At 36.4% G+C, this 288,358-nt stretch overlaps 1 long non-coding RNA gene and 1 pseudogene across 2 annotated transcripts; both read left to right on the top strand.

Moving 5' to 3' along the window:
- Nucleotides 1-154,236: 154,236 nt before the first annotated feature.
- Nucleotides 154,237-155,059, top strand: LOC140498503 (mitochondrial enolase superfamily member 1 pseudogene; annotated as a pseudogene).
- Nucleotides 155,060-171,041: 15,982 nt separating this feature from the next.
- On the top strand, nt 171,042-281,048 carry LOC140501582 (uncharacterized). 2 transcript variants are annotated; one of them, XR_011966253.1, is made up of 3 exons: nt 171,042-171,127; nt 187,613-187,683; nt 280,966-281,048. It is a non-coding gene; the product is annotated as an uncharacterized lncRNA (long non-coding RNA). The 2 variants fall into 2 exon arrangements; XR_011966252.1 differs by lacking the exon at nt 280,966-281,048 and adding an exon at nt 200,574-200,853.
- Nucleotides 281,049-288,358: the final 7,310 nt, after the last annotated feature.

Genomic DNA, 288,358 nt, shown 5'->3' with positions numbered 1-288,358 from the left:
ATTCTAATAATTGCGTTAACTTTCTCTTCGTTGGTGGTGAATTCTTCCTTTTCATTTTTGATACTGGTAATTTAGTTTTCTTTCTTTAACAAATGCTTTATCTATTTTGTTTCTTTTGCATAAAAAAACAGCTCCTAGTTTTATTTATTAGTTAAAGGGTCTTCCTATTTTCAATTAAATTATTTTGTCCTTTGATTTTCAGCATTTCCAATTTGATGTTTAATTAGGGATTTTTAGTTATCTGCCCAATAAACTGATCTACTCTTTCTTTGTTTTATTGATTTAAGCATTTAAGATACTGCTTTTGCTACATCCCATCAGTTTTGATGTTTTTTCTCATTATTGTCATTCTCTTTAATGAAATCATTTGTTGTTTCTCTGATTTATTTTTGAGTTCCTCATTCTTTAGGTTTAAATTATTTAGTTTCTGATTTTTTATCCGCTTCCATGGCCCTTTAATGAATGTAGAATGTAGAATGTAGAATGTATTCTATTATGATCTTAAAATGATGCAATTAATATTTCTGTTTTTATGCATTTGATTGTGAAGTTTTATGACCTAAGACATGGTCATTATATTATAGTAGCCATGTAGCACTAAGAAAAAGATATATTCCTTTGTATTCCCATTCAGTTTTCTCCATGGATCTATCATCTAAATTTTCTAAAACTCTATTCACTTCTTTCACTTATTTCTTCTTTAATTAGATTTATCTAGTTCTGAGAAGGGCAAGTTGAGGTCCCCTACTAGTATAGTTTTTTATAGTTTAACTTCTAAAATCTGGATGCTGTACCACTTGATGCATATATGTTTAACATTAATTTTACTTCATTGTCTATGGTAGCTTTTAGCAAGATGTAATTTATTTCCTTATCTCTCTTAATTAGGTCCATTTTTATTTTTGCTTTGTCTAAGATCATTATTGCCGTCCCTGATTTTTTTTACTTCAGCTGTAATGTCATAGATTCTGTTCCAGCCCCTACCTTTATGCTAGGTGTCTCTCTGCTTCAGATTTGTTTCTTGTAAAAACAATGATAAGATTATGGATTTTAATACCATCTAATATCTGCTTCTGTTTTATTTGTTGGTTCATCCCATTCACAATTATGATTACTAGCTGTATATTTCCCTCCACACTATTTTTCTCATTTATCCTTCTCTCTCTCTTCTTTCATTCTGTCCTTCCTTGTAAATTTTTTTTGTTACTGTTTCTTCTGACTACTGTCTCCCCCAAAAGGCCTTCCTTTCTATCAGCTACCACCCTACTCCCCACCCCTTCTTTTATCCTTCTCCCTTTGTATGTCCTTTAAGGGTAATATAGAATTTTATATTTAACTTTCTGTGTGTGCTATTTCTTTTTTGAGCCAATTTAGATAAGAGTAAGATTCAAGTGTTGCCCATAACCCCTCACACCCCATTTTTCCTAGCACTGTAATAAGCCTTTTGTGTCTTTTCATGTAAGATAACATCCCAATCTACATCTCCTTTCCCTCTTCTCCCAGTACATTCCTCTTTCTCATCCCTTAATTTTGTTGTTATTTTTTATACCATCCTGTAACAGTCAACTTATATCCATGCCATCTTTTTATGTATGCTGCCCTGATAGTGATAAAGTTCTTATGAGTTGACAGTGTCATTTTCCCAAATAGGAATGTAAACAGTTTAATCTTGTTACATTCCCTATGGCTTTTTTTTGCCTGTTTACCTTTTTATGTTCCTTTTGAGTCCATTTGAAAATCATATTTCAGCTATGGCCTTTTCATCAGAAATGCTTGAAAGTGCTCTATTCCATTGAATATACATTTTTCCTCTGAAGGATTATACTCAGTTTCATTGAGCAGGTAATTCTTTGTTGTCATCCTTGATCCTTTGTCTTCTGGAATATCATCCAAGCCTTGTGATCTATTAATGTAGAAGCTGCTAAAATGTTGTGTAATAGTTGTGTAATAGTATGACTCCACATTAATTAAATTGTTTCTGTCTTATTGCTTGCAGTATTTCTTCTTGACCTGGTTGCTTTAACATGTGTCAGTTTTCATTTTGTGATCTCTTTCAGCAGAAGAACAGTGGATTCTTTCAGTATCTCTTTTACTCTATGATTCTAGGAAATTAGGGCAGTTTTTCTTGATAATCTTTTTGAATTCTAATCTTCAGGGTTTTTTTGGGTCATGGCTTTCAAGTAGTCCAATAACTATGAAATGATCTCTCCTGAATCAATTTTCCAGGTTAGTTGGTTTTTTTCCAATGAGATATATCACATTTTCTTAAATTTTCCATTCTTTTGATTTTGTTTTATTGTTCCTTAACGTTTCATAAAGTCACTCATTTCCACTTGCCCAATTTTAATTTTTAAGGAGTTATTTCTTTCAGTGAGTTTTTGAAACTCTTTTTCCATTTGGCCTATTCTATTTTTTAATGATTTGTTTTCTTCCTTGAATTTTTCTATAATTATTTTATCTATTTTTTTCTGTTTCCTGTAGGAAGCACTTTATATAATTTTTTAAAAATGATTCTCTTGCATCACCCTCCCTCCCTCCCTTCCTTATTCTCTGGCTATTTGCAAAAGTATTTGTCATATATTCCTAGAAGATGGTTTATATATGATGGTTTGTTTTTTAGTTGTTTCAATCATGTCCTATTCTTCATAACTCCATTTGGGGGTTTTCTTGGCAAAGAAACTGGAGTGCTTTGCCATATCTTTTTCTAGTTCATTTTTACAGATGGGGAGACTGAGGCAAACAGTATTAAGTGACTTGCCCAGGGTCACATAGCTGGTAAACATGTGAGGGCAGATTTGAACTCAGGTCTTCCTTACTCCTGGTCTGGTGCTCTATCCACTGTGCAAACCAGAGTGATGTTTTACCTCACAATTATTTTTCCTGTATAATGTGCAGAATCCTCCAAAGAAGACTGTGTACTGTGAGGTGTGGGCAGGGCATGAAGTGGTTAAAGGGAGGAGTCATGTTTACTTTGGACTAAGTGTAGCTTGTTTCAGAATTGAGGCAGCTAAGTGGTGCAGTGGATAGAGCACCAGTGCAGGAGTCAGGAGGACCTGAGTTCAAATCTCACCTTAGACACTTGACCCTCACTAGCTGTGTGACCTTGGGCAAGTCACTTAACCCCAATTGCCTCATTCTGGGTCATCTCCAGTCATCCTGATGAATATCTGGTCATTGAATTCAGATGGCTCTGGAGGAAAAGTGAGACTGGTGACCTGTACAGCCAGCCCTTCCTCACTCCAAACAAAGTCAAGTACAAGTTATGTCATTATTTCTCTGATGGCATGGTCTTCTTTGGCAATGAAGGATGAACACGCACATGTTTCAGAGTTACAATAAATATTCATGGCTCCAGAGAAAAAGCAATTAGAAGGCAACTAACCTATTTTGAAGAGGTTGGAGGTCCCTGGGTATGGAACATTACATATATTATCAGACAGTTTTATGTATTGATCTGTTTTGAAGGATTTTTTTCTCTTGTTCTTCTTACCCCTTCTCATCCCTTGCTCTTTTTGAGGTGGAAGGGAAAGTAATGCTGTGAAGAATTCAAGCAATGCAAGACAAAAGATATAAACACAATTTATTTTAAGTAATTGCTGAAATTTGTATAGTATTTTATAGCTCAATAATATTTTAAATACACTAGCTCGTAAAATGCAAGTTTGTGAGGATTAAATGAGAAAGCCTATATAAAGTTCTTTGCAAACATTAAAATGTTATATAAATTCTAGTTGTTATTATTATCTTACTTAAAGAGCACAACAAAACTCAAGTGGGGTATGGATGCTATACTATTATTGCTCCTATTTTAAAAATGATGAAAGTGAAGCTTGGGAAATAACTAAGCCACCCACATTCAAAAGTTATTACCAAAGAACTGGAACTAGTCTTTTTTCACTTCTTCCTTCCTTCCTTCCTCCCTCTCTCCCTCCCTGCCTTCATTCCTTCCTTTCTTCCTTTGTTCCCTCACTTTTTCTTTTTCTTCCATCTGTCTCTTAATTTAAGTCCTGCCTCTACCACAAATAGACTGTGCAACCCTGAGTAGCTCATTTAACATCCCAGTGTCTGCAGTCATGGTGCTATCTGTATTTGTAGAGAAGTTCATGACCAGAAATTCCCTATGTCAATAAAATCATAGGTTTGGGTAACAGAAGAGAGGGATGAAACATACACATGCACAGATAGAGACTTTGGACAGGTTCTACAGATAGACATAGGGCTATGTCCATTGTTAAATGTAGACCATTAATTTAGTTCACATTTGGGAAATCTGGTGATTTTTTTCAGGTCCTAAACTACTTGTTGTTTAAAAATCTGTCTTTTTAATGCCGATACTCTTCTCATGATGATATATGACTGTGAGTCATGTTACATCATAATACCAAGTGAATCATAATTCCCAGCAACACAAATGACACTGGGGAAAAATTGTGATGGGAATAAGTAGGCTGCAACAATAATAACTTATGTGGCAAAAGTGATGTGAATTGTATTATCAAGGGCATACATAAATAGAAAAGGGGTCAAAATGGTCATATAATGAAAGAGAATAAACAGATGTAGAACCTCAGTGTTTTATTGGTGCCCATTGATCCATAACAAATGAGAGGAAGACCTGTAGTTTATTGGATGTCTCCTCTTTGAAGGTTTTATAGAAAGACATGAGCACGAATTACAGAGACTCAGAGGCAAAGAGGGTTTACTCTCTGTACACCTAGAGAAAACATCTACCCAAACAAAATCCATACTGCATGAACAATAAACCACTGAGGCTGATCATTCGGGAACTTAGTTTTATGTTGCAATGAATAACTTATATGAGCTAATCCAAAACTTGTTTTTACTGCTGTGAATCCACTTTAATGACTTCAAGATAATAAAGCATGAATAGAAAGCAGTTCTTGCAAACTAGTCCAGCTATGTAATCTTAATTTTAGATTAGCAAAACCAACAGGTTTTTTTTTTAATGTTAGCTCTACATCTATAATTAACATTATGACAATTTTCCTCCCCCTTAACATATATGCTTTAGTCCTCACTATCCTTCTTTTCCTTCCTGTCCCCCATACCCACTTAAAGGTCCTGCATCTGATTTCCCAAAAAGATCTTCTGCAGAAAATAAGATATGTGCTGAGTGTCAAAGGAATCCAGAGAAGCCACTAGATCAAGAGGTGAAGGTGAGGGGGAAGAAAGGTCTGGCTGTGGTGGAGTAAATAAAATTGTAGAATGGGTAAGAGTGTTACATGAGGAGGACAGTGGTGATGAATTGCAGAATACAAGGAGGGGTATAAAATGTAAGATTTTCTTATACTGGAGAGTTAGGAAGGGTTAAAGCTGTGAAGGGATTTAAAACTCAACACAAAATTTTCTACTTTATCTTTTTAGGAAATATGGAGCTACTGGAGTCTGCTAAATGACTGGATGTGACATGAGACAATTATTTTTTTTTAGGTTATATAACTATGTTGCTGAATGGAGGATGGACTAGAGTTTGGAGAGACTTGAAGCAAGGAGATCAACCAAAAAGTTTTGCAGTTGTGTAGGAATGAGATGATGAAAGACTGAACTAGGGTAGTAGAATTGGAAATAGAGAAGAAGGAATGTAGTAGAAGCAATCTTGTGAAGCTAGAAATGACTAATTTTGGTATCACAATGGCTATATGGTATGAATAATAACTCAAAGTTGACAACAAGTGTCTAAGACTGGGTAACTGGGAAAATGGTGGTTGTCTTAATAGTAATAGGGAAATAAGCAGAGCCAAGATAGTGGAGTAGATGCCTGGATCTGCTCAAGCTTTTTCCCAAAGCCCTTAAAATACCTGTAAAAACATAACTTGAAACAAATTCTAGAGCAGCAGAATCCACGGAAAGAAACAGATTTACAACCCAAGGCATCCTGGAAGGCTGACAGGAGGGGTCTATTGCACTAGGCTTGGAGCAGAGTGCAACCGAGCATGGGTCTTGCTGGTGCAGATGGGACTGGAGCAGGCTTCACGGTGCTGAATCATAACAACTGCTACAGTTTCCAGATTTCTCACCTCACAAGCACCAAAGACAGCTTCAAATGTCAGTGAGAAAGCTCTCATCTTGGTAAGAGTGGAACTTAGTCTGGGCACAGCCCCAGTGGAGCCACAGCAACAGTGGGCAACTTCTGGAGCTCTTGACCTACAGATGCTGGGGGAATCAAGCAGGTGATCTGGGTCTTTGTCCTGAGTAGCAGTCCTAGGGTGAGGAGTACTGGCATGATAGAACTGGTGACAGCTTTGGAGAGGGAATCTTACTCACAATTCCAGGGCAGAAAAGAGTGTTTATGGTTGCTCACAGACCAGGGTGCAGGCCAGGAGAGGAGTAAACACCTGTCTCTTGATTATGACACTTTGCAGAAACTGGGAATGTCTAGGTACCTGGAGATATCTCAGAGAATAGCTGCATAAAACCTCTGAAGCCTGGGGTAGTATACTCTCCATTTGACGAAGGATTCAAAAGTCAAGTCTGGGAAAATGCTCCTAAAAGGGAAAAACAAGACTATAGAAGGATAATTTCTTGGTGAAAAGATATTTTCTTCCATCCTTTCAGAGGAAGAAGATCAAAGCATACAACTAGAAGAAGACAGAAAGGTCAAAGATCTACCTCCAAAGCCTCCAAAAAATTATCTCAGGCCATGGAAGGGCTCAGAAAGGATTTTGAAAATCAAGTAAGAGTAGTGGAAGAAAATTGGGAAGAGAAATGAGAGTGATGCAAGAAAATCATGAAAAATGAGTCAGCTTGCTAATGGAGACCCCAAAAAATGCTGAAGAAAATAACATCTTTAAAAATAGACTAAACCAAAAAGAAAAAGAGGTCCAAAAAACCTATGAGGAAAAGAATGCCTTAAAAATCAGAATTGGCTAAATGGAAAAGGAGTTCCGAAAGCTTACTGAAGGAAATAGTTCTTTAAAAATTACAGTGGAACAAATGAAAGCTAATGACTTTAAGAGAAATCAACAAATTATAAAACAGAACCAAAAGAATGAAATATATGGAAGAAAATGTGAACTATCTCATTGTGCAATAACTGACCTGGAAAATAGATCCAGGAGAGATAATGTTAAAATTATTGGTCTACCTGAAAGTCATCATCAAAAAAAGACCTATATATCATCTTCCAAAAAATTATCAAGGAAAACTCCCTTGATATTCTAGAACTAGAAGGCAAAAGAGAAATGGAAAGAATCTCCTCCTGAAAGAGACTCAAGAGGAAAACTCCTAGGAATATAGTAGTCAAATTCCAGAGTTCTCAGGTCAAGGAGAAAATGTCACAAGCAGCTAGAAAGATATAAGTGTTGTGGAAATATTATTAGGTAAACACAGGATTTAGCAGCTTCTACACTAAGGGATCAAAGCACTTGGAATATGATGCTCCAGAGGTCAAAGGAAGCAGGATTAAAACCAAGAGTCACCTATCCAGCAAAATTGAATATAATACTTCAGGGGAAAAGAATGGAATTTTGATGACATAGAGGATTTCCAAACATTCTTGTTGAAAAGACCAGAGCTGAATAGAAAATTTGACTTTCAACTACAAGAATCAAGAGAAACATGAAAAGGTAAACTATAAAGAGATAAGGAACTCACTAAAGTTGAACTATTTATATTCCTACATGGAAAGATGCTATTTGTAACTCATGAGACCTTTCTCAGTTTTAGGGGAGTTAGAGGGAAAATATATACATACATATATATGTTTATATAAATATATATGTACACACATATATATAGGCATATGTATATATGTGTATGCATATGTGTAGGTGTGTATGTATATAGGTATATGCATATGTGTGTATATTATATATGTGTATGTGTAGGCATGTATATTTGTGCATGTGTATACATATATACATACACGTATACATATATATGCATATAATACATGCATACACACACACACACACACATATATATATATATATATGAAAGGAGAATAACTAAAAAATAAAATTTATTATTGAGTGGAATGTACTAGGAGAAAGAGAAAGGGAGAGGTAGAATGTAGCAAATCATCTCACAGAAAATAGGCAAGAAGGAGTTTTTACAATGGAGGGGAAGAGGGAGATGATGAAAGGGAGTAAGTGAACCTTGCTTTCATGGGATTTGGCTTAAGGAGAGAATAGCACACACTCAATTGGGTATGGAAATCTATTTTACCCTGCAGGAAGACAGGGGAAATGGGATAGGAGACGGAAGACAATAGAAGGGGCAGCAGATGGGAGGGAAGGGGCAATCAGAAACAAACACTATTGTGAGCAGGACCAGTCAAGAGAGAGAATGGAATAAATGGAGGGCAGGACAGGACAAAGTGAAATGTGATTAGTCTTTTGCAACATGACGGTTATGGAGGTGTTTTGCATGGCTACACATATATCAAATTCCTTGCTTTCTCAATGATGGTGAGTGGGGAGGGAGGAAGGGAGAGAATGTGAAACTCAAAGTTTTAAAAATGAATGTTAAAAGTTATTTTTGCATGCAACTGGTAAATAAGATGTACAGGCAATGGGGTATAGAAATCTATTTTGCCCAGCAGGAAAATAGAAGGTAGGGGAATGGAAAGGGGGAATGATAGAAGGGAGGACAGACTGGGGGAAGGGGTGAATGGGGTATACACTGTTCTGGGTTGGGGGGTGGGGAGAGATGGGGAAAAATTTAGAATGCAAATTATTATGGAGGTGAATGTTGAAAACTGAAAGATAAGTGATATATTAAAATAAATTTTAAAAATAGTAATAGGAAAATTCACAAGTTGGGGCAGGGCACAGGGATTGTAGGTGAAAGTAAGGAGTTTTATATTGTTCAAAATGTTGCACTTGATATTTCTACAGAATATCTAGTTTGAGTTGTCTTAGAAATAGTTGGTCATATGAGATGAGATAAAAAAAGTGATTAGGACTGGATAAATTCATCAATCAGGGGTATAGAATTGATAATTGAACACATAGGATCCAATGAAATTACCAAGTGAGATTGCACAGAAGGAAAAAGAGAAGGCAGCCCAGGATATAGCCTTGGGGAGCACTCAACATTGGCTTGATCTGGAGGTTGATTCAGCAAAGGAGATTAAGGAGTCATCAAACAGTAGAGAAACCACAAAGAACAGTGTCAAGAAATCTTAAAGAAAAGAACATCAAATAATGGAGTCGTGACCAACCTTGGAGAGGCTGAAAAAGGATATAAATAGATAACAGACCTCTATATTGGATTATTAAGAATCATGGGTAATTTTGGATAAATCAGATGAATTTTTTCTTGATTTTATTCAAGTTAACAGTTAAGGAAAAAAATTAGATGTTTTCTTTTTTAAAAAAAGTCAGTTGTTATCTCTCTTTCATGAAGGGTAAGGTGCGGAGAGGTAACAAATATTGAGTCTGATCAAAATGATTTCACTGTTAGTTTTATGACTAAACCAGAAATATATTGGAATTAGAAACAGGCCTTAGCATTTTAAATACATTCCCTTATATGATCCCTTTGCCCAATTGTTAAGATCATCTGGAATAATCTCGATTTTTTTTGTAATTTATTTTAAAAAAAATAATTAATTTATTTTTAGTTTTCACCATTCACTCTCATAACATTTTGAGTTCCAAATATTCCCCCCATCCTTCCAATCCCCTTAACCCAAGATGGCATGTGACCTGATGTAAGTTTTGCATATACATTCATAGTAAACATATTTTCACATTAGTCATGCTGTAAAAAAAGAATTAGAACCAATGGGAGAAACCATGAGAAAGAAGAAACAAAAAAGAGAGAGAGCAAATAGTTTATTTCCATCTGCATTCAGACTCTATAGTCCTTTTTTCTGGATGTAAATAGCATTTTCCAGCATGAGTCTTTTGGAATTGTCTTAGTTCTTTGCACTGCTATGCAGAGATAAGTCTGTCAAAGTCAGTAATCACACAGTGTTGTGATTACTTTGTAAAACATTTTTTTCTGGTTCTACTCACTTTACTCAGTAAATCTTTCCAGGTTTTTCTGGTCTGCCTGCTCATCATTTCTTATGAAACAATAGTATTCCATGACATTCATATATCACAATTTGTTCAGCCACTCCCCAATTAATGGGTATCTCCTCAATTTCCAATTCTTGGTCACCACAAAAGAGTGGCTATAAATATTTTCATAGATGTGGGTTTTTTTTCCCTGTTTTTATGATCTCTTTGGGATATAGACCTAGAAATGATATTGCTGGATCAAAGAGTATGCACAGTTTTATAGCCCTTCTCTCATAGTTACAAATTGCTCTCCATCATGGCTGGGTAAGTTCACAACTCCACCAGCAGTGCATTAGTGTTCCAATTTTTGCACATCTCCAACATTTATCATTTTTGTACCTTTATTTTGCTAGCCAGTGTGATAGATGTGATGTGGTACCTCAGAATTGTTTACATTTGTATTTCTCTAATCAATAGTGATTTAGAGTATTGTTTCTTGTGACTATAGACAGCTTTAAATTCTTCCTCTGAAAATGTCTTATTCATATTCTTTGACCTTTTATCAACTGGAGAATGACTTGCATTCTTATCAATTAGACTCAGTTCTCTATATATTTTAGAAATGAAACCTGGGGGGGGGGGGGGAGGAGAAGCCAAGATGGCAGAATAGAAAGATGTATATACTCTAAGCCACAGAACAACAGAGTGAAAGAGATTTCCAGCCAAAGGTAACCTAGGAGGCCAACCGGAAAGGTCTATCTCACTGGATGCTAAGCAGAGCAGAGCCAAGCCCTGGCCATGTGGTATGGGGAGTAACAGGACCAGCATAAGCCTCTAAGGCAGAATCCCCAGCAGGGAGGGTCCCAGATTCCTCAACCCACAAGCGACAAAGAAATTTTCAAAGGTCAGTGTGGGAGGGCTTTCCCAGCTGGGAGAGAGGGGAACAGTACATTGGGCCCAGGCTACTGGAGCAGCCTGGGTCCATTGTCCAAGCAACTCAGCTTAAAATCTCTGGGGGAATTGAGAAGCTGATCTGAATCTGTCAGAGGAAGTCAAAGTCTCTGCCTCCAGTACCTCCAAAATAAATATGAAATTGGCTCAGCTCATAGAAGAGCTTGAAAAGTGAGTCAGCAGTTTGTTAAAGGAGAACCAAAAAATACTGAGGAAAATAACACCTTTAGAAAGAGGTCCAAAAAGCCAACGAGGAGAAGAGGTCTTTAAAAAGCAGAACTAGCCAAATGGAAAAGGAGGTTCAAAAGCTCACTGAACAAAATAGTTCTTTAAAAATGAGAGTGGAGTTCAGGGAAGCTAATCACTATACAATAAACCAAGAAGTTACAAAACAAAACCAAAAGATTGAAAAAAAATAGAAGATAATGTGAAATATCTTATTGGAAAAACAACTGCCATGAAAAATAGATCCAGGAGAGAGAATTTAAAAATTGTGGGACTACCTGAAAGCCATGATCAAGAAAAGAACCTAGACATTATATTTCATGAAATTATCAAGGAAAATTGCCCTGATGTTCTAGAGCCAGAGGGCAAAATAAATATTGAAAGAATCCACCAATCACCTCCTGAAAGAGATCCAAAAAGAGAAACTCCTAGGAATACTATGGCCAAATTTCAGAGTTCCCAGGTCAAGGAGTAAATACTGCAAGCAGCAAGAAAGAAACAATTTGAGTATTGTGGAAATACAATCAGGATAACACAGGATCTGGCAGCTTCAACATTAAGGGGTCGAAGGACTTAGAATAGGATATTCCAGAAGTCAAAGGAATTGGGATTAATACCAAGAATCACCTACCCAGCAAAACTGAGTATAATACTTCAAGGGAAAAAATGGTCATTCAATGATACAGAGGACTTTCAAGCATTCATGGTGAAAGGACCAGAAGTGAATAGAAAATTTGACTTTCAAACACAAGGATCAAGAGAAGCATGAAAAGTTAAACAGGAAAGAGAAATCATAAAGGACTTTCTAAAGCTGAACTGTTTACATTCCTACATGAAAAGATAATATTTGTAACTCTTGAGACTTTCCTCAGTATTTGGGTAGGTAGAGGGATTACACACACACACACACACACACACACACACACACACACACACAGAGAACAGGTTGAGTTGAATCAGAAGAGATGATATCCATAAAAAAATAAAATTAAATTAAGGGGTGAGAGAAAAAAAAACTATTGGGAGGAGAAAGAGAGAAATGGAATGTGGCAGACTATCACTCATAAAAGAGATAAGAAAAATCCTTTTCAATGGAAGAGAAAAGGGAGGAGGTGAGAGGGGAAAAATGAAGCTTACTCTCTTCACCTATGGCTTAAGGAGGGAATAATATGCTCACTAAATTTGGTATGAAAATCTATCTTACACTACAGGAAAATAGGGGAGAAGGGGACAAGTGGGGTGAGGGGAATGATAGAAGGGAAGGCAAATGGGAGAAGGGAGTAACTAGAAGTAAACACTTTTAGAAAGATACAAGGTCAAATGAAAGTATAGAAAAAAGGGAGGGACAGGGTAGAATGGAGGACAATATAGTTAGTCTTTCATGACATGACTATTATGGAAGTCTTTTGCAAAATGACATATATATATATATATATATATATATATATATATATATATATATATATATATATATATATATATATATATATATATATATATATATATATATATATATATACATATCCTGTATTGAATTGTTTGTCTTCTCAGTGGGGATGGGTGGGGAGGGATGGAGGGAGAGAAGTTGGAATTCAAAGTATTAGGAATGAATGTCGAGATTTGTTATTGTGTATAACTGGGAAATAAGAAATACAGGTAATGAGGTATAGAAATTTATCTTGCCCTACAGGAAAAGAGATAAGATGGAGATGATGGGAGGATTGGGTGTGATAGAAGGGAGGGGACTCTGAGGGAAGGGGTAATCAGAATGCAAGATGTTATGGGGTCAGGGGAGAGGAGAGATGGGGAGAAAAATTGGAACTCAAAATTTTGTGGAAGTAAATGTTGAAATCTAAAAATAAATAAATAAAAGTATTAAAAAAAAAAAGAAATGAGACCTTTATCAGAGACACTAGTTATAAAAATTGTTTCCCAATTTTCTACTTCCCTTCTAATTTTGATTGCATTGACTTATCACAAAAACCTTTCAATTTAATGTAATCAAAATGATTACTTTTGCATTTTCTAATTTTCTCTGTCTCTTATTTGGTCATAAAATTCTTCTGTTCTCCATAAATCTGACTTGTAAACCATTCTCTGCTCTCCTAGTTTGCACCCATTTTGACTATATCTTGGAATATACTATAAGATGTTGGTTTATGTCTATCTACCATACCATTTTCCAGTTTTCTCAATAATGGGTTCCTATTGCAGAAGCAAGAGCCTTTGGGTTTATCAAACAGTAGATTATATTCACTGACTACTGTGTCTTTTGTACCTAACTTATTCCACTGATTCACCATTCTAATTCTTAGCCAGTACCAAGTAGTTTTAATGATCGTTGCTTTATAATACAATTTAAGTTCATAATCTCATTTTTTAAAAGTTTTTGTTTTCCTCTTTCATACAGGCTAGAAATTTAGCAGTCCCAAGCCCAATCTCAATGATGATTAGCATGAAAACTTTGATCTGTTCCATTTTTGACCTGGGCCTTCTTCCTCCCCCTCTTCAACTCTACCTTTGCCTCCTGGTTCCCTGCCCCTAAGGATTTATCATATTTGTTTGAAACTTAGTTTGGACATCTAGTCATATTTAACAATGCAACTAAGAAGCCTTGATCTCAAGTAATCTGTCAGCCTCAGACTCCTCCAGTAGGAGTGTGCCACTTTACCAGGCATCTCCCAGTTTTCATATAGTAATCAGAGTCCTTCAGTTCATTCAGTTGACTGATAAAAAATCAATCCTAGGACTACAATTTGAAATCTAAAAGTTGAGGCTATTAATATTGTCATATAAATTCAATAGATATTATTGCCAATAGATACTCCTATCTTTGAGGGAAAAAATGTAATTTTGTTGACCATGTATGTTGCTGGAATATTCTTTCTTCCTTTGATTTGAATAACTTCCCTCTCCCAATTTTACTTCTTTATATCAAACTAATATATTCTGACATCCTTTCTAAATTCATAATCCATCATGTCCCCTAAATATAACTGCTATTTAAATCTATGCTTGGGGTCCAAACTCTTTTCACTCTATATTGTACCCACTTGATGATTTCATAAGCTTCTACAGGTTCAATTTTTACTTGTGTGAAGATGACTTCTAAATCTTTTTACCAATCTATGTGAATCCTAGTATCTAATTACCAACTGTCTGATATATATATATATACACCTACCTGGATTTTCCATTGGCATCTTAATTCCAAAAGAATATAATATTTTCCTTTTAAACTTACCCCTCTTGCCAAATTCTCAGTCTGTTTTAAGAGAACCAGTATACTTTAAGTCAAATAATTACATAACTTTCAAGGTATCTTTGACTTTTTTCCTCTCACTTTCTATTGATGTTACTTTCTTAACTTCTCTATATCCTCTTCCACCTAATCAATAAAGCAAATAAAAAGCCTTTATTCAGATCTTACAATGTGGGCAGATACTATAGTAGGTGCTAGGGATACAAAGTCAAAACAATTCAACTCTTTTCCTCACAAAACTTACATTCTGCTGGAGACATACAGCTTGTTCAAAGATGAGTAAAATAAGATATGCAATAATGAAGAGATAACAAATAGAAGAATCAGGAAAAACTTCAAGAAGGTGAAACCTCCTTCAGTGGTACTTAAACTGTGGGTCACAAACCCATAGTGTCATATAACTAAATGCTTGGGTTGCAGAAAATTTGGCAACAGAAAAGGTTTTTGAAAGTGCAATGACCAAAAATTAATTCAAAATCAAATGTGTAATGAATCTGAGGTGTTTCTGGAACCTCTTGCCCAAGAGTACTGCAGCTTTGATTCTGAACACAGCATTGATGATTATAAAAGCAAAATATCAGCTAACTCTGAAAAACATTGAAGTTGCTCTACATCCTGCAGTATCAAATATTCTGCCAAGATTTAATTCTATGTAAAAAATAAATAAGTTCATCTATCTTATTAGTATGCAAATTTGTTTTTGTCTTTAATAAACGTTAAAATTATATGTATACCAAAGAATTGTTTTAAAATAAATTTCTTTATGATTTATTATCCCTAAATGTTTGATTTGTATACCTATTTTATATACTTATATATCCAGGGTTGTATAAAAATTTCTCGGGGGAAAAGGAATCACAAGTGAAAAATTTAAGAAGTCCTGATCTAGATCTTGAAGAAAGCTAAAAATTTGAACAGAAGGAGCTAAGGAAAAGCTTGCTAACTGTGGGGCTCAGAAAGGTTCAAAGAACAGAGGAGGGAGATTGAATTTTATCATTTGGGACATAGTAAGTACAGTTATCCCTTCCATATCATCGGGGTTAGACACCCAGCACCTCCACAATCTGGAAAATCCACAGTTTTTTTACCCTCCCTTCATACCAGAGAAGAAGTCTTAATTGTTATGATATTAAAAAATAAAATATGTTGATATTATACAATACTATACATATATTTTATGCATTTCTGAGTTTCTAATTTTTTTGTGTGTCATCTATTGACCTTTGCATGTTGTCTGCAGCTTCTGCAAAACTCTCCCTAAAATTCCCATTTAATTTTTTATGCCGACCTATGATATATCAAAACTATGATGGAGAAAGTCTTGGTGTAGAAAGGATAGCTATAATTCAAATGGGAATGTCAAATGTATGAGAAGAAGTAATATATAATCAGCCAGGAAAAACAGGCTGTAGTCAGACTGTGAAGGGTTTTAAATATCATACCAAGGAGCTTGTATTTTTTCTGCAGGCTGTTGAGAGCCACTGAAGTCTCATGACCAGAAGGGTGATATGACCATTCATTTGCCCTAGGACTATTAATTTGTTCCATTTTTTTCTTTTTTTTTTATTTAACTTTTAACATTTATTTTCACAAAGTTTTGGGTTACAAATTTTCTCCCCTTTTCTCCCCTCCCCCCCCCCAAAACCCAAGCATTCTAATTGCCCCTGTGACCAATCTGCTCTCTCTTCTATCCTCCCTCTCTGCCCTTGTCTCCGTCTTCTCTTTTGTCCTGGAGGGCCAGATAGCTTTCTTTACCCCTCAACCTGTATTTCTTATTTCCTAGTGGTAAGAACATTACAGTTGATCCTAACACTTTGAGTTCCAACTTCTTTAGCTCCCTCCCTCTCCACCTCTTCCCTTTGGAGGACAAGCAATTCAATATAGGCCAAATCTGTGTAGTTTTGCAAATGATTTCCATACTAGTTGTGTTGTATAGGACTAACTATATTTCTCTCCATCCTATCCTGTCCCCCATTACTTCTATTCTCTTATGATCCTTTCCCTCCCCATGAGTGTCGACCTCGTATTGCATTCTCCTCCCAATGCCCTCCCCTCTATCCTCCCCCCCACCCTGCTTGTGCCCTTGTCCCCCACTCTCCTGTATTGTGAGATAGGTTTTCCTATCAAAATGAGTGTGCATTTTATTCTTTCCTTTAGTGGAATGTGATGAGAGTAGACCTCATGATTTTCTCTCGCCTCCCCTCTTTATCCCTCCACTAATAAGTCTTTTGCTTGCCTCTTTTATGAGAGATAATTTGCCCCATTCAATTTCTCCCTTTCTCCTCCCAATATTTCTCTCTCACTGCTTGATTTCATTTTTTTTTTTTGAGATATGATCCCATCCTCTTCAATTCACTCTGTGCACTCTGTCTCTATGTATGTGTGCGTGTGTGCATGTGTGTGTATGTGTACTCCCACCCAGTACCCAGATACTGAAATGTTTCAAGAGTTACAAATATTGTCTTTCCATGTAGGAATGTAAACAGTTCAACTTTAGTAAGTCCCTTATGACTTCTCTTTGCTGTTCACCTTTTCATGGTTCTCTTCATTCTTGTGTTTGAAAGTCAAATTTTCTTTTCAGCTCTAGTCTTTTCATCAAGAAAACCTGAAAATCCTCCATTTCATTGAAAGACCATTTTTTCTCCTGAAGTATTATACTCAGTTTTGCTGGGTAGGTGATTCTTGGTTTTAGTCCTAGTTCCTTTGACTTCTGGAATATCCTATTCCATTCCCTTCGATCCCTTAATGTAGAAGGTGCTAGATCTTGTGTTATCCTGATTGTATTTCCACAGTACTTGAATTGTTTCTTTCTAGCTGCTTGCAATATTTTCTCTTTCACCTGGGAATTCTGGAATTTGGCCACAATGTTCCTAGGAGTTTCTCTTTTTGGATCTCTTTCAGGTGGTGTTCTGTGGATTCCTTGAATATTTATTTTGCCCTCTGGTTCTAGAATCTCAGGGCAGTTTTCCTTGATAATTTCATGGAAGATGATGTCTAGGCTCTTCTTTTGATCATGGTTTTCAGGTAGTCCCAAAATTTTTACATTGTCTCTCCTGAATCTATTTTCCAGATCAGTTGCTTTTCCAATAAGATATTTCACATTATCTTCCATTTTTCCAATCTTCTCGCTATGTTCTGTGATATCTGTCTTTCTCATAAAGTCCTTAGCGTCCATCTGTGCCATTCTAGTTTTGAAAGAACTATTTTCTTCAGTGAGCGTTTGAATCTCCTTTTCCATTTGGCTAATTCTGCTTTTGAAAGCATTCTTTTCCTCATCGGCTTTTTGAACCTCTTTTACCAGTTGAGTTAGGCTAGTTTTCAAGGTGTTAATTTCTTCAACATTTTTTTGGTTCTCCTTTAGCAGGGAGCTGATCTGCTTTTCATGCTTCTCTTTCATCCCTCTCATTTCTCTTCCCAGTTTTTCCTCCACCTCTCTAACTTGATTTTCAAAATTCTTTTTGAGCTCTTCCATGGCCTGAGCCCATTGGGTGGGCTGGGACACAGAATCCTTGATTTCTGTGTCTTTGTCTGATGGTAAGCATTGTTCTTCCTCATCAGAAAGGAAGGGAGGAAATGCCTGTTCTCCAAGAAAGTAGCCATCAATAGTTTTATTTCTTTTCCCTTTTCTGGGCATTCTCCCCAGCCAGTGACTTGACCTCTGAATATTCTGCTCACACCCACCTAGCCTCCTGGTCCTCTCAGTCAGCGTTTGGGGACTGGGATTCAAATGCTGCTTCCCGCCTTAGGGCTTTTGGCGGGGGCAGGGCTGCTATTCAGTGTGAGAATTAAGTTCAGGTGGTCAGGTGGGGCAGGGCCGCCTCTCAGGCTCAGTTCCCTCAGGGGGTTTATGTACAGACCTTCCACAATGGATCCAGGCTCCCGCCCGCTTGGGGAGCCCCTGTCTGCCGCCGCCTCTCAGCTTCTATCTCCCGGGGGGGCCCGAGCCATGGGGGCACCCCACTCCCCTCTCAACCTGCCAAAGAGACTCTCTCACTGACCCCCGTCACCTGTGGGTGGAGGGGCTTGTGCCGCCGCTGGAGATCCCGTCCCTGAAGACTGCTCGGATCTGTACCTCTCGGAGCTGCGGCCGCCGCAGGTCTGGGCTGGGCTCCGCGTCTGCAGCGCGAGGGACCTTTTGCGAGAGGTTTGCAGGTCCCTCTGTGGGTGGAGGGACCCGTGTGGCCGCTGGAGATCCTGTCCCCGAAGCCCGCTCGGATCTTTTCCTCACGGTGTTGTGGCTGCTGCAGGGCTGCACTCAGCTCCCAGTCCCGGCGCCCAGTCCGCAGCGCGAAGGACCCCCCGTGAGAGGTTTGCAGGTCTCTCCGGAACAGAAATCTCCCTCGCTCCAATATTCTGTGGCCTCTGGGTGCAGAATTCACCGTGAGTTGGTCCCCTCTAGCCGTTCTGTGGGTTGTGAGTTCGGAGCTATGTGTATGTGCGTCTTTCTACTCCGCCATCTTGGCTCCGCCCCCCTAGGACTATTAATTTGATAGCTGGGTAGAAGCTAGATTGAAGAGGAGACAAGCTTGAGATAGGGAGACCAATGAGGAGATATTTGGAATGGTCTAGAAAGTATGAGTGTGACTAAAGTACCAGTAGAGAGATGGGGATAGATGGGAGAGATTCTGTGGAGGTAGAATTGACTAGATTTGGCAATTGTTGAATGATGGGTGAAATGAGTTATTACTCTAAGACTGCCCATTGAAAGAATCTATTTGGTTTTAAGGATGAAGGATATTTGAACATATTTATATATCATAAGGAAGGAGCCTGTGATGAACAAGATGTTTAAAAATCAAGGAGAGGGGATGATTGAGGAGACAAGCCCCTTGAGGAAACATCAGGGGACGGAATCAGGGGCACAAATGGATGGAATGGCATTGGGAAGGAAAAGGACTACCTTATCTCCTGACATTGGAACAGAGGAGAGAATGGAGAATGATGCTGAGGTCATTTAAAATTTGGAATTGGAGATAAGTGGGGGTTTTTGATGGATGGCATTCAGATTTTTCAGTGAAGCTACCATTGTAATTCAAGTCTTCATCACCTGTCAAATGAACTACTGTAAAAACCTCTAACTAGTCTTACTGTGCCAATTCGTACTCCGTACAACTGCCAAAATTATCTTCCATATTATTCCCTGGCTCCATATTGTTTAGTCTGATAGTATAAAATACATAAAATAGAAGCTTCTCAGCTTGGCATGTAAGACCTTACACAATCAGACTCCAATCTCCTTTTTCAATCTTAGCTCATATTATTCCCCCTCCTGTATTCCACATTCCTGTCAAACTGAACAGCCTGCTATTTTCTGTGTTCCGTATTTGACCTCCTACATTTGCATTTGCACCTGCTTTGTCCACACCTGGAATGCTCCCTCTACTCATTTTTGCCTTCCGTAATATCTACTGTCTAGTAAGGTTTAGCCCAGGTGTCATTTCCTCTATAAAATCTGCACTTAACCTCTCGGATTTTTAAATGATCTCTCCTTCTTCAATTTACTTTATCTGCTGCACAGCTTCTCCACCCCGAGTAAGCTCCTTAAGCATATAACTTATTTCATTTTTGCCTTTGCAAGTGGGCCTAGTATCTTGTACATAGTAAATGCTTCAAAAAAATTTGTTGGATTAAATGAACATTTACTTATTTGTCTGACAATGTCTTTCTGTATGAATCTATATACGTGCTCAATGGATCCTTCTCATTAATAGTTCCCTGTTAATAAATCTTTTTAAAATCATTATACTGATACATATCTAATGTGTTTCATATATTATCCCATGTGACATGAATAATGTTCTTGCTGATTTGTCCCAATTGTTTTCTCCTCTCTCATTTGTTTAGGAGTACTGCTTTCAGGCACTGGTGACTTGATTGTCTGGCAAATTATAACAGGAGAACCAGGAATGGGGGGGGGGGGCAATTTGTGACAATTATTCTGTCCATTGGTTTGTCACAGGGAAAAAGTAAGAATGACTCTAAGTTTAAGATTTTCATTATTAATGTGTTTTTAAATTCAATCCCATTGAATGAACACTTATTAATGAGCTGGATGTTAAGGATACAAAACAAAATAAAACACCAGTATCTGCCCTCAAAAAATTTATATTCTACTGATTCCTAGAGTGAGAGAGTATGCTTTCTGTAGAATTCAGGAAGCCAGAAGGTAAGCTGAGTGACCAAGTCCTAAGGGGATGTCAGAGACAGAATAGCTCCCAGAGGAGAGACTCCTATATACCTCTGTTAAAATCAATGTTCCTATCACTTGGCTACTTTCTTCTTTCAAAAAAAGTGTAACACAAAGGAATAGTTGTAAGAGTTTTGTTTGGATATAGCTTTCCCTTTTAGTGGATTTACTGGATCCTTGTTTTTCTTTGGAAACACTCATCAAAGCATTTAATATTGCACACAATACTTTGGTTCAGGAGACTGGTAAACCTGAATGTCCTGGGTCTACAGTAAGCACTAAAGAAATGCTAATGGTGATGGTTGCTACAAAATGACAGTTGCTTGCTATCCTTCCTATACCTGTGGTTCTTAAAGATGACCATCCATACACCTGGATCTCTTTCCTGATTCGTGGTTTCTTACTACTTGTACTTACTTTAAGTCCTTAGCCCAGTTAAATGGCACGATGACTAGATTATCAGGGCCTAGGGTCAGGAATAATACTCTGAAGACAGTTTATATCTGGCCTCAGACATTTACTAGCTCTGTGACCTTGGGTAAGCCTCAGTTTCCTCATCCATAAAATGATCTGGAGAAGGAAAGGGCAAATCACTTCAGTGCCTTTGTGAAGAAAACCCCAAAATGGGGGTCATGAAAAGTCAGACAGAACTGTGATGACTGATCAACAAGTTTAGCCCATACTCAGCTCTTTAGAGTGTAACCAACTACAGTACTTTTCCTTTATTTGTGGTAGAGATGGAAATTTGGAGTCAATAACCTTAAAAAATGTGAGCCAATGACTATCTAGTCATCAGAAAAGGAATTTTATGGTGTTATTACTCTGCTTTTACATCAGAGCCATTTACTTATTGTTTAAACTGAGTGGCAAACTTTATTGGGCTACCCTAAACAGAGCTGTCACAAAGAGCATTTGTTAAGCACATGAACAAAACTGAAAGGGCTTCCTTGTATATCCTATGATGGGGTTAACTGAAGAGCAGTGTGTTAGGAACGAGGAAAAGTGAATAATTTCTCAAGATAAAGAGGAAAGCATGGCTGTATTAAGGCATATAGCAATGACTTATGTTACAGCCTGGTCCTATGTTTGGAAGAAAAGGGCTAAGTACCATGTTTAAATGGCATGTAATTGTCCATTATATACAATTCATAATGTTTTTGTTTCCTATTTAATTTGCCTGAGTTCAATTGTCAAACTTAATGTACAACAACAGCCTCTCTGAGTAAGTGCCCTGAAGCTACAACCCTCAGTCAAGGGAAGTGAATGCAATTTGGAGACTTTAGGCCAACATTCCCAGAGCCACAGAAATCACCTCCGTTACAGGAGTTTTCAACCATTATTTTAGTTGGAAATGAAATCAAGCTGTCTGAAAAAGGTGCTTTTCCAAACCACACCATCTTAATGGCAAGAAGGAAAATTGATCCTCCAAATTGAATTGCTTTGACAGAAAGGTAGACATACAATCACAATATCAGCACACATTCAGAAGTGACTAAATGAGTGCCTACTGATCTCCTTCACCCCTTCGCCCCACGACCGAGAGTACTGTGAAATGTGTTTTTAAATAGTATTGAATTAAAATTTGAATAATTAATTTCTTTTTTTTTTTTTTTGGCAACAACCTTCTAATTAACTAACATCAATCTGCAACAAAATATCAGTTTGGAATAATGATTCTAGAAGCAAATAGTCTAAGTTTATCGATAATAATGTTGAAGAAATATCCAATGCTTATATTAATTATGCAAAAGCAAAGAAAGAAGAATATAGCAAAGGTGGGACAATAATATATGGATAGACAACACTTTAGAAGAAAAGACCATTATTTTATTAAAGTAAAAGCTAAATATAGGCCAGCAGTGTAACGTGATAGCCCAAAACAATTAACATAAATTTCAACTTTAATGCAAATTTAAATTTAAAATCATTTCATGGCACTCTGTACTAGTGTCATCCCACATTCATAGACTTTTGCTCAATTATGGGTGCCACATTTTAGCACAGGATGAATTATGTCAAGGGAAGGTAACAAGGATGATGAAGACTGGATCTATGAGTACTGAGTGAAGTAGGACCTGGAGAACGGAAGCTTCAGGGGGGATTTTGATAGCTCTTTTCAAATTTTACAAGTATTGTCGTTCAGAAAAGAGATTTGACTTGTTCTGCCTGGCTCTAGATTAGAAGCAATTGGTAGAAACTGCCAAGAGGCAGGTTTCAGCTTGAAATGAGAATGAGTGTTCTAATACTTCCTCCTGGGGCCTCCTGGCTGTACTTTTGACTTTCTGAAATCTAATACCTTGCCTCAGCTGCAGTCTTACCTTGGAAGCTCCCTCAGCACCTGGGACCTCCTCATTCTGGAATAACCATCTTTCCCAGAGGCCTTCTCAACCTGGAACTTTTCCTCTCCCAGACTTTCTTCCTTAGGCCTTTGGTGAGTTCTTCCTGAGGCCTCCATGGTGAAGAGGATCCCAGGCCAATCAACCATCACTCTCCCTGAGCTGACTCTCTGCAATCCCCCTCATCTTTTTTTTTTCTTTCTTACTTTGTTTTGCTTCTGAGACCTTACTTGAGTATTTTGTGGATAAATTCCTTCCTCAAAGTCCAAATTAAATCTAGTTGTCTGATATTACTGTTGCCACCCCATTCCCTCACTCTCCACCTTTACCCCTGATATCCATTAATCTTTTGAATTTTTCATTGTCTTTATATTCTCCCTTTTGGGAACATAGCCAAGAGTAGACACAAAAGCTTTTAAGGCAACTTTTCTGGAAAATGTTCACAGAAGTAGCTAGGTCTTTTAATTTTCCTCATTGAAAGGGTCTTTGAGACTGTTCCACTACAAGTCTTAGTCAGGAGTTCCAGTTCTGGGTCTACCATTGTCTATTTAGTTAACTTGAGTAAATCATGTCATATTTATGGGCCTCAGCTCCCTTATTTTTGCCTAGGTGGTTTCTGATGTCACATGTGGCCCCAGCCTTCTAAAATTCTAAGGGAATATATATCTCTAGTAAGTGAGATAAGGTGATTTAACCTAGATTAACTAAATTATTACCCTTTTATTTTAAATAAATACCCAGACTTCTCCAAGCTATATACCCTATTGTATATTCCTTCTATAAGATTGACTTTTCATAATCTGGAAAAAATAACTACACTTTTTTTTTGCTATTTAAAAATTAGTTCACCTTGGAGTATAATGGGATTTTCCCCTGAATCACCTATTTTAACTTTATAGCTTCACCTCATAGACTGGAAGACCCCCAAAGAGTTTCCTGTTACAAACACTGTCAAAAAAGACTTTTAGCTATTGTATAATTTTATTTTAATAATCAAGTTCAATTTAGTTTTCAATCTCACTATTGGTGAGCTTCTAAAAGTGTTAACAGGTACAAAGGTATAGGTCACTTAGTGAATCTTCATTCTGCCAGCATTTTAGACAAACATACCTGATTAAGAGATGAGGCATTCCTTACTCATTTAGTCTAGACAGCTTTGTTAAGTCTGGTGTCAATGTGTACATCTGGAATTTCCATCTGTTTCATGGCAAATTTATAGATTTCCTTCTGAGAGTGAGAAATGTACTTTTTAAAGCCTATAGTATAGATCTGCATGGGAAGGTTGATGGAATATTCCCTAATCATCACCATGTTGATGGATGAGCAGTCTTTTTATTTCTTTCCAGCTTTCTCTGAGGCATCCATATTACTAGTTTCTAGGAAGGATACTTTCAATTATCTAGTAGTATTAACCTGGGAACTAGGGCATGTTTCATTTTTATCATTGTTTCCCTTATGTCTAGCTTCGTGCTTGACACATTCAGAGGTTCTCGAGTGCTATAAAGTATATGTGTGTGTATGTATATATGTATATGTATATTTTTATTTTATTCAATTTAAAATATTATTCTGATAAAGGATTTGTAAGTTTCATCCAACTGCACAAGGGCTCCAAAAAAAAAATAGGTTAAGGACTGAGATAAAATATACATGCTTAATAAATATTTATGTTATCTGAATTACTTTCACATATTTACATCGCTAGATATAGAAACTAGATACAAAAAAATGAGACCCATAGTTTGAATTTTACTGCTTGTTAGTGTTTGTTTCAACACATGGAACTTTAGGTTTTCCTGAAAAGATTCACATGAACTGATGCTGAGTGAAGGGAGCAGAACCAGGAGAACATTGTGTAATTACCAACTATAATAGTCTTAGCTCTTTTCAGCAATACAAAGATCCAAGACAATTACAAAAGACTCATGATGGAAAATGCTATCTGCATAAGGAACAGAACTAGAGAGCCTGAATGCAAGTCAAAGCATACTATTTTCACTTTTGTTTTTCATTTTTCTTCCTCATAGGTTTTCCCTATCATTCCAGTTCTCTTTTACAACATGACTAATGTGGAAATACGATTAATATGATTGTACATGTATAACCTATATCAGATTGCTTGTTGTCAGAGAGGAGCAAAAAGAGGGAGAAAGAAAAATGTGGAACTCCTAATCTTATAAACATGAATGATGAGAACTATCTTTAAATGTAATTGAAAAAATACTATTAAGTATTAATACTATGAAGTATGGGGAAAAAAGAACTCCAGGTTTTAGTTTACTGGTTCTTAAACCAGAGTTTCTTTTATGTAGAGCATCAGCCACAGAAACTTTGGGGAAACTGTGCTTTTGAGAGAAACATCTGGAAGGGGCCAGAAGGAAATCACAAACTTAGGCTGTTGACCTCAAGAGAAGCTGAATCTAGATTTCCCTTTAACAATGAAGGCCTTCAACTCTTTTAATTAAATCAGCTTATCAAGTGTAGTTTGCAAAGTTCACACAGCACTAATTAGATTAAAGATTAAAGGCAGCCCTAAAACTAAGCCATAACTCAGATTCCCTTAACTAAAAAGAAATTAGGGTAAGCGTAATAAAAAGCAGGCAGTGAGCCCACACTGTTTCAGTGTTTCATCCTCATTTATTTGTGTCCCACATCAAAAATTCATGAGGTAACTATTTTCTTCAAGCAGACAGTTTTGCTTGGATGCTCACAGCATAGTGACATGAGCAGCTAGTATGCTAGTTGTTATGCAAAATCTATCATAGATCAGATCACTAGTATTCCATAATTAAGGCAGTGCTTAGGATTAAAAGGAAACCTTGTCTCTCCACCCCACCCCAGCTCTCTATGCCTTTATATGTTTGTTTTAAAGTCACCAAATGATCTCTAAAGTGCCTATCTGCTCTGTCTTACAATATACTATGTTCTCTTTAGAGATTTGTTTTGTATACTATCTCCTCTAACCTTTCCTCCAATTTTAGCATGCCAACAAAGCCAATATAAATTAAGAAACTACCTGGAAACTAATTGACTAATTTCAATATCTATGACATTCTCTGCTTGGCCAACTCCAGTACTGAAGAGTGCCACCTAATGTTGCTTGACCATTTTAGCAACAGTCCAGAGCAAGCTTATGTCCCATACTACTCTGGGTTAACATGTTTGATACATGATGAAGCTGGCTATAACAATAATTCCACTTTAATCAAGGAAAGCCACTCATACTCTCCTATTGTATTAGCAGTCAAGAGAACACCAAGATAAATATATAGACTGTAATTATATAGAAATTTTTAAGGTTCAAGAATCAATTTCCTCACTCTAACAATGTGAAGTTGGTAATACAGCTATTTTCTCCATTTTATAGAGATTAAACTGAATCTCTGAATGGTTAAGTGACATGCTTATGATCTCATGGCTAGTAAAGTGACATTTAAATCCCAGACTCCTGATTAATTCTAGTGCTTTCCCTATGATCCCATTCTGCCCCATCTCTTTCAGTATTTCCCTGTTTTGTAGGATTGTTTTTAAACCAATTTGTGTATAGGGAGCTAACTGTAGCCTTATTGTTATAATGCTGAGGGCTACATGTCTTGTTAGCCCAAGAATTTTAGTCATTTAGATGTATTAGAACTTTTGTGACCTTTAGACGGAGAAGACCTGTCAGAAAATTCAGATTCTGTTAAAGTGTGCTTCAAATTATGAATGTTTTTTGTGGAAAATGTGTCATTACCCATAAAAGATGAAGCGTATCCCTGTATAAATTCTGACTGTTTGGAATACTTCCATACTTCTTTAACTTTTTAGTGGATGATCAATCTTGTTCATATGGTTACTCCCTCTAATATCACAAACCACATCTCACCATTAGAATTTTAAGGCTAGTTTCAGAAGTTTGAAATATGATAGAAGTTTGAGAAAAAAACATTTGCCATTTCTGTGATAGAGGAATAGATCATTTGATTAATTTTATTTAGAAAGATCATATTTTGACCAGTTCAGTCAAGGTAGCCTTTTGAATGGCCTAAAACAACAAGTACTGATGTGAGCTAGGGAAGAAGTAATTGAGACAGGACAATTTGTAACTGGTTAAGTTAAGAAAAAAAATTATGTCAGTCTTTGTGGGGAAGAACATCTCTGAGCTAGAAATAAGCTAATGATAACCTCAGTTTGGAGTAAAACAGTATTACTAATCACATATTATTTGTCAGATTCTATTTTTATTCTCAACAATAATGGTGATACAGAATTTGACTGAGACCTTCATGTTGAAAAAAGCATAATACTTCTATATAGTAATATAGTGAAACCAAAAATACACAGACATGACTGGAAAGGCATTATATAATTTCAGAAACTTCTGCATATTGAATCTCGGCCAAGTATGCCTTCAGTCTAACAAACATATTGAATGAGAGAATCAGAACATGGAGAGATTTTTACAGTATATCATACTATATTAGATCTATCTAATAAAGGGAAATTTAATAGTTATAACTAAAAAGTCCTAAATTTGGTTTCGAAGTTCAATTTCACCTGGTCATAAGATGAGAGGCTTAACTAAGTAACAGTTTTTGTAAAAAAAAAAAAATTCAGCTTTCAGACCCATTAAAAGAGAAAATGTTAAGTGAAATCCTCATTGTACTCTACTTTGGTTATACCAGATCTATTTTGTTCAGTTCTCAATAGGACATTTTAGGAAAGATATTAAAAAAATGGAGTGTTTGAAAGGGCAATCAAAATGGTGAGGTGATTAGATAGCATGCCAAAAGGGTTAATTAAAAGAATTAACCATTAGCCTGATAAAGAGAAACTCATGTTATGATAGAGACTTTATATCTATTTTAAAATATTTGAAATACTGTGAAATAGAAGAATTAGCTTTGTTCTACTTGGCACCAGAAAGCAGAATGAGCAGAAGTTGAAATGGAGATATAACAACCATGATGGTGGCAGCAACAACAACAGAAAAAACCTCTCTACAGTTTAAAAGAATTCATAAAAATATGTAATGAGCTTCCATAGGAAATAGCAGGGCTGACTGAGTACTTTTTGGAGACATTGTTGAGCAAATGTGGTGCAAATGAACATTAGACTAGACTGTCTCTGAAGTCCTGCCAAAATCTTAGCTTCTATAATTTGTGATTTTTGTTTTGAAAACCAATCTAGTTAAAATATACTTATCAAAAAAGACTGGTAACTAAGTATTCAATTATTTTGATCACATACCCTCAAAGTATTAATGTTGTATATCTCTTTTTTTCACTGCTAAAGTTCTAGAGGGGGCTGAGTACTTCTTACTTCCACCTCTTCTTCTCCTTTTTACTTCTCACTATCTGTCAATGTGGTTTTTGACTTCCCTCCTCATCCCTGTCCACCAACCACCAAAAGGTTAGCACTAACATCTTACCTTCCTGTTCTTCTGCATTGTTGTTTTGTTTTTGTTTTTATTTTTTTTCAGTCCAATGTTGCTTGAACTCTTCTGTGGGATACTCACTCCACAAATGTTATTAGTTAGTGAGTGCTCCTACTATTTGTGGTCCTCCAGCATCCAGTCTGTCAGCTTGTTTTTGGCCGTCTCTGAGGAAAAGTGGGAAGGGAATATGCATTTATATAGTGCCAGCTACATGTTACACACTGTGCTAAATGCTATACAAATATTTTCTCATTTGATCCACAAACGAACCCTGTGAAACAGGTAATATTATTCTCCTCATTTTGCAGTTGAGGAAACTGAAACAAGCAGAGCTTAAGTTCATAGTCCTACATCTAATGATTGAGATTGGTTTTGAACTCAGAACTTTCAGACTCAAGGGTGAGTCCTATATTGCACCACCTCACTGCCTAAAATTAACTGGTATTGCTTAGCTGTGTACAGGACAACTCACCCATTAGAAAATAACCTTTTAGGGGAAAGGAACTGTTTTGTTTTGTATCTTATGATTAACAGTGCCTTGAATATATGAATTAATGTTTTTAACTGAGTTAAAGTGATCAACCTCCCCCCCACCCCTGCCAAATTATTCTCAATTCTATGCAACCTCTTTTTATTGCCATAGTGAAAATAACAAAGTGGTAGAAAGGAGGGGCAAAATGTTGTTTTATATACTGTTGGCCAGCATTTATCTGTTAGTACTTTCTGCTCAGGAATTAAAGATTATCAACTGCTCAAATCGCACATGTAGACATGTTGGCTTCTTCCTAGAATCTTTCTCTTCCCTCCTTAAAGTGTATGTGGAACCACATATCCTCTCTCTTGAATTTGAAATACAGGAGGCCATCCTCTCACAAGTTTTCCCCAACTATATCCTTCATCCAACATAGGACATTGAGTCAAAAATCAGCAGAAATGATGAGAGTTATCATGATGGACTTAGAAGGCAGGTTGCTCAGCAAACTGCTAATCACAGTCCACAGCCATATTGCCATTCTCTACCTAAATTAGTCAAATTAATCAAAATCTATAAAGAAATTGCAGCTAAATAAGCAGTGGCAACTGTTTTGAATGTGAGAAATAGTGTAAAGTGGATTGCAAATGAGTGCATGGTTAAAAGAGGAAGAAGACTGGCCAGAAAGAACAATTATAAATGTTTCTATAAGGTCTTATCTGCGGTTCCCTGAAGAATTAAAATATCTCTAGATTATCAATAATTGCTCTATGGAGAATTCTTGGGACCAGAATTGGAGTATCAATGTGGTCTTGTTGGATACCAGATTTCAGCCAAGCTTTCAGAGACTTCTCTGTAAATTCAAATCAATTGAGATGACAGTAGTTTTCCAATATGAGATGTTGGAGTTAAATGGAGCTGGTAGTGGGGTGTGTGTGATTTAAGTAAGGTACTGTTACATTTGACATAATTCTCCCCCTTCACAATTTTAGTTCTTTCTTTGCTTCTGGTCTTAAATAGCAAGGATAACAACTTCAATTGCGATAAAGTTGAAGTCAATTCCAAGACCTGAGCTGTAATGCTGATCGTATAACTTATGACCCATGAGACTGGAAAAGTCATTTCATCTCTCTGAGATCCTGCTTCCTCATTTGCCGTGGAAGGGAGCTGGAGGAGATGACCTCTGAGGTGCCATGAAACTCTAGGTCATTGATCCTATAACTTGAGAATGATATGTATACCGATCAAAGTCTCTGACTTAAAAAACAGGCAATACAAGAAGGGAAAGTTATGCCAGTATCTGTCATTCTAACATGCTCTTCCTCCCTGGTGATTTAAGAAAACTTTTAGATATTGTAATAGGATCAGTTTATTTTGTGTTTGCCATTTTTGAGTTTTGTGCTAGATATCCTACAGCATTCTGGATAAATGACTTTCATTGATGTTATAGTTAAATGAATCAGGATGACAAAACCCAGAGGTAAGACCACTTTGTCTGGGGGATGCCTTAAAACTCCCAATATTTTTGGCTTATGCATAGACAGTTTCTATGAAGGAGAGAGATGAGCCAGTACTGGCAAATTATTTCTCACTGAACAGCTAATGTTGCTAAATTTAGGTTTTTGCTTGCATGGAAGTATAGTTCAGACAAGTTGACGATCAGAATAGTCAATAAAACTCAGCATTCACTTTATGACATCTACCCTCGAGGGTGTACTTTGAAAGAGCTAATTCAAATAAAACTCCTTCCAAACTCAGAAGCATATCGAAAGGATAAAGTATTCTTTAAATAGTTGAATGCACCTCCTGCTCCCAAGCACAATAGTTTGTATGTCCAAAAGCATGTGGAGGATTTAAACTTTGTAACTGCTGAAATATGTATAGCCTGTTCTTAGAGCAGAAAAAAATCCCTGTTGTTAGTGGTGATGGGAGGCTTCTCTCATTTTGTAAGGCAGCTGCATATTCAAAATGTTTTTTTTTTTCTCCACTGCTATTACTCTTAGTTTACAATAGCAACGATACAGTGTAATTGCATGAGCAAATACTCCACCTAAAAGTGATACCATTCTAAATGCATAAGATGATTGGTAGTGTCCCTTTTTTTCCTGCTACCCATCTTCAGAGGCAATGAGATACAGTAGAATGAGCAACAGATTTTGAGTCATGGCACCCAGGTTCAAATCCTGCATCTGACACTTTACTATCTGTGTTAGGCAAGTCATTGAATCTCTGTAGGCCTCAATTTCCTCCTTTATATAAAAATAGAGTTGGACATGATAACCTCTACATTCCTTTTGGTATCTAAATCCCGTGATCCTATAATATTTTAATCTGGGGTTTGATCAATCTTGGAGACATTTGAGATTGTTCTGGTGTGGAAAGACAGTGCGCTATTTTGAAAAAAGACCTGGATCTTGGTTTAAATCCTGCCTAAGAATCTTATTTTCTGTGTAACCTAGAAGAATCTGATTAATTTCTGAGTTTCACTTTCTTTATCCATAAAATGGGGATGATGATGATAATAATGCTTGTACTGATGACCTCCCAGAGCTGTTTTGAGAAAAGGGGTATACAGTTGAGTTATTGATCTATAATCTGAACTCTATAGCCATGCACTCATCTCTGTGGTTAACAGCTGCTGTCATAATCTTTTCTCTTGTGTCAGAAGATTTTTCCTCACCCCTAGCAATGACCTCAACATCTTCTCTCACCAACTTGTTTTTGCATGACAGAAAATTCTCTATGTTCAAAATTTTAAATATAAACTTAATACCCAACCATATTTATGTGAAAATTTTTCATATTTATGTGAAAAAATAGGTTGTTTCCAGGCATTAGATAATATTGAGTAAGTTAAAGGATTTGAATTTAATTTGATGAACTCTGAGATTATTTTACTTTTAAATTTCTATGATTCTATTATCAATGACCAGATGAAAAGAAGATCTCAAGGTTTCTCTTACTGAGCTCTAGATTGTATAAGGATGTAGGCATCTTGGTGGTTTAGTAAAGACAGCAGCTAGAAATGATACTGGATCAGGAGATAGGAAACCCCACTAGTAAGGCACAGTGTTCCTAACTATATCCACAGAGGAAAGAAAGCAGACCATGGCAATACAGAGTTATGCCAGTTGAGTTTAGAGATAAAACAGTTTAGAAGGCTTTGTGGGATCATTTTGAAAGATCTAAGTGTGAATTTTATAATTTGGAAACTGTGAATTGCTATGGGATATTTGAGAATCATGGAATATTAATTTATTGTTGTCTTTCGTAGGATAAATGTTTACTGATTTTTTTCTCTTAATAAAATTTCCATCTGATAGTTTACGAACAATATGTTTTCAGATTGGCAACTTGGTGCTGGCAGAGATAGTTGTTTCCCTAGGGGAGACATTTTAATATGTTTTAATAGTAGGAGTGGGGAGAGCAAGGGACTGAGTCAATTCCTGTCTCATCTATCCTTTCTCCAATCTATACTGCACATAGATGTCAAAGTGATATTAGAACTGTTCTGATCATGTTAAGCCCCTGTTCACCAAACTACAGTGGCTCCCTATTGCTTCTAGGAACAAACTTTTTTGGCATTTAAAGCCCTTGCAGTGTGACTATAGCCTGCCTTTTCAGACTTGTTACATGTTTCTTTCATGAATTCCATAATCCAGGAAACTGATCTACTTTATATTGTCACATATACAACATTCTCTCTCTACATTCATACATTTATAAAGGCTATCTCCTCATGCCTGGACTTTAGCTTTTTTTCCTTCAATTTCACTTTCTTTAGTCTCTAGCCTCCTTTAGAGGTAAGCTCAAGTGATACATCTTATATGAGGCCTTTTCTGATTTCTCCAGAAACTTTTCTCCCCTTTCTCCCCAAGCCACTCCTTAGAACTTCATATTTACTTTTTATTCCTTATTTATATAAATATTTGCTTTTTTATCTTTCTATTTTACGTATGTGTACATGTTTTTCCTTCTAGAATATAATCTGCTAAAATGTAATTTCCTGAATAGTAACAACTCAGGCTTTTATAGAATTTTAAGATTTGCAAAGTTATATATATATATATTTCACCCTCACAACAACACTGTGAAGTAGTGGCTATTATTATTCCTAGTTTACCACTGAGGCTCCGGAGGCTGAGAGGTTAAGTGATATGCTGATCATACAGCTACACAGTATCTGAAGCAGAATTTTAACTGAGGTTTTGCTGACTCCAAGTCCACTACCAAGCTGAAGTGGTACCACCTACTCCAGGAGAACTTTGCTGGTCCTCCCTGCTGCTAGTGCCATCCTTTCTAAGGTTGCCTTATATCTACTCTGTATTTATCTTATATGTTTTAATTTGCAGATTGTTTTTACTGGTTAGAATAAGCTCTCTGAAGGTAGGGACTGTTTTTGTTTATTCTTTGTATCCCCAGCACTTAGTATATACCCAGCAAATAGTAAGTGCTTAATAAATTTTAATTAGTTAATTTTTTGATTGAGTAATTAATACCAATGTCATTTCTGACACAAGGGTTATAATTATATCTCATTACTTCCTTACATAAATATAATAGTCTACTTATTTTTCCCCTAAACACACAAGGCACACATTCCAACCTCCCATGTTCCCTTCTCCCTTAGAATTCCTGCCCATCCTCTTTTTGTCTATACATATTGACTCTCTACCCTACAATGACCTTTCCTTTTTATGATTTCCTATAACACTTCAATTAATCAAATATTTATTAAATGCATAGTGCGTGAAAACATCTGTGTAAAAGTGCTAAATGGAAGACAAAGTTTAATCCGAGCCCCTATTCTTGGGAAGATTGTAGTGTATTAGGAGGACTGAAGATATACACAGACAATTTAGTTATTCAACTTATGTGGATCTGTATTCTCATCAATGGGGATATTTCCTCCAACAAATGTTGCAGATTACAACTTTTCCCTGACTGCCCATCATGCATAACTCTTGCGCAGACCTTCCTGTTATATATGATAAATGAGGTATTAACACAGCAGTCTGTGAAGACTGAGTGAGAAAAAGTCCCCACTGGATATAAAGTTCAGAAAAAAGAATCAGGTAAGCAGTAGCACATCACTTGGTCTTCAAGGATGGATAAGACTTAAGAAGAGGAGAGGAAAAACATTCTGGATATAAGGAATAGTTTGAGTAAATCCATGGAGTGGACAAGTATATAAGTAGTTCAGTGGTACATACCCACTAGGGATCAGAGATATACACTCTCCCAAGGGATATAGACACTCTGAGTTGTGGTTTAAAGCACATGCAGCTTCAAGGAGGAGGATTTCTGTCAGAAGAAAAAAAACCCAACTGTAGATTCAAATGGGAATTGTGAGCTATGCTACTGCAAGGAATAGCCCAAGAGCCTATCTGAGCCACCTGTCCAACAGAGGAACTGAGCCAAAAGGACGGCAGTGTGAGGATATCATGAGTAGAGGAGGAATATTAAAGCCCTACAGTACTGGGCTGTGAGTTACCTGTGTCATATGTACTCCCTATGGTGTACTTCATCACAGATATATACCAAGTTGTCCAAATTCTTTGCATGACACTTTATATTTGTAGGATAGTGTGCATCCCAGGTTTATGGGGGAAGTGTTTCATACCTATTTGATCTTAGGCAATGTCTTTTCTTTGAACTAATTCAGGCTATTTGTCATTAAAACAAAACTCACCACTTGGGAATTGTTTTAGGAGTATGGATACACAGAGTACCCTAGCATCTGTGAGAATTCTCCCTCCTGGAAATACTGCTTGAAAGCCTTTGAGACCTGAACTGAGTTGGCAGGTCAGAGGAAGTTCAAGGCAAAATTTGAATAAGGGAAAAAGAAATATCCAGGCAAAGTACTTTCAGAATACTTGAGGAAGGAGAGATTAATTTCAGAATCGAGGAACGGTACCTTGACCATAGAGACAATCAACCATGCAACAATTATTTATTAAACACTTCCTTAATAGTAGACACTGTACTAGGTGTTGATGACTGAAAGATAAAAATGAACCAATTGCTTTTCTCAAAGGAGCTTCATTCTATCAGGGGAAACAGCCCATTCACATATAATAGAAACATAGTATATGCAAACCAAAACTTTTTTTTTTGTGGAGGAACATGAGAAGATATGGAAGGAAAGGAAGGTCAAACGCTTGAATTTACACTGAGGTCCAAATAGATTTGGGAATTGTAAAAGACAGAGATGAAGAAAGACTGGAGAAGAGCCTGCACAAAGACACAGAATAAGAAGATGAAATGTTGCATATTCAGAACAATACATAGACTAGTGTGTCTAATAAATATTTGTTGATTATGAATCTGTCTCTCCTCATAAGCTAAACTGAAACAGATAAGGAATCCCATAAACAAAAGTCAGGGTTATAGCCAACTCAATTATACATGTGTAGCTAATCTACAACAAATGTTGGACCTTCCACTGATAACTAGTACATGTCCAGCCTGGCTAACATTCTTCTCAGTTTGATTTGTGCTGAGAGAGAAATGTACAAATTTTAATATGAGCCTCATTACAATATGTTATTTATCTATTCCTTTGTAATAATAACATCAATCATAACGATAACTAGCATTTACATAATACGTTAAGATTTGCAAATTACATTACAAATATTATCTCATTTTATCTTTGTAAACCAACCATGGGAAGTAGGTGTCAGCAACTTTTATAAAGGATTGTAGGAAGTAAGCAAAATTGGAATCTATGAAATTGAAATTGATAGGAATTTCTTTTCTGTTGGATTTCATTGTTGAAAACTGTGAAAATGCTGTCTTTGGGGGCTTTTGGCCACATCTTTATATACATCATAAAATCATGAAGTTCAGAGCTAGAAGGGTTTTACTTATTCTCTAGGGCAACTGTTTCATTTTCCAGATGGTGAAACTGAATCCCACTGTTGTGAAATGACTTGCCCAAAAGGTTGTAGGTAGTAAGCAGTAGAGATACAATTTAACCCTTATTTTCTGATGCCAAATGCACTACTCTTCACCAGCTTGACTTTCAATTTATGGCATAGGCACAGTGTGACAAGTAATACAGTCAGGTTCCAGTGTATTTAAAACCCAGGTTGTAGCTATGCTATGTCTGAAGTTATGTGACGTAGTTAGGCTCCAACTTAAGTTCCCAAAAAGTCATAGGGGAAGGGGAAATAACTCAATTGGATCATAGATCCAGAGATAAAAGGGACCTTAGGGGTGATCTAGATGAACCCTGTCATTGCACACATGAGGAACTGAGGCTTTGGAAGGTTAAGAGTCATTCCCACGATCACACAAGTAGGAAACATCAGAGAATGGCTTTGAACCCAAGTTCTCTGACTCCCCTGTACCATAGAAGGGGAGTGAAAGGGTTGCAGAGAGAAGCCTGTTTTAAAAGAAATAGAGATAGCAGGCAGGCAGAAAGAATAAATTTATATTCAGAAGACATTAACAGGTACTCTTGCCTTGTCTTAAGTCTTTCATTCACTTATGACACCCATGAGTCAATGTTACCCTTGTCAGCAGGAAAAAAAATGGTGCCTCAATTAGAAAAAGGTATCTGAGGAGACCCCATGGGGCCTGACACAAACTAGTCTTTCAGATGTAAGACACTAGAATCCAATTCAAAGTTTCTTTAGGAAACCCCATGATGAAATTTTTTGGCAACGTGGTGATGTCTAAGAATTTAGTTCCAGTCTGCTGGCAGAAGGCTGTCTCTCACAGTTTGCCAACCCCTGCATGGTGTAAACACGCCATGAATCATTTCTTGATTTTCTCTTGGCATCAGCTGCTTAGCTCAGGTCCCCGTCCAACTTTCATACAGTAGGCTGACCTCCATCCAAAATACTTTCTCTATACCTTTTTAAAATCCCATAAAACATGGCCATGGCATTTATGGGAATGAGGACTGCCAAATTACATGCAGTTAAAGGAGCAGGAACAGTTATTCATAAAAGTCTCAACATCTGAATGGCAGGATTATGTTTGATGTCAAAAGGGTAAATAGGGATTCTTGTCAGTATTAACATGCAGACATAAATACTATGTTCAACACAAACAACAGTACTAACTGGTCCCAGAAAGAAGAAAAAAATCTAAGTAGTAACTGTTTGTTTTCATTGTCATGGTCAGGACTCTTATGTTTCACAAATGCGTTTTCAGTTCCATGGGGGATTTCATATATTAACCAATAATATGCGTCAATTAGTAATAATTCCTTTCACGCAGCATACTGCACTTGATTCAAGAAGCAATGTCCTGCGGCTGACTCAGGATGCAAAGAATAGCCTGTTTTTCTTTGCACTATGGTGTGGATCACAGCTATAAAAAAGCTATTGCTGTCAAAAGCTGTCAAAGGAAAAACTTGAGTAATTCTAGAAGGATGATTTATGCAGTATTTTATGTTGAATGAGATATTTTAAACTATACTGGAGCATATACGCTAAGGTATTAATCTACAGCTAGCAAAGGAGGGAATAGGTAGTGTAATAAATCTTTTCCCTCTCTCCTTTACATTGTATCAACATGCAGTGTCATTGAATAGTACAGCAATTTGATAGATAATTGCAGCTCTTAATAAAATAATAAAAGATTTTTGCTTCAGATTCTGTGATATGTTAGGTCAAAATGTTACTTATATAGATGTGATCATAGGGAAGAGCTTACATGTGAAGGTCAGGGCAATAGTTTACTCCACTGGGTGCCCTATTTTTTTCATCCTTTGAGGCAACATGTTGTAGTAGCTAGAAAGATGCTCTAAAAGTCGGAAAAAGCCTGGATTTAAGCACATCCCTTGATGCATGCTAACCAGGTTCCTTGGATAATTCATGTAACCTATCAGCACCCCAGACAAGTCTCTAAGACTATAAATTGCAGAACTGTTGCCAATCTGCTTTGTATTTCCTCACTGAGAGTTCCCCAGACCAGTGAAATCACAATTTTAAACACCTACCACCCTACCACCCTGCAGAGACAGAGAGACAGACAGAGACAGATAGTGTGAGAGAGAGACAGAGAGAGACACACAGAAAGAGGGAGAGAGAAAGCTTTTACTTCCTCAGAGTTTCATTAACTACTGGTGGAACATCTGCAAGTTACTCATATTGGTCATTCAAGCAAAAAGCTAAGAAGATTCATAAGCCCTTTTATTTACTCATGAAGACACTTAAGCTTTCCTGAGATCAGTGTTCAGAGAATTATGCCACTCCATCCTACATTCTGCAAAGGTTTCATGTTGGTAAAATTAAGACTCTTTTCTTTTGCTAATTGTATTTCCTCTTGAACTTCCAAGGAGAAACAATTCCAAGAGGATTATAGAGAGAATCAGGGAAGAGAATGGATAATGATGGATTCCTCTCTTGTGTGTCTATACTTAGAAGGTAGGCTATCTATCATCTACAGCCTGAATTCTCTAGTAGGGCTTTATACATGTGTTAATACTGAAACAATGGCCCCAGACTAAGGACCCCCTGAATACTAACAGGAATATGAGTTATAACCACAAGAAAATAGTACCACCACTAATAATGGGCCCACCACATTTTATATGGATAACAGAAAATGCTCCAGATCTTTTCATTTTTGTCAGCATTTTAAAAATAGCCTTCAATTTTCCTGTACTCTAATGATTTTATTTTCATTGAATTGGAATATATGGTCTCACAGAGGAGGGCACAATGTTGCCCAGTTATACAGACATAATACTGAATCTGAATTTTCTGATGAGTGACTATGTGTCCTTATAACTATACTGAGAGGCCTCCAAGAGGAAAGTTTATCTATCAACTCTTCACATTCCTCAACAGAAGTCAAATGCCAGGGCTTAATCCTGGCATAGAAATGACCCTAGGTTTTCATAGGATATGCTGGTAGAGATCAAGGTCTGGAAGGTTTTACAAAGTTGGAAAGATATCTCACAGAATCAGAGAATTTGAGAGTAGGAAGGGCTTATAAATCCACACAATTTACGCAAGTGGATCCCCATTATAACATAACTGATAAACAGTTGTCTAGCTAATGCTTGAACGGAGGAGAAACTTGTTACCTCTCAAAGCAAAGCATTCTTTTTTTTCAAGAACTGTTAGATTTTTCCTTTCATCAAGTCTACATTTGGCTTTTTGCAACTGCAACCACTGTTTCCAGTTCTTCCCTCTGGAGCCAAATAGAGGGAAAAAAACACATCTAACTTTCCTTTCCCACCCTATCCACACTATAGACCTTCAGATCTTGAAAACAGACAATATGTTCCCCCAAGTCTTTTTTCTAGTCTAACTATATCCATTTTCTGCAGTTGATGCTCATAAGTCATGAACCAATCCTCATTGCCCTCCAGGAGATACTCTCTGGTTTATTAATGCCCTTCTTAAAGTGTGATATTTAGAACTGAATACCAGAGATTTGACCAGGTCATAGAGTAAAGATGCTATCATCACCCTACTCTTTGTAGCCATGCTACTCTTAATGCAACCTAAGTTGGTAATTTTTTTTGGCTGACATAGCTGACATCATACTGCCAACTCATATTGAGTTTGTAGTCCCCAAATCACAGGTCCCTTTCAGAACTTCTGCTATATATCCATGCTTGTCTCATCTTATATTTGTGAAGCTGATTTTTTGGTGCTAAGGTTGGTCTTTTGGATACTAATCTCATCTTATTAGATGTAGACCAATTATCTGTCAAGACAATTGCCTGTCAAGATCCTTTTAGTTCCTGAATTTTTCATCCAGTCAACTACCTCTTTCAGGTGTATAACATCTGTAAATTCAATGGGCTTACCATATATGCCTTTATCCAAGATATTGATAAAATATAAAACAGGATAGGGCTAAGGGTAGATTCCTGGAGTAGCAGAGATCTCCTGTCACATCGACACTAAACCATTAACAACTCCTCTTTGCAACTGACTGTTCCATAAGATCTAGATCTGAATCTAATTGCATTACTATCCAAAAGGTATCTTCCAGTCTTTCCCACTTTGCCTCATTAAAGGGGCCACTCCTTAACTACTTCTTAAACACGCCTATTCACTGAATGGGCATTATCTCACCCTAAGAGAGTATCTAATAGGCTTTGGCCTAAAGAGGCCAAGGTGTCCAGTTGCATTCTGGGCCATCTCCAGTCATCCTGATGAATATCTGGTTACTGGATTCAGATGGCTCTGGAGGAGAAGTGAGGCTGGTGACCTGCACAGCCCTCCCTCACTCAAAACAAAGTCAAGTGCAAATCATGTCGTCTTTTCCCTGATGGCATGGTCTTCTTTGGCAGCAAAGGAAGAACATAACAACAGCAACAAGAATACTATGAGACACTTCAATAAAAGCTTTGCTACAATTGAAGTAAATTATTTCTGCAACATTCTACCTGTCTACTAGCTTAAAAAAGACTGGCATGACTTGCTTGTTCTTAATGTAACCGTTCTGTTTCCATGCTTCCCTTTCTAGATATTCACTAACTATTTCTTTGCTGCTGTTTTCTAGAATTTTCAGAAGAATCAAAATCAAGTTTCCTGGCTTATAATCTGTTGACTGTTCTTTTTTCTTTGGAAAATATTTACATCCTTCTCTAAGTTAGAGGGAGCTCTCCTGTTTTCCATGTTTTTCAAACATTACTAACAGAGGCTCTTCAAACACATCTTCTAGTTCTTTCATCATCTGGGCCAGATACCTTGAATTCATTAAGGGGAAAACAAGATGCTCTTACTGTATTCTTTCCCACCTTTCTCAACTCCAAGTTATTCAATTTTGTTCCCTTTGTTCTAAATCTGCGAAACAGCTTAGATGGGTTGAGAGCAACTGTTTACTTGAAGCAGTAACCAGGTAATGACAATCTTTGACAACAGCAACTTATGAAACTAACCGCCAAGCTAAGGCAAGTAGGGGTTGCCATCTGTGTTAGTATAGGAAGAACCCACAGTGATGAAATTAAGGCTCTTTTGAACACTAAAGTATATATGTTAATGATAAGAAAAGAAGCCATTTTGCACACTGAATTTGCTTTGTTAAGATGGCTTCAATTTTATAACCACAGTAAGTCCAAAAGCTGGGATATTATTCCAATTGACATCCAAATAAAGAGAATTTAGAGCAGTCAATGGAGTCAGAATGACAGAAACTTGAAGAATTTGAAATCTTTTTCCCAATGGCCAAGTATATCTCTACTCCCCTAGCTCTAATTTTGCTACTCCAATATAGAGTGAATTTCCAGTATGGAACAAGAAACTCATCCAACATATGGCCTTTTAAAAATCTATTATGACTGGCATGTAATGTGCTCTTTGAATTAATGAGGGCTTTAAAAAACATCGGATGGCTTTCGCTGTCTTCTCTTTAACCAGTCAAACATATTTCAAAATCAGTCAAAACTAAATTTGCTTTGTTTTAGCACTTTCTTTTTGGACAAGTCAAACCCATAAATTTAGACAATGCACCACATGAAATAATAATGGGCTGTTTTTGCAGTTGGTGGGTTAGCAACATGATCCAACCCAGTGGCCTCTAAAAGTCAAAATATAGGAAAGGAACCATTTTAAATTTGAGAATTTACCAGAATATTGGTTGGTATGTATTGTAATAGGACACATGATTTAAAACCCATTTCCCCAGCCTAGAAGTTTAGAGTAAGATGTTCCTGTTTCTCTTCCTGGACATGAAATGTGTTTGTACAAGGAAGGTAGCATGGTATAGTAGAAAGAAGGAGGCTTGTACTTGGAATCAGGAGTTCTAGATTCAAGTTGTCGTTCCAACACACCATCTGGGGCATCTGGGGCTTAATCTTTCTGAGTCTCAGTTTTATCATCATGGAAGTCACAATGATATGCATGCTATCTTACAAGATTCCTTAGAGAGAAAAATGATTTTTTTTTTTACTGGAAAGGTAAAAGGTTTACATAAAGGTTAATTTGGAGAACTTGTGGCAAGAGTATCATCTGATGAACATATTATTAGAAAAGCAAGTGGGTAGGTCTCACAGTTAGAGAAAGAATAAGTGATGGATAGCCTGGGTGCTCCATTGCTACATGCATGAGGGCTAAAGAAACTCTTCAGTATTCTGACTGCCACTGAGCTAAGTCTTTGAAGCCTATATTGAAATTCCTTGATCTGTTTTTAATTTGGTTACATGAAACTTTTCTTGATCCCTGTTCCCTGCCCCTCCCAACAGGTAGGAAGTTCCCTCCCTAAAACATCATATATTTATTTTGTATTTATTCTGTTTATATTTACATGTGTAATGGTGATTACTCCAGTCTCAATTCACTGAAGGCCAGGTGTGCTATATTTAATACTTCCTCTATGGTTTTCTAGCAATCTTACAGAAGTTAGAGGGTCTTCTCTCTGTCATTAGCTCCCCTCCCCCTTTTACTGTGTTTCAGCAATTTGGGAGGTCCAATCACTCCTGTTTCATTTAACTATTTAATTAAATGAATGGAAGTTTATTTTAAAGGTATAATAAGAACAAATATATACAATTTCTCCCTTAGTCTCCAAGGAGGGGCATTAGGTTCACTGGTTAACTCAGTTCCTATATAGTGTAAAGCCTACTAATTTCCAAGTCCAAAGTCTTACCCTGCACTTGTATCCTGGGAAATTGACTTCTCAGAGATTTCCCGCTGAGTTGGTTACAACATTTGTCCTGTAATTCTGAGCTTCAAAATCTTTACGGCTTAAGGTCACATGTTCAGAATTAAAAAGGACAAAATAATAATCAAAATAATACTAAAACTTTAAGCCTATTTCTCAGGGCTTCAGGGTCTAAAGGGAGGGGATGGTGGCCCTTCCCTACCCACCTTAGTCTATGAAGAGCCCATGCTATGAGTGAATAAGACTTTCAACTCTGGATATGACTTGAAAGAGAGCAAGTATGTACCAGTAAAATTCAGCTCTCTCCATGTGACTTGAAGGGAGTCAAGAATAGATGCATCTTCTTCAATAGCAATGGGCTTAGAGGATCAGGTTCCATCAACTTGATAGTTCTGAAACAGCCTACTTTGGCCTATGCAGCCACTGGAAAAGTTTCTGTCTTCTACTGATAAGTCTAAGCAATATGCCTTCTCCCAGAAACATGTCCCTGGAATCTCCCACATGGGACTACTCATCATAGAAAGTTTGAGCATGTTGCCAAGCCCTATTATATATGAGTACATGTTGTCTCCTCTGATTGAATGCAAATTTCTTGAGAACAGGGATTGTTTCATTTTGTTGTTGTTGTTGTTGTAACTTCAGTGTCTGGCATGTAGTAGGTGCTTAATAAATGTATGGTTACTGATTGCCTAACAAACAAGTTTGTTAAATTTATTACAGAAAGAAGTATCAAAGTAATTGATGAAAGAATTGGATGAAATTTCAGTCATCATCTAGGTCAACTTTCTCATTTTGCACATTATGAAAGTGAAATCTTGAAACTTCCCCAAGCAGGCATTGCTAATAAGTAGCAGAAGGAGGATTTTTTGACTAGATTTAGTATACTTTCCACTACAACAAACTGATGAAAACTGTTTTTCCCCACATTTGAAGCTTTTTGAAATGATAATTATATTGTCAGAGAAAGATTCAAGATTCCAGAATTCTACACCCGAAACCTGGAATTTAATACACACTTATAATGAGTATGTTTCTTCCTGTGCCGAATTTGCCTCCAGCAGAGGCAATGAGATGGTGTAGTATATAGACTAGTAGGCCTGGAGCCAGGGAGACCTGAGTTTAAATTGACATCATATATTTACTAGCTGTGTGACCCTGGGCAAATCACTTAACCTCCATCTGCCTCATTTTCCTCAACTGTAAAATGAGGATAATAATAGCACCTACCTCACAGGGTTATTGTGAGTCTCAAATTCATAAAGATCATAGCACAGTAGTAAGATATTTCTCCTTCCCTCCCTCCTTTCCTTTTTTTCAATCATTCCTTCCTTCCTTCTTTCTTTGCCTCTTGATTACCTTACTATCTAATAAATGCAAAGTCCCAAGGCAATAGGGTTAGCATTTACCATTTGACAAAAAGCACTAGGAAAATTGGACAGAAATATGGAAGATATTAGATTTAGTTCAATACCTCACACCTGATTTAGAGATAAGTGACCTAGATATAAAATTTCACATCATAAACAAAATAGAAAATCTCTGGCTAGGAGAAAAGTTCATGACCAAACAAGAAAGAGAGAGCATCACAACAGATACAACTGATGATTTCAGTTATATAAAATTAAGAATCTTTGCAGAATAAATCCAATAAAGTTAAAATTAAAAAGAAAATGATAAACTGGGTAAAAATTGAAGAATATTCTCTGAGAAGGTATCATTTCCAAGATATTTAAGAAACCATTTTCAATCTAAAAACAAAAGGGACATTTGCCTGTTGATAAATGGCCTATGAATATGAACATATTGTTCTCAGGGGAAGAAACTTGGACTACCTATAGCCATAAGAAAAAATGCTCAAATCACTACTAATTTAAAAATGCAAAGCACACCAATCATTAGATTCTGCCTCACACTCAAAGTGACAAAGATGAAAAAGAAAAAAGTTATAAAAATTTTAGGTGCCTTGGGTGAATAGGCACATTAATAAAAACTAGAAATGGCTACAACTATTCTAGAAAACAAATTGGAATTATACATAAGAAGTTACTAGGCAGTGTGTGCCCTTTGACTTAACTATACCAATTCTAGTTATATGACCAAAAGAGATAAAAGAAATAGGAAAAGGTCCTTTAATAATAATGATAAATGGTAGTAGTTATTTTCATGATAGTAAAATACTGGGAAAAAATGATTGATAAAAAAAAAATTGATAAATGACTGAACAACATAGTCTTATCCCACAGGGAAGTAGGAGGGAAAGAGGATAAAAGGAAGAGGGGATGATAAAATGAAGGGCAGATGAAGAAAGGCAGTAGTGAGAGGAGAAACAGATTTTAGAGGAGTGATGGAATTAGGAGACAAAGGATTAAAAAACAGAGAATAGGATGGAGGGAAATGTATATTTGGTAATCATAAGTATGAATGTGAATGGAATGAACTCACATAAAATGGAAGTGGATAGTAGAATAGATTAGAATCCGTAATCTAATGATATTTGCAGGAAACACACTTGAAACAAAGAAACACACAAAGAGTTAAAAAAGAGACTGCAGCAGTATCTATTATGCTTTAGCTGAAACGCAGAGGTAGCAATCGTGATTTCATACAAAGCATAAACAAAAATAAACATAATTAAAAGAAATAAATAGGAAAAACAACATCTTGCTAAAAGGCACCACAGGCAATGAAGTAAGATCAATATTTTTCATATATACACCAAATGACACAGCATCGAAATTCCTAAAGGAAAAGTTAAATGATTTACTAGAGGAAATACAATAAAAAATATACTAATGGGAAACCCGACTTTCCCCTTTGGGAGTTAATTAAACTAAAACATAATATAACTGAGAAAAAAGTTAAGGAGATGAATATAATCTTAGAAAATTTAGATATGATAGATCTCTGTTGAAAACTGAATGGAAATAGAAAGAAGTATACCTTTTTTTTTCAGCTGTAAATGCCACTTTCACAAAAATTGACCATGTATCAGGGCATTAAAAACCTCAAAACCAAATGCAGGAAAGCAAAAATATTGAATGTAACCTTTTCACACCCTAATAAGTACATAATAGATATTTGATAAAAATTTATATTCAATAAAAGGATAAGGAAGCATTCATTGAAAATCAATCTTAATGAATAGGTTAAAACATAAATCACACAACATAACAAATAATTTCATTAAAGAGAATGAGGACAAGACAACATAATAAATTTATGGGTTGCAGCAAAAAGCAGTACTTAGGAGAAAATTCATATCTTTAAGTGGATATATTAATAAAAGAGAGAAACAATAGATTAGTGAATGAAAAAAATAACTAGAAAATAATAACAAATTAAAAATCTCTAACATAATACCAAATGGAAGTCTTGAAAATCAAAGGAGAGATTAATAAAACTGGAAGTTAAAAAATGAACTAACAAATGAAATTATGATTTGATTTTATGACTAAAACAGTAAACAGATAAAACATTGATTAATTTTATTTTAAAAAAAGAAACAAGAAAACCAAATGACCAGTATCAAAAATGAAAAGGGTTAATGAACCATAACTGAAGATGAATTTAAGGCAATTTATTGGAATTGTTTTCATCAATTACATGCCAGTAAATCTGACAATATAATTAAAATACATAAATATTTACAAAAAGATAAACTTCCCAGATTAATAGAAGCAACAATAGAATACTTAAATTGCCTCATCTTAGAAAAAGTTCATCAATGAGCTACCTAAGAAAAAAATCCAAAGACCAGGTGGATTCACAAATGAATTCTGCCAAACATTTAAGGAATATTTAATTTCATTACTGTATAAACTATTTGAAAAACATAGTCAAAGAAGGAATCCTATTAAATCCTTTGTATGACACAAATGTGGTGCTGATATTTAAACCAGGAAGAGCTAAAACAGAATGAAAACTATTGACCATTCACTCTCTTATTGTTACTATGTAAAAACAAGGTAAAGGTAACTTGGTTTCTATGAAGAAAATGCTTGCTAGGTCTGAGTTCAGCAAATTTCTTTTTCAGTTATCTATTGGCATAACCAAATTTTTTTTTTTGTTATTGACAATTCTCTCTTTCGTATCTCTGTCCACTACTGTAGATCATAGTCCCTCTATTTCATAATAGAAAATTCTTTGGAAGTTTAGTGAGTCACTAAGAGGCTAAATGACTTACGCAGGAGTGCACACATAAATTGTATTTGTGGTATTTGAACTCAGGCTCTCCTGATTCTAATCCCAAGCTCATCCACGTTGACCATACACATATCTCCATAATATTTAATAATTGCATTATGGCATCCACCATTTTCAGAATAGTTTTATTACAAGTAAACTTTGCTTTTCATGATTGTACGTTTTAACTGTAATATCCTAATTTGAACAAAATATATTCAGAACATCAGACAATGCCATTAATGAAGACATTGTGAGGATTCACCTATGTGCTTGTCAGGACTGTCAGCTATTGCCAGACTCAACCCAACTGTACTGTGTCACAGGTCAAAGTGAGGAAAGGGTTAAATAGAAAAGAATGAAACGTATCTGGTAGGCCCAGAAATAATACTTTGTTCAGGTCTTCTTTTATCCTCGTCTGAAGAAATTTTACATATTCTCCTTGACTCTGATATGCATTTCACATTGAGAATGGGAAAAAATGCTTTTTGTCAATTTACTTATATTCAAAACTCAAGAAGCTTGATACTTTCCTGTTAATGTGATTGCTATGTGGAAATTACTTATGCACAAACAAATAAGCAGTGGCTTGACTTTTTGTTCGTTGAGTTAAATTACCTATATAAACTCAGCCAAAAGAAAAATAGCTAACATTTATATGGTTTTCCAACTGTATTCTATTTGTAGTTCATTAGAATAAACTGTTTAGTTTAAATAACATGTATTTTTAATTTGTTTATTCTGTATGCCTCTATCTTCATCATCATCACCTATACATTTAGCTATTATCTATCTATCCATTCATGAAGTATCTATATCATCTACATATGTATGTATGTATATATCTATGTATGTGTGTGTATGTTTCTATTGTCTATCCTATTGATGGCTAAAATTTTCATTTGAGACTGACTCATATCCTCCTGAAATATGTTAATTCCTGTGAGAAGTATTCTAAACTTTGGCCACATGACAACATTTAATTCTGATTAACAGCCCTGGGAATCATTAGCATCAACCACTGAATTAATTAATTATAACCTCCATTATGTAACCAGAAAACTGAGTACAACTCCAGGTTCTTTATATCCTAAATCATTGGGAACCCTATTGTAGGAAATCCTTTATATCCTAAATCATTGGGAAACCCTATTTCTTCACAAGTGAAGAAAAAGTAATCAAGAGGTCGTATGCCATATTGATCTGAGTACTGTATTGACCACCCCTGAAAATAGGCAATATCATTAAAATAAGATCTTAGGAGAAAATTAGCAATGCAGTAAAAAATAATTTTGATGACAGCCATTAAGTTGCCTGAGTTACATATGTCCCATGTCACCGACCATTCTCTAGGGATGGGAAACGAGTGGAAATTCAGCTGATGCAATTCACATGAAAATGACAAGATAGGATCTGAAGACTCAATAGGGAGATAAAGCATGACTTGGAACTGATACCAACCCATATTAACATTAGCCAAAAAAATACTGACGTGAAAAATTGATTGAAATCCAAAACTAACATTGTGTAGGCCTCCATAGTTATTCAGTGCCTCTCAACAAACTTGGTCTCTTCTCTTGCCTCCAGTTTTCCACTGTCGGACACAGTGCTTGCTCCACACTAATTAAATTGCATTCTGTTCATCTGCCCAATGCAGAAATTATCCCCCTCTACATAACTTCTACTTCTTGTTACCCTTTAATGGTACTAAAGAAGTGCCTTCTTTCCTATGTTCTACAGAGTTACCAAGCACAGCATAATGCCCACATTGATACTTTGATGATTGGATCTTTGATTTCATTTCCTCCGGTGCTCCTCCTCACAACCTCTCTCATACCTTCTTGGCCATGTCCTGCTAAAAAATTTCCACAGAGAATTCACTCAATATGTTGCAGCCCTTTTGCTAAATGAGAGCTGGGCTAGAAAGACTCCAATGTACCCTTTAGCACTCATCCTAAGAACAGCCATGCAGTTCTTTTAGTATTTGAGGACATAATATTTGAGGGATAGCACTCAAGTTATTCATTTATTGCTCTTCTTTTTTGCTCTAATACCAGCTTAATTCCTCTTCCTGTCATTCTTGATAAAGTTTTACACTTTGCACAAGGAAGTCACCAGTGGTAGAGCAGTACTACCTACTTATGCCTTTTCATTACCCTTTATATTTCTTCTTTATAAAAAATCTACAATCACCTTATTTCATATTTGAAGCTATATCAGGCCAATATGCTAACATGTGATACATTCTTAGTGAGAATACCTATTGAAGCAGATGGTGGTATGAGACTTAAGACAAAAACTTAGCAATTTCTGATCATAATCAAAGTAGTTAGATGGCACAGTGGATAGAGCACTGGCTTAGGATAGGAAGACATGAGTTCAAGTCTTTTATCTTTCTAAATATATAATCCTGGGCAAGACAGTTATCCTCTCTGTTTCTTTGTTTCCTTATCTGTAAAATGAAGTGGTTGTACTTGCTAGCTTCCATGGTTCCTTTTGGCTCTAAAGCTATGATTCTGTAATCCAGCCCAATAAAATGGTTTCCTATGAAACAGTGTAGCCATGCACGTAGGGTACTTATTAAGTATTATGGAGCAATAACTGACATTTACAGGTATTTTTCTATGATCAGGATAGCAACTACTGTTGAAAAATGGAAAATCCTTGGATATGTGTGTATATGTTTATGTGTGTGTTTGCATGTTTTTGCTGAAATATAGAAAATATATAGAAATATAGAAAGGCCACAGAAAATAAAATAAAATTTAAAAATGAACCCATATTTTGAGCCTCAGGCATCTGAAGCACACAGAAATTCTTTCCTATGTTCAGATGTGTGTTAGAACACTAGTGGGAAAAGACTATTTTAATAGTAAAAAAATGAAAAAAAACTAATGAATCAAATTTCATCAAAATCTACAATAACTAAGAAAGCATCAAGAAACTTGTATTAAGGCACGGAGTCATAACTAAAGAAATGTAGAAAGTCCAAGCAAATTTGTTCTTGGTAATGTAAAGGTAATAAGGTTCTTGGTAATGCTGCAGTATATCAAAAAGGAAATGCATATTCACATTCAGTTTTGACATCATATGTCACTATTGAATAGCTATTAAATTTTATACTAGTAAAGTACAATCTCACAGATTTACAGTAAAAAACTCACTCCTCCTAATGTTTTTTAAATTGAGGAAATGGGTTATAAACTTTTGGTAAATGCTTACATAAGAAATTTCCTGAGTCCCTACCATATATGGTATTTATAAGGTATCCCCTGCCTCTCTGTTAGGGTTTAAAATGCCCTCGTGGGCTGTTTAGTTAATACATAGGACTGCCAACCACAGGTAAGCAATGTTTGGAATTGTTCACAGGGCTCAACAGCACTCCCTAATTCTAGAAGACAGGCAGGGGAGACATGATAGATATATCACGGGGCAATAGGGGGTTGAGATTTCTTCTTTAAGTCACCTTAATTTTCAATTTACTTAGAAACAAATAGGACTTCAAGAAAGGACTTACTGGTTATCAGTAAAGTCAAATATGTACTGGGATGAAAAATTCCACCCTTGAAAGAGGTCAGTGATTCTCTTTCCCTAGATATTTCATTGCCCAGAGGATATACTGCAGAACAGGGAAAAAAGAAGCATTAGTCAATAGCTTTGAAGAAACACAGAGTTTTAGAATACATATGTGTCATATGATATATACTTTTAACTTATAAGAATTTGATTTATATGCTTTTGCTCTGAATGATGGCTCCCATGAACAATGGTCCAGAAGCATAGACATTTTATCCTTTCTTGATTTCCTACTTCTTTCCCTCTTATGTTCCTACTACGCAGGCCTTTCACAAATGTTGCTCGAACTATCTGACTCTCACTCATCTAAATTCCTCTTTCTTAAGAATATTGTCACCCAGCCTTGATCTCTTGGCATACGCACATCTCTGGCCACCCCTGGAGAGAGGCTACAGCTTACCCCTGTTGGAGCAAGGACAATGTGGGCATCCTTGATGTCATAACCTTGGTTTGAACCCTTTGGGATGTGTGAAAATATCCAGCCTGAACACTTGAGAATGAAATCCTCATAGAGATAGAGTGGAGTGGATGCTTCCTTTTTAGGGCAAGCACATAAAGGTTAAGATGCTGCCATTTATTTTAAATAGTAGCAGTGAAAATAAAGTCATACCTTCAGTTTGATCTCTAGTTAAGCTCTTCATACTCTATGAAGAAGCAGTTAGAGCACTGAGTGTAGAGTCAAGAAGGACTGAGTTCAAATCCAACCTCAAGCTATCACTAGCTATGTGGTCTTGGGAAAATCACTTAACTTTTGTCTATATCAGTTTCCTCAATTATAAAATGGGGAATATAATAGCACCTTCTTCTCGTAGTTGCTGTGAGGATCAAATGAGATAATATTTGTAAAGTACCTGATACATAGTAGATACTTTAAAAATGCATATTTCCTTTTCTTTCTGATCATTTAGCAATTGTGTTATGGGGGAAAATTTTTTTCCCTTTAACTAGGTTTTATCTGAACAACAGAGTAATGACATTTCTCGCTACAGTGGTAAATAAATTAATATTTATGGGTGGAAGATATGAATCCTAAACACTGGTTTGGTGGAATAAAAGACTTTTGCCCTCTACATGTTGCTTCCACATGCAACGGAAGGGCAACAAATTTCTGTTGGGAAGGAACTGAAAATTAGCAAATTTAATAGATTTTCAAGGTTACTTTGAACTATACATGATTTGTACTTTATTAGTTGACTTTGAATCCAACCTTTACATAAAGTGCTAATACATGGGATGCTGAATTTGTGTTTTGGTTGACACTGTTGTCTTATGTAATCCTGACAATCACAGTCTTTAAAATCTTTGTAGAACTTGAAAATCTTCTAGTAAAACCTCCTCATTTTTCTTGATGAAGAAACTGAGATGGTACGAAGGTTAACTGGAACTGGAACTATAACTGTTCTTAAGTTTTTCCCATCTTCAAAATGGAGATGCTCACTCCTTTAGTAGTGTCATTTATACATGGGATTTAGTTGGAGCTAATTGAATTTGTACAACTCTACAGGTAGAAAGTACCTGAGAGATTATATAACCCAGACTTTTCCCACTACAAATGGAAAGATAAATGCAATAGAACAAGTAACCTAATTTAGTGGTTACTGGGAGAAAAAAAAAAAAGCTCTTGACATAGCCCCATGGTCACAATTCTCAAAGGTTTTGAATCCCTTGAAAATGCCTAGAATATTACTAAGAGGTAGTGAACGAATTTCCTTTTTATGTATTATGGGGATAATAATCACTATACTACCTGTCTCATAAGGGATCAAAGTTTTATAAATATAAACTATTTTTATATAACTAGGAGTCATAAAAACCATGAACTTCTCAACTACGTAGGACTATTAACATCATAAATCCTAACACTTTCATTTTGCAGATGAAAAACTGAATCTGGCAAGTTTAAGAGACGTTGCTAAGGTCAAAGAATCAGTAGTATGAAAGTGACTAAAGCCTACCTCTCCTGATATCCAGGGAGGTTTTCTTCTTATCATACTGTGGTGCCAGCCTCTCATTAACTGTCACTATTAGAAATGATTTCTTAATTTTGGGGATGTAGTCTGCTCATTAGCATCTTCTGATTTGAGATTTATTATTTTTGGTCCTGAAGAATGCTAAATATTCCTTTTAGGAAAAAACAAATCCAGCCTTAGACATTTCAAAAATAGAAACAACTTTTAGGCAATCCTGTATGGAAAGCAAGAGGGCTTGGCTGACATGGTGAGGTATGTCTGTTGCCTAAGGTTACTGTGTCTAGTACTGTTAACCTAAAACACACCTGGGCCTGCAAAATTCCTGACAATTCATTTCTTCTCTGGGAGAAGTTGCTATTGTTTATACTGAATTCCAGAGACTGCCTGGACTTAGCAGCCTGCTGTAAAATACTGCTTGTAAACATAACATAGCCCTCATGGATGAGTGTTGGAGAATAGAAAAAGAATCCTTGTTATAAGGAACTAGTCATAATCAAAATTGTTATTATTTGTGGTAGCCGGGTTAGAGGAGTAAGGGTGTGACTTGGCCTGTGGCATGGCTATGTAATCCACCGTGTTATAATGGGTTTCTACTGTCTGGAAATACTTTAGGATGGCAGTCCCTAGAACGTAGAACATCATCCACTTAGCACAATTTATTCTGGATAATTTAATTTCCGGAATTACTAGGGGAGAAAGAAAATCAGATTTTAATTTCTCTCTACAGGGTTTTGGGGCAACTGCCATATTTGGGTTGGCAAAGGTGAGTAGATGCCTGACAGACTTGGTGAAGTTCAGAAAGCCTTTGGGTAAAAACAAGCAAACCAGTCCCTTCTTCTCCTATAGCTTTTTTTTATTATAAATAATCCAGTGTTCCTTTGAGAAGTATTCCAATTTTTCTGAGAGATTTTGCAAACAATGCACATTTTTTCCAGTAGAGAATCAGTCTGAGAGTACAAATAGCATAACATTAGATCAGCTTTGGTCACAGCCTCTGTCTACAAAATAAAATGCATGCTGGGCAGGTGGAAAAAAAAATACTCATTTCAATCCAGTCATCTAATGGGTGGTAAAAATATGTGGAGTCTATTAAATATGCTACAACCATTTACAAGATTGAAATTAATGAGCCAGTAGTTAAGTAGTTGTTCCTAACCCTGGCCAAGGATTAAATAACCTTAATCCAATTGTAACAGTCTATTTCTTCTTCAGAGTTTGTGGGGATGAAGCAATGTGTACCTTAATGGCAAAACATGCTTTTGGTGTAAGTCATTTATATTGCTAAGTTCAATATAAGATGTGGCATGCTATAATACAGATTTGGCCTTGGAGTCAGAATGAGCCTAGTTTTAACTCCTATCTCTGCTTGGGTGATCCTGGGCAAGTCGCAGGCAAGTGACACAACACTCTCAGTGTTTTGGCCAACTTTATAAGACTTAGAGTTACAGAGAATGTACAGACTTGTATTGCCATTCTAATGAAATTATAGATCTGATTTAAGAGAATGTTACACACATAGAAATGCATTCAATATCTAGAATTTACCTTACTAACAATGACTACATTTTAAAGGAATAAAAGAATGTGGCCTTGGGCTATCCACATAGCTCCTCTGGGACTAGGTTTCCTTATATGTAAAATATCTCTCAGAGGCTAGACAAAAATGACTTTGTATTTCCTTTTTATTTTTAATTGGGGAGGAAACACCATGAACAGTATAGTTAGTTCATGTTTGTCTTTGTATTCCTGGAACCTTGTGCAATTTCTGGCACATAGTAGGTACTTAATAAATGCTTGTTGAAAATGACTAGAATGAGGTTAAGAAGGGGAGTGGTAGATTGGGGATGGAGCTTTGCATCAAATATTACTTATAAAAATCTGATATGCAAGATATATAGGAAACTATTTCTTACACACACACACACACACACACACACACACACACACAAACTCACCACCAAAAGCTTTTCTAATAGATAAGTTGTCAAAGAATATGAACAGTTCTCAAAAGAATTTCAAACTACTGCTAGCAATATGAACAAATGCTCCAAATCACTAATGATATGAGAAATTCAACTAAAAGTGACTCTCAGATTTAATTTCAGTCCTCACAAAATGTCAAAGAAAACAGAAGATGAATAGATTAGAGGCTTTGTGGAAATAAAGGCAAACTAATGTGCTATTGGTGAAGCTGCAAAGAGATCTAAGAATTCTTGAGAGGAATATTGAATTAAGCTAATAAAGTCATTAAAATTTTCATGCTTTTAAACCCAGAGATCTCATATGTAATATGTTAAACATATGCCCTAAGGAGATCAAATATAGAAAGTTTAAGAATATAACAAAATATTTATGGCAGAACTTTGCACAGGTAAAACACTGGAAATAGTGCAGATGCTCATCAAGTGGGGAATTCCTAAATAAATTGTGAATTTGAATATATATATATATATATATATATATATATATATATAAATATAATGGAACATATTATCCCTGTAATATGTGTCTTAAAGTACATTTGTATAAGACTCTCACCATTGGCGGAGATTGATTTCTCAATATTTCATACCTTTGTGAGGGATGGAGTTGTGTAAAAGCTTAGAAGAAGAGAGATCCTTATCTTCTGGTTTCCAATTTCGAGAAAGAAGACATCAAATTCTAGACTCACTTTAGGTCTATGAAAAGCAAAGATTACTCTAGGGAGAAGACAACTTAAAGAGATGACAGAACAATCACATCCCTATTCCGAACTTATACATTGGAAACTTTGGAGAATTTTCCCTTGAGTGAGATCTAAAATACTCTCTGTTGAACTGAGTTGTCACTCCCAATGGGAGAGCTCATTTACTCTGTATTGTGTGATGTGTTCTCCTGTATATACCTTTTCCTGATTTCTGTTTTGCTATCAACTAGGATAAACAAGTTTCTTTGCTGCCCTCTATGGCTGTTCATTGTGGAACTGGATTTTGGTAGGGAGTTAAGCCTTGTTTATATGTCCCACTGTATACACACACATACACACACACACACAGACACACACACACATATCCCATTAAGGGACAGCAATCAGAAGTATAGTATGAACCTAAAATTTATTTCTTCTAGAATAATAATACTTTAGGGATCAGGTTAATCTAATCCTATTCTTTCTCTGAAGAAAGCTGAGTGACCAACTTCTGGCCCAAAATTCCTCCATCCCCTCCTGGCAGAAATCAATGTCTCCTTTGGAGAACAGTGGGAGGAGGACACTACTGATCTCATCATGAATATATCACAGAATGGAAAGAACATTGGTAGCAACAAGAAAAGTTGAAACAGGACTTTACTTGTTTATCATAACCAAGCTTGTCCCCCAAAAAGAAATGTGAAATTGACTCTATTTTCTTTTTCTAAAAAAGATTGAGGATGATAGTGGTAGAACTCAAAATATATTGTTGAACTTGACTGATATATTCTTTAGATTTTGATGAACTTTCCCTCCTTTTGATATGGCTTTCTGCATAGAGAAGGAGAATATATAGAGAAATTAAAGCAATGTAAAAGCAGGAGATATCAATAAAAATAAAATAATTACCCCCCCAAAATTTCTTGCTGGTTAATTATTCAATCAGAGGTGTTATATGTGTGTATGTATGAATATACCTAGAACTATGATTTGTTTGTTGTGAAATCTTCCTCCACCAATGCAGAGAAGCAACATATCTGTAACTTATAGCTTTTGAAGGCTTTGAGAGGTGAAGGGGCTATACCATGGTTACCCAGCTAGTATGTGTCATAATTACAACTTAAAGAAAAACCTTCCTAACTCCAAGGTCAAGCTTCTGGCTATTATACCTTACTGGTTCTCAGTATATATCCCCTCTCTATAGAGCAGGCAGGAAGGTACAATGGTAAAAGTGCTACAATCGAAGTCATAGGATCTGGGTTCAAATCCCGGTTCTGATAGTTACTACCTCTGTGTCATCAAGAAAATAATTAGGTATCTCTGGGCCTCAGTTTTCTCATCTATAAAGTGAGGCAATTTGAACTAGATGATCTCTTAGATTCCTTTGAGTTCTGAATCTGAGATCTCTGAAACATCCGAGACCAACCAATCAACCATAGAACTCATAAAATTAAGTTCAATTGAGCTAAAGTTTTTCAAGTACCTGCTATGTATTGGACCCTGTGAGAGGTACTGGGAATACAGAGATGGAAAAAGAGCCAAGTTCCTTCTTCTCAAGGACCTCATGATGGATATGACAAATCTCCAAATTAGAATGAGCTGTGACTGGGGGAGAACAAGCACTTATTATGTATCTGCAATGTGACAGGCACCATGCTAAGTGCTTTATAAATATTTTATCATTTGTTCCTCCTAAAAACCTTGTGACATAGGTAGTATTTTGATGACCAATTTGCAGCTGAAGAATCTGAGGTAGACAGAGTGAAGTAATTTCATTTTCAGCTAGTAAGTATCTGAGGTTAGATTTGAACTCAGGTTTTCTTGACTTCTCATCCAGCATTCTATTGATTGTGCCACTTAGATTCCTGAGCTCAAGAGACAAATTTAATAAGGAAAAAAGAGAGTTGCAAATAAATTACTGTGAGAGAACCTAGAATTTGTTTTGGTTCAACTCCTTCATTTTAACATTGAGGAAAGTGGTACAGAGAGGCAAATGGCATGTTTGGGCTCACTCAGCAAGTTATTGTCATATCCATGTTTCAGATAACGTAGAATAAAGCAAACAAATACAAAGACAGTCCACCATAATATCCATGAAAGATCCTAATTCAGTAAAAATCATATTTGCCCTCAGAGGTATGTGATGACATCTATCTATCTATCTATCTATCTATCTATCTATCTATCTATCTATCTATCTATCTATCTATCTATCTATCTACCTATCTATCTATCTGTCTGTCTATCTATCTATCCATCCATCTATCCAACCATCTATCTATCTATCATCTATATACCTACCTGATGTGTGTATAGGGGCCTTACACACACACACACACACACACACACACACACACACAAATTATAAAGCCAGAGAGGTAAAGTAATATTTATTTGTTTAAACTCCTTTAATAGATTTTTTTGCATGAAATATTTCTGTGCTTGAAACAGCTCTGCTTCATAATTGACTGATAAACTATTCTTTCCATAGAAGCGTACTTCAAAAATTAAAGGACATTTCTAAAATACAAGTTAAGCCTTAAACTATTTCTCATTCAGTTTACATTACAGATAATTTATACGTAAATTATTAACATAATATATTATTACTAAAATATTACTTAATATATTTAAGAGAAAGAGGTACAAAATGAGAGAGATTAGTTGGTCCTCTAAAAACAGACTCTCTGTGTATATATATATATATATATATATGCATACATAAACACACATATAAAATTTCTTCTAGAATCTTCACAAATTAATTTAACAATGTATCAATTTAACAGCTCAACAATGTTGCCTACAGCTAAATTATTATACCCAATCTTGCACTAAAAATATTCTAAATATGTCCTTCATGACAATGACAGCATTGTTTGTAATAACTTTTACTTTCAGATTGTGAAATTCATTTGGAAATACTTTTATTCCTCCCCCCTCCTAAATTTAGAGTAGGGAAAGTTTCCTGAATGTATTATCATCCATAGAAAATGTGTCAAATCATACACAGTAAAAACTCATCCAGATCTCTCCAAATTTGATAGGAAAAGGGAAGCATAAGTTGGAATGATAATGTCTGAAGTATTATTTTAATAATTTAAAATTTAATAAATTTAAAATTTAATAAAATTTGATAAATTTTAAAGGCATTTTTATCCATTTCATGAAAATTCTAGGTACAAACTAATTGCCATATTGCCAAATAAACATCCTAGTAGAGTATTCAAATGAACTTGTGACCTCAGCCATACAAGTACCCCCCCAGTGGTAGAGATTGGAATCCATTCATTCTATTTTATCCTGTGCAACTCTTGTCCATAGCTCCCTGCTACTCCTTCACTTGAAATTTTCTTCTACATTAATTGATATTAAGCAAATATCAATATACCCTGCATGTAAACTGTCTATTTTCTATCACTCTCAAACAGTAAATCTGCTTTCAGAGGGCTAATCTAGCTAAGTAAAGAGAGATTCATCTTTGTCTGATTACCTGACTGGTGATGAATCTCTTAATTATGGTAACCAATGGGAAAAAAATTACTTAAAAAAACATTTCTTCTTGAGTATGTTAAATATTCCTCCTTCAGTCTTATTTATTTTACTAAAATGCATTTCAAATGCTTTTCCATGAATAATTACAAGTTAATATATTTCAACATACCAAAACTCAAGTGGTAAAGTCATAAAATCTGAATTACTGTGGATCTCAGTTAATGAAAGTTATGCATTACGGCTGAGGCCTTAATAATGAGGCTAATGCCTGAATCAGAGAAAGTAATTAACATATACGTGAATCAAAGTTTCCCACCCTCCAGTTTTATTATGAAGGATAATAACTTGTTAGCTCAAGTAAGACATCTTTATTATGTGTCATTATGTGAAATATTTACTAAGCTTAGTCTCTACTGCCAAAATGTATGATGTGTGAAATTCAAAAATATTGCTAAAATTTAACTTAATTTATTCTTTCCTAGCAGACATTAAGGACTAATGAAGGTAAAGAACCTTAGTTTCAGCAATTATTGAGATCTGGCAATACATTTCCTTATCACTCCTTGCCTAGACTATTGCAATAACCTCCTGATTGTTAGCCTGAGGAACTTGTATTTTATCCTAGGATTGCCAAACAGGGAACCATGGAAGGGTTTTGAACAAAAGAGTGACATGGTCAGATCTATGTGGAGGACCAATAGAGAGGACTGAGGATGGTAATAGGGACGCCAATTAGAAATCTATGATAATAGTTTGAGAGATGATTAAGTCTTTAATTAGGGTAGTGACCATGTGACAGGAGAGATGGAAATGGACAAAAAAAAGATGTGGTAGAGTTACAGTAAATAAGTCTGATTAGGTAACTGATTAGATATGACATCAGGGAGAAAAAAAAGAATAATCAAGGATCTCCTCAAGGTTGCTAGTATGGTTGACTAGAAGGGTGATAGTGCTCTCAAAAGAGCAAAGAGGATTTAGAGAAAGGCTATGTAGCTTCAGATCTGGAATAAGGGAAATTAAAAGGCTCCATTTTGAACATATTCAGTTTTAAATATTTATGGGACACCCATAGAGAGTAATGTGGGATTAGATTTTATAACAGAGACTAGGGCTGGATATAGATGGGGGAAGCATCTACTTAAAGGTAATAATTCATCCTGTGGGAACAGATAATCCTACCAAGGGAGTATAGACAGAGGAGGAAAGGGGGATCAGGATAAAACTTTGAATTATTACCATACTAAAGGGGTGGAAAATGACTTATGGTGATGAAAAGGAAATTGAGAAGTCATTATATAGGCTGAAAGAGAAGCAAAAAAGTTTAGTGGTATGGATGTCAAAGGAAGAGAAAGTATTCAGGAGTAATGTGTGGTGTACAATATAAACAGCTGTAAAGAGGTCAAGAAATATAACAACCAAGAGGAGGTAATCAGACTGAGCAGTTAAAGAATATTGCAAACCTGAAAGAAAGCAGTTTCAATAATGGGATTGAAAGCTAGACTGCTAAAGGTTGAGAAGTGAGCAGGAGGTTAAAAAGTGGATGCTATGAGTGTATAGAGTATATATGACATTAAGTATTTTAATTATGAAATTTTTACCCTCTTGTTCACTTCAGAGTAAGGGTTATTAAATTGGAGTATGATGGACCTAATATCCATGGATAGATTTCAGTGGGTTCATGATCCTGAAAAGGAAAAATAAATCATCTTTATTTCAATACAATTAGTTTTCTTTGAAGTCTTAGGGATTTCATTTTTTACACTTAAAACATTATCCAGAGAAAATTTCCATGGGCTTCGATGCACTTCCAAAGAGAGCCTTGATACCTAAAAAATGTTTATAAAGCCTTGTCTTAGAGGTACAAAACCAATATAGCTAGCCTATGACAAGGTAGGACCAAGAGATTCATTAAGAAAAAAAGTATGTATTTCCACCCTATTTACAAAAATACTTGTGTCTACTATATTCTGTAGTATTATATTCTTAGTTATCTTGAGGAGTGACTGAATAAATTACATATAATGGGATTCTACTGTATGGTGAGAAATAAGGAAGGGGATGATTTTAGAGAAAATGTATAGGATGAAATGGTGGGGAGACCTGTATAATCTGATGCAGAGTGAAGTGAACAGACCCAGGAGAACAATTTGTATATTAACAGTAATATTGTAAAAAGAAACAATTTTCAAATACTTATGGACTCTAATTGACAAAACGACCAACACAAATTCCAGAGGACTCATGACAAAACATCCTACCCACCTCCTGATAGAGTGGTAATAGATTCAGAGTACAGACTGAGACATTATTTGACATGGACAATGTAGAAATTTGTTTTGTTTGACTATACATGGATGTAATGGATTTAGATTTTCTTACTTAATTGAGGTGGGATGAGATATGAGAGGGAGAGAAAACTAGGTTTTTTTAAATTAAAATATAATTTTTAAAATAAAAAAAATTATTTTCTCAATTCATCAAAGTAATTTTTAATTGATTTTTATTTCTTTCTGAGCTAGAAATGTCCTTGAAAATCCAAGGGAAAAACTTGAGTGATACTATTTGCTGTACCTTAGCACCTGAAGGAAAGTGAGTGCCATAGATTAGACACTTGGATAATATTTTATTATAACCTGACTAAACAGATTATAATCATCTGCAAAGATGAATTATGCAGAAAACCTTGTGGAAATATGTATGGACTGGGGCAGGGCAGAGCAAGCGGAATCAGTAGAATGATATACATTGTAACACCGAAAATCTAATGTAAAACAGCACTGAAAAACATTAAAACCCTAATCGATATGACTTTGGAGGACTGATGATGGAGCATCTTTCTTTCCTCAAAGCCTCAAGGTGGTGGATTATTGGTATAGTATGAGGCATTCATTTTCAGATCTAGTCAATGTGTTGGTTTGTTTTGATTAACTGTGCTCATTTGTTACAAGGGAATGTTGTACTAGGGGTGGTGGAACTCACTGTAAAGTTATATTGGTATGAAACAGGGGGAAAAACATCAGTTCTTAAAAGGGCTTATGCTTTCTTTTCCTCATTAAATACATCTTTCAGTCTGCTAAGAGTCCTATTATCCATTGTCATGCAAGTTACCTAACTAAAAAGAGCACTGGTCTTTAAGAATTTTTAGAGAAAAAATTTAACAGTGCTTATGAGTCGAGGATTATGTTTTAGAGAAAGCAATGCTAGTAGGGTAACTTAGAAATCTAAGATGTCTTCCCACCACTTGGGTTTTTATGTGCTTTCTGTCTTTGAGCCTTAATCAAATATCTCTGTGATAGGTAACACCTTAAACACTAGCAGGTACCTAGTGGATAAGAAGTTAAGAGCAAGAGATACAAAATAGATATCCTGCATGCTAGGGAGGAGAGTTCAGCAGTATTCAATGGAGTTGGGGTTGAAGAAAAAAGGGCTAAAGGTCAGTTACTTCCTTGTTTTTATCAGAGCAAAAAACTCAGAAGTCAAGTATATTGGTTGACTCCATAGTAGGGCTTTCTCATTCTCTACAACATCTGTTTAAACCAAAACCAAGTGAAAAGACCAGAATTAAAGCCTGGAAAACATAAAACTCATTGGTACTTGTATTATAGGAAAAGGCCATTAAAAATCAAGACTGACTTTTTTTTCTGATTTGGGCCTGAATACTAACTGAAAGAAGTATAATCTCTTTGTGGTATCATCTATAAAGAACCTCTATAAGACAAATACTTCCCAAGTCCTCTAGCCCAGGGCTCCTTAAAATTTTTCCACCTTGGACCCCTTCAGCACTTCTTAAACTGTGGGTCAAGACCCCAGCGCTGCAGTCTAGCCAACCCACATTCATTAGTTTTCCTGTCTCCCTTTAAAGTCAAATTTACTCAGAATTATTATGATTCAAGTTAAATAATCAGAATTATCTAATCTTTTTGATATGGTTATTTCCTCCATGATGCAGATCACAACTTACCAATTCTTACCCATCCCAAGAAATTCAAGTTCTCCCATAAGTTTGCCACAAATTGTTTAGCCAGCACACTGGGTAGCTTCTTTTTTCTTGATAACATGATTACAGTGTGTCCAATAGTTATTCTTTGCTCTCACCCTGTGACCAGCAATTGCCTTGATTTGTACCTACATTTCTTTGATATACTTTCAATTTTCAGCTAGTTATTCTTATTTAATTGAAGTTAATGTTGTCTTAGTAGACAATAGTCCATACTCCCCCTCCTCTCTTTTCTCCTTGGGCTAATTGGGATCCTCAACCTGTTAGTTTCATAGATTAGCTACCAGTATTAGCTGTCAGGTTTTAATTGAAGAACTGCTTCATTATGGTGCTGTATTGTCAGTCACTGCTTTAGAATATACAAAATGGTGACTGTTGTATTTTTCACCTAGAGAATTGTTCCTTGAAGGCAGGAACGGATTCTTCATTTGTGTTTGTGCATGTGTATGTGTATTCATATCTCTAACACCCGAACTGGCATGGGTTGGATGTTGAATAAACTGATGAATTAAGTTCATTATTTTTGAATTAGTAGATTTCATTCCAGACCTGCTAATACTCTTCTAAAATGCATTAACTTCACTCCTTTATAAACTTACTTTTACAACTTTAAAATGTACTTTTACAATGGCTAAAAGCATATAGTTGTCAACTTTTAAATGCTAAATGATGAGTGCAGTAGTATCAGAAGTAGACTGAATCCAAACTGTGTTGAACAATAGAAAACAAGAGCTACACCTTCCATGGAGGAATGATTTGGAAACCAACATATCACAGAGCACAGCAGCCTTCATCCAAAGTTACTAATCTAGGAAATGTAAAACCAGACTGAATTAAAGCATTATTCTGCTATGTAGAGAGGCCTTAGTAAATCTTTCTCCAACAGTGTTTCAAACTAATCGGATAGTGACCACAGTAAAAAGCCTGGAGAATTCAAGGAGATATTATATCATGTAGAAAACTGTACAAACAAACAAGACATGTTGAGGTGTGTGCTTATGTATATGCATATATGGAACTTAGATGACTCAGTGAAAAGAGTGCTGGGCCTGGAGTCAGGAAGACCTGAATTAAAATCCGGCCTCAGACTCTTATTAGCTGTGTTACCTTGGGCAAGTCACTTACCCAATGTTTGCCTAAATCTACTGAAAAAGGAAATGGTAAACCACTCCAGTATCTTTGGCAAGGAAAACCCATAGAGAGGATGGTACATGGGATCATGAAGAGTTACATATGACTGAACAATTGAACAGCAAATAAGCATACACATACATGGCTATACAACTAAATAAACACGAAATGCTAAAAAAATAACATGAAATGCATGCAGGAAATCAAATAACAATAGTTCTATAGCTGAAAGGTATAACAGAGGTCATTTATTCCAATTCTCTAATTTTCTGTGTGAGACAGTTGAAGCTCAGAGATTTGCTAAACCCAGAGGAGCAGGAAGAAAGACAGACCTGGGGGAGTTCACTTCAGGTTCCAAATTTAGCTCTTTATGTTCTGCTATTTTCATACTGTATTTTGTTAGTAAACCCAGACAATTGAATAAAAACAAAATTTAAAAAGCATATTAGTAATGGCAAAACCTGTTTTACATCTTTCCTGTGCACCAATAGAATAGATTATTAATAGGCATGCTTTTCTCTTGTCTCTTCCCCTTGTAATCCATTTTTACATACCACCACATGGTTGTTCTTTCTCATGCAAGAAAATATATGATTACTTCACTACTACACTACTCAAAAACAAACAAATAATACTACCCTTCAATGGCTTCCTATTGCCAACAGATAAAATAGAAAATGCTATAAAATTATCCCAAATTGTCCAATCAGCCTTATTTCAACTTATTTCTGTTTACTTGCTCTTTGATTTAGGCAAATTGGATTAACTGTTGTCCCTCAAGCAAGGCTTGTGATCACTGCCTGTTGACACACTATCTGTTATTCAAAGACTAGCAAAATGACCCCCCCTAAATATGCTTCAGCCTTTGTTGATTGACCTTCCCTAAGATGGAAGAGATTGATTTGTCTCTTATTGGACATTATAGCATTTTGTACTTCTCTTAGCATTTGCCAGTGTTTATTTTCTCTGTGAATATCTTATCTCTCTCTACTGGGTTAAAATCAAATGAGATATCTAAATGTTTGGAAGACTGTAAAGAACCACATAAATATTGATTATTTTATTAGCATCATGAGGATTTGGCTAATACAATTTAGTAGAAAAAAATTCTTTAGACTTAGAGTCAATAGATTGGGTCTGAATCCTGATTCTGTACTATATTTATTCTGGGAACAGAGGCAAAACCATTGAAGCCTTCTGGACTTCAGTTTCCTTACCTGCAAAAGGACTACTTGCACTACTCACTGGCCAGTGGTGAGGAGAATACTTTGTTAAACTTTTAAAAGTCCTTAAACTTTTAAGCAGGATGATTTTTCTTTGCCTATTTGTCATCACTGGAACCAAGAACAATATATTTTATATACTAACTGCTTAATAAGTGTTTATTGAATGAATGAAGCAGTGAGAAAGCAAGCAAGTAAGGAAGGAAGGATAGAACGAAGGAAAGGAACGAGGAAAGGAGGGAGTCAGGAAGGACAGAGAAAGGAAAGAAGAGAGAGACCTTAAAGGATTAGCTGACTCTACACATACATAAAACTAGTAGGTGTCTAAATATTAATTTAGATGTTACCAAAGATCATTCCATCATAAAATGCCTCACCCATTGGTCTCCAGATACTATCAACTAAACCACCTAACTTGGCAATCTTGTCCCATCTTTCACAATGATAATGTGATTTAAAAAAGCAAAACAAAATGTCCCATCTCCTGCAAAGCTTTGCATTTCACTGGGATGGTACCTTGAGATACCCTCTATCTTCATGTGGAAGAAAGAATAAATGTGTTCTGCTCAATCCCAGAGGGAAAAAAAAGAACAAGATATGAAATTCTCAGGTACTTGTTCAAGGAAAAATAAAATACAATCGGTGACACTAAGATGGTGGAGTAAAAGCAGGGACTTGCTTGAGCTCTCCCCCAAACTCTCCAAATACTTGTAAAAAATTTCTCTAAACAAATTCTAGAGCTACAGAACCCACAGAATGACAAGAGTAAAGCAAATCTCCAGCCAAAGACAACCTGGAAGGTCGACAGGAAGGCTATATTGCACTAGGTTGGGAGGGAAGAATAGTCTGCCACGCTGGCACAGATGGGTTAGAGCAGGGCTCAGGGGACTGAATCACTGGCAACTGTGGTGGTTTCCAGAATTCTCAACCCACAAATGCCAAAGACAGCATAGAAGTTCAGTGGGAAAATTCTTTGGGACCTGGATGAAAGAGGATTATGGTCCTGCTGAAGACCAACTGGGGTTCTGGCCCCAGTCCCAGGTCTGAGGAGGTGGTGGTGGTGGCAGCAGCAGATGCATCTGCTTTTGGAGCTCTGGTTCCACAGAGAGTGAGAGATCTAGTGCTGATACAAAACCCCTGAAACCTAGGACAGTACACCCACCTCCACCCCCACCTCCACTAGAAGAAGAGTCCTACCTTGACAAAGAGTTAAAAAGTCAAGTATTTGGCTGGGAAGATGATCAGACAGCATAAAAAAAACCTCAGACTATAGAATCTTACTTTGTTGACAAAGAAGATCAAAACATACAACCAGAAGAAGACAACAAAGTCAAAGTTCCTACATCAAAAGCTCCAAGAAAAATACAAATTTTTCTCAGGCCATGGAAGAGCTCAAAAAGGATTTTGAAAATCAAATAAAAGAAGTAGAAGAAAAATTGAGAAAAGAGAATGATGCAAGGAAATCAAGAAAAATGAGTCAAAACCTTTCTAAAGGAAAAGCCCCAAAATACTGAAGAAAATAACACCTTAAAAATAGATTAACCTAAATGGCAAAAGAAGTTTAAAATGTCAATGAGGAGAAGAATCCTTTAACAAGCAGAACTGAGCAAATGAAAAAGGAGATCCAAGAGCTCACTGAAAAAAAAATAATTCCTTCAAAATTAGAATGGAGTAAATGACTTTATGAGAAATCAAGAAATTATAAAACAGAACCAAAAAAATGAAAAAAATAGAAGACTGTGAAATATCTCACTGGACAAAAGCAACTGACCTGGAAAATAGTTCCAGGACTGATAATCTAAAAATTATTGGACTACCTGAAAGCCTTGATCAAAAAATAGAGCCTGGACATCATCTTCTGAGAAATTATCAAGGAAAACTGCCCTGATATTCTGGAACCAGAGGGTAAAATAGAAATTGAAAGAATCCACTGATCACCCCCTGAAAGAGATCCCAAAAGAAAAACTCCTAGGAATATTGTAGCCAAATTTGAGAGTTGCCAAAGAGACAATATTGTAAGCAGCCAGAATGAAACAATTCAAGTATTGTGGAAATACAATCAGGATAACACAAGATCTAGCAGTTTTTACATTAAGGAATTGAAGGACCTGGAATATGATATTCTGGGGGTTAAAGGAGCGAGGATTAAAACCAAGAATCACCTACCCAGCAAAACTGAGTATAATCCTTCAGGGGGAAAAATGGATATTCAATGAAATAGAGGACTTTCAAACATTCTTGCTGAAGAAACCAAAGTTGAATTGAAATTTTAACTTTCAAATACAAGAATCAAGAGAAGCATGAAAAAGTAAACAGGAAAGAGAAATCATAAGGGACTTACTGAAGTTGAACTGTTTCTGTTTATATTCCTAGATGGAAAAAAGATATTTGTCACTCATGAGACCTTTGTCAGTATTTTGGAGGAGAGAGAGAGAGAGAGAGAGAGAGAGAGAGAGAGAGAGAGAGAGAGAAGGTAGAGAGTACAGGGTGAGTTGAATATGAAGGGATATTAAAAAATAAAATTAGTGGGTGAAAGAGGAATGTATTGGGAGGAGAAAGGGAGAGATAGAATGGGGTAAATTATCTCACTTAAAAGGGGCAAGAAAAAGGGTTCACAATGGAGGGCAAGAAAGGAGGTGAGAGGAAATGAGTGAACCTTACTCTCACTGGATTTGGCTTAAGGAAAGAATTATATACACACTCAGTTGGGTATCTTACCCTATAGGAAAGGGGGAAGGTGATAAAGTGGGGAGGATGATAGAAGGGAGAGCAGATTGGGGGAGGGGGTATTCAGAAGCAAGCACTTTGGAAAGGAACAGGGGCAAAGGAGAATAATAGAATAAGTGGAGGGTGAGATAGGATGTAGGGAAATATAGTTAGTCTTTCACAATATGACTGTTGTGGAAGTGCTTTCCATAATTACATATGTACAAACAATGTTGAATTGCTTGCCTTCTCCAGGAGGGTGGGTGGGGAAGGAAAAAAGGAGAGAATTTGGAGTTTTATACACAAATGTTAAAAATTATTTTACATGCAACTGGGAAATAAGATATTCAGGCAATGGAGTATAGAAATCTATCTTGCCCTAGAAGAAAGTAAGGGGGAGGGGATAAGGAGAGTGTGGTGATAGAAGGGAGGGCAGACTAGGGAAAGGAATAATCAAAATGCTTGCCATCTTGGGGTAGGGGGCGGTGACAGATGGGGAGAAAATTTGGAACTCAAAATCTTGTGGAAATGAATATTGAAAACTAAAAATAAATAAATTAATAATAATAAATACAATCATTTGAGCTTTCCAAATGTAGAATGGGTTGCAGAAGTAGCACATTCTCCTTCGCTAGAGGTTTGCAAGCAAAGACTGGATGACCAGATACTAAGTCAGTTGCAGAAGGGATCATTTTACAGGTATGGATTATTGGAGATAACTTCAGAATTTTATTCAACTTCAGCTCTATAATTCTACATATGTTGCTACTTATCATGATAGTAGAGATCAGTAAAAAGCCCTGAAGAAATTGGGGAATGGCTACATTTTGAGAGTGGGGCTACATTTTGAGAGCAAAGTATGAATGGTTAGGTAGTTATAATAGAAAGACCTAAACAAACAGGGATCAAAATAAGGGAAATCAGTAGGAAGTGGAAGCAATATTGCAAAGTGGAAACAGGATCATGAAATACAAATGCTTACCGCACAATTTTGTCTAAAATTAGCTTTGTTGTTCACTCAGGTCTTTTTGTGACCTCATTTGATATTTTTCTGGTAAAGATAAATGGCTTGCCATTCCTTCTCCAGCTTTTTTTACAGGTGAAGAATATAGGCAAACAGGGTAAAGTGGCTTAATCAGGGGCACATAGCTCGTAAGTGTCTGAGGCTAGATTTGAACTCAGGTCCTCCTGAATCCACTGGTACTCTATCACTGTGCCACCTAGCTGTCCCAAGATTATCTTAGGCCACTGCATATGACTGCATATCTGACTCTTACTTTTCTACTATTTTTCTGGAATAAAAATATTTAGCCCCAATAATATAGTAACATTATTCAATATTGTGTTACAAGATTCAAATACTAGGGTGAAACTTGGATTGTAAACTTCAGACGGGCAAAGATTGTTTGTAATTCATCTTTTTTATCACCCTCAGTTGTTAACATCTTATATTGTATGTAGAAATATCTAAAAAACATGTCAGGTTGAACTGCAAGAGGATCAATTAAATTCCATTGAGCCTAGAAATGGATTTAAAGCATGTACTGGAAAGGACGGAGAAGGAAGAAGGGAGAAATCATTGGCAGAGCTGACCCCTGTGGCATTTGTTGTACTGAAGGAGAAGCCCTGTCTTCATTGTTCAATTGAGTTTGGAGAGAGAAAAAGTGATCTGGCCACCTTAATCCTGGCTGTTCTCTAAGCAGTACTGGATTTTTTTTCCTTTTCAAGAGGCCACTGTAACCTGTCCAGTATTGGGCAGAATGGTACAATGCAGCTTTGTCCTGTGTCAGCTTCTTTTGGGGTCATTTATAAACCTCACAGGATGTCCAGAGCCCAGGGAAAATGTCTTAAATCACCCACAATTTTTCTGGCAGCCAAAACCACATTCTGTACCTGTCATTCACCTTCTAGAAACCCACAAAGAAGAAGATTGAAAAGCTGTGTGAAACATGCCACATGTTTAAACTTACCATCACTAAATGCTTTTACAATGGCTGTTGGCACAAGCCCTTGTTTCCAGCCTAAGGAATAAAGCCTGTCTGCTTATGTGTCTGTATCAGATTAAAAGTTACATTTACCCTTCTAAACATCATTTGATTTGACTGACATTTTCAGAGGATTCCTTCAAAAGCAAGAAAACCAGTAGCTCAGAAGACTTTATAATCCAGCAACTGATTGCTTATTCAAATACTAGTGGTGAACAAACCAACTTGTTAAATGTTTCCCTGACAGACTTGTTAAGATACAGCAGACTTAGGAGAACTTCAGCATAACCAGAAAGTGATGTCTAGAAAAATAAAATATTGTGTGGTAGTTTGGAAACAAAGGATATGGGCAAAAAAATGAGAGGTGAAAGGATGTGGAGATTCACAATTTTGGAAATTATTTAATAGCAGGCCAATAAATATAGATCAAGGAAGTTAATGTGATTATTGGTGGACATCTTAAGGTCCACTGAGCCTCAGTAAATAAAGTGCCTAGAAAAATGTTTATTATCAGTGTTTATGGGTATATTCCTCAGATAATAGATTTTAAAACTGGTTGAGACCTCTGAGGTTTTCTAATCCAACTACTTCTCTTTAAAGATGATAAAACAGACTTAGGGAGGCTTCAAATTGTTTCATGTCACAAAAATAAAGAGAGGAAGACACAGGATTCAAATTCAAATCTTTTGACTTCAAATAGGGTTTTCTTGTTCATGTACCATACTACCTCCCCTAAGAAATACAGCAGTTCATAGCTGTTTTGCCTTGGAATTTTGACAGGTTTAGAATTTCATTTTCCATCACGTGATCGGTCTGTTACAGCTCCATTTTTATTATTTATATGTATTTTTCAACTGACAATTATATTTAAGGGACTATTTCAATTTTAGTATAAGTTTTTTTATAATCAATTTGATTACTTTCCTATGAGAATCTATGTAATGCAAGATAATGATGAAGGTATTCTAATATTGGAGTCTTAGAGTCTTCCTAATTACACAAATAATTCTTACAAATAGAAGCACATTGCTATATGCACTTTACAAGGATAAAGATAGCCCACAGCAGTGAAGAACAGTTAATAAATGTGTTGAGTTTATTTGCTTATTGTGAAAGAAGTGGCAAAACTATATCTCAAAGTCATCTGACTATTTCCTTTGCAACACACTGACTAAAGAAGGCGAGAGAAATGAGGACAACAGGCTGATAAAGAAAGGGAATAGGGAGTGACAAATTAGTGCTTCATTTTTTTCCACAAATATTTGTTTAAATCTTTCCTCTTTGTTATTTCCATTTGAAAATACTGAATAATGAAGATGGGATCTCGGAGTGAAATATGACTTATGAAATTCAAATATAATTGTGATTTAAGTAATTTTTCATTACTAGGGACCTGAAATCAATCTATCACTTCATAACTAAACCAAAAATTAGTTTAAGGAATTTACAAAAACTGAGTCATTATTTAAATTTCTTTCTGTAGACATTTGATGCTGGCCTTTAACTAAAATATATAATAAGTCAGAAGTATTTATTAATTTTTTTCAATTAAATAAATATTTTTCCAACATCCATTATGCACATACAGTGGGACAGTCAGGTGGCACAATGGATAGAATGGTAGGCCTAGAGTCAGGAAGACCTGAATTCAGATTTGTTCTCAGACACTTAGCTTTATGACCCTGGACAAGCCTTGGCTGTCTCACTTTCCTCATCTGTAAAATGAGCTGTAGAAGGAAATGACAAATGAATCCAGTATCTTTGTCAAAAAAAGCCAAAATGGGTTCACAAAGAGTTGGACAAGCTGAAATACCTCAACAACAGCAATAACTTGCATGTACGAGGTGCTAGGGACACATACACATAAATGAAAAGGATTCCCTGCCTTGGAAAACTTTTAAAAATAATTACAAAATGGTTCTATATTATAAAACAATTGGCCACAAGGCATCTGTCTTCCCAGACTTCCTAAATATCTTCCTAAATATCAGATGGTGAACATAAGATGCAAATTTTGTGCCTATCTTGTTTATGATTGGATCTTTAGCTGTAATCTGGTCTTAACTACTCTTAGCAGTCATTTCTCATGTCTTCATTGTACCTGGTGATTGCATGAGGGATTCTTTCAGGATTGAAGTATGATAGGGTTTATCAGTAAAGGAGTTCAGGAAGCAATAAGTCTGTAGGAGAAGCAAAGAAGAGGGTGAGACTTTGTGGCACATGGGTATATGGGTTTGACCCCATACTTTACACAGTTTTCATTGACTTTAAGTGGAAAAGAGTTACATTTTGGATTTTCCTCCCAAACCAATGGAGCAATAGTTCAGTTGAGTGGAAAGGTAGCAAAAAGAGATTAAGGAAGGTTCCTGTATTGTTAGAGAGCTCTAAAGGAAAGGTGCCATAGAGTAGATGGAGGAGAAGTGGAGGAGGAACAAAACAGATTGACTTTGAGACACGAGCACATCATGAAACATAGCCATGGTGAAATCAAGCTGTGCTAATTACAGCAATTCCCTGTCCCTTTATTTCTTTAGAATATATGCCAAAAAAGTCACTGAAGGCTCATAAATTTGTCAAATCCCTTCTCTGTTCTTTTTCATCTTCTACTCACTGTGAAGACATATGGTGGTAGAAGAGAAAATTTATTCTACGGAGGTGAATTCTGCATCTTGGTATTCGATAATCCTTTCTAGTCTTTTTGCCATGCTACCCTTAACAGAGTGTCTTGTGTTTCAATAAATTACAATTCACTAATCATGAACTGCTGAGTGCTTTGAATCACGGGTAATGAATGAGAAGGGAAGAGTTGAAAAATAGAAAATATTTCATTTTAGTAGAAAAGAAATTTCCTATGTTGGTAATTTTGAGTATATTCTAGATCATACCTTTAGATGTCTATAGCACCTGGGTTAAGTAAACTTGAAATAGAGCAAGCTGATGGAAGAGAACTGTTTAGTTACAGTACACCCTGGTGAGAAGGGATGGAGATTGCAGCCATGGGGAAAAGCCTCCTCACAGGTATAGACTATCCCGTGCTGTATCCATGGAGTTGATGGTTCAATAGTAGTGCCACCTGTCAGCCAAATTATGTATTGTAACTCTCAACTAATTAGCATTAGTTTATTGACCTAACACCCAAAAATTCCATCTCTCCTCAGTTCAACTCTTTGAAAAGCTGTCTAGACTTTCTGCTTCAGTTTTTCTCATCTGACTTTCTCCTAAACCCTCTGAATCTGGCTTCTCACTTTATCATTCAACTGATAATGTTCTTTTGAAAGTTACCAGTAATTCTCCACTGATACATTGTGTGGTCTCTTCTCAAAACTCTTCCTACTTAATATCTCTATAACAAAGGAGATTTAACAACCTTGTATTCTTAGACAATCTTTCCCTCATAGACTTCCATGGCACTGCTTTCCCAACATTCTCCTACTTGTCTTAACACTTGTTCTCAGTCTTCTTTTGCTGTCAGTTTTACATCTCACTAATACTAATGGCAAGTGTCCTCCAAGCCTTTGTTTTGGATCCTCTTTTCTTTTCTCTCTATAATATAGTCCATATTCTAATACTTGAGAATTTACCACCTGCCATGAGTTCAGTCATCTCTAGGCAGATGATTCCCCAAACTGTATATCCATTCCTAGTCTCTTTCCTGAACTCCAATCCCAAGTTACCAACTGCTTATTGGACACTGCAATATCCTATAGGCATATCACATTCAACATGTCTAAAACAGTGTTTATTATCTTCCCTCTTAAGCTTATCCCTCTCTTGAGCTTTCCTATTATTGCAGAGAGCATCACGTTCCTTCCTGCTACCCAAGAACACAACCACAGTGTTATCATTTATTCTTCTTACTCACCCCATGTAGCCACTAAGTGGCTAAACCACATCACTTCTTTTCTCGTTATATCTCTACTCACACAACCACCACTTCATTTCAGGCCCTTATCACCTGTCAACTGAACTACTGCTTTAACCTCCTAATTGCTCCTGTGGACAGAAGTCTTTTTTTCCACTCAGATCAGTCATCCCCAAAGCCCCTGAATTGATTTCCTAAAGCATAGGTCTGACCATGCTGCATTACAACTCAATAAACTCCACCGGTTTCCTGCTGCCTCAAGAATCAATTATAAACTCATTTGACATTTCAATCTCTTCACATTCTGTTTCTTTCTAATTTCCTTATGTATCACCCCTTTCTACATACTCCATTCAGCTACATTAGATTTTTGGCTATTCGACATACATGAAACTCCCTCTCTTATCCTCTATCTTGGTCCTACTTGTCTATACGTTAGCTATATCCCAGTGGTTTCCCTCTTCATGTCTGCTTCTTAAAATTTGAAGTTTTCTTTAAAGACTCATAAGCCACATTCTATGTAAGGTACTTCTTACTTTTTCCAGGGACTAATGATGTTTGCTTCCTTTATGATCATCCTCCATTTATTCTATATTAATCTTGTACCTATTTTTTAATACTCATGTGCATACTGGTTCCACCATTTGAATGCCCCATCTTTTCTAGGACAAGGTCTGTTTTTGCTTTTTCTTTGTATCATCAGCACTTAGCACACTGCCTGACACATGTAATCATTTAATAAATGTTGATTGGTTGACTGATTTCCAAAGGTCAGGCGTATAATAATTGGCATAGCCAGATTTTCAACAAAGGTCTTTTGAGTCTGGATCACTCCTATATATTATTGGACATCTTCACTGGCTGTCCTTGATGACTGAAAAACTCTCCTTCCCCATCTCTGCCTCCTGTCTCTCTTAGTTTCCTTCACATCCCAGTTAAAATTCCATCTTTTACAAAAATATTTTCCCAGTCTTCCTTAATGCTAATGACTTCCTTTTTTCCATTTGTCGATTATCTCCAAATATTTGCATACATATATGTATACATGTATATATGTGTATATACATATAGTTTGGACATAGTTGTTTTTATGTTGTTTCCCCATTAGACTGTGAGCTCTTTGAGAACAAGGACTGTCTTGTACCTTTCTTTGTATCCTTAGTGATTAGCACAGTGCCATGCACATAGTAGGGACATCATAAATACTTATTGATCGGCTCACTAACTTGGCTACCATAAAGTATCATAAAACTTTTTTCAGTCACTCCTCTCAAATTCTTCATCAGGATTCTTTGCCCACACCCAATTTCATTTTCCTCACATGATTTTAATTAATATACACTATAATTCCTTTTTATATTCCCTCACTTTGCGTTGTTTCAGAAAGGTCTTTCCAGATTTTTTTCTGTAGCCAATTACCACTCCCAGTAAGCTTAAATAGATTTTAGAAAGACTTTTTTGTTGTTGTTGTTTAGTAAGATATTATAATAAAAACAAGCAGTACACCCTGGGAAAATTGTCTTGGCACATGAGGTAAACCAGGTTGAAGGTAACTGATGTGCCTCAAATCAGTCGGTATGGAGATGTTTACGCCAAGCATATGAAGACTGCCCAGGAAGAACGGGTAAATGAGAATGGTTTGTTCTAGCATCCATGAAGACAGCTGAAGCAGGCACTGTGGAACACTTAGAGCTCACTGAGACATCAAAGACACCAAGATCATCCACTGCATCCCTGGCCATCAGTAGTTGTCTTGATTTTTGTCTTGCCACTATACTTGCATGACTCTGGAAGAGAGTGTTTGTGGATTTTGTGCAACCCTGTGTAATGTTAATGGTAGTTAAAATATCTTCTAGGCCTATTAATGGGGGTCAGGTGGAGCCCATTAAGGGAAGCTTGATTAGGGGAGGCTTGTTTTGTAGGAAGATTCATACCTTCTGTTAGTTGCTAATGAGGCACTGGGCCAAGAGGGTCTAGCCCTTTGGAAGAAGGTTTGTGTGTCAGATGAGACTCTGGGCAATGACTAAGGAGCACTGCTTCACATTTTGAAAACCCAGTTTTTTGTGCTTCTCTCTCTGTATGTGTGTATGTAATGGTCAGATAGTGGGATCTGTCTGTTGATCTGTGATGTGTGTATTGCTTATGGTCAGACATTTAGGAGCCCTGTCTGTTGATCTTTATTTTTCTGTTAGTATATGTGAGTAAATAAGACTGTTGACCCCCCTCAAAAGTTGCTTTGCTTTTAGAAAAGCAGATCTAAGGAACTGTGCTAGCAGGACATCTTGTATGTCTCAGGGTGCTTGCTGCTACACTCTGCCTCACTTAAATCCAATTCATATGAATGTCAATGACCCCATGATGTTATCAATCTTTTTCAAAAATGAAAAAAGCGAAAAACACAATAAGAACAGAAGGAAGCACACACCATAAACATTCTTCCCTTGCTGTCGTTGCCATCTCCCTTCCCCTAATTTAGCTGTCAATCTGGAAAGACTGAAAAGATGAATTCAAATTTAAACATTCTTGACCAATAATTTGAATTGGGAACATAGTGTGCTTCCTTAATCAAAAGGAAGAGACCAATAATTTAACAAACCACTTGCATAACGGTAAGAATGAAATGAGAAATTCTATATTCCCCAAGACCTTAGAATTATACATATAGATTGATTATTGCACTATTTGTATGGAAACTGCCTTTCTTAAAGAATTCTTTTAAAAAATAAAGTTTGTATTATGAACTTAACACTACATATAAATACAAGCAGCTAAGTGTGCTTAGTAAATTTAGGTTAGTAAGCTTAGCAAACTCAGAGCAGAGCCTGAGTTGTGAACTTGAGTTGGCCAGAAGGGGAATCAAGAAAAATGATCTATATAGTCCTCCCTAAATTTCTAGAGGAGGCAGTCACCAGTCTTCTTGCCACTGGACTCCAGTGCTCCTGGAGGACAGAGTGAGGCTGATGACTTTTCAAAGCCCTGTCTCACTTAAATCCAATGCACTTGCAAGTGAAGACATCACCCTCCTGATGTGATTGGTTCTCTTTGAGAATGAAGGATAAATTACAACAAATTTTTAGATGTCTTGCATCCTATAGCACAGAAAGGCTTGCATTTTCTTGGTCAAAAGCTAACTCCTTCTCAAGTCACCTCTGAGGCACAAGACAGCCATCTTATATGATTCAACTATGTGGCATATCAGGCTGTAGAAGATTGTGTTGAAATCTTGATCCTGAACTTTCTAAAAACCCACTTTCAGCAATGGACCACACTCATGCTCTGTCTAGACTAATTCCTCATACTTAGCATATTTTCATGTCCTCCGTCTCATCAGGTCTGGGATTCTGAATCCCTGGCTGCTGAAAAACAACCTATCCTCTTCAAAGGCTACTCTCAAATTCCCATCTTATTCCCTGTCCCAAATACCCCCCTTCAGCTCTGTTCATCACTTGCACTGTTTCCTCTGGAATAACATCTATAATTAATGAAATTCCAAATGTCTTATATCATATTCTCTCCCATTTTTTCTATCCTTTAGCACTGATACCTGACTTCCTTGTAATGACACTGCATTTCTGGTTATCCTTTACAATATTGGATCTATTCACTTATATTCCCTTCCCATTGATTGATTTCAGTGGAGGAGTCAGAATCCTCTCACACATATGGCCACTTCCTGATTTTTCCACTATCACTGTAAATGTAGCAGCTTCTCATTCTTTGAAGTACATTCATTCCAAATTGATCACTCATTTCATATGCTCGTAACTGTTATCTATTAATTTTTAGCACATTCTTTCTCCTTTCTTGGTGAATTTAATACCTGGCTCAGTCTTCCTCTCCACCCTAACTCTAGCCTTCATTTTAGGAGATTTCAACATATGTGTTGATGCTCCTAAAAAATACCTTAATTTCTGATTTACTCAATCCATGACACTCTGATGACTCCAATACCCTCTTCTCTTTTTGCTCTATGTACTCTTAGTTGGTGAGCTCATCAGCTCCCATGGATTGAATTATTTTCTCTAAAAAAGACTCATATATATATATATATATTTCACTTCAGTTACATATAGGTAATTTCATTCTCTTAGTATTGCTACCACTAAGTGTTCTACTTTCATATTGGATAACTTTTGAGTTCCCTTTATCAGATCATACTCTTCTGTTTTTCCATATCTTTCTATGCCTCACATTGGGCATATCTATCATTTGTCCTCATTGAAACCTCCAATCCCTCCATTCCTCAATACTTATCTTAGGTCATTCCTTCTCTGACTGTACTCCTTTTCTACACTTCAGTGTCTTGTTCTCCTGTCCTATGTTGACTACTATTTGCTGGACTCCAAGACTAGATCACTCACACTTTCTCCCTCTATTCTTGCTCGTGTTGTTGAACAGAATTGGAGAAAACCATAAAACCATTTGGATTTACTACAAATTTATGTTTTGTAATTTTTTAAAATATAAGTTTTTGTTGATATTCTTTTTTAAAAATATATTGTCAGACTTATCCCTAGTACCTTCCTTCTCCTCCTCCCAAAAAGTGATCCTGTATCAACAAAACTGATTGACACGTTGAAAAAGTCCAAAAACATGCAATGTGTAATGCTTGTGAACCTGCCACCTCCCCAAAGGGGCAGATTGGGGGTGTTTTCTCATAGCTTTTCCTTTGAGTCATACTTGATTCGTATAACTTTGTTATAATCATTTTTGATCTTTTTGATACGTTGTTGTTCTTTCCATTGACATTGTTCTAGTTACTGTTTTCTTGGCTCTGCTTACCTCACTTTTCATCAATTTCCATGTTTTCCTGTGTTCATCTCATACATCTTTCCTTTTAGTGCAGTAATATTCCATTACATTCATGTACCAATAGCCATTCTCCCATTGATGAACATTTACTTTGTTACCAATTCTTCAGTATCACACACACACACACACACACACACACACACACACACACACACACACACACACACACACACCATGGTACTATAAATATTTTGGTGTATGTGGGGACATTCTTCTTATTGATGGTTTCTTTGGAATATAAGCCCAGTGATGGAATCTCTATTTCAAAGAACATGGACATTTTATTAACTTTATTTGCATAATTCCTGATTGTTTTCCCAAATGATCATACCATTTCTCAGCTCCACCAGTAATTTTTAATGTGCTTATAATTTTACAATCCTTCCAACATTAGCTATTTCCATTTTTTGTTGTTTTTGCCAATTTGCAGAATGTCTGGGGGTATTAAAAATAAATGATCTCTTTAGATCTATTTTTTCTTAAATTAAAATGTTTGAAACACTTTTTTTTATCATTGCATGTTTATCTTTTTCCCCCATTCATAGTTAAACTCAGATTTGTAATGTTCCCTAATGTATTTTGACTTTATTGCTTTGAAGAACATATTCCTGCTGAATTTTCTTGTGGGTGTCAGATATTCTGTATTTGAATTTCCATTCTTATGTATTTGAATATCTTTCTCCTGATTGCTTGTAGAATTTGTTGCTGAATTGATTACTAAATTTGACCACTATATGTCTTGGAGTTCACATCCTTGGGTTTTGGTTATTATTATTTTTAGAGATGATCTCTGAAGTTTTTAAATTGGTATTTCATATTTTATGTTATATAAGATCTCTTATTACTTCCTGAATTATGATTTTAAGAATTTTATTCTATTGTATTTTAGGAGAGCTATGATTCTTTGCTTGTCTCTGTGCATCTTGTCTTTGAGATAAGTATGTTTTGTTTGATAAACGCAATGACCCCATCTTCTGGGATAAGAACTCACTGTTCGACAAAAATTGCTGGGAAAACTGTATAACAGTGTGGCAGAAAGGAGGCATAGACCAATGCCTGACACCATACACAAGAAGAGAGTCCAAATGGGCACATTATCTAGGTATAAAGATTGATACTATAAACAAATTAGTGGAGCAAGGAATAGTATATTTATCAAATTTATAGAAAAGGGAAGAGTTTTTGACTAAAGAAGAGATAGAAAGTATTACAAAGTGCAAAGTGGATAATTTTGATTACATTAAACTGAAAAGTTTTTGCACAACCAAACCCAATACAACCAAGATTAGGAGGGAAGCAGAAAACTGGGAAAGAATTTTTGTAACTAGTGTCTGTGATAAAGGCCTCATTTCTAATATATATAGAGAACTGAGTCAAATGTACAAGAATACAAGTCATTCCCCAATTGATAAATGGTCAAAGGATATGAACAGGCAGTTTTCAGAAGAAGAAATTAAAGATATCTATAATCATATGAAAGAATGCTCTAAATCACTATTGATTAGAGAAATGCAAATCAAAACAACTCTGAGATACCACATCACAACTATCAGATTGGCCAACATGGCAGAACAGTAAGATGATAAATGTTGGAGAAGATATGGGAGAGTTGGAACACAAATTCATTGTTGGTAGATCTGTGATCTGATCCAACCATTGTGGAGAGCAATTTGAAACTATGCCCAAAGAGCTACAAAAATGTGCATACCTTTTGACCCAGTAATACTACTTCTAGTACTGTATCCCCAAGAGATCATAAAAATGGGAAAGGGTCTCACATGTACAAGAATATTTATAGCAGCACTCTTTGTGGTGGTCAAAAACTGAAAATCAAGGGGATGTTCATCAACTGGGAAATGGTTGAATAAATTATGGTATATGAATGTAATGGAATACTATTGTGCTATATAAGAAATGATAAACAGGAAGACTTCAGAGAGGCCTGGAAAGACTTATTTGATCTGATGCTGGGTGAAAGCAGCAGAATCAGGAGAACTTTGTACACAGCAACAACCACAGTGTGCGAGGAATTTTTCTGGTAGACTTAGAAATTTATGGCAATGCAAGGAACTAAAAAATTCCCAATGGTCTTTTAAGGCAAAATGCCTTCCACATCCACAGAAAGAATTATGGAATTCAACTGCAGAAGGCAGCCGATCATCTTCTTTTGTATTATGTTTTGCTTTGTTGTATGATTTCTCCCTTTTGTTTTAATTCTTCTATGCAACATGACTATGGTGAAAATGTATTTAATAAGGATGTATGTGTAGAACCTATATAATATTGTATGTCATCTCGAGAAGAGAGGGGGGAGGTAGGAGGGAAGGAGGGGGAGGGAGGGAAAAAAAATCTAAGTTTTATGGTATTGGTTGTAGAACAGTGAAAACAAAAAAAAATAATAAAAAAAATAAAAAGAGATGAGCATATTTTGCTTGGATGATAAGGATATTTTCCTTTATCGTTATTTTTTTGCCTCTCTTCTTCCCTTCCCTTTCACTTCTCTATAATCGCATTCCCAATCTTTTGTTCTCTCTGGTTTCTTTGGTGAGATTTGCAACTGGAGATTACAAGTTTTCTATTCTGCTCAGCATTTTTCCTTTTCAAATCTTAAATTCTGCTCTTATAATTTAATTTCTTATTTTTAAATCACTTAGGAACAATGGGTTGGGTTCCATTTTCTCTTAAAATTCCACAGGGTCCTCTGTCTCAAGTGTTGGATCATTTCTCAGTGGCACTGGAGAGAGGGAGCAGGGAATTAACGTGTATAGCTGGATTTCATTTAGATACTGTGTCAGATCATTTGGTCTGCTAAGTGTGGCTTATCTGCTTATTGTGTGGGAGGTCAGGGAGGGTTGCTCAATTATCTCAGTGTAGAGGTCATTTCATGTTTTGTTTGTTTGCCTTTTCACCTTCTTTTGGATTCCCAGTGTCCTAAATCATGGAGACAGCAGAAGTTGCTTTATCTTTGGGGCATAATTTCTGTTCTGGAAAAATTTGAAAGGTTAGAATAAGGAGTTGGAGTTGGAGAAAATGTTCAGTCACCAACTTTGTTGATTTTGTGACCTAGAAGTTTCTGCACTTACTAATTTCAATTCATTTTAGGACTATCCCTTCCTAATTGATTCCTTATTCCAATCATCATGGTAGATGTTTCATACCTTTATTTCTCCATTCTCTTATATATCCCCTTCTCTCTACTCACTTGATTACCACATTAGTTCAATAATTCATCACCTCTCATTTGGATTATTGCAATAGCCTCCTAATTGGTCTCCTGGATACATCTGTCTCCAGCTCAATCCATCATCCACTAAACTCCCAAAGTGAATTTCCTAAAATGAAGTTCTGATCATCCCATCCCCCTAGTATATTACTTTGACTCTCTATAAATTTTAGGATGAAATATAAACTTTTCTGTTTGACATTTGAATTTCTTTACGAGCTAGTCTCTATTTTTCTAGTCTCTTAACACATTCCTTACCTTGCATGCACTCTATGATACAGCCATAGTGCACTTCTTACTTAACCTTATTCTATCTCTGATCTCCTTGCCTTTGAACTCACTTCTGAATCCCTAGTTTTCTTTAAGAATCATCTCAAATGCTGCCTCCTGCAGGAGGCTTTACCTAGTCCCCACAACTGTTACTACTTTCTCCTCTAAAGCTGACTGCTTTCCCCTCTAATACTATCAGTATTTATTTTGTACACATGGATTTATGTATAGTTTCTCCAATTACAATGTAAGTTAATTTGCACTGCAACTTTTTTTTTTTTTATCATTTCCTCGGTGCTTAGCAAGGTACCTAATAAATAGTAAATGCTTGAGAAATTTTTGTTGATTGATTAATTGAATGGAATTGATTTTTTTTCCATTTGAGAATTAAGGTTACTGTAAAAAATTCATTTCCTGTTATACTTAAGATATCAAGTTTTAATCTGTCATGTTGTACATTTTCCCAAATTTTTATTTCCATTTTATTATTTTGTTGAAATTTTTATTTTAGTGAAGTCAAGCATTTCTAGCTTCCCTGCCCAAATTCTTTCTATTTGTTGGACAACCTTTTTCTTCCCTTCATAATCAGCAAGAATGTTTCATTCCATTTTCTTCCTTTTCTATAGATTTCCCCTCTTCCTCTCATATTTGGCTATCATATAGTTTGAATTCATTTGGGGATTTCATATAAAATATAGATCCAACTTTCTTCCCTGTTAAATTTTCAAATATTTTCCCCAAGCATATTTATTAAATTATATGGTCTTTTTTAGAAGTTTTATTTCTAAATTTTATATATATATATATATATATATATATATATACACAGTCTTTTTGTACATCAGGTAACCATTATTATAATATCTTGGTGAAAATTACAAGGAAGAACTGAGTTTTTTTTTATTTTATCTACATTTTTGCTCATGGATAAATACACAAATTTATCATGGTACCAACTTAAAATATAGAAAACAAATATATTTTATAGACTCATTATCATTTTGGTTGGTTTAAATTCAAGCAGAGTTTATTCTATAAGAGATCACAAAATGCTATATTGACAGAAAAATTATCAGGGTGATTACTCCTGGAACCCTTAAAAAAGGCAACTGGAATAAATATTTCTTAGTCTACATCTTAATTTCATGAACTTCTGCTGATAGGTACCATGCTATACTCAAAAGAACTTTGGACTTGGAGTAAGGAAGACTGGTTTTAAATTGTGACTCTAAAGATACCAATTGTGTGACCTTGAACAAGACACTCTCTAGAACTCATTTTCTATATCTGAAAAAAAAATGCGAACAAACCTAGAGAATAATGACACAATAACAATGATAGCAACAATAACATGGCTCTGTACAGTTTACAAAATGCATTTTGGGGCAATTCTTTGATAGTACAGGGTAGATATCAAAGATCCCATTCTTAAGTTGTAATGCACTATGCCTTGGTATATAAATGTAATTCAAGAAACATTTATTAAGACTCTATTTTATACAACTTTTGTGCTAGGCAGAAAAATAAGGAGGCTATAAAGAAAAATAAGAAACTAAGGTGTGATCTATTGACTATGATTTTTGCAAAAAAATTTTCACTATGCACTATTTTATCTTTTTGTTGCAATAACTTTTTAAATTGATTCCACATTTGGCATTCAGTTCACAAGATTTTGATACATGGTGGTTGTTATTATTATTCCATTTTTCAAAAGTTCTTAAAATTAAATCTTATTTTCCAATTAACCAGAATTCATCTTTTCCCCTCCCCATTTCCTCTCCCTCAATGGAAAAGGAAAGAAAACAAATGTATTACAAGAAATAAGTGTAGTTAAACACAATAAGTTCCAGCACTAATGGCTAATTCACGCTTTGAATCAATGGCTTCTCTATGAGAAGGTGGATTGCATATTTTATCATTAACCCAATGGAAATCTTGGTCGATCGTTGTGTTAAGCAAAGTTCTTAGGTCTTACAGTCTTTTTTGTCTGTACAGTTAATATCATTATTCTTTTGGATGTGTTCACTCTACTCTGCATCAGCTCATAAAAGTATTCTGATGTTTCTCTGAAACCATTCCCTCTGTAATTTCTTATCACATGATAGTATTCTATCAGATTCATACAATAACTTGTTCTGTTGCCCTTTAGTTGATGGGTATTCCATCAGTCTTTGCCACTCTAAAAAACCTGACAATTATTTATGTAGTTTACAATTTGTAGAGATAGAAGAGCAGTGGATAGAGTGCTGGAGCTGAAGTCACGAAGAGCTGAGTTTGAATCTAGCTTACGACATTCATTAGTTGTTTGACGCTAGACAAGTAATATAACCTGTTTGCCTCAGTTGCCTTAGCTATTAAAAGAACATGATAATACTTCCTATCTCACAGAATGTTGTGAGATCAAATGAGACAATATTTGTAAAAGCATTTAGGACAGTGCCTGGCACATGCCAGGCACTATATAAATGCATATCTCCTCTTCGGGCCTCAGTTATCTTGACTTTTAAAATGAGGACAATAATATTTCTCCAACATAGCTCCAAATATTGTTGTAATGAAAATACTTTGCAAATCTAAAATCTCTGAAGAAATGTGTCTCTCTTACATTGGTATCAAAGTTTTGGCAGGAGTTGGAGGGGTGGGTTTCTGGTAACTGTCACAAACTCAAGGTATATTTAAAGCATTCTTGACTTTAACTTCACATCACTAAAGTGACACATATTTTTGACCCCAGAACTTAATGCTTTAAAATATCAATCACACACCCAGTTTCAAAACTATGTAGACTTGGGAGCTCAAGTGGTTGAATAGCTGTAAAGTGATGTCAAGTTAAAGAGCTAATGGCCTCCACCCATTACATTCCTCTTTCAGCCTTCTAACTTAACTTACAGGTAGCATGCCAGAAGATTTAGTAAGTAATATCTAATAGAAATTCACTTACAACTGATGAAAGTATAACCAGCATAGGAAGATTTTTGTTTTAATTTTTTTATAAACCTCTTTCATATAGGTACTTGCACATGTTATCAAATATATATTCATTTATAGAGTTGGCTTTGCCTTCTAATACAGGTCTTTAGATTCTGTTCCTGCCTTCATGTCATTTTATTCAACAAATATTTACTAAGTTTGTCCTGTAAACTGAGAATTATTGTAGGACCCAAAATGAGATAGACACTCATTCTAAGACATTCCATTTTCTCTTGTGGGACTTTATAATCCAGTAAGTATGAATCACACACACACACACACACACACACACACACAAACACACGCACACATAAATATTAAGGGACATGTTAAGTATATAAAAGAAGTTTTAAAAAATGTTCTGTGAGGTTCATGGAGATGTTTCAAATAACTTGGGGGATGAGAGATGGCTTTCTAAAAAGGAGGCCATTTGAATTAGACTCTGAATGATAGATATTAAAGAAGAAAGGAAAGGAGAGGGCATTCCAGGAGAAGGCAATTGCATCATTAAGGACACTGAAACAAGAAATAGAAAGTGTGTCTGGAGATCCACAAGTAGTCCAGATTAGCTTGATGTAGAACATGAATAGGGTGAATCTAGAAAGGTAGAGTTACACCCGACTGTAGAGTCAGGTAAAGTAATGTGAACATTGTTCTGTAGTTAGTAGAAAATAGTTGAAGGATTTTTTCAAAAGTAGGTTTATTACCAGATCTATTCTTAAATGAATAGCTAGCAGTTGTCCATATTGGTCTTGTCCCTCATCCATACGTCTCATAAATTCAGTTATTATCTTTATGCATAAAATCTCCAGATTTACATATTCAGCCTTCTCTTTTGACCTCTGGTCCTAAGTCTCTATCTGTTTTACTTCTCTGCCCAGATGTCCTGTAGGCATCTCAAAGTCAACATGTCCAAAACAGAACTTGCCTTCCCCCAAAAGCCCATTTCTTCTCCTAATTTCTCTCTTTATGTGCATTGTAATCTGATTTTTCTATTCAATCATTTCTGGAAGCTGGATATTATTACTGATTCTCCACTCTCACGCATGCCCTTCTCCCAAGTCAAAAAACTGTCAAATCATGTTGATCTGACCTCCTCAGCTTTCTCCCATTCCCTTCTATATAACATTTGGAATATAACACATATTTTTTGTTGCCAGGGAAACAAACAAACAAAATAAGCTTTTGCAAAGCTATATTGAGAGCAGATACAAGAGGGATAGCACCTTTGATTAGAGTGGATTGGATGATGATAACTGATGACAGAAAGAACACAAAACTCTTATTTTTATTTCACTTTTGTTTCCTTTGCAAAGGTAAGTGATCTTTGCTCTGGAAATGATAAAGAAAATATGACTAATAGGGAGCTGATAACCAAGATAAGTAAGAAGATGGTAAGAGAGCACCTAGCTGCGCTTGATATTAATCAAGTCATCTGGCTCTGATGAATTACATCCTTAGGTAATGAAAATACTGATAGATATGATTAATGACCCACTATAGCTAATATTTAAAAGATCATGAATATAGGAAACCTTACAAGGGACTGAAGATGGAATTTTTTTTTAATTTTTAAAAAAGGATAGAGAACGATATGTAAAATATAGCACACTGAATTTGACTTCAATTCATGTGAAAATTCTAAAATAAATCATTAAAGAAATGACTTGACTTCTTCAAATCTAGAAAATGAAATGATTAAAAGGAGCTTTCATGGTTTCAAGATCAGGCTATGCCAGATTAACTTTACTTCATTTTGAACAAAATTATTGAACTAGTAGATAAAGAGAAAAGTGAACGGAAAGGTAATAAAAACCTAAAATGGGACAACTAGTTGGCACAGTGGATAATGCTGGGCCTGGCATCAGGAAGACTCATCTTTCTGAGTATAAATCTAGCTTCCAGCACTTACAAGCTGTGTGACCCTGGGTAAGTCACTTAACCTGGTTTGTTTCAGTTTCCTTATCTATAAAATGAGCTGGGGAAGGAAATGGAAGATCACTCCACTATCTTTGCCAAAAAAACCCCTAAGTGGCAAAACTGAAAAACTACCCAACTACAACAGAAACCTGAATACAAAGGTAATAGTTTCACTATTCTCTCATCATACCATACCTGCAATTTGAGCTCATTTCTGGGCATCACAATTCAAGAAGGCCATTAATAAGTTAGAAGGTTTTTAATGATGGGAAACCAGGAAGGAGAAAGGCCTTGAGCATATGCCATAAAAAATCTTGTTAATGGAACTGGGGGGTGTTTTGCTCTGGACAAAAGAAGATTTGGGAATGGGAGAGGGGAAAAAAATAGTTTCCTTTAAGTATTTGAAGGGCTGTCTTATAAATGAGGGATTAGAGTTGTTCTCCTGGACTGAAGAGGAAAGTACTAAGAACAATGGGTAAAGCCATGAAAAGACAAATTTAGGACTATTCATGAGGAAGATCTAAATAATAAAGGCCGCCCCAAAATGAGATGGGCTTCCTCTATGGATGGTAAGTTAAAGGTCTTCAAACAGAGTCTGGATGACCATTTGTCATGCATAAGGATTCATTGCCTGTGTGGATTGGACTAGATGGTCACCAAGATCCTTCCTGACTCAAATTCTATGATTTTGTGATTCCAAAACTACCACCTGAACTCAAGCCCTCATCACTTCTCATCTGGACTATTGCAATAATGACATAATTAGGTTCTTTGTCTCCAGGCTCTATTTGATTTTCTACACAGCTGCCTAATTGATGTTTCAAAAAGGCAGTTCTGACCATGCCCTTCCTCTGCTCAAGAAACTTTCAAGGCTCCTAATTTCCTTTAAGACAAAGTAGAAATTTTAGTCTTTAGCACTTTAAAGCCCTTTTATAATCTGTCTTAAACCTGCCATTTCAAACCTATTACATATTACTTTCCAAATACAATCTACACTCTAGCTTGTTTGCTTTACACAGTTAATAAATTGTGATTGACTCACTATTCCCTATATATGACATTCTATATCCCAACTCTGTGACTTTGTACCAACTGTTTTCCATGTCTGGGGTGTGCTCCAACTTTCACTTCTTCCTATTAGAAATTTTAACTACCTGAAGTATCATCTCCTTATAGAGGATTTTCTTAATTCTCACAATTGTTAGTGTCATCACAGCCCTTCTAATGCCATGTATTTATTTTTAATATAGTCCATATTTACTTATCACTGAACATGTATCTTGTTAGTAGAATGCAATTTTCTTGACAAAATAAATGAGTTAATTTTTTAAAAAATGATCACTAACTTAATATGTGACAAGCATTTGGCCAAGGGCTGGGATACGATTAGAGAAACTGAGAGAGTCTCTGCTCTCCAGGAAATCATACTGCTGTCAGGAAAGAGAACATATATAAATCAACTCATCACTGCGTCAAGGTCAAAAGGGTTTGGTGTTGATAGACGAGAGAACAGTGCTAGGGCATGGTAAGGGCAAAATGCAAGGGCAGATGACAATAAGTCCCAGAGGGCTTTAGGATTTAGTGTTGGGGCAGATGGTATAAGCCAATGGTTCTCCAAGGATAGTTTCAATTTCTTTTTGTGTTCTCAGTGCCACAAGCAGTACCTGGCCTATAGTAGGTTCTTTTATTGATTGACTAATTATAATGGAGAAAGAATAAAAGCATGGAGACCTTTTAGGAGAATAGTGCAGGAAAGTGCTAATGAGGGGCTGTACTTGGTTGGTAATAATAGGAATAAAGAGAAGAGGTAGCTAAAAACCTTAATAGGGAAAGAAAATGAGTAGGCTATTGTTACAGATGGGAGAAGTTTCTCATCAAAGAATCAAAGACTGTACAGAAAAGTTTTGGTCTTGGCAGTCAGATTAAATGATGTTAGGGAAGGTAAGGAAATAAACATTTATATCGTACCTATTATGTGCCAGTGATAAGCACTTTGTGAATAATATCTCCTTTGATCCTCACAGACAACCCTGTGGTTATCCTGATGGTACAACTGACATAAATGTTCAGAAAAAAAAAAACAAACAAGGAAGATAAGTTTGGATTGATATGAGTTTGAAGATATAATAGAAAAATCAAGTTGAGCTGTCCTGAAGACAACTAAAATATGGGTCTGAAACTAAGATTAGAGAATAGTTTTGGAGACTAAAGTGTGTAATTCCTCCATATTAGAGGACCATTGATCATAATTTGGAGAGAATACCTGTTTAAAGAGGTTAAAAGAAAGATGAGAAGAAAGAGAAAAGAAGGTGGCGTGAAAACCTGGGAAGTGAATTGGACATCTCCACTTGGATATGAAATCCTTACTGTTAGAAAACTTGCATATAATTATATATTTATTGAGCACCTACTTATTGAGTTTGCTACATGGTAGAAATAATAGAAATCTTAGTATAAAATGAATATTGAGCCAGCAAGGAAAATACTTAAAATCACTTCAGATATTATTTTCTATAAATATGTTAAAGGAATGTGAATATTGTATTTGTCTCTAGAATTCCAATGTATAAGCTTATTAGAATTATGTCATTGTTTTGGCTTGTATGCCTGTTTCTCAGAATCCTTACTCCTTTATGTTTTGGCATAGCTTTGAATTTAGTTGTATCAGGAATTAAGGTTAAAAAGTGCTAGTAGAAATTTTCCAAACACTGCTTGTTAAGGTTAATGAGGTTAAAACCTGAAATACACACACACACACATATACACACACACACACATAAACACACACATATATATCATTATGCTCACCAAAAGATAGAAATCAATATTTCTTTGATATTCAAAGTACAGTTTGTTGTGTGGAGAAAAAGACAGGAACTTTGAAGTCTGTGACTTAATAAAGGTAATATATTTTAAATTTCTTTTAAAAAATAGACAAAGGAAGTGTCTTTCCATCTTTTCTGTCAAGGAAAATTATCTTCAATAAAACAAAAAGAGTTGAAACTAAAAGAAGATAATAAAATAGGAAGAAAGTATCTACATAATTGAAATGCTTTCGTATCTCCTGAACAAGACAAATTACATTCCCAAAGTGCTAAAAGTATCTGAAGATATTATTATGGAATCATTGTTGAGCATCTTTAAGAAATCATAAATAATAAAACATTTTAAAAAAGGAATAGTTATGGCAAATTTTCAGGGAAAAAATATATAACAATCTTTTCCACTAGAAAAAAATCCAAAATTAAATAGATTGTTTGTGAGCATCCAGAAAAGAATACAATGATCACTGAGAGCCAATTTAGGTTCACTCTGACCAATTAATACTAAAATAACTATTTTGCCATTTTATTAGTTAAATAGATTAATAAAGAAGAAGAATGTCAGAGATATATGGGATCATACTTATTTTGGTAAGGAATATGACATGGCTCTCATGATATCCTATGAAAATGTGAACTAACCTAGAACTCATAGATAGATATACAATTGCATGCAAGAAATGTTGATTTATACATTAATATTAATATAGAGGGAAGTCTCTAGGGATACCTCACTGGATTCTGCTCTAAAACATGTCATATTAAATATTTTTTCAGTGATTTGGATGAAATCAAGTCAAAAAGGATTAATTAAATGCACACTATGTGCCAAGGGTGTTTATCATGTTTTAAAAGGCCATGAGGCTGATGTGGACAGCACTTCAGTAAAGGCATCAGGTATTTATTAGGGAACTAATACAGGCCTAGCACTCTGCTAAAGTGCCTTACAAATATTATTTTATTTAATATTTACTATGACCCTCTGAGGTAGGTAAAATTATCATCTTCATTTTGTAGATGAGAAAATTGAGGCCAATAGGGATTTAGTGATTTGCTCAGGGTCATGCAATTAGCAAGTGTCTGAGGCCAGATGTGAACTCAAGTCTTCTTGACTCCAGGTTCTATCCACTCTCTCTCTATTATGCCACCAGAGGTGTCTATTACTGAAAATGATATTGCATCTAGAACATCAGGACAAAACCAAAAGGTGGAAATTTAACACAGAAAAATGTAAATGCATGAATTTCTTTAAAAGAAATCATTTGCACAACTTTATTCAGACATGACTTTATAGGAGCTTACGTAAAAAAGACTGGGGTACTTTATTTGGTAATAAAATAAACTAGACCATTGGTGTCTTGCAGCTGGTAACAAAAGTTAACACAATCTTAGGTTGCACTGTTATAAATATAGTATCCATGTCATGGGAGGAAAAAGTCCCATTGCACTCCATGCTGACCAGGCCATGTCTGGAGTATAGCATTTCAATGCTCAGGACTACATGTTTAAAACAACTTTGAAAAAATGGAGTTTGTTGGAGAAATTAGATGTTTAGTCTGGTTGGCTGGCTAGCTGAATGAATGAGTGGATGAATGAATGAATAAAAAAGCATTTATTATGCACTTACTATGCTCAGAGTTCTATGAATTCTGTGGAAACAGAAAAGACTAAAGAGGTCATTATATTACCTACAAGTATTTGAAGTTCTGTCCTGTGGAAGAGGGATTAGATGATGTTGTTCCAAAAGACAGAATGTGGACAACTTTTCAAATGTGAGAGGGGGCAGCTTTTGACTCAGTATAATGAAAAATTTTCTAAAGACTGGAACTGTCCAACAATTGAGTACTGCCTCATGTGGCAACGAACTTGCCATTGCTGGAATTAGTCATATAGAAAGTAGACAAGCATCTAACTGAGATACTGGAGAAGGGATTCCTGCAGTGGGTGGGAGGCTGGACTACATGAACCTCTAACATCCCTTCCAACTCCAAGATTCTACAATTCTATGATCAGAGTTGGCAGACTTTAAAAAACAGTCAGCATCAGCACTCCAAGCAGTCCAGAAGAAAGCACGAATTTGACTTGGGAAATGACAGATTCCTAAATCAGGTTGCTGTTGTGTTTCTCTGGTTTTTTATTTAAAACTGACCTGTGCCAGGGATTGGTCACCATCTTGTATGTTGATGTTTTAAATTTATATTTGTTATTGGGTTTGTAAAAAAAAAAAATCAACAAAAAACTAGCAAACTATAATGAGCTCTCAATCATATTTTAATGAGGGGAATTCTCTGACATTATGGCTTTTATTTTCTTTCCTTATGCTTCTACTTATTTCCTATGGCAATACTTTTCACTGTTGAAGTAATGCTTGTTTCAATTCCAGCTTTCAGAACTAGGATAATAATATGGGTTTTGAAACCCATTGAAAATGTCCAAATAATTAACTGAGGACTTCCCTTTATTATTAGAACTTTATTTTTTTAATTTTTTCCACAAGAAAGGAAAACACATGTTCCTGAACAACAAAAAAGAACGCTAATGAAAGGAAAGACGTAAATCCATGAAAACTGAAGATGCAATAGAAATCCTATGACATTGAGCTCATTCTCTCCATCTCATTATGAAATGAGATAATAGTTATGGAAACACTTTGATGAGTATAAAGTGCTTATCAAAGATTAATGATAAGGACCATGATGATGATTTTCATCATTATAATCTCATCTGCCCTCCACCCTGAGTAATAGATTCATGTAAACTCAAGCTGAGAGTATATCCAGTATCCAAAGTGAGCACAGAAAAAAAGGATGCCCTTATGGCTGAGCCAGTTACTATTGCCTTAATGTATCAGGAGATATGGCCTTACCCTTCAAACCAGGGCCTCATCTTTACATTCTGCAACTATTTAGGCCCCAACATTTTATTTTCATAGCCATTCTAATCTAATGGATAGGAGTAGATGGCCATGTGTTCTGTGGCTTTCATGAAGTAAGTCACACAAATGAACATTATTGAGATAGAGTGGTATTGGGATCATTTCTGTGCAATGGGTGACAATTAAGAGGAAGTAACAATCCACAGGGGCTATAACAGCACCTAATTCACTTCCAGTTTAGGGGAGCAATCCACATCTGAACAATAAGCTGTAAGTACGTGTGAGACGTATTATTACACATAGGCTCATTTCCTTACTTGAAACAGTCTAACCACATTTTTATAGAGCTAAATGCAAAGGGGAGAAACTAAACAGCCCTTGTTTCAGGAATGGGAACACAGTGTAGGATATTTGACAGCACACTTACTTGAGGGTATGAGCCATGAGGTCTTAAAACATCAAGAAAACCTCTTAAAGAAGTTTCCAATTACATGAATTTTTGGTACAGGTTTATGGGTACTAGGGGAGCATAGCTTAGTACTGAAGCAACTGCAATGATGGTAAACATGTCCAGCCCAAGGAAATGGAAAAAATTGAAAAAATATTAATCATTTGTGATAGGAACTTGTTCTTTTATTCAAACCTCATTGGAACTAAAGTGGAAGACAAAGGGAAGAATTACAGGTGAGAACACTTTATTACATCCATTTAATATGGAAAAAAGTAATGAAGATACATAAAAAAATCATCAAGAACTCTTAGAGCCTAAACAAATGCATTTATTTGGATAATTGTGACATTACAAGTAGAACAGTAGGTTGAAAAAAAGGAAATTGTGACTCTATTATTTAAACCACATAATAATTATTGATAAAAAATTCATTTTATTGTTCCTCATGTTTTGAATATATGTAATATCTGAACCACAGCATACAACTTGGGAACTCATCTAAGAGGAAAACTATATATGGTGGTCATTCTGAAGCATAGGCTGGCAGGAGTGGTCAGAATGAGTCAGGACATATTCCTCAACCTGTTCTCATAACTCATTCAGGTTGCATTTTTAGAGCTCATCCAGGATAACTGATCTTTTTTGTTTGAGACTTCAGTTTTATTTGTTTGTTTGTTTTTGCAACAGATGTTGGCAAGATTAAAAGACATTGCAAACAGGAAAAAAGAAGCTTAGAGCAGAAAAGCTGTGGAAAAGTAAGATCCTCCTCAAGGTTGTTTATTGGAGGAGAGGGAGAGAAATGCATATGGACAGAATTTATGTAAATATATGGAATCTTTAAAGGAATGTAAGGAACAGAATGATGATACAGAAGTAATCTCTTCAAGAAAGAAGAAATATGCTGCTGTATAGAGTGGATTGCCTGATACAGTGGAATCTCCCTTGGTCTGAAGGGAGAAATCTAGAACTGGAGATGCAGGTCAGGACTCTGGTATAATTTTCAGTCAATTTTTTTTACCTGTAAGACACTCAGGAATTCCTTTTCTCCCTTGACTAAGTTAAAATAAATTCTTTGATAAGATTGCCTAAGTTTTGGCAATCTCCTTGTGGCACAGTGGATATTGCCTTGGACTTGAAGTCAGGAAGGCCAACCTCAGGAGTTTACTAGTAATGTGACCCTGGGCAAGTTACTTAACCTATATCTACTTCAGATAATAAGAGCATCTACTTCTTATAGCTGTTGTGAGAATAAACTATATCTTCCTCCTCTGTGAGGGCAAGCAAAGTAGGATCTTTTGCTGTTTTTGCTTCTACAAAGAAGTTGGTTGGTTGTTGCCCTTCATTTTCGAAGAGGACCAAAATGACATCACCATAACAAAGTGAAGTTTCAATGTGTCGCACTTGGCTGATCAGACCAATACAATCTCAGAACGCTCTGCCACAGGTTGGGCACAGATAGTCCGTGTGAATATTTGAGGTGGATACTCCAAATTTGTGCATCCTATATTTATTTTGTGCTTTCTCAGTTCTGCTTTGTTCATACAGCACAGTACCCTTTCTGATGTGGGCACACCATGCTGAGCAGTCCTGTACCAGTGTCTCCCATGTTGCACAGTCAAATACAAAGTTCTTGAGAGAGACCTGGAGAGTGTCTTTGTATTGCTTCTTCTGAACACCATGTAATTGCCTACTCCATGTGAGTTCTCCATAAAATAGTCTTTTTGGCAAGTGTACATTTTGCATTCTGACAATGTGGCCAGTTCATCGAAGATGCACTCTCTGAAGGATAGTTTGAATGCTTGCCAGTTCAACTCAAGCAGTCCTGCCAGGTGATCCTCAGAATCTTCTAAGATAGTTCAAATGAAAGTGATTCAGTTTCCTGGCATGTCGCTGGTAGACTGTCCTTGTTTCACAGGCATACAATGAGGTCTGCACAATGGCTCTGCAGACCTTCAGTTTGATAGTCTGTCTAATACCTCTTCTCTCCCAAACTTTTCTTTGGAACCTCACCAACACTGAACTAGCTCTGGCAACGCATTCCTGAACTTCATTGTCTATGTGTACATCCCTGGAAAGTACACTACCAAGGTAAATGAACTTATCCACAGGATTCAAAACTTTTCCATTTGTTGTAACCACTGGTTCCATGTATGGATGGTGTAGTGGTGGCTGATGGAGCACCTGTGCTTTCTTAGTGTTAATTGTTAGGCCAAAATTAACACTGGCAGCAGAGACTTGATTCATACTTTGTTACATCTCAGCTTCAGAGGCCGCACTGAGTGCACAATCATGTGCAAATAGAAAATCATGCACCAACACTCCTTCCACTTTGATCTTGGCTTGTAGCCTTTTCAAATTGAAGAACTGACATCAGTACAGTAGTTGACCTTGATGCTGTGTTCATCTTCATTGAAAGCATTTGACAACATGGCTTAAAACATCATGCTAAAAACCATGGGAGCAAGCACACAGCCCTGTTTCACTCCACTGGTGACTGGGAAGGCATGAGAGCATTGTCCACTATTCAGAGCCTGGGCAAACATGCCATCATGAAATTGACATTGTGAACTTCTCTGGGCGCCTAAATTTTGACACAAATTTTCATAAGCTCTCATGAATAACAGTGTCAAAGACCTTGGTCAGATCTACAAAGATTGTGCACAGACCTCTATTCTGTTCCTGGCATTTCTCCTGGAGCTGTCAGGCAGCAAACACTCTATCAACTGTTCTTCAGCCTTTTCTGAAGTCACACTGGCCCTCAGGTAGATGACCATCTTCCCGATGATCAGCCTATTAAGGAGGACTCTAGAAAGAATTTTGCCAGCAATGACTAAGACAGAGACCCTCCCCCTCCCCCCGCTGTTATTGTCGCAGGACAATCTATTCCCTTCACTTTTATAGAGATAAACAATGCGGGCATTGGAGTCCTAGGGAGGAATGGAGTAGGAAAAAGCAACAGCAATGGCGATTTCCTGCTGAAGGTGTGTGCATTGCATGACCTTCTTATCACCAACACTCTTTTCCATTTACCTAAATGCAATAAATCTTCATGGATGCACCCTCACAGCAAACATTGGCATGTAATAGACTATGTGATTGTAAGGAGAAGAGACCAAGAAGATGTGAGAGTGACAAAGGCAATATGCAATGCAGAGTGCTAGACTGATCACAGGTTTATCCTTTCCAAGCTAAATATTCACAGTCATCAAAAGTGCCACCCCAAAAGCAAAATGACTACCATAAGAATTAACATCAACAAATTAGAACTCTTCTCTACGGGGGAAACAGTTTGTTTCTAACTTGGAGGGAAAGTTGAGTCAATACATAGTTGGCAAGAGTGGAACAGAAAAGAAGTGGGGCAGCATTCAGAGATTTGCTGTACACCACTGCATTTGGTCATCTGGATCAAAATACTCACAAATACCGAGACTGGTTTGATGAAAATGATGGGGAAGTTCAGAAACTGCTAAATGAAAAACAAGAACTCCACAGAATATACCAGCAGGATAGTTCCTCTACCTCTAAGAAGGCAGCATTTAATTGCATCAAAAGTAAAGTACAAGCAAAGCTTAGAGAGATGCAGAATTCCTGGCTCAATGAGAAGGCAAATGAAATTCAGTTTTATGCTGATAGTAACAATTCAAAGCACTTTTATGATTCCCTGAAAGCTATTTATGGACTAAAAACCTATGGTGCATCACAGCTACTCAGTGTTGATGGAGCCACATTGATTAGTGATAAGGACATGATCCTAGAGAGATGGGCTGAACACTTCCGTAGCATTCTCAACAGATCATCATCAATCAATGCTGAGGTCCTTGACCATTTACCTCAGGTTCAAGTCAATCCCTCCTTAGCTGAACTTCTAACTGAAGAAGAGGTTTTGAGGACCATTAGCTTCCTTTCATGTGGCAAAGCACCTGGTGCTATTTCTATTCCAGTTGAGATTTACAAGGTAGGGGGACCACTGCTCATACAAAAACTGACTGAAATTTTTCAGGTTGTGAGAGGAAGTTGTCCCCCAAGAGTTCAAGGATGCCTCCATTGTCCTTCTCTATGCCAAGAAGTATAATGCCTCTTAATAATGTGATTAAGGAGAACCTTTCCCACCCATTGTTGGTTCTGAAAAGATTTGGGGAAGACCCATACCTTTTGTTGATGAGGCACTAGTTTTCTCCAGGAATGTGATGTTCTCTAGCTCTAAAAAGTGTATAAAGACTCTGAGGTGTGGTTTTACTTTGGGGCTTAGTTTTTGGAAGAAGATTTGTGTGCCTGATGAAACTCTGGGAAGCCACTAAGCAGCCCCCTGGCTTTGAAAATCCAGATGTTGGTACTTCCCTCTCTGGTAACTATGGTCAGACAGATGGAACTGTCTGTTGAATTGTGATCTATGTGTTGCTTACTGTTGGACAGTTTGGAAGCACTATCTTCTGATTTAGATCGCTTTGTTTTTTCTCTGAATTTCAGGGTTCTGACTTTTTTCCCTAAACTAAGTGAATGATATATGTGCTTGATTAAAGTGATTGTTAACCCCTCAAATGTTGCTTTTCATTTTAGAGCAGCAGATCAAAGAATCTGGGATAACAGGCTCCCCCGTGTATGTTGGGGTGCTTACTGTTACATCTTCCTAATCATCATGACCAAAATCACCACCACAATAAAGATTACTGATTCATTACAAGTTTATAATCACTTGGATTTGACCTTTGAAAAGAAATAACTGAAAATAACCAGAGAAAAGATAAAAAAGAAGTTGATTTTGACTTACGTACAATTCTGTCCCATGATTCCTCTAGGGAATCATGTCTACCAGGGATTTGAATTCAATAATGGCAGGAGTTCTTGCTGGACCCAAAAAGAATTCTTAAGCCAAGCCAATGGCAACAAAAAAAAAATTAGTCAAAGTGAAGTGTCAATGACAGAAGTTTTTGAACTAAGCCCATTCAACTCAGAGGAGAAAGTTCTAGAGCAACTTTGAATCCTTGGACCAAGAGAAAAATGGAGATTTAGAGCAACAAGAAATAAAATGACAATGTCAAGTGAATTAGACCTTGGTCTTCATTGGCATGGGAAATTGTATGGTCTTGGGAAGAGAATTTTACTAGATGACAGGTTAGGTCTCTGAAGATAAGGGAGGGCACCTTAAGATGTGTAAATTCATTGAGTCTCCAGCTATCATGGATTCTTTACCTCCTCATTTAGTGGGTTGAGGGAAAACAGGTGGTACTGGATAATACATGAAAACATCAAGGAGAGTATTACAACTCTTTAGGATTTTATAGAAGACAGGGAAAGATGGGACTTGCCACAGTTACCTTGACTACTTATGGGTTTCATAAGAATCCCTTTATATTACTTAATGAATGCAATAAAGTGCACCTTATATTACATATTATAGCATTGTGAGGCTTTGAATGGGAGCTGAAAGACTGCATAGGTATGTGATTGTTTTATAGAGACCTATACAAAAGCCTAATCTGATGCTACCAGGGCGACACCTGGGTGAATTAGTACATAAGCTAAAGAGATAATTACTTCGAAAATCCATAAGAACAAAGTCAGTCTTTGTAACACTGAAGCTTCAGTACTGGTAAATGGGTTATAACACTATTTCTCAGTTCTCAATTGTGGCATAGATAGCTTTATTTTCTTCATAGCATTTACCCTAATTATATGTAAACATAGTTTTCAACATTCGTTGTTGTAAAATTTTGAGTTCCAGTTTTTTCTCTGTTCAAGACAGCAAGTAATCTGATATAGATTATATATAGTCATGTTGTGAAAGAAGAATCAGAACAAAAGGGGAAAACTATGAGAAAGAAAGAGCAAAAAAAGTGAAAATAACATGCTTCAGTCTAGACTCAGACTACATAGTTCTTTCTCTGAATGCGGTTAGCATTTTCCATCAGTGATCTTTCAGAATTATCTTAGATCATTGTATTGCTCAGAAGAACTAATTCTACCATAGTTGAGCATCACACAATTTTGCTGTCACTGTGTATAATGTTCTTGTTGTTCTGCTCACTTCACTCTACATTAGTTCATGTAAGTTTTTCTAGGTTTTTCTGAAATCTGTCTGCTCATCATTTCTTATAACACAATAGTGTTCCATGACATTCATAGACCATAACTCTTTAGACATTCCTCAACTGGTGAGCATTGCCTCAGCTTCAAATTCTTGGCCACCATAAAAGAGCTGCTAGAAATATTTTTGTACATGTGGAACCTATTCCCATTTTTATGATTTCTTTGGGATACAGACCTAGTAGTAGTATTGTTGGGTAAAAGAACATGCACGTTTCTATGAGCCTTTTGGCATCATTTCAAGTTGTTCTCTATAATGGTTGGATCAGTTCACAACTCTGCCCACAATGCCTTAGTGTTCCAATTTTCTCACATCTCCAACGTTGATTTTACTTTTCTATCATATTAACCAATTGGAAGTGGTACTGCAGAATCATTTTAATTTGAATATCTCTATTCAATAGTGATTTAGAACATTTTTTCACAAGACTATAGATACTTTTACTTAATCTAAAAACTGCCTGTTCATATCCTTTGGCCATTCATTAATTGGGGAATGACTTATAGTCCCATAAATTTGATTCAGTTCTCTATATATTTCTGAAATGAGGCCTTTATCAGAAACACTTGCTGTAAAGATTTTTTCCCCAGATTTCTGCTTTCCTTTCAATCTTGGATGCATTGGTTTTGCTTATTGTAATGGTAATTTAAATGGGAAGATCTTTCTCATTCATTAATAGGCCCAGGTGACCTGCCTGGGTCACATGGAAGTCTAGTCACATGGAACATGTGGTGGGAGGAGCTTGCTGAAAGAGTGGAACAGGAAGAGGTGGAGCAAGAGCAGAACTGAGAGGAAATTGGTGAAAATAGTCAGAGCTAGGAAGGATGCAGGTAAGCAGGCAAGTGTGAGTGAAAGAGTTTGTGATTTTGTTTAAGGGAGCTGGCTTGTGAGAGGCCTACTAGGGAAAAGGCTTGGGGATGGTGTTGTTCTCTACATTGTTATTGTGTATAGCTTTTTGTTACTATGATGGATTTGGCTTTCTGGTATCTTAATGTTTTGGTTCCGTCTTCCATGTGGAGAGTCTGATGTATTTCACAAGTTAGAATTGCACCAGTATATTCATGGCCATCATAGGTGCTGTGAATATCATGTTGGCGCTATGTTTATGCAAAACCTTTTCAATTTAATGTAATCAGAATTATCCATTGTGCATTTCATATTATTCTCTGTCTCTTCTTTGGTCATATATTCTTCCCTTCTCCATAGATCTGATAAGTAAACTATCTCTTGCTTTCCTAATTTGCTTATGGTATCATCTCTTTTGTGTACCCATTTCAACCTTATCTTGGTATTGAGTATGAGATGATAGTCCATGCCTCATTTCTGTCATACTATTTTCCAGTTTTTTCAACAGTTTTTGTCAAATAGGGAGTCCTTATCCCAGAAGCTGGAGTCTTTGACTTTATCAAACACTAGATTACTATAGTCATTGACTTTTCTATCTTGTGTATCTAACTTATTCTACTGATATACCACTCTGTTTCTTAGTCAGTACTAAATAGTTTTGATGATTATCACTTTATAATGCAGTTTGAGATCTGATATGGCTAGACCAACCTTCATTTACATTTCTTTTCATTAATTCCCTTGATTTTCTTGTCTTTTTTTTCTTCCAGATAAATTTTGTTATTCCTTTTTTTATCTCTATAAAATAAGATTTGGTAGTTTAATTGGTATAGCACTGAATAGGCAAATTGATTTGGATTGAATTGCCATTTTTTATTCTATTTGTTTGGCCTGCCCATGAGCAATTAATATTTTTCCATTTGTTTATATTTAACTATTTTTGTGAAAAGGGTTTTGTGATTGTGATTTTAGAGTTCCTAGGTTTGTCTTGGCAGGAAGAACTGAAATATTTTATATTATCTATTTTAAATGTAATTTCTCTATTACTCACTGCTGGGTTTTATTGGTGATATGTAGAAATGCTGATGATTCGTGTGGTTTTATTTTATATCCTTCAACTGTGCTAAAGCTGTTTACCATTTTAAGAAGTTTTTTAGCTGATTCTCTAAGCATACCATCATATCACCTGGAAAGAGTGATAGTTTTGTTTCCTCATTGCCCATTCTAATTCCATCAATTTCTTTTTCTTCTCTAATTATTACTGAAGCTAACATTTCTACTAAAATATTGAGTAATAGTGGTGATAATGGAAAAACTGGTTTCACCACTTTTCTTATTGGGAATGCTTCTAACTTACAACCATTACAGATAATGCTTACTGATGGTTTTAGGTAGACACTGCTTATCATTTTAAGAACAATTCCATTCATTCCTGTGTTCTCTAGGGTTGTTGATAGGAACGACTGCTATATTTTGTCAAAGGCCTTTTCTGTACCTATTGAGATAATCATGATTTCTGTTAATTTTTGTTATTTATATGGTCAATTATGCTGATTTTTTCCCTAATATTTAACCACCCATGCATTCCTAATATAAATCCCACCTGGTCATAGTGTAGTTTCCTTGTGATAAATTGCTATAATCTCTTTGCTAATATTTTATTTAACATTTTTGTATTAATATTCATCAGGGAAATTAGTCTTTAATTTTCTCTCTCTGTTTTGGTTCTTTGTTGTTTAGATGTCAGTACCACATTCATATCCTAAAAGTAATTTGATAGGACCCCTGCTTGCCTGTTTTCTCAAGTATTTTGTAGAGTATTGTGATTATTTTTTCTTTAAATGTTTAGTAAAATTACCTGTAAATCCATCTGTGCCTGGAGATTTATTTTAGGGACTTCATTGATGGCTTATTAAATTTCTTTTTTCTAAAATGGAGTTATTTATTTTGCTTCCTCTTTTATTAATCTGGGTAATTTACATTTTTTTTTATAAATACTCATCCATTTCACTTAGATTGCCAGATTTCTGGCATACAGTTTGGCAAAATAGCTTTTAATTATTGTTTAAATTTCCTCTTCATTGTTGGTGAATTCAGCATTTCCATTTTGAAACTTGTAGTTTTAGTTTTCTTCTTTTTTTAAAATCAAATTAACCAAAAGTTTATTTATTTTGTTGGTTATTTTTTTTTGCAAAACCAACTCTAGACTTGTTAGTTCAATAGATTTCTTACTTTCAATCCTATTAATCTCTTCTTTGATTTTCAGAATTTCTAATTTGATATTTAATTGTGAATTTTTTATTTGTTCTTTTTCTACCATTTTTAAGTTGTATGTCACATTCATTGATCTCTATTTTGTTCTATTTTTTTTCTATTCTGTTCACGTAAGCAGTTAGAAATATGAAATTTCCTCTAAAAACTGCTTTGGCTGCATTCCATAAGCTTTGGGTACGTTCTCTAATTATTGTTTTCTTTGATGAAATTATTGATGTTCCTATTATTTGTTGTTTGATCCATTCATTCTTTAGGATTAAATTATTTCATTTCTAATTAGTTTTTAGCATGTTTTCCTTGGCCCTTTATTACACATAATTTTTATTGCACCATAACCTGAAAAGGATGCATTCAATATTTCTGCCTTTCTTCATTTGATTGTGATGTTTTTATGTCTTAATACATGGTCAATTATTGTGTAAGTGCCATGTACTGCTAAGAAAAGATATACTCCTTTCTATTCCTATTCAGTTTTCTCCAGAGGTATATCATATCTAACTTTTCTAAAATTCTCTCAACACCTTCACTATTTTTTGTTTATTTTGTGGTTAGATTTATTTAGTTCCAAGAGAGAAGGTTGAGGTCCCCCACTATTATAGTTTTGCTGTATAATATATTTCTTCCAGTAACTTACTTTACTTCTCTAAGAATTTAGATGCTACATCAGTTGGTGCATATATGTTTAATACCAATATTACTTCATTGTCTGTGGTACCTTTTAGCAAGATGTAATTTCCCTCCTTATCTTTTAAAATTAGATCTGTGTTTTGCTTTTGCTTTACCTGAGATCAGAACTGTTAGCACTCCTTTTTTTTTTTTTTTGGTTTTCTTTTATTTATCTATCTATCTATCTATCTATCTATCTATCTATCTATCTATCTATCTATTTATTTATTTATTTAACTTTTAACATTCATTTTCACAAAATTTTGGGTTCCAAATTTTCTCCCCTTTTGTCCCCTCCCCTCACCCCAAAACACTGCACGTTCTAAATACCCCTGTCTGCCAATCTGCCGTCTCTTCTATCATTCCTCTCTGCCCTTGTCTCCATCCTATACCCCTTTACCTGTATTTCTTATTTCCTAGTGGCAAGAACAGTACTCGACAGCTGTTCCTAAAACTTTGAGTTCCAACTTCTTTACCTCCCTCCCTCCCCAGCCCTTCCCTTTGGAGGGCAAGCAATTCAATATAGGCCAAATCTGTGTAGTTTTGCAAATGACTTCCATAATAGTTGTGTTGTATAAGACTAACTATATTTCCCTCCATCCTATCCTGTCCCCCATTACTTCTATTCTCTCTTTTGATCCTGTCCCTCCCCATGAGTGTTGACCTCAAATTGCTCCCTCCTCCCCATGCCCTCCCTTCCATCATCTCCCCAACCCTGCTTATCCCCTTCTCCCCCACTTTCCTGTATTGTAAGACAGGTTTTCATACCAAAATGAGTGTGCATTTTATTCTTTCCTTTAGTGGAATGTGATGAGAGTAAACTTCATGTTTTTCTCTCACCTCCCCTCTTTATCCCTCCACTAATAAGTCTTTTGCTTGCCTCTTTTATGAGAGATAATTTGCCGCATTCCATTTCTCCCTTTCTCCTCCCAATATATTTCTCTCTCACTGCTTGATTTCATTTTTTTAAAGATATGATCCCATCCTCTTCAATTCACTCTGTGCACTCTGTCTCTATGTGTGTGTGCGTGTGCGTGTGCATGTGTGCGTGTGTAATCCCACCCAGTACCCAGATACTGAATAGTTTCAAGAGTTACAAATATTGTCTTTCCATGTAGGAATGTAAACAGTTCAACTTTAGTAAATTCCCTTATGACTTCTCTTTGCTGTTTACCTTTTCATGCTCCTCTTCATTCTTGTGTTTGAAAGTCAAATTTTCTTTTCAGCTCTGCTCTTTTCATCAAGAATGCTGGTAAGTCCTCTATTTCATTGAAAGACCATTTTTTCCCCTGAAGTATTATACTCAGTTTTGCTAGGTAGGTGATTCTTGGTTTTAGTCCTAGTTCCTTTGACTTCTGGAATATCCTATTCCACGCCCTTCGATCCCTTAATGTAGAAGTTGCTAGATCTTGTGTTATTCTGATTGTATTTCCACAATACTTGAATTGTTTCTTTCTAGCTGCTTGCAATATTTTCTCCTTCACCTGGGAACTCTGGAATTTGGCCACAATGTTTCTAGGAGTTTCTCTTTTTGGATCTCTTTCATGCGGTGTTCTGCGGATTCCTTGAATACTTATTTTGCCCTCTGGTTCTAGAATCTCAGGGCAGTTTTCCTTGATAATTTCATGAAAGATGATGTCTAGGCTCTTTTTTTGATCATAGCTTTCAGGTAGGCCCATAATTTTTAAATTGTCTCTCCTGGATCTATTCTCCAGGTCAGTTGTTTTTCCAATGAGATATTTCACATTATCTTCCATTTTTTCATTCTTTTGCTTTTGTTTTGTGATTTCTTGGTTTCTCATAAAGTCATTAGCCTCCATTTGTTCCATTCTAATTTTGAAAGAACTATTTTCTTCAGTGAGCTTTTGAATCTCCTTTTCCATTTGGCTAATTCTGCTTTTGAAAGCATTCTTCTCCTCATTGGCTTTTTGAACCTCTTTTGCCAATTGAGTTAGCCTATTTTTCAAGGGGTTATTTTCTTCAGCATTTTTTGGGGTCTCCTTTAGCAGGGTGTTTACTTGTTTTTGATGCTTTGCTTGCATGTCACTCATTTCTCTTCCCAGTTTTTCCTTCACCTCTCTAACTCGATTTTCAAAATCCTTTTTGAGCTCTTCCATGGCCTGAGCCCATTGGATATTTAATCTGGGTGTTTGGGATACAGAAGCCTTGACTTCTATGTCTTTCCCTGATGGTAAGCATTATTCTTCCTCATCAGAGAGGAAGGGAGGAAATGCCTGTTCAGCAAGAAAGTAACCTTCTATAGTCTTATTTTTTTTCCCTTTTCTAGGCATTTTCCCAGCCAGTGACTTGTCTTCTGAGTGTCCTCTCCACCCCCACCTCACCTCCAGATCAGCCCAGCCAGCACTTGGGGTCTGAGATTCAAATGCTGCTTCCCAGCCTCAGGGCTTTGGGCGTGGGCAGGGCTGCTATTCAGTGTGAGATTAAGTTCAGGTGCTCAGGTGGGGGCAGGGCCGCCTCTCGGGCTCAGTTCCCTCAGGGGGTTTATGCAGAAACCTTCAACAATGGATCCAGGCTCCTGCCTGCTTGGGGAGCCCAGGTCTGCTCCCACCTCCCCTGCTGCCTCCCAAGGGGGCCTGAGTTATGGGGGCACCCCACACCCCTCTCAACCCTCCGAAGAGACCCTCTCGCCGACCCTTGTCACCTGTGGGTGGGGGACCCGCGTGGCCACTGAAGATTCCGTCCCTGAAGCCTGCTCGGATCTGCTCCTTTCCGCGTTGCGCTGCTGAGGCAGGGCTGGGCCCTGCTCCGGGTCCGGGGCGCGAGGGACCTTTTGCGAGAGGTTTTCAGGCTCTCTGGAGCAGAAATCTCCTCTGCTCCATTGTTCTGTGGCTTCTGCTGCTCCAGAATTCGCCGGTGGTTCTTTTATTACAAATATTTTATGGGCAGTGGGTTCGGAGGTAGCGTATGTGTGTCTTTCTACTCCACCATCTTGGCTCCGCCCCACTCCTTTTTTTTTTTTTACTTCAGCTGAAGCATAATATATTCTACTCCAGCCTTTTACCTTTACTCTATGTGTATCTATCTGCTTCACATCTGTTCTTTGTAAACAACATATTGTAGGATTCTGGTTTTTAATCCACTGTGCTATCCACTTCCATTTAATGGGAGAGTTCATACCATTCACATTCACACATATTATTACTGTATATTTTCTTCCATCCTATATTCCCCACTGTTTATACTTTTCTCTCTCTTTTTATCCTGTACCTTTTCACCAGTGTTTTGCTTTTGATTACCACCTCCCTCAATCTTCCCCTCTTTCTGTTACTCTACCTTTTCTCCCCTTTCCCCTCCCACTTCTGCTCTGCCTTCTGTCAGCCATCTCCTTTCCCTTTTCTTTCCCCTTACTTCTTCTACTTTCCTATTGGGTAAGATAAATTTCAATACTCAGCTGAGTGTGTATAGTATTCTCTCTTTGAGTCTAATCAGATGAGAGAAAGGTTCAAGCAATGCTCACCCCCTCTCTTCTTTCTCTCTACTGTAATAGTTTTTCTGTGCCCCTTCATGTAGTTTAATTTATCTAATTTACACATCCCTTTCCTCTTATCCCAGTATAATCTTTTTTTCACCCCTTAATTTCTTTATAGCATCACATCAAAGTCAACTTATATCCATACCTTCTGTTTATATGTACTCCTTCCTTCTTGCTGCCCTATTAGAGATAGGGTTCTCAAGAGCTACAAGTATCATATTGCAGTGTAGGGAAAACAATTTAAATCTTATTGAATAACAATTTTCCCCTATTTATTTTTTTGCTTCTCTTGATTCTTGTATTTGAAGATAAACTTTTTCGTTCAACTCTTATCTTTTCATCAGGAAAATTTGAAAGTCCCCTATTTCATTGAATGTTCATTTTTTTCCCAGAAATATTATGCTCAGTTTTGTTGGGTAGTTGATTCTTGGATTTAATCTGAGCTCCTTTACCTTCTGGAATATCATTCCAATCCCTCTGATCCTTTCATCTAAAAGCTTCTAAGTCCTGTGTAATTCTGACTGTGGCTCCATTATATTTGAATTGTTTCTTTCTGACTCCTTGAAGTATTTCTCCTTGGCCTGGTATTTCTGGAATTTGGAGTTTTCATTTTGGGATCTCTTTCAGGAGATGATCTGTGAATTCTTTCAATGACTATTTTGTCCTCTGATCCTAGGATATCAGGGTAGTTTTTCTTGACAGTTTCTTGAAAGATACTATTCAGGCTCTCTTTCTTTTAATCATAGCCTTCAGATAGTCCAATAATTCTTCCAGGTCAGTTGTTTATTCAATGAGGTATTTTACTTTTTTTCTATTTTTTCATTCTTTTGATTTTTTTTGACTGATTCTTTTTTTTTTATAATAATTTTTTTTCTTTATTCATTCTTATTTTTAATTTTTTTTATTTTTTTAATGTTTAACAATCACTGCCATACAATTGCGATTTTATCCCTCCCCACCCACCCCCCACTACCTCCCTCCCTCCCCACAACTGCATACAATTCTGTATAGATTCTACATATACTTTCCTATTGAGTATATTTTCACTATAGTCATGCTATGTAGTCAGACTAAGATAAATGAAAGAATCCGTATAACAAATCAGAACATGATACACAAACAGATACACATACACAAACATGATCTGCTACATTATGTGAGTGACTTCCATATTTCTCTCTCTGAGTGTGGAAGGCATTTTGCCTTGAGGTCCACCATTGGGATTTTTTTTTTTTTTCAGAAATTCTTGTGTTATTACAAAAATCTAAGTCTACCAGAAAAAACTCTCACACACTGTGGTTGTTGCTGTGCATAAAGTTCTCCTGGTTCTGCTCCTTTCGCTCAGCATCAGGTCATATAAGTCCTTCCAGGCCTCTCTGAAGTCTTCTTGTTCATCATTTCTTATGGCACAATAGTACTCCATTACATTCATATACCATAATTTATTCAGCCATTCCCCAATTGATGGACATCCCCTTGACTTCCAGTTTTTGGCAACTACATAGAGTGCTGCTATAAATATTTTTGTACATGTGGGACCCTTTCCCATTTTTATGATCTCTTGGGGATATAGTCCTAGTAGCGATATTGCTGGGTCAAAGGGTATGCACATTTTTGTAGCCCTTTGGGCATAGTTCCAAATTGCTCTCCAGAATGGTTGGATGCGCTCACAGCTCCACCAACAATGAATTAGTGTTCCAACTCTCCCACATCCTCTCCAGCATTTATCATTTTCTTGTTCTGTCATGTTTGCCAATCTTATAGGTGTGATGTGGCACCTCAGAGTTGTTTTGATTTGCATCTCTCTAACCAATAGTGATTTAGAGTATTTTTTCATATGATTATAGATAGCTTTAATTTCTTCCTCTGAAAATTGCCTGTTCATATCCTTTGACCATTTATCAATTGGGGAATGACTTGTATGATTATACATTTGGGTCAGTTCTCTATATATTCTAGAAATGAGGCCTTTATCCACGAGCTTAGCTGTAAAAATTTTTTCCCAATTTACTACATCCCTCCTGATTTTGGTTGCATTGGGTTTGGTTGTGCAAAAACTTCTCAGTTTAATGTACTCAAAGTTATCCATTTTGCATTTCATAATGCATTCTATCTCTCCTTTAGTAAAGAATTCTTCCCTTCTCCATAGATCTGATAAATACACTATTCCTTGCTTCTCCAGTTTATTCATGGTATCAATCTTTATACCTAAATCATGTACCCATTTGGACTTTATTCTTGTGTACGGTGTCAGGTATGGGTCTATGCCTAATTTCTGCCACACTGTTATCCAGTTTTCCCAGCAATTTTTGTCAAACAATGAGTTCTTATCCCAGAAGCTGGGGTCCTTGGGTTTATCAAACAGAAGGTTGCTATATTCCTTGCCTACTGCATCTTGAGTGCCAAGTCTATTCCACTTGTCTACCTCTCTGTTTCTTAGCCAATACCAAGTGGTTTTGATAATTGCTGCTTTATAGTACAGTTTAAGGTCTGGTAGCGCTAGGCCACCTTCCCAAGCATTTCTTTTCATTAGTCCCTTTGATATTCTGGACCTTTTGTTTTTCCAAATGAATTTTGATATTATTTTATCCAGCTCTAGAAAGTAATTATCTGATAGTTTAATTGGTATGGCACTAAATAAGTATATTAATTTGGGTAGAATTGTCATTTTTATTATATTAGCACGGCCTACCCATGAGCAACTAATGTTTTTCCACTTACTTAAATCTGACTTTATTTGTGAAAAAGTGTCTTGTAATTGTGTTCATATAGTCCCTGGGTTTGTTTTGGCAGGTAGACTCCTAAGTATTTTATACTGTCTACCCTAACTTTAAATGGGATTTCTCTTTCTATCTCTTGCTGTTGAACTTTGTTGCTAATATATAGGAATGCAGAGGATTTGTGTGTTTTTATTTTGTACCCTGCAACTTTGCCAAAGTTGTTTATTAATTCAAGTAATTTTTTACTTGAATCTCTGGGATTCTCTAGGTAAATCATCATATCATCTGCAAAGAGTGATAACTTAGTTTCTTCTTTGGCTATTCTAATTCCTTGAATATCTTTATCTTGTCTAATTGCTACAGCTAACATTTCTAGTACCATATTGAATAATAGTGGTGATAATGGACAACCTTGTTTCACCCCTGATCTTATTGGGAATGCATCTAGCTTATCCCCATTGCATATAATGCTTGCTGAAGGTTTTAGATAGATACTGCTTATTATTTTATGGAAAGTTCCTTTTATTCCTACGTTCTCCAATGTTTTTAGTAGGAATGGATGTTGTATTTTGTCAAAAGCTTTTTCTGCATCTATTGAGATAATCATGTGGTTTTTGTTAGCTTTGTTGTTGATGTGATTGATAATGCTAATAGTTTTCCTAATATTGAACCAGCCCTGTAGTCCTGGTATGAATCCTACCTGATCATAATGTATTAATCTCGTGATAAGATGACTGATTCTTGATGTCTCATAGAGTCACTAGTTTCCACTTGCACAATTCTAATGCTTAAGAAAATAATTTCTTCAGTTAGCTTTTGTGCATCCTTTTCCATTTGACCAATTGTACTTTGTAAGGTATAGTTTTCCTCAGTGGATTTTTCCCCCATTTGGCCAATTGTATTTTTTAAGTAGTTGTTTTTTTCAGTCAATATTTCTGCATCCATCTCCTAGCCATTGACTCTTTTTCAAATAATTCTCTTGCATAACTCTTATTTTTCTTCCAAAAATTTTTCTTTTATCTCTCTTACTTGATTTTTAAAATCCTTTTTGACCTCTTCCAAGAGGACTTTTGGGGCTTGAGACTAATTCATATTCCGCTATGAGGCTTTTTATATAGGCATTTTGACAGTGTCCTATTCTGAGTTTGTATTTTTGAACTTCTTTTTCTCCATAGTAACTTCCTATGGACAGAGATCTTCTGTTTTTTACTCATTTTCAGCCCATTTCATGACTTCTAAAGTTGAGCTCTGCTCCTGGATCCACAGGAGACACCATACTTCTTATGTGAGGGTCCTGGGTCACTGGCTTTCCATGCCAGTGCTTGGGTGCTTGTAGCTTTTCTACTGTGCTGGGGGTGGCCAAGCCTATTCATGCCTGATGTACTAGATTTCTGTCTTCTGTGTTCGGGCTGGAAGCCTCTCTGCTAGTCTGCTGAGCCAGGACTGAGAGCCCTTGGTTGCTGATCTGTACTGTGGCTAAGAGTTTCCTGCTGGCTTTCCTGGACACAGTCTTCACTGGGCTGTGCTTCCCTTTTACAAAAGAGAGACAAACCTTTCCTGAAATCCTAAGTTATCTTAAGCTTGAAAATTGTTTCATTCCATCTTTTTTGTTGACTCTTGCTCCAGAATTCATTTAGAGCCTGATTTAATGTTCTTTCTGAGAAAAGTTACAGAGAGCTCAGGCAACTTCCTAGCTGCTCTCTGCCATCTTGGCTCTGCCCTAATCCCAATAATTCTACAGATATTATGGTAGAGTGCAAGGAGCACTGAGTTATAATACCTGGGTTTAGAACCTGTCTCTTGATTCTTGCTTCTCAAGTTACCTTAAGCAAATAACTAACACTGTCTGAGTCTCAATTTCCTCATTTGTAAAAGGAGGCAACTTGGTATAATGCTTAGAACATTGACTATGAAAGGAAAAGACCTGAGTTCAAATCAGACTTCTGGCACTAACTACTTGTGTGACAGCTGAGCACCATTACAAAATTTGTTCAAGGAATCTTAAAAGTCACTGTGGTGCAAACAAAGAGACAAGTGGGAAATTTTGTTTGTTGAAGGAAAACAGGTGTTTATTCTCATCTGACCAGTTATGTATTCAGCTAACATAAATTCAGCCCCAGTCACATCATTATTAAAAAGCTAAGGTTTAAGCTGCACATGTGAACACATTCAGAAAGGAAAAGTTCTTTAAATCTTTCAGATTATGAGTAAAGCAACTTATGGTATATCTCTAGAAAGGTACTAAGCTGAGGCTAGAGCTAAGGGTGGGTGCAGCTGGTTTAGATTGAGAGAATGAAACAATTTTCAAGCATGTTGTTTGGAGTAACTTAGCACACTGAGAAGGAATTGACTCTTGAAACAAGCTTCTTAAAACACAAAATCCAATTGGTCCTGCTGGATAAGAGAAATGCCACTTCAGGAGAGAATGGTACACATTCCTGAATCTTGGTTCTATATTGCTTCTTACTTTACTTTGGAAATTGAAGCTATTTCACATGACCTCTCACTTTTCCAGTTGTCTTTACCTCAAAAGTCCTTAATAATATTGTCCATTCATTGATTTATTCCCCTGGTATCTGACAAAGAGATAGCCATTCTCCTTTGCAAGGCTGTTTTGGCAAACAAAATAAGATCTTTTGCTGTTTTTGTTTTTTTAATCTTGTCTTTATCAATCAAGAGTCTTTTTAAGAAGTACAGAAACAAGAGTTTCTTTAACTAGAAGCAGTATATGTATTTGTATTGTTGATTATTTTAATGTGACTAAAGATCTTCCCCACCCATTAATTGGCCTACCTATTAAGGGAAGTGTGATTAGGGAGGATTTGTGGGAAGGCGCAAGCCTTTTGTTGATGAGGTACTGGTTCTCAAGATACTGGTTCTGTCTCTAAAAAAGGTATAAATACTCTGAGTTGAGGTTTTACTTTGAGGCTTATTGATTGGAAGTATTTGTTTGGCCAAATAAGGACTCACAGAAGCTGCTAAAGGAACCTCCTGGATTTGAAAACCCAGATGTCATACTTCCCTCTCTGGTAAATATGGTCAGATAGTTGGACTTGTTTGTTGAATTCAGGCAGAGGAAAGCATGTCTATTGATCTTTGATATCAGAGCTCTGTATTTTCTTTGAAGTTCAGGGTGCTGACTCCCCTGAACTAGGTGAATGATATATGTGCTTGGTTAAAGGAATGATACATGTGCTTGATTAAAGTGATTGTAAACCCCTTGAAAGTTGCCTTTCCTTTATGAATGCAGATCTAAGAACCTGTGATAACAGAACCCCCTGTGTATGTTGGGGTGCTTACTATTCCAAAGGCCAAATTTATCACAAGAGAATTTTATCCCATTGCCTCCCATCATCTTCAGTCAATTATAAATTTGATTATTCTGTTTAGTATGTTCAGTTTCTCCCTATATGGTTCCTTTTTTCTATTTTCAAACATGGTCAATTATTTTTATCTTAAAAAACCTCACTAGACATTGCCATCCCCTCAAGTTATTGTTTTATAGCTTGTTTCCCTTTCTCAGCCAGACTCCTTGACTGAGGTGAAACATTTGCTGCCTCTAATTCTTTTCTTCTCATTAATTCCCTAATACTTTCCTATTCAGTTTCTGAGCATATCCTACACTTAAAACTGCAATCTCTAGTGTCATCAATGATCTTTTCCTTTGTTTTGTTTAATGTTTATTTATTTATTTTTAGTGTTCAGCATTCATTTCCACAAAATTTTGAGTTCCAAATTTTCTCCCCATCTGTCCCCTCCCCCCACACCATAACACCTTGCATTCTGATTATCTCTTTCCTCAATATGCTCTCCCTTCTATCACACCCCTCCCTTCACTTATCCCCTTCTTCTCTCTTTTCTTGTAGGGATGATTGATTTCTATCCCCCATTACCTGTAGTTCTTACTTCCCAGTTGTATGCAAAAATGATTTTCAACATTTGTTCTTAAAATTTTGAGTTCCAACTTATCTCTCTTCCTCCCTCCCCACCCAAGCGATTCAATTTAGGCTATATATGTGTAGTTTTGGAAAAGACTTTCATAGTAGTCATGTTGTGAAAGACTAACTATATTTCCTTCCATCCTATCCTGTCCCCCCATTTATTCTATTCTCTCTTGTGACCTTGTCCCTCCCCAAATGTGTTAACTTCTAATTACTCCTTCCTCCCATTTGTCCTCCCTTTTATCATCCCTCCCACCCCACTTGTCTCCTTGTCCCCTTCTTTCCTGTAATGTAAGATAGGTTTTCATTCCAAATTGAGTGAGCATGCTATTCCTTCCTTAAGCCAAATGTGAAGAGAATAAACTTCACTTTTTCCCTTTCACCTCCTCCTTTGTCTCCTCCATTGAAAAAGTTTTTTCTTACCTCTTCTATGAGAGATAATTTGCCCCATTTCATTTCTCTCTTTCTCCTCCCAATATATTCCTCTCTCACCCCTTAATTTTATTTTTTAGATATCATCCCTTCTTATTCAACTCACCTTGTACTCTCTGTCTATGTGTGTGTGTGTGTTTGTGTGTGTGTGTATAATCCCAAATATTGAGAAAAGTTTCAAGTGTTACAAATATTATCTTTCCATGTAGAAATGTAAACAGTTCAACTTTAGAAAGTCCCTTCTGATTTCTTTTCTGTTTACCTTTTCATGCTTCTCTTGATTCTTTTGTTTGAAAGTCAAATTTTCTATTCAGTTCTAGTCTTTTCATCAAGAATGCTTGAAAGTCCTCTATTGCATTGAATGACCATTTTCCCCCGAAGTATTATATTCATTTTTTCTGGGTAGGTGATTCTTGGTTTTAATCCTAGTTCCTTTGAGTTCTAGAATATCATATTCCAAGCCCTTCAATCCCTTAGTGTAGAAGCTGCTAGATCTTGTGTTATTCTGATTGTATTTCTACAATACCTGAATTGTTTCTTTCTAGCTGCTTGCAATATTTTCTCCTTGACCTGGAAACTCTGGAATTTGGATACAATATTCCTAGGAGTTTCTCTTTTTGGATCTCTTTCAGGAGGGAATTGGTGGATTCTTTCAATATTTATTTTGCCCTCTGGTTTGAGTATATCAGGGCAATTTTCCTTGATAATTTCATGAAAGATGATGTCTAAGGTCTTTTTTTTTTTTTTTTTTGATCATGGCTTTCAGGTAGTCCCATCATTTTTAAATTGTCTGTCCTGGATCTATTTTCCAGGTCAGTTGTTTTTCCAATGAGATATTTCACATTATCTTCCATTTTTTCATTCTTTTGCTTTTGTTTTGTGATTTCTTGGTTTCTCATAAAGTCATTAACCTCCATCTGTTCCATTCTAATTTTGAAAGTACTATTTTCTTCAGTGAGCTTTTGAACCTCCTTTTCCATTTGACTAATTCTGCTTTTTAAAGCATTCTTCTCCTCATTGGCTTTTTGAACCTCTTTTGCCAATTGAGTTAGCCTATTTTTAAAAGTGTTATTTTCTTCAACATTTTTTGAGTCTCCTTTAGCAAGTTGCTGACTCACTCTTAATGATTTTTTTGCATCGTTCTCATTTCTCTTCCTAATTTTTTCTCCACCTCTCTTACTTGATTTTCAAAATCCTTTTTGAGCTTTTCCATGGACTGAGACCATTGCATATTTATTTTGGAGGTCTTGGGTGCAGAAGCCTTGACTTCCTCTGACTGTATGAATTGTTGTTCCTCATCTGAAAGGATGGAAGAAAATACCTGTTTACCAAGAAAGTAACCTTTTGTAGTCTTTTTTATCTCCTTTTTTGGGCATTTTCCCAGTCAGTTACTTGACTTTTGAGTCCTTTGTCAAGAGGAGGGTATACTCTGGAGACCCGTACATTCTCAGTTCCTCCAAGGTGGCACAATCAAGAGAAAGGACTTTACTCCTCTTCTGGACTGCACACTGGTCTGAGAGCAACCAAAATCTTTTCTGCCCAGAATCTGAGTAGTACAATTCCTTCTCCACAGCTGCCTCCTGCTCAATCAAGCCAGCCAACCCTCCTCCTCACCCCAGGGCCTGGCTTAGCGCTGGTATTTAGATCAGCTGCTCAATTCCCCCAGGGACTTTAGGCAGAGCCTCCAAAAATGGACACTGCCACTGCAGTGGCTGCTGCTGGCAGGGCCATACCATGTTCCCAGTCCACATTCCCTTCTCATCCAGATGAAAAAGCTTTCTCACTGACCTTTGAAGCTTTCTTTGGTGTTTGTGGATTGAGGAATCTAAGAACCTCTGTTGCTACTGGAGATTCTACCCTAAGGCCTGCTCCAATCCTGTTCCTGTTGGTGCTGAGTAGCTGGGGCTGAGCTGGGCAATGTGGGCTGCACTGTTCTGTGCCCTGTGTTATAGACCTTTCCTATTGGCTTCCCAGGCTACCTTGGTCTGGAAATCTCTTTCATTCTGTCATTTTGTGGCTTCTGGTGCTCTAGAATTTGTTTCAAGTCATTTTTTACAGGTATTTTATGGGCTGTGGGGGAAGAACTAGAGAGTATGAGCATCTTTCTACTCTATCATCTTGGCTATGCCCCTATCAGTGATCTCTTAATTTCCAAATCTGATTGCATTTTCTCAGTCCTCATTCTTTTGAGCACATCTGCTTCATTTGACTCTGTTGTTTACCCACTTCACCTGGATTCTTTTCCTTACTTTCATTATAATATTATTTCTAATCAAGTTACAAAGTGGATGGAGCCCTGGACCTGCAGTCAGGAAGACATAGGTTCAAATCTGGCTTCTGACACTTACCAGCTATATGACCCTGGGCAAGTCACTATTCCTCAATTTGCTAATCTGTAAAATGGTGATAATAACAGAACCTATCATGCAGAGTTGTGAGGATCAAATGAGATAATAATTGTAAACCTGGTGTGTGTAGTATAGTAGATGTTGTGAGTTATTATTATAGCTATTAATCAATATTTTTTGCAAGCTTATTATTTATTTCATTGTCCCTAACTATTTATGTTCCCCAAGGTTCTGTCCTAGGTCATATTCTCTTTTTCCTCAGAAATTTCTTTTGGTAACCTCATCAATGCTTATAATTTTAACTATGGTCCCTATGCATATAATTTATAAATCTATATATGTACCATCATTATCTCCCCTGAGCCTCAGTCCCACATAACATTTTTAGGAATGCAAATTGGACATACCACGATATTACAAAATCGATGTATCCAAAATTCATCATTGTTTTCCTCAAAACCTCTTTCTTACAAAATTTGTAATTCTGGCAAAGGCAGCAGCATTTCCTCAGGTTCATTAGTAGGAATACACTTGACTCTTCACCCTCTCATGTCCCACATATCCAATCATGTAGCCAAATACTGCTGTCTCCTTCTACAACATTTCTCACATCTAACTCCCTTTGATATTCAGATACTGCCTTAGGTCAGGCACTTATCACCTCTTACCTAGATCATTGTAACAGTCTTCACATTGGTCTATCTGCCCTAAATTTCTTCTAAGCCCAATCAATTATATATTGCTGACAAAAATAAATTTCTGATCATCCCATGTTCAGTCAACTCCAATGAACGCCTCTTGCCTCTAGGATAGAAGGTAAGCTCATCTATTTAGTTTTGAAGATCCTTACAACTTGACCCTAGCCTATCTTTTCAGCTTTATTTTATATTACTTCCCCTCTTGCACATCTATGATCCAACTACATTGGCTTTTTCTTCTTTCCTCACACATAGCACCCTGTTTCCCATTTCACACCTTTGTACTGGATGCCCCATAACTGGAATGCAATCCCTTCTCCCTCTCATCCCATAGAAATCCTTCTTTCCCTTCAATACTCCTCAATAATACCTCACATATTAAGTGTTCATTGGCTCCCCACCCTCAGTTGTTGCTTTCTCTCTTTTGATTATTTCCAAATAAATATAAAGAGAGAGACTTATCTTGTTTGTACATACTTGTCTACATGTTGTATCCCCCTTTAGACTGAATTTCTTGAAAACTAGGACTCTTATGTCTATTTTTTCATAACCCAATAATTAGCACACTGCCTGCAACATAACAGGAACTGAATAAATAAATGTTTACTGACTCTCTCCTAAATTACTTTGTGTTTAATTCATTTGTATTTATTCACTTTATATGTACTCTGTATATATTTATAGGTGCACTTACCTTCCTTAGAACATAAGTGACTTTTAAGAGGGATTGATTCTTTTATTTCGTATTTTGAATTTCAGTGCTAACACAAAGCCTGGTGCATAGTATCTACTTTATAAATACTTGCTGTTTGATTGACAGTATTGTGATTCTGCAGGTGTATGAAATTATTTATTGTTTGTGTACTCCCTCTAGAAATGCAAATCAAAGTTCATTGATGATTTAGTAGATAATCTTCAACAGTAGTTTAGTTAAAAAATGTATCATTATATGGCCATTTGGTGATGAACCTTGCAGAAATTAATTAGGTTTGTCCTTGAACATAAGAAATGAAATCTGTCACCTGACCCAAACTTCATTCTGTCACCAATTTACTGTGGATTTGTGATGGTCTATTCTAGCTCACATGAAGTTCATGCTTATTGAAATTCTTCACCACTGTCACCTGGGTTGCATTTGTTGGGCAACTGCATATGGATGTTAAAGGCACTACTGCCAATTTTGCCTAGGCACTGTTACAGTGCACCCATTACAGTGGTCTCAGGATGTAGTTATAAATTTGTAGGTAACTATAGGGATCAATCTGAGGAAGAGAAGCTATTTCCTATCAACATACAACTATCAGTATGAGCACTGGAGTCAGATATCATCCGTGCAATTTACACAGTGAATAAAATTTTGCTGAAAGATATACAGTTTTGAAAGCAAAATTATCTACACATTTGTGAATTTCAGCATCATGAAAAATATTGTAATTCTAATTTATTACATATATATTCAAACCTAGACTCCCAAAATATCCAGTTTAAAGTTTCTAATGGGACCTCTGAATGTCCTCTTATTCAGCTAATTGCATTTTTATATTTTAATTAACTTTGTCAGGTTTTTAAATACAAAACACAATTTTATTATAACTTTTATGATACATCCTGGATAGACCAAGGAACATGAACAATATCATTTGGATAGAAGAAAGTATTCTGATATAGAAAATCCATTCTAATTCTCATATATATATATATATGTATATATAAAGCATATATGCATGTGCATATAATACTCCTTTGTGTATATATGCATATATATACAAACTAATGTGCATACTTGCATATACACATACATAAATATATGTAAATCTGCACATATGCATATTAGATGCTTGATTTTGAAAACACTCATACCACAGTTCTGAATGTACTAACAAAATGAAAATAATCTAAACAGATTTTTACAAGGTATACGAACATTTTAGATGATAAAATGTTGAATGGTTACTATGGGAAAACATATTTGTTCTTTCCATTACATGCTAAACTACTTATTATTGTTGATATTCTGCCTTGTTGCTCACTCACATATATGTTTCTGCTTCATCTTTCAGTTCCTACATATTGTATATGAAAGGTCTTTGTTCAGCACAGGTGATCCAATGAGAGAAAGAGCATCAAAACTTTTGTTAATGGAATGTTAGAAAGAAGCAAAGACTTACCTAAGATATAATCAATGTAGTATTTGCTGAAAGCATTTCTAGAATGAACTACATGCCAAAAAGAGGTAAATCAGCCTTATTCTAAAGTTAGTTTTAGTTTTGTTGGAGTAGAAGGGAGAACTTAAAAGAGGATGCTAGGATTCTCTCTTTCAATTTAGGTAACTATAACTCAATACGACAAAGAGATTTATTAGAAGATAAAGTATCTTCCAAACATTTTCCTGCAAAGGCAGTATCAGGATCCCTATGCTGTAGTAGGTAAGCTTTTCCCAAGATCTAAGAATGATGACATACAAAATTCCATGTGGTAAGCTATTATAGGTATCCAAGAAACACCAAAAAATTTGAATAACAATAATTTAGACAGAAACACATTCTAATTTTGTTAACTAACCACTTAATAATTTAAAATATTATCTTCAACAATTCATTCTGTTCCTTAACTTCAGTGCTTTCCCTATAATATAATTTGTCCAATTTATATCTTTTTTGTACATAGTTATTTGCATGTTGTCTCTCCCATTAGATTGTGAGTTCCTTTAGAGCTGAGACTTTTTTTTTTACCAACTTTTTTTTCTTATCCCTAGCACTTAGCATAGTGTCTGTCATAAAGTAGGTACTTAATAAACTCTTTGAGACTTAACTAATAGTGGAAAGATATGACAGGAGAAACATGGGTTTTCAAGTCTTACTTTATATACTGTTTGTTATGGCCAAGTCACTAACTTTTCTGTGCCTCAAATTCCTCATTTATAAAATGGGAATAATTTCATCTTCATCATAAGGTATTTGTAAGGATCAAATGATTCAAGTTAATCAGTTACCCAACAAGCCTCTATTAAACCCCCACCACTTACCAGGCACTATGTTAGGTTCTAGAGATACAAAAATAAAAATGAAATTGTCCCAGCTCTTAAGAAACTTATATACACTGAGGATAAAATTATTGGTACCAGAACAAACTGGAACAAGAACCAAAACCAAAACCAGAAACTTAGGAACCAAGGAGAATGGTTTTTTGAGTTATCCAACAGGAGACCCCCACCCTCACAGGCAGATTCTTCAAAGAACAAACAGCAAGGCTCACATAAGTTTCAATTTAGGTAGGAGTTGAATTGGGTATGGGCTTCTTCTGGATTGGACAGAGCTATTATTGGGGGCTTGCCGGATAGGAATAAGGGATGGAGTATCCCTTAATCAGACAGGAGATGGAAGACGGGAAGGAGCTGCAATACAAACAAGGTCAGAGGCAAAATAGATAAAATACAGACAAGACAGAGGGCAGTATGGTGGTGCAATGGATAGGGTGCTTGTCCTGAAGTCAGGAAGACATCTCCCTGCATTCAAATCTGACCTCAGACACTTGCTAGCTGTGTGACCCTAGACAAGTAGCTTAACTCTGTTTTCTTCAGCTTTCTCATGTGTAAAATGATTTGGAGAAGGATATGACAAACACTTCCAGTATCTTTTAGAAAAAGAGAAAAAGAAAGAAATCAACTCCAAAAGGGACATGACTGAAACAACTTAAAAACAGAAGTCAAAATAGAATCTCATTAGTTTCTTGGCTACCTACAACACATAAGTATATAGAGAATAAATCTGTACATAATGAAAATAAAATAAACACCAGCTTAGAGAGAGGACATACTAGCAGTGGGGGGGATCAGGAGGAACTTGGTGTAGAACACATCGCTTTAATCGAATCTTGAACAAAGTAAGGGATTCTATAAAGCAGAAATGAGGGGTTTGAGTTTAGCTTTAAGACATGCAGACAGCCAATGCAAAGTCATGGCAATGGGAAATGGGTGGGGTGTCATGTGATAAAGAGTAAGAAGCCCAGTTTGGCTAGATTATATACCTCAGAAAGGAGAACAATGAATAATGAGACTAGAAAGGTAGATTGGGACCAGATTGTAAAGAGCTTTCAAAGACAAACAAAAGAGTCTATATTTTATTCTAGAATCAGGCAATAGGGAGCCAGAAGAACTGGCTAAGTAGGGAAGTGGCATAGTTAGGCCTGCATTTAAGGAATAGTACTGGTAACTATGTGGAAGATGGATTGTGAGACAATTCAGGCAGGGACAATAATTAGAGGACATTTAAGAGTCCTGGTAAAGGCTTGTGAGGGCCTGATTATGTGAGTAGTGTGAAGGGACAGATGTTACCAGATATTATGGAAATAGCAGAGTGAGGAATCCAGGATTATAATGAAATGACAAACCTGTGATACTAGAGGAATAATAGTACCCTTAACAGAAAGAATGGAGTTCAGTGGAGCACTAGGTTGGTGGAGGGAGGCAGGAATAATGTGTTCAGTTTTAGACACGTTGATTTTGCAATGCCTATGAAAAATACAGTTGGCAGTTGGTGAGGCATTACAGTTGTGTCTGACCTTTAGTGATCCCCTATTTGGGCTTTACTTGACAAAAATACTGGAGTGGTTTACCATTTCCTTTTCCAACTCATAAGTGACCTGTCCAGAATCACATATTTAGTAAATGTCTGAGGTCAGATTTGAACTCATGGAGATGAATCTTCTTGATTCTAGGCTCAGGGAATCTATCCACTGTGCCATCTAGCTGCCCGTCTGATAATATGGCACCAGAACTCAGATGAGAGGCTGGGCTGAAGAAATGGAATTGTTAGTCATTTGCATAGATATGAGAATCTTGTGGGAAGTGAAGTGGTCACCAAGAAATAGAAGAGAAGAAACTCCTGGACAGAGTCTTGGGGATAAACCTATTGTTAGGGTGAGAATGTGATATGGGTGATTAGTCAGCAGAGATAGTGAGAAGGTCAAAATAGAAAAGTCTGTGGACCAAGTAGAAGTCAAAAATGAGGATAATCAAACCACAATATGGGTAAGCAATCTTTAACTTCAACCTTCACTGGTGCAGAGTTGTATAGATTGTACAAGTTTGAGGAAGGAAGATTGAATGTTGTGTCTAATGAGCCATTCCCAGGTTACCAGGGCAACACTGTAAATCTAGAGGTCTGTATAGGTTCCCAGGAAGTATTCCTTAATATAGACAGAAATAATTTGATATTTTAGCACCTCACCTTGACTATGTAGCACAGTGCCTGGCACAACATATGAATTCAATAAATATGTACTGATTGATTAGTAAATATTGAAGTAAATTTAGAAATCTTTATCCACATTTCTACCATCAACCAGTCAATAAGCATTTATCTAGTGCCTATTATTTTCCAGGCATTGTATACTAAGTGCTGGGAATTCAAATGAAAAAAAAAAAGACAGTCGCTTACAGTCTAATAGGGGAGACAAAATATAAAGAGCTATGTATAAATAAGCAGTAAACAGGATCTATTTAAAACAATCAAAACAGGGAAGACACTAAAATTAAGCTGGATTGGGAAATGTTTCTTGTATTTTACAGCTTCTCAGAAATGGCATGAAGCACAGAAAAGAACTGAAACACTTTTGTCTCTCTCTCTCTCTCTCTCTCTCTGTCTGTCTCTGTTTCTCTCTGTGTATTCCTATGTCTATCACTCTGTCTCTGTCTCTCTGTCTCCCTCTCTCTGTTTATCTGTCTGTCTGTCTCTCTTTCACACACACACACTCCCTACTATTGCATCACTGACGCTTTCTCAATATTTTTCTGTGGTAAATATTCCTTCTTGTCCCACTTTACAGAAGAAGGAGGCATCAGTTTCACTGGTTGTTGAAATAACATGACTGGTCAGTTCCATAAAAATTGCCTAAACACTCAATGACCCCACAAAGCCAGAGCTAGGGCTCAGCTATGGTTTGTTGCCAGTCTGCTAGGCTATAATGCCTTATGAAATTAAGCCCATCATGCATGACCCATTCATGCTAGGGACTAGGTATTGTCCACAAAGCAGTTTTTAAGTCGAACCACTATGCATGGCCAGTGTCTGGAAGGCATCCCCCTCTTTTAAGTAGTCAGGCTTTGTAGCTAATATGATTATAGTTAGCATGAAACCCATTACTCACAAATGATTTACTTAGTAACAGGCATGCAAAAGTCATTGTGTGATCTGGCTGCCCTTTATTCAGTGGAGATAAGGTAAATGATCCTAGTAACCAAAAATGAAAACAAACCCAGCATGTTTATTTAATATAAATTACAAGTAAATAATAGGAGGTTTCCCATTTTCCTTTGTGTTCTCTTTCCTGTCTCCTCTCTATTCCTCCTGCCCTTTTCTATTGTTGGAGCCATCACATCATTCCAGCTGCTACACACATGGTAGTTATTCTCTGCACACACAGCTTTTCTGTGCTTGGCAGTCCCAGACAGCAGTAAGCCCTGCCCAGTTCTCTACTGTTCCTATGTCCAACACTTGAACTGCTGAATGGTTGAGATTAATTTTACACATCCCCCTTAGGGATACAAAAGTCTTTCTAGTCTCTAATGAGTGGCCCAGTTCATGAAATGTTGCTTTATCAATTGTCACAGCATAAAATCAGAAAGGTGCCTCTTCCAGCCTGGCACATACCTCAGAAAACTATTAACACATTCTTTGCTCCCCAAAAGGTCAGTGTCTTCAGTTATTTTCTTGATGTGATATGCATGTCATGAGTCTATGGTGGGGAGGAACCCCTGGACAAAACAGAATGATTACAAGCTCATTAAAAATGTGACTAGAAGTATTAACACTATGCAGGGGGTGGGGAGACTATAAAGTTTAGATATTTTTAAAAAGAAGCATTTTAATCTCTGTGGGTTCCAGCATGGTATGAATTTAAAGGATTTATGGAGGGAACCTATTGGGGGAGGTTTGCAAGAGGAAATACATCAGTCTTTGAAGAATAACTCAACTGATGTGAGAAAGTTTTCCTTTTAGAAACTCTTTGTATCACATTGCCCACCCTTAGAGTACAAAAATGAGAAACTTGCTCTAGATGATCTCTAAATTGCCCTATTTCCATGATTCTAGTATTTTTATTACTTGTTGTTTGCATATTCAATATCTTGATAGTGACATAAAAAAAAAAGAAATAAAGCATATTTTCCTAGAATCAGAAGATCTTGTGAACAGATGGGCGTGGGGTATGTGAAGGAGAATTCCACATAGATATATTGTTAATATATGTGATTGGGAAGATAGTGATGTCAGTTCTTCCTATTTCAACACAATGGATTGTTGGATTGGAAATTCGTCTCTAGGTTTAACCAACTCAAGAACCCCAAATCCTCTTCTTGGTCTGCTCATTAAGAAATGTTCAAATAATTCCCTAAGCATAAGGTTCCTGGCCAGTACAATCATGGTCTTTGGGAAAATTTGGGTTGCCTTCATGCTACAAGAGCAGATGGGAACTTTGCCTAATCTAATTATTCAATAAAAAACATTTCTTAAGAACCTACTCTGCACAAGCAAGGGAGGTAAGTTAGTGTAACAGATAAGAGACCTGTCTTTGGAGTCAGGAAGAACTGAGATCACCCTGCCTCTGATTCAAGCTATTTATGCTTTCCTGGCTAAATCACTTATTTTCTCAGGGCACGAATATTCCAAGACTAAGTTATATATACCAATATTCATTAGTAGATGGAACTTTCTAACTGGGAGCTCCCTTGGCCAATGAGATCACAGGTCTGGTCCAAAAATAACATGCAAGGTATTGTCTTAGGTACTGCAGATTTATAGATGGGGAAAAGCAAGGAAACAATAGTATAGATCCAACTCAAGGACCTTACCTTCTGTTGCATGGTAACAAAGATGAATTTAATTGTACATGAATAAATATGATACAGAATAGCATATGATAGGGCTAAAGGAGTTCTAGACAATTTCCATAATTTGAGAAGGGAGACATTACTTTCAACTTAGATTGGAGTGGAATTCAGAAGTCTTCACAGAAAATGTAATATCAAGGCTGTCTTGAAAGAAGGAACACATTTCCATAAACAGAAATGTGAAGGTGTATCACAGCAATAACTTATAAGAATTTGTGGACATGGTAAAAGACTGGATAATATCACAGAAGAACCAGGAGTAGAGTTTTAGATAGGGAATTAGTGTTCAAATAGGGTGAAATAAAGAGAGAAAAGTAGGAAAAAGCTAAATAGTGGTGGACCTTATATGTATAAGGAGATCATATTCCATCCTATATAAGCAATATAAAGCTTGAAACTTCTTAGGAGAGAAATGGCATTATTAGGCTGCAATTTTCAGACTGATCTTTTGAAACTTTGTGAATGGTATATTGGACAGTTCAGGAACTGAAGTCAGAGAAACCAATTAAGAGTCTATTACATGCCTAGCATGAGATGAGATATGTATATATATATATATATATATATATATATATATATATATATATATATATATATATATATATATATATATATATATATATACACACATAATATATGCATGGAATAGCACAATAAAGTAGAGAGATAGATAACAGATACCATAATGATAGAATCATTAGAACTTGTGAACTGAAGGGTTGAGGAAATGTGTGAGAAAGAGGGAGAGGAATACATTTTTAAGCACACATGATGAGAAAAACAGCAGTGCTAACAACAACAGAGATAGGGAACTGGCAAAGCAGGTCTTATTTAAAGGGAAAGAAGATGGCCTATTGAGTTTGAGTTATGAACTGGGCAGTCCAAGAAGTAGTTAGATATGCAGGATTGTGTAGCTCAGGGATGATATGATTTGTGGTGATTTCCTAATTGAAGTATAAGAGTGAAAAAGCAGAGAAGAAATTCAAGGATAGAATCTTAGGTGACACTCACACTTAAGGAGTAGTAGGATCACAGTGGAATAATAGAAGAGATCAAGATGGAATGTTCATATATGTAGGTAAAAAAAGAAATCTAAGTGCAATTTCTTGGAAGCCAAGGACTATTAGAATACCAAAAAAGAGAGAAGTACTAATCAATGACCAATGTTGCAGAAAAGTTAGGTAGGTGAAGGATAGAGGAAATAATACATTGAATTTATTCTTGATGCATTGGATAAAAGTAGTTTCAGTAGTGTGATGGGGAGATAATGCAAATTTCAGGATTCTTTTGAAAAGTTTAAAAGTATAGAGAATGAAAGGCATAGGATTATAGCTTGTTTCAGATGGCTAAGTCAATAGAAGTTTTCTTCAGAAAAGGAAGACCTGAGCATCCCTCTGACTATTCAGAGTGAAGAACGTGTAAAGAGAGAGGAAATGAAGATGAGAGAGGATGAGGGTATGAACAAGGGAATGGTCTCATGGTGGGAGATATAAGAGAATGGAATCAAGGGTGGAAGTAGAAGCTATTATCCTTGATAAGAAGAGGCTAATGATCTGATTAACAGAGGAAATGAATGAATGAAAGAATTTTAAAAAATTAAGTACTTACAACTTGTTAGCAATGAAAATAGAAAAAGGGAAATAGTTCTTGCTCCTATGGAGCTTATATTTTCCTCAGACAAATCATACAGAAGAAAACTGCAGCAGTAAATCAGATGGTAAGATCCCATGGTTTTAGAGTATGGTAACCAATCAGAAGGTAATGCATATTCTTTATTTTTGTTTTGATCAATAAATCTTATCTGTTTATGGATTTGTGTTGTAACAGTGCCAAGAATTTTGATGTCAAGAATTTTCTTTTCTGTCTTCAGGAGCTATGATTGCTGAGTTAAAAAGGGTTTTAACAACTGCAGAAGGAGGTGCCAGGCTTAATTTTCAAAAGGTTTGCTTCCTGGCATGATGGCTTCAGTGATTGGGTTGAAAACAAGAGTAGTGGTATAGATAGGATTCAGGGTGCTGGGCTGTCTCCATCAAGGTTTAAAGGGAGATAGTGGTTGAAGTGTTGAGGGTGGTTTGACTCACCTGGTCTATTCCACCTCCTTTCTCTCCCTCAGGTTGCCTTGCTCTCTGTTCCACCCTGTGGGTGGCAGTTAGTTGGTAATTGGTAGGGATGGTAGGCTCCTTCCCCACGCTAATGGATTCTCTGGATTATCATTTAGAGTTGGTCATCTGGGGGACAGTGGTCTTCCTGGGGTTCTTTGATTCAGGGTCCTGGGTTGAGTCTTTCTCAGTCTTAGGGGAGGTAGTGGTAATTGGGAAGAAGGAGAAAATGGGTGTGGATAAGGAGAATAAGCTGTAATATTTAAATACGGAATCCATAATGAGCCAAGACATAAAACTGCAGAAGACATTGTCTGGTATCTTGAGCTATGTTCTATGCATGTCTATGGCAAGGATCTCAAGATTATGCCATGTATGCCATATGCAGCTCAGTTGAAGGAACTGCTATCCAACGTGAAGAAGATAAGACTTACTGGAAAAATAACTTTAAAATACCTGTGGAAGGCAGAATGAGGAGCAATGGTGCAGCGAGGAGAAGCTGCCTTCATTTAAGGATAAGGGAAATTACTTTTCTACTATGTTAATAGCCAATTGTTAAATTTGGATTAAAGTTTTCTCTTTATTTCCTCAGCTATTCTCTGAAGAACAAGGCTATTTAGATTGTAAACAGAATATATTCTAGTTGAATTTCAGCCTGAAAGAATTGAGCCCATGTCCTCAGACCTCTCCATTAGAGTTTAGGGTAACCCAGCTCATGAAGGAGAAAATCAACCAGAGTGGTCTGGGTAGAGATAGAATCCTTTGTCCAGATTGCTGGAGGTAGCTGATCCTCATGATCAAGCCATAGTCTCAACAGGAGGACCTGAAGACTTTTAGCCTACCTCCTCATTAGTATGCCTAATCCCTCATTATTTATTCACCAATCAGGGTTGATTTCTCCTTCAGGACATTCTCTTTCAAAAAAAAACAAAAAACAACATGTTTAAGATATTCACAATGTCTCCATTAGGGGTTTTTGGTTACCGAGAGAAATAAGTAACCATCAATTTATTATCAGTTAGCTTAATTAATAAATTCATTATTAATTAGCTCAAAACTCTGTCTGTTGGATTTTTTCATTCATCTCAAGGACACACTTTTAACAACTAGAAAGCCAAAGGGATTGGTCACCTCAGGAAGTTGCAGATGGGGAAGTTGATGGACACATCCACTTTGAATTGCAAACATGTACTGCACATATTAAGCAAAATTTGAATGACCACTGGTGACATTTGTTAGCTATGAAAGTCACGGTCAGGTGTGAGTCAAACCATATGCCCACTGAGGTCTCTTTTAAATCTAAGCTTATGTAATTATGTGAAAACAAAAGATTTGAAGTGTGAAGGGGTGGAGATGGAACAAGAACATGACCAACAAATAGCATTATGACAACACTTTAAAGTTTGTAATCCTTATAAGAACCATGTGAATTAGGCATTATTTTTCCCCTTTTCAGATGAGGAAACTGGGACTTTGAAAGGATAAATAACTTGTTCAGGGTCACAAAACTATTAAGTGGTTGAGGAAGGATTTGAACTTATGTCCTCTAGGCTCAAAGTTCAATATTCTAGTTATTATGCTGCCTAAGAGCCTGAATAGTCTCAAGAAGTAACTGGCTAAGTCATCATCATCATCATCATCATCATCATCATCATCATCATCATCATCATCATCATTATAATATATAGCATTTACATGTACTTGAAGGTTTACAAAGTACTTTATAAAGATGACCTCATTCTCACAACAAACTTGGAAGGTAGGTGATATTATCCCTATTGAATAGATTAGGAAACTGAAGCACCAGAGCTTTAGTAACTTGCCCAAGGTCACACAGCTATTATCTGAAGCTGGATTTGTACTCAGGCTTTCCTAACTCCAAATTCAGTGCTCTATTCACTTTACTACCTAGCTTATAACCTCATATGTTGAGGTGGTTAGGATGGAAAAGAAATTGGTAGCTTGATGAAAAAAAGAGTAGATTTGCATCAGCCGCTGAGGAAATAATAGCTAGCATATTTAGTACTTTATGATAGTTAAGCCTTATGTATGTTGTATATATTTATATGCATATATAATTTCATTTGATCCTCATGACAACTCTGAAATATTATTTTCCTCATTATACAGACAAGGACATAAGGGTAAGACAGGTTAAAATGCCTTGCCCAGGTTCCTACAGCTAGTAAGTATCTGAGGCAGGATTTAAATTTAAATGTATGTTTTCTGATTTCAAGTTTAGCATTCTATCCCTCATACCCCCTAGCTCTCTTATGGAAAGTATGGTAGAGAGCCAATATTAAATGAGTAAAACTTTTGTCATGCATCAGTGAAGGCCAACATAAGGTTGATAGTTGAAATTTACATAGAATTTAATGGTTTGAAAAAGTCTTTTTACTTATTGATCCACTACTTTTTGGATCTTTTAAGATCCAAAGACTTTTAAAAGTCTTCTTTTAAAACAAAATCTAATGGTTCAGAAGTCTTTTCTTATACCAAGTCTGTTTCTTTGAAGTTTCCACCCTTTTTCCCAGCTTGGTTTTCTAGATCTAGACCAATTTAATGCCTCTTCCAGCATGACAACTTTTCAAATACTTGAAACTGGTGATACTGCCCCCCTCTCCAAGTTTTCTCTTCTCCAGGATAAACATCCTCAGATTTTTTCAGCTGATCTTTGTAGAGCATAATATTAGTCTTTCATCAGCCTAGATCCCTCTGGATATTCTTCAACTTATCAAAGAAATCCTTCTTCAAATGTCATGTGTTCTTCCTCCCTTGCCAAAGGAGACCATGCCATCGGAGAAATAATTACATGACTTGCACTTGGCTTTGTTTTGAGTGAGGGAGGGCTGTGCAGTTCACCAGCCTCACTTCCCCTCCAGAGCCAGCTGAATCAAGGGATCAGCTATTCATCAGGATGACTGGAAATGACTCAGGATGAGGCAATTGGGGTTAAGTGACTTGTCCAAGGTCACACAGCTCGTGAATGTCAAGTGTCTGAGGTGAGATTTGAACTCAGGTCCTCTTGGCTCCTACACTGGTGCTCTATCCAGTGCACCATCCAGATGCCCCTCAAATGTGGTACACAAAACAGAACAAAGTGTTCCATATATAGTTTGACTGAGACAGAGTATTGTGGAGATGTCATCTCCTAAGTACTGTACATAATATTCCTCAATTCGACCTAAGATTATGTGAAGATTTTATGGTTGCCAATCAAATTGTTTGCTCATAGCTATTTCCAGTAGAAGATCAGGTTTGTTTGTTTTTTTTTTTTCAGAACTGCCCTCCCTCACTCAAATCAAAGTCAACTGCAAGTCATGTCATCATCTTGATGTCATGGTTCTCTTCGAGAAAGAAGGACAAAAACAACAACAACTTGTAATTGTATAATAGATTTTGTCAAACATCTTGTTAAAATCTGGAATTAAAATCAAGATTAATGTCCTATCCTGTAACATGCAGATTCTTCCTCTTCTCTCTTTTGAAAATTAGTCAAAATATTCCCCTTTTCCAATACTGGGGCACCTTTACCATTACAATGACATCTCACAGAACTCTGACAATGGCTCAGTAATTACATTCATATTCCAGTGGAAAACTTGTCTTAATCTTCAAGGGTAGTTACATGTTCTTTTATTATTTCACCTTCCATGAGTTTATTGTACAACAACATCAAGTTCTTTAAACAATTTCCCCTTTTCCTTCCCTTTGCATCTTCAAAGTTTTCTTCTTGAGAACTTCTATCCATCCTGAGCTGACTTGGCCCAGCAAACTTTCAGTCATGGGATACTACTTATGCTTTCCTAAACCCTTTGACATATATTTTCCTAAAATTTCAATTCATATCAGTCAATAAACATTTATTAAACACCTTTTATGTACCAGGCAGAGTGCTAGCACTAGGAATACAAATACAGAAAAGATAGTCTCTACGGTCACGGAGCTTACCATCTAATGGAGGGGGAATTAATGGCAATACAAAAGAAAGTTGAAAAGGGGATAAGGAAGGAAGGAAGGTGCTCAGCTCAGCTAAAGGGCATAGTGGAGTTCAAAAGAATGTAGCTAAGTGGAAAATGAAAAGAGATCTGGCCTGGGAAGCCTTCCTTAAATGTTGGCCCCATTCCATTCTCCAATCAGAGTGACTTCAAGGGAAGAGGAAACTGAGGAGCTCTGAGTTCCAGGACTAAAGTGGTCTTTTAAGATGAAGAGGTACCTAGATATGGCATAATGAACAAGTCCAAAGGTTCACAGTCAGATGGGAAATTCCCTAGATTTATTCTTTATTCCTTTCTCAATCACAGATTCTAGGACATAGAAGTTATTTCACACTCCCTTCTTCCCCAACAATGTCTGTGTAATTTTTCTTTACTTATGAATCCTTTCTCATTTGTAAGTATTCTTAAATAGCATTTCCACTTGTTGCTTCTTTCACCATTTGAAGAACAAATTGATCATCAACCCAAAGTCATGAGAGTATTAGCTTCTCTGTTTCTGGCAGATAATGCCCCAGGAAATGTATAGATAATTAACATTTTAGATCTCTATTATATCAGGCCTTCCTGAAAATCTTGCAAATAATTTACTGGACTGCTCATTCATGTCCTTCCCCCACCCCAATAGGTCCAGAGGAAACCTGATGACAGTATTGCTCTACTTGCTGTCCCTATTGATCTCTTGTCAAATGTTCTTTTAGCATGCTTCCCCTCACATTCCTAGATTTCTTCACATGAGTATGTCATCTTAATATATAGTACTATTATATATCTCCCCTCTTTTACCTATCATCTTTTTTGAAATAAGGTCATATTCTAGTTGTGGTTCCTCTCCATCACAATCTGAGAGATATCTATCATGTCTAATTTGCCTTTGTGCCTTAGAATCTCTCATTTTAATTGTTGTCTATTTGATTGCTTTTTCATAGTTCAGGGCTTATTGTTTATTTTTGTGGATATTTTCTTCTATGAATTCATTGGCATTCCTTCTACTGTCCTTCTTACATTCTCACTACCAATCATGCCACCTAAACTTGTGGATATAGAGATTTTCTTCATGATTTTTTTTTTTTTTACTATACAGCCCTTTTGATTACATTTGCAAGATTCCACATATATATTCTTACCAATCCTTGTTCAGTGTGGTGCATGCCTGACTAGGAATCTCTCATTTCTTTTTTAAATTGTGCTCCAGAAATCCAAATCCTATTCTCAGACACTATAATTTTAGTCAATTGTTTAATTTCCAGATCTGCTGTGGTCATCTGAAGTATTTCTTTCATTAGACAGTCAGGATAAAAAAAAATCCCTATTCCCAAGAGATCTCTTCTTTATATTAGAATATGAAATAGTTCAACCTTGACACATAGGTCAGACTTGAATTGCTTGCTCAAAATATTCTGAACTTCAACAATGCGTTAGAGATTTTTTATTTTTAGTATCATTTATACCCATATGAAGCATATCACAACAAAATGGTAATAGTCACCATACTTTAGGGAGTTTATTGATGACTTGTTCAATTTCTTTTTTCCAAGACAGGGTCATTTAAGTACTATATTTCCTCTTCTGTTAATCTGAGTAATTTATGTTTTTGTAAATATTCATCTATTTTCCTTAGATTATCAGATTTATTGGCATATAATTAGGCAAAATAACTCCTAATAATTGCTTTAATTTCATCTTCATAGGTGGTGCAATCACTTTTTTCATTTTTGATACTGGTAGCTGTATCTCTAAGGCAGTATTCACAGCACTGATGGCGACTATAAATATGCCAGCATAGATCTCAATCACCAAGTATGAAAGACTCTCCACATAGAAGACAGAAGAAAAACATTTATTTAAACACCAGAAAGCCAAATCCCAGAACAAGAAAGCAAAATCCATCATGGTGACCAAGAAGTTAATAAACATGATCATAGCAGGAGGCAAAGCCATTCTCAAGCCTACCCTCCATCAGCCAGGGCCTTCCCACTATCAACTGTCATGCTGTATCATTTGGCCTCTGTCAGTTGGCCTGTGATCTATCTCCTCTGACCTGACCCCACTCACTCAATTCCTTGGAGTTCTGCTCCACCCTTCCTGTTCTGCCTCTTCAGCAAGCTCCTCCCACCATGTGACCCAGGTTTCTGGAGGATTTAATCAAATCATATGAGCCTATTAATTAATGAGAAAGATCTTTCCATTTAAATTACTATTACAGTAATTTGGCTTTCTTCTCTCTTTTTAAAATCAAATTAACCTATGGTTTAACTTTTATTTTTAATTCAATGATTTTCTTACTTTCAGTTTTATTCATTTTTAAAGCTTATTCTAAAGAAAGATAGTAGACCTGTATTGATCATCATCCAATGGATGAATAGTTGACTCAAAATCCACATTATACTGTCATGAACCACCATTCCTCACCTCTTCTTTCTCTAGTTTGGTTTGAAGAAACTTCCCTGAATAGCTATCTTATTCCTTTGCATTCCACCTTGTTGCTTTTTTTCTAAACCCTTAAAAGTCATGTCCTTATTTCCTTACGGCCACATCCTTCATATTTAATTCATGTTTCAACCCCTCAGACTACTTACGTGAAAGTACAAATTAAACATATTGCTAATTATTCTGAATACATTGCTTACTGACTCTAGATAATTTCTAATAAGTCAAATATTTGACCATAGGGCCCTGTCACTCACAATTTAACTCAACTTCATTCTTAAACCACAAGCCTTTCCTTCCATTTCATCATTGCAACTTTTACCTCCTTCCCTGCACTCTTACATGATGCTCCAGTCTGGCATTTCCATAGGGTTAATGAGTCATCTGCCAAGCCTTCTCTGACACAGTTGGACACGCAGTTGGAGCTTGAACCTCAAAGTAGAGGACATGAAAGAAATTAGAGAAGTATTAAAGGACATCAAAGTGATGGAGAGTTATCATTTTAATTAAAAAATAGTAACACCACAATTTTCAAAGTTCAAGTAGCAGTCATCCCCAAGAGCAAGAATAAATCATAGTATACAAAACTGAACTTGTTATCATATCATCAAAACTCAACCTCATGCCAACTTCCCTGTTTCCATTAGTGGCACCAACATATTCCCTGTAGGCTCAAGTCTACATAATCACTTATGACTTTTCCCTTTCCCTTGCTCCCTATATCCAAGAAGTTACTGCCAAATTCTATTGATTGTACCTCTATATTCTTTCTCTTTTATCTGTCTTCTCCAATCTACTCACAATATTCTAACTCTGACTTAGCCATTTATGATAACTCACTTTGTCTGTTGTACTATTATAGTAGCCTTCTAACTGCTTCCCTCACCTCTAATCTCTCCAGTTCATCCTTCACATAACTGTTCACATATATGGGTCTAACCCTTCCTCCTCAACTCCCTTTAGAAATCTTCATTGCCAAGATGAAAAACAAACTCCTTACATTGGCATTTAAGACCCCTCCATAATCTGTCTCTAATTTGTGTTCTTAGGTTTATTGCACCCTGGGTCTCATGATATATTTTTTATGAAAGTTGAACTGAATCCATCCTTCCATGATGCCCTGATTTCCATGTATGAATTCACAAAGGTCAAAATTTATTCCCCATTCCAGGAAAGTACTCTTTTTACATATTTTGCCTGTTGAAATTCTTGTTTTACTTCCAAGCCTAGCTCCAATGCTAACTCCTCTATGATCCCATCCATGATGGTATCCATAAGCTGAAAGTGTTCTCTCTTTCCTAATATTTCTGATTCCGTCTTGTCTAGATCCTCATTTTCATTGCATTCTTCCTTGTATCAGACATTTTTTAAATATATCATTTCTGGTATTTGACCACCAGCTTCCCACTTGCACGGTGGGTCTTTCTTTCTCTCTTTCTCTCTCTCTCTCTGTCTCTGTCTCTCTCTCTCTCTCTGTCTCTCTCTCTCTCTTTGTCTCTCTGTCTCTCTCTCTGTCTCTCTCTCTGTCTCTGTCTCTGTCTCTCTCTCTCTCTCTCTCTCTCTCTCTCTCTCTCTCTCTCTCTCTCCCCCCCCCCTTCTCTCCCTCTCCTTCCCTCTCTTTCTCTCTGTGTACACATGTGTGTATGTGTGGGTGTCTTTGTGTCTCTATCTGTCTGTCTGTCTCTGCCTCTGCCTCTCTCATGCCTCCATCTGTCTGTGTATCTCTCTCTCCTTTCCACCCCACCTTCTTCATATCTGTATTCCTAACACCTACTATAGTGTTTTTACTGTAGTAGGTAGTTGCTTAATACATGATTGTTGAATTGTTTAATTGTTATAAACCTATAATAGAAACCAGATCTCTGAACTCCCAGTCCAAATGTTTTCTGCCATTCCATGTGCTCTCCCAAGTCCTACTTTTTTGTATTCCCTGCAGTTATTACAGCATCCTATAACTAATGATCAATTAATAAATATTTATTGATTGAAATTGACACCAGGAACACTCTAAGAGAATTCCTCCCACCCAAAAATGAATTATCTCTACAAGATAATCACTCCAATGTGATTTAGAAGAATTTTGAGGTTGTCCTCCATATAGTGAAGGAGAGAAAATAGCAAAATTTTTATTACTTGCCTTTGCTAAGACAAAGTGCCATTGTGGAAAGAAGGTGAGAAAGAAGTTGTTGTATCTGAGAAGAAATAAAAAGGAAAAGATGTGGAGGGCAGTTGGGGTATAGAGTATTTGGGATTTCTTTACAACAGAAAAGAAAAAAAAAGGAAGAGTATGAATTGATCATAATGTATTATTTCCAAAATCTCCCTCAATCCAAACCTTCTATTACTCTCTCCTGGGCCATGTCTGATATTCTTCTCACCTCACCTCCTTCTGATCACTGTATGCATTAATGTCCCCTATCAACTCCATAAATGTTCTGCATTGGACCCAAGTCCCATTCTCTCAATCCTCATATGGTTCAAGTTAATTCTAACAAAAAGTAACTCTATACAAAAAGGATAAGGTATTAGAAGAGTAAGCTGAAGGTTCCAGTGGGTTGCTGCTCCTTAATCTGTTTCATTGTTCCACAATTTGCTGCTAAAAAGAGAGATGTCAAAAGATTTGTGTATCTGTGAATGTGTATGGATTCATATTGTGTAGTTATTGATAAAAGTAAAAGTAGAAGACAAATGTTTTTGGATTGCTCTTAGGCACAGCTGTGTATTAAAAAACAAACACCCTACAGATGGAAGCCAGATGAAATCATGATATTAAAATGAATTATGGATAGAAAATAAGGGGAAAAGTCTTTTAAGTGCATAATTTAGGTTATTAATGTCAGGGTTAAAAATCATGTACTTCTCTTACAAAGATGTTGAAAAAGTTAAGAAGCTGATAAAGGCACTTGAAGGTTGCTATCCTTGAAAGACTTATTTGTATTCACATTATGGACTTATCTGACCTATGACAAAACAATAAGCCATTTTCACCAGGTTAACTTAGAACTCATTTAAGCTATAGCCAAGTTGAACTCTGATAATCCTTGAGTGGATGTTAGAGATTGTTGAAGAAAAAGGTTGTCTCCATTCCTTTAGATATCTAAATTTATTCAGGAACTTCTTAGAACTTTGTATCTTACATATTAGCTAGATGAAACAATTTAACATTTGACTACAATTCCAGATAGTCCTGGTAGGTACATTCTTCAGGCAACTTTGAAGAAAACTTTACCTCTAATAAAGGCTAGATTAGGGGTGGGGAATCTGTGGTCTCCAGGCCATGTGTGGTCCTGTATGTCCTCCAGTGTGGCCTTTTGACTGAATCCAAATTTCAAAGAACAAATCCACTTAATAAAATGAATTGTCCTATAAACTTTGGACTCAGTCAAAAGGCCACACTCAAGGACCTAGAAAGTCACATGGGGCTTCAAGCCCGCAGGTTCCCCATCCCTGGGCTAGATACTTCTAGGAGTACCTAGAACCCCAGATGATTTGAGTCACTATGGAATTTGGAGGCAATTGGACTTTTGGGGCACCTAAATAGTTCAGATCAGGAGAATGATTATTTTGGGCAGGAATACCAACTTGAAAGACAGAAAGCCAACACAGGAGGTGTCCCTTCTCCAATCTGCTAGTGGAGTCAATATTACATATTTCCGTGTACCCCAGAACAGAAGTTGTACCCCAAAGCGGGCAATATTGAGTGACTCCACTCTGGTTCATCTGGCTTTGCAAAAATGCAGAAAGAGCCCAAAGAAAAAGGCACCCCAGATCAGGTACTTTGCTTCTGGAACAATGAACCCCTTCAGAATCACTGTAAACACTGAACAGATCATCTATTTCCTGAACACATTTTCAGACACTGTCTTAGTTTTATAATTTCATGTGGCAGTGGGGCCTCCATTTGAAGATGTTCAATAGAACACTAGAAATGGGAATATGGAGCTTTAGAAAGAACTTTGAACTAGAGATGCAGACTTGGGAGTTGTCCACATAGAGGTGATAGTTGAAGCTGTGGGAGTAAATGAGATCACTAAGGGAGAGGGTGTAGAGAGAGAAGAGAAAAGGGCCAAGGACAGAGTCTTCTGCTAGTCCTGGCAAGACTGAGGGGTAAAATACCTTAGCTATGTTTCTCCCTTCCAGCATCAATTCCTCAGTCTTTCCTCCCTCTGACTCAGAACACAAGATGGAGGAAAAGGTCCACATGGTCTCCTTCCCTGATGGTCTATAAACCTGGTTAAACTCCATGGCATTTCCTCCCAACTAGAATCAGAGTTTACCTCCATTGCCATAGTGACCAACTGTTTTTTAAGTTGTTCATACTCCTCCCTTGTTTTCAGTTAAAAATCTGCAGTTCACCAATTCTTCAGCTCCAGTCTGCCAGCTTTTAGCATAATCAGGTTCTTTTATTGATGAAGCTTGCCTCATTTTGTTTTTAAAGGAGCTAAAACTCTTCTGAACAATTTTCAATTCATGCAACAGGACAGATTTTTCTGCAATGTGCCAATAAGAGATTTGGAATGTATGGAGCAAGCTGTTTCTGCCACTTTGCCAACAGGGTGAGGGAAAGGGAGGAGGAGTGGAAAGTTTGTCAAAAAGTTACAGAGTTTGTGAAATGGCATTGACCACAGACACGGAATACCTTTAACATACCCAACTAAATTCCTATCTGAACTTTAAAACCCAACTCAAATGCTACTTTGAATATGAAGCCCAATTTGATTCTCCAAGTTGATAATGACCTTTATTCCCTTGGATTTCACTTAACATTTTGAATCTTTGTAATTCCATTAATGAATTAATCAAAAAGCACTATGATAAGCTCTGAGCAAACAAATAAAAAAAATGAAACACTCACTACTCACAAAAGGTTTGTAGTCTAATGGAAAAAAGTAGTGCACATTTAAGTACAGTTATCTCTTCCACATCATAGGGATTAGGAGCCTGGAACCCCAGACACCTGGAAAATCTGCACATAATTTTTGGCTTTTCCTTCATACAGGAGAAGAAGTTTGAATTGTTGTGGTATTAAACAATAAAATATTGTGACATTCTGTAATACTATATATATATTTTATATGTTTCTCACTTTCTAAACTTTTTTTCTGTGCCATCTATTGGTTTTCATATGTCATTTGCAACTTCTACAAAACTCCCTCCAAATTCCCATTTAATTTCTTATGATGACCCAGGATATATTGAAACCATGATGGGGAAGTCATGATATGGAAGGGATAACTGTATATACAAAATAAATATTAAGTAGATTAACATGAAGTAGATAAATACCAATCAGTGAGAGAGAGAGAGAGGGCACTAGCAGTTTGAGGAGGAGAATGGAGATCACAAAAGGTTTCATGAGAAGTGAATCTTGAGATTTATCTTAAAGGCAAAGAGGGATTTCATAAGGTGGAGATGAAGAGGGAATCCATTTAAGGCTTGATAGATAACCAGTTCAAAGGCAGGATAACGAGAAACTGAATAACACATTAAGTAATTCCAAATTGATTGCTGCCAAAAATGCCCACTTAAAAAAATGATATTTTTTCTAGTGTTTGTGTGCACACACATGTGTGTAAAATAGGTAGCTTTTATTGCCAATGCCAGTACATTCACATTCTGCCATTTGCCTGGTTTGCCTCCAGAGATTCATAGCATTTGGAGGGACATCAGACAAATCAGTAGCGAGTGGGATGGGGCAAAGTTTGAAAAGTGAAGGAGGGGTTTGAAAAGGGATTCAGATTCCTAGAACCTTGCCTACTTAATACATCCTCTATAACTGACATTAGATTTGTGACAGTCAGTTCATGCTACATAGACTTAGTTCCTGGATAATACTGTTTTCAGTATTGGGGATGGAGGAACAGACTGAAGCCCAGTGAAATTTCAAGTTCCAGGGAGTGACATCTTAAGATCCTGGTCTATTATGGCATGACCTTCTTTGTCTGTACAGCTGCAAACATGAGAGCCCTGCATTTCTCTAGTGCCATCTAAACTGGCTGTGAGTTCATTGGGGTATCCAGCTCCAGTCTTATTAGGAGCTGGGATGTTTATGACAAGATAGTGATTCTTTTCCATCTTGGCATAGAGTTATTGTAAGGGTCTGTGGCTGGGGAGGGGGGTGGAGATGAGGAAATAGATATTAACCTTAAATGAATTTTCCCTTTGGGGTTGCAGAGGATGGGCAGGTGGGTATTGCTATTAAAATGCTTCCATAATGGGGTCAAACAGATGAGGTTCTCTGATTTGCATGGCCTATACATGTTCTGGCTCAGAGATAAAGTGTGCTTTGAGACAATGGATCAAATTCTAAGTCTCTCTCTCTCCTTCCCTCCCCAGCTCCCATTCTGTGTTTGTTTCTGCCTCTCTTTCTTTGTCTGTCTTTCCCTTTCTCTGCCTCTTTCTCTGTCCCTGTATCTCTCTCTGCCTCAGTGTCTCACTCTGAATGACATGGGCAAGAATGGCACAAGATGAACAAACATGGACCGATAGTCTCCCCTGGTAGCGTAGTTCTCAGATAAATGAGATAGTGGAGCCATCAAAATTTTATTGACATTATTTGTGTCCTTCATTTCTTTCTCAGAGACTATAACCCTCATGAAGACAGATATTGGCTTATCTAAATCTTCCTCAGTGTCTGATCCAGTATTCCATATATGACAGGCATTTAATGTGCTTCAATTCCATAGAATTGAGTCTTCCAAGTAAAAGGTCCACTATTTCCCCTAACTTCGAACACATCCATTATTTTGGAATGCCATCATAAAAAACTTAGAAATACTGAATTACCGAACTCAGATTCACTCTTTAAGATATTCCATGGCATCGTTGTTACACGGGGAACCTCAATGTTTCTTGAGATAGCCTACAGAGATTGAGCCAAGTATATGAGAGGTCTTTGTTTCCCAGGGGAAACCCTAGAATGCCATTTGCCTCATTCTTTCAGCATCCTCTGCTGGCTACTGACCACTTCTTGGGGGAGCTGCTTAAGCTTTGTTTGGCTGTCAGGAATGTGGAAGATAAACTTGAATAAACCAATAACAAACACTTGTGAGGAAAGAGGAGGGTAATTAAATCAAAAAGTGGGTCAATTTAAATAAAACTCAGCAAGGTATCACATGAACCTCAGATGGTGAATGTGGATAATTTTGTGGGCACTGCACTGAGATTTACCTCTTCCAGTTTTCTGTCCCCACATAGCAACGACAGTGACTTGAGTCCTGAAGAGATCAAGTTTGAGCCCGCTTCTCAATTTGACATGCCAACCCAGTTGTGTCAGATGTTTTCTAATTTTTTGCCTAAATGCTCTGGACTGTATGGTTGTGACTGTGTGCTACTGGGTATAAGAAGCTGATTCTTGCTTCCTTAAGGCCTTCAGAGGTCTAATACTGGATTAGTCACACTCCTCCCATCTTTTGTTTTGAGCTTCTTTCCTCATAAAGTCCAGAAAAAGTAGAATGGATGTGCAGTAATGAGGGTGAAATCCTCTAAGGTGATGCTAGTCATGCAACCATTGGCCAGGGCACTTTTACATTTATGGAAAGCAAAGAATGTGAAAATATCACAAGTTGAAATCAAGTTCACATGGATGCTACTGGATTAACAGAAAGCCAATATTTAAAATGGTACACCCTTATTTCATTTCTTATTCCAAGAAGATGTTGCAGTACGAGATTTGGACTTGTCAAAGAACACGTTGTACTGTAGGAATGAAAAGGCTTTCGGCTGTTATTTACAACTACCCTCACTTATAGGTGAAAGTCACCAAAATGGAACAGTTTGAGGGTCGCAGGAAAGCCAATCTCTAAAATGAAGAGGAAAAATAGTTCTCCCTCAATGTTTATCCTTATGTATTTTTTCAATCAGATTAAGTAATCTTTAAAATCTATATGCGGCTTTGGACAAGTCTTTTCATTGCTCTAGATCTCACTTTCTCCACCTGTCAATGGGTTGAATCGGCACATATCTTTTAGGCCCCTTATAGCTCTAAATTCATAAAATCTAAATACCCCTGAGAGGATTAACATGTGAAGCTCATTATTTCTTCAAGGAAACTGATTAGCTATGATTAGAAATAAGGAATAGGATTTAAATTATTCTCACTAAGGTGTGATGATTAAGAGAGCCTCATCATGGTCACTACTATGGTTATCATAATTTACATTTTATTTAACACTTTCATGTATTAATACCATGTCCATACTGATTTCCTGACAACCTCCACCCACCTCCAATTGGTAAGAATAAAGCTATTGAAACAAAACACCCATTTTCAAGCAAGATGATGAAGGTGGAGGGATGGTGGCGATTGTATTTCTTTAACATGGATGGGAGAACAACAGAATTACCTTCTTGGCAGGCCAGCCCTGACGGAGAGCCTTCCTCCCGGGTTAGTTCCCCAAAACTGTTCTTTTTTGTTCTCTTTTTCCATTTTTATAAACGTCTATAGACACACAAAATACCTCAAATATTTTGATAGCACCCTGATTCTGAAAATCCAACTTGTAAGACATCACCAAGTCACCTCTCTGCCACAAAGTACTCATCCTCACATTCCAGATTATACTTTATAAACTGGTGGATAGAGGTATCAAAGAAGGGATGGTCAGAGTCTAGCTAGGACCTAGAGAGTTCTAAGCTCACTGGGATCTTTGGGTCCCACCAGGCTTTGCATTCAAGAGCTGCATAAAGTACAGAGTGAGTATGCGGTTGGGAGGGGGAAGCAAGATCCCAATGGTATTGCTGCCGTAACAATGCTCCCATTTTAAATTATGCTGTATGTATGTGAACAGATACAGCTGCTCTGCAGTGGAGTATAAATTCCAGGGACTAGTTTCCTTTTATATTTGTATCATCAATGTCTTGCACATAGCAGGTGATTAATAAATACTTGCTCTGAAGTGAGTTCACATGTACTAGTTGTGAGTTAAGCTTTTCCAAGTTGGGGTAGCATGAATTTTGTAAGTCCATGAGGTTGTAGAAGACAGGGATTATCTTCTGCAACTTTTTGTGTCCCCAGCGCTTAGAACAGTGCTGGCACACAATAGTGTTAATCAGTATTTATTAACTGAGTTCATGTCAAAAGATATTTTGAGTATGTCAGATATGGCTATTTTTATTTTATGGCACTAGCTGATATATGGCCTTTGTTGCCTTCAGAGATATCAAAATTTATAGCACTGCTGACTGTGCTACATGGTCAATGGTGTAAAATCTTACTTCTCTGTAACATTTACAAAATTTAGTTATTTTCACGCAAATGTCCAGGATGATGGTTCTGAGTGGTTACTGTGATGCAAAAGAGTTGGAGGTATTTCCTAAAGGCTATGCTTGTTTTGCTCATCTTTTCAAAAACCCTTCCTTATGCATGAAATAGGTTAACTTTCCACCTCTGTCTCTTAGATGTATGGCTCTAGTTCCATTCAAAGTTTACGTTAAGGTCACTGCCTATATGAAACTTTTCTAGATTCCCCCCCATTAGTAAGGTTCTCTCCGTGCACCCTACACAAAATTTATTTTGTCTATGTTCCTGTCATGGTGCCTGACATTTAATAGGCACTTAATAAACAATTGCTAAATTAAATGAACTTGAATTGATTTAAATCATATTGATTTGAAGGGAACTGAACAATCTCTGTCCAGCTGACAGTTCTTTTCAAGAGACTGACTAAAGATAAACTTACTCCATACTACTGCTTCAGGATCTTGGAGGTGCAAGCAGAACTAGGTGCCAACTCTCAAGTGGCCTAATTGAGTGATCTGTGGTTCTATTAGATCTCTAACTCTGTTGCTGAACTATGCTGAGATAATGTGCTGAGACATAATTGACTAGAACAAAAAGTAAACAAAACCAACAAGTATGTCGTCTCTGTGAGCATCTCAGAGGAGCAAACTCATTGTACACATCTCAGAAGAGAGGCTAATGTAGTGTCAAACTATTTTTTTTCAGACTGCTTCATAGTGTATAGAGATATTATCTTATTCTCCCTGCTTCACAATCTGCTGCACTCCAGTAACTCTAAACCCACTTTGTGAATTCCATCAATGTCATCTACACACTTGCGGATTATAGACCTCTGAATTTATTACATATATATATATATTCCATTATTAAACTCTGTTAAATCTTCCACCTGCTAGAATTTATGCTATGACACAGTGTGAGAGAATAAAATGAGAGTGCAACTTTCAAAGTATTTTTTTGGATCAAGAGTTATACTTTGAATCATCTGGCAGCAGTTTATCAGATTAGGTAATTCCTGAAAAGAGCCATCTCTCTCTCTCACTGCAGTCTGCAAAGGGTTTGTCATGAAGGAAGATGCAATTATTAAGTGAAATAAATTTGGGATTAACCTTGACTGCATTCAACAAGATCAGGATGACAAAGTGCATTGCACGTCTGAGAATCTCCCTAGTGGTTACCAGGAACTGGAACTTTAACAAGCTATTTGATTAAAAGAACAAAATGGACCCATTAGGATTATAAGCATCAACAGTGATTTAAGCTTCAAGTAGCTAAAGTGGTGCACAGAATACTTGAGGTCATTTGCTTTTGCATTTGTTTTTGCAAATGACCACATGCCAATGTGTAGAGCACATTTAGCCAACCACGTTAAAAATGAATGACTTAGAGGAGTCAGCATGACAGTGTATATCATGCCGAAGAATCTCCACTTCCCTGAGATAATGCAAATCTGACTTTAATATAAAAGTCCATAAAATTGGATTGACTTTGCCCTTTTCCCACAGAATGCTATTTCTCAAATTGCACAGAAAGAAAAGCCAAAAGGGGAAAATATATTTATACATACATACATACATATATGATTGTGCATATATGCATATGCATACACATACATACACATGCACATGCATACACATGTGTGTGAGTGTGTGCATGTGTGTGTATATGTGCCTGTGTGTTTCACCCTAATAGAATGTGAACTCTCCGATGGTAGGCAGAACTATTTTTTGTTTTGTTTTGGTATTCTCTCTCCTAACACAGTGTGCTACACATATAGTGTGTAATTAAGAAATTGTTGTCATGATGGCTTTCATTTAACTCTAGGTCTCTCCCTTTTGGTGGAGTTCTTTCTTTGGACAATTATTTACGACTAAATCTCCCTTCCGAGGGGAAGCTCATTTTACTTTTCCTTTCCTTTTCTTAATCTATGTTATCATTACTGTTCTTGCTACTAACAAACTCCAGCCATCTCTTGCTTTATCTCTGTGTAGTCAATATGTAATTGCCATTTGCTTAGATATAAACTTCCCACTACCCATTCTCTCATTACTATTTTACTCAATCCTTCCCCTCTATATCCCATTCAAACTCTGTCTACCCCTTCCAATGTGCTCTCTGAAATTCCCATTATGTAATGAACAACTTTTTTTTTTTTCCATTCCTACATTATGGACCTCTATCTCTTATTCTATTTCCATCTAAGCACTCAGAACCCTGGCTTCACTTGAATCCATGGCTACCCTTTCTAGTTCTGATTTTGCTGTTCTCATATCCCTGAGAAACTGGTTCCCCACTAAAAAGTCCGGCCTCTCCCTTTGTCACTAAAACTCAGAAATTTTCTCTTCTGTGAAGTTCAATCTAAGAGAATGTTTTATCTTATGTAGATTATGGTGGCTATTATGTACTGCTTCCCAGGTTATTCTCACTCCTTTCACAAGGAATTCAGTGCCTGAATCACTGTACTCCCCTCCTCCTAACATCTACCCTTATAAAAGGGGGCTTCACTATTTAGGTTGATAATCTTTCAAATAACCTACCTTCCCAGTTTCTCCTCCTCAAAATATATGACTCACTTATTCCTCCACTCCATCTCAGTGACCCACAGAGGTGACCACACCTTGGCCACATGTTCTACTTTTTTGATCAAAAACTCTTACTTTTTTTATCTGATCATGACCCCCCTCATTTCCACCTCTTCCTGTGACTCACTTCTTCTAAACATTTTCTTTTACCCACATTACAATCTTTGATTTCTCTATCCATCAGCATTTTCTCCTGCCACTAATCTTGCTCTGATTTCCCTTTACTCTGTATTAAACTTATAGCAAACTATTTCAAATCCACTTTGTTCTGTATTCTCATATCCCTTGCTCTCTTGTCCTATTGCTTCTCATATCTTGCAAAATCCAACACTGGATTACCTTCTCACCTTGACTCCACTAATCCACCTCACATATTGTTGAATGAAGCTGGATGAACACACAATAAAGCTGACTGAGGATACAAAAAAGTTATGTTATCTAACATCAGCTAGGAAAATCCATTTACTTCTCTCTAATTGATTCCTCATGTCTGGCCTTTATTTCTCATGTGAGGTGCTCCAAACCAGCTCTTCTTTCTTACCAACTTCTCCTTCCTCCTACCTGAGATGATCACCTCTTTAATGAAGTGAATTCCCATTCTCTTCCTCTCAACCCACCTTAACATCATTCCACTTCTCTCCTCTTTTCCTTAAGTCTTAAGCAATTAGGTGATCTTTCTCCTAGCTGACTGATCCCTTTACATATGCCCTTGATGCCATCACATCACATCTTCTCCACCAGATTGCTTCCTCAATCAATCCTTCTTTCCAACAATCTTCAATCTCTCCTTATCTACTATTTTCTTCCCTCATGCCTTCAAAGGCCCAAGTCTTCTCCATCCTTAAACAAAACCCTTAATTAGATCCCTCCAATCTATAAGATCCTTCCTCCTTGTCTCATCCAAGCTCCAATAAAAAACTATGTACACTTGTTGCCCATACTTCCTCTTCCTCCCTCTTTAACACTTTATAATCTGGCTTCCCAACTAATTCAAGTGAAAATCTTTCTACAAAGTCACCAGTGATCTCTAAAATAGCAATTAAGCTAATTTTGAATTCATCCTCATTCTTCTTGAATTTTCTGCTGACTTTCACACTGTTTACCAACCTCTCTTTCTGGATATTCTCTCCTCTCTGCTCTCTCCTGGTTTTCTTCCTACCCATCTGACTTTTCATTCTTGGTTTTCTTTGCTCCTCATTTTTGTATCATTTATATGTGTGTGTTCATATATCTACAGTCATGTGTAATCACTCTGCCTCAGATTCCTCCCCACTGCAATCTCTTTTCCACATAATTAAGTACAGATATCGCACTTACCTACTTAATAAACTTCAGTAGCCTTTTATTGCTTTCATAATATGAGTATAATTAATATAATATATATGTATATATACCTATACATATATTCTTCTCCAGCTCCCATCTCTGTGCATTTGTTCTAACTGTCCTCCATACTTGAAATGCAGCCTCTCTTTGATCATGTTTACCTCATAGAATCCATCTCTTCAAAGCATGGTGTAAGCACCATCTCTTACATGAAGCCTTTCCTGATCTCTGCAATTTCTTTTTCCACTATCTATGATTACCTTGGAATTAACTATATTGAGTTACTTGTGTGTTTATTATGAATTCACATATATGTATATCTGTATATGTGTATACATACATATGTACATATATGTACATACATACACACACACATACACACACATATATATCCTGAACTTGTCAACTGGGCTCCATCCTGACCCTCAATATATATATATATGTATGTATATATGTATGTGTGTGCATGTGTGTATGTATGTGTCCATATGTATGTATGTGTATGTGTGTATGTATATGTATGTATATGTATATGTGTATATATGTATATATAAATTCTCCATACCAAGTTTGACACTGGTAGGCACTTAAATGTTGACTACATTGCTTTATTTTAATTTTGTTCATTTCTAATTGTTTTCGCTTGGGACAAATGATGCTTATAAGTACCAAGGGAAGTTAGAAATTTGTGAAATACTATTTGTTATATTTGTATAACTATATTTGGGTGTGAGGGTAATGTCCAAGCCAACTAACTAAGACAGATCTGACCCTTCACAAGAGACTGTTAGTTTGGGGATTATCTAAGAATTGTGGTTAATGAATTTTTCTGAGATTCTTTGTATGACTCTTAGGAGACAATTAAGGACTGTATCAAGTGGACTTGACAGTGACTTTCTAGTATAAGGAACTTGAGGGAACCTGAGGCACTGAAGATAACCATGACTGAGTCCCAATCCCCAAACCACTTTCCCACAAAGTCATCTAGAACTGGGGTTATGGTTTGATTTGATGTGATAGTAAATATTTTGCTGGGGCTGAGAAGAGTATAACAGAGGATTAATTTGAGGGGCTTCTAGACAGTTTATCATCCCCAATTCACCGTGTGACATGACAGGGCATCTACCATGGATCTCATCATTCCCTGCAGCTTCATAATGAAGGAAATTTGCTTTTCTGTGTATGACAGAACAATTTCTGCTTGGTTCTATGACCAGAAGTTTGAGTCAATGATGACTCATTGTAGACTACAAGAAGAAACATAAGAAATGGCTCTGCTTCTCTTTTGGAATCTTCTAATATTCTACTAAGGGGGTGGGAAGAGTTTCTAGCTCTCTCACCCATTTTCAGCGGCAATAATGATTTGCTTAAGAAATGTGGATGATCTATTTGTAATTGCCTAGGGGAGCCAGAAACAAGCCCCTGTGTCCCTGACTACTTCTGCTGCTTTCTGCTCCTTTACCTGATTATGCAACAAGGACCATCAACGCAGAGAAATGAATATTTCCATCACTGATGACTAACTCAAGAATTCTTGAGTTTCTAAATCAGGTACCAATTGCCCCAGGGGAAGGTGATTTATGTCAGAGCAGGAATATGGAGGTGTGGGAAGGCAGAGACAGTGGCAGGGAATGGGAATTGGGAGTTGGTGGGGTATATCTACTACCAGGAGCAAGCTACAGCTCAAAAAATATCTAAAGAGAGTCATTATATGGTTGGTCAGGTTGTCTGAACATTATGAAATGCTTAGACAGTTCAGTTCAGAGAGGAATGTTAGAACATACACCCCGTTGGCCTGTAAAGCTTTCCTTATCCTCAGGGATTAAGGGAATGTAGTGAGTGCAATAGTGTAATTGAAGGTTTAGCTTTCTTGCATTTGCTCTTTGAATCTTTTCTATACTTCTCTGTTGGCAATATATATATATATATGTAGAAAGAGAGAGAGAGAGAGACAGAGAGAGAGAGAGAGAGAGAGAGAGAGAGAGAGAGATAGAGAGAAAGACAGAGAGACAGAGAGAGACAGAGAGACAGAGAGACAGAGAGACAGAGAGAGAAAGACAGAGAGAGAGACAGAGCCAGAGAGAGAGAGACAGAGAGCCAGAGAGACAGAGACAGAGAGAGACAGAGAGAGTACTTTTTCTTAAATAGATTCTACTACCCATATTTTGGGTTGTCTTTAGACATGAGCCATATTCAAGCTTTGCTTTAGAGATTTCCCCAATTACTTTAGGGGTAAAGCCAAGAAACTAAACTTTTTCTCACAGGAGAAAGAGAGAAGTCTTTGGAGGTAGACCCTCCAAAATGAATCCCAGTCTGTTTAAGCTCAGAGCATAGTGCCTTCAGAAAGACCTGAGCTTAAAAAGACCAAGATCTCCCACTACATCCAGGGCCATCTAAAGTTGTCCTGATCTATATCTAGTCAATGAACTCATGGCTCTGGAGGAAAAAGTGAGACTGGTGACTTTGCACAGCCCTCCCTCACTTAAATCCAATTCATTTGCAACTCTTATCATCATCTTCCTTATGTCATGGCCCTCTTTGAGAATGAAGGACAAACTATAAAACCCTGTAGGAGAGAGCTCTGTGGATAGGTAGCAGGGGCACGGATCAGGAGATATCTGATTGAGTCCTCCACTAATCCACTTGATGAAGTCTTAGGATATCAGAGCAGATAATAGAGATAATGAGATATAACTCTACATCCTTTTTAGTAAAGGATAAGTAACTTTGCCTAGGTCCTTTGCAAAAGAAAAACTCAGTAAAAAATGCTAGACACCAGTTCTTATGCCTCTGATGGCCTTTAGAAATCAAGTTAACTAGCACTAGATGACCTTATATGTATATATCTATGTAACTACACAGAGACCAACAGACAGACACACATACTCATGTATGCATATATACATACTTATATATATGTGTGTATATATGCTTACATACATGCATGTGTGTGTGTGTGTGTGTATGTGTGTGTGTGTACACTAGATAGGGAGAGAGACAGAGAGAGAGAGAGGGAGGATGGTTTGGGGCAATATGAAATGGTGAATGGATGATCAATAATGTCTTTAAAGGCCTTGATTTAAAATCATGTCAGTTATGCTTATTACCTGGGTGACCTTTGTAAAGTCACTCAACTTCTAGGTACCTCAGGAATTCCTTTGGTGTTATGACTTTTCCTGACTAAATCATGTATCCTTTTCAGGATATATGTCTCATATATGTACATTTAGTATTCTGTTTTGTTTCCACTAGATAATTTGCACAGGTAATTTTTGGTTGGCTGTGGTTATTTTGGGTTTTTGGGTATGGTTCTTGAGGTGCTTATTTTATTTTACTCTAAATGAATTGTGCAGTTTTTAACTTTAATAGTTTTTCAAGGAAAAAAATCATATCATGTATAAGAATGTCTTTCCCATAGGATCATTAATTTAAAAAGTCAGAGGGCAAAATAACTAGTTTCACATGCACATATTTAAGGACATTCCCACAATACTATATAGCTTAGAGGAAAAGTGCTAAATAAAGCATTTGTGTTTCTTTTTGGTCCTTAATCCAGTTCTAGTCCAGTTTCTGTGAACATTGACTCTTTCACATGACAAAACTCTAGCTGGATTTTGTGATTAAAAGACCTGTTTCATATTCCATCATTTTTGACATGTAGTAAAAGTTAAGAAGGGATGCATTTTAGCTTTGGAATCAATAATTTTCCCATTCTGAAGTAAAGAAGAATATAATGTGTGAGGACTAAAGGGGAATGGTGGTACAGTGGGAAAAGCACTCACTCTGCAGTCCGAGGATTGGGATTCTAATCCTGCCTCTGATACTTATTCAGTATGACCCTGCAAAAGTCATTTCTCTGTCTCCTCTTCAACAGCTACCCACTCCTCTCCAGTGGAGTTCTTTACTACCTTGGAATTCCTCATTAAATGTTATCTTCCATTAGAGTGTAAGCTCTTCTATGGTAGGGATTGACTGTTTTTTTTGGTTTTTTTTTGGCTTTGGGGTAGAGTTGGCATTATCTCCAGTTCTTAGGGCAGTATCTGGCACAGAATAATTGGCTAATAAATGCTCTGTCTATCTATCCATTTAATCTATGAGGAGACTTTTCAGCAAATCAAATTCTGGCACATTATATTAGAAACCCAGGTTCCTGACATGTTCGATATTTTCTTCTGGTTTCATGGCCAATTTAGAATGCCACATACTCAATTCTGGTTTTGTGGAATTGGAATATTGCTGAAAACAAAAAAGGCAACCAAGAAAAGCCACAAACATGGCTCATACTGTGTCTTCAGCTGGCTTGGAAACATAACTAGAGCTAATATATTATCTTAGAATAAAAAAAAAATTTTGACAAATATCAATACTCCAAGCACTCCCTCTACTGATACAGATTGCAACCCTCCCTGTAAGTTAATAGATCACCTTTAGGAGTTGTCATAGTTGAAAGATTCAACATGTAAGAGTCACTCTGGTAAAGAACAATTTCAAAATGAACCTAGCCCTCAGACAATAACCCACTCTTCATCCTTGATCCCATACTTGAAGTCTTTCCTATTTGGTAGGACCTAGTTATAGCCTTCTCTACACTGGCAGAGTCATAGCTCACATCCTCATCTCTGTCCTCTACCCATACTAGAAAGAGGTATCATCATAGAATTGTAGTAGAAGGTTTGTTTAAATTTTAATTCAGTTAGTGTAGAATCTTATCAGTTTAAAGTAGGAGTTTTGAACCAGGCATCTATGGACCCCCAAAGAGTCAGTGGATAGATTTCAGGGTGATATAAATTTGAACGCGATAGAGTGGGCAGGCTTTGAGTCAGGAATATCTCAGTTTAAATCTGGTCTCAGACACTTACTAAATGTGTGACCCTGGGCAAGTTACTTAACATGCTTGCTTCAGTTTTTTCATCTGTAAAATGGGGACAATAACAGCACCTACAAAGAAGAGTTATTATGAGAATAAAATGAGATAATAATTATAAGTGCTCAGCAGAGTACCTGGCACATAGTAAGCATGATATAAATATTACCTATTATTATTACTACCATTCACTAATCTCTAACTAAAATTTAGAATTTCCTTCAATATTAAAACAAACAAAAACATATTCCACCAGAGTATCATCCATAAGCTTCATTGGATTGTCAAAGGAGTCCATGAAATAAAAATAAATAAATAAATGGAAGAACCCCTGTTCTGGAGCTTAAACATATCAATCCTCTCTTTTGTGACATGATTTTTCTTAGAACATTTTGAACCTGTAGGCCATCTACCCATCACATTTATTGCTTTCATCTTGGCCTAGGATTGGACATTATAACTGTTGAAGGAACTGTTATTGACCATTAAAACAAAGGATTTGATATTCCTATTCAAAGTGCCTTATTCAAAGCAAGAAAACAAACAGGGCAGTGTCCCATTTTTCTTATGTATACAAAGCCTTGAATGGGAGGCGCTGCACATTTTTTTAAAAAAGAATACTCTTCTTGGTCAAATGCTGAGTTTGGGTTGAGACAATTTGCATTTTTGTGCTAGGCATGAGTCACCAAAGTTCACTTCAATGACCTTCCTAAAACAACAAAAGGGCAGTGAAATGTTCAGTGGAAGTTCATCTAATCATTTCTCCTTAAAGTCCTAGAAAGGGACCCCAGTAGACCCACTGCCCTTTGCTGATTCACGCATTTCCCTCACCTTTAACTGAACAATGCAGACTTTAGATAAACAGAAGGGAACCTTCCCAGACTTGGCACTTCAGTAAAGGTCAAGCTTGAGCAGTGACAAAATCTATTCCCATCAGGCTGAAGAATTAACTAGAATCTCAGAATCATGAGTGCTGTCAAGTAGCAGATTCCTGGGCATGGAATGTACTCCTGATAGAAGGGTCTCATTCTTTTTTTAAATGAACACCTAACTTATAAAGTACAATGGAAATTGTTTATTAATTCAAAGTAACTGAGGAACTGAGAGATATATAAAATGATAAACATACAAATAAATATATTTATTGAATATTATGCATTTGAATAGATAAAGATCTATAAAATATCTTTGCATTTTTATCACACATACTTGCAAAGATGATTTTTGCCTTCACTGGATCTACATTATTTATGGTTTTTGTTTATTCTTTTATTCATTCAGTCATTTATTTTTATTACATTTTATCTATAACTTCATTGGCATAATCTCAATGAGAAAATTCCCTTTGCCAACCATATCAGCAGCGTTTTCTATAATTGATCAACTTAGAGATGTCAGGTCCTGAAGAATTAAATGATTTGCCTGGGGTCACATATCCAGTATTTACCAGAGATATGACTTGTACCTAAGTGTACTTGATGCCAAACCTGGTTACCAATTGGTCAGTTAACTCATTGATAAGTATTTGTCAATATCCTCCTATGTGACGGACCACTGGAATTATAGATACAAAAATAATAACAAAAAGTAACAATCCTTATTTTTCAAGAAAGTTTCATGCTGTGAGGGGGAATAGCAGGTGCATTTACAAGTATATAGAGAAAATAAACAATAAGTACATGGAGTTATATACAAAATTTTTCTGTAGCATAGAGTGTGGGAAAGGAAGTAATGTATAATGAGGCCGGAAAGAGATTGTGGTTAGATCCTGAAGCACTTTCAAAGACAGAAAAAATTATACTTGATCTTAAATGCAAAAAATGCCTCCTAGAATTCACTGAGTAGGGGAGTGACATGATTTGCTGTGCTCTTGAAGAAAAGCTCTATGGCAACTGGATGGAAGATGAATTGAATCAAAAGAAACACAAAATATGGGAATCATTAGGAAGCTGTTGCAATATTCTAGGTAAGAGGTGTTAGGAGCCTGAACTAAGGTGTCACTTGTGTGACTGGCGAGAAGGAATTGAGGAAGTAGAAAAGGAGAGGTTTGGCAACTGATTTAACGTATGAGGCAAGAGAAAGTGAAAGTCTGAAGACAATGCTGATATTACAGACCTGGGGGACAGTTCAAATGAAGAATCATGTTAATTAAATTATTAATTAAAAGAATTATGGGGGAAGATTGAGGAAAAGAGGGATAATGGTTAGTTTGAGATATTTCTGCACCAGCCAGTTTGAAATGTTTAATAGGTATTTGGAAATGTCATACAAGAGTTAGAGAAAGAGATTAGGACCAGTTATACAGGACTGTGAGTCCTCTGAATAAAGATGGCAATTTTTATTTATTGATAAATATTTCTTTTCCCTCTATATATTTTATTTATTTCACTACTTCTTATTTACATGTAAAAAATTAACATTTGCTTTTTAAAATTGTTGAGTTCCCAAATCCCTTTCTCCTTCCTCCCCCCTTCCTTGAGAAAGGAAGCATTTCCATATGGATTGTACATGTGAAGTCATATAAAATATATTTCCATGTTATCCACAATGCCAAAGAAAACACAGACAAAAAAAAGAAACAACTAAAGAAAAATAAAATAAAAAAAGTATGCTTCAATCTGCTTTCACACTCCATCAGTTTTTTTCTCTGGAGGTTGACAGTATTTTTCATCGTAAGTCCTTCAAAATTGTCTTGGATCATTGTATTGATCAGAAAAACTAAGTTATTCACAGTTAATCATCTTACAGTCTATGTTACTGTGTACAGTGTTCTTCACTCTGCATCAGTTCAGAGAAGTCTTTCCAGATTTTTCTGAAACCATTCTGCTCATCATTTCATTTGGTACAATAATATTCTATCACAATAATATGCCATAACTTGTTTACCCATTCCGTAATTGATGGCATCGCCTCAATTTCTGATTCTTAGCCAAAACAAAGAGAGTTGCTATAAATATTTTTGTACATATAGATATTGTTCCTTCTTCTTTCATCTCTTTGGGATATAGACCTAGTAGTGACATTGCTGGATTAAAGGGTATACTCAAGTTTAGAGCTCTTTGGGTACAGTTCCAAATTGCTCTCCAGAATGGTTGGATCAGTTTGTAACTCCACCAGCAGTGTATTAGTATTCCAGTTTTTCCACATACCCTCCAACATTTGTGATTTTCCTTTTCTGACATATGATCTGATAGGTGTGAAGTGGAACCCCAGAGTGGTTTTAGTGTACATTTATCTAATCAATAATCCTTTGGAATTTTTTTTATGTGACTATAGAAAACTTTGATTTCTTTTTCTGAAAATTCATTTATATTCTTTGATCATTTATTAATTGAAGAGTGAATTGTAGTCTTATAAATTTGAACCTGTTCTCTATATATTTGAGAAATTAGGCCTTTATAAGAGAAACCTGTCCTCTCTACCTGCTTCTCCAGGACTTGGGCTACTACTCCAGTGCACACCAAGAAAAATGCAGGCAAGATGGTGGGGGAGGTCGCATCTCCAGGCTGTCAGTTCACAATGACCATTTCCCAACCTCTCTTGGAGGCTACGGGTCCAATGCCGTGATTGGTTCAGAGAAAGGCCTTGTGCATTTGGCTGCAGCAGCTGTTTTGAATGTCTTGTGGGACTTGTGGACCAAGCAGGAGGGAAAGCCCTTTTGGAAATTACTTAATGACATGGACCCCAAGCAACTGCTATCCTGCATAGATTTTAGGTACATCATAGATACCTTAACTGAAGAAGAAGTCTATGAAATACTGCAGAAGGGAGAATTGGCAAAAAGGAAAGAGAAAAACAGATGTTGGAGTGTGGCTTCCCTGCACATACTACTTCCTATTCCTGGCTGGTTTACTCTGACCAGCAGTTAAAGCACTTATGCAGTGAAATACTGAAGGAAGGCTGGACAAGGTTTAATGTAAAAGTTGGAACTGGTCTTGAAGATGACATATGTAGACGCAGACTTATGAGAGATATGATTGGGCCTAACAAGGTTTTGATGGTGGATGTTAACCAGCTATGTATGGGATGTGCCAGAAGCAGTGGAGTGGATGTTAAAGTTGGCTGAATTTAAGCCTGTGGATTGAGGAACTGACCTCCCCTGATGACATTCTTGGATGTGGTACCATCACTAAGACCTTAGCCTCATTAGGAATTGGTGTTGCAACAGGAGAATAGTGCCACAATAGAGTGATATTTAAACAGTTCCTATAGGCTGATGCCCTACAGTTTCTCCAGATTGACAGCTACAGATGGAAAAGTGCCAATTAAAGTCTCTCTGTGTTACAGAAAGCCAAAAGATTTTAAATTTCCTTTTGCCTCCACGCTGGAGGAATTGACCTTTGTGAGTTGATATAGCATTTAATAATATTTGACTGTATTTCAGCATCTGGAAGCCTTAAAGCCAGGATGTCTCTGAATATGTAGCTCATCTGCATGAACACTTCAAGTATCCTGCAGTAATCAAAAATACCTCTTACATGCCTCCTAAGGATGCTGGCTATTCCACAGAAATGAAGGAAGAGTCTGTAAAGAAGCACCAGTTTCCAGAGGGTGAAGTTTGGCAGAAACTCATGGCTACTCAGCAAAATTAAGTTTTTAGTCTTACTATATCTCTTTCCCGTTGTACCAATAAATTTTAAATGAGGAAGAAAGGAGGGAAGCTTGTCTGATTTGACATCAAAATAGCAGTATTATTCAAATCACCATAAAGATTTAACCATTCATTTAAATGATCTGAGCCATATTCTTCATCTTCTTAAAGAAGTGCTGTCATGTTTGCTAATGCCTTCATGTAGTATTGCAACTCAAATGTTAAACTACTTTTTAAGTAATGTTATGTCATAATGTTTGATATTCTTTGCCATTCCTACAAATGTCACAACAAAAAGACGAGCCCTGAAAAAAAAAAGAAACTTGTAATTTTTCAATTTTTCTGCTTTTCTTCCAATCTTGACTACATTGCTTTTCCTTTTTTTGCAAAACTGTTTTTAGTTTAATGTAATTAAAATTATCCACTTTACATCTCGTAATTCTCTCTGTCTCTTGTCTGGATGTAAGTTCTTCTCTTATCCATTGGTCTGACAGGTAAGATATCCCTTGTTCTCCTAAAATGCCCATGATATCTCCTTTTATCTCTGCATCATGTACTTATTTTGACCTTGCATACAAAATAAAACGGTGGTCTCTGATAAACTGCTTTACAGTTTTCCCAGCCACTTTTGTCAAATAGTGAGTTCCTTCCCCTAAAACTTGGATATTTGGGTTTATCAGACATTGCATTATGATGGTTATTTACTACTGTGTATTGTAAACTAATTTATTTCACTGATTCATCCCTCTATTTTTTAGCCAGTATCAGATTGTTTGGATGATTACCACTTTGTTATAGACTTTGAAATCTGGTACAGCTAGGTCATCTTCCTTCATTTTTTAAAAATTGATCCTCCTAATATTCTTGACTTTTTGTTCTTCCAGATGCATTTTGTCATCGTTTTTATCTCTGTAAAATACTATTTTGGTAACTTTATTGATGTGGTATCAAATGAGCAAATTAATTTAAGGAGAATTGTTGCTGTTATTATCTTGATTTGGTCTAGCCCTGAGCAGTTAATGTTTCTTTAATTGTTTAGATCTGACTTTATTTTTGTGAAAATTATTTTGTAATGGCTGCTCTTGGATTTGTCTTGGCAAGTGGAGTCCCAAGTATCTTATATTGCCTACAATTATTTTAAATGGAATTACTCTGCCTATCTCTTCCTGCTGTACTTTGTTGGCAATACATAGAAATGCTGATGATTTATAAGAATTTATTTTATGTCCTCCCACTTTGTTAGAGTTGTCAATTGTTTCATCTAGTTTTTTAGTTGATTCTGTAGGATTCTCCAGGTATACCATCACATCATCTACAAACAGTTATAGTTTTGTTTTCCTCATCATTTATTCTAATTCCTTTGATTTTTCTTCTCTTACTGAAACAAACTAACATTTTTAATACAATATTGAAAAATAGTGATGTTCAAGAGCATCTTTGCTTCACCCCTGACCTTAGTGGGAGAACCTCATGCTTATCCCCATTACAGATGCTTACTGATGGTTTTAGACAGATACTTATTTTATTTTAAGGAATTATTTTATTAATTATTTTAAGGAAAGCTCCATTTATTCCTATAATTTCTAGTGTTTTAATAGGAATTGCTTATTGTATTTTGTCAAAAGTTTTTTTTTCTATCTCTATTGGAATAAACATATGATTTCTATTGGTTTTATTTTTGATATGATGAATTATGTTGATAGTTTTTTCTAATATTGAACCAGTCTTGCATTCCTGGTATAAATCCCACCTGGCCGTAGTGTATGATTGTCACTCCAGTCCCTGCAGCACCCCTGAGGACCGCTGCTGTGAATGATTTTAAGCATCTAATCACATGGCATAATGAACTCTATTTATTCAGCAATAAACTAAACATTGTTCAATAAAGTATGACCTGCACAGCGACATCATTAAACAAAACATATCATCTGATACATGTGTGTATCTCATAACACTCAGTATGTCACAGGGTGCGTAGCATATATCATTGCATCCCCAAAGTCACAGGTTCCAGGCTAGGGTTTTCCATACCACAATGCTACGCTTAAGGGGTAGCAGAAAATACCACACCATTCATCCCTAGGTCACTGTAAGAAAAATCTCCTTAAGCAATACACAGCGTCCATGTAAAGCCCTCTTGCATCTTGACTTAAGGCTGACTTCCAAACCCCTCCACTCCTCCTCCATGGGCTGACTGCTCCCAACTCTTGCCCGGGTTCACACGCAGGCAGCTCTCAGTTCCTGCTCCTTGGTTCATGGGGACTGTTCCACTCCGAACTCTTCTTGCTTCTGCCTGACAGCAGGCTCCAGGGGCTCCTGTTTTCACCTTCTGTTTCTAGGAAAACAAAACTTAATGGGGTTATAACAATGCTTATGCACATTACCAGCACCATCATCTCCATTCATAAAAGCCAAAAGACAGGGCTTCTGTCTGAGAAATCAACACAGGTCAACAGACAGGGCCCCCAACATCACAAACATTCTTTCGGTTAGGCCTCCCCACAAGCAGCTTCCACTAGCCTGCTCACCCTCACTTCTCTCTGTCAGCTCTGCTTCTCGCTCTTCTCTCTATTCTACTCTCTCTCCAAACAATACTATATATATATATATATATACACATATATATATGTATGTATGTATGTATATGTGTGTGTATATGTGTGTATATGTATATATGTATATATATATATATATATATATATATATGTACACACTGTTCCAATTAAAAATTCTTGACTGATTTAATCAAAGGCACTTGATTGGCTAAAACTCAATTCAAAACAGCAGCAAAAAATCCTACTTTGCTTGCTGTTACAATGATCTTTGTGATATATTGCTTTAATCTCCTTGCTAGCATTTTATTTAAAATTTATTTATTTAAAATTTTTGTAATAATATTCATTAGGGAATTAAGACCTATAGTTTTCCTTCTCTATTTTTGCCTTCTGGTTTAGGTATCATCACCATATTTGTGACATAAAAGAAATTTGTTGGGACTACTTCTTTGTCTTTTTTTTCCAGTTTATATAATATTAGAATTAGTTGTTCTTTAAATATCTGGTAGAATTCACTTCTGAATCCAAATGATTCTGGAGACTTTTTTTAGGGAATGCATTGATGTTTCCTTAATTTCCTTTTTGAAAATAAGGTTATTTGTGAACTCTATTTCCTCTTCTGTTAATCTGGATTATTTATATATTTGAAATGGTCTTCTATTTCATTAAGATTATAAGATTTATTGGTATATATTTGGGCAAGAGAGGTCCTAATAATGATTTTACTTTCTTGTTCATTTGTGGTGAATTCTTCTTTTTCATTTTTGATATTGCTAAATTTTTAAAATCAAATTTCTTAATAATTTATCTATTTTATTAGTTATTTTCATAAAACTAGTTCCTAGTTTTATTGATAAGTTGAATGATTTTCTTTTAATTTTATTAATCTTTCCTTGATTTTCAATATTTCCAATCTAGTAATTAATTGAGGTTTTAAAATTTTTTTCTAGAACAAGTTTTCAAATTACTTTACTTGATTTTTAAAATTTCATGCCCAATGGGTCAGTCTAGCCTTTCTGTTTTATTGATGCATATTTTTGATCATTTTATTCATGTAAATTTTCCCCTAAGTATAGCTGTGACTACAACATGTAAATTTTGGTTTGTTGCCTCATTGCTATCATTCTCTTTGGTCAAATAATTGTTTCTGTGATTTGTTCTTGACCCACTCTTTAAGATTAGATTATTTAGTTTCCAATTAATTTTTAATCTATGTTTCCACAACCCTTTACTGAATGTATTTTTTTTTATCACATTATGTTCTGGAAAGGGTGTATATAACAGTTCCACTTTCCTGTTTTTGGTTGTGAAGTGTTTAGGGTCAATTTTTGTGAAAGTGATCTGTACAACTGAATAAAAGATATTCTCCTTTACATTCCCATTCTTTTTTCTTTCTCTAGAGGTCTATCCTATCTAACTGTTCTAAAATTCTCTTCATCTTCTTAACTCTTTCCTGTTCAGTGTATGGTTAGATCTATTTAGTTCTGAGAAAGGAAAGTTGAATTCCCCCTCTTGTATAATTTTACTCTCTATCTCCAACTGTGAATCATTTCACTTTTCCTTTAAAAGTTTGGATGCTATGTTATCTGGTGTATTTTTTTTATATTGATACTTCATTGCTTATGATATCTTTTAGCACAGTGTAGTTTCCCTGCTTATTTCTTTTAATTAGGTCTATTTTTGATTTGTCTTTTTCTGATATCATGAATGCTACTTCTGGTATATTTTTTTTTTTTTAACTCAGCTGAAGCATAATGGACTCTACTTGAGTCCCTTATTTTTATTTCCTGTGTGCATCTCTGTTTGAACTCTATTCCCTGTAAACAACTTATTGTTGAATTCTGATTTTTAATCCATTCTATGTACTTCCATTTCATGGTGGAGTTTATCTTATTCATATTTACAGTTATGACTATTGACTGTGTATTTCCTTCCATTCTATTTTTCCCTGTTCATCCTCCTCTTTCTGCTTTTTTACCCTATGCCTCCTCCAAAATCTGTTTCCCTTTTGACCACTGCTTTCCTTAATCTGCCTTCCCTTTTTTCATACCCAATCCCCTTTTATTGTACTTTTCTCCTCCTGATTCTCTGAAAAATAAGATATATTTCTATACCCACTCAAGTATTTATGTTATTTCCTCTTTGAACCAGTTTTAATTACAGTAAGGTTCAAGTGTTGCTTGCTACCCCTCTTATTTTCCCCTCCATTATAAAAGCTTTTTTAATTTTTCCTCTTCTTGCCCTCCCTTCTCCACTTTCCCAGTGCATCTCTCCTTCTGAACCCTAAACCTGTTTTTTTTTTAAGTCATCCCATCATACTCACCTTACACGCATGCCTTCTGTGTATGTGTACTTCCTCAAACTGCCATAATAATAATAATAAGAGTTCTTAGGAGTTATAAATATCACCTTCCTGGAATGCAAACAGTTTGATCTTTTTGAGTCCCTTATGATTTCTATTTCATCTTTACCTTGCTTCTTTTCAGTCATATTTGAAAGTCAAATTTTCTAATTAGCTCTGGTCTTTTCATCAGTAATGCTTGCAAGTCATCTATTTCATCAAACATCCATTTTTTGTTTTTTCTCCTCAAAGGTTATATTCAGTTTTCCTGGGTAGATTATTCTTGGTTATAATTCTAGCTGCTTAATCTATCTATAGATTAAGGAGCTTAATCTAGCTCCTTAATCTATCTTCCAGTTCTGTTGCTTTTCCAAAAAAGTATTTCATATTTTCTTCTGTTTTCATTCTTTTGATTTTGTTTTATTTTTCTCAATGTCTTATGGAGTCATTAGCTTACAGTTGTCTAATCATAATTTTTAAGGAATTATTTTCTTCAATGAGCTTTTGTACACCTCCCCCAAAACAAACAATTTGTCCAATCCTACTTTTTTTAATGAGATATTTTTTCTTCAATGAATTTTTGCTTTTTAAGGAGTTGTTCTCTTCAGTGGATTTTTGTGCCTCTTTTACCATTTGACTAGTTCTGTTTCCCAAGGGGCTATTTTCTTCAGTATTTTTCTGTGTCTCTTTTATCCCACTGTTGACTTTGTTTTCATAATTTTCTTCCATCGCTCTCTTTTCTTTCCCCAATTTTTGCTCTACCTCTAGAATTCAATTATTTAAATCCTTTTTAAGCTCTTCCAAGAATTCTTGGATTTTTATCTCATTTACTTGTTTTCTTTGAAGCCTTGCTTGTAGCTGTTTTGACATTATTATCTTCTTCTGAGTTAATGTCTTGATCTTTCCTATCACCATAGGAACATTTTTATAGTCAAGTTCTTTCTTACTGAGGTCAAAAAGAATGAGGACTGAGAAAAGACCACTAAGTCATGCTACCCCTCACATTTGACTTATGATGTATAGACCTTCATATGAAAGAAAAAAAATTAATGTGGGGATGGGATTACACCTGTGATTTCATTGGTAACAAGGACTTATTATAAGGAAACTCCCTCTTCACACCCCTGAATGTACATCAACACCTTGTTTGAAATTTATAATCCTAGGGAGTTGCTTGAGGCTGTGAGTGGTCAAATAATTTGCCCAGAGACACAAGCAGTATAGAAGAGAGAGAGGACTTGAACCCAGGTCTTTCAGGATCCTAGGTCAATGCCCCATACTCTATGCTGTGTAGCAATGAATTAATTTAATTGATATAATAAATTGAGCAGTCATGACCAAGATATTAAAATGAACAAAATATCAAATTAAAGATTTTGATCTCCTTTCTGGTCAAGAAGAATGAATGATACAAAATCTGGTACCTTTTATCTGTTTAGGTGACCAGATGCTTACTGACTTATTGTAATTTTAATGAGATTTATGTTAATGAAAATCTTCCTCCTCTCCCATTAATGGGTCTCAGATTAAGGGAAGTTTGTAGGAAGATCCATGCTTTTTGTTAATTGCTAATGAGGCACTGGGTCATGAGAGTGGTGCCCTCTGGCTCTGAGAAGTGTATAGATATACTCTGAGGTGAGGTTTTGCTTTGGAGGCTTACTGTTTAGAAGAAGGTTCGTGTTCAAGATGAGACTTAAGATGAGAGTCTCTGGGTAGCCATTAAGAAGTCCTCCCCACACCCCCACACCCCTTGGCTTTGAAAACCTAGATGCTGGTGCTTCTCTCTCTGGTCACTATGTATATATGTAATGGTCAGACAGTTGGATCTGTCTGTTGATCTGTGAGATATGTATTGCTCATGGTCAGATAGTTAGAAGCCCTGTCTATTGGTCTTTATTTCTCTGCTTGTATTTTCTCTGTTAGTATATGTAATTAAAGTAGATTGTTGACCCCTTAAAAGTTGCTTTCATTTTAGAAAAGCAGATCTCAGAATCTGTGCTAGCAGGCCATCCTGGATGTGTCAACGTGCTTGCTGCTACACTTGTGTGGCTCTGCTCCTGACCTAGAGGACAGTTAGATTACTGAGGACAAGGTCTGCTTCAGGCACTGATACTGAGAAACAACACGAGCACCTCTAGCAGAGCCCTAACTTAATATGAAGAGCTTGTCTCTTTGCTCAAATGCTTATATTAAGGATGCTTATCTGGGAAAGAGGCTAGTTACCCTTAATGGCACTGGAGCATCCAGAGTTAACCAGGTTTTTTGAAAGTTAGAAGGTTCCCTCTGGAGCACAAATATGACTGATGAATCCATGAGCTGAGATGCACCAAAATCAATGTTTTTCCTGAGTAATCTTTGTAATGCAATCATCTTTGACATGCTTTGTCCTGCCTCCTTTTCAACAGTGGAAGAAAGTTGCTTCAGTGCCTCCTAAGGTACCTTTCCAGGTCTAAATATATGATCCTTTGAACTGCCAATAACCTACCAAAGCATAATGACATGAGGGCTTTGAGGAGTTTTGGTTCTTTGGACTGACTGATTGTTCAGGGCAGGGAAATAGTATATGCTCTCCAGTTCTCCCTTTGTACTTTCAGAGCAAAGACTGGGCTGATAGTTCCAATATATAGGCCTACATGCTGCTAGACATGTAATTTCTTCAGTGCAAAATAGTGGGAATGGCAAAGATTCATTGGGTCCATGTGGCTTCCTCAAAGAGCAATGTTCTCTCTTCATATGTTCCAGCCTACTGTTATTATTTCTTTTTATTTCTGTTTCTCAGTTTCTCTCTCCCCTTTTTCCTCTTCCTCCTCCTTCTCTCTGTAAAGATTCTCCCAGAATTACATGTCCTGAATGTGATTTGTTTTGTGCTACTAACTGTAGACATGTATACAGAAACCAGATTGCAATTAGTGTCATTCTACCATTCCAGGAGGGACTGAGCAATCAGGATTAGTTTGCTCAATTAAATCAATTGATAGATCAGTCAACAAGCATTCATTAAGTATTTATCATGTAGCTATGTAGGCTAGGACTGTGCTATATGCTGAGGATGCAAATAGAAAGAAGGGAAAAAAACGCTTTCTCTTTTGAATTCACATTAATAGATCTTACATTAGGCTTCCAGACTGTCTATTATACCAGATTTTATTTAATAACAATACCTAGTCCATTGAAAGGGAAGGAAATTCTGAAGCCATGAGACTCCAAGTGGGTTAGGCTAGCATAGTTTTATTTCTAGTTGGAGGCAAATCATAGGGTCAAATCATAGATTTAGAACTGTAAGGACCCTGGAGATAATTTAGAACAATCCTTTCATTTTACGGATGATTGAACAGAGATCCAGAGAAGTTAAGTGACAGTGAAAATCACACAAACTGTAAGCAGTGATACCAGAAATAAAATCCATATCTTATGATTCTAATCTCTTCTTTTGAAGCACATCCCCACAAAAATAACTGCCATGTCCCTTACTCTTAAAGTATTTATAATTTAATAGAAAGGGGAGAGAATCATCCAAGGAAGAGGAGATCCAATGTGCTAGAGGCCTTCCTGACTTTCTCCTGACATCTCAGAGATATCAATGCAGCATTCTCTAGGTTATCAGTCCATCTCATTTGGTCATACAATTCTTTGATGATATTGACTCCTTTGTTTCCCCATATAATTCTTCATTTATCATAATTCATGACTTACTCAAGCCTACTCTGTACTTTCCCTTTGCTTTCTGTGTGATGCTCATTTTTGGTTCTTAGGAGGCAGTGGTATTATTGGCATATAGCAACAGTAGTTTAAAAAAAATCCCAGTGAAAATACTGGCCTTTCAGACTTCAACAATAGTGAACAATTATAGTGATATTCTGCTTGACAAAAAGAGTAAAGCTTTGGGGATAAAAATTCACTATTTGGTAAAAGTTGTTGAGGAAACTAGAAAGCAATCTGCCAGAAACTAGGTATAAACCAATATCTTACAGCATTTCTCAGCATAAGGGCAAAATGAATGTATGCCCTAGACATAAAGGGAGATATAATACGTAAATCAGCAGATCATAGATTGTATTATGTGTCAGGTTTATGGAAAGGAGACGAATTTATGAATAAACAAGAGATAGCATTGTGACATACAAAATGGGTAATTTGGTTACATTAAATCCAAAGGGATTTATACAAATAATACTAATGTAGTCAAGATTAGAAGGAAGGCAGAAATTTGGGGGAATTTTTGCAAAGACAATTCCTCAGATAGAGGTCTCATATCTCAAAGATATAGAGAACTGTCAAATTTATAAGAATATGAGTCATTCTCCAATTGATAAATGGTCAAAAGATGTGAACAGATAATTTTTATGAAGATAATCAAAGCTATATATAGGCATATAAAATGCTCTAAATCATTATTGATTTGAGAAATGGAAATCAAAACAACTTTCAGATAGCGTCACACTAATCACTAACTAAAATGATAGAAGTGGAAAGTGACAAATGTTGCAGGAGATGTGGGAAGATTGGGACATTAATACACTGTGGGTAGAACTGAGAACTAATTCAGCAATTTAAGAAAGCTATCTGGAATTATGCCCATAGAGCTATCAAACTGTGTATATACCATTTATCCCAGTAATACCATTATTAGGTCTGTTTCCCAAAGAAATCAGGGAAGGAAAAGAACCTATATGTTCTAAATTATTCTATAACACCTTTTTTGTCTTGGCAAAGAATTGGATATTGAAAGGATGCCCATCCATTAGGGAATGACTGAGTAAGTTGTGGTATATGATTGTTATGGAATACTACTGTGATCTAAGAAATTATAAACAGATTGATTTTAGGGAAAAAGTGGAAAGATTTGCATGAAAAAATGAAGAGTGAAGTGAGCATTATATATAGGAAGAATAATGTTGTTCAAAGAATGACTGTGAATGACTAAGCTATTCATTAGCTTATATTAGCTATATTCATTTGATTATAAATATTCAAATCAACTACAAAGCATCTATAAAGGAAAATGCCATCGACCTTCAGAATAAAGAACTGATAATAGAAGTATGCATAGTATGGTTTTACATGCATGCACATGCCCCCACGGGTGTGTGTGTGTGAGTGTCTGTCCCTCCTTCGCTCCCTAATCTGCACTATAGGCTATCATTTGAAATTTCTTTAGTGCAGGGTAGGGAAACAGGGAGGGAGATGTATGTGTGTGTGTCTGTGTCTGTGTCTGTGTCTGTGTGTGTCTGTGTGTGTCTGTGTGTATGTGTTTCAAGTGATGGCCTTCTCTAGTGTAGGGTGGCAAGAGGAATGACAACAGTTCAGAACCTGACATGCAGCAAAAAACTAATTAAATTAAATTAAATTAAATATGAACCTTTGCTGTTATAGGTCAGTAAAATTGCTTTACAATTTCCTAAAATAAATCCAACCCACTTTATCCATCTTTTTTCAACTCAGGGCCTACCTCATTATCTTTGTGTGATCTGTCCCAGATATATGTGCTGTTGGAAGCCCTACAAAGTATCCATTCAAATGTATCATGATATCTAGGCAATAGATATTTTTCATTCATTTGGTCTTTACTGTGTAGAAAGACAAATCAAACACTTTTGATTAATTCCAAATCCAGGAGATTCTGAAATAGTTTCACTTTTGATGCAACTAACAAAATATCAAAATTAGGAGCATTTGGAGGACCTTATCATACAAAAGAATTAAGATGCCCCTCATCACAGCATAGAATATTTTTAAAATAACATCTCCCTGTTTCATGTATCATTGGATGTTTCTCATCAGCAGGACACCAAACAGGTTTATTTTTGTTGTTATATCTTTTAATAAATCTTGATTAATCATTATAGGGCATACTTTCCTTTATAAAGAAGACTATAAAATAGCATTTTTTCTACCAAGTCTGATTTTTTTTTTGTGATCAATAAATAAAATGGGACTTTATATTCTTTACATATTTCAGTCACCTGTGAAATTGGTAAAATGTGGTCTATTATTGAATATCATTTCAGAAGACCTGTTTATTTCCTTCTTTATTGTTATTCAAGTATTTCAGTCATGTCTGACTCTTCATGACCCCATTTGGGGTTTTCTTGGCAAAGATACTGGAGCGGTTTGCCATTTCCTTGTCCAGCTCATTTTACAGATGACCACACTGAGGCAAACAGTGTTAGGTGACTTGCCAGGGATCACAAAGCGTGTAAATATCTAAGGCCAGATGTGAACTCAGGAAGTTGAGTGTTCCTGATTTCAGGCTTGGCACTCTATCTACTGTGCCACGTTGCTGCCCTTGTTCCCTACTATATCCTCATTGATGATGCTTTCAATTTGTATGTTGATGACCCTTATAGAGATTTTGTATAGATGCGAAAGTAAGCAGATAGATCAATAGATATTGAAGAATCAAATGTATCAAAATAATTCCCAATTCATTCTCTACTGAAGTCTCATTTCTTTCAAATAATATTTAATTTTTTACATGTATTTTTATTTATATACAAATAATAACTCACATCAAGTCATTAACTCAGTCAAATAAAAATGTAGCATATGACATAAAATGTCATAAAACAAATAACTTTATATTGATATCATGGTTCAATGGATAGAGAACAGTCAAGAAGACATTGGTTCAAATCCCACCTCCAGAATGAAAGACATATGACTCTGGGCAAGTAATCCAAACTTGATTACCCTTTATGTTCTCATTTGTAAAATGGAAATAATAATACTTCTATTTACATCACAGATTGAGATTCAAATGAAATGAGCTGCGTAAAGAACTTTTAAAACTTTAGACCTGTCATGCTCAGGTTGATGTCAGTTATTGTCATTTAAATCCTTTGATTTCTATCTTCTGGTGATGACTTGATCAATGTTATCCTCTGAAGCTATGCGTCTTTTTCCTTTTATATCAAATTCTAGGAAAGAGCCATATGCATGCTTTTCATCCTTCCTGAAGCCACCAAAATAATTTTCCTAGACCAGAGGTCTAGCCTTATTAGCCCCCTGTCCAAGAATCTCCAGAGTTTGCATATTTTCTCTAGGATAAAGTACAAACTCTTAAGTTTAGTAGTTAAATATCTTAGCAGTATAACTCTTGCTTATTTTTGTCCTGACTTATTTCATATCAATTACCCTCCCAAACTCCATAGTCCAACCAAACTGTCCTATGGACTCTTCCTTCTACCTGATTTTCTGCTATTTCACTTTGCAAAGACAATCTTTAGGATTTTCTAATCCACTAGTTATATTATCCTTCTGTGAAACTGTTTACTTCATGTACACTTTTCATGTACTTGTCTTCATATATATTCTAGTCACCAAACTGAATGTAAGTTCTTCTAGGAAAAGAAGTGTTTAATTTTTGCCTTCCTATCTTCTTTGCCTACTTCAGTGCCTTAAAACACATTGGTCATTTGTTGAATTGAATTGTTGAATTAATGAAGCAATTTAATCAGGCTGTTTATGGTATGATTACTGAATTTAGTGGTTAAATATTGTTGATTTTGTTGCTAACAAGGATGTCAGGGTAATGTAATTTGGGGCATGACTGTATTTTGACCAGTCTTGGAGTCTATTGTAATAACATTTTGACCCATGCTGTGTAAGTTATATACTAGATGTCATTTTGTTTTGTGTTGTTTTCCTGTTAAGATTTCTCAGATTGGAGGGGCGGAGCCAAGATGGCGAAGTAGAAAGACGCACATACACATAGCTCCGAACACAGAAACCACAGAACGGCTAGAGGGGACCAAGCCAGGGTGAATTCTGCACCCAGAGACCACGGAGTATTGGAGCGAGGGAGATTTCTCTTCCGGAGAGACCTGCGGACCTCTCGCGGGGGGTCCTTCGCGTCGCCGACTGGGCGCCGGGACGGGGAGCGGAGTGCGGCCCTGCCGCAGCCGCGACACTGAGGGGAGGAGATCCGAGAGGGCTACAGGGACGGGATCTCCAGCGGCCACACGGGTCCCCCCACCCACAGAGGGACCTGCAAACCTCTCGCAAAAGGTCCGTCGCGCTGCAGACGCGGAGCCCAGCCCGGACCTGTGGCGGTGGCGGTGGCCGCCGCGGATCCGAGAGGCACAGATCTGAGAGGGCTCCGGAGGCGGGATCTTCAGCAGCGGCACGGGCCCCCCCACCAACAGGTGACTGACAAGGGTGGGTGAGAGAATCTCTTTGGCGGGTTGAGAGGGGAGTGGGGTGCCCCCATGGCTTGGGCCCCCCCCCGGGAGGTGGGGGCTGAGAGGCGGCTGCGGACGCGGGCTCCCCAAACGGGCAGGAGCCTGAATCCATTGTGGAAGGTCTGTGCATAAACCCCCAGAGGGAACTGTACCTGAGAGGCGGCCCTGCCCCTGACCACCTGAACTTAATTCTCACACTGAATAGCAGCCCTGCCCCCGCCAAAAATCCGAAGGCGGGAAGCAGCATTTGAATCTCAGTCCCCAAACGCTGGCTGGGAGGACCAGGAGGCGAGGTGGGTGTGAGGAGAACATTCATAGGTCAGGCCACTGGTTGGAGAAAATGCCAAGAAAAGGGAAAAGAAATAAAACTATTGAAGGGTACTTTCTCAGAGAAAAGACACTTCCTCCCTTCCTTTCTGATGGGGAAGAACAATGTTTGCCACCAGGCAAAGACACAGAAATCGAGGATTCTGTGTCCCAGCCCACCCAATGGGCTCGGGCCATGGAAGAGCTCAAGAGGAATTTTGAAAATCAAGTTAGAGAGGTGGAGGAAAGACTGGGAAGGGAAATGAGAGGGATGAGGGAGAAGCATGAAAAGCAGATCAGCTCCCTGCTAAAGGAGAACCAAAAAAATCTTGAAGAAATTGGCACCTTGAGAACTAGCCTAACTCAGCTGGCAAGGGAGGTGCAAGGGGCCAATGAGGAGAAGAATGCTTTCAAAAGCAGAATTAACCAAATGGAAAAGGAGATTCAAAAGCTCACTGAAGAAAATAGATCTTTCAAAACTGGATTGGTACAGATGGACGCTAAGGACTTTTCGAGAAAGACAGATATCTCAGAACATACCGCGCAGATTCAAAAAATGGAAGATAAGGTGAAATATCTTATTGGAAAAACAACTGACCTGGAAAATAGAATCAGGAGAGACAATGTAAAAATTCTGGGACTACCTGAAAACCATGATCAAAAGAAGAGCCTAGACATCATCTTTCATGAAATTATCAAGGAAAACTGCCCTGAGATTCTAGAACCAGAAGGCAAAATAAATATTCAAGGAATCCGCAGAACACCGCATGAAAGAGATCCAAAAAGAGAAACTCCTAGGAGCATTGTGGCCAAATTCCAGAATTCCCAGGTGAAAGAGAAAATATTGCAAGCAGCTAGAAAGAAACAATTCAAGTATTGTGGAAATACAATCAGGATAGCACAAGATCTGGCACCCTCTACATTGAGGGATAGAAGGGAATGGAATAGGATATTCCAGAAGTCAAAGGAACTAGGACTGAAGCCAAGAATCACCTACCCAGCAAAACTGAATATAATACTTCAGGAGAAAAAATGGTCCTTCAATGAAATAGAAGACTTTCAAATTTTCCTGATGAAAAGACCAGAGCTGGAAAGAAAATTTGACTTTCTAACACAAGAATGAAGAGAACCATAGGAAGGCGAACAGCGGAGAGAAATCATAAGGGACTTACTAAAGTTGAACTGTTTACATTCCTACATGGAAAGACAATATTTATAACTCTTGAAACATTTCAGTATCTGAGCACTGGGTGGGAGTACACACACACACACATGCACACACGTACACATACATAGAGACAGAGTGCACAGAGTGAATTGAAGAGGATGGGATCATATACTAAAAAAAAAAAAATGAAATCAAGCAGTGAGAGAGAAATATTGGGAGGAGAAAGGGAGAAGTTATATGGGGCAAATTATCTCTCATAAAAGAGGCAAGCAAAAGACTTTTTAGTGGTGGGATAAAGAGGGGAGGCAAGAGAAAAACATGAGATCTACTCTCATCACATTCCACTAAAGGAAAGAATATAATGCACACTCATTCTGATAGGAAAACCTATCTCATAGTACAGGAGAGTGGGGGACAGGGGCACAAGCAGGAAGGGGGAGAGGATAGAGGAGAGGGCATGGGGAGGAGAATGCAATACGAGGTCAACACTCACGGGGAGGGAAAGGACCATAAGAAAATAGAAGTAATGGGGGACAGGACAGGATGGAGGGAAATATAGTTAGTCTTATACAACACAACTAGTATGGAAATCATTTGCAAAACTAAACAGATATGGCCTATATTGAACTGCCTGTCTTCCAAGGGGAAGGGGTAGAGAGGGAGGGAGCTAAAGAAGTTGGAACTCAAAGTGTTAGGACCAAATGTAATGTTCTTACCACTGGGTAACAAGAAACACAGGTTAAGGGGTCAAGAAAGCTATCCGGCCCTACAGGACAAAAGAGAAGACGGAGACAAGGGCAGGGAGGGAGGATAGAGGAGAGAGCAGATAGGTCACAGGGGCAATTAGAAAACTTGGGTCTGGGGGGGGAGGGGGAAAAAAGGGGAGAAAATTTGTAACCCAAAATTAAAAATTTAATAAAAAAAAAAAAGATTTCTCAGATTGAGATTTGAAGTATTAGAGTCCTGGATAATTTATTCTTTTTGTTTTTTCTTCTTTATAGCCTTTACTCTCTTCTGTCATACTATGAAGTGAGGACTGTTTCAGCTGTCAAGACATAGCCTTCAGTAGAGATATGAGCAGGTAATGTGGAATAAATTTGATGTTGGAGTTAGGTGTCACTATTGTCCTTTGTTTCCAAAGAGGACTGATGACATCACAATGTGATGGGTGATGTTTTGACTTGAGCATGAACTGGATCTAAATGAGGCAGAATTGCACAAAATTGTCAGCTCCCTCTCAAACATTCATCAAAGTCCAGTGGCAGGAAGAAAATCAAAATGCCTTGATAATGGCCCAGAATGCAGTGGAAGACCTTGGGGTTTTGGATGTCTAACCAAGTTCTAACTGCTAAGAAGTACTTTCTTTAGCTGCCTTTGTAACCATTGGAAGAAGCTGTTCTCATCTACCCATTCTTTTGGAGGAAGTCTTCATGTGCTTGAGGTAGACATCCCCCATCTTGTTAATGGGTTTGAGACCCATCAGTTACCTTCAACCTGGTTTAGCCTATCTGCTGAGATGGTGAGTATCTATACTGGGTGAGTGTTCTTCAATAAGACCTTCAGTACTAAAATAGGTATATACCCCAAATCACAGAATTTCAGAGTTTGATGCAACCTTATTGATGATCAAGTAGAACTTATCCCCAAGGAAGCATCTCTTTTCCAAAAAATGCTAATAATTGGCCATCTAGTCCTGGAGATGTCCAAAGAGGGAGATCTCATGACCACCTGAGGCTACTCATTTCTCTTCAGGGTATGACCTTCATCTACAAACAATGGTATGGTAGTATCTGGGAATGCTGGATCTTGGTTGGCAGGGGAGGACTTCGATGGCATGGAACTTATGTGACAGCTGAAAATACTGATAGAAGCAAAGTATAGCTGGTAGTGCTGAAGAATCTCAAAAACTGGTTTGAAGATGGTGGCAAAAGAGATATGGGAACTCACAACATACATTGAAAAGGGACAGTGGTGCTCTTTATCAGTGCAACTTGATCACCATCTCCCCATCATGGTTTTAGACATTTAGTGTTTGGATCACCGTCATGTTTTAACTAGTTGTAATTTCTACAACTTGAAGTTTCCCTCCAAATGTTACAGAGGAAGTGGCCAAAGAGCACTGGTTAGAATTGCTGGAACCACCCTGAAGTGGGAAATCACATCTTCCTTACATACACACACACACACACACACACACACACACACACACACACACACACACACCAAAACCAAAAAAGAAAAAAAACCATTGAGGATTCCTAGATCTGTTTAGATTCCTTAGAGTTTCCATTCCCCTGAATGTAATATTTTGGTGTCATTTCAGTTCCAGAGCACCTGTATCAGAAGGATCGCATGTTGTAGTTATGAGGGATTTTTATCATGTGAGTCTTTTTTCTCCAAAGGAAGACATTTGCACGTGACATGTAGAAAATAATAGTCTGAGTGACTGATGAAGTCATGGGTATAACCTAGTAAAATTAGTGGTGCTTCAAAGCACCAAAGGAAATGAACCAATCCTCTGCACATCTTTAGCTAATTGATTTGTGCCTGGTGTATTCAAAGGTGCCTTGGGTGCTTTTTGCTTTCATTGGTTTTACCTCCCTTTTTGTACATCTTAGCATTAAGTATCTGGCAAACTCTTAAGCTAACTCTTGGTTGAACTTCATGTGCACTCTGGTATGTCTGAATTCAGGACATAGGGGACCCAAGTGGTGACATTGTAGACTAGTTCTCCATATTTCTGTGGTTTTGATATCAATAAAATTTAACCCCTTTGAGGGTCGGCTGTGTTTCTTTTCCTCAAATTCTGAATGTGACTGAAATAAATGAAAACAACACTGAATTTGGATAAGTCCCCATTTTTCTAAGTTTCAGTTTCTTTAATTGTAAAATCAGAATAACAATACAATTATCTATCCAACAGGGTTGTTTTAGAGATCAAATGAAGTGTTTCACATATATATATACACATATATGTATATGTGTATATATACATATATATGTGTATATATATGTGTGTGTATGTAGATATACAAACATATATATACACAAATATATGTGTGTATATATGTGTGTGTATGTAGATATACAAACATATGTGTCTGCATGTATATATGTATGTAGGCACATATGCATGTATATATGTATATGTGTATACATAAAAAGTCTTCATTGAACTGCTTTTGGGATATGTTCTAGGCTCTGTGTTCTTTAATACAGGATCATAATATCCTAGATTTTAAGCAGGAAGGGAACTCAGAGACTATCTAATCCAACACCCAAAGGAGAAAATGGAAGCTCAGACAAGCTAAATGGCTTCCTTGGCGTCAAATGAGTAAGATATATCAAAGGAGAATTTTAACTCAGGTCCTCTGGTTTTATAGCTGGTGATAGTATAAGGTGCATAGATAACATAATCATGACATAATCCACCAATGAAACAATTCTGAGATGCTAGCATATAAGATGACACAGTATGGATGCAAAAAAAAGATTTTGGCCAGTGGCTGAAACTAAAAATTTTAAAATTGACAAGGCTACATTTAAATTCTTGTACTTGTTCAAAAAAATCAATTTGCTCTTCCTCCTCCTGATCTTCATCATCATCACTAGCATTTATTTTATGCTATAAGGTATGCCAAGTACTTTCATATGTTTCGTCATTTGATGCTTATAAGCCTGGTGGGATATGATCCTTATGCCCATTTTACAGATAAGGGAAATAAAATGGAGAAGTCAAAAGAGTTACCCATCATGGGACAGTAAGTCTCTAAGGAAGGGTTTCAGCTTTCTGGCTCTAGGTCCAATACTGTATCTGCCACACTCTAGTTTCATAGGGGCAAAAAAAAGATTTGGGCTCATGAATGGATCAAAAGCTCAAAACTTAGAATTTCATTAAGACAGGCACAGATTCCAGGAATGACAAGGCAATAGATTCTTTGTCCTATTTAGACCTCACCTAGAATACTACATTTACTTCTGATAACCACCCTTTAATAAAGATATTGAAATGAAGCATAACCCAGATGGTAAAATCCTTGAGTCCTTGTCATATGAGAATCATTTGAAGAAACTGAGTTTATACTGTAAAAGAGAATATTCAGGGAAGGATATTACTGATGTATTAAATCATTTTGAGTGTTGCCATGTTAATATTATTGTCAGATAATGAGATGTGAATAATAATGTATTGATAATACTAACTTTATAATAATCTTTATAAATAATAAAACTATGCTAATAATCATTATGCTAATAAATAATTGTGCTAAGTTAATAATAATAACGCTGCTGAGTACTTTACAATTGTTACCTCATTTTATCTTTGTAACAACTTTGGGGGATAGGTACTATTTTTGTCCCCTTTTTATACATGAAAAAACTGTGGTTAAAAAGAGGGTAAGTGATTTACCTTGGATCATGCAGCTGCTAAGTATCTGAGTTTAGATTTGAACTCAGGTTTTCCTGATTCCAGGCCCAGAATTCTATGCACTTCACCACCTACCTTCCATATGTGCAAGAAGGATTAGAATTTTTCTGTTTGTTCTTAAAGAGCAGAACCATTTGTCAAAGAGGAAAGTCTGAAGAGGTAAGTTTAGCCTTAATGTCAGGGGAAAACAAAGCAAAATGCAGAATGTCCTAACAATTAGAGCTGTCCAAAATATTGGGTGCTGCTTCAAGAGGTGCTGAATTCATATTTTTTTGTAGGTCTTCAAGCAGAATTTGCATGCTCACTTGTTGAGATTCCTTTTAGGTTAGGATTTGGACAGGATCCCAAATTCTGTGAAGGACTTTCTAAAACTTCAAATACAATAGAAATGTTGCCTATTATCATTACTTATTTACTATTGTATTAGATCAGAAGATGATGGTCATCTGAAATTTCCCAGGAGAAAAAAAAGCATGGGAAAGAAGTTGAAGTTCATTTGGCTATTGGCCTCCCCATTGGTGCCCTGGAAATTTCTATGTGAAGACAAAAGGGTGGAGGGTGAATTATATAATGACTACCAGGCCCTTAGTGCTATCAACATCTGCAATCAATGCCCGTTCCCACTAATCTCTGACCTGTTAGACCAGCTCCAGGCAGCCAAAATCTCTACCAAACTCTCCAGGGTTCCTGGAATCTGGTTCACATTAAGGATGTAGATGAATGTAAGATGACTTTCCAGATCCACTATGGTTATTTCAAATATGTGACTATGCTTTTAGCCTCTGTAATACCCCTTCCACTATTTGGCATTCATGAATACTTGATACTGAACTCTGAGAAAGTTGGAGTGTTGAGGTATAAGGATTAGGTCAGGTAGACTCCAGGCCTCCCTTCCAACTCCCAAACAATATCATATTCTAATGTTATTTCACTGGATTTTTTTTCCTGTGGATGTATACTGATAGATTGGTGAATGAGACTCACCCTTCTTTTGTAGAGTCAATATGCAGAGATGCTATCTCCCCAGGAAGCTCCTGGGTGGTTCAGTAGAGTGTATGCTCTGGGAAGGCAGGGATTGTTTTATTTCTGTCTTTATATGTGCCTTTAATGAAAATGTCTGATGAATTGAATTTGTTGGATTGAAATAAAACAGAGGCTATACAAGAAAAGATTTCCCAAGGATATGTTGTCATGATAACAAAAAAAATGTTTCCTTCAAATAGTAATGACCCCCTTGGGAAGTTATGACCTGGGGGCTTTTATTTAGCAAGCATTTAGTTATTTTAAAGATTTCAACAGGGGAACTTATTCAGTGAGTGTCATATAATTTATTGCAGATCTGGGAATTGCTGGCCCTAAGAGATAGTGGTAATTGTGTCACTAATGCCGAGTTTTCCCTTTTATAGAGCTTGCCACATCACAGGAGAAATTGTTGCTATTTGCTGCCATACACCAATGTCCTATATACAGCATTAAAGTTACTGTACATTTATTACCTCCTATACGTTTGCCTTGAAGGATCAGCTAGGTGGTGTAGTGTATAGAGTGCCAGGCATGGAGTCAAGAAGACTCCTCTTCCCTAGCTCAAATCTGGCCTCAGACCCTGGCTGAGTGACTTAACCCTGTTTGCCTCAGTTTCCTCATCTGTAAAATGAGCAGAAGTAGGAAATGGCAAACTACCAAAGTATCTTTGCCAATAAAACCCAAATGGAACCATGAAAGTCAGACACTAATAAACAACAGTATGCTGATCATTATCAACTGATTGGAAAATTGAATTGTTAATGCTGTCCTTCCCCCTAATCCCACACATCCCAAACTCAACAGTCAAAGAATTTAGCTGATTCTTAGTTTGAAATTTTTTATTTTGCAGTACTTCACACTGACAGTTGTTAAATCCATGTACTCTACAAACACCCTACCTATTCAGGTTGTTGTTGTGTTTGTCCTTCATTCTTGAAGAGGACCATGACATCACGATGATGACATGACTTGCAGTTGACTTTGATTTGAGTGAGGGAGGGCTGTGCAAGGTCACCAACCTCACTTTCTCCTCCTGAACTATCTGGGTCCAGTGGCCTAATATTCATCAGGGTGATTGGAGATGGTCCAGGATGCAATGTGAGACCCTGGCCCTTTCAGATTCAGGCCTTCTAGAGAGTCAGCAACACCAGGGACTTAAAACTTCATTAATTCCCCATAACCCTCCATGGTGAAAGATATTACAAAGCAAATAGCAATTAAGATGGCAATGCGCAACCTAAAAGCAGTTATTCCCTTGTACTTACCTCTTGTGGAGTTCTTGCACAATTCTATTACAAAATTTGGCAAGAATAATTGCAATTATAAAAACGATATCCACGCATTGGCTTGTGGAATATTCAATCACCTGACAGTCTCTGACATTTGTTAGTTCTGTGACCTTGGATAAGTCATGACATTTTTTAACTTCAGTTTTCTTATCTACATAAATCCTAAAATTGTTGTGAGGATCAAATGAAATGCTAATTGTAAGGTGCTTAGCACTATGTATATGTTATTGATTATAATGGGAAGTTCAATATTCTGGAAGTCTCTGACAAATATTAGCTGTGTGGCCTTGGGTAAGTCAAGACATTTCTCAACTTTTATTTCCTCATCTATAAAATAGAGGTACTAAAACTTTCTGGCTTATAAGTTTGTTGTTAGGATCAAACCTTTTAAATTGTAATCCACTAAGCAAATTGAACTATTAGTCCAGAATATAACATCTCTGAGCTTCACTTACTTATAAAAAGAAACATAAGATTAGTTTTGATAACTATATGAATTGACCTGGAATGGATCTAAAACCTTATCATTCTCCATGCTGACCAGTATAAACTCAAATACCTGCAAATCACTGGATACATCAATAACAATAGCAGAGACCCTGGTTTTTGATGTGTATTCAATTTAAATTTTGAATCTGGTATAGCTTACGTTCACAGAATAATATACAAAAAATTCTAGTGTAATTCATTGTCATGCCCATGACCATCTTGTGCCAAAGACTTGCTACTCAAAAACCTGTAGCTGAGTACTAGTATTCTCCCCATAATACTGCAAATCATAAAGCACTAAATTCTAAACACCTCACCCTTGCAAGTGAGCCAAAGGACTACAAAAAGACACCTAACATGTTTCAGTAGATTTTAGCATGTTACCAAGGAAGTTGCCCCAAATAAATCAGGAAATATCATTAAAGGATAAGGACTGATAAAAAATAAGAACTTACCTAAGTGTTGTTGTTCAGTCATTCAGTCATGTCCAACTCTTTGTGACCCTATGCATACCAAGGCCTTCTATCCTCCACTATCCCTTGAAGTCTGTCCAGGTTCATGTTCATTGTTTCCGTGATACCATCTATCCATCTAATTCTCTGCTTTTTGCTTTCAATCTTCCCCAACATGAGGGTCTTTTCCAAATGAGTCCCATCTTCTTATTATATGTCCAAAGTATTTAAGTCTGAGTTTCAGTTTTTGACATTCCAGTTAATAGACTCTCAAAAGTCTACAGCATCATAATTCAAAAACCCTGCTTTCCTCGTAGTCCAGTTCTCTCATACACTGCTGCTGGTTAAACCATAGCTTTGACTATGTGGACCTTTCTTGGTAATGTCTCTGCTTTTTTAGTCATAGCTTTCCTTCCAAGGATTAAGGATCTTTTAGTTTAATGACTACAGTCACCATCTGCAGTGATCTTTGGGCCCAAAAATATAAAATCTGACACTGCTTCCATTCTCCTTCCCTTTGTTTGCCAGGAAGTGATAGGATCAGTTGCCAAGATCTTAGTTGATTTTAATTTTAAGCTTCAAGCCAGCTTTTGCAATCTCCTTTTTCACCCTTATCAAGAAGCTTCTTAATTCTTCTTCACTTTCTGTCATCAGAGAGGTAGCATTTCCATCTCTGAGATTGTTGATATTTCTCTGAACAACCTCAATTCCAGTTTTTGATTCATTGAGCCTAGCATTTTGCATGATGTACCATGCATCTAAGTTAAATAAAGAAAGTGACAATATAAAACCTTGGCATACTCCTTTTCCAACATCACATAAGTGGTTCCATATTCATTTCTAACTGTTGCTTCTTGGTCCACATTCTTGGTACCTTAAGAGACGAGGAAGATGATCTGGTCATTTCTTCATGTGAAAACTGCCTGTTCACATCCTTTGACCATTTATCAATTAGGAAATGACTTGTATTCTTCTAAATTTGTCTCAGTGCTCTATATGAATGCTGGCAATTTGATCTCTAGTCTCACTGCCTGTTCAAAATTCAGGCTGTTCTTCTAGTAATTCTCAGTGCATATATTGCTGAAGCCTAACTTGGAGAAACTTAACCATAACCTTGCTGATATGTGGAGTAGTGCAGTTGCTCTTTAATTTGATCATTCTTTGACATTGTCCTTCTTTAGGACTGGGACATAACATGACATTTTCTAGTCCAATCTTTTCCAAATTTGCTAGCATATTGAGCATAGCACTTTGAGAGCTTCCATCATCTTTTAGGGTTTTAAATGGCTTAGCTGGAATTCCATCACCTCCACCAGTCATATTATTACCAGTGCTTCCTAAGGTCCATTCTCTGAGATGTCTTGCTCTAAATCAGCAACTACACCATCATGGTTATCAGTGATAAGATCTTTCGTGTGTGTGTGTGTGTTTATTCTTGCCATCTCAACCTCTTCCACTTCTCTTAAATCCTTATGATTTTTGTCTTATATTATGTCTATTTTTCCATAAAATATTACTTAAATATTTCTAATGTTCTTGAAGAATTCTCTTGTCTTTCCCACTCTATTGCTTTCTTCTATTTTTTGCATTGCCCATATAAGAAAACCTTATCTTTCCTTGCTATTCTGCATTTAATTGCGCATATCTTTCTCTTTCTTCTCTACTTTTCACTGTGTACCATATTTATATACATTAGAGGATTTATAGATCATCATAGATGTGAATTACAAAGGAAGAGAAGTTAGGCAATCTGTACTGATGGAGGCAGTACTCACACTGCTAATGCCAAAATATCTTGAACACATCCATACCAATACCACAATATCTACTTTTACCACAGGAGACAGCTTTTATGCTCTGCTGCTAAAATCATATGGCTGTGCATCTCAACCTGAGATAACAGATCTGAAAGCAACAAATTAGAGTATCCTCTAGGAAACATCTCTGTCCTTCAACAAAATACTCCCTCAGCCACTGAGGAGTCTTTTCTGATGATAATGTCAAGGTTCATAGTTGAAAGAAGGTTCTGCCATTTCAATATTAGGATATGCTGGGCATAATGCCTGACAAGTGGTAAGCACTTAATAAAATACTTGTTGACTGACTGACAAGTGCTACCTGGCAATAGAAGGAGCTACTTAAAATAAGTCCCTACTTGTGAGTCTCTTCAGCAAAGATTTGAGATGTTTAAATAAAACGATTTATTTATATGTATGTACCTAAATATAGGAGATAATATAATATAATATATAGGATATAAGCCAAAATCCTCTCTCTCACAAAAAAGAAAATGCTAATAGATGGGAATGGATTTAGTGCAATGTATGTTTCAGGGTGAAGGCTGAGGAAGGATTAATATTATTTGTATGAGGGAAATCATTATTCTTTTTTATTAAAGATTTAGATAAAATCATAACCTTTGAATTTATGGACTAATCCAGATGCATTAGGAGGCTTTTTAAAAATGAAAGGGAGACTTTCATCTTGAAGAAATCAGTTCCCATCAGAAAACAGAAAACAAAACTGAATGAAAAGTAGAATAATAGAGTAGCAGACACATACATATATATAGATATGTGATATATATTCCAGAATTAGCATCAAAAGCATATAAGAGATTTGATAAACCCAAGATCATATAACATTAGAGGAGGGAGTAAGTAATTATTCAGTATAATCTTTTGGGGATACTGGGAGTATGGCAAAAAATGTATTAAGCTTCCAGCTCCCATCATAAATTGTAGTAAGTAACAAATGGTTCAATCATCTAAATATTTTAAAAACAAACAAACAAAAAAGAATAACGTAATACAAAATTCACTGTTGTTATGGTAAGGACAAACATTATCTATTCAGTCAATAAAATGAATTGTAGAAAATAAAACTGATGGATTTGATTATAACTTTGTTTTACCAAAAATAGCAAGACAGCTAGAATTAAAGGGAAAGTATTAGACTGAGGAGAAAATCTTGGTTTATAGATATTTCTTCCAATAATCTAATTTCTAATATCAGTAAGTAGTTGACATAAATCTATCAGAGAAAGAACAATAGCTTAGCTGATACATGAACTAAGGATGTACTCAGTTCTTAAGTTAATATATCGATGTAAATGTAATCTCTTTTTCTCACTCTTTCTCTCTGTATATATGTATATACACATATATATTATATAATCAGCTGAATATTAATTTAAGTATAGATATATTTTACGTATATGCATATATGTAATGTACATATATACACATTTGTAGGCACAGGTGTATAGTCAATATATAATCACACATTCATATCTATGTACACATATACACATGTGCATATACATGCATGTATTTGTAGGTATGGGTTTATACTCATTCATATGTATACGTGCATTAAGAACCTGAAGATATTTTGCCCTGCCAAACAAGCAAAAGTAATTAAAGAGACATTTCAGTGATTAGGTAGAGATTATAGAGAGGGGGAAAAGATGCATCATGATTTTGCTGAAGGAGCTGTAAATTGATACAATCTTCCTTTAAAATAATATGGAAACATACAATAACAGCCATAAATCATGGGACTATAGATTCAGAGCTAGAACAAACCTTAAATATCATTTAGTCAACCCATATTAAAAACAAACAAACAAACAAAAAAAAAAACTGAGGACCACAGATGTTAGAGGAGTGGGTGAAGGTAAGTAACAGATAAGAATTTAACCTCAGGTATTATGCCTTCAATGCCTTTCTTTTCATACAACTAAGGTTGTACCCTATGTTTGCAGTATGTTGCATGTATATATGTATGTATGTATGTGTGTGTATGTCTGCTTTGTAGTTTAGGGTTTTTTTTGAGTTTTATTTTGCTTTGCTTTGTTGCGTGTCTAGTTTTCTTTGTTTTGTTTTGTCCAGATTTCCTTGTAATTTCATTGACATGAGGAAACTCCTACCATTAATGCAACTGTTCTGCAATTTATAGTCAGTTGTTTAGAACACTGTGAGGGTAAATGACTTGCCCAGGAACATTGAGTTAATACATTTCAGAATAAAGACTTGCAAAAGTATGTTCTTGAAATAATAAAACAACAAACAAAAGCTTAAGATATCCATAGCAGTTTTATTTATGGTAGAAAAGAAAACTGGGCACAAAGATCTAATGATCGAGAAATAACTGAATAAATTATAGTATATATTAGCATAACAGAATATCTTTCCAACAAATAGGAAGAATGCTAAAAAAATATGGGAAGGTATAAGAGGTGTAGTGAGAAGAAAACAGAATCAGAACAATACATACTGTCTATAAATATGTAAAAATAGTATTAATAGCAACAAGATCTCATGAAATATCTAAAAGTAAACAACATTAGATAAGGACATGAAAACTAACAAGATGATTTTTTAAATTTCATTTAAAATTTTTAAAAGAAAAAAGCTAAATGATGGAACTAATGATTTAATTTAATATAATGTTACATCTAACTCTTGGGTTTATTAGTGTTATTTGTTGCAATTTAGAATAATAAAGAAAATCATCATTTCCCTATGCCCCATGAAAATACCAGAGAGATGATATTGAAGCCATAGACATTATCTAGTAAATATGAATATGAGTGTAATATTTCAACTGTAGTATTTGGACTTCTATAATCTTTTGGGAAGTTAGTATTATGCTACCCATCAAAGATAAACTGATGGATTAGTTTTCCATGCAGCTAATTAATTGGCTGAACAAAGTGGAATACCCATATATGAATCTCATGAACTCTGGCTATTACCTGAGGAATTTATAAGACAAAAATGATGAGTAAAATTTTATTTGTACCATTAATCCTATGTCCTCTGGAGAGACAGCTAAGCATGTGATTTTTAAATTAAATATCCTACCTTATAAGTAGCTAAAACTACTTTTTATCTAGCTAATAAAAATTCCTTTGTTCGTAGAGCAGGGTTTCTTAAATTGGGCTCTGTGAATTTTTTTTAATTGTGATGGCTCTATTTCAATATATTTTGTTTCCTTTGAATCACTATAAGTTTTATTTTATTCATAAAAAGTTTTATTCTAAAAAGGGGTCTAACCCTTCACTAGATTTTCAACATGGTCCATGACATAACAAAAATGTTTAAGATCCCTGTGCCATAGATTCTAGAGTTAGATCTGGAAGGTCATTTAGTCCAACTTTATCATTTAACAAATGAAGAAACTGAGGCTGTGCCTGCAATAAACTACTTTCTTATCTCTACTTTTGACTTCTTTGACTTCTTTCTATCCTCAGTTTAAACCCCATACATTCATTAAGGACTCCCTCTCCCAAACCTGTCTAGTATTCAATTTGTATATATTCTGTATATATTAACATGTACATATTATTTCCCCCATGAGAATTCAAGGTTCTTTAAGGGAGGAACTGTTTCTTTTTTGTTTTTTGTATTCCCACCATCTAAAGCAGTAGTTGCCACTTCACAAGCACTTCTTACATATTTATTGATTAATTGGCCAACATAGATGCTAAAGCTCTGATTTGAACCCATGTCTCCTGATACCAAATCCAGCTTTTCCCTCCTGCCATACATTGTCATTATCTGTCTATAAATTGTTCTTTTTTCTGTTTTCTTCTGCATTGGTTCTTATGAGCCAAATTTCTCTGAAGTCATATATTTCATCATTTTTATTGACTCATAATATTTCATTTCAATAATGCACCACAATTTATTCAGTCTTTCCCCAATTGATGAGTGTTTCCGTATATTCTAGTTATTTGTTTTCCTCCCTCCACTCCTATTCTAATTTGTTTTTCAACTTCAGGAAGTTTGTTTTGCTCACAGCTATTCCTTCCTAGCTACTGTCATTGTTGTTCTTTCATTCTCCAAGAGGACAAATGACATCAGGAGGGAGATGTCTTGAATTGCAAGTGAATTGGATTTAAGTGATGCAGTGATTCTCCCCCAAATGAAAAGTCATCAACCTCACTCTCTCCTCTAGAGCCATCTGCTTCCAATGACAAGATATAAACAAGGATGACTGATGTGACCCTGGATGCAGTGGGAGACCTTGGTCATTTTTAAGTTAAGATCTTTCTCAGGTCTCAGATTATCTAAGGCAATACCCATTCAGTGATTAAGACTAGGTAAGAAATGAGGCAAAAAATGTCCTCTATCTACTTAAAAAAAATCAGTCTGGGAGAGGAAGACCATCAGGGTCTCTGACCAGAACAGAAGTAATTGCTATTTACAGTCACTCTGAGCCAATAAAACTGAAATAATGGCCACCTGAGACTTGGGTTGTGGCTCATTATTGGCCAGTCAGTGAGAGCCAGTGATTTGGGTTTAAGGCATAGTCCAGTAACTCCCTTTGAATCCCAACAGATTTACCAATGCCTGGTTTCCAGAACTCTATTTCAAGAAATTCTATTCTTTGTAAGGTCTTTCCCAGATATCAGTTTATCTGAGGCAACATCCATTCAGTGATTTAAGTTGGGTAAGAAATGAAGCAAAAGATGGATTTGCCCATTCAAAAACAGAAAAAAAAAATTCAATTTGAGAGCAGAAGACCTTCAGTGTTTCTGTCTAGAACAAAAAGGAAATAGCTAGTTACACTCACTCTGAGCCATCAAAACCCAAAGAACTATATTATAAAGTATATGTTTTCAATATTATTTTGTCAGTTTCAGATAAGAATGAGGTTTGTGTAATGTCTATTTTTTTCAATCCCTCATTTTTTAAAGCATCTTGATTATGGAATTAGTGATTCAACCCCTTTCTTCCTTCTTTTTATACTAGTATATTCTTTTTATTCAACTTTCTCTTTCTTTTCTTCAAACCTTCAGAATAGAATTCATCTTCCTCTCTCTCCAACCAGTTTCTCTATTTTTGCTTACTTAACTCAACTGATATTCTGTAAAGACATTAAGTCTCTAAAGGAACATTCATTTCTTTTCCCTCTGTAAAAATGTTGATGCTACAACATCACACAGTCTTTTCTAGTCTTTCAAGTGAATTTACCTTTATAGGTTTCTCTTGGAAGTTTTTATTCCTTTAAAAATCCATTTTTACCCTGTAGTATTATGTTCATTTTTGAAGAATAAGTTTTTCTCAGTTGGAAGTCTGTATCTTTTACCTTCAAGGATACTGTATTACAAGATCTCTTATTTTTAGTAGAATGCATGGTCACATGGTACTTGAACTGCTTCTTTCTGGATACTTATAGAATTTTTCAATTGTTGTCAAAGTTATGAACTTTAACTGTAGCATTCCTGGGACTTTTTGTTTGAGGTTTTTTTTTTATTTTAAGAAAGTCAGTGAATTTTATTTATTATCTTTTTTCCCTATAGTTCATATAGATTTGTACATCTTTCATTTTTATTCCTTTAAATATAACATCCAAGATTTTTTTTTAATTATAGTTCTCAGGGAGACTTTGACTGTTTTTCCAGGTCATTTGTTTCTCATGGCAGATATTTTACATTTTCTTCTATTTTTTTAATCTATTCACTTTGTTCTAATATACCTTGTTGCCTCATGAAGTTATTTATTTTTGTTTGATCTTTCCTAGGTTTCTGGCAGCAGCTAATTTGGTAGGCTTTACTATATGCTCTTCTAAGCTATTTATGGTCCTTCTAGATCTATCCTCAAGAGCTCTTATTTCACTTTTTATCTCACACTTTATGGAGTCCTTGAGGAAAATCCCTTTTTTTTCCTTTGCATATATGCTTGCATGTTTTATGATGTTATTCTCTCATTTGGGAAATCTCTATATTTGGAATAATATTTGATACTGCTCAATGTATTCTTTAGTATTCTCATCTCTCCAGCTTCAGTTTCTAAATTTGGACTTTGTCTCATGCTTGTTCCCTGCTAGGCTTTTGGGTAGTATGGTTGGTCCTATTTGACCTTATGGTGGATATCTGCTTTCTGTACTCAGCCTCTTCAAGTTTAGGTCCCCTTGGATCTTTCAGCTTCTGAGTTCTGGATCTTTTGGGTCCTCTATAGCATTTTATGATGTGATGATAGGGAACTTAGAGACTAAGCGTGGGGAGGGTATTCTCTTCTGAGAAGTGCTCTCGTTTGTCACCACTCTTCATTCACCGTTGTTTTTACCTTGTTCTTCCAAGAGATGTCTTTGCCTGGGTTTACCATCACTCCCCTTCCCAGGATTTCTGGGGTAATCTATGATTAAACAAATAGCCCTTTAGGGTATATGCTTCTCTGACCCTTCTCTGGTAACTGCCTTATTTGCTTTTGCTGGTGTTACCTTTGTGGGTGACTTCCTTTCCATGAGCTAGCAGCTAATTTTTGTGTGTATTTTTGAGGTAGAAAAAGTTCTTGTTGTAGCTTCTCAATGTATTTCTTGATTATTAATTGGTCTGGTGCAAATGTCAGGCTTTTGCACAAATATGTGTGTGGAGTCTGACCAGGGTGCCTCTTCATTAATACCATACTTATAGACAAGTCATTTAATTTTACTTTAACAATAATACTCATTTCAGTCACCAAAATTAATCAATAAATAGAAAGAGCTAATATTTGAATATCACTTTAAGGTTTTCAAAGTGCTTTATAAATACCATTTCATGTGAGAGTCATAATAACATGAAGATGTAGTCATTTAGCAATCATGTATTAAACACTTATGCCCGAAATATTGGACCAAGTATTAAGGAAATAAACCAAAACAAATCAAAATTGTATGCATTTCATAGATGGGGAAATTAAGACTCAGGGAAAATGGTGATTTGCTAAGGTTCACACAATTAATATGAGAGGCAAGAATCAAACTTCAGTCTTCCTAACTTAAAGTCTAGCAATTGCCAGTAAGCACTGTGGAAAATAAGAAAAAAAAATCAAACATGATGTTGCACATGGTTCCTGCCCTCAAATAGTCTATATGATCATTAAGAAATGGGGAGAAGAGGAAGACTAGATTATACATATGAAATTATTGGAATGCAATACAAGGGGATCTATGAAAAGGGTAGAACTGTAAAGTACTTTGAAATTTGCAAAATTTTTTACAAAGAACTCCTTTTATCTTAAAAAAAAAACATGGAAAGTAGGTAATATTTTTATCCTGATTTTGCAAATGAGGAAACAGAGACAGACACAGAATGAGAGACTTTCCCAGGGCCACAAAGATAATAATTATCTAAGGCTGGTTTTGAATTTGGGTCTTTCTGACCTCAGATCTAGCTACCTTGTGTTAGACAATAAGTACAACAGAAGAGAACATTCAGGATGTCACAGGCTGGAGAATGCTTCCTAGAGGAAGCGATATTGATTTGGGCCTTGAATGATGGGTGGAGTTTGGACAAATATCCATGAGGAAGAACTCACCTCAGTGGAACAATAATGGTACTAGTAAAAGAATTAAGAATGAGCATGGTGTGTACTGGAGAGAAAGATGAAATTCTTGCCACCTGCCCTGAGGGTTTTATAGGGAGATTTATAGGCTTTTGGGATAGAGAGAGTCAACCCCATTGTTTTATAGAGGTGAAATGATCTCCTAGTGGGTGCCAATTCCAGGGCTAGGCTCTAGTACTCTCTGGTACTCTAGTTCTATCTTTTCATTATACCACAAGCAATGAAATTTCTGTCCTCTGTTGCATTGTAGTTCACATTAACATATTTCCAAGTCAGCTCATCAACAACCACATTTTGAAAGAGCTTTAAAGTTTACAAAGTACATTCCTTACAACAATCAGGTTTGCGGATAGTCCAAATAACTTTAATCTCCTTTTTACATAAAGAAACTGAGACTCAGGTAAGGTCAGAGATGATGAATGACTTGTTCATCTTCATTAAGCTGATGAGCGAAATTGAACCTAAGCTTCTTGGCTCTGGATCTGTTTTTCCAGTCTGTCATGTTATGACTTTAAAATAATTTCATGCTTAATACAAAGCCCTTTTCTTACAAATTTAACAATGATAACTGCTATTGGACAAAGGGGTCTAAGGGTGCTTTGTGCTCTTTTCTGTTAAGGTTTACCTCTCAGCCCTGGACTTATGTGTACTGCCAATGTTCAGTCCTAGAGCTACCTGACTAGATACAAGAAGAATCAAGCTCCTTTTCTCAAACTCTTTTGACTCTTTACTTTTCTACTTTAGAATCTAAGGAGAAACTATTTAAAGTTTAGATTGGGGTTCATATTTAAGTTCTCCCTCAAATGGAAGAGTAGAAAGAGACACACTGTACAATAGGATTAGGTACAGAACAGTTCTTTATTTTCTTCCAGGCTAAAGAAACGTTAAAATTAACACAAATACTCATAAGTATACATTGAAAGCAACAATACAAACTGTGAAGCAGTAACCTACCTCATAATATATACCTGTTTTACTCTCCAGGTGATGTTTGTGAAGATCATTGGCTCAACCCAATATCATATGACTGTAGCAAGACCTGTGAGTGCATCAAGGTAAGGAACACGTCTGGAGTGCCTCCCTAACTTCCCAGAAGAGATTTATCAGTGATGAGGGAGTACTAGCTAAGCAACTGGACAGCTTTTCTGAAACTCATCCATGGATTTGAAGTGCTTATAAAATAAGATCTCATTCAAGGGTGATTGATTTAAGTGCTTACTTTGTCCAAGAGACTGTGTCAGGTTTTGGAATACAAACATTCAAATTGTTTTCATTTTTATTGCTTAAAAATCTACATTCTCAAGAAGTCAAATACCTAAGCTTATTGGAGTAAGGGAGGTAGTATGCGAAAGTTTGCATTCTATCTGAACTCAGGCAATCATTTGTAGAATATTTACTCAGCAAAAATGAACTGATCAGATAAGATGTTAATAAGCAAATACAGTAAACAATAACCTTGAAGTCATGAAAATAGGTGAGGACATAGATCATGAGAGAGATGTCAGGGTATGCTGGCACACTCTGAGGGAGCATTCCCCTTGACCCTGTCTTTTCCTGTCAGGAATAAAATAAGGAAACAATTATTTATTAAACTCCAACTATGTGCCTGGCATTACACTAAGCATTTGATAAATATTGGTGAACAATGGGAAACCACCCATCATAGTGCCACAGCTAGAAACAGTAAAGCCAGAAGGGAGGACAGATTTGGGCGTAGAAATAAGTCCTTTATTTTGGATGCATTGACTTTGATGTGCTGATGATAATGATGGTGTACAAGCCAAAATCAAAGCCTTTTTTCCCTTGGGTAGTTGGACAAATGAATCTTGAACTTGGGAGAGAGCTCAAGACTGAAGAAACTTATTTTAAGAGTTTTATTTCTGGACTTTACAGTTAAAACTATGGGAGTGAACCAGTGATAAGGCAGAGATTATACAAGAAAACCAAGAAATCTGCCTAAAGGGGTCGTTAAAAAAGGAAGATACCAACAAAGCCTAAAGCATTCTTTCAGGCTTTCAAATAGACAGTTTACAACCTCACTACTTAAGAAAACCAAGTTAGATTATGTCTCAGTAGAAAATGAGGACAAGAGAAATTTCTCCGTAGCATGCCATTGCAGTTCCAGGGTAGATTTTTAAGTACTTAATCTAACAAAATCTGGAAATGAGTATCCACTTGCAAAGCATATTTTTTCCTACAAAAATGCATGACCAGTATTGAGGTCTTTCACTTTCCAAAATACCTCTGAATCATCAAAGAAAGTTTATGTTGTGTTCAGTATGGTTTTAGTCCAGTGCATTTTATTGTTTTCTGTTTCTTTCAAAATTAATCATCCATACATGGTATATTTATAGTAGCTTTTTTATTAAGCAGGGTATTTGATTCTCAGTGGCAGTGTGGTGAAGGCATTGGGAAAAGAGCACTTGATTTGGAATCGAGAGAAGCTGTTTTGAAGTACACTACTCCCACTTAGAGGGATCAACTTGGAATCAGGAATGCCTAAGTCTAAACCTTACCTCAGACATTCACTACCTAGATGACCCTGGGATGGTCACTGAATCTCCTTGTGTGCCACAGTTTCCTGCTCTGTAAAATGGAGATAATCATAACATCTACCTCATAAGGTTTTTATGACCATTAATGAGATATTGTATGTAAAGAGCTTTGCACACCTTGAAAAAGGATTATAAATGTGACTAATTGTTTTTATAGTTGAGATCTTGGGAAAGTAATTTCAATCAAGTCAACTCCTTCAGCCTCAGTTTCCTAATTTTTAAAATGGGAATAATACTATCTGCATCACCTACTTTGCAGAGTAATTTTGGTGATCAAACAAAATCTGTCAAAGGGCTTTGGAAATTGTAATGTAGTATATAACTGCCAGTACCACCCAGGCTCCCTGGAATGCCTTAATATCGATTTAGAATTTACTATAATTGTTGTAAAAGTGTTTTTTTAAGGATTTAAGAAGCATAGAAGGTTATAGATCCTCAAATTAGATAGGAGAATTAGTTGGGAGAATGCCTAAAGAAAACCTCACAAGCTGGAGAGTGGAAGTATTTATGGGGTGAATTGTACTTCACTAGAGAAAATGAACACAGGGAAGCAGTGGTGAACTATACTTTATAAACAATCCTCTCAGCATCAATTCAGGATAAGAATGTTTTTATTTCTTCATTAAGTTAGTCTAATATAACATGCTTAGACCACACATTTGGAAAGGAGAACTCAGTAGGAGAGATGAAGAAGGAAGTTTCATTTGAGATGTGAAAGTTAGAATTAATTTGAGATTTTCCATTATATATTGAAATATGATATGCAGCAGACCTTTGGCAGATCAATTTATCTCCTTGGATATTCTCATCTATAAAATGGGGAGATGAAAACAACATTTGTATTACCTACCTCATGGGGTTGCTAGAGGCAAGTGTTTGAAAATTTCAAATTCCAATAAAAATATGTTGTTATTCTGGGGTTAAAAAACAATTTGTGTAAAAACGGTATATGTAAGAGAGAGAATATAGTATCTCACACACCAGATTTCTTCTGGAAAAATTGGTTTAATACAGAAATTTCTCAGTAGTGTGCTGTCTTGCAGATTATTGTGGGGTGTGTCTCCTTCTACACACACACAGTCTCACACACACACACGCACAGCCAGTCAGCGTAGGGTGTGTGTGTGTGTGTGTTTGTGTGTGTGTGTGTGATTTGGAGTCTGACATGTATTGGCCATGTGACCCTAAGTAAGTTACTTAACTGGTCAGTGTTCTAGGCTTACCTACGATAGTTTAAAGAGTTTGCTCACTCAAGAGTTGCCTCTGCCATTATCCTCACTCCAGTCCCCATCCCCAGTCACATAGCTACTGAGTATCAGAGACAAAACAAAACCCCAGGTCTCCTGACACCAGGGTCAGTGATTTCTTTGCATTGTTTTCTGACTCTTAATCCTTGTTCCCTTTAGGTTTGCTTAATCACTATCTTGTAACACTGAGCAAGGCAGGGAGTACTCAGAGTCTCTGTTTAATTCTTGATATTTTGCCATGCCTAGAGAGAGACAAAAGTCAATAAATAATTATTTAGTTCGAGAGATACCAGGTGAATCTATTGTTTTTTTTTGTTTTTAGCATCAGGCCTTGTTTTTGTCTACTGAATAAAGTTATATACTTCAGAAATGGATTTTTTTTTTAAGCTTTGCCCTCTGTCTTTGGCCACCCACCTCTGGCTCGCCTAGATTTCAAATGTATAGTCTTCAGAATAGATATACAAGCCAAACATTTCTGACAGTAATAATAAGCCCAACACTGATGTACTCCAGAAGTGTTAAATAATGCAGTTCTCTGATCTGTGAAGAAATGACATTACAAGCTTAACATTGATATTTATGGGATTCCAAACCCAGGATTTGCTGACTAGCTCCCTTTCAATTAACAATAGGATAACACTAGCTCCCATCAAAATGCAGTATTTCTGACAAAACTCTTGCATTTTCCTTTTCTAAAGGACTATTGTCAATAGTCGGATGACCTAATGGAAAAGTGACCTTTCCTTCCATGATAATCCCATGGGGTAATATTTATTTGCTTCATGATGTGAATAAGAAGTTTTCATGTTTTCTTTTTGGAATATGGAACAATGTAATATTAGTATAGTGGAATTAGATTTTCACTGTTTTTCTCTGGGAAAATAGTAGGATGAGTTTAGAGCTTTGGGGTTGGAGAACACATATTAAAATTACTATTTTGACTTTTGACCTTTCATAGTATGTGTTACCAGAATGAAAATGCAAAACCCAAATAATTCTTCTGTTGCCTCAGCAGGAAGAATTTTACATAAGTTTAACATGGAGCCAAACTAAATAAATCATTTAGTTGAGAGGAAAAGATGCTTGGACAGTTACAGTCAAATGAAAGTTTTAGGATCAGGAGTACACAGTTATTACAGTTCAGTATATAATAAAAACTCAATTAATCAGCACCCACCCCCCATCAACTGGAAGCCTCATAAAGACATACGTGTGTGTGTGGTATGTGTGTGTATGTGTGTGTGTGTGTATGTGTGCGTGTTTTATCAGACCATTGATTTCATCAGTGTAGAAGTCTTTGATTAGGAACTTGCTCTATCAGCAGATTAGCAGCTTCTCTGAGGCACCAAGCCTTAAAGAGCTATCTGGGGGTACTGAGAGGTTAAGAAACTTGCTCAAGGGCGTACAAGCACTGTGTGCGTCTGAGGTGGGATTTGAACTCAGGTCTTCCTGACTCCAAGGTAAATTCTCTATGTACTATACATACTATATCTACAAATGCATATATGTAGATACACTATATCTACATGTATATATGTACATAGTATGTGTAGATACTATATCTACATGTATGTGTATTTTAACAAAAGAGGAAGATGTATTTATTGATCTCTTTCCCCAGACAAAACTGGTTTTCAAAATTACTTTATGTGCACCTTTGTTTCAATCACCTTTAAATTTGTGTTATTGTGGTTGTTTTCATAGTTTGCTTATTTCTTCTAATTTCATTCGACATTGATTCAATTCATATAATTTTCCCATAGATGTATTTTTCTGAATTCTTCATGTGTTGTTTCTGATGGTACATTAGTTTTATTTTTAAAACGTAAATGTTTTTAATTGTCAAAACATTTAGAGTCTATCTCTTTTACCTCCCCTGGGTAGTTTCAGCAGATGGTAGTGCAGCCGATAGAGCATTGGGCCTGAAGTTAGGAAGACTTCAGTTCAAATTCAGCCTCAGATGCTTACTGGCTAGGTCACCATGAGGAAGTCTTTTAACTTAGGTTTGCCTTCATTTCCACCACTATAAGTCATGATAACAATAAAATCTACCTTACAGGATTGTTGTGAGGATCAAATGAGATACGTGTCTAAAGTTCGTGTCTCAGTACCTGGCACATAGTAGGCATCATATATGTAATTATCCCTTTCCCTTTTCTGGTCCAATTTAACAAATTTTAAAAAATAACCAAAAAAAAATCTACTCTTGTTTTCAAATTTCTTCTATTTGTATCACCGTGGCTCTGAGGAGGTTGTGAATTGAGTTCTAGCATTAACTGTTGGGTCAACCTGTGCAGCATTGCTGCTTGTGGGCATGATTTGTAGTGGGTGAAGAGCTACTGAGAGAGTGAGTACTCAGTGGGGTTAAGGAATATTGGCCTTCTCACTTGTTAGTTTATCAAGTTTTTACCTTGTTTGGGTTCTTGATATCCTAGTCTTTGAAGAGAGATGAGATCACGTATAATCCATATAATTCCTGTTTTGAAAAGGTTTGATATGTCATGAGAATTGGAGAAAATGTCTTGTTGGTCACATAACCTCTGCTCAAGTTCAGGTCTCTATCATCTACTTCATTCAGACTACTATAATTATCTTCAAATTGGCCTCCCTGTCCTGTCCACATTCTCAAGCCTTATACAATCTACTTTGCCCGTTCTTGAAACCGCTGCCAAATTGATTGTCTAAAGGGTCACATTGGATCATATCCCTCACCTGCTCAAAAACCTCCAGAGCCTCTCTATTACTTCCAGGGAAATAAATAAATATAACTACTCAGTCAGGCACTTAAGATCATCCACATTTGCCTCAGCAAATCTTTCAAGTCCTATTTCAAAAGGCTCTCTTTCATGTATTTAGTGTTTTAACAGAATGACCTGTCATTTATTCCCTGAGCTTACATTCTACCTCTGTGCATTCACATAAAACATGTCCCATGACAGGCATTTTCTCCTTCCTTACTTCATCCTTTTAGATTCCTTTAGAATCTAAGTCCTGAAGACTCAGTTCAAGTGACACATCTTACATGAAGCCTGTTCTGATTCCTTCGAATTTTAGACATCTCTTTCTTTTTAAATATTCCTAGATAACAGTGTCACATCGTTCCTTCTTCTGCTTTAGGTAAAATATTAATTGATCTGTTTATATTTTAAAGTCATACAAAACCTGACCTATAGGCCTACCTCTCCAGACTCGTTGGACTTACTCCATATCGTGAACGTTTTGATCAAGTCAAGGTGGCTTTCTCTCTGTTGTTTACTCAAGAACCTCCATTTCCCATCTCTTTAACTTTTCAGTGACCTTCTTCCCACGCCTAAAATGAATTCTATTTTTATTTATGTTTTCTGGAGACTTACTCTGCTGTGTTTTTTGCTTCTTATCACCATTACATACTTCTTAGATGTAATAGAAGATCTTCAATTCATAGCTTGCATTTAAAAAATTTATTTTTAAGAGAATTGGAACAAATTTTCAAAAAAGAAAAGTTCTACAAATAGTGGTCTAGAATGTGGAACTCAGTATTGTCTAGAATTACTACCAACTTTAAATTATAATGATGATTAGCTTTACAAGTTAGCACCTATAACTTATATCATCTATAAAATAGTGGAAATACTGTCTAGATACAACGACAAAACAAAAACAATAAAAAATATCAATCCAATATTGGCAATTAGACATAATAAAAAAATTAAATTGAAAATAGTCTCTCATTCATCATGAATGGAGGTATTCAAGGAAATGTAATTTTAATGAAAAGAGGATCAAGTGATAAACATTATTCTATAGTTTCTAAAGTGGATTTAAGTAAACTAAATTTATCCCCTATTTGTCGATAGTTTACTCCTTAGACATAGATGTGAAAGATATATAATATGCTTCTCTCCTAATTTTTATGTTATGATATTTAATATTCAGACCATGTGGCTATTCTAAATTTAGTATATTACATGCTACAAAAGATTTATCTAAAATTTTTTTCTACCACATGTTTATCTAGTTTTTCCAGAAATTCTTTATGGGTAGAAAATTCTTTCCTAGTAGTTTTTCACCCCAATTTTTTAGACTGCTAGTTTGCTGAGCTCAGTTATTTCTGATTTTTCATTATCTGCTTTTCTCTGTTGATTTACTTTTTATTCTTAACCAGCACCAAGTAGTTCTGATGACCATTGCTTTACAATATAGCTTGAGTTTGATAAGTTCTATTCCCTTTTAATTATTGTTTTTAAAATTATTCCTTAATGACATAGGTCAATTATTACTTCAAATAAATTTTATTGTTATTTTTCTATGTCTGACAATTTTCTTTTTTATTTGAAATAACACTACATACAAAAATTTTTTAGTGGTGTTGTCATTTTATCATATTTTCATGATCCAATTCTGATTTCCATGTATATAATTCTATTTATTAAAATTGTTTTTCCCTTATAAAATATTTCATAATTCTACATATATGTATTTTTTTTCAGCATGCTAGCTTAATCAAATAATTTGATTTCAGGAAATTGTATTCATTTTACAGTTATTTTGGAGGAAACTTTTTATTCCATCGTCAAGTCCTTGATTTTGTTTGTACTGTAGAGAAAAGATGTTGATTTCTATGAATTTATTCAGACTTCCATTTTGTTGACATGATTAAATTTCAAAGGTAATTTCATTGCTTGTTCCCTGGGATTTTCTAAATAAATTGTTAAGTCATAAACAAATATGGATTTGTTTCCTACTCTTCATCTATTGCAATGTCTTCAATTTCTTTCTCATGTCTTATTGCTGTTACCATTTCTAAGACTATATCAACTAATAGCGGAAAACAGTTTATTCTTGCTTTTTTCCAGAATGTATTATTAGATAGTTTTTGTCTCAATCCATATATTACAAACTTTTGATTTACATAGGTTTCTTTTAATCATTTTTAATAGTTCCCCACTGCTTATGCATTTTAAGTTTTCTTTGGCATAAATAAACATTATGCTTTATCAAATAATTTTTCCACTAAATCTCTCTGATTGAGTCCTTGTATCTAGTTCTATTTCTTTTTGTGAGTTTGAGTTATTTAAAATCTCAATCTGGTGTTTAATTTTTTGAAACTTTGTGAATTTTACATTTTATAGATAATACTCTATTTAATTTTCTTTTTTTTTAAATTCTGTTTCATTTTTTTCAGTTCTAGCTTCTTTCCTTACGACAACCCTTCCCACACCCATTGAGAAAGCAAAAAATGCAAAACTTATTGCAAATATGAAGTCATGTGAAACAAATTCCTATATTAGCCATGTTCTAAAAACAAAGAAAGAAACAAATAGAAAGAAAGAAAGAAAAGAAACCCACCAGTTTTCCATCTGGAGTTGCATAGCATTTTTCATTATGAGTCCTTTAGAATTATGGTTGGTAATTGTATTAATGGGAGTTACCATGTCTCACAGTTCATTATCTTTATATAGCTACTGTGTGTCAGCAGAGCTGGCACTATTAATTAAGATCGATATTATAAAGATAATTATTTCTCTTGAGTTCTCAGTTTTGTCATTTCACACAGTAACTATGTATAGTAGATTCCGAACAGGTTTTATTTCTCTATTTTTGTAATTACAGCTTTTTCATTTTTTTATTTTATAAATTTCCTCCTCTTCTAAAAATCAGATTAGCTAAAGATTTATAAATTTGGTTAGTTATTTCAAAGAATCAGGTTTTATTTTTAGTATACTTCTATTTTTTTTATCTTTCACCAGTATTTGTGAATATTTGTTACAGTTCATTAAAACTATTTTAACCTGTTTAACCTGTGCTTTCATAAATTATATATACATATACATATGCACACACATATTCTCTCTCTGGACTATATAGATGACTATCAGAAATTTAATATATTGTCTACAAAGTTCCACTACCTTTCACATAATTTTTAATTATTTCTATGATTTGTTCTCTATTTTAGGATTTTCTGGTTAAATTTCTATTTTTTTTTCTTTTTGGATGCCATTGATTTGTCTCAGGTCTATGTCTTTTGCTTTTTTCTCCTTATTTTTATTTAGTTATTGCTTATAAATGAAGTGTAATATTTTTTAAAATTATTGTACATTTCTCTGGGTTCTAATGCATAAAAAATATTTTTTTCTATAACTTTTCCAAAAGTCTGTTCACTTCCATATTTTCCCTTTTGCTTATCTTTCTGTTCAACTCTAAAAGAGGAACATTTTGTCTCCTATTATTATATTAGGATGGCTAGATGGTGTAGTAGGTAGAGAACTGTAGGAAGTAGAAGTAGGAAGTAGGAATCAGAAAGACCTGAGTTCAAATCCAGACTTAGATACTTACTTGCTGTGTGAGTCTGGGAACATCACCTAACTCTGTTTGCCTCAGTTTCCTCATCTGTAAAATGAACTGGAGAAGGAAATGGTAAACCACTCAAATTTCCTTGCCTAGAAAACTGCAAATGGAGTCACTGAGAGTCAGACAGAACTAAACAACAACTTGGGTAAATGAACTGATTACCACTTCTTCATGCTGCTCTGCTTAATTATTTACTGTCTTTTGGGGTTTTTCTGTTTGCTTTGTGGTTTTCATTGTTTTCTTTATGGTATGTTTTTCTTTAGATAAAATAATTATCACAGGAAAAATAATAAAGTTATTTTAAATTGAAGTAACTTTTGAACCACAAAGGTGCCATTTAGTAATCAACAGTTTAGGTATGGTGAAGAATGCATGGTAATAAAGGGAATAAGGAAATCAAATTAGGGAACTGTGTAGAGTTTATCTGATTCACAAAAGGTTAAAGGATGGGAAGGAATGGTAATATAACCAGAGCAGGATAAAGACCTCAGAGAATACTGAATGATGGAAAATTTAGATATTACAATGGGGAAAAAGAGTAGGTTTAGGAAAACTACAGCAAAGGAAAAGATGGGAAGATTTTTCTTAAACTACGATAAGATAAAGGAAATTCAGACTTCTTGAGTATGGAAATGGAATATTTGTGGCTCTTGACAATATCAAGGGTATGAGTGCCTCCCTTTATAACTGAGTTGGAGATGAGGAAAAAGTTATGGGGGTTGAATAGATTGGCTAACTGGGAATTAAGGGTATTTGAGAGAATATAAACATATGTGTTGAAACCACCTAGAATGAAAAAGGGAGGGGATAAATTGTGTCAGACACTGAATTCATGGAAAGGCGGAAGACGTGAGAAAAAAAAATCTGGACTGAATCTGGATTGGGTCATAAATTTAAATTGAATAAATCTCAAAGGAGGAGAGGTTGTTGAGTGATGGAAGTACAGTGTATGTTTTGAAGTGGCAATGGAAAACATGAAATATTAAACTCTTTTACCATGACAAATTATACATGAATTAAAGTACAAGCAACACTGGGAAATGTGACCAGAAATTCACTATCATTAGAATAAAGTTGGGTCTCAGTGCCTACCAGAAGATAGAAACAATGGAAGAGCCTAAAATGAAAATAAATTTATTAAGAGCATGAGAGAAGGGTTGAGCTGACTTACACTGAAAGAAATTAGGGGTGAGGATGAGGAGAACAAAAATGAGGGCATGAACAGCTAAGGTTGAGAAAACAGACTTGTTCTTTTGCAGTTATTTCAGGCATTCAGTTTCATGCTCATGGAGAGACAAGGAAGGATTGAAATACCTCAAACATTGAAGAATGAGTCCAGACAGAGTATCAGTGACGTCTACTGATTAAGCAAATGATTAGAAGGTTCAAAGTGATGTGTCATTATATCCCTCAAATGGTCTTCATTTCTCTTCCAGAGCATCATTCTTTCTCTGGCTTACACTTTCCTACCTTTCTTATGCTGACCCTTTAGAGAACCAATTCAGCTCTACATTTAAATTCCTAGCCTCCTTCTCCTATTACCAATCATTCCTTGCCAAATTAACCCTGTTTATCACCACAATCTACTTCCTTTGCTTTGTTTCATGTGTTAATGAAGGGCTATGGAGAAAATTGTAAAACTGCACTATGTTCACATACAAATATATATGTATATATGTGGTATATATATGCTATATATGATCTTTTCAAATTTTATTATCTGATCTCAACTAGGTCCTCACTGAAGCAAGGTTTATATTTTACTTTTCCTTAATCAACTCTTACCTCATTCTCCATAATGATTATTCCAAAACCTATAATTTCCCTTAAAATTTCCTTATCATTTCAAATCTGATCCAATTCACTTGCCAAGGCTAATCACTCCCTGTGTTCCCTTGAACTCATTCTCTGCCATCTTCTCAAATTTAGTGCTCTCACTATTATCCCCACTTTCTCTCATTTTTAGTTATTTCTGTGTCTATTAACTCCTTTTCTTGCTACCTCCAAATGTGCTTATGTCTCTCACATCTTAAAAATATTTTGCTTGATCCAATCATCCTTTCTATCTATCATCCTTCATCTCTTCTCCCCTTTATGATTAAATTTTGTGAAAAAGCTAACTATTCTAGGGACCTCCATTTTTTTCTTCTTATAATCTCCTTAATCTAGCTTCCGACTTCATCATTCCACTGAAATTGCCCATTCCAAAGTTACTAGTCATGCTATAACTGGCATATCTAAAATCCTTTTCCTAATCTTCATTGTTTTGGATCTCTTCTCCACATTGGAAACTTACAATTACCTTATTCTCCTAGATTCTCTCTCCTTTCTGATACTATAAAGGCAAGCTAGGTGATATAACGCTAGACTTTGAGTCAAGAAAATCTGAGTTCAAATCTGGATTGATATACTAGCTATGTGACACTGAGCAAGTCCCTTGACCTTGGCCTGACTTAGTTTTCTCATCTGTAAAATGGAGATAATGATGATACCTGTTTCCCAGGGTTATTCAAAGGATGAAACAAGCTATTATTTGTAAAGCACTTCTTAAACCTTAAATTGTTATATAAATGCTAGCTATTCTTAGTTACTCCTCATTTTTTCTTAACCTATCTGAAAGATAACTTTTCTATCTCCTTTGCTGGACCTTTATCACTCATAGTAATCATGGATATCTTCTAAGATGTTTCCTGAATGCCTTCTCCTTAACTTTATATTACGATATTCATTGATCTCATCAGCTCTAATGGGTTTGATTATCTCTATATGGATGATTCCTTGATCTATATATGCAGTCCCTGTCTTTCTCCTAAACTTATAGTGCAGCATCATAGACTGCCTTTGGAGTATCTGGAACTGGATGAGCACTATTCATCTCAAACTCAAAAGACCAAAACAAGACACATCATCCTTCCATCCAATTTCTTTCCTCTTCCACACTTCCCCACAGCTGACACCAATCATCCTGCCTATAACTCTGATATCATACTCAACTCTTCACCTTGCTCCCCACACAAATCTCATCTATTGCCAAATTATATTATTTTATCCTAATATCTGTCATTTACATATTCTTTTTTTCTTTCCCCACACTCACGTATCCCCCAGACTAATTCAGACCTTTATCAGCTCTAACCTTGACTGATACAATATGCTAGCTACTATTATTGTTGTTTAGAAACAATATCAGCAACAATTAGAATGATGATGTTGATGGTGGTGGTGAAAATAATATTATTAGATGCCCCCTGACTCAAGACTCTCCCTACTTCAAGTATATGTCTGACAATATCAGCCCACCTACTCATTAAATCCCAGTGCATATTTATCACTTGCAGGGTCAAATATCCTCTTTACAACTTAGCCCCTTTCTACTTTTACAGTCATCTTAGACTTTAATTTCTTCAATAAACTCTATGATCTAAACAGAATAACTTATTTGCAGTCTCTTAAACATAATTCTTTTCTTATATCTGTGACTTTTCTCTGGCTGTCCCTCATGCCTAGAATGATCTGCCATCCTCACCTCTTCCTCTTATTTTTCTTGGTTTACCTCAAGGTTCAACTCAAATCTCATTTTCTGAAGGTTCCTCAAGTGCCACTGTCTTCCCACTGGTATTTGCTTCCATTTATTCTGTATACATGGTGTATGTATCTAGTGATCTTCATGTTTATTTCCCCCATCAGAATGTGAGCTCCTTGAGGAAAGGGACTCAATCTTCTTTATAAAACCCAGCATAAATTTGTAGATAGTAAGTACTTGTATCAATGCTTATTGACTGACTGGTCTTCTGTATTGCTGTGTTTCAGAGAAAAGCTGGCTTTGTTGTGACCTTTGGATCTCAAGAGGCAGATTTCCCTGCTAGCCCAGCAATGTAGAACTCTCAAGCCAGCTTAAAAACTAAGTTAGGAAGCTAGAAGTGACTTCCTTACCACTTTATTCTCTTGACTGGTTCAGAAGCATAGGAAAAAGGCAGGAGGTACTTTGTCCTAATCTGGAAGCCATGCAAGCTTAGTAAAGAGGAAGGAGGTGTGTGTGTGTATGTGTGTGTGTGTGTATGTGTGTGTGTGTATGTGTGTGTGTGTATGTATTTACATATATATATATGTGTGTGAATATGTATATATGTATGTATGTATATATCCCAGATCTATTGGGAATTACCTCCAATATGTAAGACCAGTTTCTGAATGGATCCATGTGATCAAAGCATATGGAAAAATGAATATTAAAAGAAACATTGCATCCTAGTAAAAATGTGAAATACGGTTACAAATCACCAAAAATAAGAGCAGCACAAACCAAAACATCTTTGAAGCTTTATCTCATACTCAGCAGATAGACAAAGATAACAGAAGATGGAGATAATCTACACTGCAGGGTCTGTGAAGAATCACTCATATTAGGATATTACTGGTGGAATAAATAGAGAACTGGATCAACCATTCTGGAAAGCAATTTGGAAATTTTTGAAGAAAGCTTCTAAAAGGCCCATACCATTTGATACAATAATCCAACTACTAGATCAAAGACTTAAAAAAGAATATTCAAATAATGTATATAAAGTACTCAAAAGAATACAAGAAGACATATGAAATGATGCAAACTGTTAAGGAAGGGAAACCTGTATAACGACTACCATGATGTAAATGGAAGGAACAAACAATAAAAATAAAGCAATTCAATATAGTGTGTAATTATAATGACAAGCTTTGATTTTAGTGAATTGCTTTTCTCTCTTTCCTTTACCAAAAATCTTGTATTAAAGAGGTAGCTTCAATGTAATTAACATGTTTGATTTATTCAAAAATTAAAGTGATATAAAAGTAAAGAACATCTATTAAAAATAAAAATACATACCAGCTGAAAAGTTCAACTTTTCTTTTGGAAACCTATCGTTTTCTGGATAGATACAACTATACACACATAAATCACGTTATATATGTATGAATACATGTATATATATATGAAAATATATATACATGTATTCATGTATATGTATAGAAACAGAGAGAGAAAGAAAGACATTCATAGAGAGGGACACATGCACAGAGAGAAAAACAGAGAAAGAGAGGAATAGATAGGGATGGCAAGTCAGAGAGCTAAAGAGGTAGAAAAATGTTTCATTGATAAAAGAAACTCCCCCAAATGAAACTTCCTCTACCAGTGTTTGTACGGGGTGGTGGAGGAGGGAAAGAATACCTGAATCCAGGCCTTCCCAACTCTGAGGTTAGCCCTCTGTCCTCTAACTACAAGGCTACCACTTACCTAACTAAGTCTGAGTCTGAGAAATAAATCTCTTGCTATTGTACTTATTTTTTTACCGTACATAGAACTATAAAATGAAAACTTAAGGATAATTTTTTTCTAATACTCTTATTTTGAAGAAGAATAAATTGAGTCCTAGAGGGGTCAAGGAGCTTGTCCAAGGTCAGACAAACAATCCTTTGTAGAGCCAAGACTTGCAAATTGTCTCTTGACTCTGAAACCAGTGCTGTCTTTACCCCACCCTACTGCCTCTTCTGTAAATGTTAGCCAAGAAGGAAGGAATGTCATGAGGCTTGCTGTATTAAATCACCATTAGCTTTTAATAATCTGTGTCATTGTACCAGGTGGTCTTTTTGCAGAAGTCCTGATTTAAAAGCTAAAACCCAGCAGGAGTTTTCAGGACTAGACCACCCTCCAAAAAAGGTACAAAATGCTAGATGCTTTGCATGATGCATTAAAGGCCAAAGACTGCTTTCTTTAATGTTTTCATGCAGAGGTGACTTGAAAACATAAGGCAATGATACTACTCCAAAGAACTAAAATACACACAAAACCCTTGAACCTTTGACCTCTAAGAAAGCTCTGAAAGAGCATTTTTCAAGAAACTCTCTTCTGCTTTGTTTGAGAGAACACATCGGGGAATGACATCATGCTCAATCTGAAATCCCATCCTGGCACCTTTTCTTTAGGCAGGATGGATCGCCTTTGCACAATAGCATGTTCACTGCTGGGTGCTCAGGCACAAAGGCCCTTGGCCCCTAGTCTCTTCATAAAAAACACTCCTCACAGAGAAATTGCTTCACTGCACACCCCTAGCATATAAATGAGAAACTATAGTTGTTCCACTTTCTGAATGGGTAATAAAACTTGGTCAGTTGATTCTCTTTCAGCTTTCAAGTGCCTGTAACTTAATCTAGGCTAAGAGATTGGAATCACATGCTAACAAAGAAAATTGATAATATCCTCTGTCACCATCAACAATCTTAAGACATATTATCCTTGCTCTAGAGTTTGGAAGACAGGCTAACATGAACCTCTAGAGGGCAGCATTGAGAGGTGAATGCATTGAGGCAAAACTATTTAGCAGCCCTGAGTAAGGAGCCTTAGGTAGAGAATTTTAGGGGGAGAAATGATCTTAGAGGTCACCTAGCCTAACCTCATCATTTTACAGCTGGGTCCCAGAGAGAGAAAGTGACTTACCCCAAGATCACACAGGAGTGTTTACTGGCAGAGCTAGGATTAGATCCCTCGTTTTCATTCTTTTGCTCCTTCCACTCAAGATTAGCATGTTTCTGTTTTCCAAAATGGGATGAAACAAAGACTCTGCAGTCATTTCAGAACAAATGTTAAGCAGGGTATCAACATACCTGCGGCACTCTTACTACCCATATGTTTTAAAATTCATCTGTCCCACCATGTCCAAGTCAACAGAAACATGTCAAATATTTTGATATAGAAGAAAAATAATTAATAGCAAGCTATGGATGAAGTACTTAGGGAACATGTATTCTTTGGTGCACTAAATGATATGTTCCAACATAGGACTTTTGATTTTAATTTTCTGATATGGAGCAGAATGCTGACAGACCTTGGTTTATTAGTTTAATAAACCCTTTGATTCTTTCTTTTTTCCTTGTGTTTTAGTGAGGAGAAGAACACTGGCCCTTTCATTAAAAGACCTGACATTGTATTCAAGTTCCTCACAAGTTCTTGCTCTTCGGCAGGCCATTTAACTCCTCTAGGCCTCAGTTTCCACTTTGTAAAATGTGAGCATTGGATAAGATGATATCCAAGGTTCTTTCCACATCTAACAATGCATTGCTGTTCAGTCATTTTTCAGCTATGTTCAACTCTTCATGACCTCATTTGTGGTTTTCTTGGCAGAGATAGTAGAACGATTTGTCACTCCTTTTCTAGTTCATTGTACAGATGAGGAACTGAGGCTAACAGGGTTAAGTGATTTGCCCAGGCTCACATAGCTAGTAAGTGTCTAAGGCTGGATTTGAACTCAGTATGATGAATCTTTCTTTCTGACTCCAGGAATGGCACTCTTATCTATTGCACCACATAGCTGCCTAAGCTAACATTGTGGGATACCATCATAGCACTTTTTAAAGGCAAACCAAATAAAGCACCTAATTTTCTTACTCCTTGTCATAAAAAAGTAAATATGAAATTTTCGCACGTGAATAGCAAAGCTAAAAACATGCCAATTAATGAGTTAATTTTGTTGGTTTGGGTATTTTGCAATCTCTCCTTATGTGCCTGCCTGAAGTGTTACATGACAGGAAAAATGGGCAGCTGCTAGGAGAAATAAGGAGTCCATATGTCCATTACTTGGCCAGAGCACTGTAGCCACTTTTATTCCATTACTTTTTATTAGGAAAGAAAAGCATTGGAAATGAATTCCTAATATTTCTAATATATTTTGTTTATATGAAAAAGTCCAATCAAGGCAAGCCCTCATTATCAGAATCAATATTCCATGGACACAGTATTGTTGACAATAGACACAATTACTCTGAAGGAGTTGTTGACCACAACAGTCTAACATGACTGGGATTTAGTTTGCCTGTGAGAGTTTGCCTGGCATTAATCAAGGCCAGGTAGCAAGAACCACTTGTTCTAGGATGATGTGGATAGTAGACAAGACAGAAATAATTTCCATGAGTGCCTCTGGGATTTGTTTGGAATAGAAATGATTAAAACCAGATTGTAGGAAGAGAGGAGGTGAAAAATCCTTTTTTCTCATGTTCAATGCTGAGTTCTAAGTCAGGAAGGGGTTATATATAAAGATTAGAACTTGTTAGTGTTCTAGATTCTTTAGAAAGAACACATTGCTTACTGGGGATATATGTTCCTGAGAACTATGTCATAATAGTGTCTGACACATATATTATTTTAGCATATGCAAAATGTTTTTTCTCATAACTTTTTTGAATGGTTTAACCAGTATGAATCCCATTATTCAGAGGAGTAAAGTAAAGGTAATTTAGTCAGGAAATAAAAACTTTTGAGTAGGGAAGCACCCCAGGTCTTATGACTGCAAGTACAACGTATTTTCCACTATACTGTACCATCATTTTTAATCCCTGTATACTCTGAACACTGTGTCTAATACATCATAGGGACATAATCATTCACCAGATTAAACTTAATACTGGTTTCCCATGAACCTTGTGAAAGTGACCATGAGCAGTGGTGAATCCTATCACATCTGAATTTCCACATAGTCTCTGCTTATATTCACAAAAGCATCCCAATATTCTCCTTTCAAAGGCCTAAAGTGATTCTGAGTAACCTGATCTTCACTTTTTTGCCATTCTAAATACCAGTTTCATCAACCCGTATTAAGCTCTTTGTGAGGCAATGAGAATCCAAGGACAAAAATTAAAAAAAAAAGTTCTTACCTTTAAAAAGGTTACATAACCCTGAGAGGGTATGACCTATACACTGCTAATTAAAAAGAAAATAATGTGTGGAGGCAGAGACCATACCAATTGGTTCAGAAGAGAAGCTTCATGGAGGAGAGGAGGAAGCTTAACAATGGATGGTATGTTAGTGAACAAGTGTCCTACTACTGTGAGTGAAGAGAATGGGGTGATTTTGTGTAAGTAAAATTCACAAAACCTGGGAATGGATTCGTAACATGTAAAGGAGATGGAAGAATCAAGGAAGACTCTTAGCATATCAACCTGGACAACTGGGAAAATGATGGTGCCTTCCACAAAAAAGGAAAAGTTCTAGGAGAAGCAGAGTTAGCCAGTCAAGAAACATATATTTAGCACTTACTGTGTGCCAGGCATTGTTAGATACATTGCCAAGCACTGGAGATACTAAAGGTAAAAAATTGGTTCCTATTCTCAAGAAGCTCACATTCAATATGCAAATAATTTCCTCTTTCTCTCGCTCTCTTCCTCCCTATCTCTATATCCAGAGATAGCTATATCTTTAATATTTCTTATCTGATGCAAATAGAGATAATGATATCCCCCATCTATCTGTATCTCTATATAAATAATCTCTATCTCTATCTAGTGGAGACAGAGGAGCGGGACCAGGAAGGACCTGCACAAAATAGAATTTGAACTGAGTCCTTAAGAAAAATAGGGAAGCAGGTATCGGAGGTGAGGAAGACTATTCCATGCATGAGGGGTAGCTAAGTAGAAATGCACAGACTCAGGACATAGAGTGTTATGATTGAAAAACAGCAATTAGATCAACATATCTCAGTCTGTGGTATATTTGGAGAAAAGTGATATGTAAGAAGACTGGAAAAATAGGAAAGAGCTAGGTTATAAAGAGACTTAAATGTCAAAAAAGTTTATATTTAATACTAAAGGAAATAGGGAACCATTGGAGTTTATTGAATAGTGGGGTGGTATAGAAACACATGTGCTTTAGGAAAATGACTTTGTTGGCTGTTTTGAAATATGGATTAGAATGGGGAGAGATTTATAATAGGGATACCAAATAGGAAACGAATACAATTGGAACTCAAAATCTCAAAGGTTAAAGGGAAAGGTGGTGGGAATCTGCTAATGATAGGACAGGAAAAGTACTTGCTGACTGGGACCCATTCTGCTCTATGGTTCTATAACACTGAATGAGGGGAAGCTAGGTGGCACAGTAGATAGGGTTCCATGCCTGGAGTCAGGAGGATTCTTCCTAAGTTCAAATCTGGTCTCAGACACTTGTTAGCTGTGTGACTCTGGGCAAGTCACTTAACCCCATTTCCCTCTATTTTCTCATTTGTAAAAGAGAGAAGGCAATGGCCAACCACTTCAGTATATTTGCTAAGAAATCCTAAATGGGGTCACAAAGAGTCAGACATGGCTGAACAACAACAGCCTTGGATGATGGCATCTGTGAATTTTGATAAAGGATAGAGATTGGAGCCAGTTGTTTTCATATCAGAAGGATGCAATGAGTTTGAGAGATTACAAACAGAGAAATTTGAACTTGACTCTAGAAGCAATAGTGATCCACTAGAGTACATTGAACAAGAGAGTGACATGGTCCAATCTTTAGCAAAAATTCTGTTGGCAGCTATGTGAAGGATAGGAATAGATCATTTATGTCTCATTGTAGCATGTAAAATGACCCTGGATTCAAAAAGCTAAGTCAAGTGAAGGTAAACCCTGAAAGATCCTGCCATACTGGAAACTTCAAGTAAGGCTGGTATTCTTATTAAATCAATATAATAATTTTTTAATCCCACCTACCAATTATGCAATGGTTCTGTTGAAATTCAAATTTCAACAAGATATGGGGGGAGTGTTTAGCCATAATGAGTGAAGGAAGTGGTGTAGTTGTGTTGGAGATGAACCCATGATTGCGTAAGGAGATGGACTAGGATGTTACCCATCTTTCTCATCTCTAATTAGTTGATCACGTGTTTCTTGGGATTGGGTCACAGTTCACTGTAAGTCACATCATTCATTTTCAGGATCATTCTTAAAATTTTAGAAATAAATCTAACAAAATGAAAGTATATGTTTAGTTAAATGCTAAATAGAAGATTGCTTACTATTAAAATAATGAATGACTGAACAGTTATATGAAGGGAGATAATTGAAATTCCGGTTTCTCTGAAAAAATGGGAAGTAGTAGGACTTTATAAGAACTATAATTAGTAGCTCAAATACCTAACAAAGGCAAATGAATTACTAGCAAATTATTTTCCCACCTTCCTCTTAGATGAGAGCCTGATCTCAGCTTTCTTAACAGAAACCATCATGCTAATTATCAAAATATAAGAATCTCAGTGACCTCCTAAAGAAATAAGCCAGTTATTTCTTTATGTATTTTATATAAAGCTTTGGAGTTTCTTTTATGCAAAAAAAATATAAACATTAGAAAACAATATATTAGGCAAAAAACAAAACTGCTGTGCCCCAAAGTCTCAGGAATGTAAAAGACAATAACATTAATTTAATGATCAGTGAGCAAACCAATCAAAGTCACTATAGTACTTACACTGCCTTAATTAATTATTGTAAAACCTTTGACTATACTTTCCATGTAAAAAACAGTCAGTTAAAATCCTAGAGTATTTGATGGCCACATTAAAAACTGCTTTCTATTGAAAATATATCACCAATATAATAATATAAAGAACAAATGATATAAAATCATACTGGAGATAGTTTAAGCCCGTGAAGATTCTTCCTAGTCTTACATCTATTATCATCACTCCTTAATAGAAGCAAGCATGGCTTCAAGTCCAGGAGGGGAGTCATTTAATTACTTAATATAGGAATATATTTAGGGCTTTGTTTTGGACATGTTCAGATCATTTAAAATGGAGGTAGCCACATGGGAAACACCAGAGACTTATTTCTAGGCAAATATATTCTTCATTCCTCCACCATATGGATAGGAATCACTTCTTTCCTTTGCTTATGTAGCCAGAATAGACTGCATCTTTAAAACAATGAGCCTGGGACAGTCACTTTCTCTTTCCTGCATCATCCAGAGAAGGTGAAGGTCCTTGTCACCCACAGCACAGCTGCTAAGAATTGAAAAAAATCAAATTAAATAGATGAGCAAAAAATCCACCTCTTTTTTTCATTGCCTTGCTGTCTTCCAAAGCCACCATTTGAGCAAAACTGCTCAATGGTTACCAATAAGTTTTTCAATGTTAAATCTGAAGTCCTTTCCTCAATTTTCATCCTACCTGTATGACTTCTTTACAGTTCTTGAGTCTGTTGACTAATCTGCCTTCCTGGATGATTTCTCCTTTGGATTCTATATTATTGCTTTTCCTTGGGTCTGCATTTTTTAAACATTCCTTCTCAGGATTTCTTTCTGGAATATCATCTATTTCCTCAAATACATGAGTATAACCCAGAGCTGACCTAGACCGTCTTCTCTTTATTCAGTCTTTCATTTATGATGCAATATGCTTTCAATGGTTTAGCTATCATATCCTAGTTGATAACTCTCAAATATTTTTAAGCTCTTTTTTAAGCTCTCTCCAAACGATATTAAAAGAGTATATGAAATTTTTAAGAATTCATAAAAGATGCTTTAAAGAAACATGAGGAGGAAGAGAAAACTCTTATGTAGGGAAATCACCATTGACTTGACACCAAAGAAAAATTGTTGAGAAAGAGAAGAACTCTGAAAGGCAGAAATGAGGAGGGATTCCATTCTAGGTCTGCTTGTATGAATGCATGAAGGTAGAATACAATGTCAAGTTTGGAGGAGCCACTAGCAGTCTACTTTGGCCAACAAACATTTGATGCCCTTGTTAAGCAGAAAGTTATGTCAGCTAAAGGCAATGTTAGTTTAGTATATAAATTTATTTGTAATAATGTTGTATAGTATCTTCGTGGAAGACTATGAACAATGTTGTCTCATAAATCATCATGAAGTAATGGAAAGAAAAAGTAGGTTTATAGAAAGCTTGGCTAGAGACTGGACAAAGTCAAATCATCCTGAGAATATGTAAGGATAAAATTTGTAGGCGGACAATGAATAGACAAAATTTGGAAAATATATGTCAAGTTTAATATAGCAAACTATTCTATCAATTAATGTGTGGCCAACACATTTGGACTCTACATAATATTTCCCATGAGAAAGAAGAAAGAACACTAATAAGTAAAACAAGAAAAGATGCTATAATAGACTAGTATAATAGAATAGACTAAGTATACACAGAAGTTCATGCTGGAGGGGACATAATTCTAAGGGTAACAAAGGATCAGTTCTCAACATTAATGAAAGAGGAAAGGAAACAAAACGCTTGGAAAATTCAAGAACATAATTATTATGGGATCAGGAAAAATAATATAACCAGAAATTCTTAAATTATTGTCTATGCCTACTATCACCTGTCTGTAGAACCTTTATGAGAAATGGTCTACCTACACATATAACAGTGTTCTTGATGATGGAAAAAAGGAGTCTTGGTAGGCTTTTATAAATATTAGTCTATAGCAAGACATAAATTAATAGAGTTTCAATGACCTTTTCACTAGAAACTACATAATAAAAATGGATATAATGGATGTGAGACCTGAGACAGGTAAATCAATATTAAGAAAACACCTTAACTTCCCCTCAAGTCACCTGACATAGGTAAAGTGTATTTTGAAGTACTGAAAGGACTGGTAGACTCTGTTGATTGCCTGAGGCACTTTCAGTGATTTTTAAAAGAATGTAAAGACCAGGAGAGATAGCACAAGACTGGAGGAAAGCAAATGTTTCAATTTCCAAATGGAGGAATAAAATCAAATTTGCAAATTATGGGCCAATGAGTTTAACTTCAGTTCTTGGAAAATTCTAAAATAGATGGTTAAGGAGATTGTTAGTGCATAGCCAGCAAAGAAACTGTGATGGCAAAGACCAAGCATGGCTTCATCAAGAGTAAGCCATGCTAAGATTAATTTATTTCCTTTTTTGACATGGTCACTAAATTATCGGATTAGGGGAATGATATATCAAAAAATTAATCAATAATATTTATTAAACATCTAATATGTGCCAGATGCTGTGGTATTACTTGAAGATACAAGTACAAAGAATGAAATAATCCTTATTAATAAAGAATCTATATGTTAGTGTGTGTGTGTATATATATATAGCACACATACATATGTATGTATGGTATTAACATAAAATTAATACATATATATATACATAAATACATACACAAACTACTTAAGTACAAGGTAGTTTTGGAGGAAGGCAACTAGCAGATGGGGTGATCATGAAAGGCTTCATTTAGAAGAAAATATGTACATATGGTTTGCCTGGAACTTAATTTTTTTAAAAAATTCTTTTTCCAAAATGTAAATACAAAATAAGAAAAAGAAACATATTATAAACATAAATATTTAAACAAATACAAAATAAGAAATTTAAAAGAAAAGATGTCATGTGTGCAGCAGAATGTGAGAGGATTCAAAATATATAGCAATAAATTTCCATTTCAAGAAAGCTTATGTAATAAATACTCTATATTGTGCTGAGAACTAGCCATCTTTTCTTTGATTCCTTATAAGTTTTCTTTTCTTGTCTGCTGTGCACTTTTTAATTTGTTCTTTTTCCCCTCTCTCCCACCCCGAAGGCTACAATTAAGCATGAATAGATAGAGATATAGACATACACACACACACACACACACACACACACACACATACATACATAAATATATACTTTCCCTTCGTGCTGATCTTTGCTTTATGTTTGTGTGTATTTTCTGTCCCTCCTGACTCCTCTACTTCACTTCTACCTGCTACCTTGCCACCCTATTACCCAAAGCATCCCCCCTCTAAGGTTCCCTCCCTTATCCTTCCATTCCCATAAATCTAAAAACCCTTTCATACTCCCCTATGACCTATTCCCTACCCTACCCTCTAAAGATCCCACCCCTTTCCTCCCCTAAATCCCTCCCTTATCCTCTCATTCCCATTAATCTAAATACCTTTTTATACCCTCCGTAACCTATTCTCTCAGCCACCCCTCTAGAGATCCCTTCCTCATCTTCTCCTCCCTTCTTAGCCCTTAGCATTTTATTTCTTTCTGAATTTAGAAGACGTTTATACTCTTCTAAATATATGTGTATTGTTCCCTCTTGAACCCATTCCCAGTGAAAGTAGGTTTCCAGAACTAACAGCCCTCCCCCACCTCATCAAATTTCTCTGTATTGGTTCTTCCTTTTGCACTTCATTTGTATAAGATAATTCCTCATTTTAACTATTCCTATACTGTTTTAATTTTTAAAGTCATATCATACTCAGGTCTACTTCAATCTTTCTTAAAAACTACCCAATTACTAACAACAAACATACATAAGTTTATGTTTTGCATACATAAAAGGATTTAGTCTTTGGTATGTACCTTATATTTCTCTTGGCTTTTATATGTCAATTCTTCTATTAAGTTCAGGTTTGTTGTTGTTTTTTTTTTCTTTTTTAAACAAAGTCCAGAAAGCATGACAATTCTTTAAATGTCCATTTTTTTTTTCCATTTAGAATTGTGCTTAGCTTTGCTGGATATGATCTTTTTGGCCAAAACCTTTTGAGTTCTTTTGCTCTTCCATTTATAGTGTTCCAAGTCCTGTGGTCTTCTAGTGTCATTGCTGCTGGGACTAGCGTGATTTTAAATGTAGCACTGACATATTTAAATTGTTTTTTTGCCTGCTTATAATATTTTATAACTGAGCTGGGAACTTTGGAAGTTGATTTTAATATTCCTGTGCAGTTTCCTTACAGGATCTCTTTCAGGTGGTGATCAGTGGGTTTTTTCTATTTCTGCTTTCCCTTATTGTTCTAATGCTTCAGAGCAATTTTATTTAATTATTTCTTGTATTATTGTATCAAGATTCTTTTTTTTCATCATAGCTTTCAGGTAACTGAGTTATGTCTACATTTTCTCTTCTTGATCTCTTCTATAGATCAGCTGTTTTTCTTTTGAGATATATCACATTCTTTTCTATTTTTTCATTCTTTATGTTTTCTTTTATTATTTCTTGATCTCTCATAACTTCACTAGGTTCCTCTTCTCCAGTTCTGATTTTTGAGAGTTGTTTTCTTCCTTAATATTCTGGATCTCCTTTTCTAATCAGTTAACTTCATTTTTATAACATTTTTGTTTTTCTTGGATGATTCTTATTTTATTTCATTTTTCCCCAATCTCTCTCATTTGATTTTTAAAGTCTTTTTAAAGTTCTCCTATGAATTCCTTTTAGGCAGGTGACCATTTAACATTTTGGGATAGAAGAGGATTTCTTTACTTCACTATCCTCCTCTATTACTGAGTTCTTTTTTCCTTTTCCTGTATTTTTTTTTTAATTTGCAGTAACTTGGTTTTTGTAATCACCTCTAATCCTAAGGTATGGAAGAATGGTGCCTCTGACCTCAGATTCTTTCTGTTCTCCTCTGTGGCCTGGAAAACTGAAACCAAGACCTGAAGCTTCCTACAAATGCCCACAGTCAGTGGTGTCCTTGTCCCACTGCTTCTGTACTCACCTGCCATGTGCTGGTCCCTTCTCACCCTTATCCTTCTCCACAGCACATCTGGGTCTTGTATTCCTTGTCAGCAGAGGTTCTCTTGATCTTTCCCTCCTCAGAAACCCAACTCCCCTCACTGTCTGAGGGGTAAAATTTTTTTTGGCTGTGGCCCAGGCAGCCTCTCAATCTAGCTACCCCCAGGGCTTTCTGCTTGTTGCTTAAGTAGATCTAGGACCAAGCCTGGAGGTGTTTACTCTTTACCCCAAAACTCATCCTGGAATGGTTTCTTCAGATCTTCTATGATTGTCTCAAAAGGACCACTGTTTTGCCCCTACCATTATTTATTTTTACCACTGTATGTTTGGCATGAGGTGCTATTTTATCCCTTTTGTGGAGGAAAATCTTGAGAGCTTGGAATTTTCTGACCTTTTCCACCATCTTCCCAGAATCCTTTCCCTTGTCTGAAACTTTAGCATAGCATTGATAATGTGTTTCATACCATTATTTTGGAAAATATATGGATAAGACTGTAATGTAATCTGGATTTGCAATCAATCAGTTGTTCAGTTTAACTCAAAGAGTAGTCATTAATGGTTCAATGTTAGTAGAAGATTTGTAGTGTAGTAACTCATGTATTTACTTAGTTAACATTGTAGTAATTAATATTTTTATCATTGGCTGGAATATATGTAGCATGCATATCTGCATGTCCCAGCACAAAGCTGGGACAAATAAATAAGACAATGTAAGAAAGAATTAGGATTACAAAAGATTTTGACAAGTTAGACTATTGGGCTATTCAATAAAACATAATTCAATAAGTATAAATTTAATTCAAGTTCAGAAACTTGCTATCACAAGTATATTATAGGCTACACATGGTTAGGCAGTCAAGTGTCTAAAAAGATATGAGAGTTTTAGGGAATCTCAAATTTAGTGTGAGTCAAAGGTTTTATGTGGCAGCCCAAATCATTAATGTGATTTGAGGCTCTCTCAAGAGAAACATATGCTCCAAGATTAGGTATAATAGCACAGGGAGAGATTCCCTAGTCAGACCACATCTAGAGTATTTTGTCCTATTTTGGTTGTAACAATTTAGGGGGGACATTGATAAGCTAGAGAATATCCAAAGCCTTAAGTCCATATCATATGGATAGATGCAAGATATTGGGAGTGTTAAGTCTGGAGAAGAAAAGATTAAAGAATGACATGATAGTTGGCCTTAATACTATAGGTAATATGATACAAATGGAGAAATAGAGACTCAGAGAGGTTAATGATCATGTCTAGGCAGAAAAAGTCTAAATGTGTTCAAGACATTTCTGCCTAGATATGATCACTTAACCCCTATCCATTTCTTCATCTGTAACATATTACCTATAATATTGAGTGCAGCATGTGTGTATTATACATATATATGTGTGTATATATATATATATACATATATATGTTTGTATACATCTAAAATTAATCCATAGGCCACCTGATGCCTATCTTGCTTTGACATTTCCATATGGATGCCCCATTAGCATCTCAGACTCTTACGTCATAATATAATGTCACCTGAGCTCTGAGCCTCAGTTTCTTAATCAGTAAAATGAGAGAGATCCAACTTGATGACAGTTCTGAGTTTCCCTCCAAATCTAAACCTGGTGGTATTCATGTTTTTATTTTATTTATTTTATTCTGAACTTCAGAAACAAAATAAGCATTTCCATAATAGTAGGTTAGAAAAAAGATTTTAAATGAAACCACTAATCTATTATAGTATATAACTTACTATTAGTATGATAATATAATAATAGTATAACTTACTATTCCTTTTAAATATATAATAAAGTCATCTTGCATATTTACTTTTTTCCTTTTTTATTTCCTCCCCTGTCCTATACTAGAAATGATTATCATTAGAAACCAATGGATATACGTATGTAAAACCAATTTATACATACTTCTATTTTTCAGGTCTTTCTGTGAATATAGATAGTGTCTTCCTTCATATGTCCTTTGAAGTTAATTTGGGTATTTATAATAGTCAAAATGACTTAGTGCTCAAAGTTGTTCTTAAAACAATTTTGTTATTAACGTATGCAACGTTCTCTTGATTTGGCTCATTTCACTCTTCATGATTTCATGCAAGCTTATCCATGTTTTTCTAAGATCATTGAGCTCATCATTTCTTATGGGAAATAGTATTCCATCACAATAATATACCACAACTTATTTAGCCATTCCTCAATTGATGGGCATTCCTTCAATTTCTAGTTCTTTGCCACCACAAAGAGAACGGCTATAAATTTTAGAACATAGAAGTTATTTTCCTTTCGCCCAATCATCTTTGGAAACAGACTAGTAGTCTTGCTGGGTCAATGGGCATAAGCAGTTTAATAACTCTTTAGGTTGGATCAATTCACAGTTTCACCAACAGTGAATGTGTCCCAATTCTTCCACATCCCTTTCAACAATTATTACATTCCCCTTTAATCATTTTAGCCAACCTTATAGGTGCAAAATGATATCTGAAGGTTATTTTTTATTTCTCTAATCAGAAATGATCTGGGGCATTTTTATATGACCTTAAATCATTTTAATTTCTTCATCAGAAAACTGCCTATTCATACATACCCTTTGACCATTTATCAGTTTAGAAATGACATATTCTTACAGATTTGACAAAGTTCTTTATCTGAGATATGAGACCTTCATCTGAGAATCTGTCTATAAAAGTATTCCCCAATTTTCTACTTTCCTGCTGATCTAATTGTGTCACAATATCATGTCACTTAAGCTCTGAACCTCAGTTTCTTTATTAGTAAAATGATGAGTCAGCTTGATGAGAGTTCTGAGTTCCCTTCCAAATGAAAATTTGACAGCATTCATGTGTTTTTAAAACAAGGTCAGAGGCAAACCCAAATCCTGACTAAGAAACTTAGGAAAGTATATGGCCCAAATATGCTAATAGAATAACTACAACTCTATTAAACTTTTGAAAACTTTATTGCAAAGTAGAGTTGCAACCAGTCTATTGACATACACACACACACACCTCACATCCTAATATATTAGGATGTGAGGTGTGTGAATGTGTTTGTATGTATGGATAAGATGTGACATATATCATGTATATATCTATCAAAGTTTGATGGTATATATGTATGTGTATATATATATATATATATATATATATGTACACCTACAAAGTTCTATTAAAAGAAAAGATCATTTCGATAAGGAAACTGTAGAAATGCCAATTTGTACTTGAAAGGAAGCATGTCAAAATGACTGGAGAGCTGACTTTGAAATCAAGATTTGAGTTCAAGCCCTTTCTCTAATGCATACTGAAAGAGAATTTTCTCACCAGTAGTTCTCTACACTGATGAAATCATAGTCTGTATCCCTCCCTTACAACCTGTAAAAACAAAAAAGAAAATGCCAAATTTACTTCTTCTCAGTCTAAGTATTCCCACATATCATGTTATTCAAATTCTTTGTATGAAGGTTCCTTTCATCTTTAGGCTAATGAAAACACAAATTCTCATTCCGGTATATTAAAGAACTATAGACTACTATTCTATTTCTAGGAAGAAATTAGCTGTCAATTGTTTTTCAGAAATATCCACATAAATTAGATCACTTTAATGAAAATTTTGGAACTGGACAGATTTTTTCCCCCTAGGCTAGTTGTCTCATTTCTAAAGGAGGAAACAGGACCAGAGAGATTGAGTTGTTTAATGGTAGAGTCAAAGCTAATCTTTTCATTATCAATCCAAGATACACTTGACTCCACTATTCTTTATACTAAGAGTCAAAGCTCCCAGAACAGAATCCATGAAGAGGTATGAAGAGGACTTCTTTACTCTTTATTTTCATAAAATGTGTTCCTGAAATGCAAAGAAAATTGCAATCTGTAAAGTTCGTCTTCCTCAAGTCAACTATCTCTTTCTATACCCTTTATACCTATGCGGTAGAACTTCATTCTTGCAGGTAACCAAGACTTTTTGTTTTGTTTTGTTTCCAAAAGAAGGGAATCTTTTCTGTTCTCCTGAATTCAGATCAAATAAGTACGTGCCTCATTTGTAATCCCAAGTTTTCTCTTCTATGAAATTAAAAAGAAAAAAAAAACCATAATAACTGACATTTATAGTGCTAGTATGCAGTAATGCAGAACAGATAGAAAGCTTACCATAAAGTCAAAAAAGATCCAGGACATTGGGTATATGACCTGATTCTGTCACTTATTAGCTTTTTATCCATGGACAAGTCAGTTAAACTCTCACTTCCCCAGGCAACTCTCCAAGACTAAAAGTTAAACAACAGCTTTTGACCTGTGTTTTTCACACCAGAAGTTCTCTAGGTTAGGGAAAACATAGCTGGGGTTGGCCTGTTGGGAGGTGGAGAGAGGGAAGGGATAAGGTTGGCAAAGTCCTTTGTGTACATTATGTCAGGAGATGTTAGATGCTTTGAAGGACTCAACTAGCTTGAAGATTCCATGATCCCAAGTGCCTGTTACTCCTAGTGTAAGGCTAGACCTGGTCCATGCAAAGTGCCAACTGGTTAAATGTGGTTGTCATTTCTGAGGGAGAGGGTTCATATTTTAATGGCAGGAATCTCTGATTCCTGGCATGGAGACCAAGGGAAATCAGAGAAAATTTCTACTGCCAATGCTGAAAAAAAAAAATCCTTCTCTCTCCAGATAGTGATTATAGCCTGGTCAGGGAGAGGGCTCACCCTCTGTTTCCTGTTTCCTTTTCATGCTAAGCTTGCCCTTGATTTGAGCTAATGTTTCCCAGATGTCCTCACTACCTTGTCCTGTGAACCCCTCTTGCTTTAGTCCCTACACCACTTTGTAGGCAAAGCGAAGCTTTTCATCTTGTGCCCTGTTCCCCTTCTGGTGTGTGGGAGAATGCCAAGATAACTGGTCCCTTTACCCCTCCACCCCTGCACTGGGTGTGGCTATATACCCCATTATATATAGATTTAAATCTAATGACTTAAACCCCAGGTCCCAAAAAGAACATTTTATGATACCCGAAGGGCCTCAAGACCCTGAAGAGTCATATATAACAAATGATGAAAACATTATAAAAACAATATAAAAGAGTCCAGTCCACTGAGCACATGGTGGAGGTTCACCAGGGGCCAGAAGGAAGAAAGGAGATGGCCATTTGGAGCAATAATTCTCAATGAGAAACATTCATGAAAGGAAATCTTCTGGGTATTTAGTCATGGAGGAGAAAAAAGCTGGAGGCTTGCCATAGATATAAGCACCTGTAAGCCAAATGTGCGAAGGAGAATCAGAGAATATCGGTCAACCCCGGCTCTTCAGCATGGAGAGTATAAATATGGGAATGGTGATAGACTCTCTTATGCAATCGAGAAACTGCAGCAATGGTCAAACCCCTGTCCCACACACAGACCACTGTACCTGGGACTTTTAGCCTTCTTTTCCATTTGTTTATTCTGCCAACAGTTGTAAAGGGCCTGTTGAACCCAGCTCTGTGCTAGGCAAAGAAGCTATTACAAAGCATGGAGATGTCTTCTCTCACGTAAAGTGGAAGGGGGAGGGGGGAGGAATTTTGTCTTAATATTTTATTGTTTCTGTACAAAGACTAACTAGCCTGTTAATTCCCCTTTCCTTGTTTTGGCAGAGGTAATGACTTGAGTGACTTGAAAAACCTATGTCCTCTTGTGGGCTGTAATAGGTACAGAGGCTTGGACTTGGGGTCAGAAAGACGTAGGCCCAAGTTCTATCTCTGATTAATTGACCAGCTGCATGAACGTGGGCAAGCCACTTAGCCTCTTAGTGTCCCAGGTAAATCTCTAAGAATATACTCTAGGCAAGATGCATTAGTGAAAGGAATTTCCATATTAGGAGCTGTCCATTCCCATTAGCACACCCAAATTTTGCTACGCTCCTTATTTGATCATCTTTATGATAGTTTCTGATTTCAGAATGATAGCATCAAAGATATAGATTTAGAACCAGAACGAACCTTAGAAGTCATATGGTACAAACTTGTCATTTTACAGATGAGGAAACTGAGGAACAAAGAGGTTAAGTGATTTGTCCAAAGTCAAACAGATACTAGTTAGAAGAACTAAAATTGGAGCCCTGGTCCTCTGACTCCAATCCTGATCAATTCATAATTACTAAACTTGAAATAGGGTGACTAGGTGGCACAAAGGAAAGCGTGCCTGGCCTGAAGTCAAAAGATTCATCTTCGTGAGTTCAAATATGACTTCAGACACTAACTAGCTGTGTGATCTTTCTTCATCTGTAACATGATCTGGAAAATGAAATGGCAAACCACTCCAGTAACTTTGTCAGGAAAACCCTTAATGGCTTCATGAAAAGTCAGACACGATGGAAACAAATGAAAAGCTTGAAATACCCAAATCAGTCTGTTTGGTCTAGTTTGAGGAACAGTTAAAGATGTAGTCTTAGCATATTATACCCAGTTATGCCCAGTAACAATGGATTTGCATGCTTTTGCTACAAACTCCTAAACCAAGTCAAGTAATACTCATGTTGTTCTGTTTTCTGGTTGAAACATATATACAGCACAGGACTAAATTCTTAGCACTGTGTTTTAGGAAGAACATCAACCAGCTGGACAATGTACAGAAGAAAATGACGAGGATGAAAAAAGGACTAGAAATCCTACCAGGTGAAGGTGGTGGAAAGAATGATGGATTAACATGTAGCCTGCTATAAGAGAAGACTCAGAGAAATCTAATAGTGGGTCCTTAAGGCTGAAATATGGAAAATGGGCCCTGTTCTGCTTGGCTGACGCTGCTCAAAGTAGGAACAGTAGGAAGAAATAACAGTGAATGTGATGGGTTGGGTGAAAACAAGGACATGTTTTATATTAGCTGTCCGAAAGTGAAATGAGCTACCTCCAAGAATATTTTACACCCTGCCTGTCCAGTATTCAAGCAGAGGTTGAATGATGAGGTCCTATGGATGTTGTAGAGGGGAATTCGTGGTCAGGTAGATACTAGACTTGGTGGTCTCTGAGCTTCCCTTCAAGTCTTAAATCCTGTGATTCTGTGAAATACCTATACCTGGGTGATAGAGAGATTTAATGTTCAGGAAAAGTTCTGACAATGATAGAGATATCTGCATAATTCACACCAATACTGTCCATTACTATGGAAGTGTGTAAATGTGACTATATATGTGTGTGAGATTGTACATGTTTATGTATGTGTGTGAGTAGGTATGTGTATGAACACAAAGGAGGGGTAAGGTGACGAGGTCATAGGGAACCAAGATAGAAGTCATAAAAGATGGCCTATGAGGGGAAAAAATATTTGTTTTTTTTGCTATTTGCTGGCACTTCATGGTGAAGATGAAATATCACATTAAAATGTGGACAAAGTAATTGTCACATCAACACCAGTTACTAACACCATCATAGAGCGAGGACATAACCCATTGTTAGGGCTCAGATTCCTACATAATCTGCCTCACGATCCTGCTCATTTCTTAGTCCTGTGCACCTCTGTCATCACTCAATTATCATCAAATAGTTCTTACTTCATGTTCCTGAGATATACGTAGTTTAGTCAACATTAAATAGATTCTATAAGTCATTTTATTTCTTTGTTGCTTTTTGGTAATATACTGGTATTTCAAAATTAACAGCCAACTTTTAAGCTTTAACTTTTGCAACACTATACATGCATGTTATATCCAGTCCATTAATTATCTCCATCATCCATCTGTCTCTGTACATGTGTGCCCACACACATATATGTGAACTGTATATGCATACATATACGTGTATGTATATATGTATGCGTACATATGTATATGGATGTCTGGATTCAGTATCATCTATTTATCTGCCTTTTGCTTCTAGTCTCATAGCCCATACTTCCTTAAAAGATAATTCTCCGTAGCACCACCATTATATAACAAGTGGGTGTAAATCTGTGTTAATTCCAAGAACTATAACCAATCAGATTAGAATGCCCAAGGGAGTGCTTAAAAATCAGAGTCCAAGGTGGCCTATGAAATACATGCAGATCTTTGGCTGATGTAGGGGGTAGATACGGCAGACGACTTATCAAAGAACCTCATGTGTTTGGTAACAGTTTGAGCAATAGACTTTAAAACATATTAGGTCAATTTAAAGGCAGCTACTTTTTAACGTGAGGAATTCCAAAATGATTTTCAACTGCGAGAGTATAATAAACTGTTTCTGTGAAGTGTGGGTGAAAAGTGAGCATAACTAAGTTTAGTATATATGTGCTTTGTGTGTGTGTCACTGCTGATAAACGACTCCCAGTGGGTCTATAAAGATCTCTTATTTTGGAAAGGGCAAGCTGCCCTCTTGAGGTTTGACATTAGCATAAACCTTTGACTGAATTACATCATTTTCCACCATTGATTTTATATTGCTCCCTATACAGTTTCTCAATTGTTAAGGAACAACAGCCATAGTACAGTAAATACCCAGACGTAGCAGCAGCTGCAGTGTAAATTTTCCTCTATGAGTAGTGAATCATCCTTGCAGGGCAGCTTTGAAAGCACATATAATATTAAATAATTGAAGATAAATTTCAGTTGATTTCTTTGTTGGAATTGTCGTGGTTTGGAAAATTAAATAAAAACAATAGCCCTAATATAATGAAAGAAACATATGTTCTGATATTACCCTCTGAAAGCAACCTTAATAGCCAGCCAATTCTCTGGCTCCTGATAATGCATTACTATCTACGTACAAGTGTAAAGGAAGATGGAACAATGTATGATACTGTTCATCAGAGAGAGTGAAATTCTGAATGACTTGTTCCTATTCATATTGTTATCTACAGACCAAATGCCCGTAACTCAAAATACGATCTCTTTCTCTCTCTCTCTCTCTCTCTCTCTCTCTCTCTCTCTCTCTCTCTCTCTCTCTCTCTCTCTGCCTCTGTCTGTCTCCCTGTCTCTATCTTTGGGTCTCTTCTCTCTGTTTTCTATCTTTCTTTGTGTCTGTCTCTATCTCTCTCTTCTCTCTCTGTTTTTTATCTCTCTCTCTGTGTCTGTCTCTGTCTTTGTGTCTCTTCTCTCTGTTTTCTATCTTTCTTCGTGTCTGTCTCTATCTCTCTCTTCTCTCTCTGTTTTCTATCTTTCTCTTTCTGTGTCTGTCTCTGTCTTTCTCTCTGTCTCTCTGTCTCTTTCATTGTCAATGGAAATAGACATACAATAGACAAGGAGATAGCATAATGATCCCACAACCGGCATTTTAAATTTCACATTCTTTTACAGTGTTAATTTGCTCCATACCTGACCCAAGATGAAACCATGAATTAGACAAAATTCTAGGTCTTTCTGCTCTTTTGTGCCCACTGTGCTCATGCTATCCTCAGGCAATACAGGACCCCAAACTGAACTCATTAGTCTCTGCCCTGTTCTTCCTTTCCCTCAGGGCTCAGGACCAGTTTCTCTTTTAAGTAGCAATTGATACTATAGGACTTATTAACTCCAACTAATCTATTCTCCTTAATGTTTGAAATTCCTTCCAGGTAGCATAAATTTCAAACACTGAGCAGCATGCTATACATTTTATTTTCACTCCCAGAAAATTACAACTGTGTGGGACTTTAGAAATCATTTCTAAATCTAGAAAACATTTAGAAAAAAGGTTTAAAAACTGTACCCATTCACCAAATTTATTGATGAAACTGAGTCCCAAAGAGCTAAAGTGACTGATTCTTAGCTTTCCTAATTCCCAGATCATTGGTGTTTTTATTGAGTCAAGCTATATCAAAACCCATCCCATAATTTCAGGCACACACAATCTTGTAGTGAATTTTTGTTGTGACTTGACCTGCTGTGTAGATCCTGATTAGCACCTCATCCTGGGCAGCTACAGAAACAGACATGGATACTGTTCTGCTTTTGTCATAGTTATTCAAATGGATTTATGTAAACTTCTTGTAAAGATTATATGCTTTTTGATAAAGCCTATCTCTTGTGCCTCGCACTTTTTCTTTGGTTCTGTTTTTGGTCACAGTGCAGGATTTCATTAGCGTGGAGAAGCCCTGAACCCCCAGTGTGGAATTTCATCTCTTAATGCAGCTTGTGTAATTTATAGTCTTTGAGAATTCCTTGGCACTGGAAAATTAAATGGCTATTCCAATGTCACAGTTATGTATCAAGGCAGGGCTTGAACTCAGGTCTTTCTGATTCCAAGGTCAGCTCTTCTTATCTCACTTGGACTCTACAACATGTGAATTGGAGGTCTCTATTTAGATAAGTAGATGGACCTCTGACTAAGGAAAGAAGAAAGGAAGGAAGGAGGGAAGGAAGAGAAAGACAAGAAAGCAGGAATATAGCCATTAAATACTAAGTTAACTGGGGATCTTGCAGTCAGCTGGTCCTCTCCCTCTCCTCCTCTCCAAAGGAAGGTAAATTCTGATTTTGAGAGGTAGGCATAAACTACACATACATAATATGCAGGTAAGGTGTGATGGGGCAAAGGAGAAATATAGACAAAGATTTCTCTTTTTAAAAATTTATGTAGTATTTCATTTTTTTCTCCAGTCACATGTAAAAACAGTTTTTAACATGTTTTAAAAATTTTGAGTTCCAAGTTCCCTCCCTCCTTTCCCTCTTCTTTCCCACCCCTGCCCTTAAGAAAGCAAGTAATTAGGTAAAGGCTATACTTGTGTAGTTACAGAAAATATTTCCATAGCAGTTATGTTGTGAAAGAAAAGATAGACAAAAAAAGTTAAATAAAGTTAAAAAAGTATGCCTTAATCTATAATCAAGCCACCATCAGTTCTTTGGGGATGGATAGCACTTTTCATCACAAATCCTTCAAAGTTGTCTTGGATCATTGTATTGCTGAGAATAGCTTGTCATTCACAGCTGATTTTACAATATGCTATTACTTTGTACACAGTACATTTCACTTCACATCAGCTCATGTAAGTCTTTCTAGGTTTTTATGAGAACATCTAGTTCATCATTTCTTACAGCACAACAGTATTCCATCTTATTCACATATCATAATTCGTTGAATCATTCCCCAATTGATAAGCACCTCCACAATTTCTGATTCTTTGCCACCAGAAAAGAGCTGCTATAAATATTTTTGTACATATAAGTCCTCTTCCTTTTGTTTTTTTATCTATTTTGGGATATAGACCTAGTAGTTTTATTGCTAGGTAAAAGAGTATGCATGGTTTTATAGCTCTTTGGGCATAGTTTTAAATTGCTCTACAGAATGTTTTAATCAGTTCACAACTCCACCAACAATGAATTTTTCCCACATACCTCCAACATTTAGATAAAGAGTTCTAAGGATATCTGAGGTAACAAAAATGATTGGTATTTATACTCAGGCAACAATCATGTAACAGACATTTGTTAAACATTTCCTTCATCATGAATCTTTCTATTCTATTTTGGTGGTATTATTAATATAGATAGAAAGTTATTAGTTGATTAAATTGCCATCTTTCCAGAAATTAGTTGTTATCATCCATCAGGAAAAATGGGAAATATGAAGATAAAAATTGATAACTTAGTCTTCATGCTTTTTTTTCAATTTCTCCATTTAACTCACATAATAAATGCATCTGTTTATATAGTATTAAATATTCCTTTGTATTCTGAGACAATTTAATTGGAATGTGTTATGAATTCATGACCAATTTAGCCTGTATCCTTTCTCCATCAGTGAATAATGTATATGATAGTTAAGAGGAAAGCTCAATTCCACAATTGGCTATAATACTATACTATAGGGAAAAATCATTATTGCTATTCCCTGCTGGTTTTCACTTTAGTTCTTGAAACTCTTAATGTCCCATGTAATTTTTATCTCCTTTTTATCATTAGAGATAGCATTGTAGGTCCAAAATTTAAGATGCAATTCATTGTCTAATTGTCTCCAAATTTTGGCTTTAATGTTTCTACATAGTATTTTAATGTGTCTGATACTTACATAATCTACAATCAGTGAAGCTGAGAGGGTGAAGATAAAAGTTCTCAGAAACTTTCCAGCCATAAAATCAGAGACATTCCTTAAGAAACCAGTCTTATAATTATAAATACCCTCATGGCTAAGCACGTACTAGGTGATTAATAAATGCTTGTGGATGTGTTCATTGTAAAACATTTACTAGATTCAGGATGGGTTGAATGACATTAATGATTCAATTTTGCCTTGAACAGAATTCTCCAAAAGAGTGACCAGCAGCCTGTGCTTGTCCTTGTTAAATTTAATATTTGTAAATCAATGTCTTGGATAAAAGGATAGATGGGACACTCATCAAATCAGCATGAAGAGATAACACCCTAGATGATAGCACCAAGATTCACAAAGATCTTGAAAGACTAGAGAATTGATCTGAATCATTAAATGAAATTCAATAGTAATAAAAGTCATACACAAGGTTTAACAATCAATATCATGAAGACGGGATGGGGAGCCAATGTTATACAGCAATTCGAAGGAAGTACATCTATATATTTTATCAACGAACGCTCTACTCTCAAATCACTTGTCTTATTAATGATGTCTGTTAATTAATTAGCATTAAGTACTTACTTTTTTCTAGGCACTGTGCTAAGTGTTAGGGATGCATAAAAGAAGCAACAAGAATGACAGTATTTGCCCTAAAGGAACTTCAGTTCCAGAGGGAGAAGTTAATACAAATAGGAAGAGATGAAAAGGGGAGGGAGGTGAAGGTGCAGAAGTCAAAAGCAGAGTCCCATGATGACAAGTCAGAAGAGTCAGAAGCGGAGCAGGGAACAGAGAGAGAAGTGAAGGTTGGCCCTTCATTATGAGTTTTTTCAAAACAGAGCTTTGGAGAGGGAGTCAACTAAGAGTAAAGGAGGCTGCAGGGGTGGAGGAGATGTTCCAGGTTGAGAAGATCATAGGGAGTATGAGGTAACTTCCAGGGAAGAAAGGCAACTGGGGCATAATGGTAAATTTGTCAGTTTCCAAGGTATGTTGTGTTTGTCCTTCATTCTTGAAGGGGACCATGACATCAGGAAATCATGACATGACTTGCAGTTGACTTGGATTTGACTGAGGGAAGGCTAAATGCAAAGTCATCAGTCTCATTTTCTCTCCCAGAACCATCCAGGTCCAGTGGCCTGATATTCATCAAGATGACTGGAGATGACCCAGGATGCAATGGGAAACCCTGGACCTTTCAGGCCACTGAAAATAAGTACCTTCTCAGGTACTCACTTCCTTCTCATGGCCATTCAGTGAATAGACCTCTTTAAGAAGTCAGCCAAGGGATAGTCCCTTTTACCAAAAAAGTGCTTCCTTAAAATGGATGTTCCAGAAGGAACTCACCTAAGGGAAAAGAGGGCTTATAGGAAGAAGGGTATTATAGGATAAGAAAGCCTCACAACCTAAGGGCACTTTCTGAATTAGAAGGCAGCTGAGCCAAGATGGCAAAGTCAGGAATGAATGATGGAGGGCCTGGGTCCTAACATGTTTCTAAACCCCAACCCTGGATTGCTCCTATTGACTACTTATGTTGCTTCTCTTCAAGTGGAGAAGAACAGACTTGAAAACAATCATTAAACTACCCATTGCATCCACTACAAATCTGGGCCTGTCTTACTATGAGACTCTTGGATTCAATTACTTGCTAATTAATTTTCCATCCCACTCATATGAGTCGTATGAAAAAAAAATTTCAAGCTCTTTTCAAACTTTCCATGGTATCCCTCCTCCTGCCCTCTTATCTGAGGACTGTACATGGGAAAAAAACATGAGACCATGAGGCTATTTGCCAACTATCTCCTTTTCTCCTCCTTCCTCATCTCATATACTTCTGATGTCATTCCCTATTACCTCATCCTTTACTCCATTCTCTGATGGCTGAAATGTGCTCCCTCATTATCTCTGCCTCTTGAAATCCCTAGCTTCCTTGAAGGCTTGGTTAAAATGCCACCTATGACATAAGGTCTTTCCTGGTCCAACCCTCCCACCTCCAACCTGCAGTTTCTTTTGCTTTCTTTTTTAATGTTTCCTCCAATCTACTTATTCCACAAGTATCTTTTATGTGCATATGCATGTATACATATGCATACACATATGTGTTCCTTCATATATGAGTGTATACCTGTGGGGAGTTTTATGTGCATATAAATGTAAAGAACTATAAATGAATATTAATAATAAGCTCCTAAAGAGATGTACTATTTTTGCTTTATTTACATGTGTATTCCCAACTCTTACCACAGTGCTTAAAACAGAAAACACTTAATGAATGGTTATTGATTGATTAATTAAGTGGGTGGATAGGATAGCAACCTCAGAATGAATCAGTAGTGTAATATGTCATCAAATACAGCTTTTGTGTTCTTTGGTTACATTTTTTTCCAACAATTAACAAAAGAGAATTTACTTAGTTATAGCACAGGAGAATGAGGACACTTCAAATTGATGAAGCAGGGTGAAATTTCCTTGTCTGGGGGACCCATTTTTTTCAAACAGGCAAGCAGCTGAGTGCCTGGAACCGTTTGTGCTTGTTTTGTACTTATGGGATGAGAAATTGATGGTCTGAGCCACTACTTCCCTGATTGAACCAAATCTTCAGGAATGATCTCATACATTCATTAAAATTTAATTTTTATTCACATTTTCAAAATATTTCATATAACAAATTTTCTCCCATTACCATTTCATTTCTGGTTCGTGTGTGTATGTGTGTACATACACATATATACATATATAGTAGAGAGCCATCTCATATAACTCATGCTCATGCATGCATATATGCATACATGCTTACACATATATGTGTATTGATTATATAGATATATTTAATGAAACAGGAAAGAATAAGACACAAATTAGAAAAACTGATAAATGGACTTTAAAAGTCTAAAAATATATATACAATGTGCCACACTAATGGAGATTCCACTTCTACAAAAGTTTCTCCATTTATCTCTTATTTCAGGTCATCCTTTTCTTTATAATTTTTCAAAATTCACTTTCGATTTTTTTTTTGTGATAATTGTTTTTATTCCCCATTTTCATTGTGATAGACATTGTGTCAGTTATTTTGGGGGAGCTTTGCTTATGTCAGTCTGCATCAGAACATATAACTATTTCCATGCCTTTTATATTCTTCATATTTATCATTTCTTATGACAAACGAATATTCCATTACATGTACATCACAGAATTTGTTCAAACATTCCCCAGTCAAGTTGGTTTCCAATCCTTCATTATGACACCAAAAAATGTTACTTTAAACATTCTGGTAAACATAAAATCCTTCTTCTACTTGACCTCATTGGTATATATGCCAAATAACAGATTCTCTGGGTCAAAGGGCATGGACATTTTAGTTAATTTATTTGCATAATTCCAAATTGCTTTCCAAAATGGTTGTACTTATTCAGAGCTCCACTGAGCATGTTCTAGTTTGCTTATCTTCCTGTAATCCCTCCAACACTGATTATTTCTATCTTTTCTTATCTTAGTCAGCATGATGGGTTTGAGGAGAAAAATGAAGAATGTCTTGATTTTAATTTCTTTCTTTTTTAGTGATTTGATGAATTATTTCATATAGTGGTAAATAAGTGTAATTCTTCTTTTGAGAAATGTTATACATGTATGTGTTTGTATAACAGATGCCATTTCCCAATAGATGTGGTCAAAGGATATCAACAGACATTTATATGCATACATACACACATATATACACACATATGTGTATGCCCATGAATGTGTGACACACACATATACATATATTCATGTACAAAAATGCATATATATGTACATATATTAGTTGTCTATATATTTTAGTTACTACACTATTATTTGAGTAATTCAATACAAAATGTCTCCCCCTTACCCCCTGGCCATTAAATTGTCTGCCTTCTTATCTTGTATTGGATAATTTGGTTTACTTATAAAATTTTCAGTTTCAAAAAATACAGAATCAAAATTAAATTTTTATTTTTTATAATTACCTCTTTTCCTTTTTTGGTTAGGAATATATCTACCTATATTTGTGAATGGTATATTATCTCTTTCTCTTCTAATATTTATGGTATTATCTTTAAAAGTAAGGTCACATATCTATTTTGAATTTATTTTAGAATATGGTACAAAAAGTAAATCTAGGTCTGATTTTTTGCCATTCTGCTTTCCTTTTTTTCTTTTGTTTTTTTTTTTTTAATACAAAAGAGTTCTCTCTTTCCTAAATAATTGAGATTTTCTCTTTTATAGACCACTTACTTATCACCTTCAATTGTTTCTAATTCTAGAATGGCCAGCATGGAGACAGGTAGACTTGAGTTCAAATTTGAGTTCATATACTAGGTATATGACCCTGGGCAAGTCAATTAACTTGTTTGCTTCAGTCTTTTCATCTATAAAATGGGCATGATAGTAGCACCTATCTTGGGACAGTAATTTTAGAGTGCTTAGAGCAGTTTTTGACAGATAGTAGTACTATATAAAGGTTAGCCATCAGCATCATCATCATTTTCATCTACTTCTCTATTTTTAACCCATCCTGATGGTTTAGGTTACTGCTGCTTTATCACATGGTTTGAGGTTTGAAAGTGCTATTCCTTCATGCTTATCTTTTTCCATTATTCCTCTTAATATTCTAGATCTTTTGTTTCTTCAAATAAATTATTATTCTATTGAGTTCTCTAAAGTGTCCCTTTGATAATTTAGTTGGCATAGAACTAAAACTCTGAATTACGTTTGGCAGTATAGTCATTTTTATCAAATGGGCATGGCCCAGGCCTGAGCACTGAATATTCCTCAAGTTATTTGGGGTTTTATTTTGTTCCTTTGTTTATTGCTATTGTCTGTATGCAACACTTTGCAATTGAAACAATAAAAGTATTTTGGGAACTTCGGTAGCTATATTCTTCTCCAAGATCTTATGCATTTTTGCTCTAATTTTATTGAGATTTCCTTTTCTATTACTGCCTCTAGAATTTTATGATTATGATACAATTCTATTGATTTTTGAGCACTTATTTTGTAGCTTGCAATTTTACTGAGGCTTTTTATCTCAGTGATTATCTTCACTAGTTCTCTAAGTAAAGTGTCGTATCATCACACCTAGAAATCACTTTATCTTCTCCTAGTCTATCTTTATATTGAAGTGGATAGAAACAGTGCCCTAAGAGTTAAAAATATATTAAGGATTGATTTTATGAAGCCCCTGGTTTGTTTTCTAACCTAAAGGTGCCCTAAAGTCTTCCCTTACCACAAAACTTGCCCTTATCCTGGAACATAAAATGCCTTGTCTCCACCCCTCATCCTGGGGGGACCATAAAGTTCTTGGACCCCATCCCTCATCCTTATCTCCCTTATCTTGTGTCTCATCTAGTGTCTTTATCTTCTAAGATTTCTTTATCTTACAAGACTTACCCTTGGATCTCCAGCCCCCATAAGGAAACCCTAAAATCATCCTGTATAAGTTTGACTCTTTTCCTATATCACTGCCTGTGTTTTAGCTCCTTGCTAAATCTCAGGTCTGCTGCTTTTGCATCAATAAAGCTCCCATTGGCTACATGGAAGGTCTAAGTGAATTCATTCACATTTTGAACCAGCTCTCCCACCTCTCTCTCTTCAACATCATGGTGCCAAAACCCGAGAGTCCAAATATTCATTGGACTCCAATGATCTTCTCCGAGCCACTGCAGTAAGAGGTAAGTGCCCTTTTCTTTGGTTTGTTGTTTTCCCCGGACCTTTCTGCTCCTACTGTCTCCCTAGCTGAGAGACTCCTGGCGTTCCCAGACACTGCCAGTGGCGTCAGTAGCTCCACTGACTTCTGGGCGGTCAGTTGGATTGTGGACCCTCGTATAAGGGGGACGACCTTGCTCTGGGTCTGCCACTTTTTTTTCTCCCGTCTTCCTGGTACACTGGGAGGGGAATTCTGAGAGGAGATCTTAAGGAAAAGCGTCTAGTGTTCCATCGTAACACAGCCTGACCTCAATATAATCTAGCAAAGTAATTTGTGAAGGGGGTTTCTAAACAAAACAAGCTTAGTAAGAAATTTAGTCTCCAAAACCTAAGGAAAAGCCACCTTGCTCTACTTGAGCAGACTTTTTACCCTGTGTTGTTTGCCCTGTACCTTGGTTTATGCTGTGTTGTACCTTCCCCTATCCCATGGGATGTTGGCGAAGTGGGTAGGTGGGCCTCTGCGCCTGGTTTCCTTTGGGGTCCCTGCACCTGGTTTCAGAGTCTCTGTGTTGTTTCCCTCCCCTGTGGGATGTTGGGGAGGTAGATTAGTAGGCCTCTGAGCCTGAAAAAACTGTCTAGATGTAAGCCTCCTCTCTCTCCCTATCCTTTTCTTCCTCTCCCTGAGAGATATGCATTTTCTAGTCTGATAAGTCTCACAGGTAAAAGAGACATGGACCTATAGATCTTCTTCAGCCAAGACTGGAAGGTATGTAAGCCTACTCTCTCTCCCTAACCCTTTCTCTCTCTGAAGTTGGGGTCATTCTTCAAGTACTTGGGAAGGCTTGGAGGTGCCTTCTGGGCTTGAACTCTCAGGTCCCACTACAGCAGACAGTTACAAGGCTGTCTCACACTTCTCCTGACACTCCTAGGCTCTAGGTACAGCAGTTGGAGGCCATGGATCTTCCATGGACCTTAGCATACCTTCCAAAGACCTATCTGGAAGGGTAAGTCCAATTCTCTCAAATCCCTTGTCACTAGGGAAGTGGGAAAACTGTGAGTGCTCCTTTCACTCTGTACCTTAAGACATCCTGTCCCCATGCCCATGCCTATAGGATTGCCCTTCTCTTCTGGCCTTCTGGCCACCAGATCCTTACAGCTGGATTCAGTAGGACTTCACTGAGACTTGCCCCTAGGTTAGCAAAAACCATGAATTTGTGAATAATAATGTTTCATTTTAAAGTGCTAAGAGTATTGGATCAGAGAAATTAAAATGTTACCACTAGTGATTATGAATTGAGATTTGATTTGCTCATTTAATTAAGTTACAATCACCTGATTGATAATTAATTGGTTCTGTTTCAAGTTTTAAATACATGCTTGTAGTATGAAAATCTTTCTGAATTTTCTTATATTGTGTAATTTGGTATTACCTATGTTGTTAGTAAAGCAATTTCTCTTATAATTTAGATGTTGTTAGATTTATGAGGATGTTAACTAAAACAAGGATTTTTGGAACCATCTAGTCAAAATTCTTATCAAATCTGTATAAAGTCTTCTGTATAGTAAAATTTCTACTGAGTAAATTTTTAAAGGACTGGTAAACTCTTATTGTGATAAGGCCAGTTTTATTGGGTATTTTCTTGTCTTAGGATAAAAGCTGAACTTCCTGCCCAAAGGAAACACCTTTTGGTACTTAGGAATTTGTGATTATTGATAATTTTGGTTTTATGACATTTTGGGGATTTGTGATACTTAAAAGACATTTTGCACCAACTTGATTTCCATAAATCCCAATTGTTAAGGTTTCTAGCTAATTTATTTAATGAAAGTTTAGTCATTATTCCTTTTAGCACTGGGATGAATTTTGGGTTTTTTTGGAAAGGGAAATACTTTTTACAAAGAAATGCTTTGCAAAATCTTTTTTGTGTGATTCTGAAGGTCTACTAAAATTCCATTTGCAAGCTTATTGGTTTTGATAACTTGATACTGTTAACAATCATATCCAAAACTACAGTGAGGTTTCTAAGTTTCACTCCTACTTTTGCTGTGTTCTTGGATCAGCCTTAAGTAAGTGCTTTCAGAGAAATGGTTATTGGTTAGTGCTTCAAGTATTCTAAGAAAGGGCATCAATTTCATGAATGCTGATCTGAAAGGTACAGTGTCCCACTCTAAATTTTTAAGTGGTGGACACAGAAGTGAAAAATTAGAATCTTAGCAGATTCTGGAGGTTTTTGTCATTGATCATTAAGGAGTTTTGAAATACCTCCTTACAACCCCAATCACTCCCTTCCCTTGAGTGAAGAGGGTATCTCATTATAACTACAACCTCTCATCCCAGATTAGATTAAGAAAAGAGAGTTTCATCATTTCCCCCTATGTGCAAATTCACCTTCCCCCAACTGGAAAAAGAAAGGAGAGGGAAGAGGCAGAAGCTACAGCCTGGAAGTATCCAGGTTCACCACATAGTCACAGCCCTGGGGAGAAGGTGAAGGGGGATGGATCAAGATAAAGAAGCTAGCCAGTCACTATCTGAACTTGGTAAGATAGCTCATTCTTCTGTCAATAATTTTTATATGATCTGGAAATGCAATTCATATCATCTGAAGTCAATTGTTTATGTTTACAGCTAAAACAATTTGGTTATCATTTAATGAAAATTGTAAGTTTGCTGGTTATAGTTTTAATGCTCAAGCTGGTACACTGTGTGTGTGTATGTGTGAAAAGGAGCAGTCCTCAGGGCTAGTCAAAAAGAACAGCCCCCAGCATCCTTAAGGAACTTGTTTGAGTCATGGAGTTCCTAAAGAAGGAACCTGTTTTGGTGAGAATTTGAAAATATATAGAAATGATCTTTAGTATTGACTTTTGTACCAGGACAAATTTAAAATTTGAGATGTGAGTCCTAGTAAATATTTGGTTACTGAAACTTGCCATCTGAAGTAAAAACTCTCAGAACTATAAAGAAGTATGTTCTGAGTTATCTGATGGATCATAAAAATTCATCAATAGTCAATAATCAATAATTCATCATCTGAGAGAAATTCCACAAGCTACTCAGAGAAAATGTAACTATTACAGGTGACGGTTTTCCTCTAGAACAGCTGAGGGGACAATCCTAACCTCTGCCTAGGATAGGATCCTCTTGACTCTGTTTCGCCATTGTGTTCCTTTGAAAAGGAATGTTTCCCACTTGACTGTTCCTGAGTCTGGCTGTGAGGTGAAACTGATACTACATGTTTGCAAAACTATGATGTTTTATCTAGTTATGTCCTTGCTTTTTCTATTTATGGCAAATATCTGTAATCAAAGCAAGTGATCAATCTGAATGGGTAGTTATTTTATACTCCAACTGGGTAAATTAGTACTATTACATAGCTACATGAAAGAGTAAATCCCTGGAAGAGAATATTCATTTGAATGACATGTAAATAATTAGACAAAGGGAAAAGAAACCTGTGAAACAAAGGTACAAACACAATGTTGAATGATTATCCCATAGACTTAGGCTGGCATACATCTGAGCTACTACATTAAAGTGTATGTTTAAGATCTGGGCTATTCCACCTAAGATTATATTTCTTTTTATATCTTAAACAATTTAGTAAATAGGTATTTGGCCTAGGAATCTGCTGTTACTAGATACATGTCTGTATGGAATAAGGTCCTTAAATGTTTTAAAATGATGTTAGAATAATCAGGTATTGGTATGACTGATTGAGGGACCTACCTGCTATTCTATTAATTACTGAAACTAGATCAGAAACATCTTCAGTTTGAGGAAAAGAATTTCAGTGCAATTTTCTTAGAGGGAGGTGACATGAAATATTTTCATATTAATGGAAAAGTCAACTTCATTCCAAGTTTGTTATATTGTGTGTTCCATGGTACAAACATGTTATATTATAAGCAACTTATTGATATGCATTATTATGGAATTAATTACTTATGAATCCTCCCAAATTTTTTATGATTAACTGGAGTTAAACTCAGACTCTTATAAGTAAGTTCATCTGTGTAACTATTGAACTCAAGGGTAGAAAGTTTCTACCTGCAAAGTGTTGTTACTTATATTTACATGTATAGAGTTAGATCCTCAATAGCATCTGATGCTCCAAATGGAATTAGAATCAGAGTGGACACTTTTGAGAAAATAGTAAGACCAGAAAATCCCATACATCAAAAGTGAATAATATCATGGGGCTCTGAGTTCTTTGTCTGTTTCTCCTCTTTTCTGACAACCCTTTTAATGTTCTTTCCATTTGAGGCCTGCATATTGAACTTGTTTGTCAGATTTGTGTTTCCTAGACTATACTGTCCACCTGCAGATAGGCATGCAACAAAGATACCTGTTCTACACTCTCCTTATCCCCTGCACTCTGCTTCAGCATCATTTTACTTTCCTCCCCACCCCCACTCAGGCAGGGACAGTTCCTTTATCCCTCTCCCAAAAACATTTGGGTGATTGGTGAGGCAGACAGAGAAGCCAGCAGGAGGCAGAATGTGAGATGTGGGATAAGATGCAGGGCCTAACTAGTCAGAAAAGACTATGCATTGAAGGTTCTTACCTTGGGGACTTGCCCGTGTGCTTTCTAGCTATGCTGTGTTCTGGGCCCCACGTTGAACCACTTCTGTTTCTAGTCCCCTGATTCCTGATTCCCACCCTGTGTCTAGGGTTAGACCTACTTTCTTTGGACTGGAAGTCTAATGCCTTAATTCAAATAGGGAACTCTGTGGGGTGGGACAGAGTACATGATTTCTGGGTGTGTCACCATCATGCCTAGGATACTAGCTTACTCCCCGCAGTTCTCCCTCTGTTTCCTGAAGACCCTGCATGAAATTTATCCTTGGAGAACTCAAAGGGTATTACAGGCAGCCTCTTGGATCTGAGACATCCACTCCAGCCTGATATCTCTCCCTATGTCCTCCTGGGGGTCATGGTTTCTCTCCTTTCCTTCCCTCATTCTTACTTCATTATTGGTCATTTTACTCACTCTTATACTTGGTCTGTGCTTGTTTAACTGTCTGGTTTGCTTCGTGTCTTCTTGCCCACAGCAACTTTTAAGATACCAGCCCCTTCCCTTGATGGCCCTGAGTGGTTTGCCTCTTCTACCCTGGACTCATTTGGCACAGCATTCTGCATCCCATATTGATCATCTTCCCTCAACCTATTCTGGCCCTTGAAATGGATTCTTTCCCTCTGTTAAGAAGGAAGCAGTTACTGAAGACAATGACCTTGACCCCTTTTCCTGAAAGAATTCTCCTACCTAGTAGTTGAGTGGGGAAATGATATGGATAGAAATAGTGCCTTGAAAGTTAAAAATAATAATAAGGATTATCATTGTGAAGTCCCTAGTTTATTTTTAAATAAATGAAGGCACCTGAAGGTGCCCTAAAGTCTCCTCTTACCACAAAATTTGTCCTTTTCCTGGACCATAAAAGTTCTTGTCCTCACCCCTCATCCTGGGGAGACCATAAAATTCCTTGTCACCACCCTTCATCTCCCTTATCTTGTGTCTCATCCTGTGTCTTCATCTTGCAAGACTTACCCTAGATCTCCAAACCCCATAAAGAAACCCTAAAAATCAACCTATAGAAGTTTGATTCTTTTCTTATATCACTGCCTTTGTTTAGCTCCTTGCTAAATCTCAGACCTGCTGCTTTTGCATCAATAAAGCTCCAATGGCTGCAGAGAAGGTCTAAGTGAATTCATTCACATTTTGAATCAGCTTTCCCATCTCTCTCTTCAACTATACCTCTAATTGTTTTCTCTTGTTTTATTATATTGATATTTCCATAGAAGAAGGCTCTGTCTTGATATATGTTCCCCCACAAACCTAGACTGGCCAATATTCAGATACGTTTGCACAAGATTTTTCTAAGTCCCTTCTAACTGTAAAATCTTATGTTTTTTTCTGATTATATATTCTAAAATGTTATTGATAAAATTATGTCTCTTGATCAAAGTTAACTTTGTATAATCTGGAGCTATTGTAGCATTTCTGTTTACTATAAAATGAAGGAGTTACAGCAAATTACCTCTATAGTCCCTCCTAGTAGTGAAAACAGGTGGCCTTACTCTCTGAAAGCTGAGTTACAGTAACATCTAACAACACCAGTAGGTTAAAGGTATTGTATTATATATCTATATATCTATATATATAATTTATATGTATATGCATATATGCATACATCCATATATGCATGCACATATATATGTATATATACATATGCAAAGTTTATGTATGTGTGTATATGGACATATAATTTTTCTTTTCTTATTCAGTTTATGATAGGGTACAGACTCTGGGAACCTCCTTGAACCCTCCTTGAATCTTCCCACTTAATCTGACCTTTCATACTGAAATTTCTTAACCTTAACCTAGCCCATCCTTGATTATTTCTCACCCAGGCCCTCCATTGTCTGATACCTCCCAATTCCCTCATTTGTTTCCCATCCTTCATTATATAACTAGTTACCCCAGTCTCATCAAGATCCTCCTTAGAGTGACCAACCCAGTGTGCAGAGCACAGACCAGCGTGGAGTACAGACGAGCACAGAGAAGCAGGGACAGGACCCAGAACTGGTGCTTCAGGGCACCTCTGGCAGCAGTTCCCAGATTGCTCAACCCACAAATGCCACAGTCAGCTTCAAAGGTCAGTAAGAGGGCTCCTTCACCCAGGAGAGCGGAGCATGGTCTGGACCTCAGGCAGCAGCCACTACAGTGGCAGCTGCCATTTTTGGAGTCCTCTGCTTTGAGCCCCTGAGGGAATTGAGCAGCTGATCTGAATCTCAGCCCTGAGTGGCAGCCTTGGAAGACTTCTGCCTAAAGCCCCTGGGGGAACTGAGCCACTGATCTGATTCTCAGCCCTGAGCTCTGCCCAGGGGTGAGGAGGAGCACTGGTGGTGGAGCTGGAGATGGTTGTAGTGAATAAATTCCAATTGAAGATCCTGGGCAGAAAAGCTTTTGGTTGCTCCCAGACCAGTGTGCAGATCAGGAAAGGAGTAAACTCTTCTCTCTTGATTGATTCACCTTGGAGATACTGGAAATTTAGAGGTCCCCAGAATATACCTTCCTCTTGAAAGAGGACTCAAAAGTCAAGTAACTGGCTGGGAAAATGTTCAGAAAAGGAAGAAAAAATAGGACTATAGATAGTTACTTTCTTGGTGAAAAGGTATTTTCTTCCATTCTTTCAGATGAGGAAGAACAAAGCATAACATCAGAGGAAGTCAAGGCTTCTGAGTACAAAAGCTCCAAAATAAATATGCAATAGTCTCAGACCATGGAAGAGCTCAAAAAGAGTTTTGAAAATCAAGTAAGACAGGTGGAGAAAAAATTGGGAAGAGAAATGAGAGTGATGCAAGAAAATCATGAAAAGAGAGTCAACAGTTTGCTAAAGGAGACCCAAAAAGACGTTGAAGAAAATAACACCTTAAAAAATAGGCTAACTCAATTGGCAAAAGAGGTCCAAAAAGCCAATGAGCAGAATAGTGCTTTAAAAAGCAGAATTAGCCAAATGAAAAAGGAGATTCAAAAGCTCACTGAAGAAAATAGTTCTTTAAAAATTATAATGGAGCAGGCAGAAGCTAATGACTTTATGAGAAGTCAAGAAATTACAAAACAAAACCAAAAAAATGAAAAAAAAAATAGAAGACAATGTGAAATATCTCACTGGATAAACAACTGACTTGGAATATGAATCCAGGAGAGACAATTTAAAAATTATGGGACTACCTGAAAACCATGATCAAAAAAAAAAAAAAAAACTCTAGACATGATCTTTCATGAAATTATCAAGGAAAGCTGCCCTGATATTCTAGAACCAGAAGGGAAGATAAACATTGAAAGAATCCACTGATCACCTCCTGAAAGAGATCCAAAAAGAGAAACTCCTAGGAATATTGTAGCCAAATGCCAGAGTTCCTAGGTCAAGGAGAAAATATTGCAAGTGGCTAGAAAGAAACAATTCAAGTATTGTGGAAATACAATCAGGATAACACAGGATCTGGCAGCTTCTACATTAAGTGATTGCAGGGCTTGGAATATGATACTCCAGAAGTCAAAGGAACTAGGATTAAAACCAAGAATCACCTACCCAGCAAAACTGAGTATAATACTTCAGGAGAAAAAATAGTGATTCAGTGAAATCGAGGACTTCCAAGCATTCTTGATGAAAAGACCAGAGCTGAAAAAAAAAATTTTGACTTTCAAACACAAGAATGAAGAGATGCATGAAAAGGTAAATAGGAAAAACAAATCATAAAGGACTTTATAAAGTTGAATTGTTTACATTCCTACATGGAAAGATAATATTTGTAACTCTTGAGACTTTTCTCAGTATTTGCGTAGTTGGAGGGATTACACACACACACACACACACACACACACACACACACACACACATACACATAGACAGAGAGCACAAGATGAGTTGAATAAGAAGGGATGATACCTAAAAAACACAAAGGCATAATTGAGGGATGAGAGAGGAATATATTGGGAGGAGAAAGGGAGAAATGGGATGGGATAACTTATCACTCATCAAGGAGGCAAGAGAAAGCTTTTTCAGTGGAGGAGAAAAGGGAGGAGGAGAGAGGGAAAAAGGGAAGCTTACTCTCTTCACATTTGACTTAAGGAGGGAATGACATGCTCACTCAGTTTAGTATGAAAATATATCTTGCACTACAGAAGGGGACAAGTAGGATGAGGGGGATGATAGAAGGGAGGGCAAATGGGAGAAGAGAGTAATCAGAAGTAAACACTTAGGGAGAGACAAGGTCAAAAGAGAGAATAGAATAAATGGGGGGCAGGATAGGATGAAGGGAAATATAGTTAATTTTACACAACATGACTATTATGGAAGTCTTTTGAAAAACTACATATATACAGCCTATATTGAATTGCTTCCCTTCTCAGTGGGGATGGGTGGGGAGGGAGGAAGGAAGAGAAGTTGGAATTCAAAGTATTAGGAATGAATGTTGAGAATTGTTTTTAAATGCAACTGGGAAATAAGAAATACAGGTAATGGGGTATAGAAATCTATCTTGCCCTACAAGAAAAGAGAGAAGAAGGGGATAAGGGAAGGGAGGGGTGTGATAGAAGGGAGGGCATATTGAGGGAAGGAGTAACCAGAATGCAAGGGTTATGGGGTGGGGTGAGGGGAGAGAAGGGGATAAAATTTGGAAATCAAATTTTGTGGAAATGAATGCTGAAAACTGAAAACAAATAAATAAACATTAAAAAAGATCCTCCTTAGACCCTCCTCCAAGACGACTAAACCACCCTTTGATTCCTCTCATAATCTATTCTGTATAAATTCTGTTTATAAATTCCATCTTCTCTCCATTAAATCACACAGATTCAATCCAGTTCTGATTATGTCTACCTGAGATTCTGTTAAGGTGCGGTTGTGCTGGGAATCTCAAAATACCAACATGCCAGGTCCTGCTCAAATGAATATGACTCAAGTCTTCTTAAAGCCAAAGTAAAACAAAGTTTATTAAAGATTAACCATATTGGGTTGACTTTTAGGGGGCGTAAGCATTTGTAACACTTGTATTCACAAGCCAGCCAGATAGAATCTCAGTTAGAGTGTGAACTGGACTGAATCTGAGCGCCTTCTTGGAGGCGAGATGGAACTTAATTACAAAAAGAGACTGAGGGAAACATCCAGGTGTAAACAGGTAGTCTGGGGTCCCAGGGATGGTCTTGATAGGTCAAACCCAGGGAAGATTCTGATGGGAGTGGCTGGTAATAGGATCAAAGGGAGGGATATCAAAAGAATGCTAAATAGAAGATAGAGAGTATCTAGCCTGGGAGAAATGGAAGGGGAATCCAAGGAGCTCCCTGCCCCTCCTCAAGGCTAAACTTTCCAGGGTCCTTCAGGCAAACGTGACAAAAGTCCTCCCAATCCAAGGGGAAAAGGTCTTGGCTTGGGCTTGTACCCCATTAATTCCATGTGCTCTGTTTGTCAATACAAGTGTCACAAATAGTTAGGCTTTTTAAAAGTCAACCCAATATAGGAAATCTTTAATAAACTTTGTTTTACTTTGGCTAAAAGAAGGCTTGAGTCAAATTCATTCAGTAGGACCTGGTGTGTTGATATTTTTGGGGTCCCAGGTACCCCAAACCTCAACATTGTGGTTCCCTGACCTCATCATGTAAATGCTTTCCATCTATTCTCACATTTATCAATTTACTATGGATGATTTTCAATTTGTTTGTTCTTTCTCTTTTATTTTTTTCTTCATATAATTATCTCATTGTTGGTAAATGTTCCAGGAGTCTGCAGTCTTTCTTGTTGATTTATTTTGAAAAGAAATAATCAGAAATAATTTCTCATTTCAAGGTCACAATATCTGAGTTTATAATCTGGCACTAGTATAAAGTCACAGTTCTTCACTAAATTCACTCTATGATGGTATATTTATAACATTTTTTGATTATGAATAATTTTATTAATTCAGCTATGACTTTATATATAGGAGGGTGTCCATATTTCTACATATATTATCTCGTTCTCAAATATCAATGTTTCCTCTTTCCCTAATTGCATTATTCCATTCATAGGCTATAGGACTACTTTCAAAAGTGTGTGTAAGAATTAGTCCAAGGGGACGCTAGAGGAAGAAGGGAATGTTTGGCATGTAATTGTTATGCTGATTATATTATTTCACTCCCTAGACAGAATGACTGAGGAGTGTAGGAGGGATAGTGATTTTAAGTAGCCTAGGAATATGGGAAAATTCCCCTTAGACCAAAAATATCTCTCAGGTACATTCACCATTAAGAAATTCCTTTAGAGTGACTAAGTCCTTTTTAAAAATGTAAGTATTCCAAAGAGATCTGAACCTAATTAAAAGCTTATTGGCAGCTTCTTTAAATAGATGATCGAATCAACACTTGGTTAGAATCAGTCACACTCAAGGAATAGGAAATTTTTTTGAAGAAAGAGGAGACATTTTGTAATGGAGAACAGCTTGAGGGAACTGCCTGTAAAAGAGAGAAAGAAAGCAGAAGATAGTCTCAGAAAGAAAAATTGAAGAGTGTAAAACACAAATTATTATTGTTTTGGAAAAAAAATTGAGACAGAAAATGACAGTCAATTTCAATTCCTGAGTTAAGATTATTAGAATAAATTCAAGAGACTGACAACCTCCATTTCCCCTCTATATTAGTCCAAACTTACTGAAAATCAGCTTAGGTTAATCAAACTCTCATTTATCTTTCATTCTTTCCTTGACTTCAGTGACTCCTTCATTAACTTCCTAGTCAATGTCTATCCATTTCTGAGGAAGAGGAGGGAATGAGAAAGAAGGAAGAAAAACAGGAAAAGATTTCTGCATGTCTCACCTTCTTATTCTATCATTATCATTATTAGCAAAAGGTCCTTCATAATTTGTATCTCCATACACACAGACACAAGTACAATTCAATAAACAAAACCCAGATTAAACATTAGTCCTTAGACAGTATACTCTCAAAGATTTTCGTTATATACTGGGCTCATCTATTTTACATTTTGTGAAACTATTCTGTCCTACTGATTGACTTTCTATTTCTCAACCAGTACCATATTCTTTTGATGATTATTACCACTTTAGAGTACATTTTGAGATCTGGTAGTGGTAGGGCCCCTTCCTTCTTAATTTTTCCCCTATTACTTCCCTTGAGATTCTTGTCCTTTTTTTGCTTCCAGTTAAATTTTATCTATCCATTTATAATCTAATTAATATCACTATTCCTTCTTTCTTTTACTCAATAAGGTAACCGTTTGTAATTTGAATGGTATGTCACTGAATAAGTTAATTAATTAAGATTGTATTATCATTTTTGTTATATTGGCATGGCCTACCCATAAGCAATTAAAATTTCTCTATTCAAATCTGTGTTTATTTGTGTAAAGAAATTTTATAGGTATATTCATATTATTCCTTTGCTTTCCTTGGAAGATTGATTCCCAAGCATTTTACACATTTTGTTGTTATTTTAAATGAAATTTCCTTTTCTGTTTCTTCCTGCTGGGTTTTATCACTGATGATTTCAGTAGGTTCATTCTTTTATCCTGAAATTTTGCTTAAATTGTTATTTGTTTAAATTAATTGTTTTACTTGACTGTCTAGAGTTTTCTAAGTAAGCCATTGTAACACCTGAAAACAGTGATAATTTTTTATTCTCTTTGCCTACTTCTATTTTCTCTTCTTTCTTTTTCATGCTTTAGCACTACAGTTAATATTCTTAGCACTACATATAATAATAACTGGTAGTTTCCTTCTATTCTCACCTTATCCTCTGCTTTTAAGAGATCTTACCTGTTATCTTTCATGATTTCTTCAAACGTAATGCAGAGGTGCTTTTTGGGTTATGACTTTCTAGCAATTCAATGATTCTTATATCTCTCCTTGATCAATTTGCCGCTTGAGTCTTTTTTTTAAGTGACATACTGTAAATTTTCTTTCCTTCTGTTTTTCAGTCTTTGTTTTAATATTTCTTGCTTTCTTACAGAAAAATTAATTTCTGTTTGTTCCATTTAATTTTCAGGAACTCTATTTTTACCTTTTGTGTGAAGTTGTTTGTTCCTATTCCAATTCTTTTTTCCATAGCTCTCATTTCTTTTCCATTTTTCCTTCTAGCACAATGATTTCATTTTAAAAATCATTTAAGTATATTCTTGAAAAATCTCTTTTTTCATTTCTTTCAATAATTCTAGTTGAAATTTTAAAATTTATGGATATCACAGAGCCATTCTCCTTTTCTTGGTTTGTATTTTGTGTATTTCTCTCACCAAAATAGGTCTTCATGTTAGGAATTAAAAAAAAAAATTCAGAACTGATGACCAGCAAGCTCTGCACATTTATATATGTAATTTTGAGTCTGTACTTTTGTCTTCTTGGGTTTTTCTGTTGTCTTCTCCATATATTGAATATTATTATTCGACAATTTCAGAGATAGCACAGACTAGGGACCTGCCCATTAGTATTCCTAAAGTTGCCTAATCTGGGGCAAAGTCTGAATGTTTCTGGGGCCTTTCAAGAGTTCTTCGAGTTCCTGGTTTGAAATTGGACATGAGTAACATACTTCAACTTTCCAGTGATTGGAGTTCCAGTAGATTACCATTATAATTAGCCAATTGGAAAACTCTGGAGGTTCAGAGAGACAGTACTGCAGTGTCCTCTTTAGTCTGAGATTCTTGTCCCATTTATTTTTTTCTATTCTCACTTCAGACTGGACTATGGACTAAAGATGAAACTATGCTTCACTTCCTAGCTCAGGGCCGCACAGTTGGCATCTTTTTGGGTACTTGCTCCTCATTCAGTACACTCCTTACCATGGAATGACTTCTGTGGGACCCAGAGCCCTTCCTTAGCAAAGTCTGGATCCTGTAATGAATAGTGAGTTATAGAGCAGCCAGTTGTACCTGATTTTCTTCTGTGCATAAGGTCAGGCCCTTCTCTGTTAGATCCGGAAACTTTTCTTGGCCTACTAGGCCCTAGTTTAGCCCTTATGTTGGAAGACTTAGGATACTCCTGACTATACTATACTATCTACCCTGTTAGCTGGTCTCTCTGCCTCCATATGTTTTTGTTTTTTGTTTTTTTTTTAACAATTTATTAATACAGTATTTATTTCTTCACTCTGTCAAACCCCGAGCCTGTGGCTTTCCCCAGGGCCACCTGGTAAAATGGAGGGGGAGGTATTCACAGGCTGCAAGAGACATGGAAGGACCGGGAGGACAAGGAGGAACATTCAGAAATGTTGGGGGATAGAAATGGCTCCATCACATGGTGAAGTCTGCCTCCATATGTTGCTGGAAGCTGTAAAAATGACTCATTCTAATTTTTTTTTTTTATTATTAAACTTTTAACATTTATTTTCACACAATTTTGGGTTACAAATTTTCTCCCCTTTTTTCCCCCTCCCCCCCCAGACCCAAGTTTTCTAATTGCCCCTGTGACCTATCTGCTCTCTCCTCTATCCTCCCTCCCTGCCCTTGTCTCCGTCTTCTCTTTTGTCCTGTAGGGCCGGATAGCTTTCTTGACCCCTTAACCTGTATTTCTTGTTACCCAGTGGTAAGAACATTACATTTGGTCCTAACACTTTGAGTTCCAACTTCTTTAGCTCCCTCCCTCTCTACCCCTTCCCCTTGGAAGACAGGCAGTTCAATATAGGCCATATCTGTTTAGTTTTGCAAATGATTTCCATACTAGTTGTGTTGTATAAGACTACCTATATTTCCCTCCATCCTGTCCTGTCCCCCATTACTTCTATTTTCTTATGGTCCTTTCCCTCCCCATGAGTGTCGACCTTGTATTGCATTCTCCTCCCCATGCCCTCCCCTCTATCCTCACCCCCATCCTGCTTGTGTCCCTGTCCCCCACTCTCCTGTATTATGAAATAGGTTTTTCTATCAGAATGAGTGTGCATTATATTCTTTCCTTTAGTGGAATGTGATGAGAGTAGATCTCATGTTTTTCTCTTGCCTCCCTTCTTTATCCCACCACTAATAAGTCTTTTGCTTGCCTCTTTTATGAGAGATAATTTGCCCCATATCACTTCTCCCTTTCTCCTCCCAATATTTCTCTCTCACTGCTTGATTTCATTTTTTTTTTTTTAGTATATGATCCCATCCTCTTCAATTCACTCTGTGCACTCTGTCTCTATGTATGTGTACGTGTGTGCATGTGTGTGTGTGTGTACTCCCACCCAGTGCTCAGATACTGAAATGTTTCAAGAGTTATAAATATTGTCTTTCCATGTAGGAATGTAAACAGTTCAACTTTAGTAAGTCCCTTATGATTTCTCTTTGCTGTTCGCCTTTTCATGGTTCTCTTCATTCTTGTGTTAGAAAGTCAAATTTTCTTTCCAGCTCTGGTCTTTTCATCAGGAAAATTTGAAAGTCTTCTATTTCATTGAAAGACCATTTTTTCTCCTGAAGTATTATACTCAGTTTTGCTGGGTAGGTGATTCTTGGCTTCAGTCCTAGTTCCTTTGACTTCTGGAATATCCTATTCCATTCCCTTCTATCCCTCAATGTAGAAGGTGCCAGATCTTGTACTATCCTGATTGTATTTCCACAATACTTGAATTGTTTCTTTCTAGCTGCTTGCAATATTTTCTCTTTCACCTGGGAATTCTGGAATTTGGCCACAATGCTCCTAGGAGTTTCTCTTTTTGGATCTCTTTCATGTGGTGTTCTGCAGATTCCTTGAATATTTATTTTGCCTTCTGGTTCTAGAATCTCAGGGCAGTTTTCCTTGATAATTTCGTGGAGGATGATGTCTAGGCTCTTCTTTTGATCATGGTTTTCAGGTAGTCCCAGAATTTTTACATTGTCTCTCCTGATTCTATTTTCCAGGTCAGTTGTTTTTCCAATAAGATATTTCACATTATCTTCCATTTTTCGAATCTGCGCGGTATGTTCTGAGATGTCTGTCTTTCTCGAAAAGTCCAAAGCTTCCATCTGTACCATTCCAGATTTGAGAGATCTATTTTCTTCAGTAAGCTTTTGAATCTCCTTTTCCATTTGGTTAATTCTGCTTTTGAAAGCATTCTTGTCCTCATTGGCCCCTTGCACCTCCCTTGCCAGCTGAGTTAGGCTAGTTCTCAAGGTGCCAATTTCTTCAAGATTTTTTTTGTTCTCCTTTAGCAGGGAGCTGATCTGTTTTTCATGCTTCTCCCTTATCCCTCTTATTTCCCTTCCCAGTCTTTCCTCCATCTCTCTAACTTGATTTTCAAAATTCTTCTTGAGCTCTTCCATGGCCCGAGCCCATTGGGTGGGCTGGGACACAGAATCCTCGATTTCTGTGTCTTTGCCTGATGGCAAGCATTGTTCCTCCCCATCAGAAAGGAAGGGAGGAAGTGTCTTTTCTCCAATAAAGTACCCTTCAATAGTTTTATTTCTTTTCCCTTTTCTTGGCATTGTCTCCACCTAGTGGCCTGACCTCTGAATGTTCTCCTCATACCCACCTCGCCTCCTGGTCCTCCCAGCCAGCGTTTGGGGACTGAGATTCAAATGCTGCTTCCCGCCTTAGGATTTTTGGCGGAGGCAGGGCTGCTATTCAGTGTGAGAATTAAGTTCAGGTGCTGAGGTCAGGGGCAGGGCCGCCTCTCTGGCTCAATTCCCTCAGGAGGTTTATGCACAGACCTTCCACAATGGATCCAGGCTCCCGCCCGTTTGGGGAGCCCCCGTCCGCAGCCGCCTCTCAGCCCCCACCTCCCGGGGGGGCCCGAGCCATGGGGGCACCTTACTCCCCTCTCTACCCGCCAAAGAGACTCTCTCACCTACCCCCGTCAGTCACCTGTTGGTGGGGGGCCCGTGCAGCTGCTAAAGATCCTGCCTCCAGATCCCTCTCAGAACTGTGTCTCTCGGAGCCGCGGCTGCCGTGGCCGCCGCAGGTCCGGGATGGGCACCGTGTCTGCAGTGCGACGGACCTTTTGCGAGAGGTTTGCAGGTCCCTCTGTGGGTGGGGGAACCCGTGTGGCTGCTGGAGATTCCGTCCTGTAGCCCTCTTGGATCTTTTTTTCACGGTGTCGCTTCCACGGTAGGGCTGCTCTCTTCTTCCCACCCCGGCGCCCAGTCCCCGGCGAGAAGGACCCCCCGCGAGAGGTTTGCAGGTCTCTCCGGAACAGAAATCTCCCTCGCTCCAATATTCCGTGGTCTCTGGGTGCAGAATTCGCCCTGGGTTAGTCCCCTCTGCCGTTCTGTGGTTTGTCTCTAATTTTTTTCCCTTGGCTTTCGCAGTCAAAATTTGACTTGGTACATTTTCTAGATCTTTCTGGAGTAGCATTAGAGGAGAGTTCAGTTGTTTTTCTTTCTGCTATTCTGCCATCTTGGTTGGTGTCCATTAATTAGTTCATGATCCCCCCTTCTTTATTGACAGATAAATATAGGTATTTTTTGAGTTTGCATTCTGTGGTGCTCCATTTTTCTTTGAATTTTTTCAAGTGATATATGAGGATAACACATGCTATTTCCCCCCAAGGGATAGAGAGTAGCAAGAGGTTAAGAGGATAAAACTTACTATGAATGTTCATCAGATAATGTTTCATTATACTTAGGAAAGGATTTTTCTCTAAAAAAAAATAAAACAATCATGTATTTTTTTTTCAAGGAATGGATCACATATAGACAACAAATAACTATTTCTTTATAAAAATCAACCTCTGAAAATACATTTAATAAAATGTAATGGGACCAAAGTTGGAAAGGCAGGTCATGGATGCCAACATGACATTCTTGAGATCTTTGGATTTTCTTGTTAGTTTGTGTAATATTAACATGACCTTAAAATAAATTTCACTTCTGTCATTAACTATATCTCAGTTTTATAATATTCACCAAAGGAAAATTGGTCCTATTGGTAGTATTATAGTAATTCATAATCAAAAGTCATGTTTGTAACCAAAATTTTATCAATAGAGGGAACTCCAACTGTAGAAAAGCAACCTAATCAGCCCTCATTTCACCCCCTACTTCTCAGGTAGTTCATTTGCAACTTCTTTAACCAAAGTATGGTTTTAGAGAGTTATCTGTAGGTTTATGAGATTTAAAAGTTTGACCAGAGTCCCACAGGTGTCAGAGATGTATCAGAAGTGGATTTGAACCCAGATAGGCCTGACTTTAGGTTGGTCAAACTGTTTACCACACCTCGTTGCCCCTCAGTTAGTAAATAGCTAAACGAATTTAAACATGCAAAAACTAGGTGATTGTTATGGGTTGTCTATAATTATGGTTATAAGGTCCAGAAAGAAATTCAAAATGAGAGAATGAAGTGAATACATATTATTAAACCTTTACTATATATGCAGTGCTAAGGACATAACCAGAAAAGTCAGGCTATTAACAATCTCTGCTATTAACATTCTGACAAAGCTCACATTCTAAAAAGGGGAGGCTACATATGTAGGGGATATCAGCTGCAATTCAGAGGGAAATGTTTCATAGTCCTTAGAGTGCAGTAGGAAAACTCATGTCAATGATTTTTTTAAAAGATTATTTGCACTAATAAAATCATATCTTTTTCTAATATTGAATTGCTTGCCAGATTCAAGAACTTAGGGATAAATGCTTTCTTTTCTGGGTCATCAGAAACTATGGCTACTTGGGAGATAGGGGTTGTAACATTTGCAGAGGTAGATGCCAGTTCCCACCTTCACTTGGGTTGGTTCTTTAGATGATGACTGTTGGTACTAGACAAGAAGCAGGGGTAGTGGTCTGAGGGAAAGGGCTTCCATTTCAGGGCTGTGGGGCTAATGGTCTGGGACTACCTTCACTGTGCAATGTAGAAGGAAGTGATGGTGCAGGTGGTAGCAGTGATTTGACTGTCTTCTCACAGATTGCCTCCTCTTTCTTCCCCATTGTGACTTGCTTCTTAAGCTAGGCTAGTTTGCCTGCTTTGTAGTTGAATATTGGTTGGCAATCAGTGAGGATGGCTTCCAGTGGCTTCCACATTATGATTATGGGACTGATTTAGAAAAAAACGATTAGCTGCAGTGTTAATATATTTTTTGCTTCATTTGAGGATCTTTCCCATCCCTTAACAAGCCCATGTGACCTGTTTAAAACATGTGGAAGCCTAAGTCATATGATAGGAGGAGCTTGCTGAAGGATAGAACAGGAAGAGGTGGAGCAGGAGCAGAGCTGATAGAAAGTTGGTTAGACTAGTCAGAGCTGGGAAGGATAGAGGAGCAGGCAGCTGACTGTGAGTGAGAGAAGGACATTTTACTTAGGGGAGCTTGTGTGTGGGAAAGTCTTATAATGTGTATAGACTGCTTGGTTACTATGATGAATTTCTTTGTTGTTATGATAGATTTGGTTTCCTGGTGTTTGAATAAATGTTTTGGTTCTGTCTTCCATGTGGAGAGTCTTTTATATTCTGTGATTCAGAATTACCCTGGCATATTTGTAGCCACTTGTAGGCACTGTGAATAGCATGTTGGCGCTATATTAGTCTGTCAGTCTTCGTGCTAGGGTACCACAAATATAGTCCTAGGAAAAATTTCACAGTAATTTTTTTTGACCCACAAATAATTTCAATTTTTCAAGCTTTTTTTTTTGTGTAAATGGAAAATATCTTTTTCTCCTAATTATAAACATGAACAGAACACAAATTTTCATGTTTTAGCTTAATTGAATTCAATGCCTAACCATGGTTTACAAACAAAATATGAGTTAATGTTTGTTTATTGTACAAGAAAACTACAAAGCATGTGGAAAAATACGAACATGACAACTAAAAATAACAATAAAACACAAAAGTACTGACATTCTAAAATGCAAATCTGTGAATTGTATCACAAGATTTTTTTCTTTGAAAATTTATTCACTAACATATTTTTTAAATTCCCTTGTAGAATAGAGAATTGATTAAATGATAACTGCTATTAGCATAGTGTCAGAGAGAGAGAGAGAGAGAAAGAGAGAGAGAGACAGAGGGAGAGAGAGACAGAGGGAGAGAGGGAGAGAGAGAGAGAGAGAGAGAGAGAGAGAGAGAGAGAGAGAGAGAGAGAGAGAGAGAGAGAAGAGAGAGAGATATAGATTTCCTAGTTTTGAACAACAAACCAAAGTTTAACTCAGGTGGAATATGTTGTAATGGACTTGAAAGATATCTACTCAATGTGACATTAGTAGCATTACTCTGAGTGTCAATTGGAAGCAATATTAATGAACATAGAGTAATTAGCAACTGATTGCAAAGTAACCTATAGTCTCCCACAGAGGTGCACAGCTATACAAACTGCTCTTTCCTAATCCAGTGAGAGATGTCCCTTGGTAATCTTGGCTTTCATGAAAAATTCTCACTACGGGAAGCAGTTTATATTACCTCTCTTCCAACACTGAGCAAATGAAGTGTCATTTGCATCCTTATTGGAAGCTCTAAGTTCAGAAAAGAATTCTTTCTAATTTTGTAATCTTGGAAATTAAATAAAGGGTGGGCAAGTCTTTCTGCCTTTCAGACAATGAAAGATTTGTCCTTAATATTGTTTTAGTGGTTATGGGATACTTAGGTTGTAGAATTATCATAATTCAAACCACAGTTTCCTTACTCCCTTAGTTCCCACTCCAAGTTATGCCACTTTGTATCATTCACCACATTACTCACTACTTCATGATTTTTCATTTATTTTTGACAATTAAAATACTTTTCTCTATGGACACTGACATCATTTCGTAGAGTGATACACCCATTTAACACTATAAATTTTCTCAAAAAAATCAATGACCCCATCACAAGATGGGATTGGATGCTTTTCTGTCTCATTAATTCATACCTCTAGGTCATTCTACTAACAGTTTGCTCCCAAACTTCATATTTTAGGAGTCATATCAGCATCACAGTGGTTTCAATGTATCATCCACTATGCCACATCGCACCTATATAATGATGATGATAGTGATAACAATAATATACGTTTATGGCATGTTAAGATTTTTCTGAAATACCTATAATGTATTGTCTAATTTGATTCTCACTACATTTCAAAGTAGGTGCTATTATTCTCTTTTCCACAAATGAGGAAACTAAGACTAGGTGATGTTAAGTTACATTCTCAAGGTTACATAGTATCTGAGGCAATATTTAAGCTCAAGTCTTCCTGATGCTAAATCTATGCCCCCTATATGCATATTATAATGTCAATGTACATTTGTGTAGATCATTTCTATCCTAGTGTTTTTGTTCAGTGTACTTAGGGCAGATATGATATTCACATGACCCTTCAAAGCTCCCATTAAGGCTTTGAATTGAGAGCTGAAAGGCACATTGAAAGTCATGAAGTGTTATTTCATTTTACAGAAAAAACACTGAGGCCAAGAGGGGTTAAAAGAGGTTTCTCAAGGTTACATAGGTAGCAGTAGCAAACAGAATCAGTGTTCTAACCCAGATTCTCTTACTCCAAAGTACGCACTGTTTCCATTCTATCACTCAGTGTTAAGTAAATATGGACATGAATAAATTACTTGAAGTTTTCAGGCTTCAAGATCCCTTTTTATTCTGTAGACATCAGATTGTGTAACCAGTGACCAATCCTTGAGGTACACACACACACACACACACACACGCACACACACAAACTGGACCAAAATACAATTAAGGTTGATTTACATACCAATTTCATTGACAACTGTAGCCTCCGTTGCAAAAGCCATTTTGGATTTCATGCTGTGATAACATAATAAGATGCTTACATTCACTAGTCGTTTTTTTTTTTTTTATTTTTCCACCTGACATGAGTGTTCTCCCTTTGATGGCCTGTTTGATAGATAAAGTCTCTCAGACAATATGAACCTTTTCTAAATAGTTCAGTCTTGGACTACATATTGACATTTTCCTTTTTATCATGTTGTGGATATCCAAGGTCTTTTATAATTTAGTTTCCAGAATTAAAAAATGATCTTACATTGCTTTGCCATTCTTTCCTACTTGATGACAGTCTTACAAAAGGAGCTTTTTTTTACTTCTTAATGCTGTGATGTCATCATGTCTGAACTTACATGAGAGTCTGGTGAAGGGTTCATATTGAACTCATTCTATTCATGGCTGTGACTTATGAACTATTCTTTTCAACTCCACTGTAGATAGACATTAAAAGGTGATCTTTGTGCTATAAAGCATGACTCTCATAGTTACATGCGTGACACATTAATTTGATTAATGAATATGTACTTCATCTCAAAAATCTGGCTTGTTGATCTGTTTAGCAACTGTGAGGAAGTAAATCAAATTTAGCAAGAAACTTTGTACTTTGACATTTGTAAGAGGAAAGTAGTTGGCATAGACTTAGTTGGCTTAGACTGGAAAGTCCAAGATTTGGTTAAGTAGGAAAACCAAAGATGTATAGGGTACAATAATTGCCCCCATTTCTCTAACACTTGACAGATTATAAAGCAGTATCCTCACCACAATCTTGCGTGGGAAACAACATGAATACTATTATCTCCATTTTAAGACATGCTGAGGTTTAGAAGAGTTAAAGTTCCTCACCTAAAGATGCCTAGCTATAGAACAACAGGATCGGTCCTTTAAGACACCATCTGATGACATATTTAAGTTCACTAGTTTGTCTCTTCCCTGGTCCTCTCACCCCTCCAAAGGTTACCTTCATTCATTATTTATGTCATAGCCTCATATTAAGGTGACATTAGAGGGGATTATATAATCTTTTCCTCCTGATTAAAAACCCTTTCCAGTGGTCTTGGAGTTGATGGTGGAGAGAAAAAGAAAAACAAGAACAGAAGAAGCAACAGATTTGATTAAATCTTCCATCTCTAAGTAGATTACATTCTTTCTTTAAATAGCTCCTTATGACCTTCTCTGGGCTTCAGTACTCTTCTGTAAAAAAGAGGGCACTAGACTTGATTATTTCTAACATCCTAACGAATTCTAACATCCTTCAGTTAAGTTATGCAAAAACCACAATCATTGACCACAAGCATGCCATACATCTGTGCATTTAGTTTTATTTACACATCTCTTCGATATTGAACATTCTACTCAGAAGCAACAAGAAAAATATTGTACACGTGGTTTTGTACACCTAGGTTTGACTTTCACCTTTGATATTTGCTAAATGTGTGACCACTGACAAACTACTTAATTCTCTGAATTTTACTTTCTTTATCTAAAAAAAGTAATATATGCAGTACCCACATATGTTAGTAGAGTAGTTTTGAAGCTTAAATTATGCATTCGTACATATAAATGTATGTATGTACATGCAGGGTGTACCAGAAGTCTTAGTGCAGTTTTAAGCTTTAATAGTATACACTTTCACTATAACTTTGAGACACTGGATAAAGACAGATTATATACATACATATACACACACATACATATATACACACATAATTTGGTAAAGAACTCTCCCAAATGCTAGTTATTTTATATATTGCCATTTGCTATCACAACTTTATTACTACCCTATGTTGTGTAACTGATTCTAAATTAATGAGATTAACTATGAAATGAAATAGTAAAGGATATCATTGGAAGACTAAAACAACTTAAAATGTCCTTTCTCTGATACTTGATGTCAGTGAGAAACAGAACTGACATATGATCTTTAATTCACTCCATAATCTCCTCATGCTTTTGCAATTCCTAGGGCACCAATTCAATGATTCCAACATATCTGTGTTTTGGCACTTTCTGCTTGTTTACTTGGTTGGAGAAATTAATATGACTTTAATACATCCACAGATGTTAATTACTTATAATTGTCTAATCCATCCCTGCCTTGATATATTACCAAATTAAAAAAAAAAGCCTTGGACAAAAAGAAGCAAGGAGATTTGGGGGATTTAATGGAACTTGTGTTTATGCTTACATGTGTATGTGTTTTTTTTCCCTGAAGTAAGCTTTCATGTAGTGATTGCAAGGGAAACAATATTAAAGTCTGACCTAACGGGAATTCAAATGCTTTCAAGCCAGCTTATTTCAAATCTATCCCCTCTCCCCACTCCACCTCCCTACTTTCCTTATGTCCTCCAACACAATGTCTGGTCACAGAAATAAACTGTGCCTCTAGATCTCTCTTTTAGTCTTGATTTCTTTTCCACGCCGGAGGGACGAAGGACACAACAAAGAAGAGCTATTTGCTTGACCACCAGGCTGCTGTTCCTTCAGTCTTTCCTGAAATCTACATTCAAAACCATGAACCTTCACCTTGGTTGATCAGACCACAGTGTTGGCAGGAGTCTGCAATGCCCGGCCGGTGCACAATGAAAGGCCTACATTTTTGTGTGGGCAGTTACACAGAGACTGCCACACAACTTGCGGCAGAAAGGAACTAAGCCACTCATTATCTTCAGTGGGAGATTGTTAGTCTCTTGGCATTAGGGAAAGGTGAAGCAGCTCAAAGCTGACTGGTGGAGTCAGCAGCTAGCAGGGAACGGAGGAGCCCTAAAGTGACAGGGAAACAAATAAGGCCTGTGTTCTTTCTCCATGACAAATTGCAAAAAATGAGATCTCTTATTGAGAGAAAAAATGCTGAACAATAATTCTGACTCCTGGCAAAGGAATGTCTTTACTGTCTTTAACATCTGTAACTGACAACAAGGGATTGTGACTTCATGGTAAGTTCTGGACTTTACTGTGTAGACAGGCTAAACTATATTAATAGTGACAAGCACAGAGTGCTCAGTCCCCACTAAATCCTAATTGCTATTGTAAAAGAGAAGTGTCAGTGTCATAAAATTGTCATTATTTGGCCTGCATTTCAATTTTGCAAAAGCCTGTCCAACATTCCTCATCCACACATGTTTTAAATTAAACAAGCAAAATAAATAGCGTGTCTATTTCCAATTCCCATTGAAATTTGGTTTAAAGTGTCAATAGAAAAAAATTAGAGGCAAAAAGAAAAAATAAGTGGTCTACTCTATTTGTGAGGAAGCAGTTGTATACAGTGGGAAAAACAAAACCAAACCCTTAGCTTTGGATTTGAGATCTAGGTTACAAATGGCTTCCCCACTTACTAGCTGTATGATCTTGAGTAAGTCACTTTTCCTGAGCATCATTTTCCTCATTAATAAAATGGGGACAATATCATTTCTGCTACCTGTCTCACAAGATAAGATCAAATGAATGAATGAATGTGAAACATTATGTAAATGTTGTTTATTTTATTTTTATGCTGGTAGAATTTTGTAGAGGCAGTATGTTGTAGATAGAGTACTGAATTTGGAGTCATGAAGTTTGGGGATCATATCTACCCAGTCACACTTATTAGCTCTGTTACCCTTATAAATGTACTTAATTTCATTCAGTCTTGCGAACTATCTAAAACTTAGTTACTGAGTCATACTGTGTGTAGAGCGATTGTGATCTCTCTTGTTAGAAGTATATCCCACACTGTATACTGATAAATTCAGATGCTTTCCTTATTTGTAATTTAGTATTTGCTGCTACTCTTTTGAGAACACATATCCCTAAACATACACCTATTAAGTTGGAAGGATTTTTCCTTGTCTCAGTCTCTTAGAATTCATTCATATCTATGTAGCACTATGGAAGACTATATTTTGCTCAGAATGTCTGTGTCAGTCACATCCTCAATGCATCCTCAATGCAATTGATACATTTTCTTGGCTTTTTTTTCCATCTATATTTTTTTACAATTACATGTAAATGTAGTTTTCAACATTCATTTTTGTAAGATTTTGAGTTCTAAATTTTTCCCCTTCTCTTCATTATCTCCTCCCTCCCCAAGAAGCAAGCAATCTGATATAGTTTATACGTAAACAATCATGTTAAACGTATTTCCATATTAGTCATATTGTGAAAGAAGAGTCAGTACAGAAATGAAAATCCATGAGAAAGAAAAAAAAGACAAAAATGAAAATGTTACACTTCAAACTGTACTCCATAGTTCTTTCTCTGAATGTGGATAGCATTTTCTGTCATGAGTCATTATAAATTGTCTTGCATCATTGCATTGATGAAAAGAGCTAAGTCTCTCAGAGTTGATCATCACATAATGTTGCTATTACTACATACAATGTTCTCCTGGTTCTACTCACTTTACTTAGTTCGTATAAGTCTTTCCAGGTTTTTCTGAAATCTTCCTGCTCATCATTTCTTTTAGCACAATAGTATTGCATTACATTCATATGTAATTCACAACTTGTTCAGTCATTCCCCAATTAATGGTCATCTGCTCAGTTCCCAATTCTTTCTTCCACAAAAAGAGCTGCTATAAATATTTTTGCGCCTGTGGATCCTTTTCCATTTTTTATAATCTCTTTGGGATACAGACATAGTAGTGGTATTGCTGGATCAAAGTGCATGTACAGTTTTATACCTTTTAGGACATACTTCCAAATTGCTCTCCAGAATGATTGGACCAACAACTCCACCAACAATGCGTTAGTGTTCTAATTTTCCCACATCTTCTTCAACATTTATTATTTTCCTTTTCTGTCATATTAGTCAATCTGATAGCTATAAGGTGGTAGCACAGAGTTGTTTTGATTTGCATTTCACTAATCAATAGTGAGTTAGAGCATTTTTTGATGTGACCATAAATAGCTTTAATTTCTTCATCTGAAAACTGCCTGTTGATATCCTTTGACCATTTATCAGTTGAGGAATAACTTGAATAAATTTGACTCAGTTCTCTATATATTTTAGAAATGAGGCTTTTATCAGAAACACTGGCTATAAAATCATTTTCCATCTTTCTGCTTTCCTTCTAGTCTTGGTTGCATTAGTTTTGTTTGTATGAAAACTATTTAATTTAGTATAATCAAAATTATCCTATTTTCTTTTCATAATGTTCTCTATCTCTTGTTCGGTCATGCCTTCTAACCTTCTCCATTGGTCTGACAGGTAAACTGGTCCTTGTTCTTCTAATTTGTTTATGGCATCAGTCTTTATGTCTACATCATGTACACATTTTGATCTTTTCTTGGTACAGGGTGTGAGATGTTGACCTCTACTAGTTTCTGCCATACTATTTTCCAGTTTTCCCAGCAGTTTTTGTCAAATAGTGAGTTCTTATCCCAGAAGCTGGAGTCACTGAGTTTGTCAAACAGTAGATTACTGTAGTCATTGACAACTGTGTCTTATGCAGCTAACCTATTCCATTGATCCACCATTCTGTTTCTTAGCCAGTATCGAATAGTTTTGATGATTGACACTTTATATTATAGTTTTAGATCAGGTATAGCTAGGCCACCTTCCTTTGCATTTTTTGTCATTAATTCTCTTGATTTTCTTGACCTTTTGCTCTTCCAGATGAATTTTGTTATGTTTTTACTATCTCTATAAAACAATTTTCTGGTAGTTTGATTAGTATGAGACTAAATAAGTAAATCAATTTAGGTAGAATTGTCATTTTTATTTTATTAGTTCAACCAACTCATGAGCAAATGATATTTTTCCAATTATTTAGAACTGACTTTATTTGTGTGAAAAGTATTTTGTAATTGTGTTCATATACTCAGTTTCTGGGGCATCTTGGCAGGTAGACTCCCACATATTTTATATCATCTATAGTTATTTTAATTGGAATTTTTTTTTCTATCTATTGCTGCTGGGATTTGTTGGTAATCTATAGAAAGGCTAATGATTTCTGTGGGTTTATTTTATATCGTGCAACTGTGCTAAAGTTGTTAATTGTTTCAAGTAATTTTTAAGTTGATTCTCTAGGATTCTCTAAGTATACCATCATAACATCTGCAAAGAATGATAGTTTTGTTTCCTCATTGTCTATTGTAATTCCTTCACTTTTTTTTCCTTCTCATTGACTAATGCTACATTTCTAGTACAATATTGAATGATAGTGGTGATAACCAGCATCCTTGTTTCTTTCACACCTAATCTTATTGGGAGTGCTTCTAGTTTATCCCCTTTATATATAATGCTTGCTGGTGGTTTTAGATAGACATTCATTTTAAGGAAAATTCCATTTATCCCAATGCTATCTAGGGTTTTTAGTAAGAATAAGGCTTGTGTTTTTTCAAAAGCTTTTTCTGCATTTATTGAGATAATCATATAATTTGTTAGTTTTGTTATTTGTTAATTTTTCTTATAGTTTTCCTAATATTGTACCAGCCCTGCATTGTTGGTATAAATGCCACGTGGTCATAGTGTATTATTATCCTGGTGATAAATTGTTATAATCTCTTTGCTGGTAATTTTTGATTTTTTTTTTTTGCTTCAGTATTCCTTAAAGAAATTATCCTATAGTTTTCTTCCTCTGTTTTTGTTCTTTCTGCACCATATTTGCGTAAAAAAAGGAATTTGGTAGAACTCCTTCTTTGACTATTTTCCCAAATAGTTTATGTAGTATTAGAATTAATTGTTTTTTAAAATGTTGTTTGAATTCATTTGTGAATCCATCTGGCCCTGAGAATTTTTTCTTAGGGAGTTCATTGATGCCTTGTTCAATATTTTTTTTTTCTAAAGTGGGGTTATTTAAGTGTTTTATTTCCTCTTTTGTTAATCTGGGAAATTTATATTTATGTAAATATTCATCCATTTCACTTAGTTTGTTAGATTTCTTGACATGCTGTTAGGTAAAATATCTCCAAAGTATAATAATTTCCTCTTCACTAGTGATGAATTCACTCTTTTCATTTTTTTATTCTGGTAATTTAATTTTCTTTTTTTTTTAATAACATTAACCAAAGGTTTATCTATTTTATTGTTTTTTTCATAAACCAGCTCTTTGTTTTATTTATTAGTTCAATAGTTTTCTTACTTTTAATTTTATTAATCTTTCCTTTGTATTTCAGAAGTTCTAAATGGTATTAGGAATTTTTAATTTGTTCTTTTTCTTGCTTTTTTACTTGTACACCCAATTTATTGATCTTTCTCTATTTTTTTTTTTAATGTAAGCATATGAAGATATAAAATTTCTTTGGCTACATCCCATAAATTTTAGTAGGTTGTTTCATTATTGTCATCCTTTTTGATGAAACTTATTGTTTCCATGATTTATTGTTTGAAAAACTCATTCTTTTTTCTTTTTTCTTTAGCGTTTTATTTTTTCCTAGCTACTTGTAAAATCAATTTTAACATTCATTTTAAAATTTTGAGTTGCAAATTCTCTCCCTTCCTCCCTCCCCATCACTTTCTCCTCCCCCCACACCTCAATTGAGAAGGCAAGCAAATCTATATAGGTTATACATGTGTGTTCATGTAAAACACTTCCTCTCTCACCCAGGTCGATAGAACTTTCCCGCTGATCTTCTAAATTTTCTTTGGTGACTGTGGTCTGAGAAGTCTAGAAACTGCCACTGCTGCCAGTGATTCAGTCATCCCAGGGTCTGCCTTGAGTTGGCTGGGTCCTGGTCTGTGCTGGCCTGACCTAAGCTACACTGCACTCTTCTCTCATCCTGGTGGGCCACACCTTTCCTTTCTACCTCCCAGGTTGTTTCCTTTTCCCAATGTTTCTTCTACCTCTTTCATTTGATTTTAAAAACCATTTTCTAGCTCTTCTAAGATAACATTTTAGGCTTGAGACTAATTCATATTTCCCTTTGAGGCTTCACCTGTGGGCATTTTGACATTATTATTCTCTTCTGAGTTTCTATTTTACCCTTCCCATTTGCCATAGTAGCCTTCTATGGTCATTACTCTTTTTGATTTTTGCTCATTTTAAAAAGTTGAGTCCCTCTCCTGGGGTACAGGGGGCAGTGTCCCAACATTCTTGTGCTGGAAGCCAGGGACCTGGGCACTACTTTTTGTGCAGGAGTCTTAGGGTCTGACAACTTGCCCACTGCTCTGGGGTGACCCAGCCTAGTTATGCCTGTGTGTTGGGTTTCTCGGGCTAGGAATTTGCCCTCTGTGCTGAGGATGGAGGCCTCACAGCTGGCCTGCTGTGCCACTAGGCTGCACAGCCAGGACCAACGTGCCTTGGTTGCTGAGTTGTCCTGTATCTAAAATCCTCCCACTGGCTTGCCCAGACACCATCTGTATTGGGCTATGCTCTGCTTTTGCCCAAGGGAGACTGACCTTTCATGAAGTCCTATCTTAAGGTGGAAAACCATTTCTCTCCATCTTTTTGTGGGTTCCATCACTCTAGACTTTTTTTACGAACTTGAATTAATTTTTTTTTCCTGAGGGAAACTGGGAAATGCTCAGGCAACTTCTTGGTTTCCCCTTGAAATCTTGGTTCTGCCTCCCTCAGTCTGGATAAATATTCATTTTGCCTAGTAACCGAGAAGAGCTTAGTGGGCCGGTAGTCTAAACCTGACCCTTCTCTAATTAGAAAAAAATAAAATAAAATAAATAACACAAAAAATATGAACAATAACCCTGTCATCATCTGACCTTTGGTTAGTAACAACTATTTATTTACAGAAGTTCATTTTATTGTTCATTAATGGATAGGAGTAAAAGGAAACATGACATAACAAAGGAAACAATGGATTTAAAATCAAGTGACTTAGTTTCTCGTTCTGGCTGTCATACTTACTCTTAGTGTGACTTTGAGTAGATCACATAAATGTAGGTTCATGGATTGCAGTACCTACATTTGCAGAATTAAGGCAATTTTCTATAAAGGTCTATACAGATTTGGTTCTGTTGATACAAATTTTTAAATGTATACAATTTTTGAATCAAATTTTGAAGGCACCTCTTTCCTAGGTGTTACTTAATTAAAGCCACCTTATCTATCATACCTGACACTGAATCCCCTTTACAACATCCCTAATAAGTGGTCATTCAAGCCTTCACTTAACCTCTTATGAGACTGTATATTTCCTGTGGCAGACTATTCTACTGTTGCATAACAAATTAATGGCTAGGATGTCTTTCCTTCTATCAAGTAGCAATTTCCATTTTCCCTAATTTTGTCATCTGATGCCAGTTAGAAAAAATTACATCTCTATGTCATGTGACAGCCATTTCCATATTTCAAATTTATTATGTTTTGACTTAATATCTCCTCTTTAAGCTAAAAATCCCCAGTTCTTCAACCAGTCTTGAAATGGCCTAGATTCTAGACCTTTTACCATACTTCTTGTTCTCATTTTGATACTCTCCATTTATCAATTCTCTTTCTATAATGTGGCCTCTGGAACTAAACACAGGCCTCCTGAAATAGTCTGTGTAGGTCAGAATTTGACAGTTGTTTAACCTCCTAGGTATAGATACTCAGATTTATTAGTGACTATTTTCACTATGGAAACATTTACCCTTGCTGGTTGAATGATGTAAGCTTTTTCACTACTGTATAACTGATAACCAATGACATTTCTATTGTGTCTGATGCTAATTATGTTCTAATTATTTTCTGAATGGATGACCTCAGGGCTAGAGTGAATAGATATTTTCTTTTTGTGTGTGTGCATATCTGTGTGTGTGTTCTTGATGATTATGATACGTTTTGTCTTATGTCCCTCCTAAAAAATTATCCAATACAGATGTATATATCCTCAAAACTAGAGCTAAAAAGATCTGCTTCTCTGGGACATGAGCACACCCTGTCGTACTACCAAGTATCTCCCATAATTCTGTATTTGTTCTCTTTGCCCTAAAATCTTCACAATACCCCAAAGATTCTTAAGCTCGTTTGCTGGGAAGGCAGCATAGAAAAAGAAATGGCATTGAAAATCAGACAGCAAAAGAATAAATCCTACCCCTGATCTATACTATCTATGTAACTTCAGGTAAATTATTTAACTTCCTTTGTCTTCATTCCTTTATCTGCCATTAGCAAGACTGATGGCCTATGAATAACTCTACTTGGGTTTAAACTCCTGAGGGAGAATTTTATGCTGTGCTCTAGCTATCTAGTGCCTAATGCTTCAAAGTGTTTATCTTTTCCAATCTCACATGTGAATAGGAATTTAGAGTCATAGCCTAAGAAATTTAGAACTTCAAGGGAACATATAGATCTACTAATGCTACTTTTCTCCCATCTTCTACTCTTGGCCTGGCCTATTAGCTCATACGTTAAACATTGGAATGTGGACACTGGGTATGACTCAAGGTGAGAAAGGAATATCTCATCATCATGTTCTATAAAACATTGGTGACAAGCTGACAGGGAAAGATGCCACCATGGTGGATATGGAGGATCTAGATTTAGGGATATGATACTGTTGAAGTTATACCTTACAAGTGAATGGTTATGATACCAGTTCTTGAGAGGAAGAGGAAGGAGGCTTCAGCCATACAGCATTGAGATAACAATAGCTTTTCCATTGTTTTGGGATCAAGGTCTTTTATTATTTATATCCATGCACTGATATCCTTGCTCAATAATGGAAAAATAATAGAACTGGAAAATTTTTGAAATTGGTATAAGTTTAATATTTAAAATTTTATAACTAATTTAATTTATATTAAAATCAATCAAAAGGCAATGTATTTCAAAAATAAATAATGAATTAGCTTAATTTTTTGTCTTTCAGTCTCTGTTATCTTTTTATTGTGATCAAATACTAAAAATCAAGAGAACAAGCAAATATGGTTAAAAAAAACAAGGTTGACTCAGTACAGATGGAATTAATGCTTCAGTTTCTGAAAGACTATTTTGTCAACAGATAACCCAATTCTAAAATGCAAAAATAATTAGCTGAATACTTCAAGAAACCATGAGGTTGTAGTAGAGTAGACAGAACTCTATATTTGTAGCAAGAAGACAAGTTTCAGTCCCATTCTTACTTTTATTATTTGTATAACAATAAACAAGCTAGTTGATCTCTCTGTTTCAGTTTCCTCATCAGCAAAAAAATAGGAATTCCACAGGGTAATTGAGAGACTCAAATGAGTTAACATGGGCAAATCATTGGGTAGTTATAAGCTACTATTAACTTAAATACATTATTAAATACGCAATATATTTATTTCAGCACTTTACTTTCTGAAAGATTTTAGAACATCTTTATCAGTGAACTAAAATTTTCTACTTGCTATGGAAATAAGGAACTAAAGAAAAATATACCTTAAGTAAATTACTCCTAATTCAACAGTACTTTTCTCTTTCAGAGTCAGTTGTATTATTTTTTCATCCTTTTCATGTTTCATAAATCTCATTTATTTCAGATCACTATTGCTAAACTCATGACTTGGCAGTCTGTTGGCTTGGCATCTCTCCATTGCTGTTCAGTGAGGGGGTGGGCCGTAGGCAGTTAGTGGGATGGGAGGAAGGAGCGTCTTCACAAAATACTTCACTTGTTTGGAATATTTCCAGTTTGGAAGAAAGGGGAGTAAGATTTCATCCACTTCTTTTAAAATGCATTACATAAAAATAACATTCTCTAAAGCTTTATAGTCTCATCAAAAAAGTTCCGAATTATGCAATCCTTTCCAGGAAATGTTAAGCTTTTTTTTTTTTTTTTTTTGGTTACAAATTGTATTTAAGACAAAACTTATGAAACTTCAGAAAGTTTTTTTATGTAACATTTATAATAAAATGCTTTTATGATATTTTCCTTAGGTAATACTATATTTAAAGGAAAAGATATATATGTATAATTTTATCATATTGTACAGATTTTAATTTACTTCAGAATAGGAATTTTAAATTCTTATTTTAACCTTTTTTGTTATCTGCTTTGGAAACATCTGAACAGTGTATTAAGTAGTGGAATAAAAATATCAGTATTTCTAAGATATAGGCAAAAATGTAAAATGTATTCCAAAATTTGTAATCATATACTATCAAAACGTTTTAATTTAAAGCTTACTTCTGGTCAGGCCACCCTTTCCAGCTCAAGATAACTCTTAGATTGTATTATAATGCTTGACATTCCAGAAAAATTTTATTTCTTTGATGTCTCACTCTATCCATAAAACATCTTACTGGCCACAATTTGTCAATTCCTGGGCTTGTTTTGGAGAGAATTTTCTGCATTTTTAAAGAGTTGTGGTTTATTGGCTTGGTTGGTTAGAACATGGTGGTAATAAGGTTAAGGTCCTGGGTGTGATTCCTATGCTAGTCAGCTAGTTCTGTTTTGTCCCATGAACACACACTTCACTTCTCATCATAGCCAGCTGTCTTGCAAATACATACCACTGGTCACAAGAGGGACTGGGTGGAAGAGTGTGGATGGACCAGGGTAAATCTATCAGCACTAGTGGGAGAAACAATTCAAAGCACATGCCTGACTGACAGGCATCTAGTAGAATCAGATTTTTCTATAAAGACAGCAAGTTATTATTACTAATGAGACTGAGGATGCCAAAATATTTTGTCAGTCTGCAGTAAAAAAAGTTTCTCTCTTCCCTTTGCTTTTGTATTGTTTTCTGCATCAATTCAAGAATCTTTAGAAATAGAACAGATTTGGTTATCTTTAATTTGCATAATTTAGAGTAATACTTTTAGCCAGCTTTCTAGAAATCACTTAAAATTCTTTTAATCCAATGAAACACACCACCATCCCATTACATTTACAGGTATTTGTTTTAAAATAGAATTAGTTTACACTTTTAAAACTCACTTAAAGATAATTAAACCCATTTGGAGTACCAGTTCTGCTACTCACTGACTGAAGGTCAGTTTAGTTTTTTCATCTGTACAATTAGATATTTAAACTAGAGGATCTCTATAATTTTTTTCTGTTATAAATTTGCTATATTCATTCTCCAAAGATGATTGAAATTATAACTCCATGAAGTCAAGCCCATGTCTGATTTCTCTATTTCTCCCTAGCACCTAGCATAATGTATTGTATGTTCAGTAACAGGGAATAAGTGGTTGAATGAGTGAATTATTTGAAAGCTCAATATAATTATCTAAATGTATCAGTTATATGAACAAGCTAAATGGAGCAAAGACACACTGACTGAAATAAGTGGGTTCAAATCCCACCTTTCATATATTACTCTTTTGGATCTCAGTTTGCTCTGTGAAGTATAAATGAGGGGTGGGGAACCTGAAGTCTCAAGGCCACGTATGGCCCTCTAGGTCCTCCAGTGCAGCCCTTTCAATCCAAACTTCACAGACCAAATTCCCTTAATAAAAAGATTTGTTCTATAAAACTTGAACTCAGTCAAAAGAATGCACCCAAGGACCTAGAAGGCTACATGTGGCTTCAAGACCCCATGATCCTCACCCCTGGTGTAAACTCAATGAACTCAGTTCACTTCTGTAAAATGAAGAGCATGCCATCTAAGGCCACTTTCAGTGAATTAGTCTTGTGGGTGTTTGCTTGTGAGAAGACTTGAGAATGGCTTTGTCCCCTGCAGTGCTAATGTGTGTTGACTTCTTGGTTACTATGACAGACTTGGCTTTATGGTGTCTGAATAAATGTTTTTCTTCTGCAGTCTATATGGAGAGTCTGTTATATTTTACGATTCAGAACTGTGCGAGCATATTCATGATCACTATCAGTGCTGTGAATATTGTCTTGGTGATATACTTCCTTACTTCTTCTTTCATGCCTTTCTATCTTCCTTCTTTCCTTCCTTTCTTCTTTCCTTCCTTCCTCCTTTCTTTCCTTCTTCCTACCTTCCCTCCTTCCTTTTTTCCTTCCAGTAAGGAGTAAAAGCTAGCAGTACGATGTTGGACAAGTTTTCTTCCTTCTCTGAGTCTCAGTCCACTCATCTGTAAAAAAGTGACAAAAATAGTTGTTCTGCGAACCTCATATAGCAGAGGTCTGCTACAAGGAAAGAGCTCTGTAAACTTTATATTACTATAAAAATATGAGTAGTAGAAACTCATAGTAGTTTAACCTGCAGTGTCCCTGACACCTTTATCTTTATCATCAACTGTGCTTTACAAACTCCAAGGGCTAAATTGGGGGTGTTCTGGTGAATGTCTAACAGTAGGCTCTCCAAAAAGAAATGTACCCATGGCATACTTTGTTGTTTAACTTGATAGTTAACATTTTGTCTGCTACTTTCTTAATTCTAGATAAACAGCAAAACAATAAATCGAACTCATTTTTAGCATTTGCCAGTTTGGAGGAATAAATGATTACTTTAACAATTTAACAGGCTGGCTTCTAACTTTCTCCTGGGCTAACCTCGTATTCTGTATAAATTATAGCAATCTTAGATGTAAGAAAATCTATTCCAGACGGTTTGGTTTGTAATGGCTATTGTTTTTAGACGGTCTCTGTGGTTTCACTGGGGTGGGAGTGAGAAGTGCTCTGTTCCAGTGCAGGTCAGTAGTAACTGTTCTGAACCTTCCAGCCTGCGGGACTTGACTAGAGTTAATAAGAGAATAAATGTCTTGCTCAGTCTACAGTGAGTAGACGTTAGTAGTATGAGCTGAAATCAGGTCTTTTTTGGTTCCAAAGCCTTCTTTCTACTCACTATTCCACCAGCCTTTGTTTTCAAGTTAGAGCTGGCAAAATTGCTGTTATTAGGGTCATTTTTCAACTGTATCCAAGGCTTTATGACCCCATTTGGAGTTTTCTTGGCAAAGATACTGGAATGTTTTATCATTTTGTTCACCAGGTCATTTTACAGATGAGGAAACTGAGGCAAATAGGATTAATGATTTGTTCTTTATCCAATGCACAACCTGTTGGTCCATATTAAAAAAAAAAATTAGTAGACCTTCAACCCCTGAATTCCTCAGGGACCAGCTCTCTTTCAATTTGTTAAGAGTACTGCTTGCCTTTACTTCCCTTTTTAAATGTTCCTTTCTTTTTTCTATTTTTATTTTTAGTTACAAATTGTCTCCTTCTTTCTATCTCCTCCCCTACTCAGTGAGCTGGTAAGAAATTGAAAACCCGTGATCCATACAAAATCATGCAAAACATGTTTCCACATTAGCCATGTTCTGAAAAAAAGTAAGCAAGAAAAATAATGAATGGAAAAAAAAAGTATGCTTCAGTCTGTATTCTGAGTGCAGCAGTTCTCTACCAAGAGGTGGAGTGACTTAGAGTTTATATTCTAATGAAGATAGACAATGCATAGAGGAGATTTCCAAAGTTAATTCAATGGAATAGCTCAGGAGACCTTTGAGTACAACAGCAAGGTAGATAGCAATGACTATCTTCAAGGTAATTTTCATTAATAAAAAATACACTAATGACTTCTAATGCTTAATTATTTGAAAACTATTTTGGTGAGAGAAACTTTCTTTCCCAAGCCATCAGTCACTGTAGTGAATTCTTGGACTGTGGTACCTAGGTTTTGAGAGCGGGTGGTACTTGAGACAGTAGTAGTGTTTTGACTCCTTTGGCACATGCTTCCTTGCCTTTCCCTCAGATTGCCTTTTTATTTCACCTAGACTACCCCATCAGTGAGAGTGTACCTACATAAAATTATTACTCTGTCACCTTCTTATCATCTGAACATTTGAAAAGCATCTCATCTATGCTTCCATTCACATTATTGGTAGAAATGTTGAATAGAATAAGGCCAAAGAAAAGTGCTGGGGTATTCTACTACAACTATTCTTCCAATTTGTTATATATATATCCATTACCACCTTTTGTTCCCACCATGCATCCAATTCATGTTTCCCTAACTTTGTTTTTATCACATTTCTCCATCTTATCTATAAGGATATTGTGAGAGACCTTGTAGAATACCTCGCTGAAATCCAGGGGCTCATTTCAATTCAGCAAACATTTTTATTTACCTATTAAGTACAAGGCAATATGCTAGGTACATGGGACAAAAAAAAAAAACCAAAAATGAAATCTTCCTGCTCTCAAAGAACTCACATTCTATCAGAAGACAATATAAACAGCTGCTAAAGGAGAAGTTAACAGCTTACATTTTGTTGGGCGAGGGATTAAAGACAGACAACAAGTAAAAAATTAACTAAATATAAGTGTAATCTAGCTTTGATGCATGGCCAGATCATCTCAAATGAAGTCACCCTTGTGGGGGAGGGCAGGAATCTGCTTCTGGGAGAAGATATTATGTTTTCTCCTACCACATGGGTAAGAATAGCTTTTATCCATTGGCAGTTTAAAATGTTTAAAACTGATTCGCCAGGGGTTGTTAAAGCTATTTTCACTGGTCACAAGCTGGGAGAAATCATCTGGCAAGTGTGCTGAGTGTGTCCTACCTGTACCCAGGTAAATGCCAAAGGGGCCATTAAACTGCCCCACCGTCCCACCCCTTGTCTTTTAAAGCTCGTACAGAGGAGGGGTACATACCCAGCAGAAGATTGGCAAACAGATTTCACTCACATGACCCCTTGCAGAAGTTTTAAGTTCCTCCTGGTATTTGCAGTCTGCTTTACTAACTGGATTGAAGTCTTCCCTTGCACAACTGAAAAGGCCTAAGAGGTTTCTAAAGGGTTACTAAAAGAAATCATACCCAGTCCACTTTGGCCGACTTCATTCCATACAGAGTGATAAGGGCCTTGCCTTCATGCCTCAGGTAACTCAGGCTGTTGCAGAGTCCCTTAAGATCACCTACCATCTGGACACTACCTGGCATCTCAAGTCATCTGGTAAAGTAGAAAACTTCTACCTGCAAGAATGTTATTACTTATATTTTCATGTGCAAGATTGAATCCTCAACAGCATAGGATCCTCCTAAAGCAACTGGAATCAGAGTGGAAATGTGTGAGAAAGTAACAAGATTAGATAATCCTGTATGTCAAATGTAAATGATACTAATGGGGCTCTTGGTTTCTTTCTTTGTTTCCTCTCATTCTGACACCATTTCTAATTATTCTGTGGCTCCTTATATTTGGTTCCTGCATATTGAAAAGTGGGTAGCAAACAGTAGGTACCAGCCCAAGCCTGCCCCCCACTCTTTGGATATTGCCTAACCTTAATGGCCACTGACCTCCCCACACCAACCCTGGGACCCAGTGAGGGAGTGACAGCTCTAGCCCCTTGTCACCCTGAAGTAGTTTCAGAAGTTGAGACCTCTGTCTCTTTTTCCCAAATGAATTTAGACCTACTTCTTGAGAGAGGAATTGATGATGGGCATAGCTAGCTTTTTCTGGAGATGATGAGATTGGCTGGGGCCCCTCAGCCCTAGGCAAATGGGCTGGACAATGAAATTATGATGTGACTAGATAAGCACAGAACTCTGAGCTACCATGCCTTGCCTGCATATCTCTGATTAAAAATGTTCAGATTTCTCAAGAATGGCCAATATGGCAGATCTTTAATAAGCCTTGTTTTTCTTTGGCTGAAAGAAGACTTGAATTGAATTCATTCCGGAAGGACCCTCATGTCACTCTTTCAGGATCCCAGAACCCCTAAACCTCAACAATAAGGCCATTGAAATAATCTAGCCATGAGGCAATGAGAGTCTACATCAGAATAGTGGAATAGCAAAGAAGGGAAGGGGAAACATTTAAGAGATATTGCAAAGGGGAAATTGACAGTGTGGGAGGCAAGAAAGTTCTGTTTTCCACATTCCTTGATGATAAAGGTTGTGACCTAGCATGGATAAGTTAGAGGTCAGAAACTATTGGGCAGGCCCAAGGAGCTGAGTATGGAAGGGCCTATCAGAGAGGAGAACACAAAACAGTATAAGAAACCTCATCTTTCTGCATGTGTTGTAGTCTTCCTGTAACCTTATTGGGGAAGTCACCCATCCATTCAGGGAGAATGGATGTAAAAATTAATAAAACTTTTCCTGATTTCACAACAGGCATGGTTCTTTGTTTAAGGTGAGCATGTTTCTCACAGTTGGGGGCTTGTTAGATGGGCTCACTTATAACAACAAACCCTGGCAAGAGATTAGTTATGGGACTGGAGAGAGAGAGAGTAAGGATTGCAGGATGATATATAGACTGTGACATTTTTAAAAAATCTACCTTTCTTCCTTAAAAAATAAATCATTACATTTGCCCTTCTACAGTCCTGTAGTATTTCTCCTATTCTTGGTACTGTTTTGTTTTGTTTTCAAAGATTACAGAGAGGAACTAGATAGTTATACCCATCATTTCTTTAAGTAGCTTGTTGTGTAGCTAGCCCATATCTGGTGTTCTAACTGGACTGAGGGAATACTTCTCTTGTTATCCCTTCTCTTTCTCAATTCTCTGTTCATCAGTTGTATTCTTTCTTTCCCAGTCTTTTTATGCTCTCCGTGCACAAAGATTCCAGATTAATCTTTCTAAAACATTGCTCTGGTCATATTACTCCTCTGCTTAAAAAAAAAATTTACCAGCTCCTTAATATTAACCTCATCCTCATCCTAATCTCCATCCTTACTGGAATGGAACTATGTCTGATATATGGAACTCTTGATAGGGAACTCTTTCTATCACTGCAGATTTTGATCTGCTCTGCAATAGAAATTCTTACAGAGTTCCCTGGAGCACTGAAATATTAAGTGCTTTGCCTAAGGTCACACAACCAGTATGTAAAGGAGGGTAAAACTTACACAGATTTTGAGGCTAGCTTTCTCTCCATTCTGACATATTTCCTCTCTTCCTCTTCAGGGTTATTCCTTAGTTTGCCTTAAAAAAGGAACAAACCTTTAGTTTCTCAATCAAAGTCTTAGAAAATATGTCCTCAAAGAATCTTTCCAGTCCTGTCTCCTCCTAATGCACGATATGAACCAGACATTCTAGTTAGGCAATGGTGTCATCAGTGGTATAAAATTCAAATAGAAACAGGTCAGCTAAAGTGTACATAAAGACCCCTCCCTGCTTCATATTGACTTAGAAAAGTAGGTTTACATTATTTAAGTACTATTTTATTTTTTCAAATTTTGTTAGCTATTTCCTAATTACATTTTAATCTGGTTCCAGAATCACTCAAAATTATTGCCCGCAGATGTGCTCGCCTCCTGTTTGACATGTCTAGTGTGGAGTTAAGTCTTGGAGTAAGAAAGACTGAATTCTAGTGTTGAATCTTCTACTAACTGGCTCTGAGATATGTGTTCAACCTTTGGGGCTTAGATTTTTCATGTGGAAAATGAAGGAGTTCATTTATGCACCTTCTTAAGTTCTCTTTCAGATGCAAGTTCCTAGTCTAGCATTCAAAAAAAAATTACCCTCTGTTCTGCTAACATGCATCTGTTCTTTCTGAATGGAATGTGCTTCTCCCAGTCCCATCTTTTGTTATCGAAATCTTGCTCCTAACCCCCAGCTCTGAGATGCCTTCAGCTGGATTCCTGGCTCCCTTAACTTGTACCACTCCTAGAATACTTATCACAATAGAAAGAGAACAGAGTCAGATACTTGTATGTCAGATCTCAGACCTGTCATTTACTGGGCAAGTCACTTTACCCCTCAAGGGCTGTTTCAACATCATTAAAATGACCCCATCTCTAAGGTGTCTTCCATCTGTTACTTGCTGCAACTGGAGCAAAGTGTACTTCAGAATATATGCATACATATGCATGCATGTGTGTGTGTGTATGTCTGTATATATGCATGTATATATACATATACATGTATATATTCATACACACATATCCCCCTCCTAGACTGCAAACATTTTAAGGGCAAAGACAAGTTTGTTTTATACTCTGTTTGTATCCTACCCAGCACATAGTATAGTTGGTGCTCAGTGGATATCTGTGTGAATAATGCAGGCCATTTTCTGACTCATTTCTCACCTACCCTTAATCACCAATTGGGTCGGATTGAGACAAATTAAAACCCTTAGCTTAAAATGGGTGAGGTCTTCCACAGTATCCAGGGCCATCTGAAGCTGTCCTGATCTATCTTGCCCCTGGATCTGGATGGCTTCTGAGGAGAAAGTGAGGCTAGTGACTTTGCACATTCCTCCCTCACTTAAATCCAATTCACTTACAAGACCTGGCATTGCCTTCCAGATGTCATGGTCCTCTTCAAGAACAAAGGTCAAACAACAGCAACAATAATTGGGTTAATAATTTTTTTCATTCAATTAATTATAAATCATGTACACACATAAACACACTAGCATGTACTAAGCACCCATTATATTCCATTTACCGTACTAGAGAACCAAATACAGAAGGGAAATAGTCCCTGCTCTTAATACAATATATGTACGAGACACATCTGTGTGTGTGTGTATGTATGAACTCACACACATATACATACACAAAACCACAATCCCATATATAATGTATGTATATATACATGTATACATACATACACATATATTCATGTGTAATTACATATATATATATATCAGTGAATAATGGGCTTGAAGTATTTTGGATGCAAGTTTTGGGGAAAAGTTTTATATTTCCCTTCTTTTTAATTAAGTTCATACACCTGTGTCCAGTTAATTTCTCATCATCTTGAATTTTAGAGCTTGATTTACTTTGTAAAAGCAGTAAAAGATTCATCTGCCGCTTGGCTTGTTACCTGCCTCTGGGACTCATTTGACTTCAGTGTCTGTCATTACATAACCAAAGCTGAAAAGTCCTTATCTCTTGGTAATCAAATGAACATTGGAGAAAATGTGTTCACATCTAAGTGATGCTCTGTTACAGTGGTTAGAGCATTTTTTTAAAGGGGGTCTCTGTTGATTGCTTCTCAAGTTTGAGGCCATAGGTTCACCTCCGGTTTTTCTTCAGCCATTTTCTTCCTTATTCTCTCCACTACAAATTGGTAATTTTATTGTTGTTGGAGCTTTGTTTTAGTTTGTTTCTTATTGACTTTTTATCCATTGAATGTAAATCTGTATATTTAACATTCAGAGCAAGATCTAACCTGAGATGAAAGAAATTAACATTTTATAAACTGATTGTTTTGAAATGGATTATGCTTCCAATATTGAATTATTACTAGACAAGCTTTAGTCCTAGTTCAATTATTCTAAGGCATTAATTCTAGAGAGGGATTGGATCTTTGAGGTAGTTTACTCCAACCCCCTAAGTTTACAGAGGAGGAAACTGAGACCCAGAGACATTCAGTGATTTGTTCAAAGTCTCACCGGCTTTGTGTTGTAGAGTCAAGATATGAATGGCAATTCTCAGACATGAAATTCAATGCTCTTTCCTCTACATTATTTTGCCTCGGAGGATCCTAGTGTACTTGTCATGTTTCAGTAAAAGTAATGAATCACAGTTTTGTGCATGCTGCTGTTGTGGAGGAAGACCTCAAACACCCTATCACCACCACCACCACCACGTGATTATGAGTTAAAGTGAAATACCAATACAGTCTAGAGCTTCAGGAATTTATTTGTTTGTTTGTTTAATAGGAAACAGCTAGAGATGTCTTAGGGGAAGATGATACTATGTTCATCACCTCAAGGTTCATTGTTGCTTTCTGACAACAGAATCAGATAATTTTTTCAAGAACTACTAAAAACCCTAAAAAACTCTAATAATAATAAGCAGATATTTATGTATGCCAGGCACTGTGTCAAACACTGAGAAATTAACAGATTTCTGTTCATTTATATCATGAGTTATCAACTTCATTTTATCATTGTCCCATAGTGGTAGTCTGTTGAAGTCGATGGACCCCTTCTCAGAATAATTTTTTAAAGTCCTAAATTAATGATATATTTTTTGCTTTCTCAAAGGGTAGGGGAGCTGTTGATGTGAAGGAATTTGGAATTCAATTTTTTTTCAAATATTGAAAAAATAATTTGAAAAATAAAAAGATACTATATTTCAGTCAGAAGTTGGTGGCAATAAAGATGTTTTTTTTTTTTTCCTCATCTAACTTCATGTGCTCCCTGAAATCTATCAATACTATTGATCCAGGTTAAGAACAACTGATTCATATGGAGTAAAACAGAAATATCTGAATTTTTCTTATTGTTGTTAATACTGCATAGCAATTTTAAGAGTGTAGATGTTGAGTGTGTTTTAACTGCCCCCTGAACTCTGTCTCTGTCTCTGTCTGATGCTGTGTTCTTGTTTTAAGGATGCATGAATACTCTATTTCCACTTAGTTACTGCTTTGTGCTGTGGCATCTGCAAAATCATAGCCACAGGGGTGAAGGAAGAGGTTAAAGTTTTTCCCAATTGAAAACAGGTTCCTTGATACATAAAATATTTCAGTGGAGACCAAGAAGTGCTTAATCATTTCCCTATAACACATAATAAAGCCTAACAGCAGGGGGCACTCAAGAGACAGTTGGTTCAGTCACAAAATGGAAAGCATTATACTTGATGTCTTGTTATAATAGAAAATACTGCTTTTGGCAATTGCACTCCCAAGACATTAATAAGTACCTTCACTGGACCGCATATTTCACAGCAACACCAGGTAAAGCTCTATTCTTCATAGATAACAGACAACATAATTATGTCATTTTGATGTAAATTAGCCGCTTCAGGAAAGAATTGATCAACTTATGGATTTGTTTGATATGGGAACCCATAGTACACTGTCAAATATATTGTTTCACAGATCTTTCAGTTTAAAAACTACCACCCAGAGCACAGCAGCCATGGAAACAAGCCTATCATCACAGTAGGAAGTGGAAAAAAAATACTTATAGAGCTAAAGCTACTATGATCTCATAGGTGGAAAATTAATTTCATGTTCTTCTCTTAAGGCACCAGTTACTTGAAATAACAATGCTTTTCTTAAAGTGTTCTTCTAGGATTCTATCTACCACTGACTAAATTGCAGCCCTGTCCTTTTCTGGACCATCCCTACTAGAAACATCACTCTGATGGAGACTGAACTGCAGACTGATCTTAGTTTAATTTAGATAGAGAAAACTAAAAATACTCACATTGATGAAGAATCAGGAAGCAATACTAATGAGGCAGAGTCAAAGCACTTCAGATCATTGTACCTGTAAAGAAATAAAAAGCTGAACCATGACTTTAAGAACATAAAATGAAGAACTATGTGTAATATGCATGAGTAGCTTCCCTGAATCCTCGTCGCATAGACACTGTGTGGTCACAGAAAAAAGGAACCAAAGGATGTTTCAAGTTTGGAATTATTAGAGAACAGTCCCCCACCCAATTTTTGTTCACAAGGAAACTGAGGCTCAAGCTAGTCACTTCATTTGCAACTTTTCCACTTTGCCTTCTCATCTCTTGATCTTTCTTCCTTCTCTCTCATTTCCGTCATGTCATGCAAACTTGTCCTGAAGAACTCTGATCAGATAAGCACCCAAAAGGCACTAAAACGTCTGAAAGAAGGTTACCAGAATTCCAGCTACCACAACAAAGCCCTTACGTCTTTTACAAAAGTATTATTTTTCCCAATTTACAGATGAATTAATGGAGGACCACTGGCACTGTGATTTATTTGTGCATAAAATCTCATCTAATAAATATCAGATCCTAGAATCAAATATAAATCTTCTAATACAAGCCCACTACTCTTTAAATATTGCCTTTCACATTTAGTTTTGGGGTTCTGGGATTCTGCAAGACATTTTCATGCTTTGACCTGAAAAGAAGTGTCAAGGTAGAAATTAGGAGAGCCTTAAAATTCTTACTGACACAGTCATAAGGCTTTGATGAGAGCAGGAAGCATCACACATTTTTCTCTTCCTCCTTAGATGTGTTTGATCTGTAATATTCTCTTCAGAGACTTCTTAAATATTTAATATGTTGTTTGTTTAGAATAGATAAATTTAATTTGAAAATTTTCTTTGGTAGTCATAATAATCAAAACATTTTTAGTTTGTTAATCAACAAACATCTATCAAGTACTTTCTACAGGCTGACCACTGTGATGAGCCTTAGAAATACAAAGAATGAAACAATATCTGCTCTCATAGAGCTTTCTGTGTATTGGGGCATGATGGCCACAACAGTTATGAATACCAACAACACGTTTTTAAAGTCTACAAAGAATTCTATACCTGTTATCGCACTTGAGCTTTGCAAAAAACTTGTAAAGTAAAGAAATTATTATTCCCATTTTAAAGATGAAGAAATTGAGGTGTGGAGAGATTGTGACTTGCCCCAGATCTCATTCCTAGTGTCACAAATGGGATTTGAACCTGGATTCTCCTGATTCTAAGTGCAATACTCTATCCATTATAGCATGATAACTTAGTTTCACATTAGGTGGCAAGGTAGACTTTGCTATTATATCCTGAATGAAAACCAACCTCCCCTTCCAAGAAAAGCAGTAATCACACATGCCTATTGGTTAAATTTTGTTGACCTATATTTTAAAGAAGTTAAGTCTAACTCAAGATTGAAAGGGACAAACTATTTTAAACACATAAAAGCTATTATACTCTATTTCACTGTAACTTACTGAAGAACATAAGTACTTCACTTTTCTATTAGATTTTGCGAACAAATACATAAGAAATACAAGACAGAAATAGCTCTTCCCTTAAAAGAACTTATCTTTTTTTCATTCGGTCAGTAAAAGAGGCAAAGTACAATGTTATGCTACTCCATTTAGAGATGAGCCTAAGACGCAGTTGTTGATATTCTCTCTTCTGCCATTGTGTGACCTTAGGGAGCTCACATTAACCTTTATGTGAGGCTCAGTTTCCTCATCTATGAAAGGATGGAGTTGGAATAGATTCCTTCTCAACTCTAATATTTTCAGATTGACTAAATAATTTTGTTGACCTGTGAGAAAAAGTAATTATATTAAGTGTGTGGGCTGCTATGTTAAGCACCCTTACTAGATTACAATTTTCAGCCTTTAATTAGTCATTAGTAAAACTATTTCAGAAATTATTTCCTCTTCAATTTTTTATCTTAATAGTCCTTAAAAATAAATACTATGTGGTTTCCTTCATCTGTGATTTGGTTCATTTTCAAGAGCAGCCCAACTTGAGGGTATACTAAGTTACAATCCCACCTCCCCTTTCCTCTCCCTTTAAAGAAACATAAATTTGGAAAATTTGGGACTTTTTCTTTTAAGCTGCCGTCCAGGAAAACTGTAGCAATTGAAGTCATTGCTTTTTTTCAATGCTTTCATTTCCCACTGCCCCTCACCTTTCCCCCCTTCATGGAATTCTTTTTGAGGTCATTCCCAGATATGGACAGACAGGGAGACATGAGAATGTCGAAGGAGCTCCAAAAGCTGTGGTGACTTGGCTTAAAGACATCAGAGTGAGTCTTTTATTATGCACCAACATGAACACAAATAGAGATAGCTCCTGTCTATGGTGAAGAGAAGGGAAAAGTCAGCCAGTGAGATGAACTTTCCAAGGGAGGAGGACGTAGGAGGGAGCAGCTGCAGCATATCTGAAGTAGCCCCTTGACACTTGTGCTTATTAAATTAAAATTACTGGCAAAGTAACATGGAGACTTGTCATGTGCTGAATATGAATCAGGGACTCATAATATCCCTACTTATTCATGCATCAATACTTGCCTTTTGGAGGTGACAGTTATATTATCCCACTGAACTTGGGTTCTTTTGAGCTATTAAACTAATACCCTTTGTTTTGTGCACTTTAGATTTATCCCTTTCAATGCAACAAATGTTTTATTGCATTGCAAGCATAGCCCATCCTAGAAAACACCATGTGAGGCAAACTTGCTATATAATGGTTACTGCAGATTCTCAAAAAACTATATAAATGGGTATGGAACTGAATGTGGTTAGGGCAGTTTTATAAGTTTATAGTCTAACATAATAACTAATAATAACATATTCATATATTGATTTAATGTCTAAAGTGTATTTCTTATAGTGTTTTGAAATTGTGGGATAATAACTTTTTATATAATGATCCAATTTCTAAAATCCATTTCTCTCCACATTTTACCAATGAGAAAGCTGTGACTCAAGAGGGTTAAGTAAATTCCCATGGATATAAGTAACTGTCAGAGCCAGAACTGATGAGAATCATGATAGTGATTTCCCATTTTTATTGGGTCTTAAGGTTTTCAAAACACTTTGCTCACAACAACCTTGTGAAGTAGATAGGGAAAGAATTATCACTCTTACTCTGTAGGTGAAGTTAACTGAGTCTCAGGGAGGCAAAGTGATTTGTCTAAAGCTACACAGATGATGAATAGTGTTATAGCAGAGATGAAAATATGTATGTCCTGACTCCAAATATAGCATCCTTTCAGCTTTATTGACTGTTCTCTTAATAAAATGGATTAACACTTGCAAAATACTCAGAATGATTTAATATGGGGTATGCCAGTAGTTTATATTCACCATTTCTCATAGTAGCCTCAGTGGTACTCTTTTGCCAGACTACCATCTTGTCCAGCACTCTTGGGAAGCTCTATGTTGAGTCACAAAGAATTCTGGACTTAGAATCTAAAGAAATGAGATCCAATTCTGCCTCTGATACATACTTTCTGTGTAACCTTGACCAAGTCACTTCATTACTTTGGGCCTCAGTCCCTCACCAGCAAAATAATGTGTTTGGACTAAAATGACCTCCAAGGTATCAATAATAGTTATTTTTACATCCCAGTAAAAGTGATGTGACAAGATAAGGTCCTTACACCTTAGCATTGAGATGCAGGTAAACACATTACTACGCATCCCCTTAGAGGCAGGGCCAATATTTTTGTTCACCTTTGGATTTCCTATAGCATTTAGCACATATCGAAATATTTGCTTAATTAACTTAAAGGAAAGAATAAAAAAAAGAAAGGAAAGAAAGAAAGAAGGAAGGGAGGAAGGAAGGAAGGAAAGAAGGAAGGAAGGAAGGAAGGAAGGGAGGAAGGAAGGAAGGAAGGAAGGAAGGAAGGAAGGAAGGAAGGAAGGAAGGGACAAGGAAGAAGGAGTTACAGGATTTTAGAAACTAGAGTGAGGTTACATTTACGAATGTCTTGGGAAAAACAGTACCCAGTTTGTGATTATTGACCAATTTTTATTCTTTTTCTGTAAACAACAATGTTAAAGATTTGTGTTTTTACAAATAAATGGACTACTGAGAATATCAGTCAATTTAAGATTAGTGGAATTTCTTCTAGCTTATGGAACATTCAAGAAGACAGATTCAGAATTCTCATAGCCCTTTTTACTTCTCTGATGGGAAGTAGAATATTCTCTGTTACATAAACCATAGAATCATAGTGCTAGCACTAGAAAGGACATCAAAGGCCCTCTAGTCTTTCTCATTTTTGCAAAGGAGGAAATTGAGGACTAGGGGGGTTAAGTACTTGTCCAAGGTCATATATGTATTAAACCATCTGAGGTGGAATTGTAACATAGGTCCTCAGACTCCAGAGTCCAATGTTTCCTACTGTACTATGACACCTGGCACTATTTTGATGTATTTTTGTTTCCTGCCCCAACTACCCGTCCCAAACTATATTTTAAGATACTTGAGAGTAAGTATTAAATCAAATTCATTTTTATAACCTCTCAAGGGCCTAATCCAGTTCTTGCACATGGTAAGTGATTAATGAATAACTGTTGTATTTAATTAATTTTCATGACAGTATGCACTTTTAGATAAAGAAACTATTTAGTGATAAATTCATCATACTTAGGCTTATTTTTGTTTTCAGGGAATAAAGTCTTCAAGTTTATATGACTCACAACCCTAGAATCAAAGTCAAATATCAGAATAAAATTCAAGAAAACGATGCATTCCACCATTTACACTAACATCAGGGATATTTATGTACTTTAAGGTAATTTAAACACTATGGATTTAAACCATAATACTGGATTCTTAACAGAAGCCTACTAACACCTGATGTTAACTATATTCCCATATAGTGACTGCCTTTAACTGTATCTGTCTATATATCTATAACTCTACCTCTATATCCATCCATCCATCCATCCATCTGTCCATCCATCCATCTACCTATCTATCCATCTATCTATCCATCATCTATTTATCTATCATCTATCTATCTATCTCTCTACCTACCTATCTATCTACCTATCTACCTTTCCACCTGTCCGTCCATCCATCTGTCTATCTAAATTACGCCCACTGAAAATACAGAGAGACTATTCTGGAGAGTGAACAATTTTTCAAATGCTAAAGCAAAAGTGCAGAAACCCTATGTCTATTTTTCTATATAACAATCTCATGCTGACCTCTGGAGGCTAAGATCTGAAACAACTTGGATGGAACTTTTTTTGGCCCAATGAAAGATTTGAGGTTTTATTTTCTTTAATGCCAGCTGCATTTTGTGTGGGAAGGACTGAGGCATTAATGTTAGTTTTGCCTCAATTTTGTGTTTCCTAATAGGATTAATTCAATTGCCGGCGAGGTCACAGCAAGCTTGCTGGACCTTCATCTTGAACCTGCACTTGAGCTAGAATGGAGTGTGTTATATTATGTTTCTGTTTGCAAGGAACTTGGCATGGTCTTACTTGCTCATTCTTTGATTTGCTTTTACTAGAAGTGAAAAGACCCCCTCCCTCTGCCCACATACACACTGAAGCACATTTACACACATTTATCTTATAGAAAAAGTATGAGCTGGAAAAGAAGTGACAGTTGAGAATCTGGGAGGAAAATTACCATGCAGGGTCCCTGCCATTGTCTCAAGCCTGTAATTAATTGTATCCCAGTTTCTGGGCTTCCAACTTGTTATTTTTCATGCTACTGAATGGCACAGTTATTTCTTTCCTTGTCTGCTCCTTCCCACATATATGCCTCCCTAGGTGGCAGCACGGTGAATAGATTTCTAGATTTTCAGTCAGAAAGACAGAGTTCAAATCTAACCTTATTTATAAGACTTGTGACTTTTGATAAATCACTTAAACTTTATCTGTCTTGGTTTCCTTATCTGTAAAATGGGGATAACATCACCTCTCTCCCATGGTTGTTATAAGGATAAAATGAGATAATATCCACAAGTGTTTTGGAAATCCTTAAGGGACTATATAATAAGGGTTACTCTCTCCCCACCATGGGATTTGGGGCATTTAACACACTTTGAGGAGGCAAAAAACTTGGAAGAAATGTTGAGTTCTTGGTTACTGAATCAGAAGGCCTTTCTCATTGTGACACACCAAGGCAGAATAGAATCAGGACAAAGGTTAGGAAGGGTGCAGAACCAGACATGAATAAGCAGTACATTGTTATATGTAGGGTATCAGGAGATGGTCATCTGTGATAAAGCCAGTATGCTAGCCCAATTTCTGTTTTGTTCTCCTGCTGGAGTTTCACCATAGCCAAAGATAAGGCAAGACGTCACATGTTAAATATTGCAGGTGGATCCCTTTAATTCACAGGATAATCACACTGTCATAGGAGGGGATGGCCTAGACTTCGAGGCAAGGAGACCTTCTGGATCTGATGGAATCGTTGTATACCCTCTTCCTCCAAAGAACATCACCCATTGCCAAGAGCTGCTGTGAGTTAACAACTACTGACAGCAGTTCCTGTTGGCAAGACCTTTCATAGATGGCTCATGTCGCTGATGACTCCTAGTAAAAGCTCCTAGTAATTTTTGTCATTGGTACTTCTTGGGCCCTGCTCCCGATGGCAACATGTGCAAGCTCTCAGAAGCTGGTGTGCAGGATATCTGCTGGATGGGTGAGTGGCCCTGGAAAGAGGGCTGGGTGGAGATTCAGGAGAGTCAGAAGGCTAGGATTTGAATCTTCATTCTTTCACTTATTACCTGTGTGATTTTGGGCAAGTCACTGAACTCTTGGTCTTACTTTTCTCAATTAAAAAATGAGAGAATTGGTCTCTAAATCCAAGATTGTATGTAACCTTCCTCCAATGGCAACTAAACTTTTCTGAAGTTGACCCGCTCTGATGTCCCTTTCTCATCTCTGCCATTCAAGGATCAATAACCCTGTTTTTGATGAATCCTCTTCTACGAAGGTATCAAACTCAAAAGAAACAAGGACTGTTAATCCATGCCTAAGGATCCCTGCAGTCCCCATATTGACTTAGTTGTAATAATATCTATGTTTTATTATGTTTTCATTTATTTTGTTAAATATTTCTCAATTACATTTTTTATCTGGTTTTGGCCACACTCAGGGCTAGTATAGCATTTGTGGCCTTTGTGGGCTACATGAGTCCCATGGGTTGCTGCACGTGTGACCTCTCTGCTCTCATGGCCACTGCTCTATTGGACAGCTTTTGTCCTAAAATATGCAGTCTCCTTCACTGGATCCATCACTTTCAGGGTCCATATCTGGGTCAGAAAGTACATATTGTTGGTAGACGGTCCCTTTTTCTCAGCTTTTTTCCTAGGGTTGTGTCCATCATCTCTCCATCTGCTCATTAAAACGTTCAGCTGGACAACAGGTAGTTGCAGTGAATAATACTGAAAGACTCTCCATTCTCTGAGGCTGTTTTATAAACAAGCAAGGTTCCCTGTCTGTCAAACTGGTGTAACTCAGCTGGATGGATAAAAACAGTTTTTATCTTCCCAAGACATAGGAATCTGGTAGTTTTGACTACTCAGGTTCAAGACTGAAAACCAATGGCTGCCCAGCACACAATCCAGGATAGCTTGCACCTAGGGCAAAATGTAGTGGTTCATTTTAGTCAATTTGTTCAAAGTTTGGTAATCGACCACACACCTGTATCTTTCCATTTTTCTTGGATACCACAGGAAATGCATAAGGACTGCTAGATTCTGTGATGATGCCATTAATCAGCATTCCTTTGAGATATTTTCTGAGATCTTTCATCATAGATAGCAGGTTCCTTCAAGATCTTTCTGTGGATGGTCAGGAATCAGTGAGTTGGATTCTGTTGGTTGCACTTTGAGCACAACTCACATTCCACTCATGCTTTGAGGATATTGCTCTCTTGCTGATTTCCAGCCTCAACCTATCTGTCCACTCTTGTAGAACTGGGGAGTTCTCAACCTTAAATACCTTGGCATCTACTCAGAGGTTGAATAACTGGAGCTTTATTGGTTCTGGAACTTCTTGCTTTTATGCTCTTTTAAACTTCTGCACAGTTTGAATGGATGGTCAAAATGTATAGGTATTAGGTCCCTTGACAGTTGTAGTGTCCTGCTAGAATTTCTTTTTGTGCTATTGTTTTTTTTTTATTTTAAGTTTTCAACATTCATTTCCACAAAATTTTGAGTTCCAAATTTTCTCCCCATCTCTTCCCTCCCCCCACCCCAAAACACCTTGCATTCTGATTGTCCCTTCCACCAATGTGCCCTCCCTTCTAAAACCCTTCCCTTCCTTTATCCTCATCTTCTCTCTTGTCCTGTAGGGCAAAATAAATTTCTATACCCCATTACCTGTATTTCTTATTTTCCAGTTGTATGCAAAAAAAAAATTCTCAACATTTGTTCTTAAAACTTGGAATTCCAACCTCTCTTCCTACCTCCTTCCCCACCCATCCCCACTGAGAAGGCAAGCAATTCAATATAGGCTACATATGTGTAGTTTTGCAAAAGACTTCCATGATAATCATGTTTTGTAAGACTAACTATATTTCCCTCCATCCTATCCTGCCCCCCTATTTATTCTATTCTCTCTTTTGACCTTGTCCCTCCCCAAACATTTTTACTTCTAATTACTCACTCCTCCCATTTGCCCTCCCTTCTGTCATTCCCCCTGCCCCTTCCCTGCTTATTCCCTTCTCCCCTACTTCCCAGTAGGGTAAGATAGACTTTCATACCAAATTGAGTGTGCATGTTATTCCTTCCTTGAGCCAGATGGGATGACAGTAAGCTTCACTTTTTCCCTCTCACCTCCCCTCTTTTCCCCTCCATTGGAGAAGCTTTTTCTTGCCTCTTCTATGAGAGATGATTTGCCCCATTGCTTTTCTCCCTTTCTCTTCCTAATATATTCCCCTCTCACCCCTTAATTTTATTTTTTATAGATATGATCCCTTCCTATTCAATTCACCCTGTGCCCTCTATCTCTCTGTTTCTCTCTGTCTCGCTCTGTCTCTGTCTCAGTCTCTCTATGTATGTATGTATATATATATATATATATATATATATATGCATTTGTGTGTATGTGTGTGTGTATAATCCCTCCAACTACCCAGATACTGATAAAAGTTTCAAGAGTTACAAATATTTTCTTTCCATGTAAGAATATAAACAGTCCAACTTTAGTAAGTCCCTTGTGATTTCTTTCCTGTTTACTTTTTCATGCTTCTCTTGATTCTTGTGTTTGAAAGTTCCATTTTCTTTTCAGTTCTGGTCTTTTCATCAATGCTTGAAAGTCCTCTATTTCATTGAATAACCATTTTTTCCCCTGATTATACTCAGTTTTTCTGAGTAGGTGATTCTTGGTTTTAATCCTAGTTCCTTTGTCTTCTGGAATATCATATTCCAAGCCCTTCAATCCCTTTTTAAATCATGGCTTTCAGGTAGTCTCATAATTTTTAAATTGTCTCTCCTGGATCTATTTTCCAGGTCAATTGTTTTTCCAAGGAGATATTTCATATTATCTTCCATTTTTCATTGTTTTGGTTTTGCTTTGTAAATTCTTGGTTTCTCCCCAAATCATTAGCTTCCATCTGTTCCATTCTAATTTTTAAAGAACTATTTTCTTCAGTGAGTTTTTGAACTTCCTTTTCCATTTGGTTAACTCTGCTTTTTAAAGCATTCTTCTCCTCATTGGCTTTTTGGACCTCTTTTGCCAATTAAATTATCTTATTTTTAAAGGTGTTATTTTCTTTAGCATTTTTGGGGGGTCTCCTTCTAGCAAGATGTTGACGTGCTTTTCATGATTTTCTTACATCTCTCTCATTTCTCTTCCCAATTTTTCCTCCACCTCTCTTACTTGATTTCAAAATCTTTTTTGAGCTTTTCTATGGTCTGGGACCATTGCATATCCATTTTGTAGGTTATGGATGTGGAAGCCTTGACTTTCATATCTTCCCCTGATAGTTAACATTGTTCTTCCTCATTCAAAAGAATGGGAGAAAATGCCTGTTCACAAAGAAAGTAACCTTTCTATAGTCTTATTTTTTTTTCCTTTTTTGGGCATTTTCCCAACCAGTGACTTGACTTTTGGGTCCTTTGTCAAGAGTACTGTGTACTCTGGGGACCTGTAAGTTCTCAGTTCCTCCAAGGTGGCACAATCAAGGAAGAGGACTTTACTCCCTGGCCTGGCTCAGGGTTTAGATTTAGATCAGCTGCTCAATTCCCCCAGGGGCTTTAAGCTGAGGCTCCAACAGTGGATGCTGGCTGCTGGCTGCTGGCTGCTGAAACCACCACAGCTGCTATCCACTGCTGCTGCTGCTGCCACCACCAGAGCTAGGGGAGGACCCTGCTCCCTTGTCACCAAGGTGATAAAGCCCTCTCATCGACCTATGAAGTGTCTTTGTTGCCTGAGGGATCTGAGAACCACCACTGCTACAGGGGATTCCACCCTTGCGGCCTGCTCCTATCCTGCTCCTCCTAGTGCCACATGGCCCAGGCTGGGCTGTGTGCCACAATGCTTCTGGTGCAACAGACCCTTCCCATCAGCCTTCCAGGTCACCCTGGGCTGGAAATAGCCTCCTCTCTGTAGTTCTGTGGCTTCTGCTGCTCTAGAATTTGTTAAGAGTCATTCTTTACAAGTATTTTATGGACTGTGGGGAAAGAGCTAGAGTATGTGTGTCTCTTCACTCCACCATCTTGGCTCCAACCCCTTGCTAGAATTTTGAAAAGACTAGAATTAGTTCCCATCAGTGCTGACACTCCAGTGAGGGTTGGAGAGTCTGGACGCATTGGAACCAGAGTGTCCATTTATTATTCTGTTGACACTGTTAGGACCCCCATGCCAAAACCACCCCTCTCTTTTTATTATTAGGAGACACCCGGTTTCCCAGAACTAAGGACCAGCAAGAAAGCTGTGCCCTGAGCTTGGCATAACATCAGTCCTTCGCACTTACACACTGGATGAACTCTGCCACAGCAAAATCCCAGAATTGTTTCCTACCAGCACAAGGTAGTCTCTGAGCTCAGATAAACATAAACCCCCCACCCCTGATACAAATCAGACTTAACTTATTGCTGCTGCTGACCATCATTGTCACAATGGCTACAATCATCACTCAGGCAGCTAGGTGGTGAAGTGGATAGAGCACCAGTGCAGGAGTCAGGAGGACCTGAGTTCAAATCTCACCTCAGATACTTGACACTCACTAGTTGTGTGACCTTGGGCAAGTCACTTAACCCTAATTGTCTCATCCTGGGTCATCTCAGTCATCCTGAAGAACACTGGTCACTGGATTCAGATGGCTCTAGAGGAGAAGTGAGGCTGGTGACCTGCACAGCCCTTGCTCAAAACAAAGTCAAGTGCAAGTCATGTCATTTTTTCTCTGATGGAATGGTCTTCTTCAGCAATGAAGGATGAACACACACACACACACACACACACACACACACATATACACTCACACAATCATTGCTGTATGTATTAAGATCTGACCTCAGTAAATTGGGATCTTCTCCCAGAGGAGGCCCTGGCACATGTTTCTAGTTTCCCTCCTCCAATGGAATAAAGAAAGTTTTTGGTTATCATTGCTGTTAGCTCTTTGGTTTTATTTTAATTTGATTTGATTTGCTTTCTTAGAATTAAGTACAATTGTGATAACCTGTGCAAACTCTGGTATTTTCAGAGTTATCAGTGGGTATAAAACCATTGTGACTTTTGGCTCATTTGTTTTCATAGTTGATAGCACCAACAACTTTCCTGGGGTATTTTAACCTTACCTGACTGTATTCTAGGTATGGATAATCTTTATCATTGAAGCCATTAACTCCAAGCCATATAAAATGGACTTTAAAAGTACTTTACCCAGATATCTGTTGCAAGATTGGAAAATGACAGTAACTTGAGATCCACTGTCTATGAGAGCATGGCATTCCACATCCTCAGCTTTTAACATCTCTTCTGCATGAGGTCCTATGAGTCCAAGTGAAACAGACCCAAGTAAACCCATAAAGAATTGATGGAGTTTTAAGATGAAGAAATTAAGAGTTTTCAGAGGAAGAAATTAAAACTATCTATAGTCATATGAAAAAAATGCTCTAAATCACTGTTGATTAGAGAGATACAAATCAAAACAACTCTGAGGTACCACATCACACCTATCAGATTGGCTAACATGACAAAACAGGAAGATGATAAATGCTGGAGAAGATGTGGGAGAGTTGAAACACCAATTCATTTTTGGTGGAGCTGTGACCTAATCTAGGTCTACCTTAGTTTTCTCTTATATAAAATGGGTATGAGAATATCACCTACCATGCAGGTTGGTAGTGAAGATCAAATGTAATTATAATAGTCAAGTGTTTAACACAGCACCTGTTTCATAGTCAGTACTCTATAATCTTAGCCACTATTGCTGTTATGATTGCTCAGAGGTCTTGCCTGAGATAATATCTATTCAAATTTAAAGGGCCAGGGAGGAAGAGATAGTCTCAGGATTCATTATCACACACACACACACATAAGTAGCTTGGGAAAAATGCTTCAAAGCCTCGCAAAAAACCCATTTGGAGTTTTCTTAAGAAAAATACTGGAGTGCATTCATTCTAATTCTTCTATACTACATGACTAATGCAAAAATATGTTTAATAGGAATTTATATGTAGAGTCTATATCAGATTGCATTCTATCTTAGGGAGAGGAGAGAGGAGAGAGGGGGAGAAAGTTTAAAACTTATGGAAGTGAATATTCAAAGCTAAAAATAAATAAACAAAAAAAGGATATTGAGTAGTTTATTATTTTACAGATAAGGAAACTGAGACAAGCAAGGTCAAGTAACTTGCCCAGGATTGTTACACAGCTAGTAAGTGTCTGAGGTCAAATTTGAACTCAGGAAGAAGAGTCTGCCTGAATTGAGGCCAGGCACTCTATCCAGTGTCACCTAGGAGCCCTAGTACTCAAGTAGCTTCATTAAAAAAAAAATTAACTTTTGCTGAGAAAATTTGAAACAAGGGAATGTTCCTAACAACATAAATAGTAGCTAACATTTTTATAATAGTATCTACCAGGCACTATGCTAAGCTCTGTCAATTATTATCTCATTTGGTCCTCAGAACAGCCATGGAGCGGTAGGTGATATTATTCTCCCTATGTTACATATGAAGAAACTGAGGCAAACAGAGGTTAAATGACTACTTTAGTATCATACGGTTAAGAAGTGTCTGAGGCCAAATTTGAACTCAGGACTTCCTGACTCCAACCACCTTCACTCTCTCCAGTATATAAGCTAACTCCCCATTTTGTTAGGGTTCTAAGGCATCACAGAATCTCAGATGAGATTGAGAGGGAACTTCAAAGTCATTTAGTCATATCCATACACAAATGGGCAGCAAGGAGAGTTATAAGGACAATAAACTTGTTTAAATAACAAGTCATAACTTAAAATGCTGTGTTCTTTCCATTAGCCCTCATCACTTCTCCATGTGAGAAAATATAAAATACTTTATAAACTTCTCAGTACTATGAAAAGGCAAGCTCTCTATATATCTATATACATCATATGCATACAAAAACACATACATATACCTATGTACATATAAAAACAATCATTGTGTATATATATGTATATATACATATATCATAGACATTAAAATCATCTGATATTAAATAAATTAAATAAATAAATTTATTTATAAATTATGCTATTTTAAGACATCCCTCCCTTCTCTACTCTTCTATACCACTCCCTAGGCAGCAGCATACCTTA

Source organism: Notamacropus eugenii, chromosome 4 (assembly GCF_028372415.1).
Source record: "Notamacropus eugenii isolate mMacEug1 chromosome 4, mMacEug1.pri_v2, whole genome shotgun sequence".
NCBI lineage: Eukaryota > Metazoa > Chordata > Mammalia > Diprotodontia > Macropodidae > Notamacropus > Notamacropus eugenii.
This window is presented reverse-complemented; position numbering and strand designations above follow the sequence as displayed.